At 41.1% G+C, this 204,991-nt stretch overlaps 2 protein-coding genes across 4 annotated transcripts; one reads left to right on the top strand and one right to left on the bottom strand.

Moving 5' to 3' along the window:
* Positions 1 to 48,841: 48,841 nt before the first annotated feature.
* On the top strand, positions 48,842 to 112,742 carry SLK (STE20 like kinase). 2 transcript variants are annotated; one of them, XM_010356214.2, is made up of 19 exons: positions 48,842 to 49,606; positions 73,085 to 73,249; positions 75,030 to 75,078; positions 75,425 to 75,574; positions 81,386 to 81,458; positions 81,605 to 81,799; positions 82,358 to 82,439; positions 84,252 to 84,380; positions 84,988 to 86,346; positions 88,356 to 88,486; positions 88,705 to 88,828; positions 91,180 to 91,359; positions 93,772 to 93,864; positions 101,140 to 101,269; positions 101,754 to 101,878; positions 103,015 to 103,203; positions 103,762 to 103,887; positions 104,878 to 104,991; positions 109,082 to 112,742. In XM_010356214.2, the coding sequence occupies exons 1-19, from the start codon at positions 49,457 to 49,459 to the stop codon at positions 109,226 to 109,228; spliced, it is 3,711 nt and encodes a 1,236-aa protein (XP_010354516.2). In that variant the 5' UTR covers positions 48,842 to 49,456; the 3' UTR covers positions 109,229 to 112,742. The 2 variants fall into 2 exon arrangements, with proteins under 2 accessions (XP_010354516.2, XP_010354517.2); XM_010356215.2 differs by lacking the exon at positions 93,772 to 93,864.
* Positions 112,743 to 114,795: 2,053 nt separating this feature from the next.
* COL17A1 (collagen type XVII alpha 1 chain) lies at positions 114,796 to 170,790 on the bottom strand. 2 transcript variants are annotated; one of them, XM_010356216.2, is made up of 53 exons: positions 170,557 to 170,790; positions 164,962 to 165,024; positions 162,558 to 162,602; positions 161,459 to 161,563; positions 160,339 to 160,467; positions 158,225 to 158,272; positions 157,252 to 157,287; positions 156,070 to 156,117; positions 154,486 to 154,629; positions 148,521 to 148,679; positions 147,834 to 147,905; positions 146,364 to 146,435; positions 145,502 to 145,570; positions 144,221 to 144,382; positions 143,740 to 143,820; positions 141,963 to 142,007; positions 140,796 to 140,993; positions 139,590 to 139,808; positions 139,202 to 139,231; positions 138,782 to 138,808; positions 137,892 to 137,918; positions 137,724 to 137,786; positions 136,846 to 136,950; positions 134,939 to 135,001; positions 134,269 to 134,304; positions 133,636 to 133,689; positions 133,409 to 133,444; positions 132,887 to 132,922; positions 132,206 to 132,268; positions 130,918 to 130,953; positions 130,590 to 130,661; positions 129,588 to 129,614; positions 128,610 to 128,645; positions 126,732 to 126,767; positions 126,408 to 126,488; positions 125,328 to 125,363; positions 123,905 to 123,964; positions 123,528 to 123,554; positions 123,182 to 123,214; positions 123,019 to 123,093; positions 122,645 to 122,695; positions 121,988 to 122,110; positions 121,227 to 121,364; positions 120,635 to 120,703; positions 120,082 to 120,222; positions 118,985 to 119,074; positions 118,774 to 118,884; positions 118,122 to 118,268; positions 117,446 to 117,832; positions 116,741 to 116,878; positions 116,410 to 116,472; positions 116,182 to 116,262; positions 114,796 to 115,798 (listed from the first exon to the last, which is right to left on the bottom strand). In XM_010356216.2, exons 2-53 carry the CDS (start codon positions 165,011 to 165,013, stop codon positions 115,743 to 115,745), a joined length of 4,338 nt encoding a protein of 1,445 aa, XP_010354518.1. In that variant the 5' UTR covers positions 165,014 to 165,024; positions 170,557 to 170,790; the 3' UTR covers positions 114,796 to 115,742. The 2 variants fall into 2 exon arrangements, with proteins under 2 accessions (XP_010354518.1, XP_030796982.1); XM_030941122.1 differs by lacking the exon at positions 161,459 to 161,563 and having other exon boundaries at positions 170,557 to 170,709.
* Between the last annotated feature and the right edge of the window lie 34,201 nt (positions 170,791 to 204,991).

Raw genomic sequence — 204,991 nt, 5'->3', positions numbered from 1 at the left:
CCTTTCCCCTTGTTCGGTCTACAGTCTGGAAGGTTGTGCACTTAAGAACTTTGAAAAGCTGGCATTTTGGTAAATCATGGCTACCTTGATGGTGCTTAGTCTCCAGAATTTCTATTTTAAAGTGAGGAAAGAGAGCCACGTTCCAGTCCCATAAAGAGCTATGTTACTCGAGACATCAGGAATTCTTCCTAATTTACAGAGACTCTGGAAAATGGCAAGGGAGTGCAGATCACCCTGGCAGAGCATTCCCGGGGGAGGCAGGTAGTGGCCAAAGAGATAATTGCTAAACTATTTATCAGAGAAGGAACTTGGAGCCGCTAGAATGGAAAATGTGTGTGTCATTAGACCCATGGGATTTAATTACTTCCTCGGCCTAGAAGCTCAAAAAAGAGTCCTTGGTAAAATACGTTGCCCAGATTCTACTGCAATGAACAGTAGGGGATGTAGGGTTTAAGATTCAATAAGAGAAGACACCAGCTGGTCGCAGTGGCTCAAGCCTTTGTGAGGCCGACGCGGGCAGATCACGAGGTCAGGAGTTCAAGACCAGGCTGGCCAACATACGGAAACCAACCCCGTCTTTACTAAAAATACAAAAATTAGCCGAGTGTGGTGGTGTGTGCCTGCAATCCCAGCTACTCGGGAGGCTGAGGCAGGAGAATCGCGTGAACCTGGGAGACAGCGGTTGCAATGAGCTGAGATTGGGCTATTGCACTCCAGCCCAGGCGACAGTGTGAGACTCCACCTCAAAAAAGAGAGAGAGAGAGAGAGAGAAGATACCTGCTCTTATAGGAGGGTGGCCCTTGTAATGAAAACATACCCAGTAGGACAGGTGCTTCCTGCTGACCTGCCAGATGGGGAGAGACAGGTTGGGTGACATTTTCCTGACTGCACACATGTGCTCCAGGGTGAAACCCAAAGGAGGAAATCACTATTGGGTGTCAGAGCCTGAGATGATTTCAGGAATAACGCTCATGACTCTCCAGGGTAGAGTGTTGGGTATAAGAGCGCTTCCGGACTCCACACTTACTGCCAGCCTTGGGAAGGACCACACCCAGGTGGTACAAGCAGAGCAGAATGTCCCGATGTCATCTTTTACAATGAAGGGAGGATTCCTAAGGGGTGTTCCTTTTGCTTTTTTTTTTTTTTTTTTAATTATTATACTTTAAGTTCTAGGGTACATGTGCATAACGTGCAGGTTTGTTACATATGTATACTTGTGCCATGTTGGTGTGCTGCACCATCAACTGGTCAGGGGTGTTCCTTTTGATCTGAGCCCCAAACCTGAAGGAGTAGGTTGTAACTGAAACCTAAGATGAAATGTAGAACAGAATTTCCGGTCTGCAGAAGCATTTAGAGGAATTTGGGAGGATCCTCTTCCCTTTAGTCTCCATCAACACAGATTTCAGGTTCCCCAAGCCACCGCCTGGACACCTATGAAGGGATTCCTAAAATCCTCAACACTGCAGGGCTCCTCCAGCTGGAATTCTGCAACACTGCAAAGCAGATATTTCAAAACCCAGAAGTTAATATGTAATGCTAGGAACCCATTCTTATAGCTTCTCAATGTGAAACTTGTGAACTTGGTTTTGAAGCATTTGTGACAGAATGGACAATTCTTTCTAGAAAGTTAAGGTTTTAAACAAATTCTTCTGGAAAATGAGGGGATTGAACTGGATATCTCATACCTCAGAGTTCAAACTATCATGTTTTAAACATTTTTGACATCTTTACAGGTGGAATTGAGTTTGTCCATTTGCAAAGTGGGTTAGATTTTCTATTTGGAGTTTACAGTTGACAAAAGATTCTCTCTTTGACCAAACTCTAACTGGGCTCCTTGAGTCTTCTTCTCAATTTGTCCTCAACTTTGGCCTATAAAGACATGAACAAGTGCTACATAGTTTCAAACAGCTCAAGGCTACATTCCTGGAATGACCCTAGATCCCTTTAAAGTGCCTGCCTGAGAAAACTCAAGGCTGCCAAAAGAATTTACTGTTTGTTCCAGCCAACACCTGAAGACAAGGCCTTGTCTCCTAGTCCCTGTTGGCAGGGTAGGAGCCTAACTCCAATAAGCACCAGTTAGCAAGCCTAGATGGATCTCATATGGACTGGTCCCCTCCCTTCCCATTTCTTGTAATTTTTTCACTTCGTAGACTCTTCTCAAGCACCTGCAATTCTTCCCTGCCCCACTGCCCCCCAATTCGTTTTCTCTTTAAAAAGCCCGGTGACCTCTCTATGAATCTGAAGGGAACTCAGCTCTTTCCCCTACTGTCAATAGTTATTCAGTAGTGTTTTCACTGCTTTAACTAAAGTCTGACTGTGCTTATCTTTGACATGATAAAAATAATCTCTCAACATTTTTTTATGTTACTATTATAACCCCAGGGATGGCAGGCAGGGGGCGGGGACATCTTCAGTCATTCAGCATATCTTGAGTTCTCTCTGTGTGCTTTGGCACTGGGCTGTGGAGGAGCAGTAATTATGCCACTGGAGCAAAAAGAGTGATGCATGTAATATATTAAATAGCAAAGTAAGAGGCTAAATTGTGATTCAATATGAAAGGAGTAGCATGGGTAATTACTGTATGAGTTACAGGAGGTAAATGGAGGGACCTCATTAAGTGAGATAACATATGTAAACACTGGAACAAAGTAAGCACTAAATAAATGTCAGCCATTATTCATATTTACTATGGAGGTGGGATTTAAGCTGGGTGTTGAGATTATGGAGGAGCTGTTCATTCATTCATGCTTCATTCATGAAGCATATTTTAAAGGCATTTGTCAAGCACTGTAATAGACATTGAGGATAAGAGACAAGACAGTGGGGTTGGGGTTCCAGCCCTTATGGAGCTTCCATTCTGTAGGGGGAACGTGGAGGGACAATAAACAAATTGCTCTCAGTGCTTAGATGAAGTGACGTCAGGTTGAGACTTGAAGGGTAAAAAAGCCACCCACACAAGAGCTAAGCAAAGAGCATTTCAGGCAGCAGTCAAAGCAAGGGCCACTGTATGGAGGCAGCAAAATGCTTTCCTGTTCAAGGAATAGAAGAGAGAGTGGGGAGAGTGGTTGCATATGCAATGGAGAGATAGGCAGGAGGCAGATCCAAGGAACTTTGTAGGCCATGGTTGGTTTGGATTTTAGTCTTAGTCTCACTCTATGTGAAAATGGTACTATGATACAGTGATGGAGTGGGAGCAGGGCAAAGGCAGAAGGATGGGCGAGTCATGTTCCTGGGCAAGCCAACACAGCAGAGCGAGCCAACACAGCCAACACAACTGACTGGAGAGGGAGGCTGGAGTGGAAGCCAGCTGGAGGCCAAGATTTTAGCTAGATTCTGAAGGACTTGAGCTAGCTTCTACCTGTATTCCCTGTAAACAACGGGGGTTGTTAATTATTCGTCAGAGGAATGATTTAATGAATTTAAAAATTGTAGTCAGGCTGGATGTGGTGGCTTATCCCTATAATGTCAATACTTTGAGAGGCCAAGGAGGGAGGATTGCTTGAGCCCAAGAGTTCAAGACCAGCCTGGGGAACATAGAGAAACCCCATGTCCACAAAAAAGAAAAATATCAGGAGGGTGTGGTGGTGCACACCTGTAGTCCCAGCTACTCAGGAGGCTGAGGTGGGAGGGTTGCTTGAGCCCAGGAATCTGAACTTGCAGTGAACTGTAGTTATGCCACTGCATGCTAGCCTGGACAACAGAGCAAGACTCTGTCTCAAAAAAATAAAAGAGAATTGTGGGTATACCTGCCACATCTAACATACTATGGTGGGGGGTACAAAAATGTGTAAGTGTTCTCAAGCCAATTTACTAAATCTATCCTAAAAATTGTATCTTATGGATATTCATCAATTGGTGGTGAAGAAACCAGAATAAGAAAACATTTCTGGGTCTAATGCAGTGGGCCTCATCTGTATCACTTGTCCTCCTGCCTCCTTAGCAACCTTGCTCAATCCCCTATGATGTCATCCTCCCTCTCTCTCTGGCTTCCCCTTGGCCCTTAAGTATGCTCTCCTGCTCTCTTTAACCTTATCCAAACTTTCCAAAAACAGCTTCTCTGAAGACCCCCTTCTCCCCTTTAACTACCGCCCTCCAGCTCACTCTCATCTCCTTTCAAAGAAAAGCTCCTTGAAAGAGTCCTAAATGCTTCCCACCTACACTCCTCTGCGGTGGGTCTCTAATTCAACCTATCACAATTTGGCTTATCTTGGTCTTCAACCCACCCCACCACAGCCCACTACTTGACTGACATTGCTTTCCTAAGACTCACAATAACCTTAGCAGATTCAAATTCAATGAATACTTTTCTTTCCTTATCATTCTGTATCTTTTTTTTTCCCCCTGATTTACTAGTTTTTGATGTTGATTTGACATATTTTCTCTCTGTCCCACCTTGGCTTCCTAATGGGTTTTTCCCCTTTTAGGTTTCCCTTCTACTACCTCTGTTTCTTCCTTCTCAGTGTCCTCTTCTGTTGTTTATCTCTTACATGTTGATGTTTCCCAAGGTTCAATCTCCTGCTCATTTCCCGTCTTACCCTATGTACTTTCTCTGAGTGGCCTTATCCAAACCTATGACTTCAATGGAAACAATCTTCTAGTGACTCTCAACTCTTCATATCTAGCCCAGAACACTCTCCTGAGTCCCCCATGTGAATTTCCAACCGGACTCTCCTGGGTACCTCAAAGTAAACCTCTTCCCCGTTTCTCCCTTCTCGGTCAGGATGAATGTCACCACCACCTGCCGATTGTCTAAGTCAGAAACCTGGAATATTTCAAGGACACCTCCCTCTCTTTTGCCCTACAATGTAATTAGTCATGGAGACCTGTCAGTTCTGTTTTCTAAATGTGTTTTCTTAATTTAGCCTCTCTTCCCTGTTCCCATTGCCATAACCTGAGCCCAGGCTTTTATCATTTATTGCCTGGGTTACTGACCCTACCTTCCAACTAGTTTCTCTGCCTTTAGCCTGGCTTTCTTTCAATTCATCATCTATGCTACTGCCAAGGTGAGCCTTATAAAGTGCAGATTAAACTATGTTACTCCCTTGTCTAAAATACTTCAATGGCTTTATGTGGTCTGCAGAACAAAGTTCAAATCTCTTAGCATTTCCTACCAAGTTCCTCCTGGCCAGGCCTCTCCAGGCTCATCTCCCATCAGCCCCTCATAGCCATCCTACACTTCAGGCCATCATCTCTCCAATGCTGTCCTAAAGAATACATCCTCAAAATATTGATGAAAGTTTGGCCAAATAAGTTTGGACTTAAATCCAATGAATAGTTTAAATACAGTAGTTCACATTGGAATACACAACTGATGTTATTTGGAACAACTTACAGTTCCTACAATATGCCACACTGTCTTTTGCTTCTCCCCGTCTGCCTAGGATACCATTCACTTATTAATTAATTGATTACAAAAGTCAACTGTTCTATATCTGCTGGGCAGACTGAAAACATTGCTTTATCCTGGGCATACAGAAGGAAAAAAGGCTCCAGGTGAGCCAAACAAGTAAACAGACAATTACAATATGTCATGATAAATGCTGTATAATTTAGCAGCATAAAGTGGGGGCCCTGAGTTGGAGTAATCAGAGGACAGTAACTTTTCCCCCTCCTTCGTGTGAGTTATCTCTGAGATAGGTGTCAGTTTTACTTTATGTATTTTGAGCTTAGTTGTTAAAGGCACATGTATTTCTAATTGTTATGTCTTTCTCCTGTACTGACTCTTATTGTTATGAAATGTTCCTCTTTGTCTCTAGTAATATTTCTAGTTTTAAAGTCTGTTTTGTCTGATATTAATATAACCATTTCAGTCCTCTAATGGTTACTCTTTGAATGGTGTATCTTTTTCCATCCTCTTACTTTCAATCTAGTTGTGTTTTTGAATCTAAGCTTCTTACAGATATCATATAGTTGGCTTTTGTTTTTTTATCCAGTCTAATAATCTCTGCATTTTGATTGGGGTATTTAGACCATTCACATTTAATGTAATGTTGATATGGTTAGATTTATATTTGCTATTTTTCTATTTGTTTTCTATATGTCAACTTTCTTTTTTATTAATCGGTTAATCCTTGATTGCTTTCCTTTTTTCTTTTGTGTTAAATATCTTTAGGGTAACATTTGAATTACTCTGAATTTTGAAAAAAAGTTTTAGTTATTTCTCAGAGATTGTAGTCTAAGAATTATAATATATATCTTAATTTATCATAATGTACTTCAGATTAATACTAAATTCCTGAAAAACATAAAAATTTTGCTTCAATATTCTTCTATCCCTCCCTCCTTCTTTGTGCTATTGTTTTCATATATATTACATCTATATGTTATAAACACAGCAATACAATGTTGTAATTATTGCTTAATACAATCTCATGTGTTTGAAAAAAGTTAGATAAGAAATGAGAAGAAAATTACTATAGATGATTTTATAATAATCTGTATAACTATTACTTCTGTGTTCTTCATTTCTCCCTTTAGGAATGGGTACTCCAAATTGAATGAGCCCCTTTGACTGTGGTAGAGGTGCTGCTTGCAATGACAGCTTGCCCTTCCCAGATAGAACATCTACATTAATCAAGTTGGGGGCAGCAAGAGGAATGAGAGAAGCCCCACGTCAAATGCATTAGATGTTCACTGTCATTTTCAGTCATTTTCAAGCATAACTGCTTTTCAGACTGTCATGTGCCTTTGATCTCAGAGTGCCGCAATGGTTGTTTTGATCAGTTTTGTCCAGTTTTATGTTTGCATTTTGGCAAGATGATTTGTTGATCTTCTCTATCACTCACAACTAGAAGTTATTAATGATATAGCTTTTAGTTAACAGCAAGTCCATTTGGTCAAGGGAATTAAAGTGGCTCAAGAATTTAAGGAGTGAAGGATTGAATTGTAGAACAAAGTCAGAAATTGCCTAGTTGTAGATAACAGTTACTCACAGCCCATCTTGCCTCATGGACTTTGAAGGAGATTCCTATGTCAGCAGAAGGCCCCAGGTGAACCAGGGAGCAATTCGCATTCTTGGAATGAGAAGAAGCAGACATGAAAGGGAGAGATGGCTGAGGTTGAGATACCATCTAGGTCCTTACACTTATGAGACTGACAGTGCTGCCAACTGCACCAAGAGGGCTAATTGAGTCCTTACATATAAGTCAAATAGCTCCTCCTTCCTGCCCAAATGGCAGGAACTTGACCAAAGGATAATGACCGTTGCAAAGATGAAGAGGGCAGGAGGTAATGGGCTAGGGTTCATTCCGGAGAGCAGAGAATGCCTTTAATTAAGGAAAATTTGTGTCCCAAGAGACTGGATTGAGTACACAAGAGAACTCTGCATTTTGTGCTTTAAAAATCTGCATCTTGAAGAAAGTGGAAAGATGGTTGTCAGGGGCTGGGGTAGTGGGGATGAGGAGTTACTGATTAATGGGTACAGAGTTTCAGTTTTGCAAAATGAAGAGTTCTGGAGATGGATGGCAGTCATAATTGCACAATAATATGAATATACTTAATACCACCGAACTGTATGCTTAAAATGGTTAAGATGGTAAATTTTATGTTACATGTATTTTAACACAATTTTTAAAATTAAAAAGAAAATCAAAGATTTTTTAAGAAAGCCTGTATCACATGGCAACACTGGGCATGGTTTCTGGAGTTTATGGTGTAAAAATCTATGTGACAGTTGCCTGCGTTCTACATTATGCCTGGTCATTTAAGTCATAAATCCACAATGTCTTGTCAACTTTGGAATTTCCCATGGTTACTAGTGGTTTATGTGATGGGTGATCACTTTTTTTAAAACTGGACCCTTTTTTAAAAAAACTGGACTCAGGCTTATAATTAAGTGAATGGAAACAATCAACCAAGTCTTGATGCACATGCACTCTTCTGAGAAAGTCCTAGAGTATTGCTCTGACAGATGACAGATGTCCTTACAGGGACAGAGCTGGCAGCACATCGACCTCCCTAGTGGCCACCAGCTGCTAGTGAGTCCACCAACTGGAAAACACCTTTGTGTTATTCTTATATTTCTCTTCTCATAAAGATGCTACAAAGATTGTAAGGCATTTGGAGCTGGGTAAGGATTAAGTTTTGGAGAAATTGGATTAATAATCATTATAATAGGCCAGGATAAATGAATTAATAAAAATGTCAAAAAGAAAAAATAACTTTTCTTTTTAGGCAGGACATTTATAAAAGTTTATAATCTTGGTCAAATAAATTGTGTATAGGTATATATACAATTTTTTTTTTTTTTTTAGATGGAATCTTGCTCTGTCACCAGGCTGTAGTGCAGTGGCATGATCTCGGCTCACTGCCTCCTGGGTTCAAGTGATTCTCCTGCCTCAGCCTCCTGAGTAGCTGGAATTACAGGCGCCTGCCACCATGCCCAGCTAATTTTTGTATTTTTAGTAGAGACGAGGTTTCACCATGTTGGCCAGGATGGTCTCGATCTCTTGACCTCATGATCTGCCCACCTCAGCCTCCCAAAGTGTTGGGATTACAGGTGTGAGCCACCACGCCCAGCCCATACATACAATTGTAAAAGTAATCTAAAGTGATGTTTTCCAATTTTTTTTTTTTTAATTTTGGTAGAGATGGGGTCTCACTATGTTGCTCTGGCTGGTCTTAAACTCCTAGGTGCAAGTGATCCTCCCATCTTGGCCTCTCCAGGTGTTGCAACTACAGGCCTGAAATACCGCACCCAGCTCCAGTTTTTAAAATGTTGAGTATATATTAATTACAAAAGCTGTATCTCTTGAATCTCTCAACTGTGATGTGGAATGAAAGAAAGCAAACACAGAAGACAGTATATATCATATGATTCTATTTATATAAAGTACAAAATCAGTCAAAGCTGTTCTATGCTATTAGAAGTCAAGAAATCAATTACCCTTTGATGAAGGGTGTTGACTTCAAAGGAGCATGAAGCGGGCTTGTGGGGCTATTGGTTATTTTGTGTTTCTTGATCTGTAGCTATATTTCAATAAAGTATTTTTTTCAAGTTTGCATTCTTCTTAATATTTACAGTTACATTTAAAGTTGAGAGGAATTCAGAAGTGAGTGTGTGAATGTGTAAGACCCCACATTTTGCCTTCTTATCACTTGTATAGAAAAACTGATCATTTTTCATGAGGTCAGGAGATTGAGACCATCCTGGCCAACATGGTGAAACCCCGTCTCTACTAAAAATACAAAAATTAGCTGGGTGTGGTGGGGCATGCCTGTAATCCCAGCTACTCGGGAGGCTAAGGCGGAGGAATCCCTTGAACCCAGGAGGCGGAGGTTTCAGTAAGCTGAGATCACGCCACTGCACTCCAGCCTGGCAACATAGTGAGACTCCGTCTCAAAACAAACAAACAAACAAACAAACAAAAACTGATCATGTTAAATGTTAATGTGATTCCAGAGAAGACACAGAGCATCATTTTGTACTTAGCTTTATTTTTCAACATGTGCCTTGTAAACCAAAGAGTATCTGAGACAAGTCTCAATCAATTTAGGAACTTTATTCTGCCAAGGTTAAGGATGCACTCGTGACATGGCCCCAGGAGTCCTGAAGACATGTGCCCAAGGTGGTTGGGGCACAGCTTGGTATTTTACATTTTAGGATGACACGAACATCAATATATAAAGACGTACATTGGTTCGGTACAGAAAGGCAAGACAACTTGAAGAGGGATGGGGGCTTCCAGGTCACAGGTAGATAAAGGAAAAATGGTTGCATTCTTTTGAGTTTCTGTTGAGCCTTTCACTGAATACCGCAATTTACAGGAATAGTCACTTAGGCCTTAGTCTGGCTTAGTGAAACAATAGGCCAAAGGTAGCAATCAGATATGCATTTGTCTTACATGAACAGAGGAATGACTGAGTTCTGTCGGTCCTTTGTCCACAAGGAATTTCCTTGTGGGCAAATTGTAAGGGATGTATATACCTTTTTCATCTTTGCAGCTATCTTATCGAGGAGTAGAATGGGAGGCAGGTTTGCCCTACGCAGTTCCCAGTTTGACTTTTCCCTTTGGTTTAGTGATTTGGGGGTCCTGAGATTTATTTTCCTTTCACATGCCTATAGATTCAAATAGCCATGATGTTTCATAAGCATTAGCATAAAGCTGCGTGACTGAATGAATTTTCTTTCTCTTATCAACTTACAATTTTCCTCAGGGCTACTTTCAATCTAGGAAAAATTTAACTCCCCAATGATGTCAAAGACAGCATATTCCAGAGGTTAATTAACGAGTCACCCAGAGAAGATCGAAGAGCTATTATGCTGACATGTTCAAGAGCTAATCGGTTCTGATGATGTAATTTGCAGTAGTGCTTGATGTATATTAGCCTGATGGGTGACAGCTGCTCTGGGCCCAGATGATTAAAGTGTGAAGCACAGGGGTGGGGCGGAGGGTCCGGGTGCTGTAAGTGCTTTCAAATGGAGAGAGAGATTTTTTTTTTATAGAGCCAGAGTGAATACAGCCTGGTTATGCTGGTTACCTCATCTACCACCTGGAAAGCCTGCTTAATCATCTCTTTATCTACACAGACTTTATCAGGCCTAACCACAATCTCCACTCCTGCCTCCCCTCAGCCAAGACCACCCCAGTCAACACTGGCTGATGCTCTCTTCCCCGAACTCCTGTGGAACTTACAGTCAGCATCATACACTTCAGCACCTATTTCTTCAATAGTTATTTCAGGAATGTGTACCATGTTCCCCAACTTAAGGATAAGCTACTTAAGAACATCATTTTTTTCTATGTCCTCCACAGCATGGGGGATAAGCATAAAAGTTCAATAAAAAATAACTGGAGCAAAATGTTGATCATTATTCAAGCAGAGGGATGGTTACATGTGGGTCTATTCTACTTTCTTTCTATTTTTGTGTATGTTTGAAAATTCCCTTGATAGCAGGGCTGGCAGATTGAGCAAATCAAAATGCAGGAGGTTCAGTTACATTTGAATTTCAGGTAAACAATGAATAGTTTCTTCTTACTAAACACTTCTATTATATTTATTATAATTACTTATTTATGTCTATTTGATGTGATCATTTAATTTATAACAGTATTATTCATATTCTAGCATTACCTTACTATTATAGCATATTATGTTTTTGTATTATTAATATTTTATGGTTCCATGAGACATACTAAAAAGCTATTTGTTGTTCATCTGAAATGCAAGTTTAACTAGATGTTCTGTATTTTTTCTGGCAACCTAACTTGCTAAAACTTAAGAACATAATTGGTGATTAATCAATGGGCTAAAAGAAAGTAGATGGTAGAAACACTGCAGTGCCTCTTAGAGTGAGATGTGGTGTCACTTGCATTAGTATCTTCTATGGAACTTGTTAAAAAGGAAGCCTCCAGTGGCCCCCTGTCCCAATCCTGGAGCCACCAAATCAGGTTATTTCTGCTGGTGGGACTCTGCATTTTCAGTAAGAGACCCAGGTGGTTCTGATGCTGTTGCTAGCCAACCTGATGCCTTTGGTGCTTCTAGTTTTTCTGATGTGATCTTTTATTTCCTTGCAACTTGTTTCCTTGGCCTTGTTTCAGCAACTTCTACTCCATTTTTATGTCAGGGACATGACCTAAGACATGTTAATATTCCTACTCAATGATTCACTAAATATTACAAATCAAATATAGTCAAATAATCACAAATCTTCTAGCAGCATTTTTTAGTTGAGCTACTCCTTAAAATTATCCGGTGGCCCAGCATCTTAACTACTGACATATATTCTATTCATATATATTCATTTTGTTGTTTGTTTTTCTTTGTTTTTTAAGAGACAGGGTCTTACTCTATCACCCAGGCTGGAGTGCAGTGGTGCAATCACAGCTCACTATAACCTTGACTGGGTAGGCTCAAGAGATCCTTCCACCTCAGTCTGCCCAGCAGATGGGAGTACAGGTGTGTGCCACCATGCCCAGCTAATTTTTCAATGTTTTGAAGGGACGAAGTCTTGCTATGTTGCTCAGGTTTGTCTTTAAGTCCTGGCCTTAAGTGATCCTCCTACCTTGGCCTCCCAAAGTGTTATAATTACAGGCATGAGCCATCACACCCAGCCACATATATTCATTGTTATTGATAAATTATAATTGACAGAATCGCAGCTCCCTATAGTGTATTTTAAGGCCAGGGCTTACGGACGGATGTTCTAGAGTGACCAAACATCCTTGTGTGCTTGGGACTGTTCAGTTTCAACGCTGATGTTCCCACGTCCTAGGCTGTTCCTCAGTCCTGGTTGCTCCTGGTCATCCTATCTGTAGGTCGGGTTCCCCACTCTCAGACTCTGAGGTTCCTCTGTAGGGGAATATTAGGAAACGCTTTCAGGAGCTGAGCCCTGAGTGGGTGAGGGAAGCAGGATTGAGTAGAGGAAAAAGGGGCTTTTACTGGCCACTTTCAAGGTAGGGTGACCTCATCCAAAATTATGTTCTGCCCTCAGGGACAGTAACCAGTTGACACATTCCCAGACCTTAGTGCGTGACATTTCTGATTAACTATCCCAGCTCCAGAACTTTCTGTGGGATCAGCTGAGGCCTCTATTGTGATTGCCCTTCAATTCAACTTCTCCCTCTGTGCAATCCTGCTTCCCTCGCGCCCTCAGGACTCAGCTCCTGAAAGCATTTTCTAATATTCCCTATCAGGCAAATCTCAAAGTCTGAGAGCCAGGAGGAACCTGACATACAACAGCAGGCACAGGGGTAAAGTGGTCCTAGGAAGCCGCCTCTAACATAGGATTTTGAAGCTGGGTCGCTGCGGACTGGCTAGTGATGAGAACCCTTCCCTAGTGGTAGACGGAGTCCCTGGTGGGGCAAAACTTTCACCAGTGGTGAACTGGAATGGCTTGTAGGCCCATCCAGAGGTTTGGGGAAAGTAGTGATTTAAGGACAATAAAATGGCATGGTTGTTGCCACTCTCGATGCATTGGAGAGAGACAATGAAAGGTTGCCGGTGATTAACCACCAATTTCAAGCTGAATGTAAAAGCCAGAAGATCTTGGCAGCACCAGAGACTCCCTCTCATCTCCTGCAGTCAGAGTTTGGACCTCCTGAAGATGAGACCCAGAACTTAAATTAGAAAGCCACGGCTGGGCACTGGGGCTCATGCCTGTAATCCTAGCACTTTGGGAGACGGAGGAGGGAGGATTGCTTGAGCTCAGGAATTCCAGAACAGCCTGAGCAACATGGCAAAACCCTCTCTCTACAAAAAACACAAAAATTAGCTGGGCGTGGTTGTACGTGACTGTAGTCCCAGCTACTTGGGAGGGTGAGGTGGGTGGATTGCTTGGGCCTCAGGAGGTTGAGGCTGCCATGATCCGTGATCGTGCCACTGCACTCCAGCCTGGGTGACAGAGCAAGACCCTGTCTCAAAAATGAAACCAACGGCCGGGCGCGGTGGCTCAAGCCTGTAATCCCAGCACTTTGGGAGGCCGAGACGGGCGGATCACGAGGTCAGGAGATCAAGACCATCCTGGCTAACATGGTGAAACCCCGTCTCTACTAAAAATACAAAAAACTAGCCGGGCGACCTGGCGGGCGCCTGTAGTCCCAGCTACTCGGGAGGCTGAGGCAGGAGAATGGCGTGAACCCGGGAGGCGGAGCTTGCAGTGAGCTGAGATCCGGCCACTGCACTCCAGCCTGGGCGACAGAGCAAGACTCCGTCTCAAAAAAAAAAAAAAAAAAAAAAAAAACCAACCAACCAACCAAACAAACAAAAGTCGCAGAGCTCCAGTGAAGGCAGAGTTCTCAATCCTAGTGAGCTGTCTATGTCAAAGTCACAATCCTAGTTGGGAGGGAGTGGGATCCTGAGATTTGGGGTGAGGACATATGGGCAGGGGTCTTTGTAAATTTTGACTTCCCAGATTTCCTCTGAATTCTCTGGGCCTGCAGAAGGGGTCCATTCTCCTGGCTGGTTAAAGGTTAACACTTCCTACTTTTGAAGTCAATACAGAGATTTTTGCCTTGAAAGAAAACAACTTCTTTCCCCACAGAATCTCAACGTCTCCCTTCATCTTGCCACCAAACCAGTAATGAGGGTGAAGTTACAACATAATTGAGGAGCTGCTCAGGGAGAAAAGAGACCATTCTTGTAGGAGCTGCAGGACCTGAACAATATGTGTTGTCAGAAGCTGGAAGAGTACATAGGGATCCTGTTAAATTCAGTTTAGCCTAAAGCTGCCTTCTCTCATATTTTAAGTTCTGCCTAAAGGTTTTTCTGTACATAGTGAACTGTAACCTAACTGGATGTGTAAACAGACTGTAAACTACTCTTGTAACAAGTAGCTGAGTCCCAGCCAATCACAGAAACCACACTTCCACCACTCACAGGCAGCCAACTGTTTGAAGAGTATTCAAATAAGGCAAACCCTGAGCTGTAACCAATCCATCTGTTTCTGTACTTCATTTCCATTTTCTGAACATCACTTTCCTTTTTCTGTCCATAAATCTCTCTGGTTGGCAGGGGAGGGAGACGGAGTTGGGGAGAAGTGGCTGTCTGATTTACAAATCATACTTTGCTCAATTAAACTCTGTTAAATTTAATTTGTCTAAAGTCTTTCTTTTAACAATCCTGAGTATGCATAATTGAGGGAGGTAGAGCATACAGTTAGATAAAGAAGAATTCATTGATAAGAGAGCGCTTTCCCATGATGTAGGAGTCCACCTTGGCAAGGACCCAGGAAACACTAGCTGTTGCACTGGTAGAATACATTTTGGAAGTTAGAGAGAACATCACATCAAATTGGTCTACTATGTCAATAATATCATGTTAATCATACTGGGTGAGCAAGAAGTGCAAGTACATTGGAGGCCTTGATAAGACACTTGTGCTTCAGAGGCTTGGGCTCTGCCGTGCATGTCCGTGAAATGTTTAGGCCACACAGTGCCACATCAGTACAGAGCCTGGGTTACCCTGGGACAACCCCTTCAAAGTAAAGGACAAATGTCTGCATTTCATGCCTCCACTACTGAAAAGGAAGCACAATACCTGGTAGGGTTCTGGAGGCAGCATCTTCCACACTCAGAAATACTGCTTCAGCCCTTTCGCTGGTAACTGGGAAGACATCCAGCATTGATCCAGGCTTTGAAGCCGGTCCAGGATGTAGTGAGAGCAGCCCTGTCACTTGTTGTCTTGTAGCCAGCAGGCCTATGCATTTGAAATCATTTGCATTGCCATGTAAACTCCTCCATCGCTCTCCCCAAATCTTTTTGGTTGTTTTTTTTTTTTTTTTTTTTTTTTTGAGGCGGAGTCTCGCTCTGTCACCCAGGCTGGAGTGCAGTGGCGCGATCTCGGCTCACTGCAAGCTCCGCCTCCCGGGTTCACGCCATTCTCCTGCCTCAGCCTCCTGAGTAGCTGGGACTACAGGCGCCCGCAACCGCGCCCGGCTAGTTTTTTGTATTTTTAGTAGAGACGGGGTTTCACCATGGTCTCGATCTCCTGACCTTGTGATCCGCCTGCCTCGGCCTCCCAAAGTGCTGGGATTACAGGCGTGAGCCACCGTGCCCGGCCTTGGTTGTTGTTTTGAGACGGAATTTTGCTCTTGTTACCCAGGCTAGAGTGCAGTGGCACAATCTCGGCTCACCGGAACCTCTGCCTCCTGGGTTCAAGCAATTCTCCTGCCTCAGCCTCTCGAGTAGCTGGGATTACAGGCATGTGCCACCACGCCCGGCTAATTTTGTATTTTCAGTAGAGACAGCGTTTCTCCATGTTGGTCAGGCTGGTCTCGAACTCCTGACCTCAGATGATCCGCCCACCTTGGCCTGCCACTCTCAAAATCTTTAGTGAAGAGGTACCTCCCATCAAGGGTGGGTGTGAGAGGCGGTGGAGTTTCACATCCAGATTTATGTGCTGTAAAACAGAGACTAATATGGACGTGTAAACTCCAAGACCATGGAGAACTTAAGTACATCTGGAAATTTTCAGAAAACCAGAGAAACTCAGCCAAGGATGGAATGTGCAGGGAGGCCCCAGCTGATAACTGGGTCACATATCTAAGTCATCACCACACAAATTAGGAAGGTGGGGAGGAGTTGTTAAAAAATGAGAAAAATGAGTTTTTTTCCCACAAATTTTTGAATCACTTAAAATGTGATTTTATTGTTGTCTTTTTTAGACTTTGATTTTAAGTTCAGGGGTATATGTGCAGGTTTGATACATAGGTAAACTTGTGTCACGGGGGTTTGTTGTACAGATAATTTCATCACCCAGGTATTAAGCTTAGTACACATTCGTTATTTTTCCTGATTCTCTCCCTCTTCCCACCCTCCCATCCTTCGGTGAACCCCAGTGTGTGTTATTTCCCTCTTTGTGTCCACGAGTTCTCAACAGTTAGCTCCCACTTATAAGTGAGCATATGTGGTACTTGGTTTTCTGTTCCTGTATTATTTTGCTGAGGATAATGGCCTCTAGCTCCATGCATGTTCCTGCAAAGGACACGATCTCATTCTTTTTTATAGCTGCATAATATTCCATGGTGTATTGGGACCACAATTTCTCTATCCAGTCTATCATTAATGGGCATTTAGGTTGATTCCATGTCTTTGCTATTGTGAATAGTGCTGCAACAAACATATGTGTGCATGCGTCTTTATGAGAGAATGATTTATATTCTTTTGGGTATGTACCCAGTAATGGGATTGCTGAATTGAAGAGTAGTTTTTTTTTTAAAATCTTTAAGAAATTGCCCCACTGCTTTGCACAATGTTGAACTATTAGGTTGGTGCAAAAAGTAATTGTGGTTTTTGCCTAATAATTTACACTCCCACCAACAATGTATAAGCATTTCTTTTTCTTCGCAACCTCACCAGCATCTGTCATTTTTTAACTTTTTAACAGTACCCATTCTGACTGGTGTGAATTAAATCAAGATGGATTAAAGACTTAACTGTGAAACCCAAAACTATAAAAGCCCTGGAAAACAACCTAGGCAAAACCATTTTGGACATAGGGACGGGCAAAGGTTTCATGATGGAGGTGCCAAAAGCAATGACAACAAAAACAAAAATCGACAAGTGGGATCTAATTAAACTAAAGAGCTTCTGTACAGCAAAAGAAACAATCATCAGAGTAATCAGACAACCTACAGAATGGAAGAAAATTTTTACAAACTACGCATCTGCAAAAGTCAATATCCAGCATCTATAAACTTAGACAAATTCATAAGAGTAAAATGAACCCCATTAAAGAGTGGGCAAACGACATGAACAGACACTTTTTAAAAGAAGATATACATGCAACCAACAAGCATATGAAAAAAAGCTCAACATTACTGATCATTAGAGAAATACAAGTCAAAACCACAATGAGAAAAATGAGTTATAAAAGGCAACAAGGCCAGGTGCAGTGGCTCACGCCTATAATCCCAGCACTTAGGGAGGCCAAGGTGAGTGGGCCACTTGAGCCCAGGAGTTTGAGGTTACAGGGAGCTCTGATCATATCACTGCACTCCAGCCTGGGCAACAAAGCAAGACCCTGGCTCTAAAATATATACACATACATACATACATACATACATACATACATACATACAGTCCTGTTTGTTTGGCTTTTTCCCCAGATACCAGGTGGCATCGCCCTGGTCCTCCTCCTGCTCTGCTCCAGCTCCCTGGGAATCTGTCTGCTGTCGAGGCTGCCAATGTCTGGGCCAAAAGTGCCCAGTGTCTCCTGCAGATGCCTGTGCTGAAGCTGACAGCATGCTCCTCACCACCACAAGGGCAGTGGGGCGACTGTCAAGGCTGCCAGCCCTCACGCCGTCACTGCTGCTGCTGCCCTTTGGGCTCTCAGCACCCTACAGAGAGTCCAGTGAACGCTGCCTACACAGCCTCTCCCCAGTACAGGAGCTGGCTGGGGGATCCCTTGGGTAGTACACACTTGGTTATACTTGGCAGTAGCGTATCTAATGATTTGATACCCAGAGGGTATAATTTTTAGACAATCTTCTACATGACAAAATAATTTTCAGTAATAATTATGAAAAAATGAATGCTAGTAATGGTCAGAAATGAAATGCAACAGGAAAAATATTCTTTTTTAAAACTTTATGTGTATAATCATGCCCATAAATAAATAAGGAAAAAAGAAAGATGACATTGCAAAAAGAAAAACATGAACAACATTAATAACTCTGAATTATATTAATATTCTTCTTGCCAACATTTTATTGTGCATATTTTCAAACATACAGTAAAGTCAGAGAAATTTTACAGCAAACACTCGTATGCCTGGCACCTAGATCTTACCAATAATATTTTCTTATACTTTATCACACAGCTATCTACCCATTCCTCTGTCCATCTACCAATCTTATTTTTTAAGTTTTAAGCTTTTTACTTTCAAATAGTGTTAGTAATCCTAGCACTTTGGGAGTCCGAGGTGGGTACATTGCTTGAGCCCAGGAGTTCAAGACCAGCCTGGCAACATGGTAAAACCCCATCTCTACAAATAAATACAAAAATTAGCCGGGCATGGTGACATACTTCTGTAGCCACAGCTACTCAGTAGGCTAAGGCTGGAGGATCTATTGAGCCCAGGAGGTCGTGGATGCAGTGAGCTGTGATCGTGCCACTGTACTCAAGCTGGGAGGCAGATGGAGACCCTGTCTCAAAAATAAATTAAAAAAAATAGTGTTAGTTTTACAGAAAAGTTGCAAAAATAGTACAGAGTCCCCACACATCCTGCATCCAGTTTCCCCTATTATTAACAGAAAAAAGGATATTAATAAATCTGATCACAGCAGAGAGCTGAGTTAATAAAAATGTGTCGATATTGTTTCCTCATTTGTTGTGACAAGTGGTACCACTTTTTTCTGTTCCAGTGTCTCATTCAGGATATCACAGTCCATTTAGTTGTCATGGCTTCTTCTTTTTTTTTTTTTTTTAAAGATGGAGTCTCGCTCTGTTGTCCAGGCTGGAGTGCAGTGGTGAGATCTCTGCTCACTGCAGCCTCCGCCTCCCAGGTTCAAGCGATTCTCCTGCCTCAGCCTCCTGAGTAGCTGGGACTAAAGATGCCCACCACCACGTGTGGCTAATTTTTTTTTTTTTTTTTTTGTATTTTTAGTAGAGACGGGGTTTAACCATGTTAGCTGGAATGGTATCAATCTCCTGACCTCGTGATCTGCTGGCCTTGGCCTCCCAAAGTGCTGGGATTACAGGCGTGAGCCACCGCGCCCGACCTGTCATGGCTTCTTAAGGCTCCTCTGGGTTGAGACAATTTCTTAGACTTTCCTTCCTCCTAGACTTTCCTTGATGACCTTGACAGTTTTCAGGAGGGAGTGTTGGTCAGGTATTTTGTAGAATGTCCCTTAATTTGGGCCGGGCGCGGTGGCTCAAGCCTGTAATCCCAGCACTTTGGGAGGCCGAGACGGGCGGATCACGAGGTCGGGAGATCGAGACCATCCTGGCTAACGCGGTGAAACCCCGTCTCTACTAAAAATACAAAAACTAGCCGGGCGAAGTGGCGGGCGCCTGTAGTCCCAGCTACTCGGGAGGCTGAGGCAGGAGAATGGCGTAAACCCGGGAGGCGGAGCTTGCAGTGAGCTGAGATCCGGCCACTGCACTCCAGCCCCGGCGACAGAGTGAGACTCTGCCTCAAAAAAAAAAAAAAAAAAAAAAAAAAAAAAAAAAAAAAAAAAAAGAATGTCCCTTAATTTGGATTCATTTTCTCCTGGTGAGCCCAGTGTCAGGGGTCTTTGGGAAGAAGACCACAGAAACTAAGTACATTCTCAACACATCATATCAAAAATACATGTAATCAACATAACTTATCACTGATGGCCTTAACCTTGGTCACCTGGAGAAGGTGGTGTTTGTCAGGTTTCTTCATTGCCAAGTTACTTTTCCCCTCCTTTTTGTATCGTGCTCTTCAGAAGCAAGTCACTAAGTGCTGTCCACACTTAACACGGGGTAGGGAGTTACCCTCTGCCTCATTGCAGGGCGATCATCTACATAAATTATTTGGGTTTCTTTTGTATGGGAGAGAGTTGTCTCTTTTCACCCATTTACTTATTTATTCAATAATTTATGCATATTAGTATGAGCTGGTGATTATTTATTTTATATTTTGGATTATAACCTGATACTTTTTTTAAATCCCAATTTTTCCAACTTTGGCCACTGGGAGCTGTTCCACTTGGCTTCTGTGTTCCTTTGAAATATCTCCATGGTTTTATTTTTTGAGCATTTCCTTACTTTCTAGCAATATAAGATGTGCCAGCGTCATCTAGTATACTCTCTGACCCAGTCTTAAAATCAGCCATTTCTCCAAGAAGTCCTGGCTCCTTTTGTTGGGAAATGGCAATAGAAACCAAGATATAGGCACGAGATATGTGTGTTGCTACTGGAGTATTGTTGTCTCTAGGCCCTCTCAGTGGATAGGGATAAGAAATATATGACTGTATGGCAACCTGTATATACACCCATATTCATCATTATTTCTATATCTATCCATTAATATCTATATTAATCTAAACATGAGTTCATATTTATGTTTCTGGTTCTAATCCACAGCCACGCATGACATTAGAGCCTCTTCCTCTTGTTTACCTGTGACCTCCCTCCCTGAGAGTTAGCATGCAACAGCCATTTACTTATTTGTTCAGTCCCTGCATACATGTATAGCAGTCTCAGAATTGTTAAACGGTACCCCTTGAGAAACAACTTTACCAAGTAGAGTATAGTGCTAAGTACAGTTCCTTGTCTTCAGTTTTCCAGTTTCCAGTATTTCCACAGTTATAGACTACCAGTCCTCTTCGGTGCGGTTATGTTATAAATGTGTAATATAGTTAGGCTCTTTTGTCATTGCCTGTATTTCATCCTGGGATCCCCCAACCTCCTAGTTGATTTTGTAAAATTTTGTAGACATTAAGGTTCACTGTTAGTTTTGTAAAGTTCTATGGTTTTCCACAAATGATAGTATCATGGATCCGTGCCTACAGTAGCATATGGAATAGTTAGATGCCCCCCCAAGGTCCTCTGTGCTTCACATAGTCAACATTCTTCTCTCCCAAACCCCAGCAACAACTGGCAGATCTGTTTCTGTCTCTGTAAGTTTTGTCTTTTCCAGAATATATATTTTCCCAGAATGTAGCCTTATCATTCTGGCTTCTTTCACTCAGCAACATGCATTTAATATTTGTCCATGCTGTATGAATGAATGGCTTGTTCCTTTTGAAAAGGGGAAAATATGCCAATGATAGTTTTCTCTCAGTGATAAATAGTAATATTTTATGACTTAACTTTTGCAAATTAGGTAATGACTTCATCAAAACTGATCTTCGTTTCTTCATATTCAAAAGACCGTACATTATCAATCAGATTTGATAGTCTATCTTTACTCATAGTTGATCAAGAACACTTTTTATTAATTTTCATTTTGAAAAGCTTCTTCCACATGAGATAGCAGATATGCAAAGTTTACAGAAGAGGTATAATCTTAGTGCTGTTACAAAAGAAAAGATGTTCAATCTCACTGTGAGATAAATGCAGATCAGAATTGTGCAATAATATTTGTACTTCTCAGATTGGCAAAGATCAAAGAGTTTGATGACATAATGTGTGAGTGAGGAGGTGGGAAAGCAGGAATTCTAACACATTTGCAAGTGGAAGTGTAAATTGGAATATGCTTTAAAATTACGGCAATAGCTATCAAAATTACAAATGCACATCCCTTTGCTTCCACATTCTGCATATAGGAATTTTTTCTATAGAGGTGCTTTCATATTTGTGAAATGAGGTACATAAAAGATTATTTATTGTAGCATTGTTTGTAAGGGCCTATGATTAGAAATAATGAAAATGTTCATCAATAAAGGGCAGAATAAACAAATAAAATTAGTTAAACTGTGGCGGGGCACAGTGGCTCACGCCTGTAATCTCAGCACTTTGGGAGGTCGAGGCAGGCAGATCACCTGAGGTCACGAGTTCGAGACCAGCCTGGCCAACATGGTGAAACCCCATCTCTACTAAAAAAATACAAAAATTAACCAGGCGTGGTGCTGGGCACCTGTAATCCCAGCTACTGGGGGGCTGAAGTAGGAGAATCAGTTGAACCCAGGAGGTGGAGGTTGCAGTGAGCCAAGATTGCGCCATTGCACTCCAGCCTGGGTGACAAGAGACTCCATTTCAAAATAAAAGTAAAAATAAAAAATTAATTAATTAACTAAATTGTGTACGGTTATAAAAAGATGACATGAAAAGATCTTCCAGATACGTTAAGGGAAGATTGCAAGGTATTGAACAGTTCCATTTGTTTACAAAATATTCATTTGCATATGCAAAAATGGTCTTTTGGGGGACAGTTAAGAAATGTGTAATGGTGCTTGACTTTGGCAGAGCAGAAGACAACCTGGGGTTGAAGGAGGTCTACATTTCATTGTATACCCTTTTGTGTATACATCCTGTGTGCACCATGTTAATGTACATGTGACTGCAATGTAAATAAATGAAATTTAAATTTTAAATTACTCTTTGAGAGTATAGACTAACCCCCGAGAGTAGGAGAGGGATGAGAGCCCCATATATCTGGATTTAGCAACATCCTGCCTATAGGACAAAAGGACTAGTGGTATTGAATACCACTAGCAAGGTGAAAGGTGGTCAATATCCCAATGATCCTTTGGTCAGGTAAGGAAATATCTATGTTTAAGGATCAAACATGTGTGCAAGGAATGCAACATACAGATGAATATGTTTTTTTTTTTTTTTGAGACGAAGTTTCGCTGTTGTTGCCCAGGCTGGAGTGATCTCGGCTCACTGCAGCCTCTGACTCCTGGTTCAAGCAATTCTCCTGCCTCAGCCTCCTGAGTAGCTGGGATTACAGGTGCACAACTCCTCACCTGGCTAATTTTGTATTTTTAGTAGAGATGAGATTTCTCCATGTTGGTCGGGTCAGGCTGGTCTTGAACTCCTGACCTCAGGTGATCTGCCTGCCTTGGGCTCCCAAATTGCTGGGATTACAGGTATGAGCTACCGTGCCTGGCCAATATGTTTTTTTAAAACAGATAAGAGAAAACATTCTAACAAGGTAAGGGAAATATTTATATTACCGATTCAGGCCTAAGAGTCACCCCGGATTATCTGTCTCTTTCCATCTACTTATGTATGAACCATCAAATCCTATCTATTTAGCCACCAAAAAATATCACAAATATCTAGACTTTCCTCTACCAGTTCCCTAGGCCAAGCCACCACCAGCCTACCTTTGCATTCCCTAACCCTTCCACTCTAAGTTAGCATTCCTAGTAGCATGTATTCTCTTTCACAACACCTTTTATTTTTCTTCATAACTCTTATTCACATATAAGAAGTTTAATGGCATACCTATTAATGTCTACTTCCCCAGCTGAAATATAAACTCCATGAAGTCAGAGACTGTGTCTGTTTTGCTAGTTATTATATTTCTAGCTCGAACATTTGTGTTGAATGAATGAATAAACTAGAATATGGAACTCCCTGGAGAAACAGAGCTGTGTGTGTAATGGAAATTTTTAAACATCGCATTGAGGAGACTATCAGGAGATAAATTATCAGAAGCAAATTGTGATCATAGAAGAGTCTAGAAAATATGCTAGGTCTTTTCGTCTCTGACCTCCACAGATTTGCCACACATTGAGAATTGTCAGCTTAGGCGTTTCACCAACGTGGCCCAAGACTTTAGTACTAGCAAGTTGAGCAAGTCTCCTCTCCCTTGGGAACTTGGTTTTCTCAATTCTGCTTTGGGATAGATGAGCAAAGAACTTCTTATCTGAAGACATGAAGTCTAAGAAGACTGTATTGTTCTAGCAGCATCTCCCTAGCAAGTCTGTACAGGCTGAGTATGAATCAGGCGGAGTTTATGACAAGGTTTTACTTGAAGCGTTTTCTAAAATCACTCCACAAAAGTTCAGCTCTCATAAATGAAGATGACATTGACCTCATGCATTGCTAATGTACATTTTAAAACTCTCAGGGAGTCAGGACCATCATGAGGAAGTCTCCAGTGACTATGTTACCAGGTTATAATGGTCAGGAGCACTTTGTATATAATTTGCTTCATGTCCCATTGTATTGTAATAATTTATGTGTCTGTCTCTTCTACCATTGCACTGTACATTTCTCAAGGCTCAAGGGCGGGAATATAACAGGAGCTCAATAAATATTTCTATTTTTTTGGGTTTTTTATGAGACGGAGTCTCACTCTGTAGTCTAGGCTACAGTGCAGTGGTGTGATCTCAGCTCACTGCAAACTCTGCCTCCTCGGTTCAAGCAATTCTCCTGCCTCAGCCTCCCAAGTAGCTGGGATTACAGGCACTTGTCACCATGCCCAGCTAATTTTTGTATTTTTGGTAGAGATGGAGTTTTACCATGTTGGCCAGGCTGGTCTCAAACTCCTGACCTCAGGTGATCTGCCCGCCTCAGTCTCCCAAAGTACTAGCATTACAGGTATGAGCCACTGTGCCCAGCCAATAAATATTTTTTGAATGAATAATCTGAATACAGTACGTGGATTTGACTCTTGAAGGAAGAGAGTTTATATGGAGACAGTTATATTCAATCCACCACTTATTAGATCTGTAAACCAGAACAGATAATTTAATCTCTCTTCATTTTCTCCCTTTTTGAAAAATTATGAAGTATTTAGATCTATACACAAACATAAAGAAGGGTAAAATTAACATTTATCTGCTACCTAGCTTTATATTATTTTGTCAGATATGGTGGAGAGAATGCCATGTGTTCATCAAATCTCGTTTCATTTTTCTCTTTCCGGGCACATGAAAAGATTGCATTTCTCATCCTCCTCTGCAGCCAGATGGATATCATGAGACTAGTTCTGCCAATGGACTGTAAGTGGATGTGCTATGTGTTACTTCCAGGGTAAGCATAGAAGAATGACTGAGTTCTCTGTGCTCTTTCCCTGCTGCAGTGATTCTGGAAGCCACGTATGAAAACAGTGGTATCAGAAGACCCTGGAGCTTCCATCAGCCTATACCCCTGAATATCTGTGATCAGTGTATGAGAATCTCCCTTGCTCTATGTCTTTATCATTGCTGAGTTTTCCCAGCTTTAAAAACTTTTCTGACAGTTTGATAGTGTGAAATCATTGTTTTGATCTGTGTTTTGCTGATCCTGAATGATGCTGAACACCTTTCCAAATGCTTGTCATTTGGGTTTTTTCTGTGAGTGCCTGTTTATATCCTTTGCCCATGGTGGATGGGGGAGTTCATTATTCTAGTATTCTGTGGGATGATTTTATATATTTTGGAAACCAATCTCTTATCAGTTGCATTCATTGCAAATATTTTCTCCAAATGTGCAGCTTATCTTTTTACTGTGTTTAAAGTATCTTTGTTGTATAGAAATTTAAATTTACCAGTCTTCTTATGTTTTGTATAAGAATTTTTTCCTATTTCAAAGTTCTAAATATATTTTTCTATATTTCCTTTTGAAAAAAAATTATTTCTGCAGTGATGTGTATTTGAAAGTTTTAAAGACTTGATTTTCATTTGTAAGTCTTTAATCTACCTGTACAGTAGTAGTTTGTGTGTGTGTATGATATAATGTACTAACATATTTTTTTCCATAAAATAGCCAATTTCTCAAGGCCATTTATTGACTAGTTCATCATTTCCATTGATGACAATACAACTTTGCCGTATATCAAGTTTCCATTGATGCACAGGTCTGTTTATAGTCTCTCTAACCTGTTTGACTGGTTTATTCATCTGTCCCTGGGCCAAGGACATGTTGTCTTAATTGCTATAATTTTATAGTAAGTTTTGATATGTGGTTGCGTGAGTATCCCTCCATTTCAATCTTCATTATTGTCTTATCCTTTGTTGACCTTATGTATTTCAATATGACCTTTAGGATGAGCTTGTCAAATTCTACAAATAACTAAGTTGGGATTTTGGTTGAAATTGTATTTGCATCCTGTTGCTACTGTGGTTGAGAATAATTATTTTTTACTATTACATTTTTCAGTTAATACTAATGATGCATAGAAATGCTGTTGATTCTCATACACTGATTTTGTATCCAGAAATCTTGTGCCCTTGTATTAATTGTGTACGTAGAGTCCTTGGAATTTGTCCACAATGCATATTCTTTAATAAGAGTAACTTAGATAATACATTTTCAGTTCTTATGTTCCTCTTATACAGTGTTGAAAAAAAGTGGTGAATCTTATTGAATCTTATTCTTATTTTATTTTATTTTATTTATTTATTTATTTTTTTGAGACGGAGTCTCGCTCTGTCGCCCAGGCTGGAGTGCAGTGGCCGGATCTCAGCTCACTGCAAGCTCCGCCTCCCGGGTTCACGCCATTCTCCTGCCTCAGCCTCCCGAGTAGCTGGGACTACAGGCGCCCGCCAGGTCGCCCGGCTAGTTTTTTGTATTTTTAGTAGAGACGGGGTTTCACCATGTTAGCCAGGATGGTCTTGATCTCCTGACCTCGTGATCCGCCCGTCTCGGCCTCCCAAAGTGCTGGGATTACAGGCTTGAGCCACGGCGCCCGGCCTATTCTTATTTTAATAAAAATGTTCTTACAGTTTCACCATTAAGTATTTTGTTTGCTCTATGGGTATGCTTCAGCTCAGAAAAACACTCAGATTTTTTTTGCCTTGGTCTCTTCACCTGCAATATGTAGATATCACTACCTGTTTTATTTATTTTTCCAATCCATTGTGAGAATTAAATAAGGTATCATACAGGAAAGATCACTGGGAATAGTGAAGTACTATGTTCAAATGTCAGTTAGTGTGTATATATTGTTTGTTCACTTTTGTGTCCCAGTACCTAAAACATTTTCCAGAACCTAATTGGTGCTCAATAAGTATGTGTTGGATAATTATGGAAAACATTATTAATATTAAACAGATGTTTCATGCAAAGTATTATTTCCTTACATCTTAACAGGGATGGCAACACTGCGATATTCATGCTGCTGTTCCCTGCATTGCCTGCCAGTGGCAAAAAAAATCACTGAATTATCTCAGAACTCTTCTTCTGAGCTCAGACTGTCAACCTCAGAATCCATTTCAACTTAGTGTTCTAGGCAGCTATTTCCAATCTATTATAATTGGAATATGAAAAGAAACTTATTTACTTATTTACCAGTTTACTACTGGTTTGGTACCAAGCCAATAACATTGAATCTCTACTCAACTGGGCATATGGTACTGTTATGAAAGAGAAATTTAGGAATCAAGGGTTTCTCATTCCCAAAAGTAAATATCCACAGCAGGGCTACATAATCACCAGCATTTAGGAAATCTCAATCTGTTTAATTGGTTTATTCTTCTTGTGTATTTCTTCACAAATTGAAAACACAATGATATCTGTTAAGTAAAAAGGCAACATCAGGCCTATGAAAGTATTTCCTCCTTATTAGTAAAGTGCTTTGTTCCTATGTTTATCTTTGTTGTTATATTGCAGGCTGGAAATGAGAACAGTGAGCATCATTTTAATAAGTGGATTAAAGGTCTTTATTTCTAAAAATTTTTCCACGCACCTTCTTGAGTCTTCTATTTCTGACAGCTAGAAATAGAGGTGAATCATGTCATCCCCTTATAAACAAGAACACACAGGCACTAAATTTACAGAGTAATTGTAAAGCACATCATTTTATGTTGTACATTTATGTTGTTTCTCATATTCTATTTGCTATTTTCACATCTTTTCAGGTTATTAATTTATTATTTCCTGTAAAAAGGGACATTACTAAATTTCTCTTCCCAAGCATTTCTACCTTCCCTCCCACATACCACAAACCCCTGTCAATTTTTGCCCTAGAATATACAAAATTTAGAGATTAAAGATATAAATGCAAGGCCCACGTCACTGAAAGGACTTGTTCATTTATTGAGAGCTGGCTGATTGTTTCATTAGGTAGTATCTCATATAAAAACACAAATGCCTGATGCCTGAAAAAACACAAATCCCTGTGGCCCTTGATACTGTCATTTCCCACTCCAGCTCCTGGGAGGTGGATGAGCTCCAGTTCTGCACCTGCATTGCTGGGCTTTTAGGGAATGTGTCTTAATTTTAAAACAATTCAGATGCTATATTCTCCATCAACCAACTTTGCCAAAATCAAGCCTTGAGACTCTTATAAAAGATTAAAAATTTCAAAGCTAGTACTTTTCAGTGAAGGGCACACATCATTATTGTGTTCTAATCTGCAAACACCTGACAGGCTCAAGAAGCAAACATGGCCAGGAACCAGAAATCCAAATACTGCGAAGTCATTGTTGCTTTTCAATTTTGATTCAGCCTGTTCAAAAGCTATTAAGTAATGAAATGTACATGACAAAATACTATATGAAAAATGGAGTTTACAAAACAGTATGAGATATATAAGATAGATGTACAAGATATATGTATAACTTATATCACATTATATATAATATAATGTATGATATATAAAATACTAAGTTAGCTAAGGTCTCTAAGCCTCAATTTCCTCTCCAGTAAAGAAGGTAATCATATCTATCTTGTAGGGTCATGATATTAAATGAGTTATTCCATGCGAAGCACACAGTATAGTGCCTGGCAGGTATATAATAACATATAGTCTATATTTTATTATCAATATTTTAGAACAAAGGCTAGATGGATATATACCTAAATCCTAAAAATGATTGTTTTGGGGTTGTGGAATTGCAGGTGGGTGCTATTTTCTTTCCTTTGCCTTGACAGTATTTCTAAAACTTCTCTCATGAGTCAATATTACTTTTTTTTTAAGTAAGAAAATTCGGAAGTTAGCCTCCTTTGACCAAAAGTACTCAGGTGGTTCTCACTCGCTGAATGATGGGGGGTAGAAATGGGATGAGCGGTATTAATGACGTCTGTAGAGCTTCCTGTGATAGAGCATTAGAAAGGCCCCCAGTGAATCCCACCTTTCTAGTTCATATCCTTTTGCTGTGTGGCTTTGCTGCTCTTCCCATCAATAAATGGAATCTAATTTTCCATCCTTTGAATCTGGGCTTGCTTTGTGACTTGCTTTGTCTAATGAAGAAATGTCTGACAAAAATGATGCTGTGTGAATTCCAGAACCTGGGTTTTAAGAGGCCTGGCAGTTTCCACCTTCACCATCTTGAAATCCTGAGATTTTCTCTGCTGTGAGAAGCCTAGTTTAGTTTACAGGAAGGATTACTGATGTGCCTCAATAAACAGCAAGCACCAACAGCCGGATCTGTAACTAGACCATTTTGGACCCTCCAGCTCTAGGCAGGAGGTTGATGACCAGAGCTGTATAAGTGACCCCAGATGAGATTGAAAAAGAGGAGCCCAGGAGTGTGAGACACAATATAACACTGATATTTTAAATGACCACGTTTTGGGGTGGCTTGTTATGCAAGAGCAGATATCTGAAACACTGCTCTTCATAGATGTCAGTGCTACCCAAAGAGTGTCTACGTCACAGGGGCTGCAGAAAGAAGAGATTTCTCTCCAAAGACATTATTTATTGTGCAATTTGTAGAGAGTAAAAAAATGCTTCCTTTTACTTTCGCTTTGTGACCTGAATTTAAATGTACACTATTGTAAATCTACATGGCTGGTAAGTATGAAATTGAGGGTCCTCTAACCAACTACTCCAGGGCAAGTGTCCTTATATCAAAGAGCCCATTAGCCAGGTGTGGTGGTGGACACCTGTAATCTCAGCTACTTGGGAGGCTGAGGCAGGAGAATTGCTTGAACCCGGGAGGTGGAGGTTGCAGTGAGCTGAGATCGCTTCACTGCACTCCAGCCTGGGCGACAGTGACAGAGCTAGATTCTCTCTAAAAGAAACAAACAAACAAACAAAAAGGAGTCCAGTGTTTAAAACTTTTGAGATACAATGCCTCACTCTCACATTCCTATTGTATAGCCTTCATTTTCTGGGGTTACCCTGGCTGGGATATATATCAAGGAACCAAACATTCATTTATTTGTTGATCCATTTTTCAGATGTATATTGAGCACACAGTATGTATGAGACTGGGCTAAGCAATGAAGCATAAAAAGACTTCAAGACATTGTTACTGCTTTCCACAACAGGAAGATAGGACATACAGATAATGTCAATAGGAAATAATGCATACTAAACCACTAGGTGAATGCACAGGCAACTCATAAACCATATGAGTTTCGGGGAGGAAGAGAAGCCTTCCAACCAGGATGACAAGAGTTGATATTATAAGTAACCACACAATTTGATTTTAGTCTTATAGACTGAATTAAGAATTTAGTGGAGGTGAGATGGGGAGAGGCCATGCAGACAAGGGAATCTTCATGAGCAAAGGGCAGGAAAAAGACACAAGACACATTTGAGAGAGGCATCTAGGAGACAAATTTAACTGGAGGGTTCATTCACTGACTCATTTATTGCTTCAGCAAATATTTACTGAAAGCCTAGTAGGTGTCAGAAACTCTGCTAGTCTCTGAAAATGCTGAAATATAAATGACACAGTGTCCATCTTTAAGGAATAAGTAATCTATTGTGCAGGCAGCAAATAAGCCATTGCAGAGAATGGGATGGTAAATTCATGACTGAATACCAAGGAAGATAAGCCTGGAAAAGTAGGTTAAGGCCAAATTGTGGAAGGCTTTGAAAACCAGGATTTCTCTCCTGTGGTTCAGAGAAACTTCTACTTAAAAAAAAAAAAAGTGGAAACTTTTAAAATAACAAATAATATTGTTATTTGGAACTGCAGCATAAAAGACAGATACAAGTGGATCTGTTTGGATTGAAGAGGATGGATCTGGAAGGCTTACTGGCCTTACCTCTCTCTCTCAGTGCTTTTCCCTGCAGCAATCCCTAGGGCACCTCTACAGTTCTAAGGAACACAGGGTCAAACATAATCGTATTGTGCTGGCAATGGAGAATTGTTGAAGCTTGTTTGTTTAAATCAGAGAGTTCCATAATGTACATAAGATGCCCTGTCAACATAACTCACAATTGTTGAGCACTTACTAGGTAGCAGGTGCCATGTTAAGTGACATAATGTTTAATTTTTATCATAACCCCATCAGGAATGTATTAATAATAATAAAAATAATAATGATGGCCGGGCGCGGTGGCTCAAGCCTGTAATCCCAGCACTTTGGGAGGCCGAGGCGGGCGGATCACGAGATCAGGAGATCGAGACCATCTTGGCTAATACGGTGAAACCCCGTCTCTACTAAAAATACAAAAAATTAGCCGGGCATGGTGGCGGGCGCCTGTAGTCCCAGCTATTCGGAGGCTGAGGCGGGAGAATGGCATGAACCCGGGAGGCGGAGCTTGCAGTGAGCCGAGATCGCGCCGCTGCACTCCAGCCTGGGCGACACAGCCAGACTCTGTCTCAAAAAAATAAAAAAATTAAAAAAAAAAATGATGATAATAACGTTCCCACTTCAGAGATGAAGAAGCTAAGTTTCAGAGAGGCTAAGTAAATTCTCCAAGCTACACAGTTTGTAACAGGTAGAGCAGGGATCAGAATAGAATTGATCAGACCACAGAGCCTGTTCTGTATGTTAGGCACAGCTGGTGAGGGTATGAGGCTTCTAAGCTCTCCTGCCTCCTAATCTGCTTACCATATATTAGATGCTTGATTAATTGTATCTATTATCATGATCATTATCTTTATTACCATCAAAAGAGGACCGCTCTACAGGAATTACGTTATACATTCGGATATGAAATTTTAGTTGAGGCTGATGAACTAGTGGCCTAAAATCACTAAATTTAAAGATGACTTGTTTCAACATACTAAATAAAGTACCAAATATTTTCATTTACCATTCACTCGTCCTATTGGGATAGTGTACAGAGTCATGAAAATATTGCCTCAATGGATTTTCAGCTACTCAGAATAGCTCTCCATAAAGAAAAATACACACACACACACACACACACACACACAAATGGCCAATAAAAAATACTAAAGGATGTTCAGACTTACTCATAATTAAAGACATATCCTTCAAAACAGTGAGGCTCCAGTGCTGCCATGTGTAGTTGTTCAGTTTGAACACTGTGTAAGGTGGCTGGCCAAAGGGCAAGTGGAGTGGAAATGGAGTTCTGAAGGGCGGACTCCATGTTCTGTCATGGTCTCAGTCCACCTAGGAGGTTATAGGGAGCAAAGAGAGGAGGGAGATTTTTAAATTGATTTGCCCAAAGGGGATTTGAAAAATACTAATGCAAAGGCACGTGTCTTAGTCAGCTTATGTTGCTATAAACGAATGCCTGAAGCTGGGTAATTTAAAGAAAAGAGATTTATCTGGCTTATGGTTCTGCAGGCTGTACAAGAAGCATGTGCCAGCATCTGCTACTCATGAGTGCCTCAGGCTTCTTCCACTCATAGTGGAAGGGGAAGAGGAGCCAGCATGTGCAGAGGGCACATTGCAAGAGAGCAGAAGCAAGAGAGAGAGGAGGAGGTACCAGGCTCATCTCAACAAGCAGTTCTTTTGGGAGCTAAGAATGGGAACTCACTCATTACCATGAGGTCAATCATGAGGATACACCCTCATGACCCGAACAACTCCAACATTGGTGATCAAATTTCACATGCGATTTGGAGGGACAAATATCCAAACTATATCAGCATCCCATAAATAATATTTTTCACCTGTTATTATGGACAAAGGTTTAAAAATTTTGTTATGTCCACATCTAGTGAGGGTGCAAGGAAAGGGTCATTCTCTGGCATTGACTATGGAAATTTTTGGAATTTAAATTGGTGCTGCTTTTTGGAAAGCAATTTGACAATTAAAAAAGAGTTTAAGTTCTCACAACATTTGATCTAGGAATTCTACGTCTATGAATTTATCCTATAGATATACTATACAAAAGGGCAAAGAGGATATTTGAGGATGTTCCTTGTAATCTTATTTGCAAAAGTGAAAAACCAAACCCCATCCACATGTTCATGTAGGAAAGTCTGGTTTAAAAATTATGGTACATCTATGTAGTGGAATAATATGAAACTACTATGAAAGTATGTGTATGCACTGATATGAAAAGACATATAGAATATGTTAAATGAAATCAATAAAGTTGCAGAGCAGTTTACATGTGATACTCTTACTTCTGCAGCAAAGTGACATAAATGTGTGTATATGGTTGTGGATTTATTTTCTGGAAGGATATACAAACAATAGTTAACAGCGATTCCTTCCAGGACATGGTACTAGGGGAATAGAGGTACAGGATCTTAATCTTTTTTTTTTTTTTTTGAGAATGAAGTCTCACTCTTGTCACCCAGGCTGGAGTGCAGTGGTGTAATCTCTGCTCACTGCAACCTCCACCTCCTGAGTTCAAGTGATTCTCCTGCCTCAGCCTCCCAAGTAGCTGGGACTACAGGTGTGCATCACCATGCCTGGCTAATTTTTGTATTTTTAGTAGAGACAGGATTTTGCCATATTAGCCAGGCTGGTCTCAAACTCCTGACCTCAGGTGATCTGCCCGCCTTGGCTTCCCAAAGTGCTGAGATTAAAGATGTGAACCACCATGCCCAGGCTTGGGATCCTAATCTTTAACTTTATATGTTATTTGTTCAGCTATTTTTTAAGAATAAGATGAGAAAAAATCAATGGGTTTTGGGAGAAAACAGGTGTGAGACAAGAGTGTGCTGAAATGCAAATACCCTTGGATTTAATACCTATGGAGGGGAAGCAAGGGGAAGGAAGCAGGATTGGGTAGGAAGAGGTTGGATCACGAAACAGTCTCAGTGAAGGCCTCAGTTAACCCCACTGAGATATCTGAAGCTGGAACAGCCCGTCAGGGTTGTCCTGAGTTGAGACAGGAGGGCTAGACCATAACAAGACCCTGGCATCAAGCAGTCAGTAGACGAGGGCTGCTTCAAGATAAGGATGTGGCCTAGGGAGAGGAGGGCCTCAGTTGGGACAGTTCTGAAGAGTCCTGAAGGTGGCACATTGTAGCACCACCTCTACAGCAAAATTGTTTTCCACAGGTTCAATGACGATTTAAATTTGTCAAAACCCCACTTAGACCTTTCCAAGGCAGCTGCTGCAGCTGAGAATGGTGCTGGATTTTGGCTCTTTCTCCGTGGCTCTGGCTTCCCATATTAAAATATTGACATATCATTTGATTGCTGGTCTCTTTGAGTTCCTACCCCCAATGCTCAGCAAACTATAAAAAGATGAAATGTCTTCCATATCAGAAGCATCACTGTTCTTTTTCTTTTTTAAGATGGTGCCTCCACTCATTATTTAAAACTCCAATAAAGGGGGTTTAAATCCGCTAGTTAATTTGCTACATGGTCTCGGGAATTAAGGGGATACTGAATTTTTCCTTCTGTGTAGCCCATGAATAAGTAATACTTTGACTACACAGAGACCCTTGTTCCTTAATAAAATGATGTTTTATTGAAGCTGAAGAAGCACATCACCTTACAATGCTTTTATATCAAATACTTGAATTAGTTTTGCCCACTCTAAGAAGGAGTGCATAATTTGAAAACAACTCAGTTGGCCTGGTTTATAGGAGTAGAACACATTGTAAATAAGCTTATCTGGAGAATCTGGATACTATCAAACCAAAATGGAACATAGCCTCCCTTGGGAAACTAAATCATATGGTTTGAGGGGAGGACAAAGGAAAGCTCTCTGGAAGGGAGCAAGTGCTTCTGAGTTTGTTGGTTTAGCAGGATTGGTTCTGGTGCGGGATGGCAGTAATATTTGGCTTCAAAGCAGTCTTTATCCCTTAATAATTCCCTAATCCTTGCTGTTGTGTGAACCAGCAAACATTTGAAAGGCAAAGCTGTAGAACAGAATTAGGATGGTCTCCCGAGTGAGGCAGAAAGATTCAGTGAGAGGAAAGGACTTTCAGGGTTCTAACAGAAGCCTACATTTTGTGAAAGTTAGTAAATATCAATTATAAGCAAGATGCTCTACAAATCTCAGTATGATTATCGGTGCTAATCAGGTATAAAAACCATTGCAGTGGCTCCCTATTATAGAAAGAATCACAGAAAGGGAGAGGCCTCCCCCAGTGCTTGCTCAAAATCCTATGTGGAAGAGGCTTAGGGGGGTCTAAACTATTCATTTGGAACTGGCAGACTTACCTCTAAGCTGTGTTTAAATATCACTTTACCTAACAATGAGAAAAACTATATCTATAATATTAATACTTGTCCATGTCAAAGAATGAAGGAGGTGGTTGTCAACGGTAATGATGGGGACACCAAAGCCCATTCACATCATCCCTGCATGCTACCATTTTTCTTTCCTATGAAAATGAAATTGTAATGAACAATGTGACCAATGAAGGGCAATTTCTTAACATTTTGCTTGGGGTCTTTGAGTGTAAAGGTATGTTAACTGCAGAACAGTAATGTAAATTTGGGTTTATTAATATCATTAAGGTAAACCTGTGAATTTGTCTTTGAACAAGATACAAGGTCATAAAATTGATTATAATCAAACAAAACTATAGTGACAGAGAGCAGATCAATAGTTGCCTAAAGATGGAGGAGGGAGGAGGGGGAGATTATACAGGAACACACAAATTTATAATTCACAATTGTAAAGTTATAATTCAGCTTTATAATAAAGTTTTGACATATATATTCACTTGTAATCTCTCCCCCCTCCTCTCTCTACAGGCAACTATTGATCTGCTTTCTGTCACTATAGTTTTGTTTCCATTTTAGTTTCCGTTTACTGTATAAATGGAATGTACTCTTTTTAGGGGGGCTGACTTCTTTAACTCAGCATAATTATTTTGAGATTGATCTACATTGTTGGGTGTATCTATGGCTCATTCCTTCTTATTGCTAAGTAGTATTCCCTTGTATGGATATACAGCAATTTGTTTATCTATCCACCTGTTGATAGGTCTTTGAGTTGTTTCGAACTTGGGCTTTTATACACAAAGCTGCTATAAACATGCATGGGCAAGTATTTGGACATATATCTTCTTTTGTGTAAATACTTAGGAGTGAAATGGCTGGATTATATGGTAAACATATGTTTGACAGTTTGAGAAACCATCAAACTGATTTTCAAATTAGTTGCACATTTTACATTCCCGCCAGTGATATGTGAGTTTTTCCAGTTGCTTAGCATCCTTGCCAACACCTGATGGGGAGATCCTTTCTAATTTTGGCCATTCTGGTGGATGGGGACTGGTATCTCATTGTGGTTTTAATTTACATTTCCCTTATGATTAATGATGTTGAACATATTTTCATATACTTGTATGCCCTCCATGTGTCTTTTTTGTTGTTGAAATGTGTGTCTAAATATCTTGCCAATTTTTAAATTGGGTTAGTTGGCTTGGAAAAAAACACCCCAGGTAGTTAAGACACCTGAGTTCTATTTCTAGATCTGGTCCCAGTGTTGCCATAGTATTTGACCACAGATTTCTCCCCTCTCTCGACCCTTTGCAAATGAGGTTAAGCCCACTGCTCTATAAGTCTTCTTTGAGTTTTAAGAATCAAGTTATTTGTCGGGTATATGTTTGGAAAATATTTTCCCTGAGTTTGTGGCTTACCTTTCTTAGTAGCATTTTTTAAAGAGAAAAATTTTTTAATTTTGATTAAATCCAATGCATTAATTTATTTCTCTTATAGTTTATGCTTCTTGTGTCATATTTAAGAAATCTTTTCCAAAGCCAAGATCACTAATTTTTAAAAGATGTTTTATAATTTTATAATTTTTAATTTTAGCTCTTACATTTAGCTCTATATTCCATTTAGAGTTACTTTTTGTATATGGTATAACAGTTGAGGTTACTTTTTATTTTTTAATGTGGCTGATTGTTTCAGCATTATTTATTGAAGATATTATCCTTTCCTCATTGAATTGTCTTGGCACCTTTGCCAAGAATCAATTGACTGTATGTATATACATATATATACACACATGTATATGTGTATATATATACATGTATCTGTATGTATATGTGACTATATATGTGTATATATACACGTATATGTGTATATATGTGACTACGTGTGTGTATATATACACACATGTATATGTGTATATATATGTATATACATCTAATGCTGGATTCTCTATGTTTCATTTTTGTCCATCTTTACACCAGAACCTCAACTGACTACTATAGCTTATGATAAATCTTGAAACCTCGTAGTGTAAATCCCGTATCTTTGTTCTCTTTTTCTCTTGTTATATGGCAGATTGTTTGCTTTTCCATATTTAGCATTAGCTTGTCATTTTCAGACAAAACCCTGAAGGGATTTTGATTGTGAATGCATCGAATTTAGACATCAGTTAGGGGAGAATGAACATCTCAACAACATTAAGTCTTCCTATCCATGAAGATGGTATACATCTCCATTTATTTGGATCTCCTTTTATTTCTCCCAATAAAATATGTAGTTACAATAACTGGTTACAAAAATTAGTTGATTATAAAATATTATTAAAATATATTTTTGACATCAAGGTCTATATTTCCTCTTAAGAAGCAATAGACTAGAACTGTCTCAGAGTAGAAGGAGTATATGGGGGCTGCATGAAGTTGTACCTTGCTCACAGAACTTTTAAAGAGGAAAAGTTTTAATTTTGATTAATTCCAATTCATTAATTTCTTTCTTTTATAGTTTATGCTTTTTGTTATTTGTTATTTGTTATTCATTCTTACAACAAATGGTATCCTCCTCCCTCAAACTCATATCATTTTACATCACCTTAACAGGAGATTTCAGATATGTTCAACAATGACTGTCATTCACCGACTTTGTTTTCATTAAAAATTCAACAAAAAGATTATATATGAGTGAGATATATATATATAACATGTCAGTATTTTAGGCTTTCTCTAAAAAAAAAAAAAACTTCATTAAAAAGTGATCACAGACTTCCACTATTTGAAAAGTTATAATCTATGTCAATAAGGTTTACCTTTACAATTTAATTTGATGTTTGGGCATCTCTAGCTGAGGCTGTTGTAAAAGGCGATAATGTTCAGGTGGGTCAGGAAGAATGGAAACTTCTGATGCAGCAGGTGGGTGGATGGCAGCCTCTCAAGTGGAGGCATAGGGCACCACATCCATAAGAAGAGGTGGGATAAGAACGGCATATAAAATCATGGAACTTGAGGGTAGAGGGGGATCTTTAAAAGTCACTCAGTCGGCCAGGCACAGTGACTCACGCCTGTAATCCCAGCACTTTGGGAGGCCGAGGTGGGCAGATCACCTGAGGTCGGGAGTTCGAGACCAGTCTGACCAACATGGAAAAACCTCGTCTCTGCTAAAAATACAAAATTAGCCAGGCATAGTGGCGCATGTCTGTAATTCCAGCTACTCAGGAGGCTGAGGCAGGAGAATGGCATGAACCTGGGAGGCGGAGCTTGCAGTGAGCTGAGATTCGGGCCACTGCACTCTAGCCTGGGCAACAGAGCAAGACTCCATCTCAAAAAAAAAAAAAAAAATCAGTCAAACTAGTCACGTTTAAAGGGAACATCTGAAATACCTTGGAACAGGACAGAGAAGAGCCTAAGGCAACAGATAAGATCTTGGACTCTTTTTTTTTTTTTTTTTTTTGGGGGGGATGAAGTCTCACCCCGTCACCTAGGCTGGAGTGCAGTGGCGTGATCTCGGCTCACTGCAACCTCTGCCTCCCAGGCTCAAGAGATTCTCCTGCCTCAGCCTCCCAAGCAGCTGGGATTATAGGTGCCCACCACCACACCTGGCTAATTTTTGTAGTTTTAGTAGAAATGGGGTTTCTCCATGTTGGCCAGACTGGTCTCAAACTCCTGACTTCAGAGGATCTGCCCGCCTCAGCCTACTAAAGTATTGGGATTACAGGTGTGAGCCACTGTGCCCAGCCGATCTTGGATGTTCAAATGGCTACGCCGAGGTCTATGTCACAGGCCAGGACTAGACTACTTTATAAGCCACCTTTGTAAAACTAGAAAATGGTGTTCCTGTGTGGGCTAACACAGACTCACTGGTACTCACCCTGGTTAATGAAGTGTGGGCTAGATTTCAGTCTTCCCTTATCCCCTTGGCTATGTGTGTTTACGTGGTGCACAAAAGCTGAACAAGTGGTCTTTCCACAAGCCAAAGAGAAATCTAGAAACCAGAATTCCTAACTCAGTTGATTTGAGAGTGAAGTGATGTGAGTTAGCACAGTTTAAACCCAGAGGTTTCAACAGAAAATAACTTTTCCAGCAATCAGGTAGAGATCAGAGTGGATAAGACTTGGTGGTGTCATCATAGGATAGAAATCAAGGCACTGCTGATGCAAGATAAGAGTGGAATACGGAAGATGAAATGGAGAACTCTATCTCCAGGGGTCACATTTTGTTGGAGTAACTGAAAGGCTAAAGAAGAATGACAAGGGGCATCTGGGAAACCGTCAGCATCTTAGCCCTCATGAAGCTATGCTTTGCCTCTGTATTTCTATCCCAAAATTCCCTCCTGCTGAAAGGATACGTTTGAGCTGAGATATGGCGGAGGTGAATGTGTGTTGCAGAGACTGAGAATTGGCCTTTGGTAGGAAAACTAAAGAAAAACCTCCATTTGGAATTGCTTGAATCCAGTGAATGGAGGTTGCAGTGAGCCAAGATCGTGCCATTGCACTACAGCCTGGGCGACAAAGCAAGACTCAATCTCACAAAAATAAAAAAAAAAAGAAGAAAAGAAAAAACCTCCATTTGATTTTGATTTTGAATGACAGCAAAAAGGAATAAACTTGGCTTCTACCAGACATGAAACAAGATATATCTTTTTAATTTATTCACTTCAGTCCAATGTTGTTTTTAAGGTCTGGACAAATAAACATACAACTTTGTATCAGTATATTAGAAGTATGTTGTGTAAGGTCAAGTAAGAATTTAAGGAAATGTGGAAAGCATTCAACATCTAAATCTACACATACATTGCTACTATTACTTTCCAAGGAAAAACAGAATTTAGGTTTTTTTTAAAAAGCTTATGTAACCTTTGAATATGACCTCAGGGACTTTGGAATAATTACAGAAGGGTCATCTAAGCTTTTTAACTGTCATCAAAGCTTTGCAAATAGTTCTAAAAAATCTTGGGGCAAATTTAGGGTTTTTTACTTTATTACCAGAATTAACTGTATAACATACGACTTTTCAAATTAAAACTATCCTAATGCAAACTCTTTGCAATTTTAAAAATTAGAATTTCAATTACTGAATTACTGAAAAGTTCATTTGGTTTTCTTAAAGTCTGGCATTTGAACCCAAATCTCACAAGATGGCATTTTACAATACAGAGTCTGTGGTTAAAAATGTTTGAGAAACACTGGATACTCTCGTTCAGGAACATAAAACACATTAGCCCGTTAAAAGTTCTGCGGTAAGGGAAACTTTTAAAACGTTAACCAAGAGTTTCCCGAAGTTATGTGGCTATAGTATGCCTTCTTAAAGTAAAATTTTCATTTATTGAGCATTGTTCTACTTATAGATTGCTGCTTACTAAACATTCCTAAAATTTAGTGACTTAAATGAACAGCAATCTTTTTTTTTTTTAGTTCATGAATTGGCAATTTGGGCAGGGCTCAGTTGTAACGCTTGTTTCTTCTCCACATGGTGTCAGCTCACGTAGCTTTACTCAGGGATAGATGATGAACTTCAGTATGGTTCACTCATGGCTGGCAAGTTGATATTGACTGTCAGCTGGGAGTTCAACCAGGACTGAGGGCACAGTACTCTCCATGTGGATGTCTCCATGGGTTGTTTGGGCTTCCTCAGGGCACAGCGGTGGGTTCTAAGAATGAGTGTCGCAAGTGATGGGAAGTTGAAACAGCTAATGTTTTAAGGCCTGGGAAACTGGCACGATATTACTTCTGTTGTATTATATTGGTTAAGCAGTCACAGATCCAAGATGCAAGAGGAAGGGACATTGACGCCTAACTTAGTGGGAGGAGTTTCACAGAATGTAGGGGTTATATGTTAAAATCATACACACAGAAAAATGCACAGATTGTAAGTGTAGAAGCTTTTAACATAATAAACTCACTCATGCACTCAGTATCCAGAAGACCTCCCCTTATGTCTTCCTCCAGGCACCACCCCCTCACAGGTAACCAATATCTTGACCTCAGTTGGATAATTCTTTGTGCTGTCCTGCACATTGCAGAATGTTTAGCAGCATCCCTGGCCTCTACCCAGCAGATACCAGCAGCATCCCCTCCCCTAGTTGTGACAAACAAAAATGTTTCCAGAAATTGCAAAATATTACTGGATTAGAAAATAATATCTATTTGTCTAAATCCCACTTAGTCATTTAGATATAACTTCCAAGAGATTTTTTGGTCTGTTTTGATTTTGACTGATTCCTCAGTCCCTAGAATACTGCCTGACATGTAGGAGAAAACTGATGACTATCTGTTGAACAAATGGAAGAATGAAAGATACCAATTCTAAACAGTTATTTAAAGAGTTAACTCTAAAATATATACTTTTTTTATTTTACCAAACCCTCAATCGAAAATCATTTGGTTCATTTTTGTTAGAAATGATCATTTTATGACTTAACATTGATATAAAATACAAGAATATATTTGCCTTCAACAGGAATCTGTATTGGTTAATTTCCTCCTGTAGCAATATGAAATATGAGTCATGGAAATAGAAAAGATTAGGATTTACCAGACAAATGGGCAGTATCTCATGATGGTGTTAATAATGTAATGTAATAAGCCTCAGATTGTGGTTTGTAATGGTCATGGCAGCTTTGTGAAAAATGAATGCATAGTAACAAAAAGTTTTCATTAAAAACTTGGGAGAGGTACTAGTCCTGAAACGTTAGCAGGGGGAAGGAGGAAAAGTATAAGACATTTAATATTGACCATTCAAATACTTAAAGTTCAAAAGACGTTATGGAGTGTAGATTTTTAAACTGGAATTGGAGTACCACTTGTAAAAGAAGGACTCTATGTAGTTTCTATTTTCTAATTTCCCAAGATTTGGATGCATTAAGCCTTCTCATTGCACTGCCAAATGCTTATGATTCATTTTAGCGAAGTTACTAGGGATGAGGAGAAGGTGGGAGTATGTGTGTGTAACAGTTCTGCATGACGCAGAAAAGGGAGGATATTTTTAGATTCCTTTTATGAAATAAAAAAGAGCTTAAATCAGGTGACTTGTTTACTTTTTCTTGTTTTCAAAATAGGAAAAAGAGAGACCCAAAACCTGATTTGGAATTTTCTGAATGACACACAATTCTATTTCAGGAGAATAATTGTCATAATCACAGGTTAGTTACCTTCTTAAAATATCTAAAAAATTCCTTTCTAAAAATATAACTCCACAAGGATAGAAAACTGTATTTATGCCACAGAATACTTGAACATCAAAGGAATTTGCTACTTCCATCTAATCTACACAATAGCATTTAAAGAACAAACTAGCAAATTGATTGTCTAAACAAGGAAGGGGAAAGGAATTGACACGTAATTTCTTTCACTAGGTGTAAAGTTTTATCATTTTCATTTATTCATTCAACAACAATGTGTGGAATAGGAAGATACTGGACTAGATGCAGAAGGTACAAGAATGAGCATGACAGTCCCTGCCCTCAAAATGCTTTCAGTCTAGAAGAAGAAACATACACAGCCTCACATGCATATGCAGATATATACACACTCACATACAAACACATTCACAATACCCATACACACATGTATTCATACACATACACACGTTCACACAATATGTACATGCATGCTCACACATACATACACCCTCTGTCCTATACACTCACACATGTACACACATATGTATTAACATATGAACACATATGTACATATGTATCCACATATGCACACTCACATGCATACAGACATACTTGGGAGCTGAGCCGACAAAGTGGAGACAGTGAGTAGAATGTTTTCAATTTAGAGGAAGAAGAAAAGCATAGCAGTGGCACAATCCTGTGAGATGGCTATGGCAAAAGCTCAAGGAGGCTAAGGAGACGGTTTTAGTGGAGTTGCTAAATACTGGGGAGTTAGGTTTTCCAAGATTTGGATTCAAGTGCAAATCTGCCATTACTATCCGTGAGGCCATAACCAAGTTACATAACTCACTGCCTCAGTTTCCTCTCTTTTACATAGGGATTATCATAGTACCTACTTTATAGGGTTGCCATGAGGTTTAAATGAGATGATGCATGTAAACCACTAAGCACAATGTACTAAATTTCCACTTATTTATTTATTTATTTATTTATTTAGAGATAGGGTCTCTGTGTTGTCCAAGCTGGAGTGCAGTGGTGCTATCACAGCCCATCGCAGCCTCAAACTCCTGGCCTCAGGCTCCCAAGTAGCTGGTGCATACCATCACACCCAGCTAATTTTATTTTTGTAGAGACGAGGTCTTGCCATATTGTCCAGGCTGGTCTTGAACTCCTGGCCTCAAATGATCCTCCTGGCTAGGCCACCCAAAGTGCTGGGATTACAGGTGTGAGCCACCATGCCCAGTCTAAATTTCCAGTTTGTAATGATATCCTTATCATTACCAGAGAAGATTATTTACCAGGCAAATTCTGAAGATAGCATTCCTCTCACCAAGCTGTTTAGTGAGAATGTATTAAGCTATTTTTAAGGCGAGTAGAGCCAAAAAATTATGTATTAAATGAATTTATTTGCATACCAAAGTATAATCCAAAAAAATTTTTAAAAAATGAATACATGATCGCTGCTTCAACTTTACTTTTAAAGTTCCAAAAATTCAGGAAAGCCAAATTATCATTTATAAATAACACAGACATCTACATGTCATGGCCTTCACTGGGAAAATCTGATCTGACTAAATGACATCACACCCAGTGTTACTAAGTAATTTCTGTGGCTATAACTTCATGGTGAAAATATATAAGCTATTATTAACTCTGTGATCATTTCATCAAAGTATATTAGACTAGCTCAAGTCATTTATAGAATACTGACAAACATTATTTGATATTATTCGTTGATATGATGAGGCAATTCATAAAATAAGAAATAAAACTGGCCAGTATACAAATGGAAAAGTATTACATCATTAATAATCAGATAATTCTAAATTAAGATAAGTTATTTTGGGGCTATTAGCTTGGCAAAGATTAATGGATAGGCAAGGCGTGGTGGCTCACGCCTGTAATCCCAACTCTTTGGGAGGCTGAGGCAGGCGGATCACTTGAGGTCAGGAGTTTGAGACCAGCCTGGCCAACATAGTGAAACCCTGTCTCTATTAAAAATACAAAAAATTAGCCTGGTGTGGTGGCAGGAGCCTGTAATCCCAGCTGCTTGGGAGGCTGAGGCAGGAGACTCGCTGGAACCCAGGAGGCGGAGGTTGCAGTGAGCCTAGATCATGCCACTGCACTCCAGCCTGGGCGACAGAGCGAGACTCCGTCTCAAAAAAAAAAAAAAAAAAAAAAAAAGATGGATAATACCTTGTTGCTACTAAGGGTGTGGTGAAATTTGACACTTTCATATGCCAACCTTTTTCTTTTTCTTTGTTTCTTTTTGAGACAGGGCCTTGCTTTGTCACCCAGGCTGGTGTGCAGTGGCACGATCATGTCTCACTGCAGCCTCGACCTCCTGGGCTCAAGTGATCCTCCCTCCCGTCTCAGTCTCCCATGTAGCTGGGACTACAGGTATGCACCACCATGGTTGGCTAATTTTTTTATTTTTGTGGAAATGAGGGTCTCACTATGTTGCCCAGGCTGGTCTGGAACTCCTGGGCTCAAGCAAACCTGCTGGCTCAGTCTCCCAGGGTGCTGAGATTAGAGGCATGAGCCACCATATTTGGCCACCAACCTTTTTAGAGGCCAGTTAGGCAATACAGAGCAAAAAAATTTTTAATACGGTCTTTGACTCATCCATTCCACTTCTTGAATTGTGTCTTAAGGGAATATAATCAGACAAATATGCAAAGATGCTTGTATATGTATACTCACTGTGGAACTGCATATGATGACAAAAAAATTGGAAACTACCTAGATGCCTTCCATGCCTGTCAACAGAAAAATGCTTAAATAAATTATGGCATAGTTAGACACCAGAACTCTGTCCAGCTATTAAAAAAGGATTAGACAGATCTATTTGGGGTGGCTTGGAAAGATGTCAACGATCTGTATTGGATGATGTCAGTTTTATATTTTAAAAAATATATGTGCGGCTGGGTGCGGTGGCTAACACCTGTAATCCCAGCACTTTGGGAGGCTGAGGCGGGCAGAACACTTGAGGTCAGGAGTTTAGGACCAGCCTGGCCAACATGGCAAAATCCTGTCTCTACTAAAAATACAAAAAATTAGCTGGGCGTGGTGGTGCGCGCCTGCAATCCCAGCTACTCAAGAGGCTGAGGCAGGAGAATTGCTTGAATCCGGGTGGCAGAGGTTGCACTGAGCAGAGATCGCACCACTGCACTCCAGCCTGGGTGACAGAGTGAAACTTCATCTCAAAAAAAAAAAAAAAAAAGTATATATATATATATGTGTCTGTGTGTATATATATATATATATATATATGTGTCTGTGTGTATATATATATATATAAATACACACACACACACACACACACAGAAAAAAAAAATATATGCCTAACTTTTTCAAAGTAGCTTTATTGAGGTATAATTTACAAAGCATATAATTCACCCATTCTAAGTGTACAATCATCACCATAATCTAATTATAAACCCTTTTTTATTGTCCCCCAAAATTCTCTCATGCTCATAGGCTTAACTTTTTTTATTTGGCCATGTGTATTATTTTATTAAAAGGAGAAGCGTTTACAAGAGGCTCATTTCCATTTCTTTTTTTCATAATATATGAAAAAATTTATGAGAATATTTCTATTTCTTTCTTTCTCTCTTTTTTTTTTTTTGAGTCAGGGTCTAGCTCTGTTGCCCAGGTGAAGTGCAGTAGCACGATCTCAGCTCACTGCAACCTCCACCTCCCAGGTTCAAGCGATTCTCTTGCCTCAGCCTCCTGAGTAGCTGGGATTACAGGCACACACCAACATGCCTGGCTAATTTTTGTGTTTTTGGTAGCGACTGGGTTTTGCCATACTGGCCATGCTCATCTCGAACTCCTGGCCTCAGGTGATCCACCCACTTTAGCCTCTCAAAGTGCTGGGATTACAGGTGTGAGCCCCCATGCCCGGCCTATTTCTATTTCTTAATGGTGTCAGAACTTTATCTTTGCTTTGCTAGTGACTTTTTAAAAACCACTTATTGAATTATTATTGACATACAGTAAGCTGTTCATATTTAATGTATATAACTAGATGAGTTGGGTGATAACTGTATACCACCACTGTCTATTACATAAACATATCCATCATCACAGGCTTAACTTTTAACAGTGGTTAGGTCGATGGTAACTATGAGTAGCGGGGAAGGAAGGAGGACAGAATTATAGACAGTTTCCTAGTTTTTAATGTCTGTATTATTTGAATTATTTACAACAAAAATATACTATCTTTTATTTTTATTTTATTTTTTCTTTGAGATGAATTCTCGCTTTGTTGCCCAGGCTGGGTGCAGTGGCACAAACATGGCTCACTGCAGCCTCATCCTCTTGGGCCCAAGTGATCCTCCTGCCTCACCCTCCCCAGTAGCTGAGACCACAGGTAAGTGCCACCATGCTTAGCTAATTTTTTTGTTTTTAATTTTTGGTAGAGATGTGATCTTGCCATGTTGGCCAGTCTGGTCTCAAACTCCTGGGCTCAAGCCTCAGGCTCCCACCTCAGCCTGGGATTACAGGTGTGAGCCACTCCACCCTGCCAAGAATATACTATCTTTTAATTGACAAAATTGTAAAGTCTTTTCTGTTTTGAAAAGAACAAAATAAGCAAACAGACATATACCCATTGACCAAAATCTACTTCTGGCAATTTATCCTAAGGAAATAATCAAATATGTGGAAAAAGATTTGTGTACAAAGATATTTATCCATATTTTATTAAAAACAGAGAAATTATAATCTAAATATCTTATAATGGAAGAGAACAATTATTAATTGTATTGAAATATGCGAAGTGCAGGATGCAAACCTTTTTATGTAGCAAACCTCAACCACGTTGAAAAAAGTTAATGCACAGCCAAAAAAATCCTGTTTGGAAATGTAAGTTCTTACCAAAGGTCATGTCTGGATAGTAGAATTACAGTACTTTTAATTTTTTTTTTAAGCATTTCATTTTCTCCATAAATCATAATAATTAAAAATATTTATAGTGTTGTTTTCACAGGTCTATACATTTGTCAAAACATATAAAAGTGCACACTTGCAGCAAACCACCATGGCACGTGTATACCTATGTAACAAACCTGCACGTTCTGCACATGTATCCCAGAACTTAAAGTATAATTTTAAAAAATAAAAGCAAACAAGTACTAGCAAAAAAAAAAAAAAAAAACAAATGCACACTTTAAATATGTACAATTTATTGTATATTAACATATTGCAATAACACTTTACAAAACAGAAGGATCTCAAGGAATTGAATCATCTTAAGCGTCTTACTGGAAGGGGGGTTTTGCTATGCCATCTTGGAGCTGGAGGGCAAAATGACTGGGGGGGGGGAACATTACATAAACAGCAATATATATACATTGTCTCTGCTCCAGATATCGCCATTCATTCATTCATTCATTCACCAGATCTGCCTTCCTATTATATGCCAGGAATGTTGCCGGGTACTTGTATATTGTGATGAACAACAAACATCTGGCCTGAAAGAGTTGTGGTCTGGTGGAGGAGAAGGTAGGTCACCACCTGACGGATTCCAGCCAACGCCCACACTGCCCCACCAGGGAGTGCTGTCCAAGGGGGCTGGAGGCAGATCAGGAAGTGGGGGCCTTAGTTGAGGTGGAGTCACCAAGAGTGACACCAGGTTTACAGTTGTGGAGGTGGCCAGAAGTTAGTTTTACCCTCAAGGGAGTGTCGCAGTCATCACCTGAGAAGTGGGGGCCGGGCGCGGTGGCTCACGCCTGTAATCCCAGCACTTTGGGAGGCCAAGGCGGGCGGATCATGAGGTCAGGAGATCGAGACCATCCTGGCTAACACGGTGAAACCCCGTCTCTACTAAAAACACAAAAAAACTAGCCGGGCATGGTGGCGGGCGCCTGTAGTCCCAGCCACTCCAGAGGCTGAGACAGGGGAATGGTGTGAAGCCCGGAGGCGGAGTTTGCAGTGAGCCGAGTTCGCCCCACTGCACTCCAGGCTGGGCGACAGAGCAAGACTCCGTCTAAAAAAGAAAGAAAAAGAAAAACATGAAAAAAAAAAGTTGTATTAAACAATTTTTAGGTATCTGTGTCTATCTTGCCTGCACACTTCAAACAACAAGAGTAAGAACTAAGATTGAACGTTTGCGGGTGCAGGGGCCGCGCAAAAGGCTTCCATCCATTGCCTCATTCACAACCTTCTGGTAGGGACTATTAGGATCTTCATTTTACAGCGAGGAAACTGAGACTCAGAGAGGTTACCTGCCCAAGGTCACAGTTCTCTCTCTCCAAAGCTCAAGTTCACAACCACCACACAAACTCCCCTCTCATTGTACCTGGGGCCCGTCTGAGAGCGAAAAAGTCCGCTTTCGGGTCCCAACCCTAATAGGTCGGCCTTTCACTCCACAGTTTTTCCCAGTTCCAGAATGGAGGCAACATCCGCTAGCACAATCAACAGGGTCCTGCCCAAGGGGGCCGCTCCACCAAGGCCGTGGACTGACAGGATTTGGGCCTTGGAAGGCAAATGAGAAACAATCGTCAGGGACCAAAGAGCAAATGCGTCCATCACACGAGGCCCCCGCACCCCAATCCCGGTGCTCCGCTCACGCGAACCCTCGGGGACAGCCAGTCTGCGGGACCCAGCGCGCGTGCGCGGGGCCAGAGGCGATGCCCCAACGCGAGCGCGCGGTGAGCAGGGCGCGTGACCGGGCGGGCGCGCAGCCGGGAAAGCGCGCGGGCGCGCTACGGAGTCGGCGTCGGCGCGCGCTCCAGGCCGAGGCTGTGTGGGCTGGGGAGGGAGCCAGGCGGCGGAGGCGGCGGCGGCGCCCTAGACCCGAGGGGACGCGCGGGCCTTGCGCCGCGGGAACGGACGGCGGCGGAGGAGACCCTAGGCTCGCAGCCCGAGGCAGGAGGGCTCGGCTCCTCGACTGCCCGCTTCCGAGGCCGCCGGCCGCTTCTCTTTCCAGGAGTAGCCGCCGCCCCTGGAGACTCGCCGTGACACGGGCCTAAGCTGCCGCCGCCACGGGCGTCCTGACCGCTCGGACCCGTCGGACCAGGCCGAGTGGGAGCGAGCTTGCGGGCAGGTGCCGCTCCCGGAGGGTGGGCCGGAGGCGAGGTGCCCACCGCGCCGCTCGCGGGCCGGGCTTGGCGGAGGGGCCGCTCGCGCAGCACCCGCACCGCGGGCCGGAGCCCGGGTCGCCGCCCCGCCTTCTCCCGGGACCGCCCGGCCGGAGCTGCGGGGGCCGAGGGACGCCGCGCCCGCCGCCGCCAGCCGGGCTCGCGCGGGAGAGCAGGGAGGAGAAACTTTGCCTTTTATTGTTTTTAGTCCTTAAGTGCAAGGAACTCTGTGTTGGGAGGAAAAATGTCCTTCTTCAATTTCCGTAAGATCTTCAAGTTGGGGAGCGAGAAGAAGAAGAAGCAGTACGAACACGTGAAGAGGGACCTGAACCCTGAAGACTTTTGGGAGATTATAGGAGAATTGGGCGATGGAGCCTTTGGGAAGGTGTACAAGGTAAGAGGGAGAAAACGGGAAGTTGTACTGCGAAGATAAAACAGCCACTGGCCTGGAGTGGCGGGAGGACTTCTGCTCCCCTAGTCCCTTTCCTGTCTCTTGCTCCTTCTTTTGACTGTTACGGTTCGATGCAACTTTACTTGGCTGGTCATCCAAGGAGTAGGTAAGAAGTCGGGTTTACGGAACAAAATGGGGCCTGGATGGAGTTTAAAGAGCGATTGGAAAGGGAGACAGGGTTATAAAGTCTACTCTGTCGAACTTCAAAGGAAATGAGAGTGTTCCTTAATTTATAGGAGGGGTCTGGTTGTGCCCTTCAGGTATTTTAGAATGAGAAACTCATTGCACTTTGCAGTGGATTTGTCTACTGACTGCATTCGCGTGCATGCTTGTACTCTAACAGTTCCCTTTTTAGGGTCCAGGGTATTTTTTTGGTTGTATCTAGAGCTAATACAGAACTAGTTGGGATCAAAGTGATTGCTACTTGCGGTCTCTTCTTGAGTTGGTTGCTCTACAGCATACTATAAAATGGAATGGAATTTCTGACAAACTTTCCAAAAGAAGACCTTCATGTGATACTAGTTTTAAATATATTTATGGTAAGCATTGACTAGAAGTATAAGCGCTTAAGAAATTAAAAACACACACGCATATATTTATTTCAATAGGAAGAAGCTTGGTGTTTCAACCTGAAGGCATTAATGTTAACTGTTTACTATCTCCTAGTAATATGGTCTCCTAGTAATAATATATCTCCTAGACATAGGAATGATGTCATTGGAGTATTTTCATCCTGAAGGGCGAATTTTTTATGAGACAGCGTTTAGGGGAAGGACCCACAGGGTTGCCTAGAAGTGAAAACGTAAGAAAATAACTTACTTTTATACAGGGCTTTGAAGTTAAGTACTTTCAAATAGTTTGGCCCCCACAAAAATCTTGTGAGGTAGGCAGGGTCAGTATTAGTATCCACATTTCACAGATGAAGATATTGAAATTGTTCACAGCCACATGAGTCTCAGCCTAGACTTGAATTCAGGTCTTCTGAGCCCATATTTAGTATTGTTTTTTATTTTAACAGTCACTGGAAGAAATGAGAGCATTTTGCCCACTACTTTTTTTTTTTTTTTTGCGATGGAGTTTCGACCTTGTTGCCCAGGCTGGAGTGCAATAGCGCGATCTCGGCTCAGTGCAGTCTCCCTTCCCGGGTTCAAGCGATTCTCCTGCCTCAGCCTCCGGAGTAGCTGGGTTTACAGGCATGTGGCACCACGCCCGGCAAATTTTTTATTTTTGGTAGAAATAGGGTTTCTCCATGTTGGTCAGGGTGGTCTCGAACTACTGACCTCAGGTGATCTGCCCGCCTCGCCGTCCCAAAGTGCTAGGATTACAGGCGGGAAGCCACCATCCCCGGCTGCCTACTACTTTCTAAGCACCATTATACTTCTGCCTTTGCCCTGCCTCAAATGCGTCTTGTCAAAACCCCAGTCCTCATTCTTTATCCAGGCTGAAGTATCTACTCCTCTCTGTATGCTTTCAGAACACATTGTTCACATGGCTATTATAGCACTCGTCACTTATTACAGTTAATATGTTTATGTTTCTATAATAAAATTAAATGCCAAATTTTTGATATGTATTTGGGTTCATCCACTGCCTTAGCATATAGTGATGTATCTGTTTACTTGTTGAAATGAAAGAATGTGTTTTATCTACATATGAATGCTATCGTGGAAGCTATCATATGCTGTGGAAGTTGGCAAAATAAGCTTTGTTATTTGTGTGGAGGGTAGAGTATGGGTTTCAGCAAGAGCTACATAAGATGCAAGGCTTCAGTGTAGTGGGAAGATCACTCCTAGGAATGTAGAGTTGTGTTTTAGTGCTGGCTGTCAGAAACCAGCTTTGTAATCCTGGACAAAACACTTAACTTCTCTGGGCCTCCGTTTTCTTAGCCATAATACTGACTTTCTTAAGAGTTGAGATTCTTTCACCCATTAAAGTTCTGTGAGTATGTACTTAGCCTGGAAAGGCAAAAATAAATCCTCAAGACACCTAGAATCTTGTAGTTAGAAGGTGGTAGGTGATTATGGGCAGTTTTCATGATGTAAATATGTTTTATCAAATATGAACAGTTCAGTAGTAAGAACACTGGCTCTGGAGTTGGAATATAACAGCTCTCTCACTCAATAGCAGCATATGACCTTGAGCAAGTTTCTTATTTGTCCTATACCTAACTTTGCTCATCCATAAGATATCCTCAGTGTGAGGATTAAAGAAGATAATAAATATAAGGCACATTGAAAGGGCTCAGTAAATGGTAGAAATTACTGTTATTACATTTAGAGCTCATAGATGCAAAATATCGGGTGAGATAGGAAAAGGAACCAAGAAGATAATAAACCATTTTGTTGGTTTCTAATGGCATGGGCAGATTGTGTGGAGATACTAAAGCCCTGTGTTATTCTTTCACGACACTTTCTGCAAAATGTGATCTGTCTTCCTATACTGAGACATTAATTGAAAATTTTCTGAAAAACAAGAGTCTTATTTCATGTAGTTATTTGAGCACTATAAAATCGTGTCAAGGAGAATTTCTGTGGTCTTGATGACTGTATTTTAGTATGATATTTGAAGAGCATGGGCTGGCACTATTTTTTCTTTTTTCATTTCACTGCTGTCTGCTTCTAAGGAGTAGGGTATGAGTTTTTTAAAAAATAAAATTTGAAATTAAAACTTATCTGACTTCTTATGGCCTCTTTTTTCTTTTCTTTTTTTTTTTTTTTTTGAGACAGAGTCTCACTCTGTCGCCCAGGCTGGACTGCAGTGGCCGAATCTCAGCTCACTGCAAGTTCTGCCTCCCGGGTTTACGCCATTCTCCTGCCTCAGCCTCCCGAGTAGCTGGGACTACAGGTGCCTGCCACCTCGCCCGGCTAGTTTTTTGTATTTTTTAGTAGAGACGGGGTTTCACGGTGTTAGCCAGGATGGTCTCGATCTCCTGACCTCGTGATCCGCCCATCTCGGCCTCCCAAAGTGCTGGGATTACAGGCTTGAGCCACCGCGCCTGGCTGATGGCCTCTTTTTTCTAAAAGCTTTTGTTTTTCAAGATTCCGTAGAAATTGAGGATTTATAAACTTCCTTATATTTGGGGGAAAAAGCTGTGGAACCTTAACATTGTACATAGTAGTATGTAGTAGAAAACTGTTTATAAACTTGATTCTATCATTTGCTTATGAAAATTGGTAACTTACAAAGATTATATTGTAAATAGAGATGAGGTTGAGTATCCCATTTCCCAAATGCTTGGGACCAGAAGTGTTTCGGATTTTGGGATTTTTTGGATTTTGGAATATTTGCATTATACTTAGTTATTGAACATCTGAAATTGAAAATGCTGTAGTGAGCATTTCCTTTGAACATCATGTCATGTTAGCACTCAGAAAGTTTCAGATTTTGGAGCATTTCAGATTAGATTTTCAGATTTGGGATGTGTAACCTATAGGTAATCATGTTGTGTATTTAGTTTGTGTCATTCTTCCATCGTATACTTGTATTCCTTCCACTCAGTCCAGCACTGTACACATTTAGCAGTTACTTCCTTGCCTGAAAAAACTTTGCTACTTTAAATTTATTTTCTCTTTTAAAAGTAGTAGTATTTGATATATAAATGAAGATATGTCATATCCTTCACAATTTTTTTATCTTTGGATTTCTTTTTTTTTTTTTTTTTTTTTGAGATGGAGTCCCTCTCTATCGTATAGGCTGCAGTGCAGTGGCACAATCTTGGCTTACTGCTATCTCCGCCTCCCAGGTTCAAGCAATTCTCCTGCCTCAGCCTCCAGAGTAGTTGGGACTACAGGTGCATGCCACCGTGCCTGGCTAATTTTTTGTATTTTTAGTAGAGACAGGGTTTCACCATGTTGGCCAGGGTGGTCTTGAACTCCTGACCTCAGGTGATCCGCCTGCCTTGGCCTCCCAAAGTGCTGAGATTACAGGCGTGAGCCACTGCCCTCTGCTCTCCCCACTGAATTTCTTTTGTTTTTAACAGAAAAAAAGAATGACATAAGATATTAATTGAATTGCATTTCTGGAAAGCTATATTATCTATTAAACCAGTTGAAACTAAACTCTTGGCTGTGTGCTGGATGAAAGTGATTTCTGTATGACAACTGATGGCTGTGTGTCTTTTAAAAAATAGTAAAATATTTAATCTTTGTATTAAAAAGTACGGAAACATATACATTTAGCAGATAATAAAGTGAGTTGTTATTAACAACCATCAGTGTCAAGGAATTCTGCCAACGTCCGAGAATCCCTCTTGCCTCCTTTCTGTGTCTAATACCTTCTCTCTCACTAAAGGAAACCACTATCCTATCTTTAAATTATTCATGTTTTTGCTTTTCTTAATCATTTACTATCTAGGTTTATATCCCTAAATGTTATAAATTTAGTTTTGTATGCACTTGAACTTTATGTGAATGGAATCATATTGAGCATATTCTTTTGTGTCTTGCTTCTTTCAAAGTCAGTATTATGTTTGTGAGGTTCATCTTTATCACATAGAGCTGTAGTTCTTTTTTATTGCAGCATTGTATTCTATTATATGATGATATCACCAATTATTTACTATTGTACTATTAATGGATATATTGGTTGCTTTCAGTTTTTGGCTCTTACACAAAATAGTAGTTGCACATATGCATGAGTTTCACTAAGAGTTAATACAGGAATGGAATTGCTAGGTTATAGGGTAGTGTATCTTTAATTTTACCAGATAATGCCAAACTAATTACACAAGTTTACATTCCTACCAGCAGTTTAAGAATTTCCTTACCCTGCATCTTTGCTAACATTTAGTGTTGTCAGAATTTTAAACTTTTGACAGCCTGATAATGTGTTACATTTCTTATTGTGCGTTTAATTCACCTTTCACAGATTACTAAAAATAATTCTTTTAATATATTTTTGGTAATCTGAATTTCTTCTTTTGTGTTCGGGTCTCTTACTCATTTTTCTATTGATGTCTTTTTGTTTATATGTTGAGTGTGTGTGTGTGTGTGTGTGTGTGTGTACAATATATGTGTTTTGAATTTTAACTATTTGCTGGTGATAGTTATTGCAAATATATTCTCATTCTGAGACCTGTCTTTTCATTCTCATTGTAGTGTCTTTTTATGAATTCTCTGACATGGTCCAATTTGTCAGTTTTTTCCTTTACAGTTGATGCTTTTTGTGTTATGTTTAAGACATTTTTTCCTAGCCTGTGATCATGAAGATAATTTTCTATATTATCTTCTAAAAACTTTATGATTTTGCTTTTCTTTTTTCTTTTTTTTTTTTTTTTTTTTGAGACGGAGTCTCGCTCTGTCGCCCGGGCTGGAGTGCAGTGGCCGGATCTCAGCTCACTGCAAGCTCCGCCTCCCGGGTTACGCCATTCTCCTGCCTCAGCCTCCCAGGTAGCTGGGACTACAGGCGCCCGCCACCTCGCCCGGCTAGTTTTTTGTATTTTTTAGTAGAGACGGGGTTTCACCATGTTAGCCAGGATGGTCTCGATCTCCTGACCTCGTGATCCGCCCGTCTCGGCCTCCCAAAGTGCTGGGATTACAGGCTTGAGCCACCGCGCCCGGCCGCTTTTCTTTAACAGTTAGATCTACAATCTACCTAGAATAGATTTTTGTAGATGGTGTGAGGTAGGGGTCCAGTTTCATTTTTTTCCCCATATGGATACACGATTGTCCCAGAACTATTCACTGGAAAGAAAAATATTTCCCCACTGCTCTGCAGTGCTCTGTTGTATAGCATGTGTCTGTTTCTGCATTCTCTGTTCTCTTCATTGATCTATTTGTCTATTCCTGTACCAGTATCCCACTGTCTTAATTAGGAAAGCATTAAAATAAATGTCTGCTGTTTCTTCAACATAGTTTAGTATTATTCTTGGCCCTCAGGGCTTCTGTGTACATTTTCGAGTTAGCCTGGTTGAGTGCCACAAAAAAAAAAAAAAAAAACAACAAAAAAAACTTTTTTTGGAGAGATCTCATTGAATTTATAAATTAGTTTTGGAAAAATTAACCTCTTTTTGATATTGAGTCTTCCCACCTGTGCATGTTTTATCTCTGTTTAGGTCTTTTTTAGTATCTTAATAATGAGTTACAGTTTTTTCCCTAGAAGTTTTGGGAACACAAACTACTTCAAGGATGTTTTAAATACTTTGTTTTTCCTGTTCGTATTTCCTCCTTGTTTTTGTTGTGTACAACCTTTAGTAGCCTTCTGAGAAGGGATCCATGGAAAACATATTTTTTAAGAACTTGCCTGTGTAAATATGTCTTTATTATAAGGTCACAACTTAATATATATAATTCTAGTTTAAAAGTAAGTTTTTAAAGAATTTTTAAGATTTAGAGTCTGTTAGTTTTGAAGACTTTCTTCCATTCATTATCTTCTGGCTTCAAGAGTTGCTATTGAATATCTGATGCCATTTTGCTTCCTGGATCCTTTGCCATCTTTTTCTCTTAATAGTCTTTAGGATTTTCTTTTATCCTCTGTTCATGGTAACATACTTTGATGTAGGTCTCGTCGTCTTCTTTCGTTTTGCTGGGCTCTTGGTTAGTCCTTTCAATCCAAAGACTTACGTCTTTCAGTTCTGTGATATTTTCTTGTATTATTTATTTGACAACCTCCACCCACCACTTCCCCCAATAATGACTCTTGCCATGGTCTTAAGATTCTTCATGCCCCTAAATTCAGGGGACACTTAACATTCTTACTTGACCTATCAGGACCATTTGAGATACTTGACCATTCTTTCCTTTAAAAAGTTCATCTTTTGGCTTTTAAGTCACCATACTCTTGATTTTCCTTCCACCTCTGTGTCTATTCCTCACATTCCTTTGCTGGCTCTTCCTCTTTCTGTCTTTAAGGTGTGAGAATTCCACAGGGCTTAGGTATAGGCCGCCTTCTCCTTTTCTTAAGAGAACCTGCCTTCTCCCATGGCTTCAATTACCATCTAAATGCAATTTCTGTCTCTACCCTGACTTCCCTTTTGAACTCCAGATCTACACATCCAACCGTCTGTTAGAGATTTCTGCTTAGATGTCTCACAGATACCTTAAACTGCAAGTCCAAAAGATGAACTAATTCAGCTCATGATGTCAGCCACAAATTTGCTCCTTCTGTGTTCCCATTTAGTAATTACCACTTCCATCTACCAATTGCATAGGCCAGAGACCTAGAGGTCATTTTTAACACCTGTTGCTGCCCTCCCCTCCAAACCTAATTAAACAGCAAGGCCTGTTAATTCTACCTACTAAATATTTCTCAAATCTTTCTTTCTTCACTGTCATTTCACTAGTCAAAACTGCTGTAGTCTCTTACTCAGACTACTACAATCAATCTTATTGCTGTGTTTTTGGGCTTCATATAATCATTTACATGATTCTTTAAATCCTGTAATCATTTAATATATTCCTTTGTGTTGAGCTTCTTTTGCTAAACATTATGTGAGTGAGTTTCATCCGTGTCATTGCATGTAGTAGTCATTTGATCTTTTTCTTTGCTTTATGGTATTTTATGAAATATTATAGTTTATCCATTCTGTAGTATTTGGATTGTTTTCACTTTTTGTATATTAAGAATATGATTCATGGCCCGGTGCAGGGGCTCATGCCTGTAATCCCAGCACTTTGGGATGCCAAGGTGGGAGGGTCACTTGAGCCCAGGAGTTCAAGTCCAGCCTGGACAACATAGGGAGATCCCATCTTTATTTGTTTTATTATTATTATTTTTTCTTGAGATAGAGTCTCACCTCTGTCATCCAGGCTGGAGTGCAGTGGCATGATCAACTCCCCGGGCTCGGGTGATCCTCCCACCCCAGCCTCCCAAGTAGCTGAGACTGTAGGCACCTGCCACCATGCCCAGCTAATTTTTGTATTTTTGGTAGAGATAGGATTTTGCCATGTTGCCCAGGCTGGTCTCAAATTCTTAGGCTCAAGAGATCTGCCCACCTCGGCCTCCCAGATTGCTAAGATTACAGGTGTGAGTCACCGTGTCCAGCCTTAAATATTTTTAATTGAAAAGAAAAGTACGATTCATGAATATTCTTGTGCATTTTGGTGCACATATGCCATTTTTTCTGTTGGCTATATACTGGGAAGGAATTTTCTAGGTCATAGGTTATATGTATTTTCAGCTTTAGAAGATACTACCAGTCTTCCAAGGTAGTTGTACCAATTTACACTCGCGTCAGTAGGGTATGGGAGTTTTCCCAGTTGCTCTGTGTCTTCACTTACACTTGGTATTGTTATTAATATTATCTTTAATGTTTTTTGTTAGCCATTCTGTTGAGTGTGGTGGTTTTATTTACATTTTCCTGATGACTAATGAAGTTGAGTGCCTTTTTATGTGCTTATTCAATATTTGGATATCTTTTTTTGTGCAATTCCTGGTTATTTGCCCAATTAAAAAAAAAAGCAGGGTGCGGTGGCTCAAGCCTGTAATCCCAGCACTTTGGGAGGCCGAGACGGGCAGATCACAAGGTCAGGAGATCGAGACCATCCTGGCTAACACGGTGAAACCCTGTCTCTACTAAAAAATACAAAAAATTAGCCAGGCGAGGTGGCGGGTGCCTGTAGTCCCAGCTACTCGGGAGGCTGAGGCAGGAGAATGGCATAAACCCGGGAGGCGGAGCTTGCAGTGAGCTGAGAGCCGGCCACTGCACTCCAGCCTGGGCCACAGAGCGAGACTCCATCTCAAAAAAATAAATAAAAAAAAAAAACTACTTTGAGGTATAGTTTATATACCACAGAATTCACCCATTTTAAGTATATAATTTTGTGAGTTTTAGTAAATCTATATAGTTTTGCAACCATTACTACAATCCAGCTTTGGAACCTTTCTGTCATCCCTAGAAAGTTCCCATGTGCCTATTTTGCAGTTAGTTTCTATTCCCACACCAAGCTCAAGATAGTCCTTACTTGCTTTTGAAATGACACTGTAATTTTGCCTTTTCTAGAATTTTTTAATAAAGGGAGACATACAATATGTGTTCTTAATATGTATGACTTTTTGCACTTAGCACAGGGTTTCTCAGCGTTGGCACTACAGCCGTTTTGGACAGGATAATTCTTTTTTTGTGGAGGGCTATACTACGCACTGTAGGATGCTTCCCTGACCGTACCTCTTTGTGACAACCTAAAATACCTCCAGACATTGCCAGATGTCTCCCGGATGGCAGAATCAGTACCACTGTTTGAGTGTAATTTTTCAGGATTCATCTGTGTTATTCATTTGTCTATTAACATTTTTGGTTATTTATTTTTTCCTTAATAATTTATAGGATATGAGGTCCTTTTTCCACAATGTAGATTGCTTTTCATTTATTTAATTCTTTTTCCTGATCCATAGAGGTATTTTATTTTATTTTATTTTATTTTTTTATTTTTTATTTTTTTTGAGACGGAGTCTTGCTCTGCCACCCAGGCTGGAGTGCAGTGGCCGGATCTCAGCTCACTGCAAGCTCCGCCTCCCGGGTTTATGCCATTCTCCTGCCTCAGCCTCCCGAGTAGCTGGGACTACAGGCGCCTGCCTCGTCGCCCGGCTAGTTTTTTTGTATTTTTTAAGTAGAGACGGGGTTTCACCGTATTAGCCAGGATGGTCTCGATCTCCTGACCTCGTGATCCGCCCGTCTCGGCCTCCCAAAGTGCTGGGATTACAGGCTTGAGCCACCGCGCCTGGCCTAGGTATTTTAAAATTAGAAAATAAATTTATTAGAAAACAAAAGTTGAAAATAAACAGAGTGAACAAATACTGCTTTTGCTTGCCCCAAAACCTCAGTGAAAACTGTTATCTGGCCAGGTGCAGTGACTGATGCCTATAATCCCAGCACTTTATAAATTTGAGGCAGGAGGATTGCTTGAGCCCAGGAGTTCAAGAACAGCCTGGGTAATATAGTGAGACCCCATGTCTTCGGGAATTAGTAAAAAAATTAGCTGGGCATGATGGCACTCGCCTGTGGTCACAGCTGCTGGGGAGGCTGAAGTGGGAGGATCCCTAGAACTTGGTGGAGGCTGCAGTGAGCTGTGATTGTGCCACTGCACTCCAGCCTTGGTGACAGAGCAAGACCTCGTCTCAAACAACAACCGCAAACAGCTATTATCCCTTAAATTTTTAATATTTTTTCATACGAGTTCTGCATTTCCTTATTAAATTTTTGCCTTGATATTTTATCTTTTCAGCTACTATTTTGAATGGGATAGTTCTTCCATTATGTTTTGCAATTATTGTTTGGATATAAGAAAGCTATTAATTACTATTCTCTAATATATTAACCTTATTGAGTGCTCTTATTGTTTATTTTCCCTCAACATTGAAATTTTTCAATCCTATAAAATGTTGACAAGTAAAAGAAGTTGTATAGTGAACATACATGTATCCACTACCTAGATTCTACAGGTGTTCATATTTTGCTATACTGACTTTATTACACACGTCTATCCATCCATTCATCCATTTATCCATTCATTATCTGTTTCTCTTTTTCATTTTCTTTTCTTAAGGATTTTCTTCTTTCAATTATTTGTACCCTTGTTTTTTTTTACTTGTCTAATTATGTTAATCCTTTCTGAACAATTTTAAATAACTTGACATTGGAAATGTTGGTAATTTAGTGAATTATTTTATACTATATTTTCTGGCACAATTTTAAGGTTTTAAACTTTCCTTCTTAGTTTTCTGTTTTCAGCCAGAAAGTTATTGTTTATGTGCTGACATAGACTGTTAGATAAAGTGACATATTACTTTGTTCCCATGTTTCTTCTTTGTAAATCTGTGTTTGAATTCACACAGATCTTTAATACAACTCTGTAACAGAAGCAGTAATTTTTTTTTTTCCTTAAAGAGGAATCATTTTCAGAAGTAGTTTTTAAGTGATAATCTCATCTCAAGATAATGGGAAGAAAAATGTCAAGACTAGGGCAGTTATTTTATGTCCTTGTGTTTCTTACTAACCTTCTGTTTTTTATCTGTAAAGATGTAACTATTGAATGTACGTGTGGAGTATAAAAACAATATTTTATTGTTCGTTTAATTTATAAGATGATCAACTTTTCCAGTTTACCAGCTTATCAGCCCACACTTCTTCCTATAAATTAATGCTGAAATATTAGTTAATTTGAGTGCTTTCTTTAGAAAGGGAAGGTATTTGAATCATCCCTCCTTCCATCCCTTCCTCCTTTCTTGGAAAGTGTGAGCAAAGTTAATAAATTTCATTTCTTTTTGTACGTTGTCATTTTAGCATCTCAGTTTTAACGAAATGTACTGGAAATCAAGATATTTTATTTTTTAATTTTAATTTTAATTTTTTTTTGAGACAGGGTCTTGCTCTGTCGCCCAGGCAGGAGTGCTGTGCCATGATCTTGGCTCACTGCAACCTCCGCTTCCCAGGTTCAAGTGATTCTCATGCCTCAGCCTCTGGAGTAGCTGGGATTACAGGCGTGTGCCACCACACTTGGCTAATTTTTGTATTTTTTAGTAGAGATAGGGTTTCGCCATGTTGGCCAGGCTGCTCCCCAACTCCTGGACTTATGCTATCTGCCGGCCTTGGCCTCCCAAAGTGCTGGGATTGTAGGCATGAACCACCGTATCCAGCCAAGATATTTATCTTTGCTTGTAAAGCATGTTTTATTTCCAGTTGGTATGTTATATGGCATGAGCTTTATAAAGTCTCTTAAAATTTTAAAGGTCTGTGTTATGGCTTATTAACATTTAAAGATAAAGTAGAGCCGGGCGCGGTGGCTCATGCCTGTAATCCCAGCACTTTGGGAGGCCGAAGCGGGCGGATCACGAGGTCAGGAGATCAGACCATCCTGGCTAACGTGGTGAAACCCCGTCTCTACTAAAAATACAAAAAATTAGGCGGAACTTGCAGTGAGCCGAGATCACGCCACTACACTCCAGCCTGGGCGACAGAGCGAGACTCTGTCTCAAAATAAATAAATAAATATAAAGTAATGTTACTTAATTTATTTCAGAGTATCCTGCCAAAATTTTATAAAGAATGGCCAAGAAACTACATACCGTATCTGATTTTGGATCTTTAACCTTGATAGAATCTTTTTTCTGGCCCCCTTTTTTTTTGTCTGTGCCCTGATGGATGTGAAGTGGTATCGTCCTTGATTACTAATGAGGTTGAGCTCCTTTTCATATGTTTATTGGCCATTAAGTCTTTTGGGCTCTCTCTTTTTCTCATTGATTTATGGGGGTCATTATATATTTTAGATACTTATCCTTTGTCAGTTATATATGATGTACATATTTTCTTTTGCTTTGTGGTTTGTCTTTTCACTGTCTTTAGGATGTTCTTTTTTGTGTAGACATTTTAAGTTTTTTTTTTTTTTTTTGAGGCAGAGTCTCACTCTGTCTCCGGGGCTGGAGTGCAGTGGCCGGATCTCAGCTCACTGCAAGCTCCGCCTCCCGGGTTTACGCCATTCTCCTGCCTCAGCCTCCCGAGTAGCTGGGACTACAGGCGCCCGCCACTTCGCCCGGCTAGTTTTTGTATTTTTAGTAGAGACGGGGTTTCACCGTGTTAGCCAGGATGGTCTCGATCTCCTGACCTTGTGATCCGCCCGTCTCGGCCTCCCAAAGTGCTGGGATTACAGGCTTGAGCCACCGCGCCCGGCCCATTTTAAGTTTTAATATAGTGAAATTTATTAACTTTTCCCTACGTGGCTAATGTTTTTGTCTTTAGAAATTCTTCCCTACCCAAGATGGTGAAGATATCCTGCTGTGTTATCTTTGTAAAGTTTTATGGTATTGCCTTCTACATTAGGTCTGTAATTAAATGGGTGTTGATTTTTGCTTACAGAGGTAAGGGCCGAATTTTATTTTTTCTATGTAGATACCCAGTTGTCCCAGCACTACGTACTTTAAAGACCGTCCTTTTTTTACTGCTTTGCAATGCTTCCATCATATAATGGATGTCCATATGCACATAGTGTATTTCCATGACATTCTTTTAGGTTAAATTTTTAGAATTGTTAGAGCAAAACAAACGATTATTTATTAATGCTTACTTTGAAACTACAAAATTTGTGTAAATTTGTTTTTCAATTTTTTAATTGTAGTAAAATACACATAAAATTTACATCTTGACTATTTTTTAATATCCTATGAAGATTCACCATCTTCATGATTTTTAAATGTCTAGTTCAATGGTATTAAATACATTCATAATGTGCAACCATTACCACTGCCCATCCCCATGCCTCTTATCTTTTAAAATGAAACTCTACCCTGTTAAACACTAACTTCCTATTTCTTCCTTCCTCCAGCCCTAGGCAACTGGTCTTCTACTTTTTGATACTATGATTTTGATTCCTCTAAGTACCTCATTAAATGGAATCATACAGTATTTATCATTTTGTGACTTAGTTCATTTAGTGTAATGAACCTTAAGGTTCATCCATGTCATAGCATATGTTAGAATTCCCTTCCTTTTTAAGGCTGAATAATATTTATGGTATATATATACACATTTTGCTTATCCACTCATCTATTGATGTCACTTGGATTGCTTCCATGTTTTAGCTGTTGTGTGTTTAGCTCTGAACGTGGGTGTACAAGCATCTCTTTGAGACCCTGCTTTCAGTTTTTTAGGGTATATACCCAGGAGTGGAATTCCTAGATCTTGTAGGAATCTATTTTTAATTTTCAGGGGGAATTGCCATACTGTTTTCTGTAGCTGTACCAATTTTACATTTCCATCGATTTGTGCACAAAACAGTTCTAATTTCTCTACATCTTTGCCTATACTTGTTCTTTTCATTCTTTTTTAAAATAATAGTTGTCCTAGTGGGTGTAAGGTGGTACTTACTATAGTTTTGACTTATATTTCTCTAATATTAGTGATGTTGAGCATCTTTTCATGTGCTTATTGGCCATTTGTATATCTTCCTTGGAAAAACACCTGTTCAGCTCCTTTGCCCATTTTTGAATTGGGCTAGTTGTGGGTTTTGTTGTTGTTGTTGTTGTTGTTGTTGTTGTTATTGTTGGGTTTTAGGAGTTCTCTGTATATTCTGGATATTAATCCTCATCAGATATATGATTTGTAAAGATTTTCTGTCACTCTGTAGGTTGCCATTTTACTCTAATATTGTCTTTTAAAATGTATAACATTTTACAATTTCATCAAGTCCAGTTCTGTGTTTTCTTTTGTTGCCTGTCCTTTGGTGTCATATCTCAGAATTCATTGTCAAATTCAGTATCATAAAGCTTTTGCCTCATGCTGTCATCTGAGAGTTTTGTAGTTTTAGGTCTTACATTTAGGTTTTTCTTTGGTCCATTTTGAGTTAATTTTTGTTTATGGTGTTAGGTAAGGGTCCACCTTCACTGTTTCGCATGTGGGTATTCAGATTTCCCAGTACCATTTTTTGAAAACACTGCCCTTTTCTCATTAACTGGTCTTGGAACCAATGCCAAAAATCATTAGACCATATATATGCCAGTTTTTCTTTCTGGTCTCTATTCCATTGGTTTATGTTTCAGGACTGCACTGTTTTGATTACTGTAGCTTCGTAGTAAGTTTGAAATCAGGAAGCGTGAGTCTTCAAGCTTTGTTCTTTTTCAAGATTATTTTGGCTATTCAGGGTCCATTGAGATTTCATGTGAATTTTAAAATAGGGTTTTCTATTACTGCAAAAAATGTCATTGAGATTTTGATAGGGATTGCATTGAATCTGTAGATTGCTTTGGGTAGTATTGACATTTTAACAATATTAAGCCTCCAATATATGAACATGGGATGTGTTTTCATTTATGTCTTTAATTTCTTTCAGCATTGATTTTTTAGTTTTCATTGTACAAGTCTTTCGCCTCCTTGCTTAAGTTAATTCCCAAGTGTTTTATTCTTTTTGATGCTATTGTAAATGGGATTGTTTTCCTTACTATTTAAAAGTCTTTATTTTTCTTGAATTAATTTCCAGACGTGGTACTTTTTTTGTCTTATTTTAAAATGTTTTTGAAATTGTCTTTTTGTGTTCTGTTTTTCATCTTTTTCAACTATGTAATCTATGCACATTTCCTCGGCTTCTTTATTACACAGTTGTGTTTGTTTCTGCATGTTCATGCTGCTCAGAGTCAATAAGTCCTTGAAATAAGCAGGAACACTGTGTGATCTGAGAATTGGTAAAACATTTTGGAAACTGCAGACTTAACCAAGTTTAACTTATTACTGACACCATTTTGTTGATATATTTTGACCAATGACTAAATTTTGAATACATAACCAGAACAATATAAATAAAATAGAGTTTGGGAATGTGGAGAAAATATAAGGATAATATAAAGTGTATTTCTTTGTCTTTTGCAGAATTCAAGAAATGACATAATCCTTTGGATTTCTGTAATGTTTTACAGAAATTATGGAAAGAATATGTACAGTTGATCCTCGTTATTTGCAGATTTTGTATTTGTGAATTTGCCTACCTGTTAAAGTTTACTTGTAGTCCTAAAATCTATGCTTGCGGCACTTATTTGGTTATTTGTGTGTATGCGCAAAGCTGCAAAAAAAATTGAACCCTCTGACAAGCACATTCCCAGCCGAACTTGAACAAGGTGACACTGCCTTGATTTCACCTCTCATGGAGAGATGACCAGAGGATGGAGACAGCAGAGGGCAGTGTAGTGAAGTGCAAGAAGGTCTGGCTATGGGGCCAGTTGGACAGGGTTTGAATCCCAAGTCTGACATCTGTTTTTGGGATGACCTTCCACAAGTCAGTTAACACTTATATACCTCATTTCTCTTTTGTGAAATAAAGAAAGGAGAATCTCCCAGGATGAATTGTTTTCAGGATTTAAGAATATGATAATCTATATGAGGGGTGTGTGTGTGTGCATGGATTTCCCTATGAACAATGTTTTAGTAGTCGCTAATTCAGTGCTTGCAGCGACTTTATAGAGCATAACTACCACAAATAATGAGAGTTAACTCTGTATCTTTGCTAAATGATGATGAGTAATTTTATTCTTTTTTAATATTGATACTTGTTCCTACCAAAATCTTAGCAGGACTGAAAAGATCATAATTTGCATGTAATTTAAAACAGGTAACAGTATCAACAGTCTAAAAGTATATGCTTCTTTCAGTGCAGTTTCCCCTCTCTTCATTTAATAGCTTTTTGTAACTTTGGATATTTATTACCCAAACGTTTACTCTGCTCTGTACCTTAGCTCTCCCATCTGTGTTGCTCATAGGTTTTAGAAGGATTGTGCCAGTTCTTAATCTCACTTCCAAGTACTCCCTTCTATACTTTACTTTGTGATGCTGGTTCAAAGACTGCAGATCACATTTCTGCCTTGCTAGCAGCTCATTTCAGTTTCAAAAGTATAGGGCACTAGAGGGAGGCTGCAAGGAGAAGGAGGAAGAAATGACTTATACCTTTGTCTTGTTTCCTGTGAACTTCCTGTCTGCTTTCTTGTTACTTTGACCATCACCCTTATAGAAGTTTATTTTTTGCTCCAGCATCAGCAGTTTCTTTCTGTAGCAGCTGTTGAATACAGTTTGTAGTTTTTCCAACACTCACAGAACTAACCTCATCATAACCCTTCATAACACCAGCACCAATTGGCTGGTACCCTGTTCCTCAAAAGTTTGGGTTCCAGTCTCACAGGACCCCTCTTCAGAGACAACAGCACCAGCTGAGCAGCAGTCTCCTCAGAGAAACTCCTCTGAGTTTCAGGTCTGTGGAACCCTTCCTCTGAGCTTCTGAGTTTTAATAATTCCAGTCTTTTCCTATTGCTCCCATAGTCCTAGGGGTGGTAGCTTTTGCCTGTAGTTGTTACCTCCCTGATCCTTTGTATTATTTTTTCAGTTAGCAACAGAGTTAGTAATTGTTTTTATTCAGTTTTCTCTATTAAAATAATCAATGTGATTTTCCTCCTGTCCGGACCCTAACTGATACAAGGATTAAATAAGTTACTAAATGGAAAGTGCAGAGATCCATATCTCTTCTAATAGCACGATGGATATTACTATGTAGGATAACATACTTGAAATAATTTGAGATTTTTCTTACTGATTCTTTGTAAAATACTAAAAGTTCCAATTTACATAGCTAAAAACACTAAAATAATCATTGAATTTTGTTGATGTTAATATGCTCAAATATCACCTCAGTTAGACCTAACTTAACTACCCTATTTAAGTTGTAAACTCTTGCCTGTGTACTCCCATACCCCATTTCCTCATCTTATTTTATTTTATTTTTTTTGAGACGGAGTCTCACTCTGTCAACCATGCTGGAGCGCAATGGTGCAATCTTGGCTCACTGCAACCCCTCCCTCCCAGGTTCAAGTGATTCGTGTGCCTGAGTCTCCTGAGTAGCTGGAATTACAGGCATGCACCACCACACCCTGCTAATTTTTGTATTTTTTGGTAGAGATGGTGTTTCGCCATTTGTCCATGCTGGTCTCGAACTCTTGGGCCCAAGTGATCTGCCCACTTCAACCTTCCAAAGTGCTGGGATTCCAGGCATGAGCCACCGCTCCCAGCCTCCTCATCTTTCTTATTAGTGTACTTTTTCCCACAGTACTAATTGCTAATATACTAATTTATTTGTTGAGTGTCCACTCCCCAAAATTGTAAGTACCCCAGCACAGAGATTTTTGTTTGTACATTGTCAGCAGATGCTGACAGTGAACAGTGACCCAACATACAGAAGGCACTCAGTAAGTATTTGTTGGAAGAATGAATGGGTTTCAGCAGATCAACTCTTTTGGTCAAGATTTGACCAAGATTTTTAATAGATTTCTATGCAGTAGTTCCCGCTTATCCAAGGTTTCACTTTCCATGGTTTTATCTACCTGCAGTCTGAAAATAGGTGAGTACAGTACAGTAAGATGTATTGAGAGACCACATTCACATAATTTTTATGATAGTATAGTTACAATTGTTCTATTTTGTTATTAGTTATTGTTAATCTCTTACTGTGCCTAGTTTATGAATTAAACTTTATCATAGATATGTATGCAAAGAAAAAACGTAGTATACATAGGGTTTAGTCTATTCAAGGTTTCTGGCATCCACTGGGGGGTCTTGGGATGTATTCCCTGGGGATAGAGGGAGCGGCTGTATTGCGTTTCTTTTCTAGAGCACATTTCACTGGGGTGTTGTTTGTCTTTGTGTTTTCCACAGCTTGGACCAGTGCCTTGTTGTGGATGTTCATGAACAGCAATTTGAGTTATTTAGTTTTTACATTTTATGGTTAAATGTTCTTACACACTGGACAATTAAACTCTTCTTCTTTTGGTGGGGGAAGAATACCTCAGCCTTGAGATGAAATCATCCAGATTGACAGAATCAGTCCCAGTGATTATTTTTTCTTTTTATTCCTTGTTTTTTTAGATTCCTTTTGTATTTATCTGACGTGTTTTTTGTTTGTTGGTTTGTTTGTTTGCCTTTGATTGACTAACACCTCTTTGGGACTGAAATCATCTCTGTTTTCTGTGCTGGTCTTTCAGTTTCCAGCTGAAAATTTTATTAAAATATATTCTTCACTATGAAATACTATGTAATGTTAGAAAATGTAAAAATATAGAAAGACAATAAATTAAGATTTAAAAATTATTCCTGTACTCACCACCCAGGGAATACCTTCTGTTCAAACAAGAGTAATATGAGGGTGTAATTTTTTTAGGATATGAAGCCATTATGGAACATTGAGACAACTTATGTTTCCCAGAATCCCTCATTTGTTTATGTAATGTGGCCAAGCTCTATTGATGATTCATGAAAATAAACACAGTGATTTTAGGTGATCATGACTGATACTTGAAATCTTTTTATCAACAGAAGTTATATTTTTAAATTAAGATTGGGTATTTGTTATTCCATTCTTGTTTTTAACATTTGTTTAGTTCAGTGGTCCCCATCCTCTTTGGCACCAGGGACTGCTTTTGTGGAAGACAACTTTTCCACAGACTGGATGTGGGGATGTTTTGGGGATGATTCAAGTGTGTTACGTTTATTGTACACTTTATTTCTATTATTATTACATTGTAATATATAATGAAATAATTATACAACTCACCATAATATAGAATCAGTGGGAGCTCTGAGCTTGTTTTCTTGCAACTAGATGTTCCCATCTTGGGGTGATGGGAGACAGTGACAGATCATCAGGTGTTAGATTCTCATAGGGAGCGCATAACCTAGATCCCTCGCATATGCAGTTCATAACAGGGTTCACAGTTCACAATAGAGTTCATGCTCCTCTGAGAAGCTAATGCTGCTGCTGATCTGACAGGAGACAGAGCTCAGGTGGTATTGTGAGCAATGGGGAGTGACTGTAAATACAGATGAAGCTTTGCTCACTTGCCTGCTGCTCATCTCCTGCTATGCATCCTGGTTCGTAACAGGCCATGGACTGGTACTGGTTTGTGGCCCCGTGGTTGGGGACCCAGGGTTTAGTTATTTCATTAAGCCTTATGTGAAGAGTTTTTTTTTCTTTTCTCTGAGACAGAGTCTTGGTCTGTTGCCCAGGCTGGAGTACAATGGCACGATCTCGGCTCACTGTGACATCTGCCTCCTGGGTTCAAGCAATTCCCCTGCCTCAGCTTCCTGAATAGTTGAGTTTACAGGCATCCACCACCATGCCTGGCTAATTTTGTATTTTTAGTAGGAATGGGGTTTCACCATGTTGGCCAAGCTGGTCTCGAACTCCTGCCCTTGTGATCCACCTGACTTGACCTCTCAAAGTACTGGGATTACAGGTGTGATCCACTGTGCCTGGCCTATGTGAAGAGTTTTTATGCCTTTAGATATTAGGTAGATAAGCTCTTTTTTTTTTTTTTTAATACTTTATGTCCCAGTTATATTAGTGTAGAGAGTAGTGTCACACACTTACAAATATTTATTTCAGTTTTGTTTTTTTTAGAGTTTTTTAGAACCAGATCCTGATGAGTAATTATATTATTTTCAAGCAATAATTTGAGGGACTATTCTTTCTAATGTAACTTTTATTACTTATATTAAACCAAATGATATCATTGTTGGTATAATCAATATATGACAGAATTTGTTACTGTGAGGAATTATAGAGATTATCTAGTGTGAATTATTTTTCTTCCTTCATGCCAACCCATTCACAAGTATAAAAGACACATCTTTAAAATCTCTAGGACATCAGTCAATTAATTTTAGTGGCTGCGTAATTTTCCATTGTAGAACTGTACTGCATGATTTAAGCAGGTTCCTGTTAATGGACATTTAGGCTGATTCACTTTTTCCCTATTGCAAATGGTGCTTTGATGAGTATTTTTGTATCTGCATGAGTTCTATTTTATGAAATTATCTCCTTCTGATAAATTCTCAAAAGTGAGATTTAGACTTTTATTTATTGAAACATTTATTGTTAACTTTTAAAAATTTAGTATCTGTTTTTAATGTAATAAGTACAGTTTTGCTGAAGTGATGTTAACATATATCATATTGAAATGTCTTATAAAAACAACCTAGTTAGCATTTTAAGATATGATTCCTAATGTTAAAAAATGATCCTGGTATCTACTACATATTTGGAAACCTTTCATTTGTAATAAATGGCGGTGAGAAGTTAACCAAAGAAAGAAAACGGGAAAGTTAAAGTACTAAGAACAGGGAAAAATGACCAAATGATAGAAATATGGGGAGACTGGAAAGGGTATAGAGGACACAAAACTTTGCCTCCACCTTCTTAGGGTCCCTGCTGGGCCCGAGAATTAAATTGACACCAGATAGAGTAGAAGAGAAAAGCATAGAAGTTTAATGTAAGTTTTATGTGACATGGGAACCCTCAAAAGAAAATGAAGTCAGAGAGAAATGGCAAAACCTACATGCTTTTGTGTTAGGTTGAAAGAAGAGAGGCGATTGTGGAAAAGTAGATATGTTATATGGGGAGGCTAAAGGAAGACATTTAATTTAACAAGGTCTGTTTGTACATAATTCTCTTGACTATGACTCCCTATCAAAGAATGTTTCTTTTATCCTGGGATAGAGAAGACATCTTTCACAGGAACATTTTATTTCCTAGTTTCAGGAAGAAAAGGTGGAAGATTAGGATGCCCTTCTTGCATCTGCTATTTTTCAAATGCCTTTCACTCAAAGTGATCCTTATGTCAAAGTGGCATGTTTGAAGTGGTGTATTTTGCCACCCTTCATGAGTAATGATTATGCCTAGTGTTCCATTATTGGAGTGCTAAGCTTGTGGGAGTTTTTTATATCCTACTGCCCAAAGTAATTGCCAAGGTCTGATTTTTCACAAAAAAAAATTTGCAACCTCCAGCATAGATGGGTTAATTTCACAAAAAAAGTTTTTGCAACCTCTGGCATAAATGGGTTTCATCCTCCAGCAGAAAGGCCTTTGGAAACAGACCTGGATTTAAATTCTGTTTTGGCCTCTTACTAGCTGCATGACCTGGGGAAGCCTTTTAACCCCTCAAAGCTCATTTATATCCTCCTTTAGAGATAATAACATATCATGGGGTTGTTGTGAAGATTAAATAGTAATAGTAATTACAGCTAAGATTTTTGAATCTTTCTATATATGCCAGATACTATATTAAATGTTTATTTGTGGTTTTTTTTTTTTACTTAGCAGATATCTGTTATCTTAATTTTCATGAACTTGTGAGGTGTAGGTATGAGTAACTTTTATTGATGAGGAAACTAAAAGAGGGATTTTGTAAATTGCCCCAAGCAACACAGCCAATAAGTGGCAAAACCGCCAGAATTTAAATCCTGGTGGTCTGACCCCCCAGAGGCTGTGATTCGAAATGCTGTCCCGTGTGCATGTGAGCCCTTAGTGCAGCGCATAGCCGTAGCATGCACTCATTCATATTTGTGTTTAGGCTGTCTTTTAAAAATAATGTGTCAAGACAATGAGAAGACAAGCCACAGACTGAGAAAATACTTGCAAGACACATATTTGATAAAGGACAGTTATCCAGAATATGCAAAGAACTCTTAAAACCTAACAATTAGGGAATGAACAGCCCAGTTAAAAAATGGGCAAAAGATTTGAACAGACACCTCACCAAAGATTTGACAAATAAATGTATTAAAAGATGCTCAACATCATATGTCATTAGGGAATTGTAAATTGAAAAGATACAAGTACTACTATATAGCTGTTAGACTGGTGAAAGCCATGCTTGCTGGCAACCCCAAATGCTGGTGAGGATGTGGAGCAACAGGAACTCATTCATTGCTGGTGTGTATGCAGACTCTTTCAGCCATTTTGGAAGACAGTTTGCAGTTTCTTAAAAAACTAAACATACTCTTACCATATGATCCAGCAGTTGTACTCCTTGGTTATTACTCAGATGAGTTGAAAAACATGTCTACACAGAAACCTGCACATACATGTTTATAGAAGCTTTATTCATAATTGCCAAAACTTGGAAACAATCAACATATCCTTAAGTAAGTGAATGGATAAACTGTGGTATATCCAGACAATAGAATATTATTCAGTGCTGAAAAGAAATGAGTTATTAAGCCACGAAGGCATTAAGGAACTGTAAATACATATTACTAAGTGAAAGAAGCTAATCAGAAAGGTCTATACATAGTCTGATTCCAAGCATATGACATACCGGAAAAAGCAAACGCAAAACTATGGATACAGTAAAAAGATCAGCGGTTGCCAGGGGTTGGAGGAAGGAGGGGATGAGTAGGCAGAGCACAGAGGATTTTTAGGGCAGTGAAACTGTTCTGTATGATATTATAATGATGGCTACATGCCATTACACATTTGTGTGTGTGTGTTTTTTTTTTTTTTTTTTTGAGACGGAGTCTTGCTCTGTCGCCCGGGCTGGAGTGCAGTGGCCAGATCTCAGCTCACTGCAAGCTCCGCCTCCCGGGTTTACGCCATTCTCCTGCCTCAGCCTCCCGAGTAGCTGGGACTACAGGCGCCCGCCACCTCGCCCGGCTAGTTTTTTGTATTTTTTTTAGTAGAGACGGGGGTTTCATAGTGTTAGCCAGGATGGTCTCGATCTCCTGACCTCGTGATCCGCCCGTCTCGGCCTCCCAAAGTGCTGGGGTTACAGGCTTGAGCCACGGCGCCCGGCCGCCATTACACATTTGTTGAAACCCATAGATGCAAGAGCAAACTAATGTAAACTTTGGACTTGGGGTGATAATGATGTGTTAATGTAGGTTCATCATAGTAACAGATGTATCACTCTGGTGTGCAGTGTGATGGGGGGGAAGGTTATGCATGGGGTATGAGGGAATTTTCTGTACTTTCCACACACTTTTGCTGCGAACCTAAAACTTTCCTTTATCAAATATGTGTCTTGCAAATACTTTCTCAGTCTGTGACTTGTCTTCTCATTCTCTTGACACACTATTTTTAAAAGACAATCTACACATAAATATGAATTAAAAATTAAAATCTATTAAAATAATAAAAAATTAGAAAATGATGCATTTGAAGTGTGACACCTTGATACTTTCATTTTCAGGCCCAGAATAAAGAGACCAGTGTTTTAGCTGCTGCAAAAGTGATTGACACTAAATCTGAAGAAGAACTTGAAGATTACATGGTGGAGATTGATATATTAGCATCTTGTGATCACCCAAATATAGTCAAACTTCTGGATGCCTTCTATTATGAGAACAATCTTTGGGTAAGTATTTTCTCTTGATCTAAAGGAGTAGCCAAAATGAGTTAGTTGTCCTAAAGAGATGTTTATGAATTGTTAAAACCTATTTTATGTCTTATCTCTTCTATTTAGTTACTTGTGTCACTTGAATGAGAGTTGATCTGCCAATAAGAGAGTAATAACAAAGTTACTCTGAGCTTCAACAGATGTTCAGATTTGTTTCAGATTGTACAGTTTCATCGTAATTGTTTGACATCGGATCCGGGTGGAAACATTTGGTCCGGGTGGAAACATTTGGTTAAGAATAATAAATTTACGAAAATATGAAATTAGATGTCCTTGTTTATAATTTAAATTTAATCATTTAAAAGTTTTAAAAGTTTCTCTTAGAAATTGTTTATAATTTTTTATCCTAAACTTTTTGTAAATCTTATAATAAACCGTAAAATACTAGAAATGTTAAATATTTATCATATTATCAGGTTCAACTTTAGTGCATGATGTGATGGCTAAAGCTGTATGTATAAATTCATTTTCAGAAAATATTAAGGCACAAGTAGATATAGAAATAAAACTTTCATATTCATTATAATAATCTGTCAATCACTTGTTCCGTACCAACATTAGTTTAATCAAGAGGGACTTTTTAAAACGGAGCTTCAGTCTTTCTTCCTGAAGGAAGAAGCAAAGTTTTATGAGAGAGAAGAGTAAGTAGTATAAGGAATACCTGACTGGATGCCTAAAGGTCTATATTTTTTATCCTAGTGCTGCCACTTACGGAACTTGGATAAGTCAGTTAACTTTTATGAGTCTGTTTACTCATCTGTAGGATGAGTAATGATCTACCTCCCAAATTGTTTTCTGAATAATGTAATGAATTTGAATACAATTTCTAATTGGCAAGCACCTATAAAAAAAGTAAAGCATTATGCTGAGGTAAAAAAGGCAGGAAGCTACCTAATTAGTTAAAAATATGTTATTTTTTAAACTTATAGTTATTATTAATGTGGTGTTTTCTGAAATTATTGTTCAGGGCTGTGGCAGAGTGTTTCCAAAGATTATAATGCAAATGAACCCCCAGACTAGTTAATAAACAGATAATACCTTTACTTGGGACTATTGCACAATAAAAATTTAGACAACTGTGAGGGGAAGTTTAGTGGGAGACATGTTAATTAATCAAATAATCACAATAAATATAAAATTACAACTATGGTAAGGGTTAAGAAAGAAAGGTACATGGTGTTATATCTTACCAGGGAAGTCAAGATAGTCACCCATCAGCAGATAATAATTGAGCTAGGATCTGAAGCTTTTGTATGTATTTCTTCTGTTTTTTTTTTTTTTTTTTTTTTTTTTTACCTAAAAGAAGTCTCTGTATAAATATTTTCAGGATTTATTCCTATTTAATACAGTTTAAAATAACAAATGCATATTTGTTCACTTAAAGCACAAGTTGCCTTTAAAAATATAAGTAATAAAATCTTTCATTGGTGACCAAATGGCTATGCAGTACTATACCAAATGAAAATTCTGTACCTGGTAGTTTTAGAGAAGCAGGGACACTAAACATGGCAATGAACAAAAATGCCCATACTTTCAAGATGGGATTTCTCAAATGTGTATTGTTTGAGATTTGTGACTCTTTTGACAAAATCTTCGTTTAGTATATTGTTTCCATAACCCAGATTATTTGATAGCTATTTCTTTATTTTTTTTGCTAAGCTGAAGAAAAAATACTGAAACTCAAAACTCAGTGTAGTTTTAGACACACGCTTTTGTTTTTGTTTTTTTTTGCATGCAGATCCTCATTGAATTTTGTGCAGGTGGAGCAGTAGATGCTGTGATGCTTGGTAAATACCTTTTTGTTCTTTATGTTCATATCTTAAACTATACTTAATAAGATTAAAGAATTTCAAATATATATAAATATATTCAAATATATATGTAAGTATTGAGTGAAGTTCAGTAAGTTAAATCAACTCAATTATGTTTTTATATTCTTGGATAATTATAGTAAAATTCTAAAATGAAATGTTGAGCGTGTCAAGAAAGTAATCTTTGTAGATATTTAGTTCTTCTAAAATAAATTAACTGCATATGATCTTTGACAGTGATGATACATACAGAAAGGTATATAGCCTGCTAATATGTTTTCACTGCATAAAATGCAGATTTTTTTTTACTTTCTCCTTATAGAACTTGAGAGACCATTAACTGAGTCCCAAATACAAGTAGTTTGCAAACAAACTTTAGATGCATTGAACTACTTACATGATAATAAGATCATCCACAGAGATCTAAAGGCTGGCAACATTCTCTTTACCTTAGATGGAGATATCAAATTGGGTAAGTTATTCACTTAAATAAAACATTTGAATTTTTACTCTGAAATTTCCCATCTTTATGTATGTGACTTAATGTGGTTTTATGATTACTTAAATATGTGAAACATGGAGAACTAACTCCATTCTAGTTTTTAAAAAACACTTTCTTGGATACTCATTTTTCTATAATTCCTAAATATCAGCACCTAATTCAATGTTTTAAAAAGAAGATAAGAAAGAGTGAATTTTTATTTTCAAAAAGGCACGCTTTTTAAAGACCGGTTTCAAGTTTGTACACTTAAATTTTTGTATGTAGACTTAATACTTGTAACTGTTTTATGTTTAGAATATAATATAGTATGTAAAGCTGCTAACTCAGTTTTTTTCTTTATTTCCAAAGCTCACGTCGAGTGAGGTTTTTCCCCTGTGTTTAGTTTTATATTCTATTTTTATTGATACGGTACATTGACTAAACTAACAAAGTAATCTTAGTTCTGAAGAGACTACCTAAATATAAGGACTAGAATTTTTAATTTTACTCTTTATACTGAGGGAAGAAATGTTACCTTCATAAGAAGAATTAGATGTAGGTTTTATGGAAGTTATAGCCCTCTTTAAATTTACCCAAGATAGGAATTTTTTAAAAAGTCTAGCGATGAAGTCCGAATTTGTATATTTTGAAAGGCTATTCAAAGGACAAAATATATTCAAAAGCCAAGTTGATACCAGTGACTATAGTCATTTCACTTTACTTTGTCAAGACATTTAAACAGATGGTATACTTAATTGTATTCTTTTTAATTTTTATTTTTAATGGAGTCTTGCTCTGTTGCTTAGGCTGGAGTGCAGTGATGTGATCATAGCTTACTGCAGCCTTGAACCCCTGGGCTCCAGGAATCCTTCCACCTTATCCTCCCTAATAGCTGGAACTGCAGGCATGCACCACCACGCCTGGCTAAGTTTTAAAATTTTTTTTGTAGAGATGAGGTCTTGCTCTTTTGACCAGACTGGTCTTGAATTCCTGGATGCAAGTGATTCTCCTGCCTTGGGCCTCCCAAAGTGAATTTTAATCTTTTGATTGTGAAATAAATACAGATATAGAAAACTACACCAGAAATTGTGTAGCTTAACTTTAGTACTTTGTAGACATAGCTTTGTAGTCACTACCTAGATCAAAAAGTAGAACTTTTTGATCTAGGTAGTGACTACAAAGGCAGGCACCCCAGAAGCTCTTCCGTATGCCCATCTCAGCCACTGCCCTTCTCTTCTCCACATTTTATCCTGACTTTTATATTATTTCCTTCCTTGTGTTTCTTTATGGCTCAGTCACCCAATATTCATCTCTAGGTGTTAGGGTTTAAACTTGCCGATATAAAACTTGGGTTTTTGAAGTCTCTTAACTTACAGGCCTTCCCCCATTCCTTTCTTTTATTTATATTATGGCATGTATAATGGGGGGATGAGGGCAATATCACCCACATGGGGGCTAAAATTAGTCCTTTAGGTACAAAAAAAACCTTATACATCACAATGGTTTGCGACCTTCCAAAGGCCCCAGTACGTGAAGAGATATAACATGTATCTGTGGCATTAAAATTTTATGGGAGGAGGGGTGACTTGAAAACAATGTTTAAAATGACTCCTTAGAGGGGCTAATAATGAAAGAAACACTGATCCATGGAACCTGGGCTGTTTGGCCTGTAGTGTTTCCCTCAAACTGCATTTTGCTGTTGCATACTCCTGATGATTGAAGTTCCTCTCTGTATTTCCTTCAGTTTGGCAGATGAATCCAAAGTTTGATCATTCTCAAGCCTGATCCTTTGGCAAGACTTACAGGTGGTTTTGCATTCTTTCACTGGGAGGCACACCGTGTCTGCTTTGTGCCCCTTTTTGATGTTGCAGCTATTGAGGCTTAATGCCTACACATCTGTCTTTTGGGGTTGCAAAACGAATTCCATTATTTTGTTTTCATTATTTTTGGTAATGATTTTGATAGAAACACCAATTATTTCATTATTTTCATTCATTATAAAATTAGTAATGAAGATAATGACTTGGCTGTCTCTTATCCTCAATTGATGACCAATGTTTTAAAAAATATTGCTTGTTCGTGGATTTAGTTTTATTTGGTGGGTTTCAAATCCATTGCAGTTTTTATTCTTATTGAAGCTCACGTTCCATCTTTAGTCAGTGGGGTCTTCTTCGTGTCAGCTTGTTAATCTTCTTAATAGGACTAGTAATCTTTGATAGCCCACTTGACAGTTCTGAGATGTTTCAGGCTCATCTGTGTATTTTCTGTGTCAGACCTGTAATTAACCATTTCTTTTTTCCTTTTCTTTCTTTTTTTTTTTTTGAGACAGAGTCTCGCTCTGTTGCCCAGGTTGGAGTGCGGTGGCTGATCTCAGCTCACTGCAACCCCCACCTCCTGGGTTCAAGGGATTCTCGTGCCTCAGCCTCCTGAGTAGCTAGGATTACAGGCATGTACCACCATGCCCAGCTAATTTTTGTTTTTTCATAGAGATGAGGTTTCACCATGTTGACCAGGCTGGTCTGGAACTCCTGGCCTGAAGTGATCTGCCCGCCTCAGCCTCCCAAAGGGCTGGAATTATAGGTGTGAGCCGCTGCACCCCATGTAATTAGCCATTTCTTCGAGAAGCCCTGGTTTCTTTTAAGACCGCAATCTGGTGTAAGAGATTTCAAGACCACAATCTGGTGTAAGAGATGCTTACAGTTTTCTGTATAGGCCATTGTTCTAGGACTTTTCAAAGGACAGAGCTAGACCCCTCATGAGTTCATATATATTTCCTATTCAAATTTGGGATAAAGGTTTTTAAAATCTAACTTCTGTAATACATGTGCATCTCCTTTCTTCTATATTGAGAGTTCTGGTTCTCAAGGACATTGATAGGTTTAGGATACCTCATAATTCATTTTAACTCTCATTTCTGTTTTTAATGCTCACCACCACTCCTTATGTTGATGTGTCTTCGGTCATGTTGGTTATCTGAAGCTCAGCTTTTGGTAGATTCCTCTGAAAGAGCTCTCTGAATTCTTACATAGTGGTAACAGTTGTACCCTTATACCTCAAGGTTAGTTTTGCTGGATAACAGATCCTTGGCACACATTTCTTTCCTTCAGCATCTGAAATATGTTACTTTGTTTTCTTCAGTCATGAAGTGTTGCTATTGAAAAGTCTGATAATCTGAATTTCTTCTCCATTGTAAGTCATGTGCTCTTTTTGCTTAGATGCTAAAACTTTTTTTTTTTTTTTAAGATCGGTAGTTTGACCAGTCTTTTCTAATAAGTATTATGCTCTTATAATGTAAGTGCTTTCTTCCCCTCCCCCTGCCCCCCCAGGAAGGTTTTCTGGAGTTACAGATCTAAGCATTTGTTCCATTCCCTTGCATTGACTTGCTTCTTTAGAGACGTTTATTGTTTGTTTGTTGGGTCTTTGCCTATTGTCCATACTGATAACTGTTTCTCAAGTCCTTTTTTTAGCTTGCTTTCTTTTTTATTGTAGGAAAATATACACAACATAAAATTTACCTTTTTGATCATTTTTAAGTGTATATTTCTGTGGTGTTAAGTACATTCCCATTATTATACAACCATTACCATCACCTATCTCCATACCTCTTTTCATCTGGCAGCAGTTAAAGTCCATACCCATTAAACACTTAGTCCCCATTTTCCACTCCTCCCAGCTTCTGGCAACCACCATTCTGCTTTCAGTTTCTATGATTTTGACCACTCTAGGTATATATGTATGTGGAATCATACAACATTTGTCCTTTTGTGGTTGGCGTATTTTACTTACCATAATGTTCTCAAGGTTCATCCATGTTGTAGCATATTTCACAATGTCTTCCCCTTTTGAGACTGAATAATATGCCATTGTATGTATGTAACACATTTTGTTTATCCATTTATCCATCAGTGGGCACTTGGGTTGCTTTCACTTTTTGGCTGTTGTGAATAATACTGCTATGAATGTTGGTGTACAAATGTCTGTCCTACTCCCTGCTTTTAATTCTTTTGAGTATGCACCCAGAAGTGGAATTGCTGAATCATATGGTAATTCTGTTTAATTTTTTTTAGGGACCACCATGCTGTTCTGCATAGCAACTGCACCATTTTACATTTCTAACAGAAATGTGCAAGTCTTCCAGTTTCTCTCCATGCTTGTCAACACTTTTTTTTCTATGCTTTTTAAAAAATAATAGCCATCCTACTGGGTGTGAAGTAGTAATGGGTATGAATTTGTTGTATTATTTGCTCTGGCTTTCCCTAGTTTAGCCTGTTTCTAAAGTGATTTTTTTCTTAATTTTAAATTTTTTTCTTGAGTTCTGTCACCTTTCAGAATTTTTCTAATTCTGACTTACATGGCTCTTTAGTTTCATCATCATTTTTTTTTTTTTTTTTTTTTGAGACGTAGTCTTGCTCTGTTGCCCAGACTGGAGTGCAGTGGTGCGATCTTGGCTCACTGCAAGCTCCGCCTCCCGGGTTCATGCCATTCTCCTGCCTCAGCCTCCCGAGTAGCTGGGACTACAAGCACCCGCCACCACGCCCGGCCAATTTTTTTGTATTTTTTTAGTAGAGACGGGGTTTCACCATGTTAGCCAGGATGGTCTCGATCTCCTGACCTCGTGATCCGCCTGCCTTGGCCTCCCAAAGTGCTGAGATTACAGGCATGCGCCACTATGCCCGGCCTGTTTTTCATCATTTTTGAAAGTCTCCTAGCTTAATTTGAAATGGGATGTTATAGTTTTGATCAATTTTGGGGGCATTTTTTTTTTTGTAAATATATTGAAATTTTATTTGAATATAGGGACAAACTTGTGTAAAATAATGTGTACCTTAAAAATAAATATACTGAAGGTTTAGGAATTCTAAAATAATATTTAGTTGACAATTAAAATATTTGTAATTTCTGTTTTATTAATTTACAAATACTTCCAGAGAACCTTCCATTTCTGCAACACAGATATATAGAACAATCTTATCCCTAAGAACCATATAATAGATAAAAGTAATTCAGGCAGAATTGCATGACCTTTAAGAGTTCTACAACAAAAATGACAAAGGTTAGAATTGTGAATATGGCTAATAGTAGCTACCATTTATTGAGTGTATACTCTGTGCTAGGCATGAGCATCAAATACTGAATTTTTGGTATTCAACTTTGAGAATTGTGGTGTCAAATGTGAAACTTAAAAATTTGTGCATTTACGGCTGAGGTAAATTATGCAACAATACCAATTTTATGTTACTGTTAATGTTGTCTGAACTCCAAGCTGAAAAGGTGGGATTAACAACTGAAAAAGCTGTAATGTTACTGTTCTGTATAATTTAAATCAGAAAACATAAGGTTCCCAGTTTTTTCTTGGCAATATCATTTTATGAGGAAGTTAGCAAGACATACACTGTCATAAAGGTTGCTTTAGTTTAATTTCTATTTTTCACACTATAGAAAAAGTGTTAATGACTCTTAATTTAATTGTGCCACATAGCAGTAGTTGGCATTTGTTTTTGAAGTGGATAGACTGGTCTGCTTTTAGAGTTACCATTTTTTAATTTTCAATTTTGAAGGATTTGTCATCTGAAGACATGGTGGTATTAAATGTATTGATAATGGGATCTTTAGCAGGTTGTTTTGGGAGATGGTAGAAAGAGATGGTCAAGATTAAGATGGGAGAGACATTTTTTTCTTTCTGTTTTACTTTTTATTGTAAGATTGGCCTTATTAAAGACTTAAAATGCTTTTTTCTCCCCATTGAATACAATGAACAATGCTTAAAAGTTCTCATTAATGCTTTTGTGTGATTATTTCAAGCGGATTTTGGAGTATCAGCTAAAAACACGAGGACAATTCAAAGAAGAGATTCCTTTATTGGTACACCATATTGGTATGTATTCAGTTTTATGAATTTATAGTATTAGTCATGTCAGCAGTTACAATAACTCATTAATTTTGTCCACATAATTGATTATACCATGTGGTTTGCAGTCACTGTTATTAAACATGTTAACTTTTAATTATCTGTCTTCATAGGATGGCTCCTGAAGTAGTCATGTGTGAAACATCTAAGGACAGACCCTATGACTACAAAGCTGATGTTTGGTCCCTCGGTATCACTTTAATAGAAATGGCTGAGATAGAACCACCTCATCATGAATTAAATCCAATGCGAGTGCTGCTAAAAATAGCAAAATCTGAGCCACCTACATTAGCACAGCCATCAAGATGGTAAAAATATTATTTAAAAAGCTTAATAAGAAACAAACGATATTAGGAAGCAAAACTTCATGTTACATTCTCACAATTTTCCAAGAGTATTTAAAATTGGGTACATGGTACGAAGATTATATGAATTAGAAAATTGATTTTTGGTATATTTCTCTTAAGGACCATTAAAAATCTTTGAGCTCACTTTTCCCATATATCTGAAAATATGAGTGATTTGAGTTTTGCATGAGAAAGGTATTTTCTGTACTATGAGGAAGTGAGGCATATAGATTGATCTATATTTGTGAAATTTATTAGAAATTTTGTGCTTTTTGGCATACTTGTGAGTATATGGCTATGTCTCAGTGATTATGTACCTACTTACATATATGTCTAACATGTATTTACAAATGAGTAAGTTTTATAAAATCTTAATAGTCTTATTAACTAGTTTTTTAAATGTTGAATTAATACTATTACATACATAATGAAACTTAAGCATAACTTATCAAAGAGTTTTGTTTGATTTGATTAACAAGAAAGTAAAATAGAATGTTACTGTTAAAATTTATTTTGAAGGTCTTCAAATTTTAAGGACTTTCTAAAGAAATGCTTAGAAAAGAATGTGGATGCTAGGTGGACTACCTCTCAGCTACTGCAGGTAAGAGAGTATGACAACAGCAAATAATATAATTATTTTAACATCTCTGTAAGAATATAATTTCATATTCAGTGTGCTTTCTTTCCACTTAAGTTTTCCTGTGGAGAGTCAAAATGGCAGTAGTTAGCATTTGCTTTACAAAATAAACGCTGCTGTTACCAACAGGCATTTAGCTTAAACGTTATTCCTCCTGTGCTTTTTTGATTCAGTTTAATTGTTCTTTTCATTTTGGTAGTTATTTCCATTATGTCTCTCCAATTACTAGAAAGCAAGCCTCTTGGGGACGGGGGCCGTGAACTAATTAATTAAAAAATGTCTTACAGTGAGGGTAAATAGTAAATATTATTGACTTTAAAAAAATGTTGCTAAAGTGATTGGGTAAATTTAATTTTGCTTTATAGAAGGACTACTTGTAATATATTAAATAAAAATTTGTCAATTACTTTTTTTTTTTTTTTTTTTTTTTTTTTTTTTTGAGACGGAGTCTTGCTCTGCCGCCCAGGCTGGAGTGCAGTGGCCGGCTCTCAGCTCACTGCAAGCTCCGCCTCCCGGGTTCACGCCATTCTCCTGTCTCAGCCTCCCGAGTAGCTGGGACTACAGGCGCCCGCCTCGTCGCCCGGCTAGTTTTTTGTATTTTTTAGTAGAGACGGGGTTTCACCGTATTAGCCAGGATGGTCTCGATCTCCTGACCTCGTGATCCGCCCGTCTCGGCCTCCCAAAGTGCTGGGATTACAGGCTTGAGCCACCGCGCCCGGCCTGTCAATTACTTTTATAGGTGGACAAATAAAATGACAAATCTTGAGGCGGTTACTGTTAGGTTGAGTTATTATGTAACTCCATCATACTGTTTTAGGTTGACCTATTTATCTGGGGGAATAAAGCAGAAAAAAATTGCTTTGTTGTGTGCAGCAAGTATACCCCTGGAACACACTTTCTATTATTTTGTTACCCCACACTTGAAGCCCTTAGTCTGTGACAGACACTGTTAAATGTTGAGTATACAAAGATGAATAAAATGTCTTCTTAGTCTCAAGAATTTTAGAACCATGTCAAGAATACAGGTGTTTGTAGATACTTTTAACAGAACTCTAAAGATTTTTATAATTTTGAGGCTTTGATAGGCTTTATAGAGGTGGATACTTTTTAAGAAGTAATAATGAGGCCAGGCGTGGTGGCTCATGCCTGTAATCCCAGCACTTTGGGAGGCTGAGGCGGGTGGATCACCTGAGGTCACGAGTTCCAGAACAGCCTGGCCAATATAGTGAAACCCAGTCTCTACTAAAAATATAAAAATCAGCTGGGCATGGTAGTCCATGCCTGTAATCTTACCTACTCGGGAGGCTGAGGCAGGAGAATCGCTTGAATCTGGAAGATGGAGATTGCAGTCAGCCAAAATCGTGCCACTGTACTCTAGCCTGAGTGACAGAGTGAGACTCCATCTCAAAAAAAAAAAAAAAAAAAGGAAGTAATAATTTAGTGACCTGAAGTTTGCTTTAAATTTCAGTTAAAATTTTTGATTATGAAATTTTCAAACATACAGAAAGTACATGTACCTACTACCCAGATATAACAATTCTTATGACTTTTGACAAATTTGCTTCAGATTCTTAAAAATGTACAGATCCAGTTCTAGGCAGCCCCCTGCTTATGCTCAAGCCCCCTCTCCTCTTTCTTTCTCAGATGTAGCATTATCTGAAGTTGTCTGTCGTTTTCCTGCCCACATGTTCGTATTTTTACCACATGAGAATGTGTTTTGAAACTTAGTTTAGTAGTATTCCAGTTGTTGAGTATGCTGTTTTTAATGTTCAACAGCATCCTTTTGTTACTGTTGATTCCAACAAACCCATCCGAGAACTGATTGCAGAGGCAAAGGCTGAAGTAACAGAAGAAGTTGAAGATGGCAAAGAGGAAGATGAAGAGGAGGAAACAGAAAATTCTCTGGTCAGTATTTAGGAAAGAAATTTCATTTAGTTAATTTTTAGAGTTGGGTTTTGAGGTGTAGTTGTACCTGTATCTAAGGATTGATGGGTGGCAATACAAAATTTTTAAATTTAGACCTGAAGATTAGTAGCAAGGTTGCTCCTTGCTGCACATTTTTGTTACATTTCCTTTTTTTTTTTTGAGATGGAGCCTCGCTCTGTCACCCAGGTTGGAGTGCAGTGGTCACCACAACTGCTGCCTCCCGGTTTCAAGTGATTCTCTTGCCTCAGCCTCCCGAGTAGCTGGGACTACAGGCGTGTGCCACCATGTCCAACTAATTTTTGTATTTTTAGTAGAGATGGAATTTCACCATGTTGGCCGGGCTAGTCTCGAACTCCTGACCTCAAGTAATCCTCCCTCCTCGTCCTCCCAAAGTGCTGGGATTACAGGTGGGCAACACTGCACCTGGCCCATTTTTGTTATATTTCTTATGAGAAGAATTGTTAATTCTTTAAATTCAGCAACATTCACTGAATAAAGATCTTAAATCATTGTATGTCTGTAAACATTGTTTTGGTCACTCTTAGGGTCATGTTTTAACATTAAAAATATATTAAATCTTTTTTAGCCAATACCTGCAAGTAAGCGTGCATCTTCTGACCTTAGTATCGCCAGCTCTGAAGAAGATAAACTTTCACAAAATGCTTGTATTTTGGAATCTGTCTCAGAAAAAACAGAACATAATAACTCTGAAGATAAACTCAACAGCAAAATTCTTAATGAAAAACCCACCACTGATGAACCTGAAAAGGCTGTGGAGGATATTAGTGAACATGTTACCGATGATCAGTTAGAAGCAATGACTGAACTCCATGACAGAAAAGCAGTACTGAAGGAGAATGAGAGAGAGGAGGAGAGGCCCAAGCTTGAAAATCTGCCTGACACAGAAGACCAAGAAACTGTGGACATTAATTCAGTCAGTGAAGGAAAAGAGAATAATATAATGATAACCTTAGAAACAAGTATTGGACATAATCTAAAATCTGAGGAAGAAAAGGATCAGGAAAAGCAACAGATGTTTGAAAATAGGCTTACAAAATCTGAAGAAATTAAAGATACTATTTTGCCAATAGTAGATTTAGTTTCTCAAGAGACTGGAGAAAAAGAAGCAAATATTCAGGCAGTTGATAGTGAAGTTGGGCTTCCAAAGGAAGACACCCAAGAGAAATTGGGGGAAGACGACAAAACTCAAAAAGATGTGATCAGCAATACAAGTGATGCGATAGGAACATATGAGGCAGCAGATGTGGCTCAGAAAGCAGATGAAGACAGTGCTGAGGATACACAGAGTAATGATGGGAAAGAAGTGGTCGAAGTAGGCCAGAAATTAATTAATAAGCCCACGGTGGGTCCTGAGGCTGGTGGTACTAAGGAAGTTCCTATTAAAGAAATAGTTGAAATGAATGAAATAGAAGAAGGTAAAAATAAGGAACAGGTAATAAACAGTTCAGAGAACATAATGGACATCAATGAGGAACCAGGAACAACTGAAGTTAAAGAAATTACTGAGTCAAGTGTCACTGAAGAAATAGAGGTCAGAAGTGTGGTAGCTGATACCGACCAAAAGGCTTTAGTAAGTGAAGTCCAGGATGCTTCTAAAGTCACTACTCAGATAGATAAAGAGAAAAAAGAAATTCCGATGTCAATTAAAACAGAGCCTCAAGTCACTGCAGTTTCACAGCCCAGTGAACCTCAGCCTGTTCTAATACCTAGTATTAATATCAACTCTGACAGTGGAGAAAATAAAGAAGAAATAGGTTCTTTATCAAAAACTGAAACTATTCTGCCACCAGAATCTGAGAATCCAAAGGAAAATGATACTGATTCAGGCACTGGTTCCACTGCTGATACTAGCAGCATTGACTTGAATTTATCCATCTCTAGCTTCCTAAGTAAAACTAAAGACAGTGGATCAATATCTTTACAAGTAAGTGTGCATGAGTCATTGTTTGGAATTTCCTTTGTCATTTTCTCAATTCAGAGTTTATGTGAAATTGATGTCTTGAAAATAAAACAGCATTAAATCAATGTAGTATTAACCATATAAATTCTTATAGCCTATGAAAGCAATTAAAAGAACTAAGGAGATTCTGGATGTAATCTTTAAGTTTTGTGGTAGGATCTACCTATTTTTGCAAATCTGATGCAGATAAACAGTGTAATATGGTTGCTTGGTGTGATTAGGTTCTTTTATTGAACATATCTAGATGCAACATTAGCAAGAATCAACAATATATGAGAGAATTAGAAATCGAAAGAATGATCTCTTTTTAAGCACATTTAGGGTATAAATAATCCTTGATTTACCATTGGCCCATGCAGTCACAGACATTGCCACTGCCATGAGAACCATTGTGGGGAAAACAAAACAAACACTACAGCCCAGAACATGTGGAGCTTTGAGTGTAATTCTCAAATCTTAGTGTGGTTAGGAGTTACTAGGGGCTATGTAGAAGTCTGGAATGGGTCCCAAGAATCAGTATTTGTAGCAAAAGATCCCACAGAATTCTGATGCAGGTGATCCATGGGCCACCCCTTGGAGAATACTTCTTAGACCCTCTGGGTTGATGGTAGCAGAAGAGAAGACAGAAAAGCAGGAACAACCTAGGAAAACTGACTTAGATGGATCTCCAGGGCATGAGTGATCAGTCTGCCTGTCAGCCCCAAATGATTACATGTATTCTTCTTTTTTCAGTTTGCTTTCTTTCACTGACTGAAATCACCACCACTCTGAAATTCATTCACTGACTTAATGGCCTCTTTTAAAAATGCAAATAACTTGTATAAGAATGAAGGAGATATTAATTATTGAACTTTTAGTAGGAGCTGAAGAAATGTGAAGTTTGGAGGTTAAGGTGTAGGTAGGTGTATTTTTTGGGGTGTGCCATCATTAGATTTTAAAGGAATCCTGGGCAGGATACTGTAGTCCTGGACTCGGGAAGAAGAGCATGAGGATCCTGGAACCCTGGAGAAGAGAACAGTAAGAGGAGAGGATGCAGAAAGGTGATTGGAAGGTGCCATAGAGAAAATATTTAAAAATCGGATGCATTTTGAGTTTAGTATTTTCACATTCCATTTTTGCTCCCTCTGCCTTCTAACTCTTTCTTCTATATCAAAACCCAGTAAGTTTCTGCCCTGAACACTTAATTTGTTTACCAAAATATATTTGTAGGAGTCTTATATGTCTGTTATTTCTGTTTGCATTTAAATGTTTTTGGATACCAATTGAGGAATGAAGAGTTTAGTCTTGATAAAGAATTTTAGGCCATAGCTAGCAGCCAAATCTGGTACTTTTGGGATGCAGTGGAGGCACTGTCTTTGTAGTAACCCTAAAATCATACATGTATCTCTGGCCTTGAGATGGAGGGAGGGGCTGTTGATGTTATTGTTACTGATTAAGTAGATTTTGATTCCCAGTGCTGGCAGTGTTTAAAAATTACCGGAGAGCTTTTTCAAAAAATAGATTTCCAGCTACCCCCAGACCTGTCAATCTAGATTTTTTTAAGAGATGAGCCCCACAAATTCATTTTTAATTGTTTTGTCAGTGAAAAAGCAGAGATATCTGAGAAACTACAAAGTGAAAAGATGAAAAAAAGAGAACATGTAAAAGTTCTACTGATTAACTATGTGAATTGCTCATGATCACTTGTGCCTAATTATAATATGTCATAAAAGCTATACATGAAAATGATGAAAATGCATATTTTGAAAAAATTTGATTTCATCTGTGAAGACGTGTGTCAGATGACGTTTAAGGTGTTATAACTGGTTCCACAGATGAGTCTGCTGCTTTATATTTATACTTTCTATGTGTAGTCTGCATGGCTGTTCAGTTGTTTTGTCTTAAGAAAGGAAGAAATGTTAAAAGAAGAAGAAAATGTTTCCTACCTCCAGTATTCCCTGTACAAAGCCTAACTAAAATAAAATCTCTTTCAGGAAACAAGAAGACAAAAGAAAACATTGAAGAAAACGCGCAAATTTATTGTTGATGGTGTAGAAGTGAGTGTAACAACGTCAAAGATAGTTACAGATAGTGATTCCAAAACTGAAGAATTGCGGTTTCTTAGGTGAGTAGAGAAACAATGTAATTAAAACTGGTTTGTGACTTCTTTTCAGTCTCTGAAAAGTCAGAAGAATAGAGAAACAAAGGTAAATTATTAGCTAATTTTTTATTATTCTTTTACTACCGTTGCACTTGAAAGAAAATTTTTAAAGCTTAAAAAAAAAGTATTTCAGAAGTGTAATTTTTGCTGTCTTCTCTGTCATTACCATTAAATTTTGTCAGACGTCAGGAACTTCGGGAATTAAGATTTCTTCAGAAAGAAGAGCAAAGAGCCCAACAGCAGCTCAATAGCAAACTACAGCAACAACGAGAACAAATTTTCCGGCGCTTTGAGCAGGAAATGATGGTAAAGTCTGATTTTTATACCATTTTATGCCCTTTTGTGTTAATAATGACATTTAGTGCAAAAAAAAAAAAAACCAAAAAAAAAAAAAAAACCAGGTTACAGAACTTGTTCTCTGCCAGATTTCTGTAGCTTTGTGATTTATTTCTGGCATTTTTATCTTTTTGGTGTTCTGGGTGCCTTTTATTGATTTATTCTTTTTTCTTGAGAGGATTTTCTGTCCTAGTCTACCTCAAGCTGTTTATGGTGTGATGGGTTGTTTTATTTTTCTGTCATGAAAACTTAAAATCGTGAAGTCAGTGAACAATGTTCCTAGATTTGCCTATTGCTGAATAATTTTTCAGTGCCCTAATTAGATCTTTCAGATTTGGAATCCAAGATTTTAAGCCAGTTTAGAGCAGTTGCCTTCAAACCTAGATGAGCAGTAGGACTCCTCAGGGGCTTTTTAAAAATGTGCTTTATTCTCTGACTTCTACAGTTAAGCCTCCACATCTCTCTTTCCTGCTGCTAGAGGAAATAGTGCTTACTAATCCCAGGTAGCTGTCACTGAGTCCTTCAGTTTTTGCCTTGTGTCCAAAGTTGGAAAAGGAATTAATAATGTAATATAAAATTTTTGTAATTTATGTTGACTATCTGCCTTAATGTAGGTTAGAAAAAGTATCATTTGAAATGTTATAGTACTCATGTTTTGAATATAGTCCTTGTGTTGACTTGTAATTTTAATTGATAAAGATTGTTTTGTGTAATTAGCCAGGCGAGGTGGCAGGCACCTGTAGTCCCAGCTACTTGGGAGGCTGAGGCAGGAGAATGGCGTGAACCCGGGAGGCGGAGCTTGCAGTGAGCCAAGATGGCACCACTGCACTCCAGCCTGGGCGACAGACTGAGACTCCGTCTCAAAAAAAAAAAAATTTTTTTTGTGTGTCAACTGTGGATTGGGTGGTCAACATGATTACATGAGCTGGATCATAACTGAGATTTCCTAAGAAAATAATGAACTTTTGTTCTCATTGAGTATTTTTATAGTACTTATATTGTTTTCCAAAACCTTGTAAAATCTGTATTTCTCCCCCACCATACTTTCTGAAATGTTTTACTTTTCAGTTTTTTTAAAAAGAAAATATACATTACAAATAAGTAACTATACCTGTATTCAAAAACAGTGTTACTGAGTATTATATAAACAGGAGTCTTGTTGAAAGAGTAGATTTATAATTCCAAAAGATCTATTCCAATAGAATAAGATGTTTATTGTAAGAATCTTAATGTGGAAGAGTAAATCTGAAAATGACAAGTAATCTTATTATTAAATAATAGTGATATTATTAATAGTATTATTTTATTAAAGTAGACTTCAAATAAGCCCTTTGATTTATCAAAAATTTTATTGGCTAAATATTGAAATTTTTCTAATTTGCTTTACTACTTTACAACAATTGGCTATTCTTCTGGATAATCTAAAAACTTTGAACATTCTGCTAGTATAATAGAAAACAAATTTTGGGTCGGGTGCAGTGCCTTACACCTGTAATCCTGGCACTTTGGGAGGCCGAGGTGGGCAGATCACTTGAGGCCAGGAGTTCGAGACCAGCCTGGCAAGCATGGTAAAACCCTGTCTCTACTAAAAATACAGAAAACGTAGCTAGAGAGGGTGTCACATGCCTGTAATTCCATCTACTCAGGAGGCTGAGGCGTGAGAATCATTTGAATCTGGGAGGCAGAGGTTGTAGTGAGCAGAGATTGCGCCACTGCACTCCAGCCTGGGTGACAGAGGGAGATCCTGTCTCAAAAAGAAAAGAAAACAAACAAAAAACAGAAAGGAAAAGAAAAAAAAAAAGACCAGGCACAGTGGTTCATGCCTGTAATACCAGTATTTTGGGAGGCTAAGGCAGGAGGATTACTTGAGCCCAGAAGTTTAAGACCAACCTAGGCAACATAGTGATAGCCCCATCTCTCCCCCCAAAAAACTAAATAAATAAAAAAGATAAGCTGGTCATGGTGGCATGCACCTGTAGTCCCAGCTACTTGGGAGGCTGAAGCAGGAGGATTGTTTGAGCCCAGGAGGCTGAGGCTGCAGTCAACTGTGATTGTGCAACTGCACTCCAACCTGGGTGACAGAATGAGACCCTATCTAATAAATAAATAAAATAGAAAAAAATTTTCCATGTTAGAAAAAAATGAACTCATTTTTTGAGAATTTTCATAACATATTTTAGTGCATTTGACTTTTTATTGTAAAGGTTATAGCACATTACTAAATTTAAATACTAGTTGTGTTCTCTTAGGAAACATCTTTACTATAAGGAGTTAATATGGGTGATGGAAAAATTATCATCTTGAGCTATATTGTTTTACAGAGTAAAAAGCGACAATATGACCAGGAAATTGAGAATCTAGAAAAACAGCAGAAACAGACTATCGAACGCCTGGAACAAGAGCACACAAATCGCTTGCGAGATGAAGCCAAACGCATTAAAGGAGAACAAGAGAAAGAGTTGTCCAAATTTCAGAATATGCTGAAGAACCGAAAGAAGGAGGTAAGTGTACACCACTGTTTTTAATTACTAAAGCTTTTTTTTAAAAAAAAAAAAAAATTGTTTTAAGACTATCTAAGGAATTAGGAATACTAATAATACTTGATAGTTAAATAGCACTCATTCATTCTTTCATTCGGTCTTCTCAGCAGTCATATAGAGTTGTAATAAGGTCAGTCATTATTCCCATTTTACTGCCAAGAAAACTGGAGTAAGAGATTTTAGTGACCTGTTCACAGACTACCCCTAAATGTCCAGCTAAACCTTGAATCAAGTCTTCAAATTGAGTTTAATCCATTTTCCAGTCTACCATTGTCCTTAATGCAAAACATTTAAGTCCTTATACAAAAGTATTTTTTAGAAAACTTACTATGTTGTGTTTGCCAGTGGCAGCAGTAATTCATTTTATTATTTATAAGTTGTCATCTTTAATTCATACTTTTAACAATTTTGTTTGTTGATTAGCTTCATTGCCTTTCATGGATATTGTGCCAAACAAAAGCTGAATAACCTGAAATTTGACATGCTACCTATAACCATCATATTGTGAGGTACTTTGAAGAACTAGAAGTGGAACATATCTGTAAAGTCATTTGATTAGAATGAGTTTTTTCATTGTTTCCTGAAACTGTTTCATTTTGTTATAGAATCTGTTTGCAGTGTAACAGATTGTCATTGCTTCAGAAGGAAGGTTTACATATTAGCATCTCTTTTTGTCCCAAATTAAAACTAAAAGAGCTTTACATGTAGGTAATTTTCCGAGATAATTTTATGATTTATTAACATCTTCAGTATAGGAAGAGGATTTGCCTTTTCATGATATAAAAGACAGCAGAGACAATGATTATGATCAACTTTATTAGGGTTGGAACAAACAGAAACCTCAGCCAAACTAATAAATGCATTTTCACTTTTGTTATACGTCTCAAATACCCAGATTCATTGATTTTAACATTTAAATTGAGAAGAAAATTGAATGTCATATTGCTGAATCTTAAGGATTTGCTTTGAAAAGGATAGAGTCAAACATTAATACAGTGATTTTATGATTTCTTTAGATAAAGATGAATGAAATGATATGTAATTTTGTTTGATGTGGCTTCCATTTCTAAAGATCACTATTATTACTATTTCTTATGTTTTATGTAGAATTGCTGTATATACTGTTGGGTATGACATTACTAGGGCTGCATGTTAATTTTCTCACAAATAGTTTTTGAGATATTCTTTATATCAGTTAAATTTTAAAAATTTTAATTTTTAAATTAAATTTAAAAATTAATCCTAGATATAAAAGTCTCAGTTATTATTTTTGTTTGGGGGGTAGGAGAGTTTCAGCCGCTGAACATGTTTGAGATCATGATATGCATATTTTAAATAATTACATTATGTATTTTTTTCCTTATTGCTAAACTTCTTGCATTTGGGGAGTCTCTTCCTTTTAATGGTGATTTGGTTTCATGAGGGATTACTGATGGGAAATTTTAAATACATGATGTTAAATCAAAATCAGTTTCTTTCACGGACCATCAATAGCATGTGGTGATTTGGAATCTGGTTTCTTTTGGTGCTTCTACTTGTAAACACATGATTGTTTTTCATAGTTGGATTACAGATCTATCGTTAGGTGGAATATACTTCTAAGATTTCAAAATGATTAAAAGAAGGAGCTCTAAAATATACTTCATTCTATATTTTATCTGCTATAATAAATCATAGCTTACTAAACTTACTTTTGAGAGTGCTCATATTACCAATTTTTAAGTTGACAGGCTTGGCTTAACTTGTCAGCAAAGGGAAATGTTATTCTAATCCTATTCAGATACATTCGTTTTTACCACACCATGTATAAAATGGTGTGCTTATGAAGAAACTTAGTATCCATTTATTTCTCCTTTGTGTATTCTAAGACTTGCTTTCCTTTTTTCTTTTCGGCCTCATTAAGTAGATTTTATTTCGCATTGTTTCTTTATTATGATCAAGCCAATTATGAAATTTTGCACTTTTATAAATGGCATTAGCTTTCCTTATGTTCAATATTTCCAACTATGTCAGTAGGTACATTTATAATTTTATGATCTTTCAACAAGGTCAGTTAAATTTATCCCTTTAGTTCAGCATCAGTGCTGCAAGTAATTCTTCGCTGGTTGTCTTTGGATCTTTAAGAGAGAGAATGATGTATAGGGATATTTAGCAACTAATTAACCTTTGTGTGGTGTAATGTTGCTTTCTGCACTGAGATTATGCATGTTCTCTTCTTTCATTCTTTTTCACCAGACTAACACCTATGCTAATGCATGTTGAAAGGAACTTTTTAACAACTTTAATATTTGACTTGTAGCTTATCTGCTCTCATAAATGCTTGCTGTGGAGAAAGTATTATTTCCCCACCTCCTGCATGCTTATACACTGTAGGTTATAAATGAAGTGGAGAAAGCACCCAAAGAGCTGAGAAAAGAGCTCATGAAACGCAGGAAAGAGGAGCTTGCACAAAGCCAGCATGCTCAGGTAACAGCAGCAGCTTAATGCTACTAAAAACAGAAAGCACCATTTTCTTACAGCTTGATAAACCATGGTTGAAAGGGTAAATTTTAAGTGTTATTATTATATGATGTTGACTTCTCCCCATTCAAAAACTCCTGGAATCCTCTTTATTTAATACTAAATTCATACTAATGGTGACATTTAAGTTGCTAATATGAAATTAAGTAGAATTTTTGGAAAGTTGACTCCAGATGAAATAAACAAGTATATGAATGTATAATACACTTATCTGATTTTAATCTTGATGGGAGCTTATAGTTTTAAGTAGTAATGCCAATGTTTTATAGAAAACTTTTAGGACATAAAAATAGAGGATGGTATATAAGCTTTGTGCTTACAAAAACTATGCCCATTAAAACGCTATTATTTCTATAAAGTTCAGTTAGAAGAAAAATAGCAAATGGTAACTTTAAATGGTAGTTCAAACATTACTTTTTTTTTTTTTTTTTTTTTTGAGACGGAGTCTCACTCTGTCACCCAAGCTGGAGTGCACTGGCCAGATCTCAGCTCACTGCAAGCTCCGCCTCCCGGGTTCACGCCATTCTCCTGCCTCAGCCTCCCGAGTAGCTGGGACTACAGGCGCCCGCCACCTCGCCCGGCTAGTTTTTGTTTTTTGTATTTTTTAGTAGAGACGGGGTTTCACCGTGTTAGCCAGGATGGTCTCGATCTCCTGACCTTGTGATCCGCCCGCCTCGGCCTCCCAAAGTGCTGGGATTACAGGCTTGAGCCACCGCGCCCGGCCCAAACATTACTTTTAAGCGTGACAACATAAGCAACTTTAAGACCAGATTTTAAATATTAAGTACCTTGTTTTTCTTTTTGGTTCAGAATCAAGCAGTTAAACAAATAGACTATTTTTTACATATATATAGTTTAAAGCAGCCCGATCTAGGTTATGATAAAGTTGAGCCTTGTCATAAGATGGGTGAATTCTTTTTTTTTTTTTTTTCCAAGTCGGAGTCTCGCTCTGTCTCCAGGCTGGGTGCAGTGGTGTGATCTCAGCTCACTGCAACCTCCACCTCCTGGGTTCAAGCGATTCTCTTGCCTCAGCCTCCCGAGTAGCTGGGACTTACAGGCGTGCGCCACCATGCCCAGCTAATTTTTTGTATTTTTAGTAGAGACGGGGTTTCACCATGTTGGTCAGGATGGTCTTGATCTCTTGACCTCGTGATCTGCCCACCTTGGCCTCCTAAAGTGCTGGGATTACAGGTGTGAGCCACCGCCCTTGGCCGGGTGAATTCTTTACAAAATGAGATAAATTAGTATTTTTAACAGAATTTTCTAGAATTATCTCACATAAAGTCTTTTATATGAAGGAAGGTAAATCTTCTGATTAAATTTATCCTAAGCCTGGAGGCAAGGATAAATGAGCTCAGTTTTCCATTACATGTCAGTGAAAGGAATAAGAGATGTGTATCGTGTATTAATTGTTCTTTTGGATTATCTTTTTAATGTCGTTTTATGTGGTTTAACAAGTGGTTCCCAGACTTGTGGATTTTATAGACCCATAAAAAGAAACATAGAAACAATAAAAACCACTGGGGACCGTGACATGGGCTGCCATTGAAAAATTTTTTTTTAAATTTTGCTAAATAAAGATATTTTAAAACTGCCATTTACTTGTCACCATCATTTCAAAGGAGAGAATATTTTTAACACTATGAAAAATAAGGAAAATATAATCTTAGAATTTACAACTTAAATAAAACTAGCTTATCTGAATAAATTTAGTTTGCTTTTGTTTTTTTCTTGCCATGAGCCATTGAAACATTTTGTCTTGGCCTGGTGTGGGGATTCCTAGTTCAAGGTAGTTAATAGCAAGCGCAGCATTTACTATGTGTCAGGCATTGTTCTAAATGCTCTACGTGTATGAACTTACTTAATCTGAGTTAATTACCCTTGAGGTAGCCTTATTACCCCCATTTTACAGTTGAGGGAACTAAAGCACAGGAAGGCTGAGTGACCCTGCAAAGGTCACACACCTGGGTAATGGTAGAGCCAGGATTCTCATCCAGATAAGTGTGGGTACGTGTTTCACACGCTGATTCACTGCACCATACTGCCTCATATTTAAGCTACCTACTTGTGCTGCAACTTAAACTCTCATCAGCTTGACTCAGTGGTTCTTGGCCATGTCTTGTTACCAAGTGAAGAGGAAGTCCTTGCTGGCCACACATGTACTTTTGGTTAATTTGGATTTTAAACTAGATTAGAATAATATAGTTTTTGCCTTGTAAAGGAATATAGATTTTATTAATTCCAAAAGGCCATATATCAAATTCTAAAGTCGAAACTGAGAATTAGTGTTGAATGAATTAGGTAATACTGTGTTTTAATAAGACTTTGTTGGTAATTATTCGTATAATTTTGGGAATAGGCCAATATTTTCTGAGTAGAGCTGAAAGTAATCATAAATTCCTTCAGTAAATCTAATGAGGAATTTAGTGATCTAACAGATTTTAAAAGTATTTCTGTCTACTGCTTTAAGCGAAGGTACAAAAGCTTTATAACTTTACAGTCTATTTCAAACTTTTTTTGAGAATTCGTAAGTAATGGTCATACAGTCATGCAGCTAGAACATATTTGATCATTTAAGTCCAGTGGTTTTCAAACTATACTAACAGGAACTTTTGAGAAGCAACTCTGGGAGTCCCTAAGAAGGCAGGTACTCTGGGCTGTGAGCCCCTGCTTTTGCTTCAATTCAAGCAGCATCACTTTTGCTGTTTTGTAAACTGGGATTTTTTTGGGGTGAGTTTTACAAAAGGAGGTTCTACTTGCTTAAAAAACAAGAGCAACACACTAGACTTTGGAAACCACTGATCTAGTTCAAATCCTTCATTTTACAGATGAGAAAGAGGTTCCCCTGTTAAGTGACTTGTTCCAGGCCACAAGAAACTCAACATTTGTATAATTATTCTTTTTGTTTACAAAAAGCAATTCAGATATATTCTTACCTGGGAGGTGCATTCTATTCTGATCCACAGGGTGTTGCTCAGGTCATGATTCAGTCTTTTCAGTTGTCATCTTGTGCAGTCTTCAACGCCCAAATGCAGGACGTAAGTCCCACGTGCCTGTGGGAGGATGGCTTCTCCTGTTTTACCTGCCTTTTCACATGTGCTTTTTCATTGTTGGCTTCCTTTGCCAAAATCTAGATGATTGATACATGATAATGTTTGTAATGACAATAATAGCAATAACCTGACTTTAGAGTACAGTATTCTTCAGAATTTTCACATTTGATTCTCATTGCCACCACCCTAATACAGGGATGGAGTCATAACCATTTTACAGATGAAGAAATTGAGGCACAGAAGACTGTGATCTGCCTCAAGTCACATAAGAGATTAACAGTAGAGCTGGAACTAGAGCACTTTTAACACGGTGTTCTGTCTACCCTGCCACAAATTCTAATTTGGGATGTTCATATTTTTCAAGAAAATAAAATATCCTCTCAATAGTATAAGCTTTGCACATGTGAGAAATTGAATGCTGTGATGAGATTTTTATTTTCGTGTGAAGTGACATTTTGATTGCATATACGTTTATGTAGATGTTTTATTGATGGATATGGTCAGAAAAGCCATATTAAAAATAGTGATTTTCATTCCATTTAACTCTATTTTCCATTTATTCAAGTAGTCAATAATGAATAGTGAGTTGCTATTCTCCTTATTGTAGTTTTAAGTTAAGTCTAAAATTCCAAGCTGTATTCTTTCTTGCAGTTTCCATAGGGAAATAACTAGCTCATTTAACACTGTAAGTTTTGTTTGTGATGTTTGATATATACAACAGGAGTAGATAGAATACAGCTTGATTTCAACCCCTCCTTTTTCCTCTGCTGAAATTAGACTTGTTTTTTATTATTGGCAGCTGTTTGACTCTTTTTACAATTTTCTAAGAGAGTAAGGAAAACACTGATTTTTAAAAGGAGAGGGAGAAATTATGAATTACGATCACTTTTCTGATCATTACCATTTTTAGCCTTTCTTTTCATTTAAAATGATCAAATTCTATACAAATAGCCCAATATATCATAACCCTTTCTTACAGTTTTCTAGACCCCAAAGTTGTATTTTTAATGTTTATAGTTATCTGATTAATATGATAAAATTGTTTATCCAAATTTAAACTTGTACTTTTAAAGGGCACTCATTTTACAATTTATGTGTTTACTTTAAAAAATGATTTTTGGCCTTAATAGTTTAGGTTCTTTTGCTGTTGTCTTTTATTTGTTAATCCAAGTGATTAAGTCCATCTGTTTTTTTTTTTTTTTTTAAGGTGAATGTAGTTTGTGTAATCTTTTTGAAATGTGAGTGCTCTTTTCGTACCTGGAAGTAATTTCTAATTATAAATTCCATTGTGAATGTTACTGTATTTGACTTTTGAAGTTAGGAAATTTAGTGAATGTGTAATAACATTAACGTTTTGTTTTGAGGTAATGAAATATATTGGTTACTGTGTAAGGGACCTTTTCAGATAATTTTTAGCTTTAATATAAAAAATCCTTTATACAGTATCTGACTACATAGTTATCCAGATTCTGCTTAATTTTTCAAGTCTGTAGCTCTGTAAGGCAGCTGCGTTCTTTGCTAACTCGAATTGTTAGGACTTGTATGCATTGGACTTAATCTGCCTATCTTGACTTTTACCTGTTGATCCCTATCTTACTTCTGGAACCACACAGTGCTAGTTCTGCCTGCTTCAGTATATAGAACAGTCATAGCTCTTCTTTACCCTGTATGAGTAGCTGCTTTAGGAACACTTCTCTGGTTCTTTCAGGCAGTCATTGTGAGGCATGGTTTCTGAACCCTTTATTCCCAGCTTTGAGTTTTCTGTGGTTTACTCTTGAACTTTTAAAAATGTGATACCAAGGGAAGGGACCCACTACTCTTTATGTGGACTGAGATCAAGACTGTTGATACTTGGGACCAACTGAGTGGAAGCTCCTTGAAGGCAGAACTGTCTTTCATTAATTTTAGGAACCTTCTAAGTAATATAGTGCCCACCATTTACTAAGTGCTTAAAAAAGGTTTTCTTTGAATTGAACTCTTACCTTGTTTAATTTAGACATAAATACAGTAATATGAACAAAAATTGCATAGATGAGAAATTACATTTACTGTTTTAGTGGCACTGGCTAATATTTACCTTTTTTATTTTCCCATAATTATTTATTCACCCCGTCCTTTACTTTTGCATTTAATTTTTTTGTGCCTAAATGTAAGATTTATATTTATGCTAGTTAATTTAGACCCATTGTTTCTGTCTACACAGATTTTTTTGTTTTAATCCTGTATGTAAACCAATGATAAAAATGTTGAACAAAAGAAAACTCTTTGATATTTTTGCAGGTTACGTTGTTTATTGAACAAGTTTGTATATAGAAATTTTACAATTGAAATTAGAGAAACAATTTAATTTTGTTACAAATAGTTACTAGGGAACAGAACAGCTTGAACAACTTTGTCATAAGTTAAAAGATAGGCTTGGAGATTTCGTATCTCTTTAAATAAAACTCAGAAGCCTTTATTCTAGATAGTTGAATTTAAATATTCATTGAAAATTTTTCCAATGATAATTGCCTTAATGATAAAGTTTTACAGGTGACTATAGCCAAGTTGGTAATTGTATTTTATAGAGGCATTCATTAGTCTTTTCTTTCTGCTACTATATATGTATTTATGCTAAAATACAAACGATGATGCAGATGAGACAGCAGCATTTACGACACCAAATTAGTTCACTCTCTGGCATGAACTGTGTCACCTCCAGAGATTGAGGATGGTAGCAAGGCAACCATCCTGAGGAGCAGAGTGAGACTGTCTGTGTATTGAGGAGCTGCCTGGCAGTGAGCCAGACCTCATCAGTCTCTAAGGCCTTAAGAATAGCTCCAAAATGCATATTAGGTTTTGATCTTCTCAAGGATGTGCAAGAGGGGGGATTCCAAGTGAAATTCTGCTTCAGTTCTAAATTCTAAATCCACACAAAGATTGATTGAATACTCCTTAAGTCAGTCACCACCTGCTATAACTGCCAAGAGAGGGATGGACAGATCCAAATTTACATTTCTTCAATTTGGATGTTACTCCTTTTCTTCTATAAATGTATGATTCTAGCAGAAAGACCATCAGTCACTTTAACATTTCTTTTTTTTACACAATAATCGAAGAATGTTTTTCTAAACAGAAATTTCGCATTTGGGTAGATAGTGTGTACTCAATAAATATTTGTTGAATGAATTAGTGAATCCCAAACATGTTTGTAGAATTCTAGGATTATACAAATTTTCTTGATAGATTTATAGTATGTAACTCACTTTCCTATCCCCAGTTTGCATTTCTCTAGCAATGCATTACTTCTCATTAATTTCTCAAACTATTGTTCTTCTTTTTAGGCACATGCTGTAGATACAGAAGCTATCTTCTTCTGTTAGGATAGCCATGGTATTTCTTCCTAAAATTTATCTCCTAAAATTCTTCCTCCTTAGTTCCCCAAATTCTGGTATCTGTTTCACCTATTAGCTCTTAATTGCCTTTCTTCCTAGAGGACATTTCTTTTCTTTTCCTTTTTTTTTTTTTTTGAGATGGAGTCTCGCTCTGTCACCCAGGTTGGAATGCAGTGGCATGATCTCAGCTTACTGCCACCTCCGCCCTCTAGATTCAAACAGTTCTCCTGCCTCAGCCTTCCTCATAGCTGGGATTTACAGGCGTGTGCAACCACACCTGGCTAATTTTTGTATGCTTAGTAGAGATGGGGTTTCACCACGTTGGCCAGGCTGGTCTCGAACTCCTGACCTCAAGAAAACCACACATGTTGGCCTCCCAAAGTGCTGGGATTACAGGCATGAGCCACCACACCCGGCACCTAAAGAGCATTTCTTATTTATCCTTGTTTTAGTCATACCATAGTGGAATGAGTAATCAGTTTTAGAAACTGCAAATTTATTTTTCTCTCAAAGATGCTAGTCTAATAGGGCACTTTAATTATGAGTGGGCTATATGCTTATTCTGTATGTATCATTCATAGTTTATAATATTATGTATTCTAATGCTTTTTTCTTAGACTGAATTGGATAACTAAATACATTTGTACTATATAATGTTGGTGATTTTAAAATCCAGCTAACTTTGCAAACTTGGTTTGGAACTCTTGTTAACCACTAATATATACAGTCATATAGATAAATGGATGTTTAGTTCATTAGATACTTGTTAACTGACAATTAACTGTTTTTAATAGGAACAAGAGTTTGTTCAGAAACAACAGCAAGAATTAGATGGCTCTCTGAAAAAGATCATCCAGCAGCAGAAGGCAGAGTTAGCTAATATTGAGAGAGAGTGCCTGAATAACAAGCAACAGCTCATGAGAGGTAACTTTTTAAAAAATACTGCAAAATGTAGAATTCCTTACGACAGTAGCAGTGAATGTAAACATAGAACCTTTAAAATTTCTTCTTGCCCTGATGATGCTGGAAATATATCTGAATAATTTCCTGTACTTGTTATGCCTTATAGTTGTTAGTATACCTAATGGTCGCATGTTAGAATGGGATTTAAAGTACTTATTTTCCCTAACAAATTAGCTTAGATTTTTTTTTTCTTTCTTATTAAGATGATTAAATAGAATTTTGGTGTTCACGGTAGGACATTCTCTGTTTATACGACATTAGAACAGAATGGAAAGAGGTAATAGATATTGCCTTACATTGGTTAAAATTGCACTTACAGCTCAGAATGTCAATATGTGTGTACAAGTTAGTGTATTTAGAATACTTTTATGTAAATATTAAAATGAAGAGCAAAGTACATTAGTAAAAAGAGCAAAGTGACATTTTGAAAACTGCTGTCTTCTAGCTCGAGAAGCTGCAATTTGGGAGCTCGAAGAACGACACTTACAAGAAAAACACCAGCTGCTCAAACAGCAGCTTAAAGATCAATATTTCATGCAAAGACATCAGCTACTTAAGCGCCACGAGAAGGTTAATGAAAGGAAAATATCTTCATTTTTTTGTTCGTTTTAAAATTTGCAAAGCTGTTTAGTTTTGAAACTTACTTTTCTTAGACAATGAATTTTAGATGTCCTTTCTGTCTTTTTTTTTTTTTTTCTTGAGATGGAGTCTCGCTCTGTCGCCCAGGCTGGAGTGCAGTGGCATGAACTTGGCCCACTGTAAGCGCCGCCTCCCAGGTTCACGCCATTCTCCTACCTCAGCCTCCTGAGTAGCTGGGAGTATAGGCGCCCGCCACCACACCTGGCTAATTTTTTTTGTATTTTTTTAGTTGAGATGGAGTTTCACTGTGTTAGCCAGGATGGTCTCAATCTCCTGACCTCATGATCTGCTCACCTTGGCCTCCAAAAGTGCTGGGATTACAGGCGTGAGCCACCACACCCGACCTCCTTTCTGTCTTTTATCCTACAATTTCTTGGATGAAGTTTGGAGTAATTAATTGTATCTTGATCATGATTGCAAATTTCTTTTCTACAAATTATAAGGAAAATAACTAATTAAAATGCTTAAAGATGTTTTACACATTGTAATCTTCATCTTGGCTCTCAAAGGTAGCTATTTTGGCTCCATTTATGGTTAAAGTATCTTGAAGTATGGACTCCTTGTGCTTATTAAAAGAGTTTCAATGTAAGACTCTTATCACTAATAACTTTTTCTTTTTATTCTTTTGAGACAGAGTCTCGCTCTGTCACCTGGGCTGGAATGCAGTGTCACTCAATCATAGCTCACTTAACCTCGAACTCCTGGGTTCAAGGGATCCTCCTCCCTCAGCCTCCCGAGTGCATTCATGCACCACCACACCCTGCTAATTAAAAAAAAATTTTGTGTGTGGAGACAGGGTCTCACTATGTTGCACAGGCTGGTCTCAAACTCCTAGGCTCAAGTGATCCTCCTGTGTCAGCCTCCCAAAGTGCTGGGATTACAGGTGTGAGCCACCAGACGCGGCCTAACTTCTTACAAGTTATTTTGTGCCTACCATTTTGCTGGTCACTGCAACAAGGGAGGGGGCAATTATAGGAAACAACAACAACAAAATGACATATTTGAGTATGCGTGTCGGTACTGACTCTTGTTTCTATGTCACTGGATTCTATTTAAAACTTTCATAGGAAACAGAGCAAATGCAACGTTACAATCAACGACTTATTGAGGAATTGAAAAACAGACAGACTCAAGAAAGAGCAAGACTGCCCAAGATTCAGCGCAGTGAAGCCAAGACTCGAATGGCCATGTTTAAGAAAAGTTTGAGAATTAACTCGACAGCCACACCAGATCAGGACCGTGATAAAATTAAACAGGTAAATATGCAAATTAGTCTGTCCTCTTTTAGGTTTTAAAGTTTTGAATGACCATTAGAAGTGCTATGAAATTCCTTTCTTTCTAAACAATTAGAGCTACCTTAGGCTTGTTGATGTTCACTTTAACTCTGAGGTCTGGGGCTATAGATATATGGCATATACCAATTAGTCTTCCCCAGGATGGTGGTCACAGAGAGCGAAGCCCTTCCTCCTATACCAGCTCCTGAGCTACACTGGTCCTAAGACCAGCCCTGGGAATGAGATGACTTGGACAACTTTTCAAGTCAAGATATATGGCCTCACTGTGATACTTTTGTAGTCACGGTCACACACACAAATTAACTGAGGTCACTAAGCAGATAGAAGGATCAAGGTTTTAATCAGAAGTTCCTGCTCCCTCCTGAAGCTGTGATGTGGGCTCCAGGTTTGAGTCTCAGCATATTATTACTTGTAGTTTCAGTTTGTTGTGCCTTGTTTTGTTACATTCCTTTATATCTTCAGAATATATAGAAATCACATGCTTCTAAACTATAATTTATCTTTTTTTCTTATTTATAGTTTGCTGCACAAGAAGAAAAGAGGCAGAAAAATGAGAGAATGGCTCAGCATCAAAAACATGAGAATCAAATGCGGGATCTTCAGTTGCAATGTGAAGCCAATGTCCGCGAACTGCATCAGCTGCAGGTCAGATACAGAAGCCTGACAGCAAAGCCATAGGATGCAGCAGCACAGGTGGCTGCTTTTGAGAGAACAGTAGCTAGCCAAAGTCAACTGCACCACACTTACGAACATGCTGGTGTTGAGAGGTTCTGTTTTTTGTACAGATCCAAATGAAGATCAGTTTAGTATCATAGGTGCTTGTGTAGATTATATATAACCATGATTAATGTAAACATGAAGCTAAATTATAACCTAAGAAATTGAGTCTTTCAAAAGCAGTATTGAGTATGGTTTTTAGTATATTTTGCATGAAGATGTGGAGAGTTTCAAAATGATGTAGACAGTTTTGTTGTCATATTCTGAATTTTTTGTCAGATTCTAAATTTAGAATTTCTTTTCCTTTTAGAGGGAAATAGTTTTTTTTCTTCTAGGTTTTTGACATAAGTGGTAAGTTAAATATATGGGAAGTTTTCTCCTGGGAAATTTAAAGGTTACTTGAGAGAGGGCTGATTTAGGACCTTACATAGAGTGTACAGCCCATCTAAAATGTTTAAGATTTCAGAGTAGTGTATAAATGTGGGTATCTATATATTTGCTTAATTTACTATAGTAGAACAGATCTTAATAGGTTGGCCTAATAGGCCAAGAGATCTATTAGGCCAACCCTTTGGTACCAGATCCCACATTCTGTACTCACGGGTAAAATGTATGCAAGCTGCCTTCTGAAGTGTCAGTTTTATGAGCAAATCTTCTTAGAAAGGAAAAACAAAAGCTCAAGCTAGTTCTTTTTAAGTTCTTTCTATGTGATATGTAATAGTTCTAGCTTATAAACTTGTAAAAATGAAGCTGTGATTCATTTCCTAATTCATGGCCCTTGGTTTTTATAGAGAAAAATTTGAATCTCAGTAATACCATGATATTTGATGAGCAATTTATTATTTTGGAAGGTAATTGTATTTGTGAAAAATTGCTTAGTTGATCTGAAATTTTTTAAAATCCTAACTTTATTTTCAGAATGAAAAATGCCACTTGTTGGTTGAGCATGAGACTCAGAAACTGAAGGAGTTAGATGAGGAACATAGCCAAGAATTAAAGGAGTGGAGAGAGAAATTGAGACCTAGGAAAAAGGTAAATAAAAGCTTTAATTAAAATGATATGTACTCATCCATCTACCCAGCTATTGGCTCTTTACCTACTGTGTGTCAGGTACAGTGTCAGGGGCAGGAAACAGAGAGATGAAAAGATGAAGTTTCTATCCCCAGAAGGTTTGGAATCTAGTGACAAGCAGTTATGAATTGGTAGGGTCATTGCTCTGAAGGAGGTGAGTACAGGACACAGGGGAAAGGAACAGAATGTATAAGAGAGGAGGAAGAGAGCTTAAATCTGCCTGGGTAAGTCAGGGAAGGTCTTCAAGAAGAGATACTTTACAAGCCAAGTGAGTCTTGAAGGATGAGTAAGAACTTGCTGAGCGGATGGGCTGATTGGAGTGGAATGGGATGATTTGAGTAGAGAGAAGAGAATGAGTGAAAAGGAAGTATACAGAGAATTGCAGATCGTTCTGTATCATTGGAGTATAAGAGGGGGTGTGCCGGTGTGTAGTCGTTAGGGAGGAAGAAAAGGAAGGAAGTGATGACAGCTGAGTCTGAACAGGTCAACCGCAGCCATATTACAAGGCCCTGGTATTCTATGTAAACTTGAAATCTGGTAAAATAGGGATGGTGTCTTCTCTGTCTCCCTCCTTTCCCTTGTTTGTACTTGACACCCTATTCACCTGATCTTACCAGCTAACCATGTCACCTGAGTTTTTGCTATCACTATATGATCTCTGACCCATTGCTACTCAAACTTAAACCTTTGTTTTGTGGGGGCCTTCCTGCCTACTATACGCTTCCACCATTCCTTTCTTCCATCCATCCAGTCAGTCAAGGAAATACGTATTTAGCTATGTGCCAACGGAAGTGAAGTGACTAAATGAGTTCATAGTGTGGCTTTTTGTTTGTTTGTTTAGACAGAGTCTCACTCTGTCGCCCAGGCTGGAGTGCAGTGGCGCGATCTCGGCTCACTGCAACCTCCGCCTCCTGGGTTCAAGCAGTTCCCCTGCCTCAGCCCCCTAGGTTTTTGGGATTACAGGCATCCACCACACCTGGCTAACTTTTGTATTTTCAGTAGAGACGGGGCTTCGCCACGTTGGCCAGGCTGGTCTCGAACTCCTAACCTTGGGTGATCCACCCACTCCGGCCTCTCAAAGTGCTGGGATTACAGGCGTGAGCCACCATGCCCGGCCCGTAGTGTGGCTTTTTAATTTAAATTTTATTTATTGTTAAAATTTTTGAATAGGTAATGTATTCATGTAGTTTAGAATTCAAAAAGTACAGAATTGTAAACGGTGAAAAATCTCCTTTACCTCCTTGCGGCCTAACATCTGTCTCAAACACCCCAGTTGAAGTTGTTGACAGTGGTCACAAGTGAGTTGCTAATAATCAAATTCTATGACCTTATTTAACTGTTCTCATTAAAAAGTCTTGTTTCTTAAAATTCTCCTCTCACTTGGCTTTTGTGACCCAGCTCTGCTCATTCTCTGTGTTCTTTATCCCCTTTTGTCTCCAGAAATGTAGACATTTCTCAGTTTTGCCCCTTTGGTAAAGAACAGTCTTTACCTGGATGATTTTATTGCTAGTCATGGCTTCAACTGTTGCATATAGACAACTCCGAAACTTAAATGGTAGCGGTTGTATAGAGCACAAATTGTGAAGTCATACAGACGTGGGTTCAGATCTCAGCACTGACATTTACTTACTAATTTTCTCACTTACCATTTGTAGGCCTAGTTTTCCTAATTTGTAAAATGAGAATATACTACCTACCTCTTTGGTGTCGTTTATACAGCAGTTATCTAGTACCTGAGCTATAGTAATGGTTCAGTGAATGGTTGCTATTGCTAGTATTGTTTCTTGTTTTTATTATCAGTTTGAGCACTAAGCGCCCATTTTCCATCGGGATGTTCTGTTCCTCCTCATTTCACCTAGGCCTTGTGGTTCCATTTTTTGGTCACTGTATCTCAGTAGCACCTATACTCAACCTCAGATGTTCTGTATCTGCTCTCCTTTCTTTGTCTTTGTAACAATTCATCACCACCAGACCCATTTGTTTATTGTCCCCTCTTGTGAGTGAGAATATAAACTCCTTAAAAGCACGCCATGATCACTTCATTTATTGATACCTACCCAGTTTCTAGAACAGTTCCTGGCACATAGTACAGATGACTACATACCTGTTCAATGTTGACTAAAGATTATAAACTCAGTAGAGAGAAAACCAAACTCAGCATCCTTTTCCTTCATCTCCGTCTCACCTTTCCCCGCTCACTGCAGGCTGCTCACCGCCAGATGTTCCTTCATCTCCATCTCACCTTTCCCCGCTCACTGCAGGCTGCTCACCGCCAGATGTTCCTTCATCTCCATCTCACCTTTCCCCGCTCACTGCAGGCCACTCACCACCAGATGTTCTTCATCTCCATCTCACCTTTCCCCACTCACTGCAGCCCACTCACCGCCAGATGTTTCTTCATCTCCGTCTCACCTTTTCCCACTCACTGCAGGCCACTCACCGCCAGATGTTCTTCATCTCCGTCTCACCTTTCCCCGCTCACTGCAGCCCACTCACCGTCAGATGTTCCTTCATCTCCGTCTCACCTTTCCCCGCTCACTGCAGGCCACTCACCGCCAGATGTTCTTTTCTACATTCCTGTTCTCTTAACTGACATCTATGCTAGAAACCAGAATTATTTTTCATTTCTGTCACACCCTTCATTCAATCAGATGCCAATTAATTTGGACAGTTTTTCATAACGTGTCTCCTTTCTTTCTCACTGCTATCCTGGTGCTTGCTTAAATTGTTCAGGAATGGCCTAATGGGCCTTGTAGTTTCTAGTTCCCTTTCCTTTCTTCCCACTCGCCTGCCATCACCAGAGGATTTATCCTCAAGAACATCTCTTGACACTGTCATAGTGATGTTGAGAAATCTTCAGTTCCATCAGAGTAAAATGTAAATTATTGATTCAGTTTGACTGTGAAGCCTTCATAGTGCCACACCTGAGTCACAGTCACCCTTTCTGGCTTCCTCTCCCACTAGCCACTTTGTTCCCAGTCCATGTTCCAGCCTTGGGTATAATGACCAGTCCTAACACCAGCTCCTCAGCTTCCTGCCTTTGTGCTGTGTTTCAGCTCTGTCTGGCATGCCTTCCCCATATTGCCTATCAAATTCTTATCTTTCCTTCAGCACTAAGCTCATGTTCCACCTCTTTTGAGAACCCCTCCTATATCCTTCCTTCTTTTCCTGTGCTTTGTACCTCTACAGCACCACTTATCCCTGAATCACTTCTCCACAAAGTCATTGATACCTGTAACAAAATGCCATAAACTGGAGGCTGGGGAGTCTGAGACCAGGGTGCCAACACGGTCACGCTATGGTGAGGATTCCAGACTGCCGACTTCTCACTGTGTCCTCACACGGCGGAATAACAGCTCTCTTTAGCCCTCCATGAAGGCACTTATCCCATTTGGAGGGCTCCACCTCATGACCTCATCACCTCTCAGAGGTCCCACCTTCTGTGCATAGTGCCGCACATTAGGGATTAGGTTTTTATATGGATATGGGGAGCACAGACATTCACATCACAACGGTGCCTCTTGTATTTCTCAAGCGCTTACCTTTGCTCTGTATTGTGGGGGTAAAATGATTCTGGTTTAGATTGTACCTTTAAACAGCTTATCTTATAGCGTAGTGTGAAAGAAAAGACAGGCGCGTCGCAACTCAAATAACAAGTAGGCAGGGTAAGTGCCATGTGGGAGAAACAGATAATAGTTAATAATAGGTACCGTATATTAGAGTGCGTAGTATGTGGAAGTACATCATTATCACATTTAGACTTCACATAGCACATTATCCCTATTTTTACAGCAGAGGAATTGAGGAATTAAATGGTTCTCTAATATAGGGAAGGTAAGTAATGGACCTAAATTGTCCATTTATGTGACTGAGCTGGACTTGCACATAGGGCTCTGCAAAGCTTATGATCTTAAAAAATTGAGCAGGCATGTCTTCTTGAGGATAATATACAAAGAAAGTGTTTTGGACAAGCAGTTTTATCTGGACTGTCAGCATAAATTCTATATGTAATACCAGCACATAACAATTTCTTTTTCCCTTTCTTTTTAAGACACTGGAAGAAGAGTTTGCCAGGAAACTACAGGAACAGGAAGTATTCTTTAAAATGACTGGGGAGTCTGAATGCCTTAACCCATCAACACAGAGCCGGATTTCCAAATTTTATCCTATTCCCAGCTTGCATTCCACCGGATCATAACAATGGGAAACATTCTGTGCGTGGGTTTGGCTCTTTCAGTGTGTCATTCTGTTCTCATCTTCTGCCACAGTCTCTGTCAGATAACTCACGAAGACAATCACCTGCCTCACCTTCTAGCTGTTTTCCTTTTTTTTTTTTTTTTTTTTTTAAAAAAAAAAAGCAAAGATGAAGGGAAAACAAACTAAGATAGATGCTAGGCCATGTTGGCAAAGTAGCATCTTGGTGACTAAGGTGACTTTGTATATTCATCTTAAAAATTATGTTCTTTAGACACTGCTACCTGAAAACTGTTGGAGAAATAATGTTTAAAGTTATTTAAGAAAAACTGTTACATCACTAAGTATTAATAAATTCCTTTTACCTGACGTAACTTCTCATTGATGCCTAAATTCTATAGTTGAAGCTCTGCTGTAGAGCGTTGGGATAATTTTCTTTTGGTGGATCAGCTCTCATAAAAAAGCTATGATTTGCTCAACTATGCTATTGACTCAGTAGATGAATATATTTTTTCTTTAAATAGGAACAACCTCTTTTAAAAGAGAAAAATTATTTCCGTGATTTGTCAAAACGAATTACCTCTTTAGGCATGAGCTAATAATTGAGGGTGCTGATTTTCTTAAGATAGTGCCTGAAACACTACACTTCAGTCAAGTCGTAAGTAGGATTTTCTTTTTGATCAACAGGGACAAAAACATCCTTAGAATTAAACATGGTTGTTTTGGAATTTTTGCTTCTCTTACCATTTGATAGAAATTTTCATCCTAAAACACATATACAAAGTTTGGAAAGATGAAAAAAGGAGGTAGCTTTTAGATTGCAAATTGGAAATGTAAAACTCATGAAACTTAAGCAGTGTAGGTTTAGCTGTCTCTGTTTATTTTCTAAAATAATACCTGAGCTGGTTACATGATTTCTCTCCATCTTAGCTAATTCTGTTTAAAACTCTGTCAGAGGCCTGCAGGCTGTGAGTTATATTTATAAATATATCTTTGGAAATTAATCTTAAAAGAGGCATTTGTTCAGAATACTTTTTTAAAAGTTTAAATATTTAGGCACATGTCAGAAATTACTTTTCCTTATTTTGAAATGAGGCTACTTATGTCTTGGTTTTATTTTGTTCCATGTTTAAATCATTCACTTTGATTTGAGTGGGAAAAGCCTGAAGCCTTTATCATGTGGTTGCTGATGTGTATAATTATTAATGAAATGTTCACTCCTAGTCCCTTTTGAGGCTTAGAATTTCAACCACGTGTCAGGTCAGACAGTATTATAAACTGTACTTTGCTGTGTGAGACAGCACATTTGTAAATGATGCCTGCTGCCTGCCATTTTCAACCTATTCTCTCCAAGAGTGCTAGGTACCAAATTGTCAAAGTTTGTTTTTAGTTATATTCCTTTTGAGGCTGGTAAAAAATTTAAATGGAACTTTGTGGGAACCCTGATTCATATTTAGAAAATGTAAATGTCTGTAGCACTTTCTTGCAGTTAATTTGAAAACTTTGGATGCTGAACTTTGTTTTGTCAGTGATTTAGATGATTTAAAAATGCATGTGTGATTTTAATTTTGTAATTGTTTTGACAAGCATAATTTACTTGGACAACTTTGTAGGTAGCCTTAACTTCTGGCCAAGTTTGTTTTTTATATAAATATATATACGTATATATATATACATGTTATGTATGGTTGTAAATTCATACACTTATTACACGAATGTTACTGTATACAAAACTCTTAATGCTTTATTCTCAAATGCTGGGTTGAAAAATGTTTTGAAAGCCTTTTAAAATATATATCTTTATAAAGTAATATTCAGGATGATGATAAAAATTGTTTATATTGTTATGATAAAAATGACAGTATAATGTTGCCCAGTGTATTTAATGATTTATTTGAAGAGGGATTGGGAAGGAACATTTTCAAAACACTTTCTCCTTTGAAATTTTCAGTTTATTGACTTAAAAAATGAATACCTCAGGCAGTAGACTTTTTTTTTCCAGTATCATTTAATTGATACCCTGTGTGCTAAATAGTGTGTGGTGCCTGATTAATTTGGTCTGAATATTTGATTCTTTCTGTTCCTTTCAACTTGACATTCAGAGTATTGATTCAAGGAGAGAGGCTCAGAGTAGAATGGTTGACGCTGTGGGTAAGGTTGCAGCAACTCTCGGATCTCCCTCAAAACTGCCTTTTGGATTCAGTGTTTGTGCTTGAGTTCGCTTTCAAATATGACCATATTCGTGTGGGTGCAAGACTGTACAGTGACACATATGTAGAGGTAAAGCATTCATTTTAATACGTAAAGTTATATAAATCTTTTCAAAAAGTGTTTTGTTATAAAATATGCTGTTTGTACCCATACCAGCCCCACCTCTTCTGAGACCCTGTATTCAAATAGATGATAGTGATCTATCTTTCTTGCATGAAGTATAGGTGGGGAGTGGGCGAGGGGCACAGACTTCTTTGAAATGGAAGAGTGCAGTCAAATCTACTCCTGATTTGGCTTTTTGTTGCTGTGGCAGAATATGCCATGAAACACATAAAAACTTCTCCAAACGTGCACCCTCATCAGCCACCTCCTCCCCTCTTTCCCTGAGTGCTGTAAACACAGCAGACCTGCACACTTCTGCAGATCCAGCTCCTAGAGCTTGGGGTACCAGGCTGCCTTTCCTAGTCCTGTCAACAACCATACGGTGTGAATTGCTGAATTAGCTGCTATTCTATGTAGAGTCACATTAAGCTTTTTCTTATCTTTTTCTATGGGGAAGCTATAGGGTGGGTAAGGAAAAAATGTTGAATGCTTTTACTTTGCTGAAAATATAAGAACTCTCTTGTGACAGGATACAGCAAATTATAATTAAATATAAATTACCAGAACCAGAGCTACCTCTAAGTCATACTTCCTCAAGCACAAAGCTCTCAGGCATATGAGACCCACTTTAATGAAGGGTCTCTGATTTCTTGAGCATCAGCGAGTTTCAGAAGTGACTATTTTTTTGTACTCTTTTAGTTTCCTTGTAACTGTACACTTTTTCCCATTCCACACTGTGCTTAAATAACAAAGACTCTTCTGAGAAGCCAAATTCTTTCCAGGTATTAACTAGAGATATTGTTGATTAAAGAAAATCTAGAAGTGAAGAGAGTTCCAGTTCTAATAGTCTTTTGATGAACAGTTCTTTTCTGAGAAATGTTTATAAGAAATGGGGTGATACTTTAAATGCTTTTCTTAAGTTGAAGGCACAACAGTTAATGGCTGTATTGTTGCTGTTCTGTTGCTGACATGTTTCTGATAAAGCTTTAACATTCCTGCTACTAATCTTGGCGGAGAGTGTTTGCCAGGTTTCAGTGTGGGCTGCAGCTTTTTGTGCTCCTTATCTGGTTTGCAGTGTAATGAGTTCATAAGCTAAATTTTCAGAAATAAGTTTGTTTCAGATTATGCCTCTTGTCTACTTGGGAGCAACATGTCCTTTCAATCATGGGATTGACACATGAAAAATAAAGTTATTTCTTAATCAATTTTGGGAAGCAGTCTTTTATTGAGAATCTTTGAAACTGGAGTGTCCTGCCTGAGAAACTTTGCAGTTGTTGGTCCTAGTTATACTGCAAAACTTGCAGTCCCCCAGGTCTTCTGACTCTCCCAGAGTTAGTATTCCTAGCTGTCTGTAGTCCGCAGCACACACGCAAACACACACACACTCAAATATAGTTTCTAGTGGTAACTTGCTGGGGGTTGTCTTTCAGCATGCAAACCCCTCCTTTGGGAGGTGCTTAAAATATTTCTGTCAGCCTGTGTATATATGTGTATGTTTTTAATTTCTTTCCCCCTTGGGATGGATGATTTTTCTCACCAAGCATTTCACAAATCATATGACATCACTTCTGCAGAAATAATCTCGTCGTCATTGATAATGTTCATGCAAGATTCAGTAGACACTAGGCAGCACGTGTCCAGCTGGAGGGAGGCATGGAGTGTCATTTTCTAATCTAGGAGCGCTGTGCACTATTGAGCTCATTCTTGACTTAAAAAAAAAAAAATGAAACAAAAGAGGCTCACATCCATTGCCGTCCAGCTGAGGACATAACCTCATATCTGCCCATCCTCTTTCTGAGTTTTGTCCAGAGAAGGTCGTATGTTTGGACTTACACCCTATTTTACTTGAGCATAAAACACTATGAAGACTTTCGGTATCTTAGGCAAATCTAGTAACAAGGGAAAAACTCCTATGTCTTGATTAATCAAGATAAGGATCACTATTAAAGGGGCTATAATACTTGAACCCCTAAAGCTACTTTTTTAAAAGGGTCAAAACATCTTTTCCCCCCTTTTTTTGAAAGTTACTTTTAATAAGTGTAAAAGCTACAATTAAAAAGTAAAAAATTCAGCCTTTGGGTAAAAATAATTCTAATGAAAAAAATATTTAAAAGGCACAATTCCTTTATTATACACAATAGTTTTCATTAGACAGTAAAACTCAAGTTGTTTGAAGTCTAGAGGCTGTATGAACTAATTTTTATTTTATTTTTGTTTTATTTTTTGAGATGGAGTCTCGCTGGCTGGAGTGCAGTGGTGCGTTCTTGGCTCACTGTAACCTCCACCTCCCGGGTTCAAGTGATTCTTCAGCCTGAGCCTCCCAAGTAGCTGGGATCACAGGTACCCGCCACCACGCCAGCTAATTTTTTTGTCTTTTTAATAGAGATGGGGTTTTGCCATGTTGCTCAAGCTGGTCTCGAACTCCTGGGCTTAAGCAATCTGCCCGCCTCAGTCTCCCAAAATTCTGGGATTACAGGCATGAGCCACCGCACCCAGCCTCATTTAAAAAAAAAAAAAAAACTCATTAATTCATAGCAAGCAATTATCAGGATATAATAAAAGGCAAAAAGACCACGTAGAGTGTGTAGTGCTTGACTGGTTGTTGCCGTTAGGGGTTGATACAGAGGAAACAAGTGGAGCATTTTTTATGGGATAATATGAGATACTCAGCAGAGACCTTATGGAAAATAAACAGTCTTTTTAGAAGAGTAGTGGTGTAGAAGTAGATATAATTTAATCCCATTTTTAATTATCCAGCAATTTGAGAGTCACAACTTGTAACAAATTCATGAAGTGGCCAAGTATAGTCTCTTCTGAATTGGAGTGTCTGATTTTACTGTACATTTCTTTGGGGCATTTGAGATTTGTACATTTTTCTTTAATAGAAGGTTTTATATTCCATATATTACTTACCCTACAATCATAACTCCATTGCCCCAGGATAAAGCACTACCTAATTGCAAATCATCTTCTTCCTCATTTCTTGCATGTTTATTTCAGATAACTTATGCTTAGGGAAAACTTTAATATACTTTGTAAAAATCCCCAGATTGAGTTCATATTTGGCAGGTATCTAAAGATTTGCCTTTAAAGACTTCAGGGATTGAATGAAATACCAGGAGCTGTGCCCCAAAATACAACCACTTTTGCTTTCTTGTGTTTGTAATAAACAGTGTTAGAGTCAGACCCAATTAACCCAGACTATTTTTTTTTAACGTTTCTTTGGTCAGATGAATCACATTAAACATGATATTAAAAAAGAAAAAAAATTTAATTGGAAATTTTACAATTGAAATGATGTTTCATCTTACAGACCACAAACAAATGTTTTTAGACATTGAAAAGTGGTTAAAGACCAACTGTGCCCTGTCCCCCAAGTGCCATTTTCGGAATGCAGAACGGAGGGTGACGTCTTGAGCTGACGCTGTGTCCCCAGCATCAGGTATTCTGTTTTCCCCCTCTCCCTTTCTTCCTTCCTTGTCCATTGCCTTTCATCCTTGTTTTTCTGTTTGCTCTAGCCTGGTTCAGTATAACATATCCATGAACTCTAGCATGGGCCTATGGACAATCATGGCTGCAATCAGACTTTCTAAGCAAATGGGAATGTGATATACATATATGATAACCATTAGAAACTATCACCTCCTAGAGGGGAAGTGAATTTCTTAATTTTTTTAGTTGCAAGAGTCACTTCTTAGCCAACTGACTACAGAATGCAGAATGAACAGGGGAGGAAGGAGCTGATGATGGCACAGCCTTGCCGCAGTAACCAGAACACACCCCCATCAAGTGTCACCTCCAGGAAGGCACTCCATCCCCATCCTCTCTTTTCTGGGCTCGTATTTAGGCAAAGCTCTAAGATTCCCGAGCCAACTTTTATGTAACTGGCTTTCCTAGGCTGGGGCTTGAACTAAGTAAAGAAGCCAAGGAGTTCAGATCTAGATAGCAGAGAAGTAAATCTCATTCTAAAACATTGCAACTACTCTTACTAGAGTCCACCCCATGAAGCTGTTTCAGATTGTGTATCTTCGACTGAATTCTATAAGTATATATTGTTCAGACTAAAACAAATGTTGTTAGCTAGGTTGGCTATGCTGTCTCAGTAGGACATTAACAGACTCCAGCTTTCACCCTCTGGAGAGCTTGGACCTAAGTGCCATATGCATTATGACACCTGGTCCAGGAGCTGTCCTGCCATAGCTAGCTCATGGCTTGACAGCAATACTTCTTCTTCTTCTCCGCCCAGCATAGACTTGGTCACCTGAAAGTTAGAAGATCGGTAGGAAGTTAAAACATCTTGTGGCCTGTGGGGATCTTGGCTTGGGCAATTATGGCAACTGTGACTACTGCAAAGATGGCTTCAAAAGTGAAATCTTTTGTAAGACTATACATTTATTTAACTTGTTTGCCCCATTTCAACACCAGCTTGGTTCTCCTTTTCCTCCCTGCTTTGGCACTCTCCTTTTCTTCCTCGCTGTGAATGGGATTGTTATGCAAATTCTGCTTTTGGCAGTGTCTGCCTGGAGTAATTGGCATTTGCCTGAATTTCTCAGGCTTGCTGTGGAACAAATCACCTGCTTCTCTACTGAGTGTCAGCCTTGCAGCTCTCCAGAACATGCAAAACACGGAGCAGGCAACACTTACCTTTGTCTCCTTTTTCTCCCTTGTGCCCTCGAGGGCCAGGTGGCCCACGATGACCTGGTGGCCCAGCAGGGCCCCTGTCACCTGGAAGGACAAATGGGGCATAACTAAGTAATACATGAGTCTGGGGACTTAGGGCACAGGTAGCTGGTGTGGCAGCAGCACAGGAGCTCTTTTCAGTAAGAGGTGGGTGTTACACAGGATCTGGGGACTGGCTCTGCCACCACTTGCCTTTGGGTCCTGGAGTGCCCATCTCTCCTTTCTGCCCAGGGGGTCCTTGAATGGCTCCATAAGCTGCAAAAGCAGGAAACACTGGCCTTAGAGGCTTGATTGCCTGGAAGCTTGGGACAGCAAGTCATTTGTTCAGAGTAACACAGAGAGATAGTGATGGAGTTTGGATATATAAGAGGAAACAAAGTTCAGAATTTATAGAATTTGTCTAATTTTGAGCATCTCAAATGTTAATAACTGGAGGTTTCTCATGAGACTAGTGTCTCTGGAGCAGACCTGTGGGACCCTATGCAGTGAGGCAGGTGCTGGGGAAGCAGTTGGATGCCCTTACTTCGGAAGAAGTCCATGAGGTCCGCAGTCACGTTGCTGTAGGCAGAGAAGACCTTGCTGATACCGGGTGGTCCCTGCGGCCCAGGCTGGCCTGGTGGGCCCTGGACAGTGTAGGCCATCCCTTGCAGTAGGCCCTGACCTGTAAAACACCAGAGCATGGGCACAGGAAGCAGGGATTGCCCAGCACCCTCTTCAGGAGGAGCACAGTGCTCTCCGAGTATCTAACTCCCAAAGCAGTTGAACTAGATCAAGCCGCAGCAAAGGTGAAGCCCTCCAGCTTCCTTTGTATTCCACTGCGTGACCGGCACAGTTCTCTTCCTGCTGCGGGCCGGCATCAAAAGCTTGTTGACTGTGTAACTGTGCTGTTAAGCTGCACAGGGAAAGGACTCTTAGCCAACATCCTTCTCTCAGCCCCAGCAGAAAAACCAGTGTGGTCATATGACTTATCTGGGACCCGGAGCGAGTTAAGTCTTGGAAAGCAAAGTACAAAGCCCCAGTGTGCTCTGTTCCCCACAGCTCAGGTCCCAGGGCTGGGGCTCCTTGAGCTGAGCGGGCTGAGAACTAGGCTAGGGCTGCCAGTCCCCTCCAGTCCCTGCCTGCCTGATTCTGTCTTCACAGCCTGGGGGTTCTACAAACAAGAAAGCCAGTCTGGAGATGCTCCCACACTCCTTCCCACCAGCACCAAGGCCTAAATGTCCCCACTTACGCTGCATGCTCTCTGATACTCTCACAGCCAGCTCATTGTAATCCAGACCTCCAGCAAAGTCAGCCCCAAATAGTCCGCCATTGCCACCATACATGCTGCCTTCTGCTGCTGCCCCATAGCCTCTGCCTGGGCCGGTGTCAGTGCCATAGGGGCCCCCATCTCCTGTAGCTGCACCAAAGGCACCCCCTGTACCCACGGAGCCTGTGCCAGCTCCTGTGCCCGTGGAAGAGCTGTAGGAGCTGCCCCGCCTGACAGACGAGCTGTGTGAGGAGGAGCTGCTACCCCGACTGTGGAAGGCATCCGTGGACAGGAGGCGGCTGTCCCCAGGGGGTCCCTGCGGCCCAGGAGGGCCTGGGGGACCAACAATGAAGCTGCGCACATCAGGACCTGCAGGGTGAGAAGCTGCATGAGTGGGAGCTCAGGTCTCGGTGGAGAGAAAGCCTTGGGAGTTAGGGAGTCTCTCCCAGGGTGTCAATGCCCCTGAGAGACCGGAAGTGAACTTCAGGGTTCTCGTACCCGAGTGGCAGAATGCTGGTGTGGAAGGAAACCGGGCCTATCCCACTAGTGGCTCTCATGTGTGGCCTCCCTGTCCCTTTAAGTGCCTCCCAGCCCCGCTTACAGGGAAAAGCAAGGCCTGCGGAGTACCTGGTGGGGCATCACCGTCGGGGGCACCTACTTGTGAGGTAGCTGATCAGCTCGCTCCGGAAGCTGTCGCTGTTTTCAGCTGCATAGGTTGCCAGAGCTCCTGAGACACCCGGGGGCCCTCGAGGACCTGGGGGACCAGGAGGTCCTGGAGGGCCTGGGATGAATGACAAACCTGCAGCTGGGCAGAGGGAAGAGAAAGAAAGGTCAGGGTAGTGCTGCGGAGGAAGGTGAATTTCCAGCTTGTGCTGGGGGGCGCTGGGGGCGCTGGGGGCCCCTCCTGAAAGGAGGGGATAAGGCTGGGCCTCCCGGGTGATGGGAGGAGAGAAAAGCAGGAGGCCAGAGCCTGCTGTTTCCTGGCATCATCCAGGAATGGCTGCCCCCGTCAGGCCCTCCCACTCCCAATTCTCAGCCTCATTCAACTCAGCCCTCCAGTCACTGAGAGGTGGAGCCCCAGGTCGGCCCTAATCACACACCGGGCTGCACCTGGGAAAGCCATCGCTCCCCATCTCTGTTCCTGCCACAGCTGAAGGCCCCTTGCCAGCACATGTGGCGCTCTCCAGGGCCCCGCACCCAGCCCTGTACAGGCTCCAGGAGCACTTGGACTGCCCTTGCTAAAGCCCATGGGAGCCCCCAAGGCCCATCTGCATCCCCTGCCCTGCCCATCCCACTCCGCAGTGCCCTACTGTGTAAGTAAGACGAGAGGTCCTCCACGCTGATGCTGGACCACACATTGCCTGGGATCCCTGGTGGACCCGGGGGACCTGGAGGTCCAACGATGCCTCTGAATTCAGACCCTGAGACACCAAGGGAGGGCACGGAGTCAGTCCTGGCCTGTGCCAAGGGATTCTGCTTCCTCCCCAGCCACTTGGACAGATGTCCCCTGCTGGGCCTTACCTCGCAGCAAGGAGAGGAGCTCCTCATAGGAGGTTCCTGGCAAGCCAGGGGGCCCCGGGGGACCAGGAAGCCCAATGCTGATCCCAGAACCTAGGGATGTGATGGAATCGGATCAGGCAGAGGGAGGCAGATGGAAGCACCCTGTCAGAGAGGAGGTCGGACACAGAAGAGGTTTGGACAGAAGTGGGGTCCAAGAAAGAGAAGAGATGGTGGCAGGGAGAGAGACAGAGAAGAGGAGCATCAAGGGAGGAGGGGAGGGGCCGGCGGGGCCGGAGAAGCAGGTCCAGGTGCCCGTGTGCTTCATTCTGTGAGTGTGTGTGTGGGGGTGTATGTGTGAGTACAGGAGTGTGTGTGTATGGGAGTGAGTGTGTGTGTGTATGGGAGTGTATGTATGGGAGTGTGTGTGTGGGAGTGTGTGTGTGTGTATGGGAGTGTGTGTATGGGAGTGAGTGTGTGGGAGTGTATGTGGGAGTGTGTGGAGTATGTGTGAGAATGGGAGTGTATGGGAGTGTGTATGTATGGAAGTGTGTGTATGGGAGTGAGAATGGGAGTGTGTGTGAGTATGGGAATGAGTGTGTGTATGTGTATGTGAGAGTGTGTGAGAGAGTATGGGAGTATGTGTGTGAGTATGGGAGTGTGTGTGTGAGTATGGGAGTGTGTGTGTGGGAGTGTGTATGGGAGTGAGTGTGTGTGTATGGGAGTGTGTGTATGTGTGTGTGAGAGACAGTATGGGAGTGTGTGTGAGTGTGTGAGTATGGGAGTGAGAGAGTGTGTGTATGGGAGTGTGTGTGAGTATGGGAGTGTGAGTATGGGGAGCAGATGTGTGTATGGGAGTGTGTGTGTGTGTGAGAGAGAGAGAGTTGTATGTAGACGGCACACGAGACAGTGCCTGGGACCTCCGTTTTGGCTTTTCTTGCCATGCTTCTTGACCTGCTCCAGGCTCACAGGTTTGAACAGCTCTGAGCACTGCTCATTGCTGGGGTTGGTGCAGCCTGGCAGGTGGGGGTCAGTGGGGCAATCACAGGGAAGTTTACGCTGGGAGTCCTCATCCCAGTCATCCCAGGCCCTTCCTAACCAACCCTCCTGCAGACACTTACTCGACATGTAGCTGAGAATGCGACTACTCAGCTCTGCATAGTCCAAAGACAGGAGGGACCCGTCTCCACTGGCTCCTGGTGGCCCTGGCGGACCCTGAGGGCCCATCAGGTACTGACGTAGGTACTGACGCACGTCATCCCCTAGAGAGGAGAGGATGCTCTAGCAGGACCCATCCAGGACATGGGGGTCCCACCCATGGTCCAGCCACAGCCTGGGTTCCCCTACACAAACTGGCTCCGGCATGACATTTGTGAGTTCTGGGTCTGTAGGCCCACAGTGTTCAGGGGGGACACCAACAAGCTGCCAGCTTCCTGAAGGGACACCTGCCAGCTTGCCTGGCATGGGGGCTTAGGAGGACATTTCCTGCCCCCTTTCCAGCCGGTTTGCTGACTCAGCAAGCAGATCAGCGCAGTAAGTGGCTCTTTGTCTAAAGGACTCTGCCTACCTCTTGTAGCCCTCCCCAGGCTCAGACAAGGACAAGGTTTGCCTGACGAGTGAGGCCAGGAGAAAGCAAAGATAGTCCCACTCTCGATCCCCCAACAGGTGACTCACGCTGCAGCACAGCCAGGATGTCTTCAGAAGAGATGGAGGACGAGAACAAGCCGATGTTGTACCCCGAAGCTGTCGGGAAGAAAACCTCAGGTTACCTGCTTAGCAGGTACTGAAGCAACACTCTCATTATTCCAGAATCTGAAAGGCCCGGTCCCTGAGCTGTCTGTCTTTGGGGGAAATGGATGAATGGAGTATTATGAGGGTATTTTGAAAGCATAACAAAGTCAAATATTGTTGTTGAGATTTTTTTTTTTTTGGTAAGAAAGGAAGTTTACTTTCAAGAACATGCTTTAGCCCTAATGCCTGCCAGATGCTGCCAACCTTCATGCACAGGTAGGAAGAACCTATAATTAGGAACACATTAGTCGATTGCAGGACGGCTCACTCGGTGGCTCTCTAGTGTGGCCGCCCTGAATCTGGACGGACTCTTGTTGACACTGTATCCCAGTGGCCTAATTATTAGGAATTCAGAATTAAAACTCATATTCCAGAGAAGGGCAAAGCAAACAGCAAATGAGGTGATGAGCCTCTGGGAGCAAAAGCAGAGCCACAGGAGGAAAGTGCCAGGTGCAGGGCATGGGGAAAGGCTTACTCCGTAAGTAGCTCACAACGTGGTTTGCCAGCTCTGAGTAGTTGAAAGTCTCGCCTGTGATGGTGGTGACAGGTCCTGGGGGACCAGGTGGGCCTGGGGGACCTTGAACTCCGGATAGGTAAGACCTAATACTGTCACCTGCCAACCAAGGAACAAAGCAAAGTCAAGACTGTCCCAAGAGGACATGTTCTCCCCACAGAGGTGACCTGAAGCACATGATAACATGCCTGCCCTGCCCTACACACGGGCACAAGGCTGGGCCAGGAGGGAGCCTAGACTCCCCGTCACTGTTGTTCCCTTAATTACAGATGGAGAAACTGAGGCAGAGGCCTGCGCTGGGTCAAGTGGCCCATGAGGGCTGTGGGCCAGCAAGACTCCAGCCAGCCACCCATTTGACAAATGAGTACATGCAGGGTGCGGTGTGAAAGCGCGTGTGTGCATGGGAATGAGTGCGCGCGCCAGCCTCCTCCCAGGGTGTGGGCGAGGGTGAGGTTGTGTTGGGGGCAGCTATGAGAAGGCTGGTGTTGGGGAGCTCACAGGCCTGTAGGCCTGGCTCTGCAGGGGGAAGATCCGGGCCTGGACACACACACTGTTTTCCTCAATGCGCACACACGTGCGCACACACACACACACACACTCCCACTGCCCGACATCGTCCCATGTCTCTTAGCGTCATTCCTGTGATGATACCACAGCTCCCTTGCACAGAGACTGTATCTCCGTGTTCTTGTCCCCACGGCTTGGGGCGGCCGTCCACTCACTCTGCATGTACTCAGAGATGTACTGCTGAATCTCCCGGCCAGAGCTGCTGAGAGAGCCCGGAGGCCCAGGGGGCCCAGGGGGGCCTGGCGGGCCTGACACATACGTGGTGCTTGATGATCCCCCTGCAGCAAAGAGAAAGTGTCCTGTGTCGGTTTCTCCACCCTACGGTCAGGCAAACGGGCCCAGGAATAGCTTCCATGGTGTGAGGAGGGAGGGTCTTCTCAGGGGGAGAAATAGGATAGTGGCAAGGTGAAGGATCCCCGAGAAGAGAAGAAAGGAGAGCCTGTAGCAGCCACTGTCTGAAAGTGGCACGGAGCTAGGAAGCTGCCCCAGGCTGAACTACCCTTTCCTTCCGCAACCTGCTGAAGGACCCCCAACATGGCATCCCCCTTCTCTCCATTCCCCAGCACCCAGGGTCTTCTGTTCTCCATCATGTGGAGTCTGCATTGTTAGTTATCATTATATGTGCCTGGGTCCTTCTCCTCAACCCAGTATCTCATAACCTCCTTAAAGGCAGCTCATAGGTCCTAGCACATGGAGATAGTCAACAATCAATCATGGAGAAATGAATGAGCGAATAGAGCAACATCCTCATTGGAATGATCAGCCTTCACCAGCAGAAACGGAGAGGAACTTTGGTCACTTTCAGTTCTTACCTTCAGAAGGACCACTAGGAATGCCAAGAGCCCCTGGGACACCTGGATCACCTGCAATCCAAAATGAGAAGTTTGCATCACCTCCTCCAGGAAGCGTTTCCTGGTTAAGCCAAACCACACTTATTAGTGTGTGTCTCAACAATTGTCCCATGGCTCTTGGCCTCATTTTTGTAATAATACCACAGCTCCCTTGCACGGAGGCTCTATCTCCATGTCCTTGTCCCTTCCTCCCTCTGGCCTTTCCTTCCTCCAGCCTCTTCTCTCTCCCAAGACTTTACACTGATAAGTACTTGCTGCCATCTCTTCAGACTCTGGGCTGTGGGCACCAGGCTCACCCCTACTCCTCACCACCTTCTCGCTGCTCCTTCACTGACCTTTGTCACCTTTGGGTCCCTGGGGGCCAGGTGGGCCTGGTGGTCCCTGAAGGTTGAGTCCGAAAGAACTGGACCCTGGAAGCCAACAACACACACAATGCGGTCAGCCAGGGTTCGGACAGGCTCTGGCCAGAGCCAGAACGGGGCAGGGCTCAGCCCTTACCTGAGGTTGAGAAACCTGGGAGGCCTTGCTCGCCTGAGGAACACAAGAGAGGAACAGTCAGTCTCATTTTTCTTACCCACTAACAGCCCCGTAGAGCCTCCCCAAGATCCATGATGCAGCCCTTTGGGCAGTACCTAGAGATGCCACACACACACACACACACACACACACACACACACACTTGCACTACACCCATGCACATACTCAACCATTCCTAGAGACATGCTGCTCTACTCTTGCTTATTTGCACCACGTGCCTTTCTGTCAAGCTCAAAGCTCTTGGAAGGTGAGTTTTTGCCACCCCCACCCCTACCCCAGGTTTTGTTTGATGCCAGCTCTACTGTACCTTGGTGTCCTCTGGGGCCTGGGGGACCTGAGGGAAAAAGGCAGAGAGCTATGAGACAGGTACCAACCAGGTGTTGTGGTTTCAGTGGACCCATGGAGGAGGGGATAGGGGTTCCAATGCTGGAGCAGATATAGAACTTGGGGTTCTTTGTGCCTCTCCTCTCACTAGGCCAATGTTGGGTGGCTATCCTTTGTAGAGTTTCTGACTGTTGTGCATCCCTGCTACCTTTGCTCCAGGCTGCTGAGCTCCCAGTGGGATAAGGCAGAAGGATGCAAAAATGCCCCAGCTCATTCAGCTTCATCCAAACCCTCCTGGGAACCAGCAGGTAAACAGAGGACACATACTGGCTTCTAGGTTCCCTGATACACTGTTCTCACCTTGATCTCCCTTGGGACCTGGGGGGCCAGGTGGGCCTGGAGGGCCAGAGAGGAAGGTTTCTGCAGAAGAAAGAAATAGTTTGAGTATGGACACTGATGTTTGTGAGGAAGCAGCACTTAGCACAGCACCTGATGACATAGATGTTCAATCAATACTTGTCAAATGGATGGATGGGTGGATGGATGGATGAATGGGTGGGTGTATGAGTAGGTGGGTGGATGGATGGATGGATGGATGGATAGGGAGATGGATAGGTGGATGGGTAGATGGGTGGGTAAATGGATGGGTGGATGGATTTTCCACTAGGAACAGGTTCTGGCCTAATGCTTGCTTTAAAGTTATTTCCATAAGTTTCTATGTTGTACTGTCAGCACTTATTTCATGTGCATGTATCCTGCCTACTTTATCAGACCTGGGCTCCCCAAGGATAGGAACCAGGTCTCCCTGGTTAGGCCAGAAGCTCCCCAAGGGCAGAGCTGGTTTCCTCCCTCAGGCCAGACTACCAGGGTGGTTGGGTTGACACAGTTATTCCCTCCATGTGTAGCAAGTCAGGAGGAGGAAGCCTGGTGAGTAGGTTGTGGCCACAAGGCTACAGCCACAGTTCATGGCAGGACAAGGACTGAAGTAGAGAACAAGTGTGACTTGATTCCCTGACAAGAGGGGAGGCCCTGTGTCATGGCACAGGAACCTGCAGCACCTCATCTGCTAAGGGTACCCCCTCACTCAGAGGCAGGGCAGGACCATAGTCAAGCTCCCCGACAGCTGATAAGAGCATGTGGAATGACGGGGACACACTGGATTTTGATGTCAGAAAGTCTGAGTTCAAACCGCTGCTCCCACAGGTCTAGCTGGTGACTTTGGGCAAGTTCTCAACCTCTTTCAGCCTCAGTTTCCTCCTCTGTAAACCAAGGTCAAAAAGATCTACATCACAGGGGTGCTGGGAAGACTCGATGAAACACTGAAGACCAAGTTCCTAACACAGTGATAGCTCAGAGTGAGCGCTGGACCGGGTGGGCTGAAGCCTTTGCTGTTCTGCACTCCAGATGTCCAGGTGGGAGGCCCGGCAGTCTCCACCTGGGCTCCTTAAAGGACCTGGGAATCAGTCCTCTCAGCCTGGGCCTGTGGCCAAGAACCCACAGACCCTTGTCATTGCTCCCTGGGTCAGTGGTGCACTCCTGCCAGATACTCATCTTCAAGGCCAAGTCTGCCCCTGGTCCTCTTGGACTCCCAGAACTTCTATGACAGCTGCCCCAAGCTCCAGGGAATCAGCTTGCAAGACCCCGGTGAAGAGCCCTGGCCCTCTCCTCCTTTTCCAAAACACACCTTTCACGTCATCTAGAACAGAGGGGCCCATGTCCACCCTGAGAGGAAAGTTCTCCCGACTTGGCCCATCGCCTTGCGTTCTTGCAGGGTGTGACATACCTTGCGGTCCTGGGAGACCAGCTGGGCCGGCAGGGCCTGGAAATGGGGTTGAGGAAGAAAAGGCTAAATCACGCGTGTAGGGTCATAGGAAGAACTAAAGGCATAATTCCTCCCAAGGCATGGAACAGAGACCCAAGAGGCCACCTTGCTTATTCGAGAGCAATAAGCAATTTGAGACCAGCTCTGTGGTCCAGTTGCGTGAGAACATCTCTGACAGGTACGAGGACCCCGGGGCAGGCAGGACTGCACTCTCTGCTGCTGTCCTGTAATGGTTAGGGACTTCTACATGCCTCTACGTATTCCTTCTCACTGGAGCTTGTCAGGAGGGAAGGCTGGTACATCCTGGCATTGGTTGTGATAAGTTGTGTACTTCATTTGTACACACAAATTTAAAATAATTAAAAATACATATAACAAAAAGGCACTTTGGAAAGGTAGGAAACAAATTGTCCATAACTCTCCAATTTGTGGGCATTTTATTTTCTTCCAGCATTTTTTCTTTTTTGCATCTTGTAAAAATACAGTTGAAACCACAGAGCAGGCATTATTGAGTGTCCCACTCTCTCAATAAATATTTGTTTTATCTCCTAACAACTTTGTTCTGAAGTTTTCATATTTTTCTCACCATCCCATTTGGGGATATTTTCTTCAAATAGATACCTAGCATTTTTGTTGCCCTGGATGCAGAATATCAAATCGTTTTCCAGGAGGAAACAAAGGGTTCGAGGACTGGGTCTTCTGACTGGCCACAGGCTCTGGAGGTAGACTGATCTGGGCCAAATCTTTTGTCCTGCTGCTTATTGGCCATGGGACCTTGGGCAAGCCATTTACCTGCTCCAAGCCTCAGCTTCCCCTTCTGTAAATGCTGAGAGCACATTCGCCTCCTATGCTGTGAAGTAGGATAACTGATCTACTTCATTGTCTGAGAATGCAAGAGTTTGCTTTTCTCAGGCCAAACTCCTTATTCTGTTTACCAGATTCAGTTCCTGCCCTGGGTTTCAGGATCTGAACAAATAGGGCTAGAGTCACTACCACCAAGACCTACTGCTGATTTGGGGCAAAGCAAGGAAACAGACTGACCTGGGGCACCTGGAGGTCCTGGGGGTCCCATGGCTCCGGGAGGCCCTGGGGGGCCTGGGACAGTAAGCATTGACGACCCGTCTGAAAGCAGGAGGCACATAGAACATTGAGCCCTACTCTTCTCACTCAGAGGTGCTGGGACTCGAGCCAGGCTGTGGTGGACAGTCTGGCATTTCTTCTTCTCATCACTGCTAAATTTCCCTCCTCCCCCTCTACTGATCCAAAAAGCTGCCTGCTACATCCAGCCCAGAACACTGCAGAGCCAAGGTAGGTGCCCAGGATAAGAAAGACACAGAAAGGAGGGTCCCTCTAGGACCTGCCTACCTGAAGTCACGATCTTGCCTGGAGCTCCTGGTTCACCTAGAAAGAGAGGAAAAGGCCGAGAGTGGTTGTTATGAGGATCAATTAGTGGCTCAATAAGCCATTTTCAAGGCTTCTGATTGCATTTGGGACCCCCTTCTGGGCCTCTCAGCCTCAGGCTAAAGGGATTTTAATGAACTGAAGGCAGGCAAGCAAGATGCATTAGCCCTGGAGGCCAGAGCATCCATCTTCATTCAGAGAAGTGGCTTCACTTGAGGATGTGGAAAGCTTGCCTTTCAGTAAGCCCAGAATGAGGCTGACTGGAGAGTCCTTCACGCTCCCACATTCCACCACTCTGCCTGGGAATCGCCTTAGGTGGGAAAATTACTCAAAGGTCAAAGGACAGAGGCAATGAGCCTCCCAGGTAGAGCGGGGTTCCCAGAGTGCTCTGTGGGACAGTTGTAGGGGCTGTGCAGGATTAAAGGGGTCTCTGCAGTGGGTAAATCTGAGAAGGTATGAGTCATATAAAGGTTAACAAGATCTCTTTTCTGCCTTGTGTCTCAGAGCATTGAAAATGCAAGTGTGCGTGGAGGACTTTTGAGAAGAGGACATTCCCAAACGTATCAACTGGATGCAGTGCTGAGAACTGACACTCCATGGACTCACTTGGGGAAACCATTCTTTAGGGGCCCCTTTTTTTCATTTCCCAAGTTCTGTGAGCAATTCATTCATTCACACAATGAAAGGAGACTATTGCTCTCTCCTGAAGGGAAAGCAGAGGGATGGTCTCTGCTCACCATCCTTCAGCCAGGGCTCATGAACAAGACAGGAGAAGCACTTGAGTTTGTTTTGCTGGGATGCAATCCAACGTTAGGTAAAAAGGCTCTCTTGTGCATGTTGTCCAGTCAGGGTCTGAACTCCCCCTTGGACAGGAAGTCACGGGCCCTCAAAAAGGGAGGGTTTCTGTTACCCTTGGGAATTCCAAAACCTATGAGACTCTTACAAAAGGTACCATCCATTTGTGAACAGATCCATGGACCTAGTGTGGTCTGCCTGGGATCTATAAACTCAGTTATCATTATTTTGGAATGACATTTAGTGAGCCCTAAAGAACTCCTTGGCCCAATCAGTCACTGCAAATGATTTCTGGAAAGTGGTTATTTTAGGGTCCCACCAAGAGTGACAGTGACTGCTCATGACAGAGCATGGCTCGATAGAATGTCAAAGTTCAGGAGCGTGTTGGGGTCACAGGAACAGAAGGAGAAAGACTGTCCCTGAGCACTGTGGATCCCTGAACTTGCTCGGGGTTGAGGTCTGATAGGCAGAACTGGACAAGAGGGTCACTGTGTGCATAGGCATCACCACATTGCCCTGGTCAGACCCCTGAGGATGAGCTCCCCTCTGAGTACCCCGACTTGCCCTCTCAGTAGCATCTTAACGCTCCTCTCTGCCTGTACTAAAGCCACCTCTCAGGAAGGGTCTGATGTACTCATTCACACTAAGGCTGATGTGAATGATAAGGACAAAGGGAGCTCCTGCCCCAGGGGAAGAGACTTGTTAGGAGGGGACCAAGCCTACATACCAGGGGGATGAAGCACTAATGGGGGCATTTAGAGGCAAAACAGGGCATGGAAAGGCTCTGGGGAGGGCAGTACCCTTCCAGAACCTCCTGCAAGGCTCAGGTTGGTGGGGTGGGGAAGTGTTTGGGGAGAGGTGGGGCTTGAGGACTCAGGGCTTGGTTCACACATCCCTGGGCTCCCAGCCTCATAGCCCTCTGCTGGAACCACTAGATGCCACTGTTGATCCAGGCTCTGGCCAGAGAATGGCCTCTTCCTGTCCATCCCTTCCTTCCACAAAAATGGCCAGTGAAAAGAAAGAAATCTCATTTGGAAATTCGCTTACCTTTTATTCCTGGTCGGCCAGGGGTACCGGGAAGTCCTGATGTGATTAGAACAAGTAAGTCAGGATGATGAAGGCCCAGCAATTCCAGACATCCTTTGGTAGTAACTAGTGCTCTGTCACTCAGCGCAGCCACACTGCTGATTGAAACCCTGGGACGCACCAGCTTTGCCTTCCGCCTTAGTCTAGACAGCCCCTGGGGAGCCTCTTGCTCTGAGCCCTTGTCCCTCTTTGGGAAATGGGGCAACAGCGTGGCTTGGAGCAGGCAGAGGCCCATGGGCTCAGCTTTGGAGGGGTTCCATCCCTTGGGGTTATGAGCCACCTGGAGCCTGCAGAGCAGCCTCTGTCTCCCCTCTCCCCTGCAGGGCAGGGGCTGGGTTTCCTGTGTCCAATGCAGCATCACCCTCTTGCCTTTAACTATTGAACTCCTCTGTGAGAGCATCGGAAGCATGTACCTATGCATTCAACTGCTGGGGGGCTGCTGCCTGATTTCATTTTCAATCTTTGCCTAATTTCTTTCAGGAAATTAGGGGATGGGTGTAGTAATATGGGGGCACAATGGTCCAACTACAGGACAGGCTTTAACACTGAGGCTGTCCCAGAGAAACTGGACTTTCCTGAACAAGGGTGAGCGCCCATGCACTGCCATGCCAGTGGGGGAACTTGGGCCTCTGGAATAACAGCTCTCCTGGCTAGCAGGAGCTCTGCTATGAGCTTGGGGTTCCCCTCAGATTCCTGCACCTGAGGGGAACAGGGCACAGGCAGATAGAATTGGTACACAATCTAATCTCGTTTCTACTAGAATGGTGTTCTAGATTGTTCTGTGTCTATTTTTCCTTCCTAAGGTGCTTCTCAAGACTCACAGTGAAAGGGAGTGTGTGCCAGGGAGTTGGCAGAGGAGCGGAAACTCTGGTGACTGCAGGAAAAGCCCTGGCCCAAGCAGTTACCCCAGGAGAAGGTAGGAGTGATCCAGCGACTCACCCTGAGGTCCCTGGGGTCCTATGAGACCTGCAGAAAATCAGACACAAGAGGGAACAGTTGAAGGGTTGAGGCCATCCCTGGTAGCCACACCCACACCTGCACAAACCGGTGGACATTGCAGTGGAAGGGTCAGTGGGTACAGAAGGACATGTCTTTTGCCGGGGCAGCCAGCATCCATGGACCTCTCAGCTCTGGATGGAGAGCAGTTCTTTGGGCTTTGCAGTGACGCGACCCACTGCTTTCTCAGGCAATGGTGCTGAGCCTATTAGGGTTCACAGACCCTTTTGGAATCTGAGGACAGCCACAAACCCAGAATGCTCAACACTCACAGATCCCAGTGCTGCCCCAGGTTCCCCCTCTATAGCTCCTGTCTGGGCACCCGCCAAAGGAGACTGAGGAGGCCCCTATACTCTCAGAGGCCCCCGACGAATGCCCACCCGCCTTGACCACACAACTTTCTTGGCTGGTTTTCATTTGTTCTTCCTGCAGCCCTGAGAAGTTTGCTCTTTGTTCTCGGTGGAGACTCTAACAATGGCTTCCTCCTCGGCCTTGTGGGTGTTGGTGAGGGCCCAGTACAGTCCCAGGAGAGGAGGACAAGAGGGGAAGGGCTCAGAGGAGCAAGATCGTGAGGTGACCTTCAAGTCTGCAGTTTTCAGAGTGTCCTTGCCCCTTTCTAGAACTCCTTGTATTCAGGTGTTAATCCCACTCTTCTGAATTGCCAGACTTAGTTACCCAGAGGTGCCAGGGCCTACGGCCACGGCACACAAAACAATCTAACACTACGGCAGTTCCCTGCCGAGCTGCTGGAGGAAAATGGGATAAGGCACACATGGGTGCATTTGTGCACACCTGCAAGAACACACACACAACCATGCACATATACACCCCTTCCTTCACAACCTGCACACCTGTGCATACACACGCACACACATGCCTACATCTGCACACACAAAGCACACACACACTAAGCAGGGTCATGGCTCCCTCTTCTGGCTCTGTTACCTGGCTTTCCTGGGTCTCCAGAAGGTCCTGGTGGGCCACGGATTCCAGGCATCCCTGTAAGACCTTGTTCACCTACAGAGAGAATGGCCAACGTGGAAGTGTTTACATTTAGGAAAGCTAAACTGGTCATCACATCTGAGCTGATAGTTTCTGAGAGTTTTCCTATGGACTTGCTGGCAGGTGGGAAGGAGAAGGGGAACAGAACTGGACACTGCACACTTCCACATGCTGTACGCTCCTCTGCGCTATGGTTAAGGGGACTGAGGGCTGCATGCTGGAACATGGGCTGTGATGGGAGTGAGGCTGGGGCAGCAGATCAGTGACCAACCTCTTGGGCCTTGGTGTCCATCTGGGCCAGCAGGACCTGGTAAAGTAGAAGCAAGGTCTCTCAGTTGCTCCTGGAGTGATTTCTGCGATTCCTCCCTCTCCTGTCCCAGTGTCCTTGAAGCACATTGTCTCCCAGCAGCCCACGCAGCCATCAGCCACGGGACAGCCTTGTCTGTCACACTCTCTGGATACAGTACTCTCCCTGCCCCTTCTCCTAAACCAGCAATTGTCTCTTTTCCTGTTGAGAATTGTTCGGTGCCTTCCCATTGCATCTCAAGAGGCTTGATGCTCAATGCTTGTCGTATTTACTCGAGGGCCTAGAAGTAAAGGTCCTCCACGTTCTTGTCTCCTCTGCTCTAGGCATTATTTATTGTAACCTCTCTCCAAAACGGTGGCCTTCTGGGACCATATCTTGCTCTTTCCCATTTCTTTGTCTTTCCCTGCTCATGCCGTCATCCCTGCATGGAATTTTCCAAACTGGTCATGATTAAAATCTTTCTAACTTTTGGGACCACTTGAAATGCCCCCTCCTCCATCCTTCCTGTTGGAAAAAAATCTCTCCTTTGACTGTATCCTCACAGCACTCTGTACCTCGCATGACACTTGTCACCTCGTGCAAGTCTTATCTACCCTTGAGGGAGGTAAAGCATCTCACTTGCCTAGCAGTGTCAGCACTAACAGCTGGGTAACTGAACGAGCGTGCAGATGATTCATCTCCACAGGTGAGGTTTAAACCCTTCTTGGGTTTGATCCTCAACACTGGCCTTTTTTTTTAGAAATGGATTCTTGCTCTGTCACCCAGATTGTAGCGCAATAATGTAATCATAGCTCACTGAGCCTCCAACTCCTGGGTTCAAGTGATCATCCTGAGTCCCTGGGATTCCAGGTGTGAATCACTGCACCCAGCTACCTCTGAGATTCTTGGTCAGTTTCTGCAGCCAGGCTGACAGGCACCTCAGGTGAGTAAAAGGGTAAAAACCTGGATTTGGCCATGAGACTAGCCCTGGGATTCCTGGAGCACTTGAGGTTCCTAAGCACTTCAACACTATCTTCCCCAGGGGAGTGGGGAGCTCACAGGCAGCTGCAAGGCCTCTCCCAACAGAGGTACTTGCAGCTCTCTGAGCCCCAGAAAGGATGCCCGGACACAGAAATGACTGGTCAAGGGAGACTCTACCAGGGGTGGGCAGATTAGAGAGCAGGAGAAGCAGTTCTAGAAGACGGATCTCTCCAGGGTCGTGGTGACCCCTCAAATGGGGAACTCACTGAATCCATTCCTTTGGAACACTTACCCATTGCTCCTTTAGCCCCGGGCTCACCAACAGCACCAGGCAAACCTCTCATGCCAGGCTCGCCTGCAACGGACAAAGAACTAGCTGGTTGGACACCTGCAAGCTGTGTATGCTTCAACAATAGTAGTCTGCTCCCTCCTCCAAGAGGTCAAAGAAGCGGCTTCTGCTTTGATTCCAAGGTCAGGGCCACTTGATACCCCTGGGCAGTGGCATGGGCTCACCCAGAAACCACACCTAATCAGAGCCATGGGCATGTACATGAGTCTTATTTCCTTGGAAACTGAAAACCACGCCTTAAGTCACAGCTCTATTACTATCAATTTCCTTTATAATCACGCCAGTTGGCAGGAGGTCAGTGGTTGAGAGGATACCAGTGGTGCAAACTTTCTGCTGCTATGGGAAGAGCTTAATTTTCTCAACTGTATCCCCCAAAATTATCAGAGACAACCCTACACTTTCTTTTTTGCTCCAAACATTTACTGTTTGGACTATACATCTGAATACCTTCTTATCCTCCATTCCAGGCTTTATTTTCTCATCTTGTGTTTTTTCTAGATCACAAGTTCCCTGAAGGGTTTCAAACAGATTCGGTCTCTTACTTCTGGATTTTTTCCAACCTAGTGACTGATGGATTTACAAAAGTCATGGATGGATTAAAGGAGATTCCCATGACAGACTGACCTGTGAGACCTCGAGGTCCTTTCTCACCCTGGTCACCTAAAACAAACAAGGGGGAGGCAGAGAAAGCCACAGCTGTGAGCAAGGAAAACACCCTCACCCAGTAACAGGCCCCGGCTGTGGGACAGTTCTCGCTGTACTGTGAGCTCCTGTCAGCGGGTGTTGGTGAGGACACAGCATTAATGCAGCCAAAGGCGCACATCTGATCTTTGGCAGAGTCAGTTCCCCCACAGACTGAACCCCCAGCCCCTGCTGCTGCACAAATCGGTGCCATGGACACAAGAGGTCAGATGCCTTGGAATGCTGTGTCTTCACCACCCCGAGAACCATTCACCACCCCAGAATTCAATGTGACATTAGTGCTTTGTTTCCCTTCTTTGTGCCCCAGTTTCCCTGAGAGTTTGGATGAGAATGAGATCTTGGTCCAGGTCCTGTGCACCCTCAGACCCTGCAGTGAGGGTCCCATCTGGGCTCCCAGGAGTGAGGCAGGCCCTGGTAATGACCGAGCAGCAGTGAGTGGCATACCTTTGGGTCCTGGTGGTCCCATCGGTCCTTTGTCACCTAAAAAGGAAATGGACACCTTGGTGTAAAATGCCCTACAGGGGACAACCAGGAAGGGGCAATGTCTGTCTCTGAAGACAGGCTCCCCCAATCCTGACTTCTCCTTCCCCTCTTGCACTTGTCAGCCTACATAGGCTGTGGGTTGTGTCCATCAGATCCTCACTGTCCCCCCAGGCCTCCCTCCAGCTTACCTTTGACACCAGGAAGTCCCACTTCACCTCGGAGTCCTTGGAGACCTACAGGACCTGCTCAGCAGAAGAAACCATGCACACAGATGAGTATCCCTAGCTTTGGAATGATGAGACTTGTATGCACACACATGCACACATACAGGCACACACATGCACACATCCTATAGTAAAAGTCAAAGGATGCTTTCCATGGACTCCTTCCCAAGTCCTTTGTAAGTCATTTTGGCCCAGGTTCCTTGCCCCTGCTGGTGAACAGGCACTAGAACACATTGTAGAGCCTTGGCAGAGGCACCGGCCACAGCTCAAGATTTTCAAGACAGCAGGACAAGCTCTGTGGCCACAGGGGACAAGACAGAGGCAGGTGCTTGCTCAAATGGAGGCAGGGTGGGGACTTCCATTTCTGAGGCTGCTGGAGGGTCTCAAGCCCTAAGCCAGGTCAGAAGGGATCTGGACAGGACACATCAGGGAGCCCAGCCTCTGCCACAGAGGACACACAAGCAGACTTGAATTCTGTATCTCTGGGAGGCTTGCTCTATAATTGCTTCTTTGGCTTTAAAAATATTTAGTTTTCCCTTTAACATTGCCACCTTTGCCCCAGAAATACAACCGGTTTACAAGAAGCAGCACACTGACCTGGAGGGCCCTGTGGGCCAGGAGAGCCGCTGGAACCTGAGGAGGACGAGACAGCAATCAGCAGAGGGGCAGGTACAGGTGGGGACATCTGGCCCCGGTGAAGGGCAGGTGGGGGTTGGGGATGCTGTCTTCCAGGTGAGGGCTGTGTGAGTGTATTGCAGGCCGGGAGTGACCCCAGTGCATGTCCTCCTTAGGGAAGGGGCTGCAGCTGGGTGGGATCAAACTACCCCTTGCTCTTTCCTGCTCAGAGTAGAACATTTGGGCTGGGGCAGTAGAACATATGGGCTTTGAGAAGGGGCCCATTCTCCCTGGGTTGCCCAGACATGTTACTTTTGATGTGTGCATCTGGGCTGCAGTCAGTCAAGGAAATGGTCTAATTTCTGATTTCCTGAATGATCCATCGACCTGCTTAGGGATCACATAATGAGGTCACTGAAAAGAGATGGAAACATGGCCCCAAGCCCATTATGGGGCTAAACTTACAGCGCCAGTCTTGACTCTCCAGGGACTGCTTTTTTGGGGGATGCTCTTTGGACTCACCCACCACCCCTGCATAGGCCTGGGGCAGGCGGTTAGGGCTGTCTGGGGTCCCAGGGCCTCTTCTCTGTGATCCATCCTGAATGTGCCTTCTCCTCTGGGAAACTGAGTCCTCCCTGCACACTGGACTTACCTTTGGGACCCACAGAACCTGGGACACCAGGTGGGCCGTGAGGACCTGGTTCACCAGCAGCCCCTGAGGAGAGATGGAGGGATGAACACTTTAGAAGAAGCCCCAGTGTGGCTGTCCCCTACCCTGGCACTGTCATTTGGAGGGGATGCTTCCCACTCTGCTAGTGGTCTTGGATTCAATTGGTGCCCCAGTGAGGCCACTTATCAGCAAAACTCCTCCAGTTCCTACCCCCAGATACTTCATAGTCTATGGAGTCTGGCACCTAGTAGGCACTCAATAAATTTTATTGTCTGGTTCAGCAATATTTTAAAGAGAAAGTAAAACTGAAAATAAAACTTCCTGCTCACAGTCTGTTAGCATTAAGAGGATTTCTGGTATCTGTCTTGGTTTCCCCTGACAAAAGCAGTCTAATAGTTAAGGATGGAATTGCAACACTTTCCCCAGTCCCTCCAGCACTGAACCTACATCTGGGGCCTTCCCTACCTCCCTCCTGGCCTCCTTCCAGCCAGGAGAGGTGAAGGGGTGGCCTGCACCTCCACACCTGTGGGTATATCTCATCAGGTGGGACGAGAGACTGAGAAAAGAAATAAGACACAGAAACAAAGTATAGAGAAACAACAGTGGGCCCAGGAGACCGGCACTCAGCATACCAAGGACCTGCACTGGCACCGGTCGCTCAGTTTTCTCAGTTTTTATTGATGATTATTTTCATTATCTCAGCAAGAGGAGTGCAGTAGAAGAGCAGGGTGATAATAAGGAGAAGGTCAGCAAAAAAAACATGTGAGCAAAAGAATCTATGTCATAATTAAGTTCCAGGGGAGGTACTATGCCTGGATGTGCACGTAGGCCAGATTTATGTTTCTCTCCGCCCAAACATCTCAGTGGAGTAAAGAATAACAAAGCAGCATTGCTGCCAACATGGCTCGCCTCCTGCCGTAGGGTGGTTTTTCTCCTGTCTCAGAACTGAACACATGTACAATCGGGTTTTATACCGAGACATTCAGTTCCAAGGGGCAGGCAGCAGACAGTGGCCTTCCTCTATCTCAACTGCAAGAGGCTTTCCTCTTTTACTAACCCACCTCAGCACAGACCCTTTACAGCTGTCGGGCTGGGGGATGGTCAGGTCTTTCTCATCCCACGAGGCCATATTTCAGACTATCACATGGGGAGAAACCTTGGACAATACTCAGCTTTCCAGGGCAGAGGTCCCTGCGGCTTTTCGCAGTGCATTGTGCCCCTGGTTTATTGAGACTAGAGAATGGCGATGACTTTTACTAAGCATACTGCTTGTAAACATTTTGTTAACAAGTTATGTCCTGCACAGCCCTAGATCCCTTAAATCTTGATTCCATACAACACATGTTTTTTTGTGAGCTCAAGGTTGGGGCAAAGTGGCTGGGGCAAAGTGGCTGGGGCAAAGTTACAAATTAACAACATCTCAGCAAAGCAATTGTTTAAGGTACAGATCAAAATGGAATTTCTTATGTTTTCCCTTTCTACATAGACACAGTGTCTGATCTCTCTTTCTTTTCCCTACAGAGAGGCTCAAAGGTCTGTGCACTACTCCATCTTACAATGAACTCTGCTCTGCCCTGCCCCCTGAGCCCCACCTTGGCCTGATTCCTCACCCTCCTTACCACCCAACTCTGGGAAGTCTACTGCTCCTATGACCACTTTCCCTGTGGATTCCAGGGATGTCAGATGGGTCCTCAGCCCTAGAACTGGCCCTGCAGCCCAGCCCATGCCGAACGTCTCTGCAGGGCCTAGCACAGACCCTGATTCAGGGTGAGCGCTCAGTAAATGAAGGAAGGAGGGAGAGAGAGACAGAATGAAGGAGGGACGGGTGTTGACAGAGAGAAGGAAGCACAGGCCTAGCTAACTCTGCCGGGGAAGGAATTGCCTCTTACCTCTTTCCCCTTTCTCTCCAGACCCAGGAGGCCCTGGCTCACCACGAGGTCCCATGGGGCCTTCTCGCCCTCTCTGGCCCATGGGGCCTTCCATGCCAGGATCTCCTAAAGACAAGGATGGCCAGCCTCCAAGTTAGGATCCCGTGCCCCAGCTAAGGGCTCCACAGGCAGCCTTCCACTGCAGACACTTGCCTGGAGCCCTTCCCTGGCCTCCCTGTTTCTCTCCTGGACCCCATAGCCTTGGCTCAATCTGGAAGCCAGAGTGGCTCTTTGAAAATGTGAGTAGATCATGTTCTACCTCTGCCCCAAACCTGCACATGGCTTCTCAACTCACCCAGAGTCAAAGCCGAAGTCCCTATACTGGCCTCTGAGTCCCCACACAGCCTGCCTCCTCTCGGCCCATCCCTTTGGACTTTCCAGCTCAGATGTCTCCTCCTCCCTGATGCTCCTTGAAAATTGCCCTGGGGCCTTGGCCTTGGCTGCTCCCTCTGCCTGGAATGTTTTCCCTAGATCTCTCCTGCCTGGCTCCTTCTTGCCCTTCAAATCTTTGCTCAAATGGCGGCCTCTCAGAGAGGCCTTCCCTGACTTCCCTGTGTAAAATTACCCTCCCCAGCTCTCATTTGCAAAATCCCTCCAGGCTCTTCTTTCCCGTGTCATTCATCATCCCAACCTGCTACAGACTTCACTATTTTTCATGGTTACTGTCTTTTTCCCCAACCCAAATCTCAGCTCCACAACAGCAGGGTTTCTTTGTTTGGTTCACTGATGTCTCTCCAGAGCCTAAAACAGGGCCTCGCATACAGCAGGCACTTAATGAATGTTTATTAAATGAATGAAAGAATGAGGAATAAATGAATAAAGAAAAATGTGTTTCTTACCCATGCTGCCTTTTTGACCTTTTGGTCCTTCTGGACCTGGGTGGCCCAAGGGCCCAGGGATACCTGTGGACACACAAGGGTATCTCAGCCCCTGTTTTCCTCCCAGAAGCCATCAGCTAGGACTGAGCAGCTGCAACACCAGCAGCGCTGGAGGTGGAGAGTACGTACCTGGAGTCCCAGGGAACCCTCGATCTCCTGCAGGAACAAAGGCAAAAGAGAGAGTGGTCAGCCAGAGGACTGTGCCCAATTCCCCAGAGAAGTCACTAGTGGGATTCGGGTAGGATTGCCAAACTTAGCAAATAAAAATGCAGATGTCCAGTTACATTTGAATTGCAGATAAACAACGCATATTTTTAGTTATAAGTATGTCCCATTAAATATTTGGGACAAGTTATAGTGAAAAATTATTTGTTGTTTATCTGCAAAGTTAACTGGCAGTCCTGTATTTTATCTGACAACTGCAGGTTCGGGCACTCTGGCAGCATCAGTCCCCATCCCTAACATGGTCAGGAAGGGAGTGCAGGCTGGAGCCTTGGGGAAGGAGCGCTGGGACAATGACCCAGGTATATGCGAAGGTGTGGGTGGCAAGGATCTGAAGGGAAAAAAGAGACTCGAGGGCTCCAAAGTGGAGGAGCTGACTCCCTGGACTGGGGTTGCCTAGGAAGTGAGGGGGGAGCTCGAGAGAGGTGGGATCCTGTCATCTTGAACGTGGTGCTCAGTATTCTTCTGGCTGCAGAATCACCGAGGGTGACTAAGATAAAGACTCCTGCCCACATCCATACCCCCTGAGTCAGAGGCTCGGGGAATGGGGCCCAAATTCTTTTGGAGATTCCTGTGCACATGGAAGCTGTCCAACTCCGGTCAGCTGGACCAAGGAGAGCTGCTCTGTGTCCAACCAAAGGTCCCTGGGATTGGAAACCTCTCCTCCTCACACGCCTGTCCCATCTGTTGTCAAATTACTTCTTGGAGTGCAAGGTGGGTTTTCTGACACTTGCTGATTGTTTGAAACAATTAACACTTGCTAATATTTAAGGTAAAAATGCCCATGTTATAATTACCTTTAGGTCCTGGACTTCCCATGTCACCTGAAACCAGAAAGATACGAAAACTGTGAGACAGGGCAAGAACCCAAAGGCCATACTCTGCCTTGTATGGCAGAGTAAACTGTATTTCAAGGTGAGTGAGTCCCTCCCAGTCCCAGTCTATGTCACTTGGGCTCATTGCTGGGCTTCTCTTAGATGCTTCCTTATCTAAGATATTCTGACTCTAAAACCAAATCTCAACCCTCTCAACAGATACCATAAGATCATTCAACTCTTCATCCTCCCATTTAGAACAAAGAACCAACAGATACCATAAGATCATTCAGCTCTTCATCCTCCCATTTAAAACAAAGAAAAAGGTTTCTAATCCACCCAGAAAACTCGCTTCCAACTGCAGGAAATGAATCAGAGACAAGGTTCAATCCATGGCAATACCTTTAGGGCCAGGGCTTCCTCGGAGATTTCCTGCAAGGGAAAGCAAATCCTGAGTCAGCTTCACACCTCCTGTCCGTCACACACACACAATAAGGGGATCATGGTATGGGAAGAAGAAACTGAAGCAAAGACTAGAGATCAGACTCTAAATTTGGCTAGTCCGGTAATCTTGGACAATTCTTCTTTCCAGAACTCAGTTTTCCCAGGAGTGAAGTGGGACCACAGTCTTGGTCCCACCTACCTCTCAGGGCTATTGAGAGGATCGGAGGAGGAGAGAGGCTGAGAGTGGGCTCGATGATGGTGCCCACAGCACATGCCCACATACCACATACATGCAAAGAAGAAAGGGACTCAGGGGAGCTGGCCCTGTGCCCGGCGATGCTCTCACCATTTTCCTGTTCCGTCATTAGCTTGTTCCTCACGAACATCCAGAGCACCTCCTGGTTGTTGCTGTTCAGCCCAATTTTGTCCAGGTCTGCTCCCACCGTGGGTGCCATGCCCTGGAGGCGGGCCTTGCTGCTTCTCTCCAGTTTCTCGTCAGACAGGATGCTGCTCCTGAACCTCTCCAGCTCGTCCACACGAGCCTTCAGCTTCCTCACCTCCTCGGCTGCAACAAACAGACACAGATTGTATCACTGAGGGCCTGGTCCTTCACCTTTCACACACTCGCTCCTTGTGGGGGGCCTGACACAAGGGACTGGGGCCTGTGGTGGCTTCTTCATGCTAGAATACTCATGCAGAGACAGTCTGCCGTGGCCACCAGCAGGATTAGCTGCTCAGCATCACAACAGAGCCTTAAAGAAACCTGGCCTGGGAGTCAGTCTTCTCATATGAGCTGGGTGGCAAAGCTTGTCCTCACTCTCCCTGTGAGGTGGTGTGAGCGCTGATAGAAATAGATATGGCTGGCCGGGCGCGGTGGCTCAGGCCTGTAATTCCAGCACTTTGGGAGGCCGAGGGGGCCAGATCACGAGGTCAGGAGATCGAGACAATCCTGGCTAACACATTGAAACCCCATCTCTACTAAAAATACAAAAAATTAGCCAGGCGTGGTGGAATGCGCCTGTAGTCCCAGCTACTCGAGAGGCTGAGGCAGGAGAATCCACTTGAACTCGGGAGGTGGAGGTTGCAGTGAGCCAAGATTGTACCACTGTACTCTAGCCTGGGGGACAGAGCAAGACTATGTCTCCAAAAAAAAAAAAAAAAAAGAAAGAAAGAAAGAAAGAAAAAAAAAAGAAAAGAAATAGATATGGCTGCTTGGAAACAGCAAAAATAAAAAAGACTAGGAAAATCCTGACCTTGTTACTATGGGCAGCCAGGTGCTTAGAGCAGGGCCTACAGGTGCAGCGAGGGTGGGGCTGGGCATCAGGTGCTGCATCCAAATTCAGCTCCACCACTAAGTGGCAGCATGTCCTTGGCCAGGTACCTCCTGGGGCCTCAGATTCCTCATCTGCGGTAACAAGGGTCTGCACCAATGCATTCAGGTCCCCTCGCCCCCTAACACATGGGCCCACTCACAGATTCCTGCCCTTCTGACCGGCAGTGGGGCCGGCCTGCCTCCTACCATACAGGCTGCCTTGCTGCCTTTGCCACATACCCAGAGCAATGAGGCCGAAGAGCAGCCCCAGGAGGAGCAGCCAGGTGAGCAGCAGGCCCAGCAGCCACTTCCACCAGCTGCAGCAGGAGCCGCAGGGGCACCAGGCTGGCGCCGCTCCCCAAGGGCCACCGCCAGCACCACCAACATTGCCACCTCCTCCACTGCCACCAACACCACCGCTGCCGTAGCTGTGGATACCTGTGGAAGAGTCAGAGAAAATGAAGCAAATGCAGGCGGCTCCTGCCTTTTCCCTCCAGATTCTCTGACTTTTGGTGACTTTCTGACCTGAGTGACTGTGACTGGGGGCTTTGAAGTTCCTGTGCTGTTCAACATGGGACAGGGCTGGCTCCTGGACTGAGCACAGGGCCTGGCTGGTGCTGACCAGAAGTCTGGCAATCCCGGCTTCAGCTGTGTGACCCTGAGGAGGTCACTTCACCTTTGTTTCTGTTTTTATAACATGGGGTTAAAGGATTGCCTACTTCCTGGGAAGGTTGTTGAATGAAAGGGGACAAGGCACGCAAAATAGTAGAGGAGTTAGCAGCACAGCATGAAGCTTAAACATCTTTATTTTGAATATAGCATTGATCTGCATCTGACTGGACACAAACCTAAAGCGTTCCCATCTCTGTGCCTCAGTTCACACAGTGCTTTCTTTAATCCTCACAGCGCCTAGAATTATACTCAGCTCTTCAGGGGTGCCCAGTGAATTAAAACAATGTTTTTTTGTAATGAAAAGTGTTTTTAGTTCTCTAAAATGGGGTGGTAAGAGCTGACCTGCTTCTATCAAAAGGCGGTGGAAGGAAATGAGGAAACGCTAAGGGGCTGGAGGCGTGCATGGCTTAGTCTCTTCTTGAGCTGCTGTGTAAAGACACAGTTGCACTGTTGTGTTAGGAGACAACCTAATTAGCAAGTGTTAATTAGGGGCGGCTGGGGGCGGGGAACCTGTTAGCTTCATCTCCTGAGCTAAGCTCCTTCTGCTGCCACCTCTGACCCACAGCCTGCCACTCCCCTGACCCCCATCCTGCTCCCTTCTGAGCCTTTAGGGAAACTCTTTAGAGTCTGGTGGCTTCTGTGCACTGCTTCCAGGCGAGGGGCTGTCATCTGGTCCATTAGCCACAGGCAGCCCCATTGGATCCTGTCACTGCAGGGTTCGTGGTTCTCACCTACCTGCAGTGGTGGTCTTGCCCTTTGTGGACACAGTCTTCAGGTCTCCTGAAAGGACAAACAGGTTTTGACCTGAGTTTTTAAACTGGAGGAGCTGGCTGCTCTGCCTCCTTTACTTTCTTAATAAACGTGCTTTCAATGACGTGCAGGAACATCCAGCAGCTCAGTCCTCACTAATCTGATGTTTGTGATAATTACATCCATGAAGACATGGCTTGGCAAACAATTAATGGTGGGAGAAAGTACCATGTTTTAATTCTCTTATGACCTTAAACCTTTACACCTCCAAACATTTTTGGAACACCAAGTTATGGGTGCCACTTGCATTCAAACAATAAGTGTGGTTGTGAGAAATGACTCTGATTTCTTGGTTAAGGGACTCTGAACACAAGTTCCTGACCTGGGGTGGAAGGAATTGGGAATGAGAAGGATGAGCTTGGAGGAGGATTGTTCCTCAGTCCGTGATGCTATTTGAAAGTTGAGTGTTTGGCTGGGCACAGTGGCTCACGCCTGTAATCCCAGGACTTTGAGAGGCCGAGGCGGACATATCACGAGGTCAGAAGTTCGAGACCAGCCTGGCCAACATAGTGAAACCCCATCTCTACTAAAAATACAAAAATATTAGCTGGGTGTGGTGGCACATGCCTGTAGTCCCAGCTACTTGGGAGGCTGAAGCAGAAGAATCGTTTGAACCCAGGAGGGAGAAGTTGCAGTGAGCTGAGATCACACCATTGCACTCCACCCTGGGCAACAGAGTGAGACTCCTTCTCAAGAAAAAAAAAAATAAAGTAAGAATGTTGAGTGTTTGTGGGCATGTGTAGAATTTACTGGGCAATTTGTTCATACCTTTCATCAGATTCTGAAAAGGATCTTTTGACTCCACAGCCCTAGACCTACCCCTAAAATGTCAGGAACTGCTAACTTTAAAGACTTACAGTTGGGCCGGGCGCGTTGGCTCACGCCTGTAATCCCAGCACTTTGGGAGGCTGAGGCGGGCGGATCACAAGGTCAGGAGGTCGAGACCATCCTGGCTAACGCGGTGAAACCCTGTCTCTACTAAAAATACAAAAAATTAGCTGCGTGTGGTGGCTGGCACCTGTAGTCCCAGCTGCTCGGGAGGCTGAGGCAGGAGAATGGCGTGAACCTGGGAGGTGGAGCTTGCAGTGAGCCGAGATCGCACCACTGCACTCCAGCCTGGGTGACAGAGCAAGACTCTGTCTCAAAAAAAAAAAAAGACTTACAGTCAGGTTTCAATCTCTTACCTTGTTAAACTGATAACTGATTTGATTGGCATTTATTTAAAAATGTTCTATGACTTAACATTTTCCTTCCTTTACTGACCTCCATGAAATCAGTGATTTGGAGAGTCCTACAGGGCATCATAAAGAAATGTGGTTATTGGACAAATAACGCAGATATTTGGGAAGAAAAAAAAAAATAAAGCTAACAAGTGCTTTGCAAATCATTTTTCTATTAGTTCTGAAGATTATGGAGAACAAGTAAAATGAGAAAACAGATGCCATCGTAGACGTGGCAGAGGCAGGCTTTTGCTCCAATAATACGCACACACAAATCACCTGGGAAGCTTGTTGAACTGCAGCTTCTGACTCAGTAGATCTGAGCTAGGGCTGGGCTCCTGCTGTTCTAACACACTCCCAGGTGTGGCTGATGCTGCTGGCCCATGGACCACACTTTGAGTAGCAAGGTCTCCGAAGACAATGAAATGAAATGTGGCCTGGCTGAAGTTAAGGTGGACAACAATCATCATATTTGTTCTTACCATTAGCTTCAGCTTTTAGGCCTGAGTCAGCATTGTAGGCAGCTTGCTTTTCTTTTTTTAGGGTGTCTTCTGAAAAAGAAGCTGTGGACAGAACCCATTATAACCTGGCATATTCTCTTCTCAACCTCTCAACTCTGGCCTATGTTTCCCCCGCCCCCTCTCACTACCCTGCTTGGGAAGGTCAAGGTTAGACTGGTAAGAAAAGCCCCTCTTTCCTGGGATTCATCTGCCCCAATCTGTGTTTGCCGTTAGGCTTGCTGTCACCCAAATGCCTCTCTGAGAGCTCTTTGCCTGAATTTTCTCAGCTCATCTGCATTGAAGGCAGACCCTGGAACATACTATTCAGACAGGTGCTTTTCATTAGAACGGGATGGCTGTGGTTTCACGACTCATAGGGTCCCAAACCACCGTGCTAGGATATTTGTTCTCCTACACTATTTGCCTTTCTTCTGAAACCCAAGCCACACGGGATCTGACGCACTAGCAGCGATGCTGGCGGGGGAGGCCGTAAAGACCTTCCCGCTGTCCTTGGTCATGATCAGCAGCTCCATCTCCTTCTTGGCAGGTGTGTTGTCTTTCTCTAGGATCAGGAACTTGCAGTCCTTGTGCAAAAGGTCATCACTCTGCACACTTGTGGTGCAGGCTGGGGAGGAAGAAAATGGGTGAGAAGGAAGGACATGCACCAGGAGAAGGGAGAGGGGAGAAAAGACAAGAGGAAGGAGAAGAAAGAGAAGGGGGGTGGAAGGTAAATTAGGTGTGTATGAGGGTCTCCTGTTCTTGCTGACAGTGGTTACTATGAAGCATCTTGGGGACCAAGGACACCCTCTATGCCTGGCTGGGCCTGGCCACCAAGAGTTTGGGTCAATGTCAGAAGCTCTGGATGGCTGGTTTATGGGGGCTGCCTCCCTTCCTGGTGATTACAGGATCTTTATTGAATGGGTAAAAGTCCCCCAGTCAGGCAAGTTCTTCCTTAACTAACTTGGGTTCATTTTTATCCTTTAGGTCTTAAGCATTGCCTTCTTGGGGAGGCTTTAGCTGACCACCCCATCTAAAGCACTTCACCCTCATACACACACTCCTATCTCTACCACATCACTTATTGCTGTCCTTAAAATCTGTATCCTTTTCTGTAATTATCTTGCATACTTTGTGTGTTTGTCGTCTGCCTCCACCACTGACATCAGCTTAGTGAAGGCAGGAATCTATCCTGTCATGTTCACAGCTGTACTGTCAGCACTTAGAACAGTGTCCATCTGACACAAAGAAGGTGCTCAGTAAAGGCTTTCCAATAAATGAATTGTCGAATGGAAGACAACACACCAGAATTAGAACAATGGAGGAAACAGCTCACTGCATGGTGCTGAAATATGTGGAGGAAGTTGATATAGATTCTATAGAAAGTAGGGAGGGTGCCAGTAGCTTCTGAGGGCTCCATGAGCTGCATGTAATAGGTAAGGGCCAAAGGCTTCCAGTCAAGGGCAGTGGCTAATGCACAAGTGCCTGGCCCTAGGCAGGTATGGAGGGTGGAGCTTCCTGCCCCCTTCCGATAGGAACATTTATGGGAATGTTCAGCTTTATTCACTCATGGAAACATCTAAGAAGCTTTTGGGGCAAGTTGCATTTGCAGGTCTAAGACCACTCATGGGTCCTATTTCCTCTTCCAGTATACCATGTGTATTGGAAGGATACACAGGCAGGATTACTGCAGAATAATCCTCCCTGTGCACCAGCCTGACCCCCGGCAGCTGGGAGCAGCACTCACCAGTAGAGGTGGAAACGCCGGTGTTCACAGCCACAGGGCTCTGGGGCATGTTTTTCTTCACCCCATATGCTGCAAGAAAGGAATTTGGGTCAGCATGGGAGGGTCGTTCCAGGCAACTCAGGAGAAGCCTGGTCACCCCTGGCAGAGAGGTGCCCCCGACCCTCTCCAGTGAGAAGCAGATGATGAATCAACTCTCTCCAGTCATGGGGACAGTAATGAGGGTTTAGATGGAATGTTCTCAGGTATAATCCTTCTCATCCTTCTAGCTGCTTCCAGGAAGTCCTCCTAGACCCTCATGCATCTCCTTCTCTCCTGAACTCCTACAGCCCTTAACACCTGCTCTGCATGGCCTATCACTTATTCCCATTGTCTTTATAGAGCCTCTCATTGTCTCATGTGTGTTAGACTTCCTCCACCAATTAAGTAGCAGGCAAGTTGGGGGCAAAGGCTGACCTAGGTTTCACGTCCCCAGCCACCCCCAGGTTTGCACAGAGGCAGCAACCTGTAGGGGGTGCATCATAAAATCAACCAGATGATTGATTTGCCATGACAGTGGGTTGTCAAGGACAGCAGTGAGCTGGCGAGACCACCAACCTAACAGTTTGACTGTGAGAGACACAGGAACATACAAGTGATGCCTCACAAGGTGATGCTGTTGACAGGACAGACTTCCCTGTGTGCTTGACTCATGTCTGAACCAGTTAATGATCAAGATTGATATCTTCAGGTCAGGAGGTATTGTTTCTTTGGTGGGAAAGGTTGACTGATTTTCAGGGACATTTTGGGTCTCCTAATTCAGTGAGTTGTAGCTGCAAAGAGGTGTTGCTTCCCAGCCCTTGAGCTCCAACCCTAGCCTACTGACCTGTGGAAGTTGTGGTAGTGCCATGGGACAGGGTAGTCGAGCTGGGGGCCAAATTGTTCTGCATGCCAAATACTGTGAAAGCAACAGAGGTCAGGTGAGTACAGGGAGCACGGGGGATGCCCCCTGGCTTAGGATGGCCCCCAGAGTCTGAAACCACTTTTATGATCAATGCTTTTGCCAACAGATTCCAAAACTTCCTCGTTTCCCACACTCTTTGTGACATAGTAATTTTGTTAATACCCCCACCTACCTACCCCAGGCCAAAAATTACTAACAGTTCTACTTATCACGTAGTTAGGTCCATCCAAGTTAAAAGCAGTAGTTTGCACAGGGTCTGACAGATGTTGCTGACAGATCTCTCAAAATTTAAAAATATCATAGGGGTTCCTATTTCCTGTGGTGCCTTGGTGCACAGTGTGGGAACTGTAAGCGTAGGATGTGGACACAGACACCTCAGGTGCTGAGAGGCACTAACTTGGCAAACTCCTAGTATTCCAGTTAGCTCTTCCTTCTCCTGACACAAACACATAAAACTCCCCCACCTCCACTATGATTTCAAAGGCTCCTTGTTTATTTGATTGCTTGTTTGTTTGTTTTCAACAACGTGCAGAAGCTTATTCCTGCTGGCCAGCAGCTTTGTTATTTGGGGCACAAGATCAAGGATCTGATATCAGCCCACCTTCCCTTGGGACCTGGTTTTTATCAGGACTTTGCAAAGCAAAATAGCAAAGACAGAAGAAATAAAACATGTAGCCAATGTCTTCTGGATTTGGTGGGCTTCTAGTCAACTGGAGGAAGGTGCTGAAAATCTGAATGCAAAACTTGTACTTGTCAGTTAAGTAAATAAACAAGGCCCACATCATTATATTTATTAGTCACATTATCACAGGGAGAAGGCAGACTCCTTTAAAAAGAAAAGATGTAGGCTGGTAACATTTACATATAGGCCTTTAAGATGTATGTGGAAACATAGCAAATAAATATTTCTTTAAAATTGTTGTATGTTTGCATTGGAAGCTAAGTAGTAACATTATTTACCCTAATGTAGTTACTCCAACAAACTATGTGCTATATTTATAGAAAGATCTGAAAGCAGTTACTCAATGAATTACTATTTTTCTTTAAAAGATCTGAAATAAAATCCTTCTAAATTAACAATGCCTTTACCCTGAAAATGTCCTACACTATGATTCCATTAGACTCTTCATTTACAATCCTCCAACTCTTCCAGAAAAGAAAGATACCACCTTAGAATACGCATGTCAATGTGGGCTCACGTCCCCTCACCTGAGACCTTTCCCTTGAGGTCTGAGTTCTCCCTGTGGTTGAGGGCAGGCTCTGTGCAGCCCTGTGCCTCTGCTTCTGGGCTGCAGTATGCATAGAAGAAAGTCCTTCATGCTCTTGGGTGAAGCATCCTAACACTTCTATGCAAATAGCCTGGAAAAGTCATCTCAAGATGGTGACACTGACCTGAGGAGGATGTGCTGAGTCCAGGGTGCAAAGTGGATGAGCAGGATGCCATGTTATTTGGAACTCCGAAGACTGCAGGGGCAAGGAGGAAGGATGGTGAGAGGGACATCTGCCCCAGACAGGGATAGAGATTCGGATACCATAGAAGCACCAGAAGAAATGCCAGGATTGGGTTTTTATATTTTGGTAAATTTTTGTTCTTAGGAAAAACAGGCTCTTGCCTTGCAGCAGAGAATCAAACACTAGCCTGCACTGCACCTTGGGTCACAGCCAACAGGTGATCTCAGGTCTGTCAGACCTGGAGTGGACAGTGGGTCCAGCCAAAGTCTCTCTTGTGAGTGACCCCACTTTACAGAGATGGTCCCTGAAGCTCAGAGAAGTCAAATGACTTATTCAAGGCCCCACCATCAATTCATATGAAATGAAACTAGATCTTCTACATCCATTTTCAGTGTTCTTTCCAATTTTTCCTGATACACTGTGCTATATATCCCAAAGGGGACACACCAGAATACCTTCTAGATTGAATTGAACTGAAGTTCCAGGGGGAGTCTCCTGGGATATTTGGCCACAGAAAGCCTCTCCAGGAGGCCCTGAGGATGGCAAACGTTCTGAGGGTCATTCAGCTCTAGGATAGAGGCATGCCGAGTTCAGGGTGACAGAGGGTGTAGGCTGCCCTCCAGGTACCTGATCCTGCAGAGTAGGCATTGGTGTTGAGGAGGGACGAGCTCTGGGTTGTCATGTTGTTGTGATAGGTCCCCATGGAGGACCCCGCTGGTAGGGTGGAGGACCACACATGGGAGGGAAGGTTGGCATCCAGGATCGTTGCATCGTAGGTGCCTGACACTGGAAACAGACACATGCACACACCCCAGTGAGAGACAAGTCAACACTCCCTGCTGGGGAATCTAGTCATCACACTTTTCTGGGACTTTCCTGGTTTGGGCATTGGAAGTTCCACATTTCAGGAACTTTCTCAGTCCGGGAACCTGGGGTAGTTTCCATCTGAAATCTCAGAGCTGGTGAAAACATTATCTCTTGGATTAGAAATTTTTGCTGGCTCCTGGTAAAATTTGAGGTAGCCAGATTTTGCCTTGGGGTCCACCTATTTCTCCTTTTAAACCTGGCTCCCCATCTCCTGGTGGGCTGTCCCACCAATGGCCTTCCTCTCCACCTGCTGCTGAGTGCTCCATCTTCAAAGACACTGAGAGAACAGTTCTTTCAGGAGCAACAAATGAGACCCCGAAGCGAACCTCTTTCAGTAGAATTCCAGGTACGATGGCCATTGCAGGGTGCATGCCTGGGCAGGGGAGCCCTTGGTCTGGGGCCACATGGCATGCATGGCAGCCTTCTCTGGTTCCACCCTCCTTAAACATTCCTATGAACCAGCCAGACATTGTGCCCCCAAGAGGGGATTTTCCTGCTTCTTCATATTTGGGGCCAGTTCTGCTGATTTGTCTGTGAGAGGGAGCCAGTCATGCAGGTCAGAAAGTGCCTTGATGTTTTGGTTTTAGGGTGAAAAACAAGAAAGATCACAATCTCTAGGCTTTTCTCCAGTAGTGAATGGGAGGGAAGTTTCCTATCACAATAGATCCGACTTTTTCCCTCACCTCCCTCCACAGCTTTGCTAATTTATATTTCTGCCTCCCACAGAACCTACCTTGCACTTGGGGGACATGTAATATGGAACTGCTGAACAATGCTCATCCTACTTGACCGGGGCATGTTGGTTTTCTGACTTCCTCCAGACACCCACTGTCCACAAGGGCAGTGACTGTGTCTCTCTGGTCCATTGCTTTTCCTCAATGCCTGGTACTTGGCATAGAGGAGACATTTAATAAATAGTCACTGAATGAATACATGAAAACTCTACAAATTTCCCCAGTATTCTTCATTTGGGGGACCTGGCCAACATACTGTCCTGGAAGAGAATCTCTAGGATTTAGGGCTGGGCTGTGCATATGGAATGGGTGACCAGCCAGGGGTAGGATAGGTACAGCCCACATTTTTCACTGCTTGAAGAGTAGATGCTCAGTGCTTTTCAAGGTCTCTGGCAAAGCCTAAAAGGCCTGCCAAGGCGTGGTTGAATCCCCAGGCCAGGATAGATCTGCCACCATGATGCCTTCCCTTCTGAAGAAAATAATGTATACAGTGGTCCATTTCCAAGACAAAGTGTCTTAAATTGGCTTAGGTCAGCAAACTACAGAAGAAACAGAATATACTAGGCCCCTGCTTGGATAGCTAATGCCTGCTTATTGGTCTCCCCTCCCTCACCAGTTCCTCCTCGCCCCCTGACCTGCTTAGTTTCCCTCACTCAAACCAAATAAGTTTAGTCTAAGATAAAAGTTTACTCGACTGCAAAATAGCTCGTTTTGTCTGTTCTTATCAGCTTGCTCAGCTACTTAGGTCATAAGTCAAAAACTTGAAGAGCCCCTAAGCTAACTAGGATTGCAATGCATTGTGGACTGCAACAAAATGCAGCAAGACAACCCTAAACAAACACCTAGAGCCCCTGCCCAACAACAGAGGGAACTAAAAATACACCCTCTAACATTCCCCCAAATAGTCCATTGGGGAAAATGCTGCAGGGTTTTAAGGGCTAACCCTCGAACCAGGGACAAGGAAAAGCAAAAAATGATAAAGTATTACTGTTTTATCTGGGCCAAAGAGCCCATTCGTCAGCCTTCAGTCTTTTGGCCTAAGTTTGGTTCAGATGAGGACAGGGTGTGCCAAGCTTTAATTCGCTATGTGAATAATAAAACCCCATCCTCACAAGAGGAGGTGGGTTATGCTCTTTGTTAAATTAGTGAATTAACCCCCATACTCCCCCTTCAAGAGGAAAAAAGAAGCATAGTAAAAAGCCCTTGCCCAGTAAAAAGCCCTGGGATCCCATAATACGCTTGGCTCCACCTTACATCTCACAAAGTAGAGGACAGGGAGATCAGGGGTTAACAGGAAGGATGGAGGAAGAGGAATCTGGGGGTCATAAAGAAGCTAAACCCAATGCTCCTGTAAATCCTTATCCAAACTTGAGGAAAGAATTAGAACAATGTAAGAAGGACATTGAGAATTTCCCTAGCCCTTCTAAACAGCAGATGTCTAATACATACCCTCTTAGAGAAGTCCCTATGGGACAGGGAGAAGTTGGATATGTAAGTGTGCCTCTAACAAGTACTAATGTTAGAAATTTTAAATAGGAAATAAGGCCGCTCTTGGAAAAATTCCTCAGTTTAGCAAAGCAGCTAGATCAGTTTTTAGGACCCAATTTTTGTACTTGGGCTAAGATGATGTAAATCATGACTATTCTGTTTACTGGGGAAGAGAGGGGAATAATTAAAAGGGCAACCATGACCATTTGGGAGAGACAGCATCCTCTCGGGCAAGGAATCCAGCCAGCTGGGCAGAAATTCCTAAATGCAAATCCCAGATGGACTAACAATAACCCCAAAGACTGGGCCCAAATGCAGGACCTAAGGGAAAGAATAATTAAAGGGATTAAAGAGTCCACTTCAAGGACACAGAATGTCTCAAAACCATTTGAGCTCCAACAAGAAAAAGAGGAGACTCCCTCTGCATTTCTGCAGAGGCTCAGGGATCAAATTAAAAAAAAAAAATTAGGATTAGTCCAGAGGACCTAGTAGGGCAAGGCCTTTTAAAGGTTAATTTTATGACCAAAAGCTGGCCTGATATTACTAAGAAACTGCAAAAAAAAAAAAAAAAAAAAAAAGATGGATGGAATAAAAAGTCAAGTAAGGAATTAGAAGGTTTTTGTGAAAAATAAGAAATGAAATTGGAAAAAGAGAGACAAAGCCAAAGCTGTCCATCTTGCAGACAGACAGAGGGGAGCCACAGCATGGCTCATGCTGGTGCCCAGAGAAAGAGTTAAGCTGCTGACCCTGAAGGCAAGGGGGAGCCAGCTGTGCAGCTGCAGGTGTGGGGGCGGCAGGAGCTGCCCGAAGCACGAGATAAAGGTGGACAGTGTGAGAGAGCTAACGTAAGTAAGCTGTTAACATGGGGAGCGCACTGGTGCCCAGAGAAAGAGGAAGAAACTGAGTGTGAGGGAAAGAGGAAACAGGGATGACAAGAGACAGAGAGATAAAAAAAAAGAAAATAAGCAAGAAAGAGACTGGAAAAGACAGAGATCAAAGACACAGAAGGTGAAACGAGGGAGATTTAACGTAAAAGGAAAAAAGAGTACGAGAGAAAGAGAGACAGACAAAGAGAGAGGGGCCATGGAGGACGGGAGATGGTGACACAAAGGTGCAGGTAGACAGTGGCTGCCACGGCCCTACTGGTGGAGGGGAGTCGGAAGCTGATCTTCTGCAGGGCCCTGGTATTGAGCACTCCACATCAGGTCAGGAATATATTAAATCAAAGTGTTGGGAGATGGTAAACTAATTCCCAAATTTTAAAATATGAAGCCATATTATTAGAAAAAGATAATTTAGTCTTGACAACATGTATTTGCTTGAATCCAGCCAGCATCTTATGAAAAGGAGAGGAGAATAAAAAGGCATCAAATCATAACCATTTGGATATCACAGAATGTCAAACTAAAGTGAAACCAGACTTTCATATCAAACTAAAGTGAAGCCACCCCAGTATATGATGGGATGACAGTGTTTGTAAATGGGTCATCCCAAGTAATAAATGGTAAAAACACAATGGCTATGCTGTCATTAATGGAAACAATCCTTATGTGAAAAAGGGAGATTACCCAATAATTGATCAGCCCAAACCTGTAAATTACAGACTCCTAACCAGGCCCTAAAGCTTCTAGAAGGCCAAAAAGGCACTGTATATACTAATTCCAAATATGCCTATGGAATAGTACACACCTTTAAAAAGATCCTGACAGGGCAGGGCCTAATAAACAGCAGGGAGAAAGAATTCATACATGGGGAACTGATCAAACAAGTTTTAAAAAGCCTCTTGCTTCCAGTAGAGATAGCCGTAGGAAACACTATAGAAGCTGTAGGGAACAGGCTCACAGATAAAGCAGCTAAGCAAGCTTCCCTGGAGGAAGAAGTTAGATTGTTTAGCCTAATCCCAAATATCCCTAAGGTGATATTAAAACTCAAATTTTCTAAAGAGGAGGAGGAAGAGCTGGGTAAGATAGGGGCCGCTCAAACTGAGGATGGGAGGGGGGTGCTCCCTGATGAGAGAGAAATGATAAGAAACCCATGATGAGAAAACTGATGTCCATACTGTATAAAGGAAGTCACTGGGGTCCCCAGGCCATGTGTGATACAATACTCAAAAATTATGGGTTTATACCCTTGCCACACAAGTGTGTGGGTGTTGTGTAACCTGCCAGAGAATAAATAAAAAAGTAGTTAGAAAACAGACTACCGGAGGAAGACCTCGTGGGTTAAGGCCATTTCAAAGCATTCAAGTACATTTTACAGAAATGCCCAAAATAGGGAGACCGAAGTATCTACTAGTACTGGTAAACCACCCCTCCAGCTGGGTGGAGGAATTCCCCCTCCCAACTGCTACCGCTGGGAATGTGGTAAAAATAATCTTAAAACAAATTATACCTAGATTTGTCTTGGTAAAAATATTAATTCAGACAATGGGAGCCACTTTACCTCAAAGGTCCTAAGGGGAATTATGGAAAGTTTACACATTAAATGGGATTACCACACCCCTTGGCATCCCCCTTCCTCTGGAAAAGTAGAAAGAATAAATCAAACTCTCAAAAAGCATATTATTAAACTAATCTTTACAACTAAAATGCCTGTAATGTCTCCCAGTAGCACTCCTTAGGATTAGAACAGCCCCAGGCAAAGACTTGGGACTGTCCCCTTACAAGTTATTATGTGGACTCCCACATTTAGATAGGACTACTGATCTTCCTTCTATGGAAACCAAAAACCGATTTTTAGAAATTATATACTGGCCATATTCTCCACCCTGTCATCCTTTAGGTTAAAAGGACTTCGAACTCAAACTCCGCCTTTTGAATTCACAGTTCACCACTTCCAGCCTGGCAACTGGGTACTAATTAAGACTTTAAAAGAAGATAAGCCCCACCCAAGCTGGCAAGGTCCCTATCAAGTGGTCCTAACCACTGAAACATCAGTGCGAACAGCTGAACAAGGGTGAACTCATTACTCTCAAGGGACTGGTAAAAGAAAGCCCAGAAGGAAGGGAAAAGGACAAATGGAAAGTGTATAAATCACCTAAGTAACATTTAAAGCTAACATTAAGGAAAACCCAGAAGAGAGCTATAAGCAAACCCCTTCATTAGGGGTGGATATGGTTAGGATTAATCCTCACACAAGGGGTAAAAGAAGACCTGAGTATCGGATAGGGCCCAGTACTAGGGGTGGAAAGTAGGGAATATCTAACCAATCTAATAATCAACATAACTAAAACCTCTATCCCCTAAACCATAAAATTCAATGCCTGCTGAGTCTTACATTGTGGGAACTTAGGAAACCAAAGGCAGCTGTCACAAGCAAACAAATATCTATGCCCTACAACAGGTTGCTACTGGGGAAAGCCCTGTGCTAGCTGGAATGAGATTTGGTGGGCCCCAATTTCAAGTCTCACTTTCACTATTCTCTGGGTCTCTGAGTCCATTCTTTGGGTTTGGAGGGGTAAGTTTGTTTCTCACACTCCTCGGCAGCTGGGCTGTCACACTTACCCGACTGGGAGCTCGCCGTCACAATTTTGGTCTCCACAGTGCCTTTCTTGGGGATGGGGAGTGTGTTGGAGGAATTCCGGGTGGGGCTCACACTTGCCGATCGACTCCCTTTGAGCAAACGCTTAACATCATCCAATTCTGTCCCTGTAAAAGAATCCACAGACGTTTCTGTTAAGTCCAGGGTTCTTTCCTGAGTCCCTGTGCAATTCGGGAAACATTTGTGGCATTTTGACTACTAGGGAGAATGGCATCTGTCTCACACATTGGGACTTTTTGCTTGGCTTTAAAATATTCACATTTTACTAACGAATAGCACTTATCAACTTGGTACTTTGTCATATTAGCCTCATGAATCTTCTGCGTCTCACAAGGAGGTCAAGGTGCTTGGGAGATATTTCCTAATTAGACCTCATCAAACATCACAGGAATGATTCTGTGGCTAGAAGACACTATCATCTAGGATCAGGCAGTTAGAGAACCAGGTCCCTTGAAACAGATGCTTCAATAGCAGTCTCATCCCCTGTGCAGGATGCATCCGATGTTGGGTCCTTGACCTTGTATGCTTGGGGCTGCCAAAAGGAATTTGTGGGCCATAACTCCTAAACATTATGCTGTGTTCATGTGTAATTTAATTTCAAGTCTGTCTGGCTGATTTAATTTGTAGCAAGGTGAAAAGTGGAGCAAGCTCCCTGTGCCTCCCACGCAGGAAGCAGGGAAGCAGGAGAGGTGGGAGACACCATGCATGGGTAGTGCATGAGAGGAGACACAGGTTTGTAGACACCGTATGCTGAAGGAACTCTCAGCCCTAACTCCCTTCACCTCACCAACCCTAAGCCTGGAAGGATTCCGGTGAGAAGGTGTCAGGCCTGGAATCAGATTCCACAACCCTAGGTACTGAGCTCTCTGGACAAGCACCCATCTCTGTCCTGAGCCACTGACCCTACTCTTTCTTCTCCTACTCCTTTTACATGATTGCTGTCCTAAAGTTGAGCTCATTTCAAAACATTGTCAAATACCTCTAGCAAGAACAACAGGTATCTAACATATTCCATCGACAGAGACTGGGGGTCTCTGACATTTCAAATAAAGTTTGAATTCTTATACTCTACTACTGACCCTTCTCTAATCTATCCCATTGTGTCCTTACTTTGAACCTTACTTTGAACTGTTCCTTCGATGTCTTGTGCAGGCTTCTCCCTTTGAGCCGAACTGATCCACTCTTCAGTTTCCCTTCAGGTAACACCTACCCCCGGAAGGTTTCTCTGGCCTGATCTCCATGGGCTGCTGTGGAGCTGCTCCTCCCTGTTCCCTCACCACATTGAGTTGTGATGGTTGGCTGACTTACTGTGTCCCTATTAGTCTGTGAACTACTACACAGCAGGAACCACGGTTTACTCAGCAGCTTAACTCCAGCCACCTAGCCCAGAGTCCAATTCACAGAAGGCCCTTAAAGATGTTTTATGATTGCATGCATGCACACACATGTGTGTGCATGCATGCACACACACACGCATGCACACACACACACAGCACTAGTCCTCGATTTCTGGACCCTTTCTTTTCAGCGAGATCATGACCACTTACATCGTGTGGATGGGGACGCACTCTGCAGTCGAACTCGAATTTCGCTCTCTGTACAAGGGAAGAGATAGAGAAGGGTGTGAATGAAGGAGCTTAGATCACAATCCCTGACACTGAACTCCTAGCAGCAGATGACCCTTTAGGCTGCTCTGACATTTCTGAGTTCTGGAAACAGGAAATCCAGGTGTGCCCAAGAAGAGTGCTGCTTAAAAAGGGAGACCTCCGTACCTCCAACAATTTCCCATTCTGCCAACTGCACACCTCCCAGGCAGCTGCAGATGTTCTAATAAAATTCCAGGCTGAGCAAGGAGGTTCCAGTACAATCAGCAATGATCAACCCTCTTCCCATCATCCACCTCACAGCTGCCACAACCAAGGTCCTCTCCTGCCTCCATGGTCTGAGGCATTGGCAAAAGATTCTAAAAACCAGAGTGTTTACTTGCCATTTTGGCCTCTTCAGAGATGGGAGGGGCAGGAAGCTGGTAGTTAACATTATTAGTTAGCTTCAGGTGGAGAATTTGCATCTTTCAACTATCAGCCTAAAGTTGTGGGTGGTTGGCATACTCCTAACTTTCAAGTTATTGATGATAATAAGGCCCATAGGAAGTCTAGGTGGGTCATTGTGAAGAATTCTGCCTTCAGCTCAGCCCTAACATGCTGCCCCCAACCCTGCCCAAAGTTTAGCAAGGGTTGCTTCTCCCAGGATTATATTTCTCTCCTGTATCATTGTCTAGATGACTAGATTACAAAACTGTCGTGGAGCTGTTTATCTCCTGGATGAATTTAGAAAAAAAAAAAGGTTGGGGGGATTTTGCTCATCTTTTGATGTGTAAAGGCAGTTAGAACATATCTTGTTAAAGTCAGCCAGGAGACCAGAAGTGAAAGCAGATGTGGTATCTGCATCTTCAGATGATTCACAGCAAGACAAATGATGCTCTACATTGTTATCATGTGTTTTGCTTCCTGCCTTTATGTGCTTGTTAGATTACCGTCAAAAGCTACCTTTCCCCTCCCGATAGAGCCGGCGGAAGATTCTCAGGATACTCTAAGCTCCTTGAAAGCAGAAAGCATGCCTTGCTTATTCTTCTGTACCCCTTACACTCCCTGGCTCAAGGCTGGACACACATCAGCTGCTCAGAAAATACTTGTTGAATGAATTGGACTGAACCCAGTGACAGCACTCACCTCGTGTTTGACTCCGTCCTCTGGTTGAGGAAGATGCTGAGAAACAAAGAAATGCAATTTTAGGCATATGTAAGAGGTGGCATGCTAAATACTTTTGACATGGAAGTAGATATATTTGGTGAGGGGTTACTTTCATAGTGTGTCTAAATCCAGATAGAGGCTTTTCTGAATAGCAGTTGCTTAATAAATGATGATCACTTAGCAACAGCAGAGAATGTTTTGTAATGCCCTAGCACATTTATGATGTTAAATTAGCTAAATGAATGTTAAGTTAGCTAACATTTTGAAAGTTAAGTTAGCTAAGGTAATCTGTTGGGGAGCATGATCCATTTGGACTGGCTGACTACACTGATCAAATGTATCAAAAAGCTCCCAAGTCTTCCCTTTGATTTTTTATTCGAGACTGCCATGGTTTCCCCACTGTAAGCAAATACATAAAATTATAATCATTGTATAATCAATGATCCTGGCATCAATTCATATGCACACTGAGATTGCAAGAACATGGAACAAAAACTTAAGGCCAAGTGAAGACACAGCCTGGGGGTTCATGAAGCACACACAGTTCCCTTGAAAGCAAGCAATAGTGGAGGTGCCGGGATGCCTAGCATTTGTGTGTTCTACTCGCTGCTCTGCCTTGTGGGAGGCCTCTGTGCATCTCCTGGAAAGCAGAATCCCTACAATTATTGCTTGGCCTTAGGGGCTTATCCATCCAAGCCTGAGCCTTATATATAGCTTACCATTTCTACAGTGCCACGAGCAAAGGCTTATGACAGCAAGTTTATGTGGTTGAGAGTCCCCTTAATATGCTTCAGGATAAAGAGCAAGGGAAAAATAGGTCAGCAGGGGTCAAACTCCTTTAGAAGAATCCATTTAACTCATGATGTCCCCTACTCCCACCACTTCATCTCCACCAGGGATTTTCCTAGAGCCTCGTTTGACCATTTCTTTAGAAAATGAGGAGAGGACATACCAAATTCCTTCCGAGGGTACTCCGGAGAAGAGTTGCCACTGGAACTCCCTGGAGAGGGGATAAAACACTTAGAACAAATGGCCTCTTAGGCCCATAGAGCTTCCAAAAGGGGAGGTAGTGCCTGTTACTTCTTTCTGGACCTCCACAGCCCTCAGTGTTTCGGGGGGGATGAGGTATGCTCTTCACCATGCATGTCAAAGGAGCCAGGCTCATGATGTAAAACACGACCCATCATGGCCCTGGTCACAGCACTTTGCTCTGGTCAAGGACCTACTTCAGATGAGGCAAGGATGAACAAAGGAGAGCAGCAGGTTTTGATTTCTTTCTTTTTTGTTCACTTCCTCCACTGGGCTTGCCCTGTGCCTGTCCTAGAGCAACTGACCTGCCCTGATCAAGTAACCTGCCCTCAGCACCAGGAACCTCTCTAACCTTGTGAGCCTTGTCCCAAACGTGGACCCAATTAAAATGAAGGTACAAATCCCTGGTCAGGCCCAACCTCAGAAAGCACTGTGATGATGCAATCCACCTCACCTGGATTTGGGGCTTCCCAGTGGCCCGGTAGCTCTCATCCTGCAGCAGCAGGAGGGAGTCTGCTGTGTGTGGGGGATGCCAGCCCGCTGTAGTCATTCACTAGAGTGTGTGGGCCTTACTCCTGCTTCTCCAACACCAGCACCCATCTCTTCTCACCGTTAAACTCCTTGGCCACCTGGCTGGTCAGTTTCCCACATAAAACTGCTACTGCAGATCACCAGGAACTCCAGGCACCTTAGTAATGGAACCCAGGTGTCTTCTTCTACGACTCCTTCTTGACCCTGAGCACTCTCTTGTGTTGACCTCAGCATTGCTGCATGTTCCTGGTCTCCCCATGTCCCTAAAAGACTCTTCCTCCTCTCTCTGTTCTCTGGCTCTTCTTTCTCCTTATTCCCTCCACTTTATCTTTCTTTGCTTCCTTCAACTTTTATATTCTCCTTCTCGGCAAACTCCTTTAGTCTTCTGACTTCCTCTAACACCTCTTTGCGAATGGCTTCCACCTGGGTATCTGGGCCCTGACTTCTTCCCTGAACTCAAATCCTGCATCACCCACTGCCTGCTTGCTACCCTCGCCAGAGAGCTGGGCAAGTGGCTGTACTTCAGGATGAAATAGCTGGATTCATCAAGTGGAGTCATCCATCTAGTTCCCTGTTTCAGTTGTTGGCACCACCAAGAACCCAACCTGTGTGTGAAGCCTTCTTACATTTGATCTATTGCCAAACCTGTCAATTCCACTTCAGTGATACCTTCCACCTCTAGCTCCTCACCTCCATCATTACCAACCTGGTCCCAGCCAAAATGTCCCTTCTCTGGATGACTGAGGAGTTCTTTTTAACTTGTCACTGTGTTTAGTCTCTTTCTCACCAATTTTTCCAACATATGGCTTCCAGAGTTCCAGTCCTGGACCTCAAATATGATTGTTTTGCTAAAAACTCTCTGTGGCTTCCCATTGCATATGGAATAAAGTCTAAACATCTTATCCTAGCACTGAATCTGAGTCCCTCAAACCTTTTGCACATAAGTACCCCTGAATTTCCGACTTAAGCCCTGGGCTCTCCTGGCTGTCTTTGCTTATGCTGCTGCTCCCACAGCTTGGACAGCCCCATCTCTCCATCTTTGGGTAATAAACTCTTACTCATCATGAGGACCCAGCTCAGATGTCACCTCCTCCATAGAATTTTCCCTGATTTCCTCAGCTTAAAATGATAATTTCCATCTGCTTTACACAATTGTATTTTATCTGTCATCTTAACTTGTCTATTAGACTGTAGGTCCTGAAGACAAGATCCATGTCTGATTCATTTACGCATTCATCAAGCCTTTCTACACAGTATTAAACACATAGTAGGTGCTGGATAAAATACTAGTTGGAAAAGTAACTAAATGGGTGAATGAATGAATAAATAAGGTAGTGAATGAATGAATTAAGTCTTCAAGTAATGAAAGTCCATAAAAGAAATGAAGGAGGAGTGGGGAGAAAGGTGAGGGGCAGACACAGGTGGCCAGGATGTAAATCTTCAAAGAATGAGTGAAGTTGCTTGGGGAAGAGAATGGTTCTCTTGTATGGTTAGTGGGACTGATACCTTCATATGCATGGCGGGTAACGTGAGTTTTCCTTTCAAAGGTTGAGCCTGGGGAGTTGGGCAGAGTGGAGGCAGGTGAGTGAGCCCTCCTGTAACTAGAGGTGGAGGCATGGCCTCGTGTGCTTCCAGCTGCAAGAGGGGAAAAGCATAAGTTTTCAGTGCTTCAGCAGAGAGGTGAACCAAACGGTTACTGTGACCCAACTATATTAACCAAGTACACTCAGGGAGGGCTTTCGGGAGGGCACAGCTGAAAGGGGCCACCTCAGCATTCCCCCAGCTGTTCATAAATGAAAAGGTGGAATTATTGCCTGGGAAAGTCCTTCCTGTGTGTGGTTACCATGCATGGAAATGGAAAGGATTTGGCAGCATTTTTCTTGTAGACACTGCTTGGAAGGACTAGAATATAATCCAGTGTTGAAGTGTGCCTCAACAGGTAAGGGCAGGTGTTTCTTTTGGCTGTTCTTATGTCTTGGGGCTTCCTTTTTAGTTTTACTTTCAAGTATTTTAAATGGCTTCAGGGGATATCTGGGTGCGTCTTGTTTTTGTTTTGTTTCGCCTTGCTTTGCTTTGTTTTGTTTTAGTTTGAAAGAGTGCTTCATTGGGAACAATGGGCCTGTGTTGGATGCTTGCCCAGTGGAATTTTGCACAGCACGGGATCGCATGTCACCAGCTTCCCTTAGCACAGTAACCCAATCGTTAAGTTTCTTTTGTTGTTGTTGTTAATTCAAATTGTAAACCCTCAGGCGTGCACATGGTTCTCTAAAGAGATGGCTTAAAGAGAGTGATTTAGTGGGGAAATAGCTACCTACCCATGAAGTCTTCTTGATTAATGATAGTTATTTATATTGTGGACTTAATGAAAATGGATCTGATTTTAAGCAGGCTTCAAATGCTGATGATTTATAATTTACACTTCCATTCTCCACCCCCGCCGTCCAATGGCTGTGTGTTATTTAGATAACTCTTGGGGGCATTTGGAATGGATGACAGGTGATTGTAATTGTTCCTCTTATGCACTGATTCAAAATCGTGTCTGCCCTGTGTCTTGTGTAGGACTTTCTTGGTGTCTGTCTCTTTGTCACCCATTCTTCCCTGATCCGTTGCACCAGTGGGCACTCACTTGAGTTTATGTAGCCACTGCTGCCATGAGTCAGGCTTTGTTTCTCCAATCGGCTCCCTCCACCAAAAGAGCCTGTTTTGGCATAGCCATTGCTGGTCCCGCCTTCTGCCAGGAACAAAAGCAGGTGACAGTTTCAGGGTGGAGTCAGGCCAGAGGATCACCTGTCACCCACCATGTGGAAGCCTTCCCTGGTTTTTCACCCGGACCTTCTTAGTTTGGGGTCCCTTTCTCACCTACATTATAAGATGCAAGCTGCCATGCTCCAGTTTCATTGTTTTTTGTTTTGTTTTGTTTTATACAAATATCTAGAGTGAGTATTCCACCTGATTTAAAAGAAAAGTCTCCTGGGTGGAATATAGCAAGTTGCGTATTAGGAAATTTTAAATATTAGAAAAGGCTGAGCGATGAAAGCTCCTTGAGTCCAGGACTTGGTTGGGCTTGCTTTTTCTGAGTGCCTGGTCAGTACCCAGGCATGGCAGCGCCTAGAAGTGCTGGAAGGTTGAGTGGCAGCTCTGTGTTGCTGGTGTTCCACCTGGCAGCCCAGCACTGCTCCAACTTCACCTGCTGGTGGGTGGGCTCTCCTCATCCCCAGGGAACAAGGCTCCCTGGAGGCGGGGGCAGGGGGTAGGTTTTGGGCTCAGATCAATATTACAGGAGTGATAGGAGCTCCTGGAAAAAAAAAGTAGCCTCAACAAGAAGCTTGACTGGTAGCCCCCAATCCCTGCTCAGGTTAGATAAGATATCCAATATTTTAGCATCTGGAATAGGCAAATCTACAGAGACAGTAGATTTGTGGTTTCCAGGGGCTGAGGAGAGAGGAGGGAGAATAAGGAATGACTGCTAATGGTCACTTCTTTTTGCAGAGCCATGGAAATCTTCTAAAATGGGACTGTAACCATGGCTGCATAACTTGGTAAATATACTAGCAATCACTGAATTATACACTTCAAACTGGTGAATTCTGTTGTATAGAAATTAATGTCAATATAGCTGTTAAAAAAGATTTCAAAAATTTTGGAGCTCCCATGGAGAAGGTTACAAGTGTGGGGCCCTTCAAATGTGACCTACTGAAAAGAAAGCTATTGAGGTAGTTACTTACTTGGTGGTAAGGATGTAAGTCTTGCTGTTACTGTTTCAGTGACAACTAGAAAAAGACAAAGAAAAGGTGAGTTCTTATGTAATGCACTGACATCTCTGGATCTTGGCAAGGTCTAAGCTCTGCCATAGGCTAAGCATATTAAATTAGGTTCGACGTTGATTTTTCTATGCTTGTGCTTTAAGGTGTATGATCTGACCCACTGTGCAAAACGATACGAGCAATAACAATGAGTTTAATATGCTTGGAAAATAAGTTTATATCTCTTTGGAGCCAAAAGAAGTTAGCCACTGTTTGAAACATGAGTAGTTTTGGTGTTGATGTCTCTCCTTAGACAATTAGATCCAGTCCAGACCTGGTCTGAGGTTGAAGGAGGACCAGGCCCTCTTGTCTCAAGTCACTCTGTTTCTCTGAATTGCTCCTTCCCCATTGTCTCTCAGTCCAGCTGAGACCAACACCCTGGCTGACTTCACTGTGTACTTCTTCATGAATTTGGAGGTGTTCAAGAATATTATGTTTTGTTCTAAAGTCTTCAGGGCAACCCCTGAAGTTGTGGGAAGGAAGGGGGCTCCTGGTAAGACACATTTGGGGTTTGGCAAAATCAGTGATCCAGGCGCATCACAGACAGACTTGAAGAACCAGCCCCTTGGCTTCTGAAATTTAGTTCCTGTAGCTCTCAGAGATGGTGAATCCATCACTCATGCTCTGACTGTGGCCCTCACTGCTACCTCTGTCTCTGGTGGGTATACAGAAGCCCCCACCTATCTGGGGTTTTTGTTCTTTAAAAGCAAGTTTCCAGTGTGCGTGCTTGCATGCCTGTGTGTGTGTGGCATGCATGGGCACATACGTGTGGGGAAGGTGGTGAAAGGAGAAAAGAGTAAAGGAAGATGGTGCAGGGTCATTTTGTGCTACTTTCACCTGTGCCGCTGACACCTGCTCCATCCCACACAACTCTTATTCACACTGTCCTTCTTCATACTGCATTTTGCTAATTAGTTTGGTTGTCCTAGCAAGAAAATGCGCTTATGGACATGCCAGAAACAGTACTTAATGCATAAAAGGAAATGTTGGCTGGGCGCGGTGGCTCACGCCTATAATCCCAGCACTTTGGGAGGCTGAGGTGGGCGGATCACAAGGTCAGGATTTGAGACCAGCCTGGCCAACATAGTGAAACCCTGTCTCTACTAAAAATACAAAAAATTAGCTGGCTGTGGTGGTGAGCACCTGTAATCCTAGCTGCTAGGGAGGCTGAGGCAGGAGAATGGCTTGAACCTGGGAGGTAGAGGTTGCAGTGAGCCAAGATTGCACCATTGCACTCCAGCCTGGGTGACAGAGCGAGACTCCGTCTCAAAAAAAAAAAAAAAAAAAAAAAAAAAAAAGGAAATGTTTTTCTAGAGTACAGTGGCAGCTTGATTTGAAAAATAGTCCTTGAGCTTTCACTAAACCTCTTGTTGTACAGACCTTTGGTATTCTTTGACACATAAAAATAAATTATTTCCTAACTAAAATTTTCAAAAGTTTCAAGTCTATGGAGCCAGAATTTTTTTTTTATTGGAGATATATGCAAGTCACAGAAGGCCGGGCGCGGTGGCTCAAGCCTGTAATCCCAGCACTTTGGGAGGCCGAGACGGGCGGATCACGAGGTCAGGAGATCGAGACCATCCTGGCTAACACGGTGAAACCCCGTCTCTACTAAAAAATACAAAAAACTAGCCGGGCGAGGTGGCGGGCGCCTGTAGTCCCAGCTACTCAGGAGGCTGAGGCAGGAGAATGGCGTGAACCCGGGAGGTGGAGCTTGCAGTGAGCCGAGATCCGGCCACTGCACTCCAGCCCGGGCGACAGAGCGAAACTCCATCTCAAAAAAAAAAAAAAAAAAAAAAAGAAAGTCACAGAATAAGTGAAAGAGTTTCCTGACTTAAAGTTGTTAGGAGGAGAGTTTAAATGTCTCTGAATTTATTATTTGGGCAGTTTCACAAAATAAATGTACCTGTTTTCAATTTTCAGTGTAGAGGTCAACTATGATATTAGTTTTATTTCAACTTTGTCTCCGCAATAACTAGGATGTTATTCGTTTAGATTTCTGTGGCCCTGTACCCCTAAATTTGGAAATGATAAAATAAACTATAGTGAATTCATTTAGCATAATGCTATCTCATCATTAAAAATGAGGGTTATAAAAACTATACATGGAAATGACAACCTTCATCATTCAAGAAAAAGCAGGACATCTTTTGACATAAAAATCAACAAGAACTACCTTATTAGGAGGATTAAAGTCCATTTAGGAACACATTTAAACATGATACAGTGGTTGTGGTAGAATTATTAATGAATTACTTATTCTGTTTCCAAATTTTTGTTACTTTTATAATAAAACACATAAATTAAAAAATTCTGATGCTCTTACTTCTTTCAGTGACTTCAGTACCATCTCGTTTGTTTTTCTTGGTTACATCCATACCATAGCCACCTGCAGGAAAAATCAGAAACCAGGATAGTCATACTTATCACTGTTTTTCGTAAGTATAGGTCCCCACTGTTGAAGCTGATAACCAAAAACATGATTTCGAGAATTTAAAGCATGATTCTTTCATGTGAGTATTTTTTACAAGATCATTCCCATTTCTTGTAACAGGTATAATAGAGATTAATTTAATAGTTCCACTTTGGATTCTATTTCTTTGTGCTGGGATCTTATTTTTCAGTGTCTAGTTGATCAGCCTGCCCCCTGCTGAGCATCAAGAGGCTTACATAGCAGATTAGGTGTCCTGACCTTTGACTATAAAATCTCCATTCTTTTCCATGGTAATAAATAGCTGAAGGGGATCTGTCAAGGCACTTAGGCTATCAACTAATTCATTTTAATGTCTCCCATAATGTTCAATGTTCTATATGGAACTCTATGCATATGAGACATTCATGCTTCATTATTTTAGAGTCTGGAGGTAAGAATGGCACTTGATGGATTTAAATCAGGATAAAAATAATTTTATTTGTCGTACTTGTATGGAACTTTACTCTTTTCAAAGTATGAAACATTCACTGTAATCGGCTCTTGCATGCTTATCTGCAGACATAAGTATGAAAAACAGTTGAACAAAGCCTGTAAAATCTATAGAAGCATGTAGGAAAATACATATTTGTATTTTTTATATTCTCCCTTCATTCTTACTCTGCTTCTGAAAAAGACCAGTGCAATCTTGTCCACCATGTCCCTCAGCATGGATGGTATGAGGCAGGGCTGTTGCCAAAGGGCAGTGGGAATGAAGGCTCAAGTGTTAAACACACAGGAATGCACAGCAAAGGTTTCGTCCCAACTGGGCTCTTCTCTTCTTGCTGTGCTGCCTGGCCCCAGGTTCTGAAAGGACCTGAAATCTGACTTTCCCTGTGATTCTCTCCCTTCCTCTAACTTTCTCTTTCTCCAAAAGTTTATCTTTTGGTTGTAGTTCGAACTGGGTTCTAGAATGCTGAGGCACACTTCTTTTGCCAGGTGCCCCTTGCTTGAAGAGCTCTCCTTCCAGTCTCTGCCTAGTGCCTTCAGGCTCGACTTACCCAGTAGGCAAAGTGGGCACAGTGCCTAGGCCCACAGCACATTTTGGGGCCCACAAAATGTTTACTTTTAACATCAGAAGGAAAAATGAACAGAATCTAATCTGGATTATGTCCTTCTTTATACCAATGCAGTTGTAAAATAGAATTTTAAAAAGTTTTTTGATGGAGGAAGGGGCCTACAAAGGCAAAAGTGTCTAGGGACCATGAAAGTCATACTGTGGCTCTGGGTGACTTCCCTGATGAAAACCAAGACCAAATGAGACCAGCTGATCAACGATCTGGTGGAGTAACCAAGATTCATACACTTAGCTTCAGGGCCTGGTAAATGTGCCAACTTCTTGCTCATTGGTGTTTCTCAAACACAGCTCAAGGCAAGGAATGAGGCATCATGGAAAAAATCCTAGCTGGATCTGAGAAGCCACAGAATGTCTCTATAGGTATGTTTCCTGGAGCTCAGAGGAGGGGCTCCATACACAGTTTAACAAAGGAGTCTAGCCTCATTAAAGGACAAACCTGGCCAGTGAATCTGTCTGCATTCCAGCTATAACCTATATGACTTATGTCATGCAAACCTACGTGCAACTGGACACCTTCTTTGGAATCCTTTGTTTAAGCATAATTTGATACCTCTGAAACCCTTCTCTGACTTTCTTTTAAAAAAATAGACAATAAGCTGTGGATCAGGAGGCATTTGGGGAGATTAAACCTTTAAAGGCACCTGGCAGTCAGTGGGGAGGTGACTAGCTTTCTAGGATGGTACCTGAATTTATATGAAATATTACCATGAAATGAACTGTTTATAACAATCCACAGAAACTTTTACTTCCTACAAGTTATTGCTTATTTTGATCTTTCAGTGACAGTTGCTGCTGACAGCTATACATTTGGGATTGGCTGGATGGGTTCCACTTGCAGTCATTTAGGAAGATGGATCATGACTCTGTTTGCTAAGAGTACAGTCTCCAGGCAGCAAACCTGGAAAGTTTTGCTTGTTTTTTCTTTATCCAGAAAAATAGCAGGCATTTCTAGGCCCTCCATCTTTTCCCTGAATCCCGACGACAAAGAATTTCTGCAGTAAAAAGCCAAGGGTTCCCCACCTTCCAGATGGCATGAAGTGATGACCTACTTAGAAATCAGATGCCCTCCTTCAGGGCCTGGGAGCTCCTCATTGGAAGGTACTTTGTGAATGTAGCCGGCTGTAGGCAGGTACAGGTAGATGCCTGTCTCTCAATCTGAAGCCACCCCAATGTCTGTGTGTCCCACTGCCAATCTGAGGTGTCAGGTAGGTGTTGGGAGACTGATTCCTTTAAACCAATTATAAGAGGAAACTTTCTATAAGTGAGTTATACTAAGTGGAGAATGATGGCGTGGGGCACAAGCCTGGACTAGGATCTTCCCATGGGACCTACAGTATATTCCCAGGACTTCTTTTTTACACATTTTAAGTGCTGATAGTTTTTTAAAAGTGTAACATTAGGAAAAGGAACATTTCCTGCCCAGGTATGTGCCTGAGCCTGCCTATCCTAGCAGGATTCACCAGTGTGTTCATCTTCCCAAAGCCCTACTTAATGGAAGCACTGTCAAATAACATAATTTTTAACTTCTCAGATAGTTGGGTCACTTCACTAGAACTAAGGATGAGCAGATCATTCAAGCTCTCAATTCCAAAATTATACTAATTTCTATCCATAGTTCTAAAGGGTTGCTTTGTGGTTATTTTATAGTTAATGTTTTTGTGAAGGTGTAAAAATGATCCCATGTCACTTTTCTTTTTTTTTTTTTTTTTTTTTTTTTGAGACAGAGTCTCGCTCTGTCGTCCAGGCTGGAGTGCAGTGGCCAGACCTCAGCTCACTGCAAGCTCCCCCTCCCAGGTTCACGCCATTCTCCTGCCTCAGCCTCCCGGGTAGCTGGGACTACAGGCGCCCGCCACCTCGCCCGGCTAGTTTTTTGTATTTTTAGTAGAGACGGGGTTTCACCGTGTTAGCCAGGATGGTCTCGATCTCCTGACCTCGTGATCCACCCATCTCGGCCTCCCAAAGTGCTGGGATTACAGGCTTGAGCCACCGCGCCCGGCCCCCATGTCACTTTTCTAGGCAAGAAGACACAATTTTAAATCATTTTTCTACTTTTATGAGCTTTTTTCTTTCTACTTTATTTAAATGATGTCACGTCTACCTAAAACTATTCAGATGATGCTGCTGTCTAACATACACACACACACAAGGACAAACCACTGTTAGTGACAGTGAACCATCACGTTAACTGTTTACCATCATATTTGGGTTTAAACCATCACGTTATCTTATTCTAATGATGCATGAAACACTTTGTTCTTGATACAACAAAGATAATGAAGAAGCTAAGTATTTTTCTCTCTATCTTTTGTTTTAGGAATGTTTCTATACTCTGTTAGTGAATTGCAAGTATTTTTATAGCTTCTATTACTCCAATCTTTATACACTTTAAATTTTAAAACAAAACAACAACAAAATTGCCAAAGTATTAGAAAACCATCCACTGGCTATTGACCTGATAACACAGAAGGGCCCAGCAGTTTGACTCCAGGAAAGCCAATGCCCTGGAGTTGACTGTCTTGGAGGCTTGGCTTTGTCTCTATAACACCCCGGAGATGGGTTTGCCACTTGCAACATTTGGCATCCTGGATTGTCATGACTGGGGACAGGTGGGATAGGGCACCAGCTTTGTGATTATGCTGGTTTGTTTACAGTTGTGTCCTGCCACTGTTAATAATGGCAAATGAAACAATGTAAACACAGACTTCTTTTTGTTTTTCATAATCTGAGAAGGTAGTTTGTTCTTAGTTCTGGTCAGTTTCACCAATCTAAGGAGTTTTTTCTTATTCTTTTTTGTTTTTTTTTTGAGATGGAGTCTTGCTCTGTCTCCCAGGCGGGAGTGCAGTGGCGCAACATTGGCCCACTGCAGCCTCCGCCTCCTGGGTTCAAGCAATTCTCCTGCCTCAGCCTCCCAAGTAGCTGGGGTTACAGGCACGCACTGCCACGCCCAGCTAATTTTTTCATTTTTAGTAGAGATGGGGTTTCACCATATTGGCCAGGCTGGTCTCGAACTCCTGACCTCAGGTGATCCACCCACCTTGGCCTCCCAAAGTTCCTATTCTTTTTTAAGACAGAATCTGGCTCTGTTGCCCAGGCCAGAGTGCAGTGGTGCCATCACGGCTCACTGCAGCCTCAATCTCCTGGGCTTAGGTGTTCCTCCCGCCTCAGCCTTCTGAGTAGCTGGGACTATGAGTGTGCACCACCATGTTTGGCTAATTTTGTATTTTTTGTAGAGTTGGGGTTTTGCCATATTACCCAGGCTGGTAAGTTTCTATGCAAGCTTGAAGCAGAGCTGTTCATTTTAATTTTTCCTGTGTAAACTCTGATCAGACTCATGTGGATGTTTTGCAGGGCCTAAGAGTAAAGCAGGACCCCTCTGATTCTCTAGAGTACGTCTGTGTGGGAATAGACATCTGTCTTAGGTTAGCTCTGACAGATCTGTGCCTTAGCTCTAAGAGAGAACATATGGAGGTAAGAAGAAACTATTCTGTTTTTCAAATAAATACCTTTTAAAAATCTCACTACGTTTTACGAGTCCACTATTAGACTACTAATTAATTGCTTCTCAAAAAAAGGAATGTGCCAGAGGTTTTACCTCCACTTCAAAAAGTAAAGTGATAATTTGTCAGTTACCAGTTAATGTCATCCACTTAGGTATCTAAACTGGTAATTCTCATCTCAAAGTGAATTTTTTTTGGCAGGGGGAAACCCAAGTTGACTCGTAAGAGTAAATATATGGGAAACAATTTTCTTCCTTTTTTTTTTTCTTCTTCTAAGTTTGATCCTGGAAAATTCCTGAATTAATTAGATCATTTCAAAGATCACACTTTTCTTTAGATTAGAGGTAATTTTACAGTGTGGTAAACAGCAATGTTTACCATGTATGGCTTAATCAGAGAGGCCCAGTCAGCACAGGGTTGTTTCTAGAAGGCCCCTTACCTATACTTTAACTTCACCTCTGAGTTGTTCTCTTTGTCCAGTGGAGAGAGAGAGACAGAGGGAAGAGGAGAGCAAGATAGTGAGAGGGGAAACTGAGATTGGAAGAGAAGGAATTATAAGGCCCTATCATATTCTAAATAAAACAACACAAGTCATTTTACAATGCTGAAAACAACACAGAAAGATCTTGCCTCTAGACCCCGCTATATTTTAACCAGCCTTCTCCTTTTCCCCACTTATTTCCTTTGAAAGACCTACCCTAAGCAGAATGCATACAACAAAGGCATCTTTTATAACCAATTAATCACTTTAACCAGAATGCTAGAAACTGCAGAACTTCATCTTCTTTTCTCCAATAAACACTTAATTTCTAAACAGCAAATCTTACATCAAAGTCTCAGAGAAAGGCAGAAAGGTCGGTTTTCCTGTTTACTTACCTGGTTTGAGGTTTTGAAAGAATTGGAAACAACTTTGAATAAATCCCCCTCTCTCTTTCTTCCCCTGATGTTTTCTTCTAGAAATTTGCAGTGCTCACTTTTTTTTATCCAGACCCAGCCAAGGTGTGTTAAAGCTGAGTGATCTTTCAAAAATGTTCACTTCTCTTTCTCTCCACCTTGTTTCTTTCAACTCTTTGCTTCCAAACAAGTCCTGACAAAGGTGTGTCGTGGTTTACAGCGTTACTCCACCCTTCCAATTATCTGACACTTGCTGGATTAAAAAAAAAAAAAATCTGCCTGCAGGAATCAAACTTTACTAGAGGCAGAAAGCTTCTCCTTCCAGAATTCCAGATTAACTGTTTATAGGCCCATGGGGAAAAGGAAACAAAAGACCAGCATAAAGGAAATGCTTTTTTATTGCCTACCTTCTATGACTGGAGAACTGCCACAACTTTGTGGCAGTACCCTTCCTCAGTGCCATGGGTACTGAAATCCCACTGCATGATTCAGTGGTGGTCTAGGCACATGGATGGCCTGTGGTCATAGTGCCTGAGCCCTAGAGAAACTGAAGTTGGCAGGATTTACATTCAAGATCTGTTTCCTCTATAGATGTCTTTGTCCTCTTTCCACTCTTGTGACTCAAGGCAGGTCAAGCTCATCTGGAGAAAACAGTTGGTGAACTAATTCATAATATGCTAATGACTGAATGTACTGAGCAATTGGTGGGGTAGGGGTTCATTTTACAAAAGAGGCAACCAGATATAGTGATGCTGACCTAAAAGAGTGACATGTTAGTGATGGAATTTTAGGCATTTAGCCACCTAATAATGGAGAGAGGTGCTGTTGGGGAGGGATAAGGACCTTCCTGTCCTTCAAATCAGGTGACCACATAGTCTCCATACACCTAAAGACATGTGTGGGCTTCCAGATGTCCTGCAACTCCAAGTACATCCTGGGCACCTTTAGATTTCCCTAGATGGTCAACTTGCATCAATCAGGATAATTCTTATGAATACTTGGATAGCATGTGGCTTTCCAGGGGGCCCAAAGACTAGCTTGAGACCCTTGGTGTTGGTAAAATGGGAAGTCTGACCCTGGAACTCACTCAGGCAGTCCTCTGAGGCCATAGCACATTCCTGGCACCCAACATCACACTGGGATCCCCAGTTCTGAGGCATTATCCTAAGATACTGGAAGGGAGCAGTGGGGCCACTACAGCATAGCACTGATGTGCGACTGCACCTTGCTATTGTGGGCACTGCATCCCATGGAAGGGTAGGAGACCACGGCAACACCTGTGGGGCTCTTGCTCCTAAGCTGGCCATATTCCACACTGAAGTATGCATTTCAGAACCCTTTCAATGATGCAGAATTTGACACTGCTTTCCCCAAATAAATACTCAACATGTCTTCCATCAGTCTTATAGGAGAAGAACACTGAAGAACCCAGAACACACAAAGCTTTCAGCATAAAATAGACATGCCCCTTCTTCATTTATTCCTTTATTCATGAATTCAAGAATTAAACAAAAATATGTTGGCTCCTGCTTGGAGCCAGGCATTAAACTATGTGCTAAGAGTTTGGTGGTGAAATATGGACATATTCCCTATGCTTATGGAGTTCACAGTCAAATGGAAGAAGACAGGCCTTACATAATGTATTAGTCGGTGGGGGTTCCCGTAACAAAATACCACGAACTGGGTGGCTTAAGCAACACAAATTTATTTTTTCACAGTTCTGTAGGCTGAAAGTTGAAGATCAATGTGTCAGGAGGTTTGATTTCTCCTGAGACCCCCTCTCCTTGGCTTGCAGATGGCTGCCTTCTTGCAGTGTCCTCACATGGCCTTTCTCTGTGCATGCACATCCCTGGTGTCTCTCTCTGTGTGTCCTAATCTCCTCTTCTTATAAGGACACAGTCAGATTGAATTAGAGTCCACCCTGATGGGCTCCTTTTTACTTAAATTTAACTACTTCTTTAAAAACCCTATCTTCAAATAAACTCACTGAGACACTAGTGATTAGGGCTTCACATATGAATTTTGGAGGGACGCAATTCAGTCTATAACAGTTATGTATAATATATAATTGCAGATTGCATATATATATTATAAGAGCAACTGCAAGAATGTGATAACTATTATAAAGAAAGTGTACTGACTTAAGGCCAGGAGTTCAAGACCAGCCTGGGCAGCATAGCAAGACCCTGTCTCTACTGAAAAAAAAAATAGCTGGGTATGATGGCATATACCTGCAGTCCTATTTACTCAGGTGGTTGAGGCAGGAGGATCACAAGAGCCTAGCTGTTCAAGGTTACAGTGAGCTATGATGGCACCAATGCACTCTAGCCTGGATGACAGAGCAAGATCAGAAAGAAAGAGTACTGGCTACTATGAGAGCATAAGAAGAGACATAATCTTGGAGAGGAGTGTTAGGGAAAGTCGTGCTACATAAGTGATAGGTGAAGGTTGAAAAGAGATCAACACAGGTTAAGGGCAGGTTGGAGAGTGTTCTAATATCTAGATGGGGCAAGAGTCTCTGAGGAGGCTCTCAGGTGGAAGCTGCATGGTGAGATGGGGGAACAGTGATGAGGCCAATTTGCTCAAAAGCATCAAGTGAAGGGAGGCAGGCAGCGAGTGAGAGGCTGGCAAGGGAGGCAGGACTAGATCACACAGGGCCTCACAGGCTGTGGAGGGACGTGTTTTGGGTTATGTGACAAATGTTCTTAAGTTGACATTAAGGAGCAACTCGCTACAGGCACTGTGTGGGTGTTCGGATTATTGATCCCAGGAAAGAAGAGCAACTGCAACTAATGCTTTCTAGAACTACTGTGAGCCAGATATTTTACATCCATTCTCTAACACAATCCCCACAATGACTCCGAGAGATATGTACCATTATTATCTTCATTTTATAGCTGAGAAAAGTGAAGTTTGAGAGGCTGAGTAACAGGCTAAAGGTCTTCCATCTCGTAAGTGGCAGAGTCTAATAGATTCCACTTGACTCATGAACCTTCATTTCCTGCCTTGTGTATTATTAAAATTTAAGTCTGCCCATAACTTTGAACTGAAAGAAAATAGGCAATATTAGAACAGATCAGGCTGAGAGCAAATTAAAAAAAAAAAAAAAACCCAAAACCATCTGAACAGTGAGGATGTTTTCAGTTAACAGCAGTATGGTATTGGAATAGTTTATTGATAGTTTTAGATAGAAATCTGTTTATAGAACTCAGCAACCACAGACCAATCAATTATTCAACTATAACAACCATATAAAACCAAACACACAGGCCAGGCATTGTGGCTTATAGCTATAATCCCAGCACTCTGGGACGCCAAGGCAGGAGGATCTCTTGAGGCCAGGAGTCTAAGACTAGCCTGGGCAACACAGTGAGATCCCATCTCTACAAAATAAAAATAAATTAAAAAATAAAATAAAACTAATATGCTAAGCAACCATCAGAATCAGCATGGATGGTATTTTCCTTCCCTTGGGTTCCTATAAAAATACTGGTATTCTCCAGGTACAATAAAACAATCAGATCTATAACAGATAACCCCTGAAGTTAATTAGTCAAGGATCCTCTGAGCTAACTCAACAGCTGATAAGACTGCATGTCTGTGTGTGCATGTGCCGGTTCTCACATATTCAGATGTGCATGTGTGAGTAGTGTTTACAGAGTCTTATATTAGGCACTTTGGGGGGAGAAGAAAAAAGAATTCAAGTACTCACATTCTAGTTATTCAATGTTCATAGTTTATTGTACTTGGCAAATCTGTGAGTAAGACATGGTATATGGAGTGAAAGAAACTTCATTTAACATTTTTATATTGGCCGGGCGCAGTGGCTCAAGCCTGTAATCCCAGCACTTTGGGAGGCCGAGGAGGCGGATCACGAGGTCAGGAGATCGAGACCATCCTGGCTAACACGGTGAAACCCCGTCTCTACTAAAAAAATACAAAAAACTAGCCGGGCGAGGTGGCGGGCGCCTGTAGTCCCAGCTACTTGGGAGGCTGAGGCAGGAGAGTGGCGTGAACCCGGGAGGCGGAGCTTGCAGTGAGCCGAAATCCTGCCACTGCACTCCAGCCTGGGTGACAGAGCGAGACTCCGTCTCAAAAACAAAAAAACAAAAAAACAAAACAACAACAACAACAAAAAACATTTATATATTAAGTTCCTACCATATGCCTGGTAGTAAGGGAGTTGTTTTTTAAACGTTTTTAAATTAACCAGAAAACAACAAAATTCTTGCCAAAATGAAGAAGCAAAGAGTCAACTTTAGGAAATAGAACTGACTAAGACACCGGAAAGGTGTTTTTTGCTCTCTGACTGTGTTTGGAGCTGTGTTAATGAGTCACAGTAATCCATTTTTGATGGACTAGAAAGGGAAGTACCTTAAAAGGCAACCTGGAAAAATAGTTATACTTCCAAAATTATCTACTGACTTTTAAATACGCTGGGGAGAAAGAGTGTCTTTTCACGTGTGGCCCAGATTGGCACCAAGTGACCAGATGCATCACTCTCTGAGCAGCGTGAGTACAGGCAGACTCTGCTTTACGTGGCTGATGTGTTTCTGAAAAGGGATTTGTTTTTGGTGACCAGAGTGAGTGCTTTTGCCAAGTGACTATTCCCTACCTTATGGAATGTTTGTAGATGCATATTTTTTTTATGTGTTTGGTTTAAAGGGGTGTACCCAATAGGTGGACTTCTACCTATTCTATGACTCTTCTCTCATAAGAACAGTATCACATGATAGTGCCATGATGTGCTTATGATACTTTCACCAGGTATCCTATAGCTTTGGGACACATTTTGCCCTCCATTCTCAAGAGATAATAAGAAATAAAATTCTCTGAGAAGGAGGTGAGAAAAAACAATTTTATATTTTCTGAGGTAATTCCAGTATCTACAATTGCTGATTCAGCTCTTTTGTTGAATAGTAAATCCACTGTTTTTTTTTTTTTAAACTAATTCTTACATATTAAATAAAAATAATACAACAATTACTTGTTACAGTTTTCTACTACTGTTCGAAGACTGGAAGACCATCTTCCTGTTTGGCTTCTTTGCTTAGCATGTGCCACTAGATAAGACTTCTCTATACACAATTATGACAACATCATATGTCATGGTGTGTGGAATTGTTTGGCTTTTGGAAGGACATAGCTGAGTAGTACCAACTCCTGCCCTTCCCATGTGGGTTTCTTGAATTATCGCCAGTTGTGTTCCTTGCTGCCTTGATTATAATAACAAAGCACCCTGGTTTCCTTTTCTTCCATTCCCAACTTCAGATCTATTCATTCATTTTTCCATTCAAAACTCATATTTGTTGAGTGAGTGGACTACCACCTATGGAGTGTCTATCATGAGCAAGGCATGAGGTATATAAATACAATTGAGGGTGAAATATAAAACCTGCCTTCCAGTAATTTACAACATAGAAAGAAAAAATATATGAACACAGTCACCACATATACCAATAATTACAACATACGGAAGAATATAAACCACAAGAGAACAGTTAAGGACTATGAAAATCCACTCTCAGCTGTGAACATCAGCCAAAGCTTCACAAAAGAGGTGTCCTTTGAGCTGGGCCTTAAAGGATCGGGGGTGGTGAGAAGCCAAGGCTGAAGAAGATATTTCAAGGATGCACCTACCCTTCAGAGAGAGTCTGAAGTGCCAGTCTGCGGCATGTCAGTGTCATTCTGAGGGTGAGGGGGAGTTGCCGAAGGTTCAGCTGGGCTGAACAAAGATAAATTCGGTGATAGTGTAGACAGTGGAGTAGAACAGAAAGAGGCAAGACAGACTGATGGGGACGCTCTGGCAGTAGTTTAGTGAAGAGCCTGAGCTTTAGCAAGGCAAAGGTGAAAAAGAAAAAGGAACTGAGCAGCGCAAGATCAGCAAGGTTGGACAGAGACAATGATATTTAGTGGTTGCTGTTAAGATGAGGGAGACTGCAGGTCCTAGGATGATGCTGAGATTTTTCCAAGCCAACCACTGACTACAGCAATTCCCTCCCCTTCTCTGCCAAGTTACCTTTCTCAAAAGTCCCATGTTAGAGATTACTTTCTGGTGGAGGATATAAAAACAATAACAACAACAAAAAGTGTATTGCCTTTGGTTTGCACTCTTCCCTGCTCCCATTTTGTCCTTTTCACCACCTAACATATTATCAATGGGAGATGCATAAAAAAAAAAAAAAAAAAAAAAAAAAAAAAAAAAAAAAAAAAAAAATTCCCTTCTCTGGACTTGAAGAACTTAGACATTAAGAATATAGGATTATATTAGAATATATCACCCATAGATGATGCATTTAATTAAAGCTACCATAGGTTATTTCTAACACATGGCCTACTAAATTATTTGTAACTTATTTCTAGTAATTGAACAATTATAAATTAGCTTTATCAAAAGACAAAAATGAGCCAAAGAAAAATCTGTGCAGTGTTAGCCTTAGCACTTGCTCCCCTTTTGCTAGAGTTTGAATGTGTCCCCCAAAGTTCATGTGTTGGAAACTTAATCCTCAATGCAACAATGTTAAGAGGTGGGACCTTTAAGAGGTGATTAGGTCATGACTCTACCCTCATTAATAGATTAATGGCATTATCTCAAGAGTAGATTTGTTATCTCTGGAGTTGGTTCCTTATAAAAGGATGAGTTTAACCCCCTTCTCTCTCTCTCTCACCCATATGAGGCCTTCTGTTATGTTATGACATAACAAGAAGGCCCTCACCAGATGCCAGCCCCTCAATCTTGCACTTCCCAGCCTCCAGAATTGTAAGAAATATTTTTTTAAATAAATTACTGTCTGGTATTCTGTTATAGCAGCACAAATCAGACTAGGACACCCTTTATAATCAGAGAAAAATATCCTTTTGATTCCAAAAGATTCCCCTTATTAGCAGAAGAAATGAAAATCCTCCCATCAGGATGGGAAGTGACTTCTAGTTTTATGCTTGGCAGTGTTTACCTACTCACCCTGGTAGAGTTAAGCCTCTCTAAGAACTGGGGCAAGCCAAGTCATCTGCACTTTATTTGCTCAGAAATGACATGGGAGGGATGTCAGGAGCAGCAAGAAGAGGAAGAGTTTAATACTGATCACAGAATAAGATAGGCTGTCAAAATCTGATTATTTTATATAAATAGACCAGTTATTTGAAATTTGTGTTAGGCTTGATCCCTATGGGGTGGGGGGGCAACAAAAAAATTCAGCAAAACAGCTGGAAGCCACCTGATAGATGGATTTGCCAGAGAGCTGAAAAGTCTGCATAAGGATGAGCATTCTCTTATGCTGCAGGCCATGATTCAGGAGATGGGCTTAGTTTTCACAAAACATGTCTACACAGGACTATCTTCATTAATATAAAGACCGCACCCTATTACTTGGCTTGTGGTTGCCACTATTTTCCTCAAGGATATATCTGTAGTACATGAACTCATGCTGAGAATCAGGTCTCATTGCCTGACATACTCATTGACTTAACATTCTACTGATTATAACAGTCATCTAAAAGTTTTTGAACTGTCATTATGCCAGCGGTTTCTAATATGTGTTTTTGAGGGCCCTGGTGTCAGCAATTTGCCAGAATCAGATGCAAATCAGAGAACTCACATTCCAGTAAAATTCACTTTTTAGTGGTCTAGGAGCTTTGACAAATGCATATAGTCATGTAACCACCACCATATTTAAGATATAGAATAGCCCCATTGCACCATAAAATTCCTTTATGCTTCATTGTGGTCCACTCCCATTTCCAGCCTCTGGCAGCTATCTCTATAGTTTTACCGTTCCAAAATGTCATATAAGTGGAATCATACAATATGTAACCTTTCGAATCTGGCTTTTTTGATCTAGCATTGAGATTTATTTATGTTGTTGTAAGCATAATAATTTACCTCTTTTTATTACTGAGTAATAGTCCATTGTGTGGAACTATAATTTTTTTATACATTTATATGTTTATGAACATCTGGATTATTTCCCATTTTGTCAATTATGAATAAAGTTGTTATAAACATTCATGTACATATTTTATATGAACGTAAGTTTTCATTTCTCTTGGGTAAATACCTAGGAGTAAAATGCTTGCCTAGGTAAATGTATGTTTAACTTTATAAGAAACTGGCAAACAGTTTACCAAAGTTTTATACCATTTGCATCCCTACTAGCAGCGTATAAGAGTTCCAGGTGTTCTGCATCCTTGTCAGCTTTTGGCATTATCCATTTGTTTCATTTTAGCAATTCTAATAAGTGTGGAGTGATATTTTATTGTGGTTTTCATTGGCATTTCTCTAGTGACTAATGATGTTGGTCATCTTTTCACATGCTTATTTGCCATTCATATATCTTTTTTTGTAGTGTCTGTTCAAATCTTTGCCCATTTTAAAACTGGGTTGTTTTCTTACTGAATTTTGATAGTTCTTTATATATTCTGGATACAAGTCCTTTATCAGATAGGTGTTTTTGCAAATATTTTATCCCAGTCTACAGCTAGATGACTGCTTTCTTAACAAGGCCTTTTAGAGAGGAAGTCCAATTTGTCATTTTTTTTCCTACTATGAATCATATTATTGATGTCATGTCTAAGGAATTTTTGCCTAACCTGCATTCACAGGATTTTCTTTTCCTTTTTTTTTTTTTTTTGAGATGGAGTCTCACTCTGTCACCCAAGCTGGAGTGTAGAGGCGCAATCTCGGCTCACTGCAACCTCCCTCTTCCAGAGGTTCAAGCAATTCTCTTGCCTCAGCCTCCCGAGTAGCTGGGACTACAGGCGCGTACCACCATGACTGGCTAATTTTTTATATTTTAGTAGAGATGGGGTTTCACCTTGTTGACCAGGCTGGTCTTGAACTCGTGAGCCCTGGCAATCCACATGCCTTGGGCTCCCGAAGTGCGAGTATTACAGGCGTGAGCCACCCTTCCTGGTCAAGGATTTTCTTACATTTTTTTCTAGAAATTTTAATATTTTCAGCTTTACATTTATGCCTATGGACATTTTTGAGCTAATTTGTGTATAAAGTGCAAAGTGTGGACCAAGGTTCATTTCTAAAAATTTAAAATTTTTTTTTTAGAAAATGAGATCTTCCTATGTTGCCCAGGTTGGGCTCAAACTCCTGGACTCAAGTGACCCTCTGTCCTCAGTCTCTCAAGCAGCTGGGAGTAGAGGCATATGCCACTGTACCTGGCTCAAGGTTCATTTTTAAATATAAGACTATTTGTTCTAAAACCATGTATTTAAAAGATTATTCTTTCGCCATTGAATTGTCCTTCCAAATTTGTCAAAAATCAACTACTCACATAAGTAAGGATTTATCAGCTACTCACATAAGGATTTATTAAAATTGATTTATCAACTATTCACATAAGTAAGGATTTATTCTTACCTCTGTTATGCTCCATTGATCTGTATGTCTACCTGTCACCAATACCATATTGCCTTAATTGCTGTAACAATATAATAAGTCTTGAAATCAGAAAGTACAGACCCTATGAATGTTTTCCATTGCATAATAGTGTACATTCTGGACTCTGAATTAAGAAAGTGTAAATCGTTCAACTTTGGGGTTTTGGCTATTCTAGTTCCTTTGTTTTTTCATATTAATTTGATTTCCCCAGAAAATCTTATTTGTAAATATATTGGGATTGCATTGAATTATAGATCTATTTAGGAAATAAATGGCATCTTAACCACAGTAATTCTTTTAATCCATAAACATGGCATATTTTTCCATTTACATATATTTACATATATATGACTTCTTTTATTAGTGTTATAGTTTTCAGCAAACAGATTTTACACATATTTTGTTATGTTTGTACCAAAGTACTTAATATTTTATGGTGCTATTTAAAATGCTTTCTTTAAAAAAATCTTATTTTCTAATTTTTCGTCAATGATACATAGAAGTACAATCAGTTTTTGGCTGGGTGTGGTGGCTCACACTTGTAATCCCAGCACTTTGGAAGGCTGAGGCGGGTGTATCACCAGGTCAGGAGATCAAGACCATCCTGGCTAACACGGTGAAGCCCTGTCTCTACTAAAAATACAAAAAGAAATTAGCCCAGCGTGGTGGTGGGTGCCTGTAGTCCCAGCTACTCAGGAGGCTGAGGCAGGAGAATGGCGTGAACCCGGGAGGCAGAGCTTGCAGTGAGCTGAGATTGCACCACTGCACTCCAGCCTGGGCGACAGAGCAAGACTCCCTCTCAAAAAAAAAAAAAGAAAGAAAAGAAAGTACAATTAGTTTTTATATATTGACTTTGTAATATTGCTAAACAATGGTTCTAGTACAATTTTGGATATTCTTTGGAGTTTCTTACATAGACAGTCATGTCATCTGTGAATAGTTCTATTTCTTATTTTCTAATAAAGAAATATCCTTTATTTATTTTTTGCACACTGGCTAGAATCTCCAATGCAATGTTGAATGGAGTAGTAAGAGAGGACATCTTTGATTTATTCCCATCTGGGAAGAGAAGCACTTAGTGTTTCACCATTAAGTATCACAGTAGCTATAGGATTTTTGTAGATCCCCACTATTAGGTTGAGAAAACTCCCTTCATTACTAGTTTCTTGAGAGTTTGGTTTCTTAAAATCATGAATGCATGTTGATTGTCAAATGCTTTTTCTGCATCTATTAAAATAATTACGTTATTTGTCTTCTTTGGTCTGTTGATATGGTGGTTACATTGATTTAAAAAATTTTTTTCTTTTTGTTTCTTTTTAACTATTTACTACCACATCTCACAGAGCTTACAGATTGGCAAATTCTTTTATTATTATTATTTTTTATTTTTTTGGCCGGACACAGTGGCTCACACCTGTAATCCTAGCACTTTGCAAGGCCAAGGCAGGAAGATCACTTAATGCCAGGTGTTCAAGACTAGCCCAGTCAATGTAAGCAAGACCATGACTCTACAGATAAATTTAAAAATTAACTGGGCATGGTGGTGCACACCTGTAGTTCCAGCTACTCAGGAGGCAAAGGTGGGATGATCACTTGAGCCCAGTTCAGGCTGCAGTGAGTGGTGACCATGCCACTGCACTCCAGTCTGGGTGACAGAGTAAGACTCAGTCTCAAAAAAATTTTTTAAAAGATTTACCATCTTTACTACTTTTAAGTGTACATTTCAGTGATAATAAATACATTTATATCTTTTTTTACCTTTATACCCCCTCCCTCAACAGAATTTGGTTCTTTTTCATAATTTCTATCTCTTTGTTGATATTTTCTGTTTGGTGAGTCATTGTACTCATACTTTCTTTTAGTTATTTAGATATGGTTTCTTTTACCTCTTTGAATATATTAAAATAGCTGATTTAAAGTTTATGTCTAATAAATCTAATGTCTGGACTTTCTCAAAGACAGTTTCTATTAATTGATTTTTTTTTTTTTTTTTTTTTTTTGAGACAGAGTCTCGCTCTGTCGCCCAGGCTGGAGTGCAGTGGCCGGATCTCAGCTCACTGCAAGCTCCGCCTCCTGGGTTTACACCATTCTCTCGCCTCAGCCTCCCGAGTAGCTGGGACTACAGGCGCCCGCCATCTCGCCCGGCTAATTTTTTGTATTTTTTTAGTAGAGACGGGGTTTCACCGTGTTAGCCAGGATGGTCTCGATCTCCTGATGTAGTGATCCGCCCGTCTCGGCCTCCCAAAGTGCTGGGATTACAGGCTTGAGCCACCGCGCCCGGCCTAATTGATTTTTAAAACTTTATATGGGTTATAATTTCTTGTTTCTTTGCATATCTCATAATTATTTTGTTTTTGAAAACTCAGCATTTCAAATAATATAATATGGTAACTCTGAAATCAGATTCTCCTCCCTCTGCAGATTTTGTTGTTTTTGTTGTTTGCTACTTTTTCTTATATTTTGGCTGTGATTTTCCTGGACTAATTCTGTAAAGTCTGTATTCTTTGTTACATGTGGCCACTAAAGTCTTTGCCCAGTTAGCTCAGTGGTCAGCTAATAATTGGACAGAGATTTCCTTAAATGCCCTGAACCAATAAGTCTCTGAATCTTTGCCAAGGGATTCTGTGTGCATGCAGGGGCATACATTCAAGATTCAGCCAGCCAGTTGACAGCTCTGCCTTAGCCTTTACTTTCTGCTTTCACAGAGCCTCAAAGTCATCCATAGGGCCTTCATAGGTCTTTCCTGAGCATGCACACAGCCCTAAATATGTACACGTGTCTATGCCTGTACATGGTCTTTTAGATTCCCAGAAATATGTTAGAACTTTTAAAAGCCACTATGGATATCTTATCCCAAGTTTTTCCTTTTAAGCTTTTTGGTTAGCCTCTTATTTCCCTCAACTGTTATCCATTTCCTTGGGTAGCCACAATGTTAGACAATTTCATTGAATTGTTTTTGACAAATGCCCCACAGAAAAGGCTTTTCACACTGAATGAGCTCTGAGACAGGTCAAATAAAGACAATCTTGTAAGTGGAATCTTCCAAAGAACCACTAGAACAGTCAAATAGTGACAATGCTCTGTGAATACAGCTTTGAAGGAACTCCGACCTCATTCTGTCCACTCCAGTGGCTGCCAGTCTCCAGCTTCTCACCATGATTGTGGGCTGTTGGTTTTCAAAGATACCACAGAGTTGGGAGGGGATGGAATAGGGCAAGTTAAAATGCCACGAAGCTTGCTGCTCTTACTGAGCCATTTTCCTGAATAAATACTTCCCAGGTTGCTGCAAGACTTTGGTTAATTTTCAGAGTTCTGAAAAAGTTGTTCTATTTTTTCCCAGTTCCCCCATTACTTCATAGAAGAGAAAATATTAAGAGGTCCTTGGCCAGGTGTGGTGGTTCACGCCTATAATCCCTGCACTTTGGGAGGCCAAGGGAGCTGGATCACCTGAGGTCAGGAGTTTGAGACCAGCCTGATCAACATGGTGAAACCCCGTCTCTACTAAAAATACAAAAAATTAGCCAGACGTGGTGGTGAACGCCTGTAATCCCAGCTACCCGGGAGGCTGGGGCAGGAGAATCACTTGAAGCTGGGAGGCAGAAGTTGCAGTGAACCGAGATTACACCATTGCACTCCAGCCTGGGCAATAAGAGTGAGACTCCGTCTCAAAAAAAAAAAAAAAAAAAAAAAAAAAAAGAGGTTCTTACTCCATTTTCACTGATATAACTCCCATTGATTTATTTACTTTGTTTATTTTTATTTTCTGGAGATGAGGCTTGGACATGACATATTTTCCTTTATATTAGAAGGAAAATTGCTGAATCTTATTATTGATGTTTTACAAAAAACTTTTGTGTCCTTGTTTATGAGAGATATTGGTCTGTAGATTTTTCTTTCTTGTAAAGTTTTTGTCTTATTTTGGTCAGGGTAATAATGGTCTCATAAGATAAGCTGGGAATTGCTCATTTTTCCTTTATTTTCTGGAAGAATTTGTGTAGAATTGGTATTATTTCTTTCTCAAAAGTTTGATAGAATTTTCAATGAAGCTATTTGAGCATGAAGTTTTATCTTCTAGAAAGATTTGACCTACAAATAAAATTTTCTTAATAGATGTAGAATTATTCAGGTTATCTATTTCTTTTTGAGTGAGCTTTGATGGCTTGTGTCTTTCAAGAGCTCATCAATTTCACTTAAATTATATAATTGCATCATATGTTCTATTTGTTGCAATATTTGAGATGTATCCTCTAGGAAAGACATACACACAAGTTAGGGTGATTTACTTTGGAACCATTAATTTCATTTTTTTTCCCCACAGAATACAAATCATTAGTAGTGTAGCAATGGTCATGGACTTTGGTCTTAGAGTGAAGAATTGGCCAAGAATTTCCAGAATGTTTGGAAGCAGAAGTATTCAGTACATGTAGCATTATGACAAGGAATCTATGCGCAAGCACTATCTATGGACTACGAATATATTATATTATACATTGTTGCGATCATAGTGGTTGCCTTCCCATTCTGTCCCCAAAATTGTTAATTTTCACCCATTCTTCTTAGTGGTGGATTTAGGAAGAAATGTGACTCATTTTTTGGCCAATGGTAGATGAGGAAAAGTTTTTTCAGGACTTTTAGGAGAAGTTTATTGCTTCTAAGGAGAAAAAGAAGAAATAGCCATTTTGTTTTTTAGGACATTGGTACTTCTGCATGTGATGTCGATGTGCTAATGTATTACACTCACAAGGTTATCACCACAGTGAGGAGATGAGGATTGAAAACATCCTTGCTTCTCAATGACAACATTGAGAGCCTGAATGTACCTCTGGATTCTTTGTGTGTGAGATAATAAACTTCCTTACCATTTAAGCCAATTTGAGTTGGTATTTTCAGTTATTAAATTCAAAAGCATCCTCACTGGTTCATAATAATAAGTAATAGTATTCTCCAAATATATGTAGGTACTGTTATGAATAATAAATAAATTCATATAAAGTGTTACTGGAGTTGGAGGAGCGCCCTGGTATTGCCTAATTTTTCAATAAACTGATTACAGAAGTACAAGTTACATCAAGTGAAACTGCAAAATATTTTGATTTCATAGAGAGGTATTCACATTTACAAAGGGTGAGAGTGATTCACCCCATATATAAAGACTATAACTTCCTCTTGATAAAGGCCACGTAGACACCCAAGACTTAAAAGTACTATGAAGAGATTACTCTCAGAAGATGTTAGGAGCTTCGACAGTAATTTTAGTAAAAGTGGGCATAATTCTAATATTAATATTATAAAATCTTAGAGCTCAAGGAGACCTTACAGATTACCTAGTTTGGGTCACCTAGTTTGCAGAATGAGAAGGTAAACTAAATAACTTGCGGAAAGTAGTTAACGGCAGAGTCAGGACTAGTATGCAAAGCTTTTTGTTTGCTTGATTGTTTTTCCTATGCCATTCTGTAAAATTGTTTAAAATAATTTTCCAGGCTCTTAACTATCGTAAATCATGAGGAGCTTAAAGAATTATCAAAAATTTACAGAGCAAATCATTGAAAATGCTGTGTAAGTTTCAGCAATTCTCAATGAAATGTGATAGTGATGATGAACTTAAATAGAATAACTCTGTTCTGTTTTTTTGTTTGTTTGTTTTTTGTTTTTGAGACAGGGTCTTGCTTTGTCAACCAGGTTGGGGTGCAGTGGTGGAGATCATGGCTTACTGCAGCCTTGACTGCCTGGGCTCAAGCAATTCTTCTCCCACTTCAGCCTCCTGAGTAGCTGGGACCACAGACCTGTGTCACCATGCCAGCTAATTTTTTAAATTATTTGTAGGGATGAGGACTTGCTATATTGACCAGGCTAGTCTTGAACTCCTGGGCTAAAACGATCCTCTTGCCTTGGCCTCCCAAAGTATTAGGATTACAAGCATAAGCCACTGCACCCAGACAGAATAACCCTATTCTTAATGGTCTTTACCATCCACTCATTCCTCTTGGAAGTAAGAAGTAGGCTCAGCTAGCCTATATACTTATAGAATACTTGGCAGCATAGTCAGGATGGCATGTAATACAATATACTTCATAAGATAATGTTTTTTGCCATATACCATACGTTAATCAGATTGTGTTCATTTCATCAATGTTAGGTGAAACAGCAACAGCAGGAAGAGTACCTGAAATAAGATATTAACATTTAAAAGCAAATATTATTATTTTGGAATATCTCAAATCTTCCCTCTTTGGCCTGCAGCTAGCATGCTTAATTAAATTTTTTTGAGCTAAAAATCATAAACATTCAATAAGCAATTCTTCTCTCTTTCTAGAACAAACAAGATGCAACATTAACTTCAAGATAAGTATTTATAATCATCCCGTGGAACTTGCAAGAATATCCTAAATAAGGTTCAAGAAATGATTCACACCATATGACCACAATTTAAATTACACATTTTAAAAGGTAATTTTGAAACCAAGTGAACAATCTAAATTGAAAACCTGGAGAAACAAACCCAGTCATCACTGGGAAAAGATATCCCTGTTGACTGCAGCTGTATAGATTTACCCCATGCGGAACTCCACGCCAATGCGCAAAGCTGTCTGTTTTTCTAGCAATAACTTGTGAGTAGAGGACAATGTCCTTGCCACAGAAAAAGCACAAAAGGGGAGTTTTCCTTTAAAGGGCTAAAAATGCACCAAGTATTTGCTCTTTGGGTTTCCATTTTTAGTTTGTCTAGGTGAAATCAGGCAGCTGAGAAAGGACTGGGAGAACCAAGTTGTTTATGTAAATCTTAATTTACTGAATTGGCTTATGAGGATTTTTTAGGCTAGGAGGAATAGACACAAATGGATGCCTGATGAAAAGCATGGGAGTTTTCTCTGATGCTCACACAAAGAGAGTTGGGGTGGGGTAAGGTGGGAGAATTTCCATTAGCTCCAAGATCTGATAAGTTAATGGTCAAAGGGATTTCATCATAAAGACTGAAAAGTGTTTCTGAAGTAGAAAGTTAATTTCATTAGATCTCACAAGATGGAACACTCCATGGCAATGATCTACTTATTCTCTTGGAAAATTTTTGCAGCCAATCAGACTGCCAAATTTATTTATGTCTGTATACTTATCCCAGAACACTCTTGGGTTTATTCTTGGGTCTATAAAATAGGAATAAATGTAAGAGACCATGGGCTATTTTGCCAAATCAGCATAGTGTTAAGACTCATGGGAAGGAGGCCTTACAGGTAGCCATGGGTTTCCCTTCCCCATCTAGAGATGGAGACTGTTCTGCTAAGGGAAGATCAATATCCAGTTAGAGAAAAGAGAACACAAATCTGAAAAGCTAACACTCCATGGGTAAACCTGGCTGGAACAATTTAGCATCAACAGAGCTAAAGTGCCAATCCCATGCATAATGCCTACAGAGACCTTCCTGGCTGATGGGCTCTATGAAGCCAAGGGACTGGCTGGCTCTTCCCATTCCCTCACTTCAGGTTGATCTGACTGCTTTACTTTGTATCTCCTCAGTACCTGCCCATGCTTTTATCTGGGCACCTCAAACACTTTAATGCTCTTGCTTGTTTTCTTAAAGTCCTTGGAAAAATGGACAGGTTTTATCTTTTCACTGTATTCCCTACTCCAAACACAGTACATATAGTATTCAATAAAACTTCCTCTTTCTTGAATTCCTGCTTAGCATTCCCAACCACTACTGTCTACCTCCATAGATGTCCAGCAAGTACTTCAAGCTCAACGTGTTAAAAACCAGACCTGTTACTTCTTTCTCCTCCTCCCTCTCCTCCACTTGGCCATGACTCTGATGTTGTAGCCATTTTTGTGTCTGTAGGGCCTCTCTGTATTGGGCTCACTATAAGTATTCATTGAAAGTGGAATGAGTAGAGACACGAGGAAAGGAAGGACAGGAAAAAAATGAGAAAAAAACAGTAAAATAAAGAAGTCATGAAAGCCAGAAAGAGGGAAAAGGAGAAGAGGAAGGTGGCTAAGAGTAAGAAGACTATTTTAGGTTGGTTTTCCCCAAACCAGGAGGGGTAGAAAGAATCTAGAGCCCTCCAAACAAGAGCTCGATAGAAAAGAACAATTTTTCATTTCATTCCTCTTCCCTTCCAGTGTTTTCTTAACTGCATGCAGTTTGAGTTAGACTCAATGTTTTGTGGGTGTGATGAGAGAAAGGATTTATGGGCACACTTCCATCCTTTTCAGCCACTCCTGCAGATAATAGCAGCTGAGTTCTTTTTCACTATGAACTATGACTCTTTATAACAGTGGACAAAGTAAAAAGTATGATCAGACGCCTCATTCCTAAACTCATAGTTCCTGAGATGAGGCTCTGAAATGAGCCTGGGACTGGGGTTCATTTGTCTTTCCCATGGGGAACAATCCCCATTTTGCTTTAGGTAGGTAAAGGGGCAAGCCCTGCCTTGCTCTTCTGGTCCTGGACTTTTTACAATAGTGTTAACTTACTGTATGTTTTCTTTTTGGGGTTCTGTTGCCAGCTTATTTTAAGTTTGATGCTCTAGTCTCCTTGAGTGATGACATGTCATAACTGTAACCCCAAGACATTTTCAGGTAAAAGCAAGATGCGGGCACTCCTTGATTTTATCTGTGGGAGGAACTTTCTAGCCCATAGGGAAAACTATAAGAAATATTCCGTCATTGTAAGGAGCTTGGCATGCTGACATCTGGTAGTGTGAAAGGGCGCTTAGATCTATGAAAGGAGCATTTTCCAGAGAAGTTATCTTTTTCAACACTTGTTCTGAAAAGAAGCTTAGAAGACTCCTATGATTTTTTTTTTTTAACCCAGTGAAAGCACCTGCTATTCTTAAGGTAGCTGTCATCACGTGCTATCAATCTATACACCACAGCTTCTGGTGTCCTTGGGAGAGCCTTTCCTATTGGAATGAAGAGTTTTACTAAAATGTAAATGGCAAGAGTTTGTGAACTAACTCCCTCAGTCAGCAACAGGAGGTCTCTTCTTGCTGAACCCTTGGATGACCCAGAGACTTGAGGCATATTCTTTTTTTGCAGTCTTTTAAGCAAACAGTACAAGTATTCATAGAAATAAATTATTTACACTGTTCAAACTCTATCAAGACTTTTCTTTAGGTTTCTAGTCTAAATGAATATTAAAAGTACAACACAACTTCAGGCATGGTGCTCACAGGAAATATGGCAACAGTATAGTTTAAGACACAGCAACCCCATACAACTCAGAGGATTGTCCTAAAACATTGGAGTTCAAAGGCAAGAATTATTTTCATGTAAAAACAACACATCCTTTCTTAGTAAAGCAAACGACACCACACAGCAAATAGAATGAGCACAGAGCCCACTTTTACATGGGTCCTGATAGTCCACAAATCATGCTAACCCCATGGATAAACCCTGTATTCCATTGCCAGTGTTGATATTTGTACAGCTCTATTTACTTAAACATATCTGAGAACTCCACCCTGTAGAAAGCAGCTAACGGCATTTATCAGAGAGCAGACTCAACTTGGCCTCATAATGGGAAACATGTTAGTATCTCAAAGACCCTTTCAGCTACACCTGAATGCGCAGGTCATGATTTACCATCAGGTAAGACTGTGTTCAGAAAAGAAGGATAATTTCACATATTTACCATTTTAAAACAAGACTTGTGATATGGTGAATGGAAATCTCTACATAACAGCAAAGATGACTGATAGAGGAGGCTACTCTGAGAGCTTCTGTGAGCTTCATGCAGAGAAGTATGATATAGGAGAAAATCTGAATTAACCAAGGTCCACAGTTTACTTTCTGACTTTCTGTTTTGTAGTAACTGAAACTCAGGTACCACCCACATTGCTTTGTTGTAGCTCTTGGAGGCACTGTTTTACTGAGTAGGTAATTATCATCATGATTGTAGGTGTATGAATAGATATTAAAGTGTTTAATGATAATTTCATTTTCTTAGAGCTCTATATAATTCTCCATAATCTTATTGTTTGAATATTTCCATGAAGAAAAGCTCATTAAGCCTACGGTAAACATCAATCTAATCCTTCCCTTTGATTTAGTAAGGTGCTTCGGTTTAGTAAAGTTAGCATTATGAAGAGACTGTGCTAGTGGTCATTTTGATATCATCTGGTTTAAAACGTTGGCAAGCCCATCTCATGACAACTTTGAGCTGCCTTTGATGTTTTTCTTGACTTTAGAATTCACAGTTCTATTTATGGATTGTGTTTGTGTGACAAGGTTTTTGGTTGTGGTTTCATTTTGTTTTTGTTTTTGTGATAGGGTCTCACTGTTGCCTAGGCTGGAGTTCAGTTTTGGTTGTTTTAAACATCTTTGAGTATATCTGCTTTCTCTTCTTCCAACATATAATCAACACTCCCTGTATGTTGTTATATTTAAGGACTAACAAGTGGGTTTGTCTGTTATCCAGTCCTCATAGTTACAGGTCCAACAGAGTTCACTCTAAGACTAAAATGCAGTCATTAGTTTTTCCTTTAGTCTTGAGTATTTATTAGAAGCCACCACTACCTTCTTCTTCTTTATGAACTAAGACAGGTGAGAATAGCTGTCTTCCTTTCCTTTCATAGTGTTAGTCATTTCTGAGATGCTTCGAATACAGAGGGAGGAGCAGGGGAAGAAATTTGCTGTGAGACCCACTCCAGGTTGGGTGTGGTTGATCTTCACTTATTAAAGTGTACTAGGCCTTTTGAGACAACTGTGCTGCAGCAGGACTTATACATCCTGTCCTGAGTCTTATGTTGATTCAGAGCGTGACTCAGTGATCCCTAATGTGGGGGCCAAGGGTAGAATCGCCCATGGCAGGTCTTCCTTGAAGCATTGTAATAGAATCTTTCACTACAATGTTGACACATCTTCTAACTGCCAATGATAAGTGGAAAGTCGGCTATTCTAGAAATTTTAGGCCTGGGCAAATCTTTTGCCCAAGAACTTGGCCTTAAATCCTTATCTTGATGTTACTTGACTTAGGCCATTGGCTAATGGCATAAAAAGAAATGTGCGTCCTCTTTCAGAAATAGTACTAATTATAAAGAAGATAAAATCAATCAGTAATGTGAAGGAATAATTATTATGGAAACGGTATGAATTTAGGAAACCAAACACTAACAAATTAAAAATAAATTAGAAACTCATTCAATTGTGATGGTAGATATGTATCATTAGGCATTTGTCAAAACCCATAGAATGTACAACACAAAGAGTGAACCCTAGTGTAAATTATGGACTTTAGTTAATAATAATATATCAATATTGTCTCACCAATTGTACCACAGTAATGATGCTAGTTGCTATTAGTAGGGAAAACTGTGTTTGGGGGTAGAGGTAAAGGGGTATATGGGAACGCTTCGTACTTTCTGCTGAATTTTTCTGTAAACCTTAAACTACTGTGAAAAATAAAGTCTATTAAAACAAAAAGAAAAACATTTTATATGTAAAATATGTATGTAACGTATATTATTGTTGCTGCCTCAAAAAACCTAAGTTGAAAAAAGGAATAAATCTTGAGACATTTAAAAAATTTTTTTTAAATATGGAAGAATAATACACATACAGGGAGATATTTTAGTCATAAGTATAGAGTTTTATGAATAATCACAAAGTGAACACACCCACATAACCACCACTTAGGGCAAAAAATAAAACGTTATCAGCACCTCAGAAGCCTACTTTTTAGAACCATTTAACACCATAAATTAATTTTGTCTGCTTTGGAAATTAATAAAATGGAATCACATAGTGTGTAATCTTTTGTATCTGGCTTCTTTTGCTTCACATTATATTTAGAGATTCATCCATGTTGTTGTGTGTAATTTATTTTTGTTGCTGTGAAGTTTTCTGCTGTATGATTGTATTATAATAAAGTTATTATATATTCTATGTTGCAAACTGAAAGTATCTGAGACAGGTCACAATCAATTTAGAAAGTTTATTTTGCCAAGGTTCAGGATGTGTGCCAGGGAAGTAGGCCTTAGGCCTGTACCTTTCTCCAAACATGATTTTGAGGGCATCAATATTTAAAGGGGAAAAGGTGGATACTGGGGAAAGAAGAAAACATTTGTAAAAGATGTGGGTAGATAAGAGAGATAAATGGTTGCATTCTTTTGAGTCTTTGATCAGCCTTTGACCAAATAACAATTTACATGTGAGAGGTGGGTAGAGAAACAGTCACTTACACATTCACCTAGCTCAGTGCATCTGCATTTTACATTAGAGGAAACAGTCAGATAATGCATTTGTGTCAGGTGAGCAAAGGGATGATTTCCCAGTTCTGCCCCGCACCAGTGAAGATAAGCAATCAATATACATTGTTAGGGTAAAATTCAACAGAACCATTTTAGGGTAAAGACCTTAGGGCCCACAAGGAATTTCCTAGTGGGCAAAATGTGGGGAAAGCACGTAGGTTTTTTTTTGTTTGTTTTGTTTTTTGTTTTTTTTTTAAATCTTTGTAGCTCTCTTTTTAGGAACAAAATGGGAGGCAGGTTTGCCTGATGCAGTTCTCAGCTTGACTTTTCCCTTTGGCTTAGTGATTTTGGGGTTTGGGGATTTATTTTGCTTTCACAATGTCAATGGCATTTGAGTTAGTTCCAGACTTTGACTATTATGACAAATGATGCTACAAACATTGTTGGACATGTCTTTGTTGAATATAAGTACGAAATTCTCACTGGATTTATACCTAGGGGTATACTTACTGAATATTAGGGTACATGTATTAACTTTAGTAAATAATGCCAGATTTTCCACAATAGTTCCAGTTGCTCTACATCCACATTAACACTTGTTATGGTTAATCTTTTTCATTTTTGCCATTTTGGTGGGTGTGTAGTGGTATTTATTTGTGGTTTTAACTTGAATCTCCCTGATTATTAATGAAGTTTCCTTTCTTTTCATACATTGATTAGTCATCATTTGGATATTCTCTTTTGTGAAGTACCTATTCAACTCTCTTGCCCATTTTAAAGTTGGGATTGTTTGTCTTTTTCTTATTCGTTTTTTTATCAGCTATATATGTGGTAAATACCTTCTCTCAGTCTGTGGCTCCCATTTCAACTTTTAAAAAGGTCTTCAATAAACAGAATTCTTAATTTTAAAAAAAGTTTTTTAAGATGAGGTCTTGCTATGTCGCTTGGGCAGTTCTCAAACTTCTGGCCTCAAGCAATCCTTCTGCCTTGGCCTTGCAAAACACTGGAATTACAGGTGTGAGCCACTGTGCCTGGCCCAGAGTTCTTTATTTTAATACAGTCCACTTAATTAATTCCTTAATGATCATTGTGTTTTGTGTTCTACTTTAGAAATCCTTCCATTTCCCAAAGTCACGAAGATACTCTTTTGCATAAATCTCCTAAGTTGTCACTTAATTTTTTTTTTACATTTGGGTCTAAATCCTCTTGAAACTGATTTTTGTGTATGATGTGAAGTATAGGTCAAGTTTCATTTTTTTCATATGGTTATTCAATTGACGTACAACCATTATAAAAAGTTAATTCTTTCCCTCATTTCTCTGCAGTGCCACCATTATCACAAATGAAGACCCTACACGTGCAAGGGTATGTTACTGGACTCTGTTTGTTTCATTGCTATTCATCGGTCTTTGCTCTAATTCCACACTGCCTAGGTATTAAGATATCTAGTAAAGCAGGTTACTTCTCTTTGTTCTTTTTCAAGACATGTTGGCTGTTCTTGGGTCTTTGCATTTTAGTTAAACTTCAGAATCAGCTTGTCAACTGCATATGTACACACACACACACACACACACCTGTCAAGAATTTTTAAAAATTGAAATGGCACAAAATCCATGTATCAATTTGCGGGGAATCAACATTTTTTTTTTTTGAGACAGAGTCTCGCTCTGTTGCCCAGGCTGGAGTGCGGGGTGTGATCTCCACTCACTGCAACTTTCGCCTCCTGGGTTCAAACGATTCTCCTGCCTCAGTTTCCTAAGTAGCTGGGTTACAGGTGTGTGCCACCACGCCCGACTAATTTTTGTATTTTTACTAGAGACGGGGTTTCACCATGTTGGCCAGGCTGGTCTTGAACTCCTGACCTCAATGATCTGCCCGCCTTGGCCTCCCAAAGTGCTGGGATTACAGGCACGAGCCACTGTGCTCAGCTGGAATCAACATCTGTAAAACATAGAGTCTTCCAATTCATGAACCCTGTCTATGCCTCCATTTATTGGGGTCTATAATTTTTTGTAATAATGTTTTAGTGTTTTATGTATTTTATAGTTTATATGTGTTACAAACATGTATTTTACGTATTTTAATGTTTATCATTTATATACTTATATGTTCTATAAATACATAGTTTTTATGTTTTATAGTTCATCGTTCATAGTTTTCTGTGTAGAGGTTTTATGTCTTTCCCAGGTATTTCATGTTTTTGATGCTACTGGAAACAATTATCTTTTGAAATTTTATTTTCTTTTACAAGTCTAATAGTTTTTTTTTTACTATATTCACCTTGTATGTAGTAAACTTGCTATGCTCACATATTACTTTGAATAATTTATTTGTATATTCTTGAAGATTTTTTATATACTCAATCATATCTCCTGCAAATAATGAGTTTTATTTTTTCCTTTCCAATTCTTATTCATTTTGTATCTTTTTCTTACCTTACTATACTTTGTAGGAGCTTCAGTACAACGATGAATAGAAATGATAATGACAAGCATCCTTATTCTCAAGTTTAGGGGAAAAACTTTCAACATTTCATTACTATGTTTATCGTAGATCTTTTGATTAAATCCTTTATCATATAAAGAAGCTCCTTTTAATCACTAGTTTGCTGTTTTAAAAAACATAAATGAATGTTGAGCTTTATCAATGCTTTTTATTAACCATCTATTTGGATAGTCATATAGCTTTCAATTTTTTTATTGTTAATATGTCGATAATCAAATATTAAACCAGCCTTGCACTCCTGTAATAAACCCAGTTTAGTCATTCTTTTTATACATTAGAGATTTGACTAGTTTTTTTGTTTAGGAATAAAAAAAAGTTAAGATTCTAATTCCTTAAGTGCAAAGCTGATAAGGCGTAGAAAAAGATTTTGTGGACTTAAGGATTTCTTTGTGGTATATTTAGCAGTATCAGAGTTCACATAACTGCAATAAAGAAGATGAGTCTTCCAGGAAACTTTTCCAAAAGCGTTTTGAATTCTCCTTGTTTCAAACCAGAGCTTACCATCTAGATTTTTAAAAATGAATCCAACTGTGGTCTAGGTACAGAAGCATTAGGACGATGGGTTGCTATTCCTAGCTTTTGATCGCATATTAGATCCACTTTAATGCAGTAAAGCCAGCAATTGAGACAAGCAATTAATAAAAATACAAATTAGCTGGGTGCGGGGGCTCACACCTGTAATCCCAGCACTTTGGGAGGCCAGGGTCGGCGGATCACGAGGTCGGGAGATCAAGACCATCCTGGCTAACACAGCGAAACCCTGTCTCTACTAAAAATACAAAAAATTAGCTGGGCGTGGTGGCAGGTGCCTGTAGTCCCAGCTACTCGGGAGGCTGAGGCAGGAGAATGGCATGAACCTGGGAGGCAGAGCTTGCAAGATCACGCCGCTGCACTCCAGCCTGGGCCACAGAGTGAGACTCCATCTCAAAAACAAACAAACAAAAAAGTTAAATTTATGACTATGATAGCTTCCTGAATGTAAATGACTACTTGCTAGAGTGAAACTTCATTTAAACTGAAGTAAGGTTCATCCAGACCCTCAGCAGGGTGAGACTACCTGGAAAAGCTGGACTTGGGTCCAAAAATTTATGTCATGTCCTTTGAGTCTTTCCATTTGTGTCTGGATAATGAGCCTTCCCAATCTCTTGTCTTCCATACCTCTGAATAAACATAGAAGACTTACTAGGATAAACACGGAAGAAGTAACACTGAGCCATACCATGATATGAGAGCTGCCCACGGTCATTTGACAGATTGGCTCCCTACAGTCCTCAGAAATCCGTCAGGCTTGTCAACACATAGAAATGTTCTAGATTCATTCACTTATCAAGAACAAGCAATAGACAAGTTACTCAGAGTCTCAGAGGATTTCTGAGAGGAAGATGAGTCAAGAATTAATCATTTGTGTTTTCCAAACCCTGTTCAATCATTAGCTGTGAACAGCTTGGTTTTCTCTTCTTGGGGATGACTGGTACAGAGTATGGCTGGAGCAGGGCATGTTTTCTATTTCGCATGTCTTCTTATTCCAACTATTTGGAATATCCCAGTGGACAGTGACTCCAGGAGGTATAGATGTACTCTTTTATTCATGGTACATGGCACAAATAATACAAGTGTGCAGCAACCAAGATTTTCTTTGTTTTCAAAATCTATGTCTGTAAAGAAGTGCTCCTCTAATGTAAGAGGAATGAGGAGAGGAATGATTGGGCTTTCCATAGAAATTGCAATAGAAACTTAAGTATGTCTTAAAAACCAGGGCTCCAAAGCTTCAGACAATGGGATGATGGTTCGCAGATCACATACTCCTGGTCAAGCATGGGGATGTCATGGTGCTCTTTGTAGAACAGCATGAAATGCAGCCATATTTGGTTTTGTTGTATGAACTAGGAGCAATAATACTAGCAAGAAAAATGAACAAACTACATGTGTATGAATCTTTACAAAACAGATACACACACACACAACCTTTTAAAAAATAAATATTTATTGAATGTTGAACAAATGTTTAAAATAAATCAGGCTAGACATGGTGGTTCACACCTGTAATCCCAGCACTTTGGGAGGCTAAGGAGGGGATATCACTTGAGAGCAGGAGTTTGAGACCAGCCTGGACAACATAGTGAGACCCCATCTCTATAAAAATTTTAAAAATTAGCTGGCATGGGCCAGGTGCAGTGGCTCATGCTTGTAATCCCAGCACTTTGGGAGGCTGAGGCAGGCAGATTACTAGGTCAGGAGTTCAAGACCAGCCTAGCCAGCATGGTGAAACTCTGTCTGTACTAAAAATACAAAAATTGGCTGGGCATGTTGGTGCATGCCTGTAATCCCAGCTATTCAGGAGGCTGAAGCAGGAGAATTGCTTGAGCCAGGACCTGGGAGGCAGAGGTTGCAGCGAGCTGAGATTGCACCACTGCACTCCAGCCTGGGCTACAGAGTGAGACTCTGTCTCCAAAAAAAAAAAAAAAAAAAAAAAAAAAAAAAAAAAAAATTAGCTGACTTGGCGGCATGCACCTATAGTCCCAGCTACTTGGAGAGCTGAGGTGGGAGGATTCCATGATCCTGGGAGGTTGAGGCTGCAGTGAGACATGATCGTGTCACTGCAACCTTGCCTAGGTGAAAGAGTGAGACCCTGTCTCAAAAAAACAAAAACTAAAACTAAATAAATCCGTTTACTGATCTTTTTTCTTAATATTTATTTGTAACCTGTTCATTGTTATCTGCTGTTATCCACTTGCAGACCTTAAAGTTTTAAGGAAAGGATATCGAAAAAAATTAAAATGAAAACATTCTACTTCTTTTTAATTTTTTCTACAAGCCTGGAAAATATCACCTTAATTTTATTTTACCTATGAAACACCTTAGACCAGTTCATAGAACCACTGTGCCCCTGGAACACAATTTGAGACATTGTGGCTAAATGAAAGAGATAAGAAAACGCTCATCAAGCATCTCTCTCTCGTACTGCCCCATCCACCTGTCTCCATCCCTGGCTTCAAGGTAACCACCACCTCTGCCACCATGACCTTCACCACCATTATGTTTAGTGTCACTATATGCCAAGTTCTGTGTTAATCGCTTTATTTGCAGCATCACATTTAATGGAGTAGATATTATTACCCTGTTTAATATAAGAGGAAACATTTAGGGCGATTATCATCAATAGACTTTATAAGGGCAGAGTTGAGATTTAAATCCAGGTATGTCTAACTCCAGTGTACATTCCCTTAACTGCTACCTTGTGCTTTCTTCTCTATGACCCAACAAGAGTGGAAAATACCAACCTATGATGTCATATATACCTGTCAATCAGCCCTTAGGAAGATGTTTAAAAAGCTCTCAAGCATAAATCTATTACTATACCACCCAAGGGACATCTGTGTTCTGTAATCAGGTTTGTATATTTATAGAATATATTTGACAGAGTTAGTCTTAACATTTTTTTAAAAAAATATTGATTGAAAAGCAAAAAGATTCTATCGAGATTATTGTGAAAACAATAAAATACAACTCAAATACCATTTTTTTCCATGAAGTCTTCCTTGACTCAACCGTCTCTGAACTCTCTTAGCACTTTCCCTGTGTATTCTCAGCACTTCATCTTCTGCTTGAACCCAAACACATCTGCTAAGCTTTTTGTTGTGGGAGTTGCAGATATAGAGATCAAAGACACAGTTCCTGTTCTCAAATAGCTCATGGTAAATATATATTATGACACCTACAGGGTACCATGGAAAAGGAAAGGCATCTAACTCTAGCCAGAAGATTCTGAGGAGGAAAGGAATAAAAGGAGAATGTGGGCCATTGGGAAGCAAGTGAGAGGGCGTTGGGATTTTGACACAAGATCCTAATCTTGAGATGGGAGTAGACATTAGCCAGGTGATGAAAGCGTGTGTGTGTGCACGCACGCATACACACGTGCACATGCATACACATGCCTGTGTCTTCCAGGCAGAAGGAAGTAGCAAGATGATAAGGAGAGGAGCTTTATCCATTCTGGGAATTTTAAGTACATAATTCAGCAAAGCTGGTGTGCAGGGTGGGTGACAGGGAGTGGCACAAGATGAAGCTGGAAAGATATGTATGAGTGATTTGGTAGGGAATTTGGATTTATCCTAAAAAGAACTGACAGTCACTGGAAGATTTTAATATCTTTAAAAATATCATTCTAGCAGCAATGTAGAGAATTGATGGGCATGGGAAATGGGATGGTATAGGAAAAGTGGAGGAAAAATCTAGAAGTCAGAAAACCAGTCAGGAGGCTATTGTAGGCAGGCAGGCTGGACCTGAGCTCGAACAGCAGCAGTGATGTTGCAGAGGAGTGAAAGACAGGACATATTCAGGCAAATAAAGTGGTGAAATGAAGCAAATCAAATAGTAACCTCAGTTTTTCAGATAAAAAAATTAAACTTATTTACCTTGTTATGTTATCCCTGAAAGGATGCACATTTCTCTACCTTTTTCAGAAGTTGTACTACAGGTAGACAGCACAGTTTGCAGAATTAATAAAATCAGGATACATTTTTAAACTTTCATTTTATCTTAATTGACAATAATTATATATATTTATGGGGTACAATCTGATATTTTGATACATGTATACACTGTGGAATGAAAGTCAGTATTCTATGTATACCACCCAACATTTATCTACTTCCTGCTATAGTATCTGACTTTTTTCCTTAAGCTGAAGTTATGGTTGGTTTCCACAAACTTGATTTACTTTCACTCTATTTCCTGGCTACACAGACTAAAAATTATACTACCTCTCACAGAAGATTTGGGTAAGAGGGAGAAAAGACAAAGCTGTTAAAACCCATTCCATTGTGAACAAAAGTCACCACTTTCAAAGATGGCCAATATCATCTGGAAAGGAACCACGTGTTTCGTGTATGTTTCTACTCTGGTAAAAGTAATCTTCCTTGGTCCAGTGACAGAACCATACAAAACAATGATAAGAAATAATTAGAAAACATACAGCTGAAAGGTTTATATTAGATTTGAGGAACAGTTTTCCCCTTAGAGAAGCTGTTCCACAAGGTATCAGTTGCATCAAAAATATTCTTCTCTGGAGACTGCTACAGCATCACTTCCTCTTCTTACTTTGTTTGGGATGCTCACTTTCTGAATTACTGATTACATAATTATTCCATCCATCCTGAAAATCATCCATTCAAAACATTTATTGAGCACCAACTCTATGAATCCAATATTAATAAAGACAGGGGCATGAGTTCCGGAAGATGACAGTACAAGTAAGCAAAATAACTTGGAGTATGCCCTGCAATGGCAAGAGGTGGTTGATGAGAGTTAGCCTAAAACCCCAGGCTTGAAAGGGCTGGATTAGGACAATGTGGGAGGCCTGCGAAGAGGAAAGAAAGGTCACTGAAAAAACAAAACAAAACAAAACAAAAAAACCACCTCTGGGTGCTAGTTTTTCCCAGAGCTGGCTCTGGTTTAATCAGTGTGATAAATACTGGTGTCCACTTGTAAACTCCTAAAGAATATATTTACTTTTCCATCTACAGCACCTAATACCTCTTCTATCATATTATCATAATGGTTATTTCTATAGAGAATTTTTACCCGTAACTTCATTTAACACTCTGGTGGGAAGTGGTAATTTCAGGTGTACCAAAATGACCCCACCTGGAATTGTAGGAACTAACTCAGAGACAGGCAAAGATAACTTTTCTCTTCACAATTTATAGATGAGGATACTGAATTGAAACCCCCAAAGTCAATACAGCTCATTAGTTGTTAGTGACAGGGTCAGTAAATGACTCAGATGCTCTGACTCAGGCCTATCCCTTGCTGCAGCCATATTTCCAAGAGAATGAATGAATCAGAGAAAAATGTTGTAAACATCAATGAGTGTCATTTTTATTCACTAAAACTTGTATTCAAACAAAAATTCCAAAGATTTCCCCATTTTCCTCAATTTAAACTGACAACCCATGATTATCTCATGTTTAGTACAGATTTAAGCAATCTCACCTTCACAGTTTGTGACCACAGCCCATTTCATCCCCAGTTGACTCTATACAGCAACAAAACTCAAAAAAGACAAGATTTGGAATGAAAAACAAAAAAGACCAAAAAAAAAAAAAAACCCAAATAAGTAAGCTCTGTGGCTTTATGGCTTTACCCATTCAAATTTCACCTACTGTAAAATGGCTTATCTAAGTTACAAGGTATAATCAAGTTTAACCTAATCATTATAATATTCCACCAGTGCTACGAAAGTACACATGTATCTGTAATGCATGCTTATACCTTTATTAAACACAAAACCTTGAACTTCCATAATTCTTTTAATTCAAATGTATCAAAAGGCCTTAAGAACATGAAGAATACATTTCTCATTAAGAAAGAAGTCATGACTTTGTCAGAATTTAGCCCAAATTAAGCGTGCCCAGGATTCTTGGTGTTTGAGCTGATGCTTAGGCCTCAAAACACAGGTCAAATCTGCAGAATAACTTTAGTATGGAGTAAACAAGCCTAGTAATCAGTAATTTGTTATGAAAAACATCATTTTGGAACACTAGTTTTTGTTCTGCTTAAGGGCAAGAAACATGTAGTAAATATAGCTCCCTTCCCTCCCTTCCTTCCCTACTGCCCTACCTCCTCAATTCTTCCCTCTCCTCCTGCATAATTCTTGGCAGAAAATATTTGAACACTCACCACAACTGACTTCAGTTATGAACGTAGTGGTCCAAGAAAGCTTCCTGTAATCTCAGTTTGAGCAGTTATTGATTGGAAGGTGAGGGGTTTCTAAGATTTGCCTTGAGAACTGCTAATTAGTATGCAAATTTCAGCTGCGTAAGTGTTCTCATTAGTCCATGTAATTCTTACCTGTAGTGGTTCAAACCTGTGATAACATGCTATTTTTCACCCATCAAAATCAAGTCACTATAGGTACTGGCTTACTGCATCTACTGTTTGATATGTCTGAATTTCTCTTTCTCACATTTGATTTGGGGACTTAATCCCATTCTGAGCATGAAGGAATTTTATCTAGATTGAGGGGAGCAATAAAACTGATTCTTCTCAACTATAAAAATGCAAAGTATTCATAGAGATATTGGTGGGCAAATGTGGTTGATTGACTCATTCCAAAAACTAGTGACTGAAAATAAACTGCTATCCTTGCAGATAATTATTGAAATAAAACATAGTCAGCTTTACATCTCTTCAAAACCTGTGGGAAACCGCTCTGAGTGAAAATAATACATACTGGTAAAATGCTTTTTTTAAAAAGAGAGACATCTTGCAAAAGATTCAAACTCATTCTTTTCAGGGCAACTTAATTGCACAAGTTTTATGCTAATTATTGTTATATTAAAGATTTGGCAGCTTTACAAAAATCCTAAACTTGTACATGCAGGTTTGAAATTTCTATTTTAATGCTCCAGAGTTAGACTAGGAAAGCATTTCAGACAACGCCAACCTGTAGTAATGCTTTTTTTTTTTTTTTTAAATCTATGAGTACCTTATAATTTATAGTTTCATAGGAATTTGCTTAACAAATGTGGACGTGATTAGTTGCCTGGCCTCCAAAACCCAAACCTGTATTCTTTGGTATCATGGGATGCTGTTTGCCAAATGACAGGTCTCCAAAAGCCTAACCATCCTAAAGACCATCTTTGCTGGTGAGTGTTATTCCTGTGCTTAGTATGAATTCCCTTCACACCAGACCTTCAGCAACATAGAGGTGTGTTTTCAATATCCAGCATTCATAGAAGGGTGTAGATCATGTCATACCAGAGCAGAAGAAAGGGAGTCAACAGTAAAATGGAGATATATTAAGCCATCATTCCCATGTAGTAGGGAGTGTTGGAAAACAATTGTTTAAATCACCCTTCTCTTGATTAAAATAATAATAATAAAATAAAGGTTTGAAAGTGGCTGTAAGAAGAGACAAGTTGACTCAAAGGTAGATACTTAAATCAAGTGAAAAATGCTTATATAATGTGCTTGATAGATGATATAACAACCAGAGTGGAAGATAAGGGGAAACTTTGTGGGGTGGGACAGTTTGGAAAGGTTTGAATTAAAGGTTTACATTGTTGAAGGAAAAGTATTATCTGTCTTAATCTTGTACTAATAAAGTCTAAATAGCTGGGTGAAATCTTAGAGGACTATGTCAGAGTGAATGATTTTTTATTCTATACTTCTTTTCCAAGATCCTACCTGTAAGAAAGACATATTTTTAGTATCAAAAAGTAATAATATCACTTGCCAATTGAGGATCACCAGCATCATCACTAAACTTTATACATTATTTGTTGGTAGCCACAGATGTGTCACGGAGGTGGAGAGCTGAGTGATGTTGCTGTCACTCACAAGTGGTATAATTTAGACACAGTATGGGGGACATGAGCACTTGACACAATCTTGGAGGTGGAAGGTAGAGGATCCATGAAGAGGTGCCTTTGCTCAAGCCACCTCCCTGATCTTTGATCATGCCTCTCCACCTGGTCCTCACTAGGGTTTCAGACATCCTGGTCAGGGGCTCTGCATTCAGCAGGTTTGATGCTGCTCCTAAAGGCTGATGGTGTTAATGTAATGTTACCCTGCCTTTGGGAGTGGAGACTTAGTGTTTTCTACTGATTGGTAGAGTGGTGGGAAAGGGATTAAATTTCAGTCTAGCTGTCAGCTCCTGATGTGAGCCAGAAAATTTCTGGTTAGGCTAAATTCACAGATTTTCTCTACTACTATACTTATCATCTAAGTGTGCCAAGAGGTGGAAGAGCAGAAGCACGAAGATCAGTAGTATCCTAGAATATGGTCTCTTTCTTCCTTATTTTCCTGGCACCCTTAGACACCCTTGCTCCCCGATCTAAAAAATACCACCAAGAAGAAACCTTTTATACCCTCAAGACTGAAACAGGAATGAGAGGCAAGGGTAGAAAACTGAGTTGACTTGTTTGTCGGCACTTTAAACAGATTTCAATACTGTGAAATTATCTTGGGGGTTGTTTTCTCAAACTTCAAGGTGGTTAAAGATGATTAAAAGACATGTTCTCTTGCTTAAGGATTTGCTGACATCTAATGCCTTTTTTTTCTCCAAATAAATGCAGGAGTGACATTTAAAAAAGAATATGAGAAGAATGTGGCCCTGAGCAGTACTTTTATTCCCATTACCTTTTTAAGAATCTAACTCCTATGCCACTATCCCTCCCCCTCCACCCACTTGGCCCTACCTTCTCCCTCACCATTACTAATCTAACCTGAATCACTCTATTGTTCTCCAAGGGAACACACCCAGTAATAGCAGTGAATCATAGACACTATTGCCTCTCTAGTCTCTGATGGATTTGACAAAATGCCAGATCTGAGAGAATAAAAGGACAGGAAATTCAGATGAAGAGAGCTTTTTAGGTTCTTGTGTAGTACATTGTCCTGAATATTAGTTATTAGATACATTTTCTAGCTGCATGGTGATGGAAAGGTTTCATTGTGCTAATAATACTGATCCTCTCCTTATCTAAGTAACCATCCTACTCAGTGAGGCAATCACTGTGGCATGCCTAACAGCTATGTCAATGGCCCTTTTATCTTGAAGTTAAAATAAAACCCTCTCTTGAATATCTTGGCTAAATAATATGAAATAGTTAAATCATAAAGATCAATGTTTGGTAACAAAGTCTCTATAAGTGCAGGCATTACACATTATGTAATTCCATACGAGATCTTCTAGGTAATAGAGAAAAAAATAGAAATATTTGTTAACTATTCTCAAAGGGAAATTTATGAAATTACAGAGCACTAAAATATCACTTTACCATGGATGGGTCTAAAAGATGCAACTTGAATTCATGGCAAGAGAAACCCAGAGAAGAGTTTTTGAAGGGCATTTTCAACTTATGTACAACTGTCATAAGAAGTGTTGAAAGTCAGCTAAGAAAATTTGGCAGATTTTCTTGTGTTATAAATTTGTATTAAATTTAGTTTGTTTAATTTGTCCTAATGGACATTATAAATCAACTGAATCATGTGGATTTTACACAATTCCTCACCCAAGTGGATTTTAATCCTAGTTTCAGAAGTGTGTATTTTTATCTTTTTTTTTTTTTTTTAGGAGTCTCTGTTGCCCAGGCTGGAGTGTAGTGGCACGATCTCAGCTCACTGCAATCTCTGCCTCCTAGGTTCAAGCAATTCTCCTGCCTCAGTCTCCCAAGTAGCTGAGACTACAGGCACCCACCACCAGGCCCGGCTCATTTTTGTATTTTTAGTAGCGACAGGATTTCACTATATTGGCCAGGCTGGTCTCGAACTTCTGACCTTGTGATCAGTCCACTTTGACCTCCCAAAGTGCTGGGATTACAGGCACGAGCCACTGCGC

Source organism: Rhinopithecus roxellana, chromosome 11, assembly GCF_007565055.1.
Source record: "Rhinopithecus roxellana isolate Shanxi Qingling chromosome 11, ASM756505v1, whole genome shotgun sequence".
NCBI lineage: Eukaryota > Metazoa > Chordata > Mammalia > Primates > Cercopithecidae > Rhinopithecus > Rhinopithecus roxellana.
This window is presented reverse-complemented; position numbering and strand designations above follow the sequence as displayed.

What these genes read in the sequence shown, in the direction of transcription:
- COL17A1 (XM_010356216.2), bottom strand. Translation starts at nt 165,013, where the DNA reads ATGGATGTAACCAAGAAAAACAAACGAGATGGTACTGAAGTCACTGAA. An exon ending in AGGACCTCCAGGTGCCCCAG is followed by an intron (nt 125,364 to 126,407) that starts GTCAGTCTGTTT and finishes CCCCATTTCCAG; the next exon opens with GCCCTGCCGGCCCAGCTGGT. An exon ending in AGTATCAGAGAGCATGCAGC is followed by an intron (nt 116,879 to 117,445) that starts GTAAGTGGGGAC and finishes GGTGTTTTACAG; the next exon opens with GTCAGGGCCTACTGCAAGGG.
- SLK (XM_010356214.2), top strand. Translation starts at nt 49,457, where the DNA reads ATGTCCTTCTTCAATTTCCGTAAGATCTTCAAGTTGGGGAGCGAGAAG. An exon ending in AGGAAACAGAAAATTCTCTG is followed by an intron (nt 84,381 to 84,987) that starts GTCAGTATTTAG and finishes AATCTTTTTTAG; the next exon opens with CCAATACCTGCAAGTAAGCG. An exon ending in CACAAAGCCAGCATGCTCAG is followed by an intron (nt 93,865 to 101,139) that starts GTAACAGCAGCA and finishes TGTTTTTAATAG; the next exon opens with GAACAAGAGTTTGTTCAGAA.